Below are 214,642 nucleotides of genomic sequence, written 5' to 3'. Positions count from 1 at the left end.
ACTTAAGGTTAAGTGTCTTGCTCAGGGACACAATGGTAGTAAGTGGGATTTGAACTCGGGTCTTCTGGCGAGTGTCTTACCCACTAGGCTACTACCACCCCAAAACATCATCTATATGTAATGAAGCGCCATTAGTGATGAGGTCTGTCGTGTGTTATTTCTAACGTGTCGCTTCACTTTATTTCTCATTACTGATGCACATGATTCTATAACAAGCTGACAAATCAGGGCTTTTATCAGGACTGAAACAAAAAGCGTGTTGGTGACAACTGGTGTCAGGCGGCGACAAGCCGCTCGAGTAAAAGAATAAGAGCTGAACTCATGTGAACAGTTGAACAGTAAAACGTGTAAAAGTTGTAATAAGCGCGTCCGTCACTGGGATCTTCACCTTGTTTATTGTTTCGTGTCCCATTTTGACCATTTCAGAGGAGATCAGAGCGCGTTAGACCGCGACCGGCACCAGGGGGAGTGGGCGTGTCTACGCCACGTGCACGCGCAGTGGACGTCGTGACGTAGGCGGCGGGACGGCGGGTCGGTCAGGTCGTGGTTCGTGTTTATTGTCGTGCGGTCCAGAGCCGCTTTAAATGAACGAGTCTCCCGCCGTTTTATTCCATTTGATCGGACTCGTTTTCATCCGTCTCTAGAATATTTGTACCTGTGACCAATAAAACAAGTTGCAGTTGAACGACTTTGTCTGTGTTCCTTTTTGCAGTGGAGTTAAAAGAGCTCCCTGCTCCTTATTCTGGGAATGTTAGATAAGGAAACTTTCCTCAGCGCGTCACCAGAACAGTCAGAACTTCTCTGGTCTTCACACCTCGGATAAAATGTTCATAATTAAAGCTGCCCATGGTAGAATCTCTCTCTTTTTACACCTGGGCCTGTATAACCTGTTCTTTATTATTATTATTATTATTAAGTAATTTTCCATTATCAAGCTTTATCCAGATCAGCTACTGCAGGACCTTCTGCAGGGAACTACAGGGCCGTTGGAGATCAGCAATCAGGCACTTGAGGAAAGTTGAAATATAGAAATTAATAAATTACCCTCAAACTGATAATGGACGACATCTAGTAGAGTATCTGAAAATGCTGTTTGTGCACCGACCCGCCCCACCTTGTCTAGAACTGGCCCTGCTTCAGCATCAGGATTTTTTACTTGTGAGCTGTTCCCGTAAAAGGGTCAAATCAGTTTCTATTTCTAATAAGTGAACATCTTAACCACACTGGCCCAGAAAAACAAACCAATCACCTTTTCATCAAGATGTTGTTCTCACAGGTACAGATGAACATAACCGCAGCAGTAATTGTCAGACCGGCCCCTCTAGCACCAACAACCTTGCCACCGTAAATCCCCGGTCTTCCCCGCTCAGATGCTCACTTTGAACTTGCCTTCTTCATGCCTACATGCCTTAACATGGCATTGACTTGCTGTCGTGTGATTGGCTTATTATTAGTTATATGTGGAAACAAGAAATTGTACCGAATGAAGTGGCCGCTGAGTTTACTGTACTTGTGTATCTGTGATCTGACAATAAAAATGATTTTATTTCTGATTACTGTTACTGTTAACACTGTTAAGGCTTCTTCTCCAGAACTTGGCACTTTGACGCTATTACTTGATGAACAGCGCCGCCTGCTGGGCGTAAATCGCAGCGTTTTTTTACCTGCTTACCTGGCTATAAATCGAACGCAGGATCTGCAGGAAGTCGTCGTGGTCCCACCTCCACAGACGCGTCTTATAAGTGGAGTTTCTGTGTTAATTGCCGACTTCTTCATCTCAGCATAATCTCACAATGGCAGCATCGATCTTCTGGCAGATGATCTATCTGTCATTCGGGATTTGCGTTGTTAACTGTAAGTATTTATCAGGAACGTATCGTCGTTTGATTTCGTGTTACATCGAGCTCCTCATGCAGCACAACAGACCAGGTTTATGACCACTAATATTATTCATATCTAACTCAATCGGAAGTGGTCGCAGTGTCTGATCTAAAGGGTCAGATAAGCTCGTTATTTAACGCTGTATGATGTGAGGTTTGGACGAACAAGGGGATTTAATAGTAATTTAAAGAGTCACAGGGACCCTGACACCGGATATCAACTCACGGCAATTATGCATTTATACAAATAATCACACCAACAAGAACACACAACTCTAATCTGAAAAACGGAACAGGACAACCTGGAAATGTCAGGAGCTTGACAGGACAATTCGACTTCTGGACACGTTTTTTTCATCGTTTATTAAATATGATATAAATCTATATCTAGTTAAATAATAAATCTTTTATTCTGCTGTTTATGGTTGACAATGTGTGTTTCTCATGATTTTATTATACAATAATACAATTATTATATATCTGAAACAAAAACCACAAGTTTGAGTCCTAATCTGCATGATATATGTCAGATTAAAATCTATTGGTAGTGCTTGCTAAGAAGAGCATTTTATTCCTTATGAGACTATTTAATAAGGGGAGTACAGCATGGCTGAAGAATCAGAAGACTGGTGGACTGTCCCTGTCCCTATTAGATGAGATGATCTGGAAAAGAACGTCTACTGTATTCTGTAAATCCCCGTCTTTGCCACTCTGTTCCACACATTGTGGGTCTTTTCAGGTCTGCCTGTCCCCGATGAGCACCTGAGCTGTAACGTGACGCTTCATGAGAACAACTCAGCCACCTTCACCCTCTCCTCTCCTCACTGTCACGGTTTCTGGATGGATGAAAACGTAAGTACGTCAAAGAGACTGAAAAGGGGAGGAGCCAGGCATGGATAAGTCCCATAACTTGAATTTTTCATAAATGTTGACAAAGTGCATGACCTTCACCTGAAAACAGCTACTCACACCTACGCACTCTACGGAACTTACTAATAAGACTAACACAAGCGGCCGAGTGTCTCTCTTCGCTCTTTGGTTCAGCGTCCAATCAGGTTTGGGCTGAAAAGAGCCACACCCTGCGTCCTAATAAGCGTGAGCTGATCTTTTCATGTTAACTTCCATTTTCTATTTTGTCTTTATCGTTTTTAAGAAAACCCGTTTCTTGGATGAGGACAGCTATGATGAAAAGAAGGTTGTACATTTCGACAGAAACTACGTGACTCTCCATACATGCCGAGATTATGTAATATTTACGGGAGACTGTAACCCTGGAAATCAGGTTTGTGGGTTTATTTCTGCTTTATGTGCAGCATAGAAGGTGGAATTGAATGTATTTTTAAAATTGAAAATCTATAACAGGTCCTGAAGACAACAACGTGTTACAGTGAGTAGAATAATCATCATAATCACTCATATTTATTGTTCCTGATGGAACAAGTCCCCTGAATACAAGTCCCCTCTTATCCGTCTACTTTCTCCATTTGAATTTAATAGCCACATGTCCATCGCGAAAAACAGAAGAAGATGCTGCACCACAATGTGAGCAGTTTATTAAGCTTTATATGTGTGTGTCTTTAAATGAGATTAAATGTGTTTTTAATTATCATTATTATTATGTGGGCCTTTAAGTAATGACTGGTTGCTATTTTTTTCTTGTGCTGGCACCGTTTAAAGGTGCATAATCAGGAATAAAACTTCGTACTTAATTATGGGATGTGTGCAATTGCGTTTATAAGCGTTCAGAGTTCACGTAGCAAAGCTACAAGCTCTTAAACGGAGTGAAATTCTCAGAGAAATACAATGAAATGTCAACTGAGCATTGGTAGCCTTTTAACCCCGCTGTTTAATGCAACCTAGCGGCTCATATACACATCCTATTATTATTGTAAAGTTATGTAATTCTGCATGTAATATTAGGAACGACAACATATAAATGACGTTGCATTCCTTAACTGTGGTTTTCCTCCACCTCCATTTTGAAGACTCCGCAGTAAATGCAGCTGGCAGTCATGGTGAAATCTTCCCTGCTCTCCTCATTACTGTCTTGTGTCTCCTTCTAAATTAACAGGTAAGTAAGGCACCAGCTAAACAAGGAGGGAGAACATGTCCTCTTTCTCTGCATCTTTCTGCTTTTATTACATGGCGGCTTGTCTACTACAACTCTGTCTTTCTTGGTCTCCCACAGTCACTGTTCTCATGGCTTCAGCTGGTCCAGAATGCGCTTGCTGATCTGGTATTACCACAATACCACAACACATTACCACAGTTCCTGAGTCACTGCACTGGTTGCCGATTGGTTTTAGAATTCAGTTGAAAATTGTATTGATGGTTTTTAAGGCCCTAAATAGACAGGCCCCACCCTACATATCAGATCTTGTCCATTTTCAGCCAACTCCTAGATCCTTAACATCAAGCGGCAACGGCCTCGTCCACGTCCCTCGATCTCGCCTTAAGCAGAAAGGTGACAGAGCCTTCGCAATGGCTGCACCCCGCCTGTGGCACCAGCTACAACTTGACATTAAATTTGCCCGTACAGCCTCCTCTTTTATATCCAGGCTTAAATCCCATCTGAACTCTTTAGCTTGCCCATAATCAGATGGTTGCTGGTTCGAATCCCGATCCGCCAAGGTGCCACTGAGGTGCCACTGAGCAAAGCACTGTCCCCACACACTGCTCCCCGGGCGCCTGTCATGACTGCCATCTGCTCACTAAGGGTGATGGTTAAAAGCAGAAGACACATTTCACTGTGTGCACCGTGTGCTGTCCGGCTGTGTTTCACAGTGACAGTTACTTCACTTTGACACTATCATGGATTTCTATGTTATTTTCTTCAGCCTCCCCATTTTTATTTATTTATATATTCATATTTGTTGGCTTCTACTTTCCATGTATTTTGCTTTGTTCTTTTTATGTATATGTATGTATGTCCTTATGTCTGTACAGCACTTTGGTGCAGTGGAACTGCTGTTAAAATGCTCTAGAAATAAAGTTGACTTGACTTCAGTATTTAGTCCTTAAAAGTAATTTCTATAAAAACGTCCCTGAACTTCTGTTCTTGTCATGGCCAGCACACAGACCAGCCGAGGAGATAGCGACCCGGAAGCTCCGAGTATAAAAGCCAGGTGACACCAAGGAGACGCTGCCCAGTCTTTATTCCCCAGAGATGCTGGCCAAACCGAACCTCGTGACCACGACCTTTGCCTGCCCTTGACCTTGAGTTTGCCCGTCCCCATGCTGAGACTTCCTGCCACCCAACACATCCTCCTGTCCAGCCCTCTGCCCCACTCCCATTCCCACTCACCTCCAGCCTCTCCCTCACCAACCAAACACCGCCGGTCCTCCTCCCCAGCTCATCCAGTGTCCTCTCCCTGTACGGCGACTTGTTTCCCAGAACCATGTTAGCGCTGGTGGTCCCAACTGTCCAACCAAGCCCTGACCCCCTGATGAGCACCAGGTCCTTCCCCTGCTCCGCCACCCGCTGTTTGCTTCCCATCACCATCTGCTGGAAGAAAACCAAACCCGGCCGACATCAGGGGCGAGCACTGGTAGACTCCGGGGCGGCCATTAACCTAATCAACATTGACCGGGCCACTTTACTCCAGCTCCCAGTCACCCAATGTGATCCACCACGTGTGGTCATGGGGCTGGATGGCAGCCCGTTGGGCTCGGGTCAGGTATTCTTTCAAACCAAGCCCCTACTCATCTGCCTCGAGCCCAACCACATCGAAACTATAACCTTCTACCAAGACTCCCCATGACCCCATTGTGTTGGGATACCCCTGGCTGAACGTCCAGGAGCCCCACATCAAATGGACCACGGGCACCGTCAAACAATGGGCCCACCATCAACCCCGGCAGGCCATAGCCACAAGCAGCTCTAGCGCCAAACGGTGCGACTCGGTCACGCCCCTCAACCCATGCCTGACACCAGTTGTCACCAACATGCTTTTTGTTTCAGTCCTGATAAAAGCCCTGATTTGTCAGCTTGTTATAGAATCATGTGCATCAGTAATAAGAAATAAAGTGAAGCGACATGTTAGAAATAAGACACGACAGACTTAATCACTAATGTCGCTTCATTATAAGCGGCCATGATCTATAAATGATTTTTCGATCACGTCACAAATCACACTGCCAGGTTACAAGAATAAGAGCTGCAATCATCTGATCTGGTGAACAGCGAGACCCGATGAAGCTGCGACGAGGCGCGTCCGTCACTCGAACCTTCCTCCTGTTTATTCTCTTATCAACCCCGACAGGCCATAGCCACAAGCCGCTCTCGCGCCAAACGGTGCGACTCGGCCACGCCCCTCAACCCATGCCATGTTCCCTGCCCAAGCCCGCATCCCCGGTCCAGGTCGGCAGTAGCTACGTCCCCAAACCCAACCACGTCCATGTTCAAGTTAAGACCACACACTGTTAAACCCCCAGTGTCGCCGTGTCACCCACACACTGGCTTCCGTGACCTTATAAGGTACTCGGGGATTCACGCAGTAAACGCGTCATTTGCTTTCAGACCTTTAAAAAGCGCCCTGCTGCTCCCTCCATCCCTTCCCGAGATCGTCTCGTACAGCCACGCAAGTATTTCTCCACGCCAGCTTTTACTGTGTATTTTACATTCTTTTTATTGAAGTATTATATTCATGTTTTATTAAACTTATTATTATTATCTTTTTTATGTTTTAAGCTAAATAAATAAAGCTGTTTTGTGTTTGTGTGTGTGTGTGTGTGTGTGTGTTGAGTGTAAAATTGCTGCTTTGTTTAACACCAAAACTGCACAAAATATCACGCTTCCTCTTTAGTTGAAGTTTGCCATCACTACTTCTTTTATATTCATGTCTTTATTTACGAGTAAAGCTAATTTTTATTGGTATTTGTTACGGGTAAATGGTGTATATTTTTACATTTACCGCCCTTGTCCAGAGCGGTTTTTACTTTTACTTTCTTTTCCTGCAGATGGGGACAGATGTGGCGGAATCGGCTCCTTCTGAAATCAGCCTGCAAGTCACGCTGTCAAATAAAAACGTGTTAAAACTCCGAGTGGTTTCATGTGTCGGAACGATCAAATAAGCGGTCTGACTGGTCACGCCGTCCAGCCGCTTACGTCACGACGCCGACGTGCTGCGGGTGTAAAGCTGGTGTAGTTACGCGCACTTTACCTTGTGGCGGCCGCGGGTCAACATGCCCTCATCTTCTCTAAAACGGTCAAGATGCGTGACGTGGGAGAATAAACAGGAGGAAGGTTCGAGTGACGGACGCGCCTCGTCGCAGCTTCATCGGGTCTCGCTGTTCACCAGATCAGATGATTTCAGCTCTTATTCTTGTAACCTGGCAGTGTGATTTGTGACGTGATCGACACATTTACATTTTACATTTACAGCATTAATCAGACGTCCTTATCCAGAGCGACTTACAATCAGTAGTGACCGGGACAGTCCCCCCCTGGAGCAACTTAAGGTTAAGTGTCTTGCTCAGGGACACAATGGTAGTAAGTGGGATTTGAACCCGGGTCTTCTGGCGAGTGTCTTACCCACTAGGCTACTACCACCCCAAAACATCATCTATATGTAATGAAGCGACATTAGTGATGAGGTCTGTCGTGTCTTATTTCTACATGTCGCTTCACTTTATTTCTTATTACTGATGCACATGATTCTATAACAAGCTGACAAATCAGGGCTTTTATCAGGACTGAAACAAAAAGCATGTTGGTGACAACTGGTGTCAGGCGGCGACAAGCCGCTCGAGTAAAAGAATAAGAGCTGAACTCATGTGAACAGTTGAACAGTAAAACGTGTAAAAGTTGTAATAAGCGCGTCCGTCACTGGGATCTTCACCTTGTTTATTGTTTCGTGTCCCATTTTGACCATTTCAGAGGAGATCAGAGCGCGTTAGACCGCGACCGGCACCAGGGGGAGTGGGCGTGTCTACGCCACGTGCACGCGCAGTGGACGTCGTGACGTAGGCGGCGGGACGGCGGGTCGGTCAGGTCGTGGTTCGTGTTTATTGTCTTTAAATGAACGAGTCTCCCGCCGTTTTATTCCATTTGATCGGAGTCGTTTTCATCCGTCTCTGGAATATTTGTACCTGTGACCAATAAAACAAGTTGCAGTTGAACGACTTTGTCTGTGTTCCTTTTTGCAGTGGAGTTAAAAGAGCTCCCTGCTCCTTATTCTGGGAATGTTAGATAAGGAAACTTTCCTCAGCGCGTCACCAGAACAGTCAGAACTTCTCTGGTCTTCACACCTCGGATACCTGCTGCTGAAATAAAACAAAAAGTTTGAATAAAGAGTCAAATACTTTCGACGACGAACAATAATTACAAACTGTTTTGGCGCTTCAGAAACAAGTAGAAACAAGTTGCAGTTGAACGTCTTTGTCTGTTTTCCGCGCTTCAGTAAAGGGGAAATTATTTCGGGGTAATATATGTAAAAGAAAAAAAACTTCATGTGAAAATATTTCAGAAAAAGTCATCTGTTTACAACTAAAACCATCCATTTTGGCCTAAATATACAAGTGCTAAAACAGTTAGTGATTTTCTTTATGTTTCAATGACTCTCCGGGGAAGAATCGATTTTATTTGTTTACACCTTTTTCTTTCTATATCTAACTGGTTTTTAATTGTTATTAAGTCATTGCTCCCTTTTCAAGTTCAAATCTAGCTCTGCTTCTGCACAGGACAGCAGTCGGGCACATGAGGAAAGTTGAAATATATAAATTAATAAATTACCCTCAAACTGATAATGGACAAGATTTAGTAGAGTATCTGAAAATGCTGTGTTTGTGCACAGACCCCCCCCACCCTGTCTAGAACCGGCCCTGCTTCAGCATCTGGCTCAGACCAGCCGACTGTGGTTAAATTTATTGTGAGCGTGAAGATGTGTGTGTCTTAGTGGTTTTGTTTTGTTTTTTTTTTACTTGTGAGCTGTCAAATCAGTTTCTGTTTCTCATGAAGTGAACATCTTAACCACACTGGCATGGAAATCCCCTGTCTTCCCCGCTCAGATGCTCACTTTGAACTTGCCTTCATCATGTGTTCATGCCGGTAATTGTACCGAATGAAGTGGCCGCTGAGTTTACTGTACTTGTGTATCTTTTATTTGACAATAAAAATAATTTTATTTCTGATTGAACAGTGTTACATAGACTGCAGAGGTACATGAACTGCTCAAAGCTTGAAACTCCTGTAGTATATTTTTAAAGCACATTTTATGTTCATTGCTTATTGCAATAAACAATTGTCTACAATAGTTTTCTGTTGCTTGAATTTATTGATCGAACCTTCAGCAAATCCTCCACCATAGTCCGCCTTCAGGAAGGGTGTCCCTAACAGCAGCAAGGGCCAAAATGTCTCAAGCCATTAAAGCAGTAAAAGCGTAGACATGGGCAGACATTTCACAGCCACTTTCAGCACAGCGGTGACACGTGGCGCGTGTGGCAGGGCATCCAGGCCGTCACAAACTACAGGACTAAAACCTCTGCCTGTGACAGTGACCCCTCCCATGAATCGACACACAGAACGACGTGACTGTGAGAAAGTCCAACCTGCTTCGCAGATTTAACTCGCAAAAGGCTGGGACCCTTCCTTAACCGCTAGGCCACCACTGTACCGAATAAATGTTATTCTTGCACTGCCTGTGTCCCCTGTTGGCACTTTATGTCTCCCAGTTTGTCTGTGTCACACACGTGCACTTTGTCAGACAGTAACTCTGTTTAATTGTTCAAATTTTACATGTAGCACCAGGTTCCAGAGAAACTTTATTTCATTTCACATACTGCCTAATACGTATGTAGCTGAAATGACATTAAAGCCTCCTTTGTCTTATTCAGGGTGTTAGTAGCCTAGTGGGTAACACACTCGACTACAAACCAGAAGACCCAGGTTCAAATCCCGCTTACTACCATTGTGTCCCTGAGCAAGACACTTAACCCTGAGTTGCTCCAGGGGGGGACTGTCCCTGTAACTACTGATTGTAAGTCACTCTGGATAAGGGCGTCTGATAAATGTTGTAAATGTAAATGTAAAACAGCATTTATCAGACGCCCTTATCCAGAGCGACTTACAATCAGTATTTACAGGGACAGTCTCCCTGGAGCAATTTAGGGTTAAGTGTCTTGCTCAGGGACACAATGGTAGTAAGTGGGATTCGAACCCGGGTCTCCTGGTTCATAGGCGAGTGCGTTACCCACTAGGCTACTACCACCCTACTACCACCCTTATTGAGTGTCACGTGGTCCTCTACCAGCATAAACATGGTCCAATAACAGGGATTAATTACTATTAATTACAATATTTAGATCATTACACAAAAAAGAGCACATCACAACAGCATCATCGATCGCTAATCGACTGATTCTCCTTTTGTTAAACCCCCAGTGTCGCCGTGTCACCCACACACTGGCTTCCGTGACCTTATAAGGTACTCGGGGATTCACGCAGTAAACGCGTCATTTGCTTCCAGACCTTTAAAAAGCGCCCTGCTGCTCCCTCCATCCCTTCCCGAGATCGTCTCGTACAGCCACGCAAGTATTTCTCCACGCCAGCTTTTACTGTGTATTTTACATTCTTTTTAATGAAGTATTATATTCATGTTTTATTGATATATATAAATTTTTTAAAACGCAGCATATTCCATTTTGCACGTTTACCTTCATTTCTATGTTTTAAGCACAGTGTGTCTTTATTTACTAGAAAACTATTTTATTGTTATCTGTTGCAGGTTAAATTGTGTGTTTTTTTTTTTTTTTACATTTACTGCATTTGGCAGACGCCCTTATCCAACGTGCTTTCAGGTTTTTACTTTTACTTTCTTTTCCTGCAGATGGGGACAGATGTGGCGGAATCAGCCTGCAAGTCACGCTGTCAACACGCGTGACCGCGTCCGTGCGCCCGCTTTGTATGGCGAGCCGTCCGGGCAAATAAACCCCACGTTCACAACGCGGGTTTAAAGTTAACAAGGATGTTAATGTTGCAAGTAAACGCCGTTCAAACATCCACCGAAAATAGGGTCCGTGTGTAAAAGCCGAAAAACCTGCATTCTGAACACGCCCTCAATGGCGTTTTTTTTTACCAGGTTGCTTGTTACTCAGGATGGCCGTTTAGGAAATATTTCAGACTTTTGGTGAAACACACACACATAAATATATATGTATGTGTGTGTGTGTGTGTGTGTGTGTGTGTATATTCATAATGCTCACACAGATACAGGTGAAAAGGATGCACACACATACATATGAAATGCTCAGACAGATAGAGGTTACTCTTATGTAACAAACAAAAGGCTTCAGCATTAAACGGTGTGTTAAATGGCCATATCGCATTAGTGAAGCTTTTCACACGTTTGTGTGAGTGAAAACTTTTCAGTATATCCGCAAGGCGGTTCTATGGATTCTTGTGTGGCGACCCGATGGAAATAGGTCTTTCTTGTAGCTCTTTTGGTAGCAGCCTGGTCAGCTTTACTGCTGGGGTGACAGGGGTGCCCCACATTCCTAAGGCACCACTTGGTTTAGCAATCCTGTGTAAATGGAGGCTCTCTTCCTGTGATCTTCTCAATAACCTCTGCTGACCTTTGCGGCTGCAGGTGGTGCTGATATGGTAAACTGTACCAGTGAGAACAACAAACGTACCAGGAATTACAACACTTTGATGACTTGGTAGGCTCACATGTATACATTCCCACGAAACAAATGAGACACGCACACCTTCACGCTCCAGACTGCTTTTCCACTGCCATGTAGTCCCCTATAGAGTGGCCTGTGTAGTAGCAGATATAGATTAACTTGAATGGAACAATTACTTAATAATAAAAATAGGTTAGATGTAGAAATAAAAAGACCCAGACGCAAACAGATACAGATTCTGCCACAGACAGTGGCTGTAATTTACATTTACATGTTACTGTCAATGAAGTAATCGGTTCTGGTTTACTAGGACTCAAAACCATGAATACAATTATTTTATTTATCTCGGTTGTAGTAAGTCAGCCTATAAGAAACTTAAAACTTAGTCTCCAAAAGTTAGTATTCTCCAAAGAGGAAGGTCTTAAACCTCCTTTTGAATAAACTCAGAGACTGTGTTGTTCTGACCTTGAGGGAAAGAAGTACTGAAGAAGTACAGGAGGGTTGGAGAATGCAAGGTATAATATTTTGAATCTTTCTTGACGTGTGGGGTGGTGTGAGAGAATTTGGGAAGGTTGAAAATCAGTTTTGCTGCTGCATCCTGTATTAGTTGTATAGGCCGGATGGCATTCAGAGGTAGACCTGCTAGAAGGGATTTACAGGAATCCAGTCGTGAGATTACTAGGGACTGAACAAGTATCTGGGTAGCCTGTGTTGATAGAAAAGGCTGGGTCCTTCTGATATTGCAGAGAAGGAGTCTACATGAGCAGGATGTGAGAGATGTGTGAATTGTTCAGGTAGATAGCAAGATCCTGATGAGATGACGAATCTCCTGGAATGAATATTTGTTTGGTTTTGGTGGGACTGAGTTTTAGATAATGAGCTGCCATATAAGATGAAATGTCAAGTAGACATGCAAAGATTTTGGAAGCGGCATGTACGTCTGAGGGAGGAAAAGAGAACTCGAGTTGTGTGTCATCGGCATAGCAGAGGCAGGATAACGCATATGAGGACTTTACCTCACCAAGTGATGTGGATCCTTTCCAAATCACTTGGTTAGATCACTCATCAAGGTAAGAAGCAAACCATTAGTGGTTGTATTTAGCAATTTTATTAAATAAAAAGGATGGGTTTAATTATGAACAAATTAGTCATCAGGATTAATTTCACCACAATTACATTTACTTTTTTTTTATGTTCGCACCTTTACTGGAGTGCCAAAACCATTAATGCAAAGGTGCAGTTACACACGACTAAAAAAAAAGACATAACATATCAAAACACAACAAGAAGACAGTAAGAACACAATACTTAGCAGGAGACTGGCTCAACCAGTTTGTCTCACTGTGGTTGGCAGTGGTTGGTCTAGTGTGTAAGGAAACAGAAACCATAAGGTTGCCAGTTCAAATCCTGAACCGCTAAAAAGTTTCACACACTGCTTTCAGTTCCTCTTATCATCTTGTATTTTCACACAAAGTGGCAGGGGTTTTCCATAGATCCGCCCCGTTGTTGGCGCCGCAGTCACTTTTGCTTTCACCCTCTAGCCATGCTGCAGTCCCAGCCCTTCATGACTCTCTGAGATCATGTTTTATCGGATTTTCCTTCCCCTGAGCACATTTCTTCACCAAGATCTTTTTGGGTCATTTCTATAATTTTAACTTTTAAAAAAGAACATTCCCCTGATCTATGGAAAGTTTCCTGAACCAGAAGTCAGGTGTTTGAGACAGGTAATACACCATTTTGTTACTCTGTTTTCTTTTGAGGGTTTCTTTAGTTTATCTACATGTGCCTAACTAGCGCAATTTCTCTTTATTTTATATAGTGTGTTTGATATCATTTTAAAATAAGACACCATTGCTCTTTTTTCCTTAAACTTTCTTATTATTTCTCATTTTTCTTCAGTGGTGGACAAAGTACACAAACTTGAGTAGAGGTACCCAAAGTAAAATACAACTCAAGTAAAAGTCCACCCTTTAAACATAGCAAATACATTTGTACTTTTACATCAAATGTACTTAAAAGTCAAGAGTAAAAGTATGGTGATACCATACATTTTAATTGAATGTCATTAATTTGACTGACACTGATATTTGATTGGACTCAGCAGCTATGAAACCCACCCATTGGGGACACACATAATAGTTTTTCTTGGTGCCAGTCCCAAGCACAGGTAAATAGGGAGGTTTGCCCTCGGGAAGGGCATATGGCATAAAACTTTTGCCGGGTCAAATTTGTGGACAGCCAGATGGGCTGGTCCGCTGTGGTGACCCCTAATCGGGACAGCTGAAGGAGAAAAGGTACGGGGCTGTGAAATTTAACAGAACAGATAAAGTTTCAAGTTACAACTTTAAATAAGAATATGAATTTAAGCAAAGGTTTACCAATTAGTTTTCCTGTGCCTAAAAGTAAATCAAATGTATTATTACAAGAACTGGTGTTTCTTCATTCAGAAGAAATACATAGGTCACAGCTGTATATACCCACATGTTTCTATATTTTAGTCATGGTTGCGTGAAGTCAGGAACTTCACGCAAGTTTTTTAATTTTGACCGTATTTATCGACTCACATATTAAAAGAAACAACAGCTTTAATATTTTATACTAGAGGGCCATTCAATTAAAAAGTCTCAAAAATGTAAATACAGAGAGGTACGTGAGTACAGGAACTAGTTGCATGTCCAAAAAGGTTGAATCTGACTGGAGAATCTGTGGCTGACTGTTTCATTTGTTTTAACTTCATTTTCCTACAGATGGAAATCAGAAGAGGTCATGGATACCAGTGAAATAAAATAGAACAAAACAATACATTCTTGCATCATTTTATAAGAAAACTCACTTGTTTAATGTGGCTGAAAAAAATAAAAAATGTGTGCAGACTAGAAAGTTTACTATACAGTGAATGGATGCACATTTTGATAGGCTTTTTCTTTTAACATGCTCAGCTTTCACTGAAAATGTTCAAAAGTGCCAATGATAGCAGCCACAAGAAGAAAAAAATGCTGGTAATCAGTGTTGCCAGATCTTAAAAGTATCATGCCAGCAATTTAAAATGACTGTACACACACAATTTACATTGTGATAGGAAGCTTTACTGTTAGTGCTAGCTACAGGCTTTAACCACTGAGGTCTACCTCCCCTTCATTTCTGTAAGTCTGATGGTGATATTGGTGATGTATGCTTACTTCCATAACTGCAACTCTATCATGCAAATCCTTGCTTAATCCACTCATCATTGTTTACCATGTGTTACATTGTGCATTGATTGGCTGTAAAGGTACTTTAGACGCATAACAAGCCAAGTATGTCCAGATGAAAACTGAGATCTGTACCTTGTCATGCTAACTTAAAACGAAGAAGTAAAATTTTCTTTGGAATAAGTAGTACAAAGATAGGAGGTACTGAAGGGTGATCATGCCTTACATTTGGTGCTACCAATTCCTACAGGTGCTACCAATTCCAACTTTTCTTGATTTTGTTAGTGTTGTAGTAGTGTTGGATCCCACAGTGAGCATTTTTTGAACAGGATTGTACTGCAGAGTGTAGTGTGTGTCTTCAGAAACCTGTAGTCTTTCCACAGCAAAGTCACTTACAGAAAAAAAAAAATGAAAAGCATTCGGAAAATGGGGGAAACTCTGAGAGCAAGAGGTCTGGCAGATATAAACCCACAACAGCACCAGAAGAAAAGTTTATGAGAGTCTACACCTTAGGTTGGCTTACAGAGCAGATTAAAGGAGGTCATGATAAACAAGTTTCAGTTTAATGTTGATGTCACAGCTGCCACTCCAACCCCAGGCCATTCAGGGGGGACTCATGGGGAGACACCAACCTGTGGAGGGACAGAAAGCTCTATAAACATCAAGTGGCTCCACTACCAATCTGCAAGCTCATTGTGTGTTAAGTCCCAGTGCACTCAGCGTTGCCAACTTGACGCCTGGATTCCCCGCCAGCTCTGTCCCTTGTGTCAGCTGTTCACTGTTGCCGACCAAGTGCTTCCTGATGCCCCGACTGCCTGTCCCTGCAGCCCACACAGTCCTTCACCTGTGCCATCTGTTTCGTTCTCAGACAGTCGAGTTGCAGCAAGAAAGCCATTGTTAAAATGTCAGAATAAGAAATGAAACACCACCATTGGCCAACTGAAGGCTGGAGGAAAGTGTTATGGACTAGTCTTTGGTTCATCACGCAGGATTTTTGTACTCCATTAAGTAGGCAAAACATCAACAGGCAAACATGGCGGATGATGTGTGATTGTCTGGGGCTGTGATGGTCTGGGACTACCACAGCATTCAGCAGCGGGCACGCAGTACCCATAATATAATGACTCAAAACATAAATCCAAATGCAGAAATTCCTTATAAAAGAAGATGCTAAGCTTGAAAACATGGACTGATCACTACGGTTTAAGCAACTGGATTGGTATGAACAGGACAGGACAAATTAACCTACAAGTGGCACACATTTATTGGACCTTCTGTGAGTTTCCATTCTAGAAAGAATGCCACATGGCTGTTTCGCTGTTATATCTGTCAAAGATTTGACTCCTGTCATGGAACAGAAGGTCGGTGCAGGCAGAAAGGAAGGATGCAAATGCACGACTTGACAGAAAACACAGAAAACATGGAGAAACAGGGAGAAACATGACTTGACAAGGACTAAACACAATGTCAATGTGCGAGTTCAGGGACGCACTTGCAGACATGCTTTGAGCGAGGGAACAAGTCGTTGTACGGGGAGAGGACACTGGACGATCTGGGGAGGAGGACCAGAGGAAGGCAGAGGGTGTGTGGGAACGGGCGTGGAGCAGTGGACATGCCGCAGCGCTGCGGGGAGGGAGCTCTGGCTCCGTGGGGAGCAACGGGGAAGGAGGTGAGGGGATGAGTCTGGGGTGGGCCGGGGTAGACGAGGCCAGGAAGAAGACTGGTTTGAGGACGGTTCGGGAGTGTGGCCTGGACGGGAGGATGTCTTGGGTGGCAGGAAGGTGGGGTAACATTGAATATCGTCTTAGCAAAAGCAGCAGGCATACAAGGTCAAGGACTAGCAAAGGTCGTGGTCACAAGGTACAATCAGTCAGGCGTAGATAAAGAAGGCTAGCGTCTCTGGGAAATAAATTCAACAAAGAGCTTCTCACTTCCTCTGGTGGGTCTGAGGTGGTATGTTGGCCATGACACAGAAGTAAATATATACTATAATAGTTAGTCAGGGGTGAATTTAAGGACTCCATGGAATCCCGGCCGGCACGTGGACTGGGGTCTTAACCATGACAATATCCTATCAGTCAACAAGATTTCCTGCTCAAAGTTATATTTTATTATATATAAGGTTACAGAGCTGATATTGGGAGCTTCTCAGGCTGGAATGTGCTTCAAGACCATCACCAAGCAGCTGGGTGAGAAAGTGCTATCAGTTGGTGTGATTATTCTGCAAATGGAAAAACAATTAAAATAACTGCCATAATAATTCCCTCTGTCTGTAGTTCCATGCAAGATCTCACCTCGTGGAGTTTCAATGATAATCAAAATGGTGTGGAACCACAGAACTACTCAGGAGGAACTTGTCAAAGTGTGTGAAAAGCATAAAAGTGATCCAAACAGAAGTTGTGATCCAAAACGGACACTAGGCTGTTATAGATAAATTTCCAGTTTAATTTCTTAAATGGCAACAGAGATTGATTTTTTAAAAAGATTATTAAGAAATATTTCAGATTGTTTGATGATCACATTCATTATAGGTCCCAGGATCAGAACCACAGTTACAAATACAGCCCCTGTATAATAAAGGAAGCAGAGAGACAATCAGACCATGCTGTTGCTTTGCTTCTCCCCCAGTCACCTCTGTTTATTTCACAATCATAATCATTCACATATTAATACACATCTTCCATCACCATTTCAGTTCAAATGTCCATTGGGTTCATTTTCAACTAACATTTCTGTTAGTAAATTACATTCCCCTTTTAGCTTTATTCCACAGTATACACTGGTTTACTAACCATAACATTATTATAAATGAAAAGTGTGTATTCTACATATCTTTTCCCTTTTTTAAAAATTACAACAAACATACATTGCTCAAAAACATGAAGGGTTTCTACTTTCTGGCTGATGTTTTGGTCACATTTGAATGCTGGTATGTAAGCCCAAGCCCCTCGGTGTGCCTGGTTCCTGCTGCTGGACTGAAGTCTCACACATTTCATTCATAAATGAACATTTGGTGTTCGCCCAGGGCAGCAAACAGGCGAGCACCGAACCTGTCTGTACAACAAAACATAAATAAATAAACAATACATATATAATAATACTTATAACAACAATATTATTTTTGTATTACTTTTGTTGACTTTTTATACAGGTTTTTACCAATTCAATGTGTTGAACATGTTGAATCACTCTATAATGCCTCTGTTGCCCTCTTGCGTTAGCATTAGGGATTAAAAAACCCTGTGGCTTTTGTAAAAATTTGCAATGAAATATTTAGATACCGTTAAAGCGTATGTTAAGCATAATTCAGCTGGCCAATAGCAAAATTGGTATACCTCTAATATTCATCATTTTCATAATGCATAATTGAAAAACAGACACTACAAAATAAAGAGTCTGTCATGAAGACTTCATGGCTTGGCATGGAAACATGACACAAGGTTTTTACAGTTTTTTTGGATTGCTTAAGCACGATTTTCAAAACAGGGCCCGTGTTTTCAAAGCTGTACACACAATTAGCACAACCACACACCCAATTAGCAAAACACTACAGATCATTTGCATAATTAAACACTCTCGTAAAAAGAAAAAACTATACACCTATGTTTAAAAACAACACTATTTTTACCATAGAAAAAACACATTTCACATTTACCATACTCTGTTTGCACGGGTTACACTCTGCTGGGATAAGTCTAAAACACTTTTAGCACTTGTTCTTCCCTATGATTAGAGGAGGCTACCATCAACAAAGTACAAATATGAAGTAAATCCACCAAACACTACACAAGACCGATGTTGCACACTGAAGGAACTCATTTATTTCTCAACATGCCCAAAATGTTGACATGGAGATTCATACATAAATGTATAGTTTTTACAAGAGTGTTTAATTATGCAAAGGATGTAGTGATTTGCTAATTGGGTGTGTGGTTGTGCTAATTGTGTGTACTGCTTTGAAAACACGGGCCCTGTTTTGAAAATCGTGCTTAAGCAATCCAAAAAAACTGTAACCAGAAGTAGAATCCAGCTATAAAGATCAATCTTGACAAGAACATCAGCTCATCAAAAACATCGAAGTTCTCCCAAATCTCAATAAAAATTGACCAGGCACATGAATTAGCCACCAGAGGGCCCTAGTTACAAACTTTTCAGTTGTCACAGTAATCACAAAACTGCTACTCAAAGAAAAATGTCTATAAATATATTTAATGTTCTGTTACAGCACTTTTTATATTTTCTAAAACAGGTTGTTCAGTTTATATCTCAAACCCAAAGTTTATTTACATAGTTACATAGACCATTGATGACATTCAGCATTTACATGAATGGCATGGACGTGGGGGGGGGTATTGTATAGGTATTTCATGGGTGAAGCTTAGAGCTCACATTCTCCTACAACCATAAACATCCAAAGTCTCTCTGAAGTCCCAGCAGTTTTTCATATAGTGATGATGGTGGCTCCGTAACTGTGATTTTTTTTTTTAGACTCCACAATGGCACCAAAATTCCTGATGGGCCTACATCCCTATGTTTTTTTGCAGGTGAAGAGCATGGAGGGCTTGGACTGAAGACCTCTGTAATAGCATCAGAGGGCAGCATTTCATTGCTTATGCAACAAGGAGTTTGTTATTTACATACTGTATAATATTATTCTTAACCTATGTAACAGCAGTGATTTCATAATAGTGTTATCACTTCTATGTTCAATGTTTATTACCATTGATGTGAATAAATGTGCATGCACGTGAACTTTCTGCCACATTTCATACAAATGCCATTAGGGCAAAGCCTGTATCGCCACTGAAAACTTGGTTTCTCATGGCAACAACAAGACTCAGTGTTACCTCTGAGATGCTTTATCCCTGGCAGTTACTGTATTTCTCACCTTATTTTGCCATTTGTACGTGTCTGATCTTCATCATATTTGAACTTTGATCTCTGACAATCCCTCTGCCTAGCTCCCTAAGCTTTGATTACAGGCGTCTAGGAGCCCAGGTCTATAGCAATAATTTGCATAATGAGTGATTATTGGTGAATAAGACTGTTACTTCATAACAGGGGTTTTCAAAGTGAAGTCTGAACCCGTCTGTCATAATAAGATCATAAATTCCCCCAGCATCATACCCACTGACTGGGTGAAAGCCTCACTCTATTTACATGTGTGTGCCATAAATATACGGTTTATTTACCTTGATTTGAAGCAGTTTTCATTTGAACAGTACAACTTCTTTTAAAATAGGCAGCTAATTGAGGTGTTATTGGACACTCCCATCAGTAATATCACCAAGCCAACATTTGAACAATACATATGAGTGTCCCCTTTTGGGAATGCATTGGTGGTGACCTTTGGCCATGTGCTTTGGGATGGTTTTGGCTGGCGGTATGGGGTGTTTGTTGACCCATATGGAGAACTAAGAGGTTTAACTCTACGATGGCTAACCCCACTGACAGCTGACTAGTGCTCCCAGATTAACGAAGAGGGATCTTATTCTTTCAATCACAATGAGGCAAAGCCTGTGTTTGAGTCTTTTAGAAATGACCACAATGTGATAATGGCAATCTCACCCATCTGGTGCCATTTACTGATAATGTGCCACAATGGGAAACATCCCCAGACCGATCTTAACTGTGCACCCCTGCCTTCGCTGCAAGCTGTCATCGGGTTCAGGATTTTTAAGAATAAAAATGATAACCATTATTGTTTTGTTCAAATATCCCATCCATTTCTCATCATCCTCAGAGGTTTATCGCAAAGGACAAAGCTTTGATAACCCTGACAAGGCCAACTTTGACATTTGAAAGACCTGGAACAACAATGCAGGGGAAGTAATGCCAAAATATGAATTTATTATTCCTTTATCTTAGGTATAATTTGATTATGTGACAGGCCGATAGAAATGCATCCTTTAGAACCAGTTTGTTCTGTTGGTGTCTTCACAGCGCAGACTGCCACTGGGGTGCTTGGTTATTTAGCTGGGATGTTAACATTAGTCAAATCCATTAGGTTTCAAATCCATTCCTACAAATCTGGCTGCTAACCTCCCTCCAATCCTATGTTGTCCCTGTAATAGAACCTCATTGTAACATAAATATATGTTACATATAATAAATTATGTGGGATATTTTTAAACACAGCCGAAAAGTTTTTTGCAAATAATTGCAATGCAAACATTGTGTCTGTTTTTTAATGTAAAGGTATCTGGTCTTTCCGTTAAGTGACCTCCATGCGGTTTTCTTAACAGGACAATTAATGCTAATCCGCTGGATCTCTTGTAAACCTACCCTCTAATCTCAGCAAAGACCAAAAAAAGAAGGGACGCCTGCTGTTGCAGCAATATGTCCTCATTAAAATTCTGCAGCCGTACACCATCCAAAAATCTCACTTTAGCCCCCAAGTCACCAACAAGGGTGCCACAGCCCTTACGCCGGGTTTCCTGCCAAGGAACATCCACACAGCCACCTTTCCTAACCAGTGACTAACCTGACAGATTACCAGCCCCGTTATTCCCTGGCAAATGGGGTGGCGCTGTTACCCTCCCCACCCAGCCACATGCTGCGAATTACTGTCAAAAAGGGGGGTGGGACAGGAGAATCGCGAACAACCGATTCGGTACAGATTCAGGTGAACTGATTCTTTCGTCTGAGAAAGAGTCATCATCCGCTTCGCCTTTTCCCCCGTGCTGCTGGTTAGGAGCAACGTTGAGGTGGAGGTCGAGTATTCCACAACTTTGAACGTCATCTTTATTAAGGATTACGGCATGTTAAACATAGTACACAATTTAATACAACTGTGTATATTCAGGTTATACATTTTATGTTTTTTTCTTATTATATTTACAGTTATAGTGCAGGCATTTTATGAGAGCAGTTTAAAACTGCTAACTATGCTAAAGCTGAGGTGGCATTACGTTATGTGACATCCCCTGAATCTCACGAAGAGCCGTTCGCGGGTCCGATTCGGATCCTCCGGACGAACCGAGCGGAAAGATCCGGACGAGCGTGAGGAGCGGAGTGCGCACAGCTCCTGCACGCATGTGTCGGCGTGTCACCGTGCGGGCAACATGTGCGCCCTGCTGCCGTGACTCAGGCTCCATCCGCTCGGGGCCGCGACGCGCCGGAGTTCCCTCTTGGTTCGGTAAGCGACAGCGTCCCCTCGACACGCGACAATGGCCAACGTACGTCCTTCACGAACCCCGGGAGCGTCGGAATACGCGGCCAGTGCTGGATGTTGCCGCCTCCTGGTGACGGTGAACGTGTCCCGGGCGGAAAATCGTCCCCGCCGGCCGGTCGGGACGTCACGATTCGCTTTTCGAGTCGCCGTCACATGTGTTGGAGAACGTAGACAACACGTAGAGGAGAACGATCTTTTTTTTACGTCATGTGGGCTCCTGCTGTAACGTAATGTGTATATCTGGGATTTGTTGGGTTCGTCTTCCTCAGCGTAGTACAGAGTCGAAAAAAGTTACATCTCCTTCACGCATGTGAACGTATATAATATTTGTGTATGTGTAAGATTTACTTCTGGCATTGGGAACCCTCCAATAACGACACAAGTTCTTGCTTGACGCCATTGTGATGTTTTACTTGAGACCTGTCATTCGGCCTCTTCCTTTCCTTCGCTTGGCTCGGCCCACGAGCCTGGAGAGCCGCCGCCGCCACCGTCTGTGCCTTTTGTCGCCAGGCTCCTCAGCTGAACAATCCGCCCAGAGCCCCTTTGTTGTAGAGACAATTCTGCCGTGCTCCCCACAATGCCTGGACGCCCGGGGGGGATGCGGCTGGTGGGTCAAGAGCGAGGCTGACAACTTTTTCAGGGCCCGCTCGATGTGGCGCGTGTTCGGGCCACGGAGGCCATTGTGCGTTTGGAGTGCAGCCCTTGGTGGTCGGAGAAAAGGAGGGGGGGCCTGCTGTAGTATTACACAGTTCCCCAGTTAGGACACTGGAATGCCTCTATAATAAAATAATAACTTGATAATAGCGACTATCGCACAACTGTCACAGGACTCATTATCAGATACCAGGATGGTTTTGGTGTTGCTCTTCTCTTGTTTTTGCCCGTCGCCATGTTAAAACTGTTGAGGTAATGGGAAATGAGACTGCATAGATATGCGCTGTACGTGTCTATGGGGAAAAGGCGAGGGAGGGAACTGTGGTTTTTGTGATTTTTCCCCTTTCCTGTGTTTGTGAGTGCATTATTCAGACCCTGTGCAGCCTCAGAAACGGACCTATTCGCTGCTTGAAGAGAAATGAGGGTGTTCACGTGCGGCATGTGGGTTTTCCTTAATCTTGGTGGGACGAAGGCTTTCGTTCAAGATGCTGTGTTCTCTATCGCATCTGTTTACGTGTGCGTGTCTATGTGCACGTGTGTCCTCCTTGTGTGTGTTACCGACCCAATATAGTTAATGAATTAAAGCCTACTGTTTATTTTTCTAATTTACAGACTTTTTAGTCTTTCCATACTTTTACTCCTCCCTCCATTGGGTGAAACAACTAATTGATCTTCTCCTGCTGGGATCAGCAGCAAACGTTATATTAAAGCTCACTCGAGTATCCTTGTGCCGTTTGGGAAAATGACTGTGAGGAAAGCCGAAGAAACAAATCAACAGCCATTACCGTGATCAAAGCCTGCAGTGGGGAGAGCGAGATAAGGGCTCCCCGGCCTGGGGCAGGCCAGCCGAGCATGAAGTGTTTACTGGCAGAATTCCTGGAATTCCTTTGCTGCAGTTTAGGCCACACCGGTCCCTCCATCCTCTTCCTGTGAGGATCCTCGGCGTGTCTTGCTTTCGCCCAGTCCCCGTCACGTTGTGGCATACCTGTACATGACGGGTGTAGTTGCTTCAGGATCGAGGATGGCGAAGAACTGGACCATGGAGCGATGGGATCCCCATTTCTTTAATGTTATATGAAGGGCTAGATCCTTGTGCTTTCATGTAAAAGTCATTTGTCTGAACATTTGTAAAGGGCAAATAGTGTTTTCTTGTATGAATAGATTATTTGAGGAACGTAGAAAGACCAAGCTTTTATTGTCCAAAGCAATTCAAAATGTGTGTTTTAATGGAACTGACATTAGAATAATTGTTAAATAATATAAATGAACTAAATGCTTACATACCCAATGGTAATGCATATTTATCACACATTTATTATATTACATCATAAATACTACTTCTATCAATATGTAATTTAGGTATCGATTGCAATGATTCTCAGTATGTGTACGTCGAATGAAATGAGTCTTGATTTCCCCCTGTCAATGGCAAGTCATTTTTGAGATTAGGCATGTCAGCTTAGACCACAAATCCCTGGTCCACTTTGTACAAGGAAGTCATAAGGATGGGCTTTACACCAGGCTTTACTTCATAACTCACGGTGTTTGTCTGTCTTTGGTATTTCCTTCGGTCCTGGGTTGCCAGGTTGTACAAATTTCAATGGTTACTGCAGCCTACACATGGAATGAGTAAATGAACAGAGACATTTGTCAAATATACGAAAGAAGTGTGGTTGTCTGATGCATCTACGTCAATTGTGTTTTGGCACTTGATCTCCCTGCCATCATCAGAAAACAGGGTGTTGACAATTAACGTGTAGTTCAGCACTTTTGGTTGTCTGGCACAGATGCATAAAACTAATAGGATTACTCAGAATGGGGCTGGAGGGGGGTGCCCCTGTGGTCGGCCACCCTTGAGGGCCATGTGACTGTGGGTGGCGGGGCAGTGCTAGCAGGTGTCTTTGTCCGATCAGTGATATATCTCTGTCCAAAAAACCTGCCTTAATCGCCGGCGTGTCATGACCCCTTTCTGTGAGCCTGTCAGATTCCCAGTAAGATGCGCCCCTAAACTGACCAAGTTTAACTTTTTCTCCTTCCTTCCTCATCCTTTCTTTTAAGCGACATTTGAAATGTCAAACTCTGTTCTGAGCAAAGTGCCCTGTTTCCATGACAACAGACTAACAGTTATGTGACTTCACTGCAATGTCTTAGGCTTTATCACTCCTTTTTTTACAGTAAAGTTAATAGTTTTAATCTCTTTATGGTGATGCTATTTGTTGGACCATATGCCTCCTTCCATAGGTTTCCAAGAAATGGGCTCTGAGAGAGAAAAAGGCATCCATCAAACCCTTCCCCAAATTTATAATTCATTTAAAAGCTATCGAGCAATATGGGTGTATTTTATGTGTTCAGAAGCTGCTGCAAATGAGAAGAAATCTTCATATTTGCTGCTGTTCTGAATGGCTGATGCTCTATAATGGTATTACATAAGCACTCTCCCTTTCAGGTGTACCAAGTGATTTACTGCAGAAACGTAATTATGTTTTAGTATACCGCTGTGACGATCAGCTACATAATCTGCTCTCAGGAAAGGGGCATGTGGGGGGAAAACATGATTCCTAATATGGCTGTATTTCAACATAGCCACATTCCTATTGTGGATTAAAAAATATGGATATTTAGCCATTGTCGGTGCAGCTTCCTAATGTACCATGTGACCCACTGATGCAGACGACTTGAACCAAGCTATTATGTTTATGAGCAAAACTTTCAGTTCAGCATTATCTGTGGGTTTCCTCGGCCCTTTGAAATCTGTTCTGACACAGCCCTTGATGGCCTGAGAGATTTGTGGCGGTCATGGTCAAATTTGCCAATGAATATGTCTGTCTTTTCAATCAATCAATCAATCTTTGTTTATAGGGTGCCTGTTACAATGTACACTGTCACAAAGCACCTAACAAACAGAACAGTGCGCAAAGCACACACGGGCAACAGTGGCAAGGAAAGAGCTCGCCTCTAACAGGAATTAAACCTTGATAGAACCTAGACTCAGTGAGGGGAACCCATCCTCCTCTGGTCAGCACTGGATTACAATGAAATACATAAATATAATGAATCCAGCCTCCAGTACTGCGTTAGATTTCCAGCAGGTGACTGTCCGATGGGGTCAGCGGAGGGCCAAGTGGCCGATCACTCCATGTGTAGTGGATGTGAAGGACAAGAATTTGATGAGAATTTTCATTCATAACTGCCGCTGAAGACACGAGAAGTGACAAGCAAAACTTCCATTAGTTAAAACACGCACAGAATATTCATTAATGGAGATGTTCCTCAGACTTGCTGTCAAGAAGTGGACATTTAAAAAGCACCATCTGTGCTCCACAAGGGCCTTAATTTTGTTTGGCTGCCAAATGCCATATTGTTCTAATGACATTTGGCGGCAAAATTGTTTGATTGAATTAGTCTTGATTGAATTTTGTTGCCGTGCAAATCAGAAGGTAGCTCTGTGAATGCTCAGTGAATGCTACTTTATATTTGAATGCTACAAAGATGTTAAAAACATCTCTTTATTCTGGGATTTACTTTGTCACTCTGAGACTGCGTTGCTGTTGTAAATAAACATTGTGAAGTGTTGGATGATACGAATTATATTTAAGAAATCATGACGACCAATGGATGCCTATAATGTCCATTCCACAATGCTTCGTGGTATTTTCCTATTGTTCCGGTCTTCTGCAGGACTACAGATGATGCTCAGTTGAAATGTCCTTGCATCTTTTATTCTGTCTGAAGCTCTTGGCTCATTTCATGGCCATGCCGTCATCTGATTGATTTCCTCAGTGACGGCCTGACGTTGCCCATGTTCTTGGCTAAGCCATGTTGTCACCGATGGGCTAGCTGCAGGTTAAGATCACTGGAAAGATTCGTCATTTCACACCTCATCGGGGTTCAAAATGAATCATCAGCATGGAACTGGCGCTGAGTAAAAAAGAAACAGAAGCTGACTGGCGGACAGGTTTTACGATGCACATTTGTCAATAAGAGGTTATTTTCTTCTGATCCTCTGGATCTCTCTTTCTCCCGCTTTGCAAACGTTCCAGCTCCCTTGGGGCGATAAATGAAGCTGTCTGCTAATCTGAGATGACACTGATATAAAAGAAAAAGTCAGTGAGACGCGTCTGGCTTGGTAAAGTAATTTCCATATACAGAGGCGCAGATGAAACTCTGTACATACTGTACATGAACTGTCTGTAAATACAAGTGTGAATCGCTTTGTGTATGTTCGCTTCTTTTCGTGGATCTCTTATGTGTGAGTGTGTGTGTGTGTGTGTACTCAGGGAAGGGGGTGTCAGAACCAACTACATCACCATGGAGACAAAGACACGGTGCCTTGGAGCTTTTACTGACAACTAGAGTGGGCACTGCTCATATCGGGTTCAAAGCAAACAGGACTGGAACTTTCACACAAGTGTATTTGAACACAGAAGTAGACATGTGTTGCAGTTGAATTAATTTGTGTAAACGTTCCGGAGCATTTGTGCATTATTAAAATGTGCTGAATACATTTAATCAGAATCAGAACTGAACTTTATTAACATAGGAATTGGTTTATTAACCGCAAGGAATTTGTCCGGCGCTACAAATAATACAGAGTAATAATGAGATACTCTGAATATATATAAGTATAATTATTTTACATTTTTACATTTACAGCATTTATCAGACGCCCTTATCCAGAGCGACTTACAATCAATATTTACAGGGACAGTCTCCCTGGAGCAAGTGTATAGCTTAAGTTAAATATATAGTGTATAAATATATATGTATAATATATGTAAGTGTGGACATTGTGCATAATTCAAATAAGTGATAATAATTTGTGTGTGTGTTTTTAGGTGAGTTCTGTTTGTGTATGTGTATTTAGCAGACTTCTTGAATGTCTATGTCTTTATCTTGCCTTGTTTTTGTGCTACCTGTGTTAATTTCCTCCTCATTGCATGTTTCAGGGGTGTTCGGGTTGAAAAGGTTTTATATTAAAAGCAAGATCGTACCTGTACACCCTGTGATGGAAGAGATTCCTTTCTCCAAGTCTTCTCTTCTCTCCTAAGAAACGGTTCATTCATGTTCCAAAGGGGCGGCTACGAGAGTACAGTGCAGCTCAAGGCTGCACTAGCCATTGGCAGCTGTAAAACAGTTGTGTCTGTCGGGCATCCTGTATTCTTCACAAGAGCTCAAGCCTAAAAACCTAATCTCAGGCCCAAGAGAAGAGATATGGCTTGGAACTTCCACTGTGGGGACACTGAACAGGATTCCAGGACCCACTGGGTTCCTTAGAGACAGTGGTGTTGGTGGCGGCGAGGATGATTTATGTGGCGTCTGTACCTGTCATATCTATATGTGCTTTATTACAGATGAGCTCTCAATTCTTGAACAGGCTGGAATATAGCAGATCCTGTGACATACCCAGGGGCGATGACGATTTCCCCTGCTAACCATAATTAACATGCTTTTTAATTTAGGCTGATTACAATTGCTCGCGGAACCTCCCGGTGATATATAAATTAGCCAAAAAGAATCATCAGTATAGCATTGCTTGTTAGTGGCTTGTTAGGCTTCATTGTTTTGGAGTGATATCCATGGTGGTGTTGAAGGGGCGATTCGCCCCATTCCGTTTATCATTCTGGGGTCCACGACAATTCATTATTCCACTTGTCTCCTCATGAGACCAAAGTCGCCACAGCAACGAGCGAAACAATGTTGGGTGGGCTCGCCTCTGTCCACTCCCCCTCGGCCTTCTCCACATTTTTCACGCCAATAATAGTCTGTGCTGACCATTCCACCTCTTTATGCCGCGCACAACGTCACCTGAGAGAGAGAGTGTGAGAGAGAGAGAGAGAGAGCAAGAGAGAGAGGGGTGGGTTGGCTGGAGAAAGGGCAGAAGAGAGACAGCGCTATGAATTTGGCCGTTGTCATCCTCTCCGTCTGCTTTCTTCCCTGTGGCGAAGCGTTTGACATTTAACTGCGTCACTCACATCATGCAGGGGGATGCCACTGACATTCATTCTGTCTGGCAAACCTTTTTTTTTTTTCATGGAATGTTTTTCAGCCTCTTCTGTCATATAATGGACACACAGTCCTTTTTTATGCTGCAATAACCTGTTGAAGGATGTGTGTCAGAATGAAGGGGTCTCTTCTAATACACATGACTGATGACTGGTGGCTGAGGTTGTGTAAGAGGTGTTATTATGAGGTTATTAAATTGTCGCTTTATCACATCAATGTTTATAGTTTCATGAAAACTAGCATGCAAAGAGGTCAAATAAAGTATTCCAATTTCAACCATTTTAACATGCAAAACAAAATTGAAATGCTAATTAAGATATAAATATATTATATATAGTAATATATAATTTATAATTTCATATTCACCTCTTTGTCTACTCATCCAGGGTTGAGGGCTTGCATGCTGTCCCACTGTTGGCATGGGTTTCCGCAAGGTCACCTGGTTTCCTCATGCTGTCCAAAGGCATGTGTGGTAGGTGGATTGGTGACTATAAACATTGATTAATAGTGTAATTGTTTAGATGATATACTAATAACATAACACGATTAACTTAATTCAGAAAATTACATATATATAATATATATATTAGAGGTGGGCATAGATTAATTTTCTTAATCTAGATTAATCTCACTGTAATCTTGGAATTAATCTAGATTAATATAGATTAATATAGATTAAAATGGCTCATTTGAATTCTGCCGAAGGCATTCAGAATATGTGTGCTACCCAAATAATGACTAAAAGTAAGTCTTTGAGAACGGGTTTCTCAAGCCAGGTGGCGCATTAGACCAGGGGCTCATCTCCTGTTTCCAAAATGCATCACAAACTGCTTGAGAAAGCTGTTCTACTATGATAATTGGTGATGAAAATAAATTATGTTCAATAAGATGTACTTGTGTTTACCAACTGTTTATTCAGTTAAATAGCTGCATCCATGTTACCGTTTGATGTGGTCATTTCACAGTTCGAAGACTCGTTCTCACCAATTCGGCTAGGTATACATCCGCGCTAAAATATCAAGGTGAAAGTCATCATAGTGTAGCGGTTCTTCTTCTGCGTTGTGTAACTTTTTGATTTCGTTTCTTGAACCACAAATGATGAGCTGACACCCAAGAGATTTTCTGTGCAAAGTGTATTCTGTACAAAAAGCAACATCGTCTGAACATCGCGTCACACTTTCTGCACCTCTCACTCTCCCAACTAACGCCATGTGTCCAAGAGAACTGAACATTAACATAAAGCATTCACAATTTACAATACTGCATTCCTGTACAAAAAGCAAGGTCGCGTCAGAACATCGCGTCACACATCGTGTCTTTCTGCACCTCTCTCTACAACATACAGTATTAAAAGAACATAAAAAAATATTCACAAAATAACACACATGCAAAATATTCCTAATATGTACATAAATTAAAATGAAAGAAATAACTTTTTGCACACAAACCCCACGCACCTCACAACTCACGCCATGTGTCCAAGAGACCTGAACCGGGTCTCAAAAACAAAATAAAAGTCTTAAAGGAGATAAGAAAATAAAAGACACAAGAAAGAAGAAATATACTTATAAATCTAATGTAACCATTTAACTCCGGCACAATAGTATACACCCAGCTCCCAACCCAACTTTGTTAATAGATTAACGGCAATATTTTTTTAATCGCCCGAACAGAGTCTCACATTAACGCAGCACGTTAACGGCCCACCACAAATATATATATATATAAAAATATGTAATGTTTGTTAACCAAAACAACTTAATGCCACTAGCTGATTCAGCAGCTCTGACACTGTCACAGCCTCTACTGTGTTCATCCATATTAATCAACAGTGCTGACTGGCACTGTGATCAGTCATGATCCTGGCAAGCTGACGCTTACATGTCGGCACGCCCGGCGACGCCCTGCCCCCTCACTGTTTACCTATTCATTTATTCGCCAGTGACTGATGGCACAGCCCAACCAGCACACTTCATCTCGCCGTGATTAAACGTCCGTCAGCGGATGCCTCCCTCACGCGAACCACCCCTCTCCTCAGCCACCCACACCCGAGTCCCAGGTGACCAAGCTAGCGTCTGGTAATTAGTGCAGTGAGTGGTTGCGTTGATTGCTTCATTATTTTCCCGATAAGCATCTGTTGGAGGCGTTTGATTGATGCTGCGGATTTGACTGTAATCCTTGACAAAGCTCTTTAATAACACAGGATTTGGCTCCACGCATGTGATCTTGGCTTTGTTTCTTCACAGTAAGAGTGCAGAAGCAGTTTCACCTTGATGTCTAGGTGCACTTACCCTCAGGCATTGGTACAGTGGTTGTTGTAGAGAGGGAAAGATATGCTAGAACTCATATTTCGGTTAATCCCATTAAATCTGAGCTTCTGTACGTCAAAGGGAATCCATCACCAGGGGAGAACCTCTCCATTTCCTTTGATTGTTTTGTTATTGTTCCTTTAAAGGAAGTTACAATAGACAAAGTCCTGTCATTCTCCTCTTACACTGACAGTGTTACCAGGTAATGCAGATACCGCCGGAGCCGCTCACATACTTGTCCAGTCGCTGGTCATCTCTAAACTGGACTATTGCAACTACTGCTCAAGGCTATTTCACCTGACCAAGAATGCTGCTGCAAGACTTGTCTACAAAGGTCCAAAGTTCTCATACATTACACTTCTGCTACGAAATCTGAACTGGATTCCTGTGGCTGCCCACGTAAAGTTCAAAACGCCAACTCTTGCCTTTCGTCTTGTCTTAGCCTCCTCTGATCAAAAACCGCAAGACATGCATTCAGACTCTTTTTGTTCAGACTCTCTTCAAGTGTTGATTAAAGACACAAACACAAGAATGAAGATCAGATATGATCTGATATACGTTGCTCTTCACAATTATAAACACATTTTGGAAATATATGGAGAACATGATCTGTGATATTTGCTTTTATCCCCCTTCATTTCCTTTCCCCATAGGCTTTCTGTTGTCAGTGTCTCTTGCTGTTGTGGATGTATGATGACATTTAGCATATTTATTGAACATAAGATGACTGCTGTTTGTAAGCACAGTCTTAAATTTGAACCAATGCAGTATAGTGTTTTTTTCAATAAGATTATAATACATATATAATGTATTTACAATTTTTTATCAATTATATGAATGTTTTGATATAACAAGTAAATTTGTTGTTGATGTTTTTGAGGTATAATTACTTTACTTTACTTTACTTAGCAGACGCTTTTATCCAAAGCGACATACAAGAGGAACACACCAGCAATTCTTGTTCGATTTCTATAGATTTTGAGTTTACAAAACTAAGAGCCCTGATAAGGCCTAACTTGTCAGAAAAAGAACATGCTCGGAAATTGTTAAGTGCTAGACAAAGAAAAAAATATTTATTTACTTATTTACTTACTTACTTACTGTTTGACTTTGTAGGCCAGCATCAGTATTTTGAACCTGATGCGTGCAGCTCCTGGGAGCCAGTGGAGGGAACGTAGCAGAGGGGCGGTGTGGGAGAATTTGGGAAGGTTGAAGATCAGTCATGCTGCTGCATTCTGCATTAGTTGTAGAGGTCGGTTGGTACATAGTGGTAGACCAGCTAGAAGGGAGTTGCAGTAGTCCAGTCTTGAGATTACTAAAGACTGACCCAGTATCTGGGTGGCCAGTGTTGACAGATATGGACGGATTTGTCTGATATTGTAGAGAAGGAATTTACTTGAGCAGGAAAGATTGCTGATGTGAGTCGAGAAGGAGAGTTGGTTGTCTATTGTTACTCCAAGGTTGCGGGCTGTTGTATAAGGAGAGAGCTGTGAGTTGTCCAGGTAAATAGCAAGATCCTGATGTGGTGAAGAATCTGCTGGAATGAATATTAGTTCAGTTTTGGTGGGATTGAGTTGGAGGTGATGGGCTGCCATCCAAGATGAGATTTCGGTTCGACATGCAGAGATTTTGGAAGCCGCATGTAGATCAGAGGGAGGAAAAGAGAAGATGAGTTGTGTGTCGTCGGAATAGCTGTGGTAGGATAGTCCATGTGAAGAAATGACCTCACCAAGTGATCTCGTGTAGAGAGAGAAATGTAGAGGACCTAGCACCGAGCCTTGAGGGACGACAGTGGAGAGTCTACGTGAGGTAGAGGTGGATCCTTTCCAAGTCACTTGGTAAGATCACCCATCAAGGTAGGAAGCAAACCACTGCCTTGCTGAGCCCTGAACTCCAAGCCTCTTCAGGATTGACAAGAGAGTCTTGTGGTTAACTGTGTCAAATGCTGCAGAGAGGTCGAGGAGAATAAGAACCGATGACAGTTTTGCTGATCTGTCCACATGTAGCTGCTCGGTAACAGCCAGACGGGCCGTCTCTGTAGAATGGGCTGTTCTGAAGCCAGACTGGTTAGGATCCAGGAGGTTGTTATGTGACAGATGAAGTGATAGCTGATTGTAGACACACCGCTCATGGATTTTAGAAAGAAATGAGAGGAGGGAAACTTGTCTGTAGTTGTTGATGTCTGTAGGATCAGCAGTGGGTTTCTTTATGATTGGAAGAACCCTGGCTGTTTTAAAGGCAGATGGTACATGGCCAGATGAGCTGTTTACGATATAAGAAATGAAAGGGATGAGGTCAGGGGAGATGGTTTGAAGCATTGCTGAAGGGATTGGATCTAGTGGACAGGTAGTTGGGTTGCCTGTAGATAATATCTGAATGATTTCATCAGATGTGAGCTTAGAAAATTGATTTAGAGCAGTTGTAGAATTTTCAGAGGGTAGAGTAGGATTTGTGGTGGAGAATGTCTCACAGATTCTTTCAATCTTCCCTGTGAAGAAGTTGGCAAAATCATCAGCTGTTAGGGAACTTGGGGCAGGGGGAGTCGGAGGGTTGAGTAGGGATAAGAAGATGTTGTGGAGTTTTTGAGTGTTGTGGGCAGAGGCTTCCAATTTTGCTTTGTAGAAAGCAGTTTTAGCAGAAGTGAGGTTAGTGGAAAATTTGCACAGAAGATTCTGGTAATGACTCTTGGTTTCCCACCACCTACACTTAAACAGCAGGGATTAAAAAAGGAATTCATCCACATTGCAGAGAATATTCTGTAATGTTTAAGGCCTGTGACAATCACATTCTTCACATTTAATAATGCTTATGAATGTATTAAGTCTTTTCACGATACCCATGTTATTCAAATGGATGAAAAATCTTAAGGAAATTTTTATCAATATATTAACCATCACACCCCCCAACACTTTTGCACTTGTGTTTCTACTTATATTTCTTTTTTTGGAACCGTACATTTGTATTTTGGAACATATTTTTCAACATCGGGAGAAATAAAACCCTGTCTTCTTTTTAAGACAGACATTTTTCTAGTTAAAGTGAACACTGATGCTCGTGCTATAATTACAATCTCCGGAAATATAGAAATATATTGCTGCCACTCATGGATGCCTTGCTTTCTTGGTACCTTCACTCCTCTGGTTTAGAGTTGCTTACGGAAGCTGCGCACAATGCGCAACATACCACGACACATCCTTCCTCATACGCCACGGTTCCTGCAATTGTCTGTGCCACACGCGCCTGCGTCAGTGTGCAAAATTAGCTGGTTTGCGAATGAAGTGTACACTTTCCTGCACTTATCCCTTCAGTACGTTGGTGGGCTGCGTTAACGATGTTTTATAGATGTGTGAACGGGAGGAAGTCTAGACACGCACTGGAAAGTTATTTCCTGTCAGTTTTGCTTCTTTCATGCATTTTCTTGTGCATTCTTTTAATTCATCCAGTCTATGAAATTTCAGTGCTTTCAGGTCACTTGAATGACCAGATCCCTCCAAAAATGTCCACATAGAATGGGTACATTGTGCCACTCACAATCTTTTTTGTCAGTGTAGATATCATGATATATAAAACTATATATAAAACATATATTATATATCATTTTTAACTTAATCACAAAAGGCTAAATTAATCAGTGCCTTGCAGATTCTCTCTTAGTAAGAGATTTGTTGCAATTTCTACTGTATTTCTGTCCAAATCATTACCCAAATGTTCCTGGTGTGAGTTGATTCTCATACTAGTGAACTTGTGATGCTTCTCTGGCCACACAGCTTGCTTTGTGACCCACCCAGGCCTCGGTGCCCCTTTAGTGAAGCGCAAAAGGATCAAGGGCTCTTTGTGGGAAAAACTGCCTAGTTGTTAATTACTCCTGTGGTGCAGACAGGTGTTGCCATGGAGATTTATTTGACAGAACACATGTCTGGTTCTAACCTTTTAATGCTAAAGGTGACTGCCCTGGGATGCCCGGCTAATCTTGATTCAGAATTCTGTTTTTGGCCTGGCTGTCTCTACAGATGAATTAGCTGGATAATGCCTCCTCATTACTTTCACTGTAATATTATATATATATATATATATATATATATATGTGTGTGTGTGTGTGTGTGTGTGTGTGTGTGTGTGTGTGTGTGTGTGTGTGTGTGTGTGATATTTGTTCAGATTACATATTTATATATACAGACATACACATACACAGACACACACACACAATTTGAATAAAGGATCAGTATACCAGAACATTATGTGTTAGGAACATGAGCAAGGCCATGTTACAGCAGGGGGCAGAGGGAACTGGAATGGTTCTGACAGCTCACACCCTGGTCCAGGTCCACTGCTGTGTCCTGATCCCCAAGCTTGTCTAAAATTGAGCCTCTGTCCTTTGGAGTGCAGTTTGGGAATGAGTGATATAAAAAGGGACTCCCATCCAGTGCATACAAGTGCAGTATGGAGGTACTGCACTTGTGGAGGTCCTGAACAGTAGGTTTGGAGGTACTGAACAGTAGGTTTTAATCCAGTGTTGTGGTGGGCATTGCATGTCCATTATAATGCTTCTGGTCCATTTGAGGATCCAGTTAGATTAGAGACCATTAACTGCTTAATAAGTAAAAATTAGGTCCTATTACATTCTATTTAATGCTGACTGAATCTAGTTTAGACAGGAATGCCATTCTTGGTGAGCCTTCTAATTTATCACAGTGGATGTTAAAGTCGCTGACAATTAAGGCTTTATCCACAGATACAACCAGTTTGGAAATAAAGTCTGTAAATTCACTAAAAACTCTTGAGTAAGGGCCAGGGGATCTATAAATAATAATTAGTGGAATAGACGTATAATTTTTAAGGCTGTTATCTCCGCATGTCTGGGAAAGTTTTGTGAAGTATACTGAAATCAGTGATGCGCCTGGTAATGATCAAAGGCCCTTTTCAAAAAGGCCTCTCTTCCCTCCTGTATCCGCTTTCCTCTAGGATGCTTTACAGAGGCACTCCAGCCATCATCAGCTCCATAGATGCTGTTTTATTAGCATAACATCACACAGAAAAAGTGGAGCGTTTCATGGTGCAATTTCTATAAGGAGTTTTTAAGATCCCTGTTCATTTGATAGTGAATATTGCATGATGGGAATGGAGTTGTGAAATAACAACCCGATTAAATTTTTGTCAGATTAGAAGCTGTCTCCATGATCCATGATACAATATTGTAATATATCACAATATTTTAGAATATCTTGTGGGCATTTAAGCTATTTGATCCTGTGGTAATCTCTTTATCTGAAATAGTCTTTAAAATAAATGTATACATCACATTTGGTTATTGTCTAAGTTGAAACATCTGAGTAATGGTTATTTGTGGAGATTGGATAATCATATAGATTTCGATCAATTGTTCGACTTGTATTTATATTCATAGCAGTTGATACTCAAGAAAGCTTATTATATCTTATACTTGACCTCCTTACATCTCAATACTGCTGACTTCCCAATAAATCTCAATAGAGCCTCAAAGTAATAGTCAACATGCTCAGCAAAGAGCCCAGTGACCCCGTGCGAATTGCTTTGAATGACTTTTGAGTAAAAGGGTAAATGGCTACTGTACCTCCATCAAGCTCACATCCACAGACTTTTCCAATAATCGATGGGATGGCACAAGGGCCTTCACCTCTTTCATCTCAAGGGGACTTTCTCTGAGACGTAGATGTTATATCATCATGAAGGTTTAGATATTATTGCTGTAAAAACTTTAACGTTGAGGATCTTATAGTCCCAGCGACCACGTACCATTGTGAAAATAACAGCATAAAACAGATCAGGATTTTTTTAATACTGCTGTTGGGGCTACAAATGAGCATTGATTTATTGAACCACAAACGCTAACCAACAACTCCAGTTAAGTGGCAGTGCTATTGAATTCTACCTGTTTGAGGTCAGATATTTTAACAAATTGAGCTTAAAAGTCTTATGCTCTTCATCGCGTCGCAATCTGTCTTCTCCTTCTGGCTGTTTTTTGAAATTATATTATTCATGTATGAGCTGTGCTGAATCAAGCTACCCTTTATCTTTTATATTGGCCACATTTAATTTTAATATGTCTAGGAATGCATGGGATATACAGATTATTACAGCACTCCTGTATATGCTGGAAGCAGAGCACAAATAAGAGACCTGTGGTGGCACAGCGTCCGAAATCTGACTTTCACAGAGGGGGGTGCATTACTCCAGCGTCGGGATGCATAATGGTACTTCCCCGGGGTAATGAATGTGAATGCTGTGATTATGACCTTTGCAGCATCTCTGGGCTCCCTGACTGGCATCCCCTCATCTGCGGGACCGGGAGCCTTTTTGGAAATATTAACATGGGTCAGCCATACAGGCTATGTGACAAATATGCAAGCAGGCACAGGGTGATACAAAACACGGAAAATGTGTGACAATGAATGGTGGCTTTAAGATTGTGACTTTAACCGGTTTAGTCAAATTGAATCGGGAGTATGCACTCCTGATGCCTTCTCTTGTACCCTTTGTAGGATCAGATAGGACCTGCATGAGCCCTTGAAGACCAGAGCAGAAGAGAAGTGAATAATACTCATCCTTCAACATACAGCAGTAGCCAATCACAGAGATGGGCGCATGGGGCCCACCCAAGGACGGCATTGAGCAGAATGACAGTATTTACGATGCCAGTCTGTTGGCCATGTCTTGCATGACAATATTCGTCTTTCCTGCTCTCAGTAACTGCCAAACCAGCCTTGGCCCGGGGTTCTGCTGTAAGATTTGGTGTTCACTGATATGAAAACTATAAATATATATGAGTGTGTCTGTTGGATTACACCTCACACAGATCTCCTTCACCCTTAATAGCATGGGTCTGCTCTCGCTCCTTCATTCACGCTCTGTCTCTCTCTCGCTTGCTCTCTCTGCTCCAGCCAGCCAGCCGAAAGTGTCTTTAGTTCAGTCACACGTTTTCAGTGGGTGGCACAGCAGCATATCTGACAGACAGTTTGTCAGTTTGTTTGCCCGTCAGCGAAAGACTGTCGCTAAATCAGTTTGTGCCCAGTCACTGTGGCCGGGCTGCATGACCTTACAACCTCAGCGAGCCACTGAGCGTTTGGGACTAAACAGCAGCATCCAATGCAAAGGCAGATATTTAATAGTTAATTTACGATAGTGGATCCTTGGTGGGTGATGCATGCATTTATACGTATTTTCTAGCCTTCCTTTACGTTTGGGGCCAATCGGAATCAGTAGCTACCAAGGAGAATTGAAAACAAGAACCCTGACCTAGAGGGTTATCTGTATCAACCAGCTTATATAGCTAACAGCCTCTTGAAAGTGAAGATTTACAACATGGTAGTTGGGAAACTCATTGGGCTAGATCTGACTCTTGTACATTCTATTACAATGTAAGTCATACAATTAGTTTAGCACAGTAGCTGCCAATTATTTTTTTTCATCCATCAGTTCCATTGTCAGGATTGACTGCAGCTGGGCTCATCACCTGTACCCAATTCTGACAGCGCATAAAAGCCGGAGATTTCCGCCCCTTCGGAAGGGACGGCATTTTCGTGGACGTTAGTGCACTGTTGTGTATTTTCAGTTCTGGCAATCGCCACAGGCCTGTGGGTTTGTTTCAGTTGATTCCCCTTTTATTTCCCGTTCTTGGCCACCATGCCATTGTTTTTTTGTATTTATTTATTGTTTATTAATAAAACCCCTTTTCCCAACATGTCCTGCCTCTGCGCTTCCCTCCCCCGTCAGCAAGCGGGCGTGACATCCATGTTACCTGCATTACAAAAATCATTGTGCCCTATTCATATTTTACGAACTGTAGCCACTGTTAAACCAAAAAGTTACGGAATATTCTTTTCCTCCACATGTAAGTGTTTTGCTCTTAATGCCAAAATGCTACCTGGATAAGTAAAAGCCTCTTTTGGGTGCTTTGTATCCCAGATTGTTCTGAAAAAAAGCTGACCCTATTTGCAACCACAATTAAGGAGGCAATACACCCACACTGTGACAGAAAATGCTGGTAAGATACAATTTCTCATCTGGAATTGGTCTGGAATTGTTTAAAATATCCGTTGTTTCAGTGGCCTCCTGCCTCCTCTGTATTTGGCCCACACGCAGGTATTGCTACCCATCCCAAAGATTTACCGCTCTTAATTTACCATGGGTCTTTTTGAGCTAAATTTCAACACATTGTGCAAACCTGTTACTGTCAAAGCCTTATAAGGATCATGAGAAGTGTGGGGGTGCCCTCATCCAAATGTAATAACCTCTAACAGCATTATGTATAATACATTTTTACAACAAAAAAAAAAAAGTCCCATGTTCTGTTACTGAAAGATCAAGCTCTGAAATGACTACATTTCAGTCTGAATATTTGGAACAAAGCAGAAGTGTTTCCAACAGTAGGTGGAATGTGGATCAGAACCGAGGGGGAGAAGATTCCTTTTCAGTCACCTCCACCCCCCAACTATGTGATCAGTGGGCAATACCCTCAATCTGAGCCTCCCCGGTTCTACCCTATTACTGCAGCCTGAGTTCAGACATTTTAATGAATGTATTCGAGGGGGCATTTTTCTTCCCTTTCCCTTCATGTGGCCTTACCTGCTGAAAAGGAGAAAGCAATAGACTGAGGTAGGGCAAGTTGGCAAAGCTCCTCCACCTGCATAGTACATTGTTTGCTCTAGAATTTATGATCCCAACAGAATGTTAGAACTTTTCCTGTTACTGCTTGGTCATGCATCTACACCACAGTGCCTCTCCACTGCCAAAAATGAACAGAGCACCCTCATGCCTCTGGCTTCACTGCAAAATGGGCGTAAGGCATGCTGGGAGCTTAATGTACTTTTAATGGCCTGAGCGTTGCCATGCAGCAGCGAGGGCCGCGAAGCTGTGGTTCTGATTTATGGCCTGGCCGTGCGCAGCAAAGTGAGTGACGCAGTGGCAGCAGTAAGTAGTGAGCGGAGCGGCTGCAGATGCTTCTGTGACTCAGCACAATGTGTCTGCTCCAGCTCAACACTGCAGAGCTGGTGACGCTGCATTTTAATTTGAAATAACGCATGGTTTAGTGCTTATGGATCGGTAGCACAGGGTTAAAGGTCAAAGTCAAGGGATCGTTGCATGTTAGTAAGCCCTTTATAACAAAACACATTGTCAATCCCAAAGAAAGCCCTGGTCCATGCAGGTTCTAGAAAGTGGTCCCCTGTGGCCTCTGGAGGACCCTGTCTGGTGTGTACTGGTGTGTGTATCCATTAACATTATTCATCTTCATGTTATCAGCCCGAGTGAATTGTATTTGAGCACTGTAATGAAAGTGCTTTTTTGGACCTCTGCTTTAGGCTTTAACTGAATGGCTGCTGAATGGCCTCACTATGGCTGCAGAAGGTCAGTAGGAGGTTATCAGCCAGGAAAAAGCTCAAAGAACAGCACTTCCCACTGAGGTCCAGCTACACGGAGCCTGGAGACATGTAGATTTGTGACCTCTTGTGCCTGTTATCTGTAGTTGTGTGCAGATTGCCATCACCAAAAGCCTATCATGACTCAAAAATCCATCATGACTCATTAGGTGATTACTGAAGCACTTAGTGTGGCAAACTTTACATGTAACCCTTAAGGAATCAAATGATTACAAGGCTTATCCTGTGATCCTTGCTCTGGGAATTTTGCTTCAAAATATGACATTCCTTTCGAGTAGTCGTGAATTAAAAGCTCCTTAAAATAGCTTCTTAATGTGCGTCAGGCTAAATTTATCAAAAGTTTACTACAAATTGAAAGCAAAAAACTTAAGTATGATGGACATTTGCTGGCAGGTGGTCTTAAGTCCATAGCTCGAGCTGTGGAAGGAAAAGTGCACAGATTACCCTGTAGTTTCGACTATGTGCTGGCGGAATTGGACTAATATGGTTTTTTAATGAGTCAGTGGCTAAATGCATTCCCTCTGACTGACTGCAGAGATTTGAGGGAAATAAACAGTGGGGCTGAAAGAGCGTGACGGCAAGCCAGCAAGAGAGAGCGCATTACAGTTGAAGTCAACCAAAAGGTGTGCTTTGCCCTAAAAAATTATTTTGCATAATAAATTGCATTGCATGCCCTTTCCACAGTGAAAAGTAGATGATTATTGGAAAATTGGAAGCAACCTCCTGATTTAATAATGTGTTGGACATAGTGCTGGGCAATTATACAATCTCAATCGATTGGGATAAAATTCAGCTTGATCTTGGTAATCTAAAAAACTGGCAAAAAATTTTTTGTGTGTGTTTACATTACTTTTACGTGGAGACATGTGCCTGACAGACTTCCCCAGTGTCCTTGTCAGAATCTGACTGTGGGGGGGCAGAGCTCTGTTTCCGTGTTTCGGTCCAGAGTCTTGTGCTGTCTCTTGTCTTTCTGACTGCCTAAATCCTGTGCACATGTTGGGAAAGAGTATAAGAGTAGTCCTATCGTGTCTAGTCCTTGTTGTCATTGTCAGTTGTATGTGAATTTCATGCTTTGTTTCCCCTGTCCAGTGAAAGTTGGGCGAATGCGTCCTTGATAAAAATTGATCGAAAAATCTAGAAACTGTAAAGTATATCCTTATCATTTCTTTATTTGCTATATATCCTAGCCATAGTTGGACAGTTCTTAGGGCTGGTAACCATTTGGTCATTTTACCAGTGGTGCCCTTTATTTTATAATTCAGAATATAGAATGTGGAATAAAACACTTAGAATGTAGAATTTAGAATGCAGAATTAAGAGTTTATCATTTCACTAGTACTGTCCTAACATCTAAAACAAGCTGTGCGTTTGATGCTTTTTTACCTCTTCTAGTGACAGCCATGTCCTAATCCCTGCCAGAACAAGTTGGTTCATTTAAAGAAGCCAGAAAGCGCTATATCCATGTCCCACTCTAGGGCTTCTACCGGGCTAAAATCAATCAGGCAATTACACACCCTTAACAGACCCGCCTACACCAGGGGGTTTGGGGGGCTGTGCATGTTCATCCACACTTTAATGAAACTCTACTGTGTGAACACCTTTTGTTTCTGTTCCTGGAAACTTTTCAGGACTTCTTGGCCCCTAACCCAAATGCTGAAAGCCTGACAATGAAATACAGGGAAGTATAAAATTAAAAGCATTGTTGTCCTTGTGGGCATGTATCCGCAGGGGGATTGAGGGGCAGCTTTATTTCATTATGTCCTAGCTGACCTTTTTAGAGGGGCCGTCAGAGGAGATGCATTCAGGAGCAGAGTCTGTCAACAGGAACAACAGAGCAAAAGTCCAAGGCCAAGGAGTGGGCTTTGTTTCAAATGAGCCTTAAGCCACTTGTCCCAGATGTGAGCAGGTGAATTGATCAGATTTTTCCTTAACTCCCAGTTGGCTGCCACATGAGGACATTTGAATATAATGTACTGTAAGGTTGCCATGGTGATGGCGGTGGTCTAGGTGTTTGTCAGTTGCCATGCAGCGATGTGTTATTTCTGAGCTGGAAGTCGTGCCTGCTCTCTGACACAGCAACAGTGGACTCAGCAGATTTACTGTATGTCTCCACTGCGATGAGCTTAAGAACTTGTTCTTTTATGTTGCGGTTCAGTTATTTTTTATCGACACCTGAGGACAATATTGCTTTGGTTCATGTGAAGTCCAAAATTGCACTGCAGGATATGTCTTAACTAATAATCATCAACAGTACAGCACACCTAGGAACAGTTACATATTTAGACTTTTCAATATTTTTATTAGAATGATTATTGTGCATTACATTGTTCTTGGCCTTGGTCTTGGTGTTTCATGACTGAACATGCAGAGCCATTCAAATGGACATAGTATGGTTGAAATAGTGGAATTTAATAAAAGGTGAGTAAAATGGAATTCCTAGCATCTGAGTGAGTGTTGTTCTTCATGGTTTGCCTCCATCTCTTCGTGTCCCTCAACTCCAGTTACAACAGTGGGGGGGGTGAGGGGGTGAGTGGGTGGAGGCACTACAGTGATTGGACATTAACTTGCGGGGAGGAGGAGCTTTCACCCTTTAATGTTTACAGTTTAACAGGCTCTGGTGCCAACATTTTTTAATAGGTTTCAAAAACTGTTTCAAGCTTAATTTCTTGTGTAGTTACTTCTCAGCATATTTTTCAATATCCTGTATTTTTTCCTTTGCATCTCAAGCACCCACAACTGGTCATCATTGGTCATTTCAAATCAGTTCTTCATAATCGATGTACTGAAGTATTTGGGATAAGAGGCTGTCAAATTGCCAGGTGCTGAATCAGAAAGGCTGCTAGTCTCTGGCAGATGTGCAGTTATCCTAAATTGACTAAACAGGCAGATGGTCCACCCCATCTGAGTCATGTAGTCATAAAATGCTTGCCCTACAATTATTGACAAGTTATTCCTAAGGTAATAACTCAATTTCAGAGGCAGGCGGGTTAATTCATAGCAGCTCAAAAGCTGCAAAACAAATCTTTGAGTCATTGTGTGCACAAAGCTGCATTCTCATTACATAGATGCATGGACCGGTGAGGGAAATAACTCATGCCTGCCCTGTTTTGTTGTGGAGACACCTGGCTCTTGATGTTCTGCAGTCCAATCTGTAGCAGCACATTGCGAATACCGTTTTACTCATTAACCCTGACTTCTGACTGAAAGAGACACCTGGAGCCTCACGGCTCACTCCATCGGCTCCCACCTCTCCGTGTGCCGGTTGCTCCTCTATTAGGTTAAGGCAGACACGGGTGAGGTGTCATTAACAGGATGAGTTTGTTTCTCTCCAATTAGCTCCCCTCACTGATTCAGCAGAGAGGATTGGGACCAGAGGAGGATGCTCACGGGCGTTTAGCTCTGCTATGTATGAGGTCATTTCCTAAACAATGGAAATGCTCTAACTATGAGGCATAATAGCCATTTAATGGTGCCCTGTGGAGGAGTGGTATTTCGAGCAGTATTGAGGAAACCATCTTCAGCTTTCAACTTAAACCTTTGCTTATTGTTCTGTTGTCTGTATTGAAGGCTCTTCAAATCATTGTCATCAAGGACTGAGTTGTACTGATTTGACAGCGACTCAAGTGTGAAGACTCTTTGGCCATTCAGAATCAGTAATAATTTGGATTTTTTTATTTAGCTAATTAAGGGTTTAGCTACGGCAGTTACTGAAGTGAGTGGGTCCTTTTTAACATCTTTATGAAGCACTGATCGTCAAGCCCTTATTTGTTATTTCCTTTTTATCAACCATGTTCAGGTTATCAAGCCTTTTCTTAAGGCTGCCTTTCATGAATTTATTTTACAGAAAACCTCCATCATCTACACCATAGGTAATTTCAGTGATTTCCTGCATGAAATCTTATGTAATATCTGCTCTAGATTAAACATGCAGAAAGGTCACTCTCAGGTACACGTATCTCTAGCGTTTATGAATGTGTGTGTTACGTAACACAAATCTTATTTTGTGTGAACAACAGGCAGACAACAGAACAAGAAGCAAAGGTTTAAGTTGAAAGCTGAAGATGATTTTTCAAAACAGGCTACGCAGCTCCTCGTCCAGGCAATGGTCATCTCTAAACTCGACTATTTGTAACTCTCTCCTGGCTGGAGCTTCAGCAGTCACCATAAAACCAAGATGTGGCAGCCCGCCTCACCTTCAATCAGCCGAAACACACCCTCTTCTCACCTCTCTCCACCGGCTCCCGGTAGCTGCTCGCATTGAGTTTAAAACCTTGATGCTCGCCTAGAGGGCTGTAAATGGAAGCGCACCCTCTTATATCAACACGCTACTAGCTAGCCACACTCCCGCACACCCTCTCAGATCTGCAAACGAAACGAGACGAAAAATTCCAAATCGAATCAATTCTCCTCTGTTGTCCCTGGCTGGTGGAACGACTTGCCCTGCTCCATTCGACTAGCCGAGACTACTACCACCTTTACGAAACATTTGAAAACTCACTTGTCTAAAAAGTATTTCAATAGAGTCTAACACACACACACACACACACACACACACAGCATTCAGCAAACTAAATTCAGCAAGCTCTGTTTGATAATGCAAGGGGTGAACCAAGGTTTAGTGCCTGCAGAAATAAAATAAGTTTAGTGCTTTGGAGAGAAGAGATTGAATAAATTTACTCAAGCTACAGCATTGATCCTGTTTGTGGATCTAAATAGTCCAAAAAAGGTTGTAGGCTATATTAGAGCTGTCAATCTTCTTCCCACTAATTTACAACAGGCGATTTGCGAGATGTATCTTCAGTGGAGGCCAGGCATAGCCAAACTTTCATCCTTTCCAGAACTTTTGTTCAATAAATCAGTACCTATGCAACGCTGCAGCGCCTTTTTATGGCCCCTGTCTGCTGCCTCATGCACTTCTGTTTTGGCCCACAGAGAGCCATGAGCACTGTGGGGGAGGAGCCGGACCACAGGATACCATGAAGAGAAGCCTGGAGGTCCTGCGCTGCCAGCTGCTAAGTGAGTGACTGTGTGCTTTAATAAAGAGCCATCACACATCCCTGGCTCACCGCCATATCTAGTAGGAGAATGTAAGAAATAGGAGGGTAAACTACATTTTACAACCGCCCGCAACCTTGGAGTAACAATAGACAACCAACTCTCCTTCTCGACTTACATCAGCAATCTTTCCCGCTCATGTGGAATCCTTCTGTACAATATCAGGCAAATCAGGCCTTATCTGTCAACACTGGCCACCCAGATACAGGTTCAGTCCTTAGTAATGTCACGACTGGACTACTGCAACTCCCTTCTAGCTGGTCTACCTCTATGTACCATCCGACCTCTACAACTAATACAGAATGTAGCAGCACGACTGATCTTCAAACGGCAGCTCAAGACCTTCGTCTTTAGAGAATATTTAGATTAACTTGTAACCTTCTTATTGTCTGATTTATGTATAGAAACTGCAACATAGTGAATAAAAGATTTTATTCATAGTTGGAGGTCCTAGTGAACTGCCAAATGCCTTAAATGTAAATGTACATTAATTGTGCTTGATTCCATAGTTTTTAGATGAATGCGTAATAACTTGAGGTGTACAGGTGTACAATTTCAGGTTTACTTTCAGGCATATGCATATAGTGTAAGATCCAGTTCTTACTAAACAGTTCTTAGTAGTTCTTAGTTGAAGTTAACAATATGTGAGAGAAGTAAAACCAGATACAATTTTCTTCCCTGGGGTCCAACCTATATTTGCTGGACCCAACAATTTTTATTGATTGATCCTTATGAGAAATAAATTTTAGAAAGCTGTCAATGACCATTCAATTGCGTGGCATGAATCCTCAACACCTTTCCCATGAACGACACTGGCCACAGAAAGTGCAGTTATGAGTTTCCCCAATTTATTTTGAAATGACTCCCCAAGGGCCTTGTCAAGACGGCTGCCAAGCGGTGAAACTTGTCAATTCAATATATCCATGTACCCATGTTATATTCAGGCATGTATTCATACAGTCTAGACCCACCAGAAACTGTCTCAATCTTAAAGGTGGGATGTTGTACAATAGCAACTCACAATGCACGTTCTTAGGCAAATAACCATTGAACTGCCCATGGCTTTTGTATGATTAAATTTTGTACCACCCCAATTTCTGTGCCCCTAGAACTTTGGACCCACTGAGCCATTTGGTGGTTATTTTCAAAGTCCGTTTCACAGCTGTGACCTGCTGTCTCCGGGCATTTTCTGATTAGGTCCCTTTAATATGCCCGTCACTCCATGCTGCCATGGCATCAAAGCTGACCGTATGCCTCCATGTTTTCATTTTAGAAGCTCCTACCAAATTTTGTCTGCCGTATGGGGCACGCTTTGAAGAGTCCTTTATTTGAGGGGGTCTTTTGAAGACACACATAATCAGAAATCTAAATAGTAAAGGCTTGAGTTGAGTTTTGAACTCCCATGGCATGGATTTTATCATATAAAGCACAAACTTTTAGCACTCACTGTAGGATAAAGCACTTCCACGCTCACCATGAGAACTCGGGAGACATTAAGAATTATGAGACATTTCTCATTACAAATCTACTAATCTAAGGTAGTCATGAAATTGAAATTCCTTGTCTTTTGTTCACATTTCCCCCAGTGCCATTTACTCCATCTATTCTATTTTTCTGATTTCCCACATTATTCTGAATCTGTTAGTTGGCCAATTTCCCCTTTCACTCTTATCAGTGCTGCCATCTGCCCAGGACACCTGATGTAGTTGAAATGTCTCATTTTATTTTTTAACAAATTGGCTTTCATTGCCGGCATTGTCATTTGCACAATCCCACTGAAACAGACTTGACCGTCGTACAGACCACTCCGCTTTGGAGAATTAGGGAGGTATTGTTTTACGTGTACGACTCCATTGAAACGTCTACAATATGGATGTAATGGGAATAACCTCTGATTTTTGCATCATTGTTTCTCCTTAACCCCCTTTCGTCTGTTAATCTCCCTGGAGTATGAGGAGCTTCCTGTTTTAACACTTCCTTCCTGACCACGGTACATGCCTGCATGCATAATAGTCATAACAATGCTGCCACCTGTATCTTGATAAACACAACAAGGTGTTCTGCGTCTCTCCTTCCGCTTCTCTACAGATTTAAGCATATATGAAAATCCCAGCAAGTTCAAAGACGCCACAATCTCAGTTTTACCACCTCGTTTTCTAACAGGAAGCCACTCCTTAGACGGGGAAGTGATGTACCCCCTTCTTATCACTGAGCACACATCTGTCCCACCCTGCCTTTCCCAACACACGGGAAATGATCTGTCTCCCCTGCGGACCCCTGGGATTGCTGTCCATCCCTGCCTGGCAGACTGGCACACCCTCTACACACCAATGGAATTCATTTGTTTATAGAACACGCGAGCATGGGTTGTTTTTTCCGTCCATCAGTTCACGTTTTTTTTTTTTTTCCGCCGCTACCACTGGTGGTTGGATGATGAAAGGGTCCTGTAAGCTGATGTGATCATGTTTTTTTCTCTCATATTTAAAAAAAAAATAAAAATTTTTCTGGAGGAATATGCTTGGGTCTGAGGGGTGCATTGATTGCACAGAGAGAAGCATGTCGACTTCACCGTACCCCCCATAGTTACAGCACTTCATTTAGAAGATACTGGGGAATAAACTATTTCTGGGTAAAGAGAACCAGGAGCTGCGTGGACCTGATCTTAATGCCGTATATTATGCAAAACCGCAGGCGCGTACGACTAGACGATGCTTTCTGCACGTCCACTTAATCACTAATTCATTTCATCGTGGCAAATGAAACTAATTAAACTCATAATCCTTGTAATTACCACTCACAGCCAATTATCTGCTGTGTTAATTGGAGGAGCAACCAGGAGTGGACTTGTCAGACTTTTTGCTCTCTGTGTACAGTTTCACTTACATTCACCTCTGTTTTCACTGTGCAGCCAAACAGGGGACAAATTCACACAATGTAAACAAAAATAGGAACAATTGTCATATTCAGCTGGTAATACCAGTATTATTTTACATCCCAGTGATCTTTGCACCACAGCTTTGGAGACTGAAGCCAACAAGCCAAAGCAGTTTACCAGTAACCAGTTATCGGTTGGAGAAGGGACCATGGAGCGTGCGAAAAATGATTAATATGTATTTACATTGTTCACAGTCGCATCAGTAGACACTCAGACAGCATGGATCTTGGTGATGTGAGAGGCAAACTACAGAACATGGAATAATAAGCACTTGCATATGATTTCGAAGTTTAGTTCTGAGACCTTTTGCTCCTGAGCTCCCACCAGTGGAGTGTGTGGGAGTCCGAGAGCTCCTTGCTTTATACACAGTTGTAAATTATTTACACTTGATAATGAAAAATGACCTTGGCCATTGTTTTTACATATATTTTTACCTTATCTAACCTTGCTGGTCAGTTAAGACATTTTCATTCCTTAATCTGGATTTAGACGTACAGGGTTTTTCCTCAAGGGTTCTAATGTGGCAGGCATGCGATTCATTTGCGTCACTGTCATGTCTGACTTCCTGAAAGTCACAGGCCTTTCGTGTGTCTGGAACATCTTTTATTTACAGCGTTTGTCACGTAAAAGCCATAGTTTTAATTAATCTCACTTCCACTTAATGCATGCAGGTTGGCTCCGTCAGGGACATAAATCAAGATGTAATTCAGCAGTAATTTCACTTGTTTCTGAAACTTCCCATTAGCCCCCTAACCCCGCCCACAAATACATTGGTAATTGATGATCTGCTGTGCTGCGTGATCAGATCTCTCTATCATATGGTTCTAATCTTCATAAAGACATCTGCTCCAAATGTACAAGACCTGAACAAGATACAAGATGAGTACTACTGGTAATGAAGGACTTTGATAACAGACTCTCTCCACTAGGCCAAAAAATAATTACCCATGTTTTAACGCTCATTTATGTCCTTTTACATATCAGATCAGTCCGTTTATAAAATAGCAAAAAAATTATAGATTCCCTAGTGTTTACACTGCATGGCTGGTAATGGTGGCATGTACAGGGCCCTCAGATCCCACTTTGAGAGGGCAGCTAAAAGCTGTACAGAGTCCTGCTCATGTCAGATGTAAATTCTGCTGCTGTGCTTGTCTGGGCCAGAGGCTCATGTTTTATTCACTGCCTGATTATACTTTATTTATGCCCCGTTTTGTGTTTCCAGACACGGGTAGCCAGGGTTCACGTTTAGCATTGATTGAGGTCAGACGCGACACAACCAAACGCGGTCACTCCTTACAGACTGTAACGTAACTCTCCCAGGCTGGGACAGAATGGCTTGCTGATGATCCGGCTCGAGCTACAGTCAGCCATCAGCCTGGGGAGCCAGTTGCCAGTCAGTCTGAATGCATGTTAACTCTGACAGCAGGTTAGAGAGTGCTGAATTTGTTACCTGTGATGCATTATGTACCTTGTGGGCCAATGTGACATTTTCAGTTCCTGCAGACTTTTTAAAAAAGTATATACATAGAGGGTTAAAGTGATATTAAAATGTACATCCATTTTCCTGACATCATATTCTATTGAGATTTCATTGTCCTTTTATAAAATGCACAAATCAGTCCACTTTACACATGACTCTTATAAACTCTTTTAACAATGTCCTTCTTGAGAAATCAGTGAGAAACAACAGAGATCATACGTCAGACACAACTTTAAGAGATGTGGAGAAGACCCCAGGGGAGAGGGCTTTAGCTGGGATGGAGCAGGTCACTCCCTGGGGAGAAGCTGAGGCCATAAATCATCAGCTTCCGTCTGTGTTATCTCACAGTTATGGCCTGTGGAGTCAGACTCACGCATTACCATCATGACAGCCATGGTAAATGAGCTGTTGGTGCGTTCTTGCACAAGTGTCTGTGTGGTGTACTGGACTGAATAACTGAAAGAGTAGGAAAGGGTGTGATTTATGGCTTTTGCTATATACACAGTTACAGGACAGTTTTGCAGCATGTGTCTGCAACGTTAACTTTATATACTTTGATGGAAAATCACCAGGACTTATTGCAGGAGGCAAACAGATGTCCCCACTTGATGTCCTTTCCGAAAATGCCTTTAGTTGGATGTTATTAGTGACGGATGGAGCAGAACATCCTGAGGACTTTGCGGGGACACATTGGGTCATTTTCTAGATATCCCAGGAGACATTAGGTTAATACTTAGATTTACGGCATTTAGAAGATGCCCTTATTCAGAGTAACTTACAACCAGTAGTTACAGGGACAGTCCCCATGGAGACATTCAGGGTTAAGTGTCTTGCTCAGGGACACAATGGGTCACAACCTGTGACTTTGTATACCACTCATATACTCTCATACTACTCATAGTGTGGATCATAGTTACCCACTAGGCTACCACCATCCCCTCAGACATGCCTTTTACTTGTACTACTACTTTGTTTAATTGCCTATTATATGATATTGATGTGAGCTGGTGTCAGGAGGAGGACAGATTCCCACTCCTCATCTTCTAAATGTCCAGGGAACATCCCCTTTTTGCTGGACAGGTGTTGAGCATCTGGTAATACATACAATGACTGGAGTTAGTCTGTGTGTTTCTGAATTACTGTCTGATTTTCCCTGCACTCGTTTGTGACTGAAAACTTGACTTTTTGAGGTGCTCCAGTGAGTGAATTTCCAACAAAAAAATGTGTGTGTGTGTGTGTATGTGTTTGTGAGCCTTTGCGATTTCTAACTGTCGAGTACACAAACTACAAACCTGTCAGCCGACACCCCCTAACAAAACCCACTTGTCCTTTGCCTGGTCTTTGTTTTTCATGGCCACGCCCTCATTACCTTTATAAGCCAACCCAGTATGCAACGTGTGATGAAGCCTGGAGTGCATCAGTGTTGGCTTTTCATTAAAGTACTGCCTGTCTACGACTGGCCCCAAACCCTTGGTGATGAACGCTGTGATGAGTTCACATTAGTCTTGTTTAAATGTGTCATTGAGCTAAAGAATGGTTAAAATAACAAGCTCATTTTAAATCCATGCTGGTCATCTTGCTCCCTTTCACTCATGCAACTGTCTGACCTTCATTCATATTATTACAGAGCATAAATGTTTGTTATTCTCTGCCACTTTTCCTTGTGATCCTTTTTTTTTAATAAGTTTCTTCAGGTAATTAAGCACAAAGTGCAATACACACAGTGTCGGAAAAAAAATTTCAGGACAAATTTACTGTTGCGTGATCTGGGTTGCGTGTATAAAAATCAAGGCATGTGGGTGATGTGAGATGTCCAGCACTTATCAAGTTTAATAAAGCAATCTGGTAAAGCACAGGGACATGATTAAACCGTAATGCTCTCTAATGAATGCAGGATAAGCTTTGAGGGCTTTTTACACTCTTGTAAACAGTCAACTGCTCTTAATGTGGCTGCCAGGTTTGGTTGTTTTTACTCTTCTGCTGGAAGCCATAAAGAGTGGACGGATAGACACTTGGTGTAACTTGAAAACAGAAACAAATGACAGAACTAATCTGAAATATACACCTTTAGACACATTAGTTTCTTTTTATTGATTAACCTAAATTTCCTTTGAATAGAGAATTTAATTGAACTTCTCTTTTAGTCTAGGATCAGGCTTAATATGAGACCATTACATTTCTATATTAAGAGATCTGTTGTCACTCATTCCTTTCATCCATTCTCTTTTTCAGGTGTTCTAACAATCCTGGCAGTGCCGTTGGGGCTTGGGGTTTCTGCCCAGGATCTATACTCAGGCGAGGTCCCTCAGCACCCTGCCTTTATGGTGCTGAGCAGCAGCCCCATCCCATTTCTCCCCCCAGGCCTGCAGGATGCCCAGAGTAGCGGGGAATCCCCATTGTATGGAGGAGACCCTAAACCCAGTAGAGTTCAGCCCACTGCCACCCTCAGCTCACTGGGTCGTCTTGACTTGCCGGTCACCAGCCTGGCGCCGGCCACTGGTCCAGTCAATTTTGTTTCAGACAATCATGATTACAGTGCAGGAAGACTACAGGAAGACTATGCTCATGGGGGAGAGACTGTAGACCAAGCCCAAAGCAACACCATTGGCATCATGTCAGAAACCGCAAAGCCACTGAATGCCTCATCTGCCAGACAAGCGCAGGATAGCTGGTCCTCTTCTGTTCATGCAGGGGAGGCAACCGAATTAGCAGATCCGGTTCTTGGTTCTCCCGGCTCTTCGCTCTCAGGGACTCGTTTGGTTTTGAGCGAAGGGTTGACTCTGGGTGTCGAGTCTCCTTCTCCCCTTCCGCTGCCTATGCTTCATACAGAGACAGGAGATGCCCTAGGGCTGAAGACAGCTGGACCTGCAGGGTCTCATCTGGCGTTGAGTTCTGAGGAATCCATGCTGCCTTCCTCCTTATTTTCCAACATTCTGGACAGAGCCAGGGAGAGTGATCAAACGACACCAGAGCTTGCCCTGCCTCACTCCATTACTTTGCGCGAGGTGCATGAAAGCAACAAGGACAACAAAGTTGCCTCCCCAGCCCCTTCCTCCAGCTCTAATCACACCAACACCACCAGCATGCCACCTCCATCAACAAGTGACAATGTGATGAACATCACCACCCCCAGTGCCACTGGAACCTCCATGCCCTTGCACTACAAGTCTGCAGACAACAGCACTGATGAGGCACTGAACTCTACAGATTATGGTGCAAACAGCACATTAACCAGACCCTCACTGCACTCCGATTTTACCAATGGCAACCTTTCAGCTCCAACCGAGGGCCCATCTACAGCAAGCGGCAACCTTAAAAGGCTGGTCCCCGGACCGACCAGTGGGCCTTCGGACTCTAATAACCAATCAGGTCCTGGCTCGGACCCGTCACATACTCGCGATGCAATCTGCCTGAGGAAAATGGACATTGTGTGGGTTGTGCTTGCCATCAGCGTGCCTGTGTCCTCCTGCTGTAAGTTTCTTCTGAAGCTACATCCTCCCTTTTCTTTCCTACCATAATGTAAATACCAAGAGCTGCTCTCCAGGCTAGCAGAGTGCCATATTTTAAAATGGCATGTCCCCGGAAGAAGGTGGGCACAAGTTTATGGCTTGTCTGAGAGTGTTTTCTCTTATGTGGACAAACAAGCTACCCAGATAGCAGAAGACTCAGGGCTGGTTGCCATGACTAGATAGATAGATAGATTTCAGTGCCGACCCATTTTCCAGATCCGGTCCAGAGTCAGTTTGCTGGGTAACATCTCATGAATTGTCCAAACATCTCGGCATTATCAAGGTAGCTCAGCAGATCTGGCTGCCTAGCAACCTGTAGCAGGCAGTAAACACAGTACAGTATTTTTTAGCCGCACCAGATACAGAATTTTTTTGCATGTGTCACTGGAGCCATCCTCTTCTCTGTTCTCTCGATAGCTGTACTCCTCACTGTCTGCTGCATGAGGAGGAAGAAGAAGTCCACCAGCCAGGAGAACAATGTGAGCTACTGGAACAACGCCATCACCATGGACTACTTCAGTCGTCACGCTGTAGAGCTGCCACGAGACATACATTCCTTGGAGATTTCAGAGGTATGTGCACTTTCATCTAAGGTGAGACTTAAATGTTAAAAACAGTCATTGTACAGCCTAATGAAATATAACTAGATTGTAAATAAAGCATTGTAGTGAAAACGGTATTTTACATTTCAGATTTGCAAAGGCATTACATGTTAGGGTGCCAATGCATGATCCTGCATGATTTTATTTAAAAATGAGCTACTCTGCCCTCTGGTGGATGAACAGGGTCACTGCTGGTGTGCTGCTCCCTGTGGGTGTTTTCACGTTTATCCTCACTGCAGTGCATGCTCACTTTACTTCCTTACATATCCATGCATATGAATGTCTCGTTTTCTCTCCCTTCAAAATCCTTTACTCTGTTTATCCGTCTGTCTCTTTTGGTGGTTCAGAAAGACAGTGATGCAGAAGGAGGATGGTGTTTTGGCTGCTCCTATTGACGCAAAAGGTTTTGCTTCCCTTTGCCTCGGGCTCACCATCATGTAGAGCTGTTCCCAAGCAACAGTGATTCACCAACCTTAATATCTTCATCCCTTTTCTATTATCCCAAATCCTCCCATCGCCTTGCTACCATTCCTCATTCTGCTCTGTAGTTCTATCTCCCTTGCTGAGTCATTGTGATCCCCCCCCCTCCATCTTGCCTCTTTCTCAGCGTTTCTGACAAGCAGTATTTTTTCCCCTCTCTCCATTCCCTTTATGAAATTGCCCTGTTTTTGGCCCCAACATTCTTATTATCATAATGTTATTCTCAGATAATGCTAGTTCACCAGGAGCCCTCCCCTACCCCATACCTCAAAGTAACAGCTTAGTAATTAGAACCTCCCATATAATTAACAGGGATCAGTCAATCAGGCACCACTGACAATCAATGCTGACCATATTTTCCAGGAGCAGGAGATTTGCCTGCCCCCTAACGGTGACTACAGTGACAGCGGAGTGGTGTTGGTCAACCCCTTCTGCCAGGAGACGCTCTTCATCAACAGAGACAAAGCTTCTGACATCTAGATATAGACTGCATCTAGACCGCTGCTCGACCTCCATGTCGCTTGATCAAGACCTGGCGAGGGTTGTTACAAACCCACTCCTCGTCGGAGACTTCCCCCTTTTTTATATGCGGTATAAACACCCCAGCCGAGACTGCTTTCTAACAGAGGAACACAAACATATATAGAGATGAATTTTAAAAGTGAATGAAAGAGAAATACTATTTACTATGAGGGAAAGACTGGGTATTTTTTCTGGTGTACATTTTCTACAGATGCTTAATTGTTATAATGGTTTTTATGTCTTTTTTTTTTATGGAAAAAAGACGGTGTGACTCTCTTTGGTTACTGTGGCTTGATGGGGAAAGGAACTCTGCTTAAAGAGGGAATATATGCTGTAAAGATGTTTTTTTTTGTGACCTAACCCAAAACTCTTACCCATGTACTTAAAAGCCTGTTGAACTTGAATTCTGTACCAGAGGTTATGCAGAGATGTTGGGCTTTGTCTTGCCGGACGTGTCCTCAACTGTATGAAATAGGTGGGGGGTGAGACAGAGTCTCATTCTAAAAGGAGATTGGGGCATGAAGTTGTTATTCGGAGGGTCCAGTCCCAGTAAGCCACAAAAGTAATACATGCTAAAATTGAAAACACATTCTATTTGCCTTGCATGTATATTTTTTGTCTGTGAGTGGCCTGTGTGCGCTATGATGCTGTCTCTCGTTTTTTTTTTTTTTTACCCTTTTTTCTGAATGGAGCCTCCAGTCTTTAGTCAGAAAAGCCCAGACAGTTGTGCTCTTAAGTGGCATTTTCCCTCGACTTACCAGCCAGGGGGACCTAATGAAATGTCTGAAGTCCCTCTTTAACCCATCGGATTGTGTGCCCAGTACTTCTGTGCGTCCATCCGCATGTGTCTCTCTGTCTGTGTACGTGTGCGAGTGGTACAGAATTTTATTTTATAGCAATTGTATTACAAAAACAGGTGGGCCTGAAAGATTTGTGCATTAAACGTAAACATTTATCTGATCCATTTCCACCTTTATTTGGCTGAATTGAAACATCAATTGAAACATTTGGCCTTAATACTGATGATTGTTGCTCTAACCTGTTTCATTAAATGTATTGCGGCATACTTTTGATGCTGCACATGAATCCCCAAATAATTGCTGCAGTTCGTCCATTTTGGTGGGGGAAAAGGTATGTGAGAGCATATATAAATATGAATGTGTGTTTGTATCCTTGTTCATTTATGCGTACCATGTCTTTCCTCCCCTTTGACCAATGCAGTTTAGTTGAAAATGTCAGATAATGGTGACCAAATATCTAGTCATAAGTCTTGATCTACTTTAACACCTTATTGAATGGTGTTCTTGTCTCTCATCATTACAGCTATTTAAAACAGACTGATCAAGGTTACTGGTGAAGAATTATAGGATATTTGTTTCACATTGAGCGCATTCAGCAGAATATATTGTTGTTAAAAGGGGTTATCTTTCATTACATTTACAGTATTATTATGCATTGTACTTGCTCTGTTTTAAACATCGCCTCAGTTGCTGTTTGCCTTTATTGTTATGTTGGTGTTCTCCGTCCCTCGGTTTTGGACTCCTGTTGCATCCATACAGCAGCGGTGGCCACGTTGTACCACCAGATGGGTTGTTTTGTGGGGTGACATAGCCTGGTGGCAAAGCAGCACTGTGTTTCTGGTGTAATGTCTTGTTCTGAATCGTAGCACACACTGTACTTTTTTACTGCTGAGCAATAAAACAGAAAAACTTTCAAGGTCTTGCGTCTCTTGTTGGAGAAATTTAAGAAACGTATGGTCATTTTCAGAAAAAGACCATAGTATAGACATTTGCTGTCATAACAAGCATATAAGTAAATCTGACTAATGAATTGCATGAATATGGTTGTTTGCCTCAACATGTGGTCAGCATGTCTTTCATGCAATCAGTCACCATTTTAGTTTAAATGTATGCCACTATCTTCATTCCATTGAATTTTCCTTCAATGCAATCCACCCCTCCCCACCTTATATCTAAACCTTCATTGGGCCGTGTAGCTTATGCAGATGGTCTTGCACCACATTTGATGGCATATCAAAAACGTTTGGAATTGAAAACATTCAAAAGTCATTTCACCAGGAGCAAAATTTGCTCTTTCAGTAGCTCTGATCAAGGCCAAAAGAACATAAACCCCGCTACGATATAGACCCACCACGCCAAAGTCAGCCCTCAACCTCGTGGACGCTCAACTCACCCAACTGGAAGTGACTGTATTTCCAGCTGCTGTTGGCTCCACGCAGGTCACCGTGATCTAACTCGCGGTAACGTGATTGGTCAAGGATTAGACGCACCCTGCAGCGATTGGTCTAGGCCAACTGTCAGTTCCACACTCCACCAATGAACGATCGCTTCCGGGGCGAGTCGGTAGGTCGTGTGTCAAACGGCGGCTTAGTCATACGCTTAGCTGGTGAATGTGGCAGGCCGACGGGCTGGGGCTAGCCAGCTACATGCTACGGCTCGGCGAACACGTGAGGTCGCGGAGTCGATAGCCGGAGAGGTCCGAGTCAGGCGAGGTGCCGGTCCGTCTGCCGCTGCCGCCGCGAGAATCCGCGCAGTTACGTCGTCCAAGTAGGGTACTGAAAGAAAAAAAAATGGCGGATGTGGGGACCATGGGCGCGGAGAAGAGCCTGGACGACTTCTTCGCCAAGCGGGATAAAAAGAAGAAGAAGACCGAGAAGGGGAAGGGGAAGGAGACGGGCACCGGGCCTGCGGCGGCCGCGGTGAAGAAGGGCAAGCGGGAAAAGGAGAAGTCGGCGAAAAGCGAGAGCCAGGACGCGCAGGTCGACAAGGTAACGCCGAGCCGGGCGGTCGGGGTCGGGAGTTTCGGCGATTTCCCGTCTCGTCGCCATGAGACGCGAGGGGTCCGGTCGGCTCTGGCCGACGTTGCTTTTTAACCGCGCCCGTGGCCGCCGAACGCGGAGCTGCGTCGACGATGGACGCCTCGCCGGTAACGCGAGCGAACACATCGGCGCAACGCGGCCGAAACTTTTTTTTTTTTTTTTTTTTTTTCCGCCATCAAAGTTCTTTCCCGAGTTTTTTTTGCGGTCTAGCCTGGCGGATTTAACGTGCGCGCAGCTGGCACGCCGCCCTCGTGTCGGCGCTTCCGGGAGCCGCTAGTCGCGCCGCCCGTCGAGCGAACGCGGCCGCCGGCAACATACCCGCCGCATGCCGGCTCGCCATTTCGGTCCGGTTGCGCCGTAACGAGCCACGCCGCCGGCTTCGGGGCTCTTACTGTCCGAGAGGAACTCGTTCTAATGTTAAAAAAAAGTTAGTTTAACTAGTCCACCATTTTTTTACAGTGTTGTTGCGGATCATCATGGATGACGTTGGTAGTTTGGGATGATTTCACGCTGGCGTGGTAGCTAATCTAACATTACTCTTATTTCTTTAAATCACAGCGTGACGTAATACATAGGGCCCCGCGCTACACAGGTTTACGATATTCCGTAGTCGGGCTTGAACTTGTGGTGTGACATGACAGCAGAACACTTTATTCCCAGGCCTATTTTGACAAGCGAATTTTGTGCCTAGAAAGTATGTAAACATACACCAGACATCATCAGGGAGCGGCCGGTTGCCTGTTCGAATTCCGATCCGCCACGGTGCCACTGAGCACCGTCCCCACACGCCTGTCAAGGGTTAAAAGCACAGGACACATTGTGTGCTGTGCTGCAGTGTGTCACAATAACAATCACTTCACATACATCAACGCATCACCTCCGAGGTGTCCTGTCATATCTCGCACCAAAGTGTCCATGAGGTGGGGTGTTGGGCTTCCATGGCACACGTTATTCTCGCATCTCCCACAGATGCCCGATTGTTGTCCGAGGAGCAGAGAGAGAGTGTACGTGATGTCTTGATGTCTACCCCGAAGTCCCAGTGGCTGCTGACCGTGGAATCAGTATGAAATCAGAGATCTTATCCACCGATTAACTCTACAACTCTTTTTCTTTCTGGGATCTGTATGTTTCCCTGTTAAAATCAGGAAACGGTATTCCCAGCCACGTGGAAATATGCAGTTACCACTGGTTCATTGTTAAATTCTAATGATTGAAAATTTTAGCAGATTATAGTTCAATTTTTTAAAGACATGTCTCTCATACCTTTTGTATTGTGACCAGGGTTTGGTGGTTCAGCCTTTTGTGCCATGGGAGCTATTGATTGGTTCAGATATGTCCGCCATTGAGCCATGTGCACCGGTCACCTTTACCAATTGTCCTTCATAGGACCACTTTTGCAGCGATTGAGCACTAATTGCATCATCCCACTGCTGACACAGTTAGTTGTCTACCTTCACAATCTGGCCTCTGCTCAGAGATATTCAACTTCTTGTCCTTGACCAATCTTCCAGCTTTCAGCAAATCAATTGATTTCAATTTAGACCTTTTAAAGGAAATGTCGTCATCTTTGGTCATGGGCCAATTCAAATAGTTTGGATCTTTGTGTTTTGCAGGAGGACGAGGAATGGAAGGAGTTTGAGCAAAAGGAAGTGGACTACTCTGGACTCCGGCTGCAGGCCATGCAGATTACGTAAGGCACCAGTCTTAAAACTTTTTAGAGCGGTAGGAAAGGCCAAATGCAAAACCAAATTCCAATTTGACACACATTGTGATTTAACTAACGATTATTCACTATATCGTGTGTACTTCAAAACTCTGACATAACCGCACGTTGAAATATAAACTGTGCTGTAACTAGCATAGTGTCCACACTTGCGTTTAAGTGGGTGTGGCTTTGACTTATCATACAGGGACATCAGTGTAGCGTGATTGGACCCGGGGCGGCACGTGCACCCGGGTCTACAGCCATTTTCCGACTGAAAGCGCCATTTGCTCTGAAAGCCATTATTTTCCATGGCTTGCGTGGTTTAGCGGTTGTCAGTGCCGAATCTAAGTTGACATTTGATGAACTTTGACCGCTGCACGCCGCAATGCATTTTCGTGCGACCTTTAGAATCAAGGTGCTGAAATGGGCAGTGTTCCGTCTTCCCTTTCAAAACACACAAAGCGGGAACGCAGGCGAAAAACTGATCTTATTGGTCTCTGAGTGTCCAGAGATCTACAACACCACTATAATCTTATCAGGAGTTGAGGGGAAATAGAACTATAGATAGATATCTGTTCAATTAATAGAACTAGGTTTTACTGTCTGAAATTAGTTTACTGTGGACAGTGTCGTGTGGCACATCTGCCCATTCAGTTGCATTCGCCTGGTTCCGATCTCCCCAGTATGCCATCGCTGCAGCAGCGTCTCTTCCGCCTGCATCCCCAGCCCTCCGGTCCCTCGCTCACTCACCGTCTCCAGCCGACCCGGCATGTTTGTACAGGTGTCTTCCTTAGCCGACGGAGCAGAGTCAGTTATTGCAATTTATAAAAACACATTTATTCCAAAATGCATTTTCAATATATTGTTCAAACCTAAATGCAGTACTATATTTCAACTATTTTAACAATTTTTGAACAACCTGAAAATCAATTGACTTAGCTTTCTTTTTTTTTTTTTTTTAATATCTTAATGGCCAATAATATCTTGCCTATGATGACATTCATAGTTGTTTGGGATCATTTAAAGCATATTATGATAACCAAAGGTTTCTTACCCATTTGTGTAGGATATGATTTTGCTTATGTATTCACTTGCGCATGTACTTTACTTTAGTGATGAAAAAGAGGAGGAGGAGTATGAAAAAGAAGAGGTCGGAGAAGATGGCGAAGTCATCCCCATGAGTGGGGAGAGAGTCTCTGGGCCCTGGAATAAATCTGGAGCTTCCTCTGCACCTGCTCCCCCTCCTGTTGGTGAGTTGAAACTTGCTGCTTATGGATTAATAGGTTTGCTGAAACCCGGTAGTAATCCTAAAGAAATCTCAGCCTGGCTGTCATGCTGATACGTCTGCCCACTTGTCCATACAGAAGAGGTGGAGGTGCCTGAATCCAAACCCGCAGGAGTGTACCGGCCGCCTGGAGCCAGACTTCCCTCCGCCAAAAGAGGTCCTGCCCAGGGTCCCCCTGAGATCTTCAGTGAAACCCAGTTTCCCTCACTGCTCACTACGGCCAAGCATGTAGAGACACGCAAGTAAGATGTGGCTGCACGCACAAACAGAATTTACAAGATTTTGTACATTTCTAAGCATTTTTTTCAATTATTGCTGGCCAATCAGGGACTGTTAACTCTAGATTTCATGCCAGCCTTTTCGTATTGTTTGTATATTAATCTAATTCTATTGTTACACATACTTGCTCAGGGACACAATGGTAGTAAGTGGGATTTGAACCTGGGTCTTCTGGTTCATAGGCGAGTGTGTAACCCACTAGGCTACCACCACCCACTTCTTATAGTGTAGTAAAACATGTTTTTTTTTTTGTTTTGTTTTTTATTAAATCAGGGATCGAGAGATGGAGAAGACCTTTGAAGTTGTGAAACACAAGAACCGTGTGAGAGATGATGTGGGTGGTGCTGCCACGCATCAGCTGCAGCTAGACAACCAGTACGCCGTATTGGGAGACAAATAGCCGCCACCTCCCCCTCCCCCCGCCACAGTTCATGCGGTTATGGCCGAACCCCCGGGGGAAGCTGAAGTGTGTCGACGCCCGAAAACATGCAAGAGCTGCCACCACCAGTCTGGACATTTTCTCTCTTGTGTGTATACACACACACACACACACACACACACACACAATGACATACAGATAACAGCAACACACACAAACACAGAACTTACATACATAGCATCATTGCAGACACACCCCTGGTTGGCATAAGCCCAAAACTGACTGTACTGAAAGGGCTGTGGTTACAGAGATTGAATGAACTCTATATTAACGAAAATCACGCCTCTACGATATAAACGTGTTTTGAGCAGCACTGCAACATGGCTGAAGAGTGGCAATGAAGTGTATCATTGTGGATTTGCTCAGAGCAACGAGCGGTTACAGGGAAAAGCGCGCTACAGAAGACAAACTATAAGATGTTAAATCATTATAGCTCCTGAACATTGAGGTTTTTTTTTTGTTTTTTTTCCCCCCCTTTTTTCCTGAAATGTGTGGTCCTAAGTGGTAAAGTTTGGGCAGGAGAGGCGGAGGATTCTGCAGGATTTTTTGAGGCGACCAGCAACTCTTAGAGGAACACTTTGGTAGAAGACAAAAAAAAAAAAGGTGTTTAAAAAAAACCAATCTGAAGTGGCCTTACTTTATAGAGGAAAGAAGTGTGTGAAAAGGTGACGTTCTCTGGAAAGATTCTCGTCCCATGGGATGCAGCCTGCCACTATTCTGAAAAGATGAGGTTTCCTCCCCGCACCCCTGTGTGAGAGTGTACTGCTCAGCCAGTTCTTTCACAGTCTAACCATTAACGTTTTCCTCATTTCCATCTCGTTAACCTTTACTCTCCTCTACCACCAATTTTTGTTTTTCCTTTTTAAAGTTATTCCTTTCTAATCTTTCGCATTTAGTTTGGTGACAACTTGGCTTTGCTTTACTGTGCTGCGTTTGCTTTGCTTTGTGATTTTTGGTTTTCTGATGAACAGTCAGGTTGGGCTGTTACCAGTGGAAGAGGATGCAGCGAGTCACTGGCTTTCTGGATCCTGTCCTGACTCCCTGTCAGGAGCGAGCGGGTGTCCTTTGCGTGGACCTCAGAGTAAATGATGCTGTTAGTGGTTGTGGTTGGAGTGCTTGAAAAGGCTAAACCTTGAACCTGGTGGTTTTTCTGTCTATTTTTAAGATGTAATGTGAAGAAATCTCAAAACCCAATTTCTGATTTTTCAGCCTAAAATGAACTATGAATAAACATTCAAAGAGCAAAAAGAAATTAAAGGCAGACCGAAGAAACTTGGTTTTTCTGCCTTGTGTATGGATTTATTGTGGAGATTGTCTTTGTTTCTGTGCGCAGCAGCGGTCATCTGCTGACATTCATTTGCTCAGCTGGGCTGTAAACCTGATGGTGGTGAGCTGCCCATCCAGCTTGGCTGATCCACTTTTTGTGTAACACTAATCGGTGGTACCCAATGCAATCTTTTAACTTCCTATAGTATTTAGGCTGTATTGCCAAATTGGTTTGTGAATTAAAATGGAGTTGGGATTTACATTTTTTTGACTGGTAGTGTTTCAGCTACACGTGTAGTATGCTACAACAGGACCACCTGGGTGCCCTTGTGCTAGATTAAGGCTTAACATATTCATAGTTATACACTGATCTAAAAATCCTATTTTAATGGCAACTTTGAAAGGTAAAAACAATTCACATGAAGTCAAGTTCACCCAGTTCCATCATTTGAATGCAGGTTTTAACTCAAGGTTATCAAAGGCCAGCCACTACAAGATTCTTTAACTTGAGTCTATAATGAAGCTTGGGTGATTATTTTATTAAGCAATAAATATTTGGTACAAGCGGAGAGGAGCAGGAATACAGTGATGCAACTTTCCTGAAACAGTTGCTAAGCAGTAACATTGCATGTCTCTCATATTTACAACCCAAATGTACATAAGGGTCTGGCCAAAGACTAAAGAACTGCCTCAATTGTGCAAAAAGCATAAAGAGAGTTGTTAGAAAGGCAGTAAACAGTGTAAGTTCAAAAGAGTGTATCAAAGCACACGGATAGTACTGGACTGGACATCAAAATTTAGGCTGTGATCATTGACAAACATTCAAGAAAATGAGATGAGGGGTTAAGGAAGCTACTTCTTCATCTCCAAAATGCCACTGCCTGGTCCTCTCCGTTTGGCACTGCAGATGTTGCAGAACTGAGCCCCGGGAATCTGGGAAGACAGTGAATATTAATTAGTTTAGTGGTTAAAAGCAAGGTCTGATTTTTAAAATGATCAGACAGTTAAAGCAGATGTATTGTTTGTGCATTCCAGTCCATTCAGCGAGTCCTAATGATAAAGAAATGCACTTAATATCTGCAAAACAACTGAGAACTATAAAGAGTAATTGAAATATATAGATATTGAAAGTGACAATGAACTCACTGTCCCTGGGGAGGGCAGGCACTCTTTGTGGAACATGTGTCTGCAGTGGAACACGACCACCCCGAAGGCCTGGGCTGTGTCTACACCACAAAAGTGCACCGGTGATTAGGCAGTAGTCGGGGAATGGTGTAGTACTGTTAAAGTGTGAACTATACCTGAAGGCAATATTGTTGCATGGCAAGATTCGCAGATGTTCTCCTCTGCAGAAAAAAATGATAAGGTTTCCAAACAAGTTCAGTGTGATTTATTCCTAAAAACTAGACTTCTCAGTTCTAGGAGAATAGAACTTAAGAGCTCTTCACCATCAACCCTGATGCCTCTCATCTGAGTCCTGTGCATCTTCTGTAGCAAGGAGAGTGAATCTGCCACCAGGATCTTCTTACACCCTTCCCTCAGCAAGATCTGGGTAGAAGAAAGCAGCATATGAAAAGAAGAAAAATGGTTTGTCATTCATTTGGGCATCTTTATAGAGCTGGAAATTTAGCAGAGGACAAATTGATCCTAGTTCACAGAAATGGAGACTTGCTTAATGTTAATACTTGAGTAAAACCGGTTTATGATGAATGAGGTTTTGGGACAGCCAACCTGCAAATTGTAGTCTTGTAAGATTTTGACCAGAGAGTCTCTGAGGTTTGGGATCCTCATGCCCTCCTTAATACGGTGGATGAGGAGGATGGGGTCTACATGGGTCCCAATGTTATTCAGCAGGCCTGTGATGAAAGCTGTGAAAGCAAAGCAAAAAACATAAGAAAGCGTTAAATACCAAAATATATCTTAATATATTGCAATTATACAAAGCAGAAGTGGCTTAGCGGGCAAGGAAGCAGACTCATAATCAGAAGGTTGCGGGTTTGAATTCCCACACACTGCTCCCCGGGCGCCTTTCATAGCTTCCCACTGCTCCCTTAGGGGATGGGTCAAAATGTAGAGACCACATTTCGCTGTGTGCTGTGACAATTAATCACTTTCAGATCCATAAGTACTATTAATCCCGACTCAACACTATGGACGTGACTTACGCGGCTTATCAATGGAGTAGGAGATGAGGTCTTCCCACAATTCAGCATCATCCTGCTCCTTGGCAAATTCTATGGCCTTATCCACATCGCCCAACTCCTCCATGATCATCTGCAGCGCCCTTCTGCAATTCCCCATGCGACCTGCAGGGGGCAGCAAACCCTAACTGTTAACGTCACAAGCATACAAATGTGAACTGCAGCTTCTCTCATTCTCCATGACTCACTTTACACGTTGTCAACAAGAACAGCATTAATTCGGATGTTCCCCAAGGTACTCACTGAGAAGGAAGACAGTCTCTTCCACAAAGTTCCTCTGTTGGCAAATCTCAAGGGCCTGAAAGAGACCCGTCTTAGTTATTTTCATGAATGTAATATCCATGTAGGCCTTTCACAAGAGCACATGCATCATTAGGACAAAAAACATTTGTCATTCTGTAAATGCAAGGTAAGCCCTGTTAAATGATCTGAGGAATTAAAAATGTCTACCTTCTCCAGTGGGCAGTGGGTGCTGTCCCTGAGAAAAGGCAGCAGGTTGGGACGGTCGTACTCTGCATACAGGCTGATCTGTCGTTCATGGTAGCGCTGGCCCTTATGGTGGTCTCGCTTAAACAATTTATGAAGGTACTGCAGGCACAAGAGTTATGGCGACGTTAAGTCAAACATTTCGGGAAGAGACTAAATAAGATGTGATTCTAAACAACCCTTTTAAACAGATTGTCTTTGTAAACAATGAAATATGAGCTCAAATATAACAAAAATATATATATAAAATAAATATAATAAAAAAATAAATATAATAAAAAAAAAAGATGTGACAGATGTCTGTGTTAACAAAATCTAAACAAAAGCCCTGAATTCCTGTACTCACAACATGCAAAAGCTGTGGCTTGTCCTTCAGCTCCTCTACCACTCTGTCCATCTAGGAAAGAGGTTATGGGAAAAGAAATGGAACACGGGATTACGGTCACCCTGCAATGTTCACAGACAGAGGTGAGAACTGGTGAAATATGAGAGGCTCCAGGATTCACCTACCGATATTTTGTCTTCGTTATCCAGCAACATGTCGACAGCTTTCTGAAAAAGAAGAAGCAGGGAGTGGATAAATCCCACAGACAGATCTATACAGATACAACCTGCAACCTTACAGGTCTTCCATCTCAAATATCATCACATGTTATGGAATTATGAGGCAAAACTGTTTTCTGATATCGAATTTGTCTGTGCTGCACATTACAATATTGTATCAAAAGGGATGAAAACACTGATTCTTGTTTTTAATATATGTTAAATCACACAAGCAAAAAGCCTGTTATTGCATTCAGCCATTATAAGTCACCTCTTTATCAAAGTCCATGAGAAGGACAATCTTGTCCTCGATGGAGGAAAACAGGTTGTGTTTGTGGATGAGCTGGTAAACGTCTTTGTGTCGTAGTTTCAGGTAGATCTCCAAGGCTTTGTCATACCGCTGGTCATAGGTGTACCTAATATAATAACCCAGGAAGTCATCATAAATCACCTTAGGAGTAGAATACAACCGGAATACAATATTTCAGAAAATTACAAATATTTATGTGAAATGAAAACACTCACAGTTCAGCCAGCGTCTTCAGCAAAGTTTCATTGCTGGGGTCTTTCTTAAGGTGGTCGTTCACTGCCTGAACTATGGTCATGTTGTTGTACAGCTCTCCTGGCCACTCACGGATGAGCATGGCAAAGCCCTGTGTCATGAAATCGCAAAGTGATATCAACAAACCAATAAAAGTGTACGCATCCTACGTGTTACAATTTAAAAAAAATGTAACAGGGCAATTTACGGCTACATAATTTATTAGCATAATTATAATAAAATATGACTGTGGAACACTTGTTCTTCTTATGCTGATTAACAGCAATTCATGTTATGATATTCAGACAGTGAGCAGTGGAGTGCACTGATGCATGATAGGTTGTCAGCTATGTTGCCTGTAATGCTCATGCAAGTTCCTGAGTAAAGCTGCAATAAGGAATATGGTCAAGTGCATTAATTTGCAAATACAACAATGACTATAAAAACAATATACTGTACAAACAGTTTATCAGTACATAGCTATAGTTTTGAATGGCTGTTGAAGTTGAACTCAACTAAATGAGAAATGATACAACCAAAAACAAACCTCATAGTCAGTCTTGAGAAACTCATGCAGGATCATCTCATAAATAACTGGCCTGAGCCGAAGGTCTCCTCTGGGGAGGTACTGACTGATGGCCTGGGCAGGCAGGGCAAGAGAAAAGTGAAACCACCACCACTCGCCCATGGAGTGAAAAGTACACATTTTCCTATAAATGTAGTATTTAGTATGGAGTTTTCACTAGTTTATTTTAACAAGACCAGTTCACCTTCAGCTGGCCAATGGTCTTGAACCGATACACTTCGTTCTCCCAAAGTTCCATGTTTTTTCCCAACACTTTCTGACATTTCCTGGAAACACACACAGAAAACAATGTTTTTTTTGTTGTCTGTTAGGTTTTTTTTTTTTTTTTTTTTTTATCCAGGAGGAATGATGGAAAAAGAACCTGGCAGCAGCATCATAGTCTCCATTCTCCACCAAGTGGTTAATGTACGCCATCCCAATTTTCTGGTGGAGGATCCAAGAAATCAGATGTATTTAATGATACACTGATATTGTCTGATCTGGCGCAGACTTCAAACAGATTCACAAATATTGGTATCAAGAGTATATTGGTGGATAATCTCTACCTGGACATCGTGTCGCTTGATGTTTTTAAAACTGATCTCCGCTGCCAACAGTGCTTCCTGAAGGAAAAGAGCAGTTTCGGGTTTTATCAGCCATTAGCTGCTGGTCTGTGGTTAACACAAGGTTGCATGAATATATTAAAATAAAGAGAGGTTCATAAGGCCAGGAAAGGACAGGCGTCCCCCTCTCATACCTCGTACTTTTTCTTGTCTAGCAGCCAGTCTATGTGGTCATCCTGGTCCCGCTCTTTGGCCACCACTATGTCCTTGGGGCTGATGATGTAGAAGAGCGGTTCTCCCTCAGAATGCTCTGCAAACAGTAGACCTCTGTTTCTTATTCACTACCATCATACTGCTGTGACCAACTAGGTCACTCAAAACAACCACTAACACTGGTCTTACTTTATTAAATAACAGACCAATTTAACGCTCACCGCGTAAAGTGTCTTGATATTTCATATTTTTTTATATTATTAAACATTATTGCAAGTCACACATTTTGACCCTTCACATGCTGTCCTACCGAGCCGGTAGTCCCTGCATTCATTGTCTTTAAAGTTGCGGACAGTGAGTGCGTCAGATGAGATCTCCTCACAGCTCTCGGGAAGAGGCTGGATAATGTCAAGTCGAGGTCGAGCACGGAACTCCTCTTCCTGACAAAAGTAAAGTAAGGTCATGTAATGTGTAGTGTGATGTAATATACATACATACACACCCACACACACAAATGTGACTGAGGACTAAGTAAAATGTCACTAGACGTTTCTGTAGTCGGATATGTTACCATGTGCTCAGAGTTCTCCTTCACATAGTACAGAGTAACCAGCTGATCTGCCAGAGGAGCCAGTCCACAGAGGAAGAACTCTGTGTCGAAGGCAGACACTACAAAACAAAACGACATGGTTCCGCATCGATCATCAAAGCACTGGAAAGAAATGGATGTTATCGTGTGACTGAATAAACGTGAATAATAACATGAACGTTACCAATTTCTACATAGCGACTCGGCAGATCTCGCATTTCTGTGGGGTCGCGTTCTTTCACAGCACATATCTAAAAAAAAAAAAAAAATCATATGTTATTATGAGATGAAGGAGAGTTGATCAGTGAATTCCAGACATGATCTGTTCATAATGCATTCACCTAGGTGACCGAATGAAAGAGATTAGTGATGAGTTTTGGTATAATTTATGTGACAAGGGTGATGGGATGGGGCTGGGGTCAGGGACACACCTTAACTGAGCTGCCCCAGCCGATGATGAGGGTGGTGTTGTCCTTCCAGCACAGACTGCAGGGGTACATATCGGGCCGCAGGCTCACGTTGTCCCGCAGCACATTGGTGATGCGCTGCTTTGTGCTGATGTCATAGATCTTAACTCCCTACACGGGGGGAAAAAAAAGTCGCAACTATTATTTGTGAATTATGTGCAGCTTTTATATGAACAACATTACTATGTGCAATAGATTTCAGTAACATTTGTTTGAAACCCATTGCTAAATAGATGCTAAGATCTCTACTACTGACCAATCCAAATCAAGCAGAACCTGGTGAAGTAAATGCATGTTTGCATTCACAATGAAGCAATATAGACGTGTTAGAAGAGGTTTTTGTAAACTAGCAGCAATAAGCACTAGGAGTAGCACGCTGACATGTTTTGTGCACAGAGTGAACATAGTTTTATCTTCTGAAATGTGGTCATCTGGGAATTCACACTAATCTTTCTGCTACGAATCTTACCACATTGTTAGCCCAGGCAATGAGGTTGGCTCTCCACTTGATGTTGGTGATTGTGCCCTCGCCCTCATGCAGAATTGAGGTTTTCCAACGATTCAGCCAGTTCCTCTCATATAGGAGGAGCTGCATCCGATGGGCAAAAACATTTTTATTACAAAACCTTTACAAAACCAAATGCTACCAGCAGCTTTTCATGATTGAAATTGAATGTCAATGCACTAAACACACACCTGATATGCCTTTGTGGCTAAACAAAGTTTCTTACTTTGTCATCATTTTTCCCCCACACGTAACGATCTGCACTGACAAACAAGTAATATCCAGTGATGTCAAGAAAGCCACAAAAAATGATGATGTAAGTCTCTGCACACAAGAGGGCAGTAAAGCACAGGAGACTGATGAGTGCCAGGCTTCAACCGTCTCCAAAATTCATTTTGACCAAGCGACTCTTAATTACCCAAATGGAGTGGTAAGCGGTTTCAATAAGTGTGTTCCTTCTTGATTCCATATCAAATAAAAAGGTCGGCCATAACGTTTCATGACCTCACACCATACCGCTAAGCTGCCAAGACAGCAAATATTACATTCCTTACATTTTAATTAAGAGCTGGCAAAGGCATTAAACAAATTGAAGACTCCCTCGGAGTCACGGCAATGGACAACTTCCCAGTGCATTTAATGAAATCAGATCTACTTTTTTTGGCCTGCTTGGTGGCACAGTGAGGCCACAATGTCCCTGAACATCCTTTCCATTCCCCTTTCAGCAATCTGTTCAGAAGCTACAGGTTCCTTTGACGTTGTAATCCTACAATACACTCCACATACCCCAACTGAAAGAGTCACTTTCCTTTTGACAAGAGAGCACAGAGGTTATGATAATGCCTTTGCCTTCTGGGAGGAAAAAAAAACATGGCTACAGCGCTTCATAGAAAAAGGTAAGTAAGGCGGCATCACAGACATGCACACATTCTTATTATGGTCGAGTGGGAGGTAAAGAGGGGAGGAAAATAGACCCTACCCCCCACATCCCCAGAAAAAAAAAAAAAGAAATGGTCTTCAATGTCGCTTCAGTTCTACACTTTGGCTATGTTAACAGATCACAGAACACAGCGAGAGGGAATGACAGTGCGGGGCTGTGCAGACAGAATTGAATTGCTTTTGACAAGATGTGTCTTCAGTCGAAGCTTTATTGATTTTCATCGCAGGGCACATTATGGAGGTCTTAAGCCGGAGGAAGAGGCAGAAATCAGAGGCGATTGAAAGTAGAGGCATGAGGAACACTCGCTGTAGCTCTTTCATTACGACTCGACTTGAGTCAAATGAAACGGAGCGGTTTTAACCACTTCAGTCCTGGAGTCCTGGCACAGTGCTGCTTCTTCTCACTATGGTGGCACGCAGGACTTTAACGTTACGTTTTAATGAAGCAAAAATTCCAGCAGGTGCCCGTCAAAGAAGGTCCAAGAGCAGCACCAGGATACCCTTAACCGGCGTGCGCCTCGGTCTGAAATGCAACTGTATTTGTTTACATTTCCAGCCCCTAAAGAGTGTTCTACATGTGCAGAGACTGTGGGTCATCTGGATAATGACTGTTATTTGTTGTGCTCGGGAGACGGCACCTCTCTGGTGAACGGCACTTTGGCAAAATGGGCCACTCTCCTAAAAAGACCAGGCCTGAGAGAGAGGACAGCACGGTAAGAGCCTTCCGTGCTTACTTATAAAAGCAGAAGGAAAAGCACAATTCACAAACGATGGTGGGGGCGAGATCAAGCTGAAGTGATCAGATGGAAAACCGAGTCAAGACAAGGCTACTTTGAGGCCTTAAAAGGTGCGCAATATTCCACACAGGTATTGATCAGGAAAAATGACATATCTGCAGTAATTATGCCGTTTCTGCCTGAAACTAAGTGGATTTTGCTGGTGGAGCTCCTGCTTTTACAGATAAAGTACTCACCTTGTTGCCCCCAGTGACAAACTGCTTGTTTGATTTGCTGAATTGAGGGTGTAAGGCAACCACCTGAGGGACAAAGAAAGAGTTTGAGTGAAATCCAACACAAAGAAGACCACCCTGTGCAGTAAAAGGCTGCATTGAACAGACCACGCCTACAATTTGTGCTGAGGAACTTCATCAGTGATGACATTCTAAACAGAAGATGTCGGGCGGCCGAGTATTTTTTGCATTCTGCTGCCAGGCCGACCAGTCCTATATCAATTTGGTCTGTATGGAAGTGTGGCCATTCAATAACTGTAAATGTTTGAATAAATCATTTGAATGTGTAATAAAGTAGCCATTGCATTCACTCATAACTATAATTCCGCACATTTAAGCTGCTTTGCTTTGTACATCTGATTGTCGCGGAGACGCTCATCCGTACATAACGGAAACAATGGGGGAAAAGTCGATTTCTTTATTTCCAGTCTTATTCACAGACCTCCACTGCACTCATGACAGCAACACATTCAGACATAAAAGGGGTGCAGCAAGTCATATGCCAAAGGTGGTGAGTACGGTCCCACCCTTCAGTCTCAGAGATCAATTCTTACACTCTGTTTCACGCCATAATGGAGGAGCATGAAGGTACATATCATTTCAGTGTATTGTGATGCAGTGGTGCACGAGCTGAGCTGGATAATTGTAGCTGTGCTTGGGTGTGCTCTTCTTTCTGGTTGAATTCTTTCATTTGAACTGTACTATGAGTGTGGACATATTCAAATGCACATGTAAAAATGAGATATTCATGCCCTCCATTGGTGTACTGCAAACCAAAGAGTACCTACGGGACCTTCAGTAGCAAATAACATCTCTAAAAACTGAGGAATTTTAAAATTGTATAGGTATTAAATTCAGAGGTGGAAAGTATGAATTACATTTGTTCACATTACTGTAATTGAGTAGTTTTTGTGAGTAATTATACATTTTGTTAAGTTGTTTTTTGAAATAGGTAAGTTTACTTAGAGCTGGTCAATTGGCAGTCAATCACAAAAAAAAAAGAAAAGGCCTACACAATAGCCAATTGGAAAGTTGCAGTATTGTATCTGGGCAAAATGCAACAAAACAACAAATGAAACGATATCCTGGAATTCTTTGTGTTATTCTGGTACTTGTAACTAAATCTTCCGAAAATGTTGTTGACCCCAACAATGATGCTCCAAGTATCACTTCATGCAAAATGTAAGTATTCACACTGCGTCAGTTTTTCCATATTTTGATATGCTACAGTCTTATCCTAAATGCAACTAGATTAAATCCTCAGAATTCTACACACAACATAATGTCATTGTGAAAAAATGTTTATTAAATCACATCTACATAAGTATTCACAGCCTTTGCTCAATGCATTGTCAATGCAACTTTGGCAGCAATTACAGCCTCAGGTCTTTTTAAATATGATGCCACAAGCTTGGCACACCTATCTTTGGCCAGTTTGGCCCGTTCCTCTTTGCAGCACCTCTCAAGCTCCATCAGGTTGGATGGGAAGCGTCAGTGCACAGCCATTTTAAGATCTCCCCAGAGAAGTTCAATCAGATTTAACTCTGGTCTCTGGCTGGGCCACACAATGACATTCACAGAGTTGTCCTGAAGCAGCTCCTTTGATATCTTGCTGTGTGCTTAGGGTCATTGTCCTGCTGAAAGATGAACCATGGAGGCCACTGTGCTTATTGGGACCTTCAAAGCAGCAGAAATCTTTCTGTAACCTTCCCCAGATTTGTGCCTCCAGACAATCTTCTTTGACTTCATGCTTGGTTTGTGCTCTGACATGAATTGTCAACTGGGGGACCTTATATAGGTGTGTGCCTTTCCATATCATGTCTAATCAACTGTTTTTCCACAAATGGACTCCAATTAAGCTACAGAAACCTCGGGGGAAACAGGACGAAGCTGAGCTCAATTTAGGCTTTTACTTATGTACATGTAATTTCTCATTTCCCCCCCCAATTTTTTATAGATTTACATTTACATTACGGCATTTATCAGACGCTCTTATCCAGAGCGACTTACAATCAGTAGTTACAGGGACAGTCTCCCTGGAGCAACTTAGGGTTAAGTGTCTTGCTCAGGGACACAATGGTATTAAGTGGGGTTTGAACCTGTGACTCTGTAGTCTTCTGGTTCATAGGCAAGTGTGTTACCCACTAGGCTACTACCATCCAAAACCTCAAGTTAATGTTTATCACATTGTCATTATGGGGAGTTGTGTGCAGAATTCTGCTCAAACTGAACAGTTTATAGTGTAATACTGTAGTTTTCAATGAGGCAAATTTTGTTACGTTTGTGGGCAACTATGCTTAAAAATCTGAACATAGTTTGTACATCTACTGCCTAAACGTCAAATAAAAACAACTAGTGCTTTAAGCAAAGTAAAAAAATTTTACCAAATAATTTTTTTCAGCACCTTTTCCACCACAAAACCAATATTCACTGCATTCAAAACACTTTAAAACAAATAAAATTTTAGTGTTGTTTCTCAACAAGTTATGTTCATTTAGTCTATTCTGTTAATCTGAAAAGAGCCAGAATTACAATTTATTTTGTGCTTCAAATGACTTCAAATGACATAAAAGAACAAGTTATCCTTTAGAAATTATAATTCATTTGATTTAATCTTAGTAGCATAATCCTTCATGACATACTGGAGAATTATATACTGATCTTACTTTTATAGGGCAGTCAAAGTTCTCATGGAAGCCTTCACGAGTGTAGAGTCCAAACACCTGAACCTGAGAGACGAACAAGAAACATAAATGAAGGAAAACGAAAGACGTAAAACATCATCCCAAATCAAACCTGGCTGAACACTGGTTTTATGCAACAAAAAACATTTTTTCCAAAGGAAATATGCTTTAGAAAGCTTGACTAAAAGAGTTATAATAGTAATGCCAATCAAGCTAATTAAATCAAGGTTGTACAGTCATTCACGAATTAGATTTTTGCATTTCTATGCACAATGAAAGCATGGATTTCATTCAGCAATGAGGACAGAGGTCACCCTGACCTCTCGGTTATCTATGGCCTTTCAAACAAAGTGATTTCTAGGTCTGCATCCATGTACTCCATTTGTAAGGTGCTTTGGAAAAACATGACAGCCAAATGAAAGTAATGCCCTGTCATGATGAACATCACAGAATTTTCAAAAGCACACCCTCTCTTACCCAGATATTCGGCAAGATATGCCATGCTAGCTACAAAGTAATATCCCCTTATGAATAAATTAGACCTATCTTTAAAGTCATATGCTGCCTTCGCTTCAGAATACTATACTAACAAGACACCTTAGTAGGGTCATTAGATGATAATTAAATATCATCTTTCTCCATTAGGCCCATGGTCATGAGCAACAGTGGATGTGTTCTCCCCATTTCAGAGGAAGAATAAGAGCCCTGCAGGTCTCTGCCACTTGATGTTTTACACATTATCCTCTTTGATTAAAAAAAGGTACCTTGATCCAAGAGCTCACTTCGACTTGAAGTCGCCTATCAATGCGATCAACATTGGAAATACAGAAGATAATGGGGGGGGGTTAGGATTACCAGCATGTGAAGGTGAACAATGCCTACCACATCGATTTTAATTGGAGGGGCCATGTTTGCCGCGACAAGATCTTGTTTCGCTTGTGGAACACGCAACGGGGAGTTATCGGGGTCCATATCTGAAGCGCCAAAACCCCTTGGAGGGTAGTAATAATCAGCCAGTGGAGGCCTGATAACAGCCAGGTGCAGATCAATGGAAGGATATCTACAGAAAAGTGATAGAGATCGCAGGGAGGCCGTGGAGGGGCCCTTGTTCCTTTAACACGAACATGCCTGGTTTTTATGAAGAAGCACGTACACATCAAAGGTACAACACTACCATTTGCCTGGGACTTCACACTGCATGGTAACTATGCAGTCAGTATTTGATCCAGTTACACACTAATAATTAGATTAATGGAGAAATTGTTTAGCTATTTCAATTGTAAACTGATTAAAATGTTTTGAAATCATCCTAGAAATATCATATTTTGTAGAAATCATTTCAGTTTCTCAGTTGGAGTAAACAGTTGGAGTAGAATGGGATGTTCAAAACTTTAAAACTTGGATTTTAACTTTAGTAACTGTACAGATATAAGCACTGTCAAGCTATAAAAAATACAACTAATTAATGAATAACAATGAATGAATTGTTATTCATTCTAAATCTGGCTATAGTCATAAAACTATTACAAAAACACTGTTCACCAAGGGTGATGGGTTAAATGCAGAGGACATATTTCATTGTGTCACCATGTGCTGTGCTTCACTTTCACTTTAAGACGATGCTCTCAAAGTCAGTCAACCATGTCTCACATGGGACTGCTGAATTAATTGTTTACATTTTTTTGAATGGTGTAAAATAAATAGTCTACAGCATTCAACATGTTAATTCTTATAGCCCTAAGAACAATGTACTTTTATTTCATTATGGTATTTAGCAGACAAGACATGAACAGATATCCACATTTCTTGTTACCATGGCTATCAATAGTTATCAATTTTGAATGACAAATGATTTGGAAAAAAAATTAAAATCTAATAATAATAACAAGGTAAACAGTGTTTTGGCTGGAAAAGGCAAGTAAGGAATTTTGTGGAGAACTGAGGTGGCTCGTCATTCTGCTTACCTTCCCATCCTCAGAACAAACCCCAACATGCTCCCCGTCCTCGTCAAGGCTTATCTGATTGATCTTCACTGGGCTCTGGGAAGGAAGGATGGAATCAAGAAGTGCAACTAGTATCCAAGGACTTGACACATCGTCAAGCCTGTGTCAAAATTGGCTGACAACATGCTGACAAGCAGGTACACAGCACATGTTCAGCTCCTCACAGGTGGACCTCATGTTGCTTTGGGGGGAAATCTACTTTGCTGTCACACATAAATGATTTAAATAATTGTAGTTCCTGCAGTCTGCATTCGCAGGTCAGTGTCAATGAGATCTGGGTGGTCTTATTCTGCATCCATTAAAGATTTTAAACTTGGTGGTGAACTGAAGTGAGCCAGATTTGTGGTATCAATCAGCATAGTTTTCTAGTCCCTCCTACTACTTTGCTAATCAGTTTAAAGCTAGAAGCAGAGCATAAATTGAAATAGACATAGCTGAATAAGGTTGGAACTGTTTTTGAACACTGCCAAGTGCCGTGCTACATATGTGTATGTCGTGGATTTCAACAACCTACAGCGTTCAACAGCCTTGTCGTGCGTGACAATCAAAAGATGATGTTTAAAAAGACACTTACGATTTCAAACTTCTGAGTGACATTTCCCTGGATGTCCAACAGGAACACCTTTCCAAAGTGAGTACCAAGGGCCAGGAACTGGTAATTGAAGGGCAGAATACATGCAGTAAACATATAAAGAACATTAACATTGTTCATTGTTTTTAGGGAATTTGTTAAGGGATCTGGGTGGTGGTGAGGGGGGGGTTAGAAAGGAGCCAGTGGTGGAAGGTACAGGCAGGGCTCAGGGCGGAAAAGTGTGAAATTACCAGGGGAAGGGAAAACCCCATTTATCAGTGCGCCGCAGTGTGAAATGGCATTTTTTTCCCCCCTTCTTTCTGGGAAATCAAAATGCCTCAACATAATGTATGAGCTACAGATCAGGCGTACTCTACTTTCAACCCATTTACCAATGTTCACCATTTATATATAAGAAAATCTTTACATGTACCAAATAAAGTGATATGCTATAAACACTACCACTGAGTAGTTAAAGAATTTCAATAATATGTAACATTTTTTTGAAAAATGACCAAAAATTGTCAGTCTTCTGGGTATTAAACTAAGAGCAGGACCACTCCCTCCCTCCTATAACACACCCACCCACACACACCTTTTCTCCCTGCTCATTTCAGTGAGTCTTCCCCCATGGTTCAGTGCAGTCTATAATGAAATGCTTATATTTACAGGCACAGCCGAGCATGTCCAACAGAGCCCCCCGCAATCTCCCCAAATAAAATCAGCTGAAATAAATAAATAAGTGCAGTGGCCTCGCTAGGCAGAGGTGCTTTTAAAAGGATTTATCAAAATGGAATTTCTCAAATCAAATTCTGATTCCGGGCACTTAAAATATGAGGCAATATTAGGCAATGCGGGTGTCGAGTGGGTACGTGTTTATGCAGGCCGCGTATGTGCTGATAGGGGGCCGTCTGTATATATGGTGTGTGTGTGTGTGTGTGTGTGTGAGTGAGTGACTGGGTGAGAGAGAGAGCCTGAGAGGATGGTTTGGTGGCAGGAACCGTCCTGAGGGGGTCTGGAAAAAGAGGGCGTGAATTGAGCCTTATTTGAAATTCACGCCGCCTTGTCTTTCTCCCGCAAGGTTGCCTTTTTTGGCATGATGGAAGAGAAGAAAGAGATAAAAAAGAAGGGAAAATCCCCAGGGGCCAGAGAGGGGGGAAAAAAAGAATAAAATCAATAGCGGTTAATAAAACATCAGGTAAGGAGACATAACTAGGTATGACTATTCCTCCAGTGAAGCAGAGCATGAATGCACCCAGTGCCATGACGATTAGCCATCCAGCACTGTGTTAACAGTCCAGTGGAAAAGAGAAAAATAACAAGTTTTAAAGAATAGCAAGTGCAAAAAAAGCGATGTTTGCAAGGGGGAGTTCAAGTTGGAGATATATATATATATGACAAAAAAAAACAAACACATACAATGGCTGCAATCAGTGCAAAGCTATCACGCCATAATGGCATTTGTACTCACATTATAACCCTTATACTCAAGTGAAACATAATTAGAGCATCTGGAAACACTGACATTTTTATTATACTGAAATATATCAATATATACATATAATGGCAAAAAGTGGTAGGTAAGCCTTCTGGAATGTCAAACAGTAATCAACATTTTTTCAGTATTACCTATATTATATCAAACTACCCCCCTGTGCTGAGACAAATTGTACATAAAAAAAGCATTTATGTGATATTTATATTTTGTCCATGGAGCCCCATCCCTGCTCATCTACCTTATCATGAACAGTTATGCAGCTGGCTGCATCCTTCAGCAGGATCTCCGTCACCCCATTGGCCAGGCGCTCATACTTCAGTTTGGGCTCCTCTTCGCTGTCCTCTTCCTGGGGAGATGAATGTGACAGGATAGGGTGGGGGAGTTGGGGAAGTGGATGTTGAATGACCCTCATGCTGTAATATGGAATTCAGCACATTACCTGCAGATGCCACTTTAAATCTGATTTACTAAGTCCTGCCATTGGTACCAAAAATGCTTTAGCATGATTTAAGCTAATAAGTGACTTCTGGATTGTGCAGAATAGCTTTAAAAACATTTCTGCTGAAGCATTCCACATACATAACAATCATTAATTAATTTAAAATAACAGATCTATGTTGGTCTAGAACACAATAATAAAACAAGCAATAAAATAATGTGAAGGGGATGGGATAAGCATGGGATAAATGATAAATGCATTTCAGTCTTCTAAAGACCAAAAGGGAATACGTAAGCAATAAATAAAACAGGTCTAAGCACTGAACCCTGTGGGACACGCCGAAAGACAGGAGCAACGTGGGATTTGTGAACGTCTTATGACAAATTGCTCAATGCTCAGAGAAAATGAAGAGAACGGTGTCGAGCTAAGGCTTCCTTTTAAAAAACAGAAAGCACATGCTTTCTATTAAGAGTCCTTCCCAGACTGGGGAAGGGTGCAATGCCATGGGGCCTTCAGCACCTCGATCAAATCTGTCCTAGGGCAGCCTATTCTCCATCTTAAATAATGTCTTTATCCATTTATGGCCGTTCCACACTCTGACCGAAAGCGCCTGCATTGTGTCGACTTCAGCAAGCCTCAGCGGGATTCTTGTAATGGGTGATGCTGCATTTTCTTGGCATTTCAGTTGCACAGTGAGCCCCCTTTATCTCTTAATACCTCTAAAGTAGCTTGATTTTTATCTTGTCCTGCATTCTGTGATGGAAGCCCCTTGCTTTCAAAAAAAGAAACCAAAATTGGCAGCAGGGAAAGCCTTTTTCTTTCTTAAACAGCATTATTTTTTTACTCTTTTCTTTCAACCCCCAGGTCCATTTCCTGATTCTTGCCATGTGAAATTTCTAATGGCCGGACATTTGTCATGGTCTACAAAGCCATTACAGTTGGATGGGGAAGGAAAGGAAAAATCCCAGACAAAGTTTGTACACTGGGGTGGAGAGGGAGTGGGTGGTGGTGGCTTTGTTTCGTATCCCATAATTTCTGCCTCTTGTTAGCGTTTGCTGTGGCCGCTGACGGTGTGGATGGGTGTTGTGCCGTCCTTCCTGACGCTTCTAATTGGAGCCCTGGGGAGAAAGGAATGAAGGCAGCTCGGTCTTTAATTGCCCCTTTCCAGGCGTGGTGTGACCAGCCAAACACTCCTTCGTCTCCCTCTCTCACCCACCGCCTAGCCCTCCCTCCATCTATCTATCTACACCCCCAATCCCAGCATCTCTTTCCCCTCCCCGATTCCTCTCAGCTCCTCTAGTTAGAAACTTCTCTTCGCCTACAATTGGCGCAAAGAAGAGGAGCGTGCAGGAAAGTCAGATTAATACGAGAGGGCCCGAGTGCGGGATGCTCTCTCATTCAATTGAATGCGTGACTCCGAAAAGATGAATTCACTCGCCCCCTTCCTCTCCAGTGATATAGCTTCATCGCCCTCTGAAATTTCTGGAGGAAAACTAGAGAGATAAGAAGGGAAAAAAAAAAAAAAAAAAAACACCAAAACAAAAAACGAAAGTATGTTTCTTTTCATTTTTTTTTTTTTTTTTTAGCTGGAGCTTCACAAAATGGTGGAGACCATTCCATTCACAATGAGGGCATCAAACTGTGGCGATGGGGGAGAAGGCATGAGAGGGCATACCACACATATCCTACAGGCAGCCTGCAATCACAGGCAAAAGCCCCGGGCGCATTTCCACGCTGGCCTCGCCACATCTCTCCGCTGACAAGCCCCGTCACAGAGGCAGGAGGCGAGCGCGCGCCGCTACAATGGAGAACTAAATAAACTGTGGCTTGTAGCAATTCTAAGCGAACACACAATCATGCACTCCTGGGTGACTGTCTCTTTATATATATACATGTGTGGGGCTTCCCACGGTGAGGAGATAGGAAAACAGTTTCCACCGGCAGAGATTTCATTTGCCAGGCCAGATTTTTATTTTTTTTCCCCACCTTTCATGTATTTATTCATTCGGAATACCCCCCCTTCCTTTAAGGAGCACAGGTGGAATTGTTCACTGTCTTCTTGACGTTTCATTCTCTACATCACTTAAAGACAGACGCTGCTCCCCAGCCTGCTCTGACACGCTATATTTTATTTACCAATTCTCAGATCTGAACTGTGGTGTTCATACAGTCAAGTGTGAAATTCTTCAAATTATTTCTCTATGGGATCTGATGTTTAAAAAAAAACAAAAAAAAAACTATAAACTGTTCTGATATGCCTTATGTTGCATTTCCACTGGAAACTTGCCTGGCATCACCTTTGACCCAATTCTGATAAACATCTGTACTCTTTTATATAGTCTTATTGTCCAAAGTTGACCTCAAAATATAGATATTTTTTCAACCCATGCCTTAAAAAATTATTTAAAAAAAGTATGCATTCTTCCACTGTAAAGCACATTTAGAAGGCCATGTTTCAACCAATTATTTCTGCCCATTTTGTAGGTGAAATGTGAAGCAATTAGACAATCTTTCTGAAATCTGGTCATCGATTTCAGTCAATTTTATCTTTGAAATCAGGTGTGAATAAAAAAAAAACAAAAAAAAAAAACTCACATTTCCAGCCATACATGTGAAGTAACGACAAGCAATAGGGACAGTACTTTTTAATGCTCTGGCTTCACAGACTCAAAACCACCAGAGACTCCAACATAAGAGACTAAAACCTAAAACAACTGCAGAAACAGTTACGTTCCCTTAATAAAATTCAAATGAAAGCCCATCATTTCTCATTCATATGGGGCATGTATTTAAGCTTCTTCATTAAGCTGACACAATCGTATAGTGTGATTACAAGGGTAAAGGCACAATCGTAGAAGGATTTGCAAGAGCTAGATTCAATCTTATGATTTGCATTTTTTGCATTAGCCGGATGTGAGCACTAGGTGACCCCAAGGCCCTTACTCTCAACAGGGAAAATAATTCAGATGTTAACTTCAGGTTTTCACTGAAATAAAAGGGCATTATGCACCCCTTATGCATCATATGACCATAATTCAATTGTAATAATAGGCTGACTGTTGGGATACAGATGAAAAATTGACTACACCAGTAAAAAAAAAAACAGTCAACCCATGCAATGTAACTACTGCTGTATAAATCAGCAGAAGACATTTTAAAACCACCTTGGGGAAATCTTACCTCAGAATCATCTGTGTACTCCTCACTCACACTTTTCCCCTGAAAGAGTATTGCAGAGCAATTTCTTAAATGATCACTCTGAAATCATTTCAATCAGGTACAGACAGACAGTCTTTCAGCTATACTCCATAGCGCGCAAGTTTATTACATTTGCTGCATTATCCAACATTCTGCAAATCGTGAGTATTTTTATTAGGATAACAAATACATTTTCATTAGTTAGTGATTCGCTGAAAAGCAGAGATGTGTGCCGAAGACATTTAGCTAATTGCTGGCTAGCATCCGTGTTGACAAGCCATGTTCTGATTAATTTCACATTTCCTTCACGATGCAGCCATACGACTGCCAACGCACTTCTAAACCTGCAGACACACGGGGCAGAAAATAAACGAAAGCTACACCGTGCCGTTGTTAAACTGCAAAGAAATTTTAGGATTACTGCTCGCTCACCCGCTCCTCCGCTTCCGACATGGCGAACTTTAGCCCTGTGGAAAAAATGCGCAGTAACTGCACGTCAAACACAGATCTCTAGCGCATCGGCAGCCGCAGTTGCGGTTAAGGAAACGGCTCGGCCAACTTGTAGATCGTGACACTGCGCAGGCGCTGCTCACAACAGACCCGGGTAGAGCCACGTGACAAAAACAGGAAGTGAAGCAACTCCGCCCCTCTGTGCTGTGAATGCTGGGAAAAGTAGTCATTTGGTGCTGATTCAGGCGTACTCTTTATTTTAGAAGCGCCACAAGAGAAATGTTGACCCTTATCTCATAACAGTATGAATCGACTTATGCCCATTATGGACGAACATGGTTGAAAACTATTGTGTCTTCCCTCACAGGTTTACCATCCCATGATAAGTACATTAGTACATTAACTACAAATATAGTAAAATTGCAGATTGTTTATTTGTTTATTTGTTTGTTTGTTTATTTAGTTATTTCTTATGTATTTGTTGGTTAAACACTTTTTAAACATAATTTTTTATTATTTTGTTTTCTGTGAGTGGTTAAACAAATGTTTCTACATGTCTGTCTATGAACGAGGACAGCAAATCAAATTTACCTATGGGAACAAATAGAGTTACATTATCTTTTGGTTTATGTCTCTATTTTATTTGAACACATATAATATAATAAGTTGAACTTGTACAGTGACTGCAGTAATGTAAATGTGCAGATATCTCTTTGTGTGATATCTGTAATCGTGTAAAGGTCTTAACCTGAGAGGAAGAAAAAAATTCTGTCACTCAGTATAAATGTGCATACATTTATTTCCCCAGGGTGAAACTGAGTCGTGTTAATAACAAAATTCTAAAGGCTTCTTTATGCACATGCGTAAATGATGAGACGTCTGTGATGAGATGGACTTGGACAGGCTACACTTTGATTTGTAACAGCCCGCTTCCATAGGCAGCCAGAGGACCGGATTACAGGGGACAGGCTGTCAATATGTCCTCTGTGTTTATGCAGATTTTCACTGGCAGCTAAACCTGCGTGGGCAGAATCACACAGGTGTCCTTCAGAATAAGTTTAGTCTTCTGCTTAAAGAATCCTATTTAGCCAATACAACACAAAACTAGATTAATTACTTTATAATATATAATAATAACACAATACTATTATATATTACTAATAAGTAATAATAAGGTATCAGGAAACAGTACCTGGAAAAATTATTAAATTTCCAAATTTCCCAGTTCATTCCAGTAAAACCCCTGTAATAAATTAGATTTGATTATGTTTGTTTTTTGGTCTATAAGATTTTAATTCACAGAAACAAAATAATGTTTTCACTTAATTTCCCCTCAGCTGAAGCAGATCCTGTCCCCTTTTATAAAGACAGTGATTGATGTGAGCTGTATTTATCTGTAACACTACAGTGACTCTAAAATCCCTTGCCTACAACAAGATATTAATCGGTCAGTGAACCTTGTAATATGTAGTAGCCCTGCTTGTTACTTAATACTTATGCATTATCATGCATAATGTGCATGTCACATTCTAATATATGGATATATATTTACCTACAACATGTATGCTGAGCTTTATTTTTCTTGCAAAGCATCCTCTAAATTGTCAAAAACCCTCTGGCGCTACACTTCTGTATTCACACTTTTGGGACAACTGATAAATAATCGATGAGGAATGCTATGGTATTTGGCTACTTAGTGGCTGCCATCAGTATGCCCCTGGGCCTCTGGTAAATTATTGACGGTTAATGTCCTATTCGTTTAATAGAGTGTGGTCTTGACATCAAAGATGCAGGACAATAACAGGAAACACGTTTCCCGCAGAGCATATTTCAGTTATGAAATCTTGACTTCAGAAACTCTGTGTTCGCACCATTATTGTAGTAAAACACACAAGTTGAATCAAAGGTTGGATTAAGCATGTAGCATTCACACAGTGCTGACTCCAGTGCTTTCATAGGGTTTTTATTATACCACAAAAAGCTCACAAAATATCAAATTGTAATAAGGACCATAAAAGAGGTCAACAAAAATTAATAAAACTTAACAAAAGGTAACTTAATTACCAACAAACCAAGTAACAGAAACAAACTGGCCTAACAATCAAACACAGGGGAACATATATAATGGCTGAGCAGACCATTCAAAAAAAACAAACCAGACCACAAAACACCATGCTCATTGTAATTCAAATGTGCTAAAGCAAGCCAAATAAATGAAAAGAAACAGATATCATGACCAATCCCTCCCCCCTTGAGGCTCCTCTTTTGACCGGGTCCTCCCAAGATGCAACATCAGCACCGGCAATGGCTACCTCATCACTGGTAACTCAAAATTATTTGAGTAATAACAACATGATTGAAAATAAATTAAATAAATGTACTATTCACATACAGTAATAAATGAAATTGTAATGAAACGTAACTGTCTTTCTTATTTTAAAAAAGGATGTTTTAATGAAAGTGAAGTGATTTTACGAAATGTGTCCTCTGCTTTTAACCCATCACCCTTGGTGAGCAGTGGGCAGCCATGACAGGCGCCCGGGGAGCAGTGTGTGGGGACGGTGCTTTACTCAGTGGCACCTTGGCAGATCGGGATTTGATCCGGCAACCTTCTGATTACGCGGCCGCTTCCTTAACTGCTAGGCCACCACTGCCCCATTGCCCCAAGTTAACATTACTTAAATTGGTTATATACCAGACCGTGAGTGTCCAGTGCATAACACCATCACCGTTTGTCTGAGTGGCAGCAGGGTGGCCATCACAGTCTACATCCAACACACTCAGTTTCTGAGAAACAGTTATATCTCCTCGAATGCTGAAATTATCTAAATTATATAAAGCATCAGTTTAAAGGCTCAGCTTTTCCACTGTTTTCGGGACAAAAGAAACTGGTCACAAGACCTCAGTAATTTCTATGTAGTTTGTGGACAAAGCAAACCCATTCAGACCTTTAAAAAATATTTTGCTTTATTTCTTTTAAATTGTACCTTCTTGGGGGGTCCTGAAATCATCTGTGGATGAACACATTGATTTCACATTTATAGGCTGGATTTCAGCATTATTCTCTGAAGGGAAGACACATCTAGTTGTTATTTGGCTATGTAATTGTGTGTCATGCTGGTGCTGCGTGTGTCCTCTGGCCCATCCTGCCCTATATTACTACCTTGGGCCCTCAAGAGAACAGACCCCTTTGCCACTAGCTGAGGGAAAAAGAGCTCTGATTCGTCCTCCTTAGGAAGTGACCTTTAAGTTGCATTTGGTGCAGATGCCTATTGATGCATCAGCTGACACACACCTCTGTCTTTGTATCCTGGCCCCCTGCAGCCATTCTCTCAATCTCCATGTACACAGCTACCTATGATTTATTAATATCTCTGTGTTATTTGGGATTGTTTTCTGTATAGTTAGGTCTCTTAATATCATTTAAAATGTGGGTTTATATCTGGAATAAGGCCTCTAAACATCCACCATACAATGGACTGATATATACCTAGTTACCACCATGGACCGTGATATGGTACGTCTTGACCTTCAAAGCAGTCTTGCAGTCTAACACCGATCAAAATTGAGGTGCTGTCAGCAGAACACACTAATATACTTTAACGGGTCTTTTAACACATGGGTTGGTGTTGTATTCATGGGTTATCTGATATTCTTCTAATCTAGACACATGAATAAGAGAAGTTCTGAGTGTAGGCAGCTATTAGAAACAGGGCCTGTGTTATAGGCAATATAAGCAAATGCTAAGGACGCCATCCATCCAGGGGGCGCCACAAATGGAGGAAGAAAAAGTGTTTCTTGAGTCCACAAACCATCTCCCTTCCACTATGGCAAGCCAACAGGCCAATAATCGGCAGGTTCACAATGCGTGTCTAAAGAAAAAACCCACACATTTTGTTGCAAGAAAACAGCATAAAAAGCATTCAATTTTTTTTACTGCTGCTTAGTGGTAAAATGCTATTTGTGTACAAGCCTCAAAAGAGTGTAATTATTAACACATCCTCAACGTCACTTTTTACATCTCCATAACGAAACAGCGTTCTGTTAGACCACCGTTCTGGGGCACCACCTAAAATCTTACCTAGGGTTCCAAATTTGTTAGGGCCAGGGCTGGTTAGAATTGATACCGTGGGTTTCTGTACTACAGGTTTCTCTCACATTGTTGCCCTAAGTGTGATTTTCACTCCTTACCAGTCACCCTTTACGTGGAGTTGACCGAGCTCCGAGGTGAGAGTGAGGGATCCCCACTGAGCCTTAGCCCATCATGGACCTTATGTCTCAGCTTGCCTGCTGCCAGCCCCATTCGTCGATCAATGTCACCACAAAGCACTGTCCGAGCCCAGGTGGGGAGGCTCAAGGGTGGGAGCTGCCGGTTGCTGTTGGTGCGGCTGGTGTGGGTGATGGTGGTGCCTCAGCAGCCCCTCCTGACCCTCTCATCTCTTGTCTCCTCCCTGCCGAGGCAGCAGAAGGAGAGCCTGCTGGGAAACAATCAACACATTTACCTTGGATCTGAGCGATTCCACCAAGGTCGATACTCCATGCCGATGTGTCGGGGACAGCAGATAGGGGCTGGATCGGCGGGTGTCCTCAGGTATGCTCGTCAGAGCTCCGCTCTCTTTCTCTTTTTGGTCCCCCATCTCCCTCTAAGTTAGAACACTTAGTATGGCATTTATTTTCATATGTGATTTCTATCGCGCCGCGCGGCAAGCCCCTCCCCCCAAAAACTCGAGCCAATCCAAATCTTTTTAAAACTCTCGTTAAGGATACTCGTTGAGCTGGTGAGCTTTTGACCTTGGATGCAATCACAGCGCGCAGTACCATGTGACAGGACTTTGTTGATTTTTTGAGGAGCGTCATCTGAACCAGCCCTGAGGTGAAAAAATGAAAACAAGTATTGACAAAAGCAAAGCATTTTGCACTAAACTGTTTCCATTCTTTTAGCGTCACAGTTTGAAGTTCAAAAAACATGACCAGATCATCTCCCTGTCAGTCCCCATCTATGTATGTATGTTTATTATCAGTCCCCATCTACGTATGTAATATTATACAGTGTAATGAAATCCGCATAAACCTTGTGAGACTGTATAATAGTGCATTACACACACATGCTGTAGTTTTTGTTTTAATTCCAAGCAGTTTGGTGTTCATTAGGCCAAGCATAAATCACAAACAAAACCATGCCTCCTCAGAGGTATTGAGGGGGAGGTCATTTGTTTAGTGGGGAGGAAAAGAAAGTAACACAGTACATAATTCCCATGCAAATTGGGTCTGATAGCACAATTAATTGCCCCCATACACTAAGGGACAATGTCTTATTTTTCTTGTCATGCCTCCCCTATAATTAGGATCCACCCCACCACATCCAATGCCCCAAAGTCCCACATGGCAATTAGTATATATTACACAGTTAATGACCATTGCTCGTGCAACCCAAAGAAGTGATAAATTCAAATTTGTTCAGAATCACTCAGTGCTGTTAAGTGCTCTGGGGCAGTAATACGTGGACCGAAGCTTTTGCTAGGTTATTATTACAAAAATAAATCTGATTCTTAATTTCAACAACGTGGTGTCCTGTCTGCATCCTCTGGATGTGAGTAATGGGATCCATAGACTCTCTGGCTCTCTCTGTCCACCTCTGTAACCTGAAGGGACATTTGTGTCACATCAGGTACATGGCATCTCATGGACGGAGAGACGCAGGCAGTCATACCACTCCTGCTCTCTGCCTCTCCCTGGAGGCACGGGGGTGTTTATGGCGGTTTTCCCTCTCCGTGGCCATAATGCAGCATTAGTCAGAGTGGGTCCTAAAGGGGTGATGGTTACTGTGTTTATTGAGATTGAGCTTCTCTCTCTCCCTCACTCTCTCCCTCATTCTCATCTTTGGGAGATTCCCTAATGCACTGTCACCAGGTTCAGGATATAATTTTTTTTCTTCTTTACAATCTACTTAGCAATGATTTATCGATCGTGGTCTCTCCCTTCACAGAGAATTACCAAGCCTTTTTGGGAAATCAGATTTTCACACCTTCCTTGTATTTGTGTGCATCTTTGTAAGTGTGTGTGTGTGTGTGTGTGTGTGCATGCATGCACATGTCTGCATGAAATGTGGGCAAACTAATCTTTTCCCCCACTTACACAATTTGATTTTTTTTTTATTTTACTACTATTTATCACTCTCTTTTTCTTTGTTCATTGTCTGATATTTGAAAGTTTAGTTTGATGTATTTATATTTCTACTGAATAAAGAGTGGCGGTTTTGTTCTCGGATGTACTCTAAGATGTACTAAAATTGATCAGGGACACGCTTACTAAAAGCTTGAGAAAAATGTCCAAAGTATCACTTTGCACTGTGTTGGGATCCACCCTGAACACAGGGTGAGTGCCCTCTGTTGGCCACATCGACGTTTCTGTCAGCTGCAGACATGGAGATCTCCCATCCAAGCGTTGGCGAGGCCACAACCTGCTTGGCTTGGTGGATCATGTAGAGCACATATGCCCCAGCAGTTTCCATGTGGAACCGTTTTCAGTGGGTGGAGAGGAAAAAGGGCCCAAAGGAAGCACTGTTGTGCCAACAAACACACAAGATGCATTAAAACCAAAGTCAGTCTTTGTTTTTTTTTTTTTTTCAACTGCATACAAAGAATAATGCACTGGAGGGAGAAAAAATCCAATCAGACTGCTCAACTGGATTATTTCACAGGGAATTTGGAAGGTTTCCCTCTTGATCTGATCAATTATACCAGGTTATAGAGTTAATCGGCTCTGTGCAGTGGCCTCTGCTCCGCCTGCGTGTGGCCAGTCGTGCATCACTCACAAAGACAGGAAGTGACATGGCATGGTGATTTATGAACAAACGGGGCTTGTGAGGAAAATATATGTGTTTGCCTCTTCCTACAGCACACCTATGGAGTCCAGGAGCAATTTGAATCCATACCTCCTCACTGGGTGGTGCAGATGTCATACAGCGCATTAAAAATTTGTTATTTATGTATTATGGATTGATTTGTTGACTTTTCATTTTAAACGTGGCACACAGCTGTCTTTCAGACATGCTCATGCCTCGCGAGCCGGGTCCCTCAGCGTTTGCCGTATCACTAATCAATAATCCAAAAGTGTGTGTGAGTGTATCATGACAGCAGCTGTACAGCGGGAATGCAGGTCCGGGCTGTGCTGTGGTCAGGGTATTAAAAACTATCTGTCAGTGTCAGGAGGCAGACAGGGCCTCAGATGAATCTTGCTGAGAGGCCAATCATCAGGTAGAACGTGTCACTGATGCCTGATGCCACTGAGGCGTACAGACGAGGAAGTAACCAAAGTCTCTGTAGAATTTCTCGGAATTTTCTTCAAGCTACCTACCTTCCTGAAACTAAACCAAAAATCTTGTTTTGTTCTCTTAAGACTGGTTATGTTTCATTTATGAGCTTTAATCTTATTTATAGCATCACATCATTCCAACATACTATGACAGAAATGCATGCGCATGTGTCTCTGTCTGTTTTTCACATTCCATCCCTTCCATTCTTACCATCTTTTTCTCTCTCTCTCTTTATATTGCTACACTACGGCCCTAATACTGGGGGCCAGATCAGCTCACCACAAGCTTTGATGCTCCAGAAGGTCAACCTGGGGATCGATGTCCAAAAAACCAACTCACTCGCCTGACCAATCAATGTCTTTCTTAGATTTGTCTGAGGTGGACCCGCTGTGTCGTGTGGTTTCAGGCTTCAAAGAGATTTTTTTTGTGCTCCTTTCCAGACACGACTTTGATAGTCAACAGCCAATAACAATTTTTTTGTAATGTTCTCTGATCTCTGGTTCCATATTGTTTGTCTACCTATTTATGAAACAGATTTAAGGAACAGTTAAACTTATACAACCTTAAATATTACATTAATTTGCATTTTCATTTTTCCTTAATATAAAAAAAGAAAGTGCATGACATTTAAAACATCCTGAAGACATTAACTCAAAGGTGAAAAACATGCAGACAGACTGACAGACAATTTCCTATCAGTGTGAAAACTGGGGGCAGGAGCAGTGTGTTCCCAGACCTTCAGGGGAAGCAAACTGGTGCCTCCTGGTGCCACAGCTGCGCAGCACAGAGGAGACAAGCAACTGAAGCGAAGGCGATTAAAGGGGAGTAAATCCTGATACCGGCAGAGACACCAAAACATGGTGAATTTATCACGATCAATAATGAACGACTGCGTTCATAAGGATGGTAGATGGTAAATTCTGGAGAAAGCCGAAATGAGAATAGAGCTCACTTGAACTTGAACTTGGCTAACAGCTGTCAGGCAGGCATTTGTGTGAGTGTGTGACAGACTTATCCAAGCCAGGTCAGTAAGCCGCTGTGGAGGAAGAGGAGGGTAGTGAACATCACTGGCGAAAATTGTCATTACCATGTGCTACAGGCGTGCAATGCAATGCGATTTATCTTAAAAACACAATTGGAAAAAACATCCCGCCTGAAAGCCTTGTGTCATGATCAAATATGAATACAAAGTTAATTACACCGTAATTACCTCTTAATTGCTTATCCAAATTGAAACAGGATAAATTTGGTAAATATGGTGAATGGCTTTCCAAATTGAAATGAGTGAAATTAAAATAATTAAACGCAATTGCAACAATGCTATATTTGATTGGCATTTAATTTATACTATTTTATGATTATATTACATAATCTTTAATTACATTTAATTACATTAGATTACATAAAACTTTAAATATATTACATAATAGGTACACTTTATGAGTATAATTACAAAAGCAGGATGGTGAACAGAACGGAAGATAAAGGGATGAAAGAGAAACGCAAAGCGCATCAGATCGCCGGAGTGACCAGAGTCGCACATGTGAAGGACCAGACAGCAGCATCCAGCAGGAGGCCCAGCCTCCGGGGACAGAGGGGTCTCCGCCACCAAGGCCTTTAGCAATTAGCATGGACATTTCATGATTGGACATGAAGCGGGGAGGGGGGTCTGTCGTCTGGGAAGCACAAGCTGAGGTGTGTGTGTGTGTGTGTGTGTGTGTGTATGGGGTGGGGCAGTGGCCAAGTGCTTTTCCCTGTTGTTTTTCATCTGTGGCCAAAGAAGCGTAAAGCAGCCCCCCCATCCCACACACACACACACACACACACACACACACACACATACTTTCTGGCATCAAGAGCTGCCCTGGGAGTCCCTGTTTCATTAGCGTAATTAAGTGTGCTGAAGGTAGAACGAGGGGAGAGAAAGAGAGACAGACAGAGAGAGAGAGATAGAGAGACTGTTGCATTGGTGATCTCTCCTGGAGGGGTGTGCAAGGGGAAAAGGAGTTTCCTGTCCCCCCAAACCATGGCTCATGGGATTCTATAAACGGGACATTTTACCCAAAATACATATGTCCTTCCTTTTATCATTGCAATTTTTCCTAATCCTTTTTGTTGTGAAAAGGACTGGAAACGAGCGTTTCAGGGCCAGGTGGGGGTGGGTTGGGAAGTGGGGGGACCGACCCCTCCCTGTCCCGCCGACCTTTCAACCAGTCAACAGACTGTAAAAATAAATAATAAAAAAGTATTGATTATTTTGATGACAGCGTGATTCAATTAGGTATTAATTTTGCCCTCCAGTGGACCTATCAGGCGTCTCGAGAGGGAGCGCGGATGAGGATGGTGGGGGAGACAGAGGAGGGGTATGGGCATAAAACACATACAGAGTGGATGTGTGTGTGAGCCTTGCCCCATGGACGTGTGGAGCTTCCCATACTTAAGTGCTTGGATAGAGTGGAGAACGCGATGGCGAGCGACACCGTTTGTGGGGGGGGGCATGAGTATTGACCAGCCGCCGCGCTTTTCCAATGACAGCTTCAACTATTCCTATTGATTAACATTTTCATAGATTATCATGTGTCACATCAAAGCCTGCGGATGCGAGGCCCTCGGGTGGACATGAATCGACCACCCGGGAAGAGGTGGGCCCTGCAGACCCTCTTCACTCACTCACACCACACTCACTCACACCCGACCTCCACCATTTAAACACAAACCTGGCCATAAAAGACAGTCTGACCCCCTCTGCTATTGTTTGTGTGCCTCACGGCACGAGGGAGGGGGGCAACACCGTCTGTGTGTTTGTGTGTGTCTGCACAGAGAGAGAGAGAGAGCGAGAGAGGGAGAGAGAGAGAGGGGGGAGCAGAGGTGACATCTCCAGCGGGAGTCTCCAGAGGCGGCTTCCAGCTCGAACCTGCACATGCTTTGTCGATGCATCTGGGCAGCGGAGACTGGATTTGGGCTCCGAGGCCAGCATGCGCTGACTGTTTTCTGATCGGGGGCTGGCACGACTTCCTCTAGTCCGTGGACATTTTAGGAGACGGGGGGGGGGAGAGGCAGCCTTCTTTGCCCTTTTATCTGTTGTTGTTGGGTTTTTTTTTTTTTATTCGGACCAGCATTGTGGTAAGTGTGCGATTACATTACATTTATGCCATTTATCAGACGCCCTTATCCAGAGCGACTTACAATCATTAGTTAAAGGGACAGTCCCCCCTGGAGACACTCAGGGTTAAGTGTCTTGCTCAGGGACACCATGGTAGCAAGCGGGATTTGAACCTGGGTCTCCTGGTTCATAGGCAGGTGTGTTCCCCACTAGGCTACTACCACCCTGTATTACGTTTGTTAGCAGGCTTTTTAGAGACCAAAGCAAGTCTGCAGCTTTTTTTTTTTTTTGCACGTTTGCACGCATTTACGCATAAACTCTCCACTTTTGACGAGCTTTAATGAATCGTGGTGTGTTTTTTTTTTTGATGCATGAGAGCTGCCGTCGGCCGCGGTAACGAGGCCTCTGACAGGAGCCGCGCACCTTTAATGCCAAAGGGCAACGAGGGAGAGACTCCCCATCCATCCATAACGCATCACGGGGAGGGAGGGAGAGGGAGAGAGAGACAGATCCACGCGGTCTCCCTCAGCTTCTTTACTCCTGTGCTCTTCTCGTCCTCCTCACCCTCGTCCTCGTCGTCGTGGGTTTTTTTTTTTTTTTTTTTTTTGGGTTTTCTTCCTCCCTTCCCGGGGCTCCCGCCTACCTGGACAGGAACCGATGATCACGGGGCAGCTGAGCAAGCCGCTGCTCCCCCTGCGCGGCGACATGGACGCGGCCGACGACAAGCCGGCGAGTCCCGACAGCGAGCTGACCGACGAGCCGCCGCTGCCGGCCGCCGACGGCGACGAGAAGCTGTACGGTGAGTCGGCCGAGCTGCGTGGAAATGTCACCCGTGTCGCGGCGCCGGGAAGTGTCCGGGATTTGTGGGAAGTCGCGTTTTGCCGTAACTTTTTTTTAATTAGCAACAATAAGGAGTGAATTGAGGAGTTTATGGCGTCCTGCTGAGAGAACTGGGTTTTGTTGGCGTTAAAAAGCTGAAAACTGGGACAGAGTCGGCGGGGACACGCACATACACATCATTCGTCATGGAGCGTGACATGTCTTCACGTTTCCTCACATTTCCTCAACGAAAAGTGAAGGAAACGAAGCCTAAGGGGGCAGCGAAGTGCATACCGACCTACCAAGCGACGTTGTGTACTTTTTTTTTTTAACAAACTCTGCCACAAAAAAAAAATTATTATTATTTCTGGGTTTGGAAGAGGGTCCCCAGTTCACGTAGTTACGTTATAATAATGACCACGTGTGTTTAGTAAAACATATTGTTCACTATGTTTTGAGGAATTTTCACCTTGTTCTGTTTCATCTGCCAAATATACGATATTTGTCCTGCTTTTTTTTTTTTTAACGTCACCTTTGGATACCTGGACATACAGACTTCCGTGTTGGGCTCACAGCAATAGCTTATGTTTCGGAATGCATATAAATAAGATAAAAAAGTATGAAAGCAACCTTCACTAATACTTTACTTTACTTTATTTAGCAGACGCTTTTGTCCAAAGCGACTTACAAGAGGAAGACACCAGCAATTACAAATTAAAACTAAGAGCCCTGATAAGGCCTAACAGGTCTACCTGCAAATGTCGAGTGCATAACCAACAGCGTAAAGTAACGCAGAAAAATGCGCTTTGCTGAACTATTTCAATTAAAACCCATGGGCTTTTTTCCCCTTCTTGCTAGAATGGGCTGATGGTTAATGAAAAGTTTGCTGGGTGTGACGTGGGTTACAGATGCTTTCAGATGACGTGAGGTCCTGCGTTCAGACTCAAATGTCCAGGGGTGCTGACAGCTGTGGAGAGACGCATCAGAGGAGACAGCTCTCTGACGCATCATCACTTTTTCCCACCGATAGAATTATGCGTGTCGGCGTGCGAACCATGGATAAAACATCTGATGACATTTATGATTGCCGTTCAAATCTCATCACGTCTTTTTCCCGCCTGACAAGCACTGACCATCGTGCGTTTGAAAAACGAGCGTCGGTGTTTGGACTGACCAAGGACAGAAGTTCCTTCTTTCCTCTGTGTGTCGTGTTGGCCGCGTGGCGAGACTTTTTGATGTCTGTTTGAAGATTTATCAAAGGTCTTCACAGGATTTGGATAGATGGGCAGTGCTGCTGTAGGCATGCATTTGGAGAGAACGTGCTTTTATACACACGTGTGTCCATATACGCCCAGCGCTGGCTGTCCTAATGCAAAATAAATGATAAAATCCACTTTATAATGGTCATGAAAATCACATCCTTTTAATTTGAAACACGTTGTAAGCAGTAAAATATTAATTTTCAAAACAACAAATATTCCTGTTTCTAGAGCGACAGCAGTGTTTACAATAAAATTTTTTTACTAATAATGATGACAAAAGGCACAGCTTTTAATATTAATCTGGGAATTAATTCAGCAAATCATCACAGTGCTGGAAAGATTATAATTACTTTGAATTAATTTAAAGGTCTTCTGTGGACTGTAGTGAAATATTTGTTCTGTCTGTGCAAGGAACTGAGTCTGATGGCACTGTTGTAACTTTTTAGATGTGTAGTGTTATCGGGTTTTGGTGGTCTCACAGTTAGGAGCAGTGTGTGTGTGTGTGTGTGTGTGTGTTCTCCTCCAGCTCAGACACACAAACTCTTTTTCTCTTAAAAAAAAAAAACATTTCCGTGATGTGCATATTTTTGTAAATGTCCGCTTGTTCCAATGTGATGCATCTTTCAATAAATGTTTTAAATGAAGGATGCTAAAAATAATTAATTTAATTGTGTATTTTGATTATTTAATCTAAAAAAAGGTCATTGACTATGTCAAAATAATTAAAATCTCCAAATCAATGCGTATTTAAAAATGCCAAGAAACATTTCAGTGGCCAAATATGTAGAAAATTATTTAAGTTAATGAATTAACTTTAATTGCTGACATCTCTTTTTTCATCCTCCTTTTCTCTCATTGTTTATCTCATGCTTCTCTTTAATGAAAATGCTGTTATGTGTCACTGTCACAAAACATTACGGGCTCGCTTGTCATGTTAATTTAGTGGATATGGGTGGTGAATGCAATACTGTACATCATTGTAAACAGGTCTGAATACATATATAGACAGTGAATGCGTGAAAATCTAGTTTTAGATATTTTAGATTTTTTTTTATCTGTTCATGTATGAAGAGCTACCTGGCATCATTAAACCATGAAGAGGTGGACAGCACGACTACAGACCCACACAATACCTGTTATTTTTAGCCAGCTTGGTATCGCATTAGACATAAAACAAGCAGAATAAAGAGCATTGCTTGGTGTTTTGACATAAATTATACATCAGACATCAACACCCCCTCTTTCGAGCATAGCGAGGATGGACTCGACCGTATGCGGCAGTATGTGTATGTGAAATCACGGCCGTCTGCTGATCTGGAGAAAGTGCAGAGGAAGCGGTTTGGGGCGGAGTATAAAAAGAGGGGCTGCTTGTCGCCCCGCGCAGTCACCCGGGCCACGCCCGTGTCACTCATTGGCCTCCGCAGGCACGGGGAGGGCTGGGGAAAGGGGAGGAGCTTTTTCGGATTCCAGTCCGAACACCCTGTCAGGCAGTGATCAGTGTAAAGGTGCCTGCTGTCAGCCTGATGAATTTTTTAAGGATATCCCAAGGCAAGAAAGGCGGAAAAATACGAAAGCGGAGTAACGCTTTCATAATGCTAGGGTTACAATTTTCTTTAATAAGCGTCAAGTTCGCTTCTTTTTGTTCCACTCTCTGAGTTTCTTCGCTCCCTCATTCGCCGGTCTCTCTGTGTGCACCTGATCTCTTTAGCGACTGACCGAAATCTGCCCTTTCTGTAAGGACGACTGAGCGGCAAGCATTCGATATAAAAGTAGTGTGCCCAATTTCTGCTTTTCGTTTCTCTTTGTTTCAAGTTTACTTACTTCTTTACAAAAAAGAAATCTTCAGGATTTGGTCAGACTGAGGTCTCTGTGCATCTTGAGTGGGCATCATTGAAAGATGGGCATCTCTGTGCCTGGAGGCTGTGCTAGGGGAGAGCCGTGGGCAAGATGGCGCTCCCGGGCATTGTGGGTCGTGAGAGTGGGTGGAGATGAACAGGCAGGAGGAGAGGAATGAATGAAAGAAAGAAAGAAAGAAAGAAACTGTGCTTTGGAGTTGCACATATTGGTACTTAACCTAATTCCGATCATGGAACTCACTTCAGATGGAAAACCCACTACTGGCATGCCCACTCTCATACTGCCTCAGACGCGTCACACTAAAGAAGAGAAGAGCTTCAGAACTGGAGTCCCTTTCCATCTCCGTCTGTCTTGGCCACTGCTGGGTATTAACAGATTTTTAACAACATTTTGTACATATACAGTACACATCAGCAGGGGTGAAACCAGTTTTAAATTCTTCCGCTGGTGCACCAGCAGCAAAGAACGATTCAGATGCGATTCTGACTGTTGTATCAGATGACAGATTGATAGCAGATGCTGCTGACAGTGCATTTGTGACTGGTTTTGAATGCGAGTTTTGCCAGCAGGCTTCCCTCTTCAGTACCACGTAACATAGGTGACATCTTTTAGCATCACTTGGTACCATGCATGTCACAAAGCACAAAGCACGTCTACATTAAAATTGAGACAAACTTGTAATTTACATTTACAGCATTTATCAGACGCCCTTATCCAGAGTGACTTACAATCAGTAGTTACAGGGACAGTCCCCCCCTGGAGCAATTAGGGTTAAGTGTCTTGCTCAGGGACACAATGGTAGTAAGTGGGATTTGAACCTGGGTCTTCTGGTTGAACCTGGGTCTTCTGGTTACCCACTAGGCTACTACCACTACCATAATATTAATATTACATTTTATATTTAATTGTGAACAATGTATGATGAATGTGATGAATGATTCAATACTGACATTACTGCAGGGTTTATAATAATACATCACAATGTCCATATCAACAATCTTTCTGTTGAAGCATTTTCCTTAACAAAGCAAGGCCTGTTAGTGTAGGACTGAGAGCATGGCACCATGCCACTTGCTGCATTGTTCCCACAAAGTGTTACAAATAGCTGCCATTGGTTTTCCACTTCTGAATCCCTCCCTTTTTCACAGTGTGCGAACTCAGGGTGTCCTGCAAAGGTCTGGGCACCCTTGATTAAAATGCCATTCGCAGTGAATGGCTAAGTGAGCAGAAGATGAACTGATCAGCAAATGGCATAAAGTTAACGACAACACATTTCTTTCCTCTGGATCTCATGCGAAATTAGCTTTTTTTTTTATTTGAGTTCTCAGGTAACGTTTTTTCAAGGTCCCAGACACTAATTAGCTTGGTGAGCTATGGCTTTTTGATAAAAAAGATAGGTGATGAACTAGCTTTGTAAAGTTATAAAAATTCCGTATCATAATTGAGCTGGGGTGAAGGATGTTGGCGTTGAAGTTCATAATGTATAATTGCATTGAATGCGCCTTAAATCTGTGGAATGTGTCGTCTGTATTTTTTATTTTTTTGTTGTTGTTGTGTGGTTGAATCACTTCTTTTTTATATCAAAAAAGGGGAACACAATGGAGAGGTACATTTAAAGGAGTTTGTATTCATCCACGGGGTATTCGCCACGTGAATTGAGTGCACGCCGATAATGCAGGCATTGCAGGAATGCTTTTCCACAAAAACGCGAAATCAGTCAGGGTAGGTGTACACACACGCGCCCCGCCACCCCGCAAACATCCACCAACAAAAGTGCGGCCTTGGCTGTGGCAGGGTTGAAAGAGACCTGCTTTCAGCTCCGATGCGATATGTTAATGGCAAGATGCATTCAAGCCACACGCAAATGCTGAGAATTTCTCAGACTTAATTGATGAGGTGAGAGACTGTGAGTCAATAAATCCGTGGAAACTTATATTTGGCATATATTTGGTGCACAATAAGTATTATGTAAAGGGTGGTGACTGAATGTACAGAACAATAAAAGTATAATAATTGATACAACTAGTCTATTAGATTTTTATTAGACTGTCGCTGCCATTTAAAGTGTTTGTGATGTAAAGGGGGTGTCAAATGGGTTGATTTGACCCAATTTCAGCCTGTACATCAATAAAATCTGACATTTCAGTTGTCAGGTACAAAGCTTTAATATTGCATTTGTGGACGGGTGACTGAGCGTGTGTGTCTGCTTGTGTCACAATAGTTGAAATTTATATGCCAGTTTGTATTGTATCGTGTATATGCGGCTGTTGTTTTTTTACATTTTGATATGGGTGTCCGCGCAGGGTGTGTATGTTTGTTTGTAATATGAACAATATGTACTATATGTACTATATGTACTATATGTAATATAACCATGTGGACTAACCACTTGGAAAAAATACATGTTTGCATGAATATTTAATAATAAAAAAAGTGTCTACAGATGTACCTTTGTTCACTGAGATTCAGTTTGGGGTTGGTGTAGGATTTGTTAGTGGTACTTACAATTATATAATACACACGTTACATAGCAACTACATATTGTAAAAGTGTGTTTGTGTGTGCATGCTTTCTTGCACACACACATGCATGCTTGTTTCCTTTGTGTAATTGTGTTTTTGAGAATACGACTTGTCCCTTTTTGTAAGTGGCGCAGGATGATGACAGACACCGTCACCATGGAGAGGTGATGCTGGTAGACTAATGTCTCTGCAGCTTATCTGCCTCCCTCCTCAACGTGCCCTCACCTCCCTGCCCTGCTGCCCTCCCTTTCTTCTGGCTCATTTCTAGCATCTCAGCAGACGTTCTTCCCTCCCCTCTGTCCTCCGTCGGCGTCCCTAATGCCCGCTGCTATATGTTGTAAACGAAAAATGGACATTAGCTGGAAAAACAGTGGTTAAGAGACCAAACTCTTTTCTGTCTGTCCTTCCATAGTACTTCCCCCCCGCCTTCTTTCTCTGTTACCCCCCCAACCCCCCCAAACTCCCCCAACAAGAGTGTGAGAAATGATGTGGATGTGTACAGTTGCTGTCTACTCTATCTGCGCAATCCGCCTCCCTTCAAACAGCCCCAGACAACATAATAAGGCACTCGGAGGCACAATTCGGTATTATATTCAGCCACCAAAGCCTCATCTCTTGTCAGTTTGCATTTACTCAACCAAGGATGTGACGCTTCTATCAACGCGCTGTCAAATGGAGCCCGGCTGGAGAGACAGGGCCACTCATTTCACACACTTAGCGTCTGTGCCAAATGGCCAGCACTTATACCGATTCCGCCAAAATGGAGGACAAATATCACAGGGGTCACCTTTAGATGATGGGGAGAAAGAAAGATAAAAGAAAGTTCTATTGATTTATGTAATTGAAGGGACATTTTGAAGAAAAAGTACATGTCTTGTCTGGACAGAAGAATGCACCTCTTTTCCGTGTTCTTTTGCAGCAAAGAGTCGAGGACAGGAAAGAGCTTTGCCGGAGTGCGATGCGCCATGGAACGCATTGCCGATTTGTTGGGCTGGCGCCGCGCCCCCCCTCCCCTGAGTTTTAGGGTCTGTGCCTGTGTCTGGGTGTCGTGCGCGAGTCCTGGGTCCCCTTCATAGGAGCGTTCGGCACGAGTAGTGATCCTCATGGGGGAATGAGTGTCTGGTGAGGCTTGTCTTGTCATTAGCCCGTGTGATCCAGAGTTGTTCTTCAAGAAGTAAACCGAGGCGTCCCCCTTTGTCTGGATTTTCTGGAATTGCCCGGTTTGTTCATTGCGTTTTTATTTTGCGAACCCTCACACAGGCTCAAGCTCTACACCCGGTGTTTTCCACGAGGTGAGACGTCTGCAAGTGACTGTGGGCCGAGCTCGAGCGGAGGACTTAAAAGGGCCAAGTGTCAGTAGCATCCAGAGACACAATACAGAACCAGAACTCTTGACAGGGGGTTAGAACTTTAGTAGCATCTCAGATTACAAATCACCATAGATTAGCCAATTTGCCGACTACCGCTGTGCTAATGAGCTCAGTCACAATTGAATTCATTTTAATGAAACGTAATGCTATTTTACAGTAACTTTTATAGGTTCTAAGGTTCTGGCTGTGATCACAGTTTGCCTTCATATGCTTACTTAATTATTCCAACACATTTTAAATTAAACTGATTCGGAATAAATCAGAGCCATATTTTTTTCAAAATCCTATAAATAATTAGGTTATGTGCCTGGACCCATTGTCTAGATATAGGAGTGTTGAGGGGTTAAATTAAGTTATACTCCGAATGTTGTGCTTCTGAAAACCACAAGAGATTATTTTACTTCCCTGTTCTTCTTAGTTTTTGCAAGTCCTATTTAATGTAAAAATATTATGCATTTTTTATTTTCTTGAATTCCTCCTCATTACCTGAAACCCCCTTTTGTCTCTGTCGTAAGCGTACACACTCGTATTATTTTTGTGTAATCAGCTTATCGGGCAACGGGTCGCTGGTGGTGGTCGTGTTTAGGGGGCCGTTGGCTGGTGGGGGTTTGCTAATGTGCTGTGGTGCAGCAGGGTAATAAAGTGGCGCAGATGCAGTGCTTTAAACCAGGCCGGATAAAGCCAGCACTCTCGCCCCGAGTGTTGCTCCTTGGGAGCGAGATCTCATTATGTGGCCGGGACCGGGGCTCCGAGCCGGTCTGCTTAAACCTGAACCTGGGCCCATCTCCCTAATGCGTGGCTATGAAGCATGTGTAATACGCTCACTAATGCGCCTGTAGTGCCCCGCAGCCACTGATAAGATGCTATTCAAGTGCAGGGGAAGAGAGCGAGCACGGGGCTTTTGTTTCTGGGATGGCCCGCTTGCGGGTCAGTGCAGGCAGGGAAATGATTCGGGGCGCCATTATGAAATGATAAAAAGGCCGGCTTTTCAATTACACTGCAGTCCTAAATTAGCCCTGTGGGGTGGAACATGCATACACCATGTCCGTGTACTAAAGTGAGTGGAGAAGGACACACTTAAACTAGATCCACGCTCAACGTGCCCTTTCCTTATTTAAGTAATCTTGTTACTTTGGCGTATTACTTGTGTGTATTGCGTAATGAGGTAGCAGCCTGCTTCCCAAACGCTTTCTCCAGGAAGCCACCTTCCGTAGTCAGGAATATTTCCAACACATGCTTCTTTTGCTTCTAAACTACACTGGATTTTTATTAAAAAGAACTTTACTAAATTACCGTTAAAGTGGACTTATTGGAATTTTTACTGAGTGTCTATTTTCCTTCTTCTCTGTAACAGCTTTCATTGGGTTCAGTATTTCTCCCAATGTGTCTCTGCACTGCTCTGGGGTGAGAAACCTAGTTGAAAGTAGCCATGCTCTTTACATCCTTTTGGGGATGCTTTGGGAAACGCACCCCTGGTTAGTTTATGTTGTATTAATACATATTGTAATGCAGTGTTGTAAAAATGGATTAATAGGTTGTGGTACAGGCTGCATGTGAAGTCCATTATGCTAAAACTGTGGTTAAAAATCATGTTGGTGGCTGTTAGAGTCAGGATGATGAAGGCTGAACCTGATTGTGTAAAGACTGAACCAATGGTCATTGCCACACCTTCATTATGTGGAATTCTTGTGTAAAGCGTAAGGAATCGTGGTAAAAGCTGTAACTCTGTTATTGCATTTCAGTTCTTTAGCTTGTTACCTTATTTTTTATTTAAAGGAGCATTGGCTACCTCTGATGTTTGGTGTAAAGAAGCCATTGCTGTAAGTAAACCCGCATTCAAAACTGAAGAGTGGCAAATGTAAAGTGCAAATGCATCGCAATTCAACCCCCCCCCCCAATGATTTTTTAGTTTTTTTTTTTTTTTTTTTTTTACAAAAAGCCATTTTATCAAACCCAGCGGCGTTAGAAGGACAGAGGACATTATTTATTCTCCCTTCAAGGCAGGAGAAGCCCAAAAGGCAGACTAAAACAAACAAGAAAACAACTGCAAATCCACCCTCTCGCACCCTGACGCCGTCACCACGTTGTGGTATAATTGAAGCCGTCACTTAATCATGTGGATAGAAGGGCCCGCGCTCGGCGGATGGAAATAACAATCTTGTCTTTTGGTGTCGCCGGGTGTGAAGTGCGGGCGTAAAGCACAGCCACCGCGTCCTTCCACAGGCCTTTATTATTTATGACGCGTGCTCTTTGAGCAATGACCAGTACTAATGTATAACCTTCTGTCCTTTGGCTTCCTCGCTTTCTTTGAAACCAAAGATTGAGGTGAATAGAAAAGAGCGCGTTTCGGTCTGTGTGTGTGTGTGTGTGTCTGAGAGATAGAAAGGGGTTGGGGGGGTTTGGATTATAGTGTTCGTGGTGGAGGGGGGGTATATACTGGTAGAGACACAAGCTATCAAGAGAAGTTATTATGTTTTTTTTTTTTTTGGTTCTTCTCCTTGGTCCCCCCCCCCCCCCCCCCAACCTCCTTCATATTTGAGGATGTGGAATAAAACCGGGACGCTTCTGTTCTCACCGAATGGAGTTGGGGGGGCTTCAAAGCGCTCATCTCTTTCCCAGGTGACCTCCATTCCGCCGCGCGACGGGCCGGCGGGTGACCTTGCGGAGGTGAATTTCAGAGGCCTCCTGGCTGCCTGTGTTTATGATGATGTCTATTGATTCTGGTGGATGACCTTGAGGAAGGATGAGACGGGGTGCCTAAGTTAAGGAAATTATGGTGCGGGTGAGCGGGAGTGTCCGGAAACAACGCCAGCTCTGTAATTACGGGAGAAGTTTGCCGTCTGAGGAGCGTTTGAAGGAGTCTTCTTTTCAAGTAGCGTTCCTGGATGTTCACTGACGTGTGATGTGCTCAAGTTTTAAAATCGGAAAGGAATTAGGCAGCTGCCACTTTTAATAAAGGCAAAAACACACAAACTGTAGTCCCAGTCAAGCCTTTTAAAACTTTTTCTCTGCAATTCCCAGTTTCCACCCAACATTGACTGATGTCAGAAAAACTTGTCTTCATTTTGGAATAATGGACTTTGTTGAATATTTCAGGTTCTGCTCACAGAGTCATCGATAAGCATGTCCCACCTGAAGTACCTTTGAAGCAACTGGAATTCAGCAAAACTTTAACTAAATCAAAAACTTTCCAAAGTTTTGTTGATCTAAATAATCGAAATAGGCGAGTGGGTGGAGTGGACAGGTAGTGGAGAAGAGGGACAGCCAGTTGGTGGTTCAGGGGAAAGTGGGGCACAGGCTTGGAGGCACTGGGGTCGGATGCCCTCGGGGGGTGACGACAGTCATCAGTTTATGGTTCTGCACAAAGACGAGGGCACAGCCTGCCTAAACAAGCCCTGTATTTTATTTGGAACATTTTTAGAGAACACTGACCACTGCGTCAGAAAAGGTTTCAGGTACAACTGACTGCCTGTTGGAAGGCCCGGTGACTGCTTGTTTGTGGGTAAGTTGAACCGGAACTGGATGAAAGAGGCTTTTTAAAAAAAGGAGCGATGCTGAGGAAGATGGACAGAGGTGCCGACACGGGGGGAAAGAGATGACAAAAAGAGACGGAGCTGAAAGAGGGAGGGAGGGATTGAAGCACCTCGTTGCAGGACAGGGACAATGGGGGCCAGCAGGCAGAATCCCATTTACCTCAAATATGGTTAAAGTAATTTAAGAAGAGCCAAGCATCAATAGAAAAGGTAGACGACCTCAGCATTCCAGCCTCCCCTCCTAAAAGGGTTAGAGCTTTCTCGCACAACTCACGCCACAACTCCAGGATTTACAGATGGCCTAAAAGGATGAGGAATCATCTGGATTGGTATTTGTCTCTTTCAACCCCGAGGTAATCGAGTTGACATTGCCCGAGGCTGAGAGAAGGGTAGTCTTCCACAGATGTGTCCATGCACCAGGCGCTCCAGTCCCTCAAAGCACAAAAGACGGACCTCCCTCCTTTTTGGCCATTTTCATCTCTCTTCCCCTCCATCTACCTCCTCTGTCTCTGTTCGGAGTCTCCCTTTCCATCCTGCTTTCTTACCTATCTCATCACCTATTCCTCTCCCTGTCTCTCTTTCCCCCTGTGCCGGGCTCGTCCCGGTAATTTTCGCTGGCGAGAGCAGTGTTGGGGAGCAACGAACTGAGAAAGCTAATCCGAAGTACCTATGGCTTTGCATCAACCGCCTCATATAAAGACTTATAGCCGCTCAAGCATTCGCTCGGATTAATTAATCCACGGGGACGGGGGTGTTGATGGCAGTCAATCGGGAAGGCCACCTGTGCACACCCCCTCTCTCTATCTCTCTTTCTCGGCCTGTCCCCCAGCTACAGAATCCTGGGGGCACTAATTAAAATGTTTAATACAATTTAATGCATATATATTATCTGCAAAAAAATCTGGAAAGTTATTCTGTTTTAATAACATGACACATTACATCCACATGGACTCTTTGAGTTCAATGTAAGATCAAGTTGCGACCCCACAGATTTAACATGAGAGGTGACCACTGCTCGTTTGCAATAAATAGGTAACAATTTAACTAATTAAAATGCATAGATTTACACCATTTACCACGAAGAAAAAAATATAAAAAATATAACAGTGCAGTATAATGTATGATGTATTATGAACAGTGCTCCTCTTTCATTCTTCGCCTGGCTCTCAGAGCAATTAGTTCACCTCATTGACCTGCTTCTACATGACCAAATTCAACAGTGTACATTTGTGATGTGTTTATGCCGTGTTTGTGTCTCAGAAAAGCCTATAAAAGGTTAAAGTGAGGCTCGTAATTTAAACAGACAATTTATATCTAATCTTGGCTAAACACCGCAACAATTTAGCAGTAACATTACGGCGGAATCTGTAGATTCTCTCCAGGTTTCGTCCCTTCTTTTTCCTCCATCACTTCATCCTCGTATCTCTGTTTATGCTGGTCTGTTGGTCACGTTGCTCATCCCCCACGGCCTCTCTTCTCCCTGCGGCCACACTGCTAACCCACGGCGGCCTTTCAGCCGCATTAGCCCAATCAATGGGGAGACAATCTAAACACAATTGTTAGATTATCGACAGAATTTAACCTGCCGTATAATGTGACCTGTCATTTCTGTGGATAGAAAAACGCATCTAGCCATTAACTCAGAATTTTTTCTTTATAATCCGGCAAATATACAGAGAGTTATAACTAAAATATCGGGGCGTTTTCACACACCCAGGTTAAAGTCCCAAAAGTCAAATTGACATTGCTTTTTTATTGCTGTTGCACTGGCAATAGGCTTGTGATGTTAGCTAGAAAAGTAAAACTTTTACACAGTTATCATGGGCATCATAACAGTTAATATTAGCAAACCTCTTTTATAACATCTGGTCTGTGGGTTGTACTTCTTGCCCTAGCCTTATTGACAGTGTAGCACGGGTCCGATAGCTTGAAGATAAATTACAACTAATAAACTGCAGTGTTAAATAGAAACAAGTGAGAGAACTTCATATTTTCAGTGGGAGTGGGAGTGGTGCTGATGGTATATTTTGCCACATTTGCTGTGACCTGTAGTGGAATCCTCCAGAACCAAACAACTACTTTTGTCGAAGTGCATAAGACCTCTGAAGTCAGGAGTCAGAGCCCCGGAAAAATTAGGTTTGAATGCAGCATGTGTAAAGCTGAGATATACGGTTGTCAGATGTATTAAATTGAAACGATGAGGGTGTGAAGTGATCCACCGAAATTCTTAATCAGAAAAATGTGCGCCTTCAATGTAAGATTGTGAAGTCCAATCTTTCTCCATTTTCTGAAATTGCAAAATGTTGGACTTAATTTTCGCCCGAGAAAATAAAATCAACGCAACGCACTGAAATGGGACGGCTACTTCATAATAGATTATAGTCAATAAGAGCGAAATCAGAAAATAAAGCAAATAAAGTGACACAAAGAAGCTCTCAGAGGCTCGGGCTGAAAAGAGTGGTTTAAAAGCCCAAGGTAGGGAGGGCTTCTGGGTAGTTTTAGCCGTGTTGATTTTTTGAAAAGCCTGCGTCTTTGCACTTGCCCACATTTGACAACTTATGATATAATGCATTTCCACTAAAATAGCTAAAGTGTTAAAGCCCCCTTTTATGGAGGCAGAAATTGATTCATAAATGCACTCGGGGCGAAAGCAAAACTCGCACGCACAAAGCCCTCAATAGCGGCCCATTTAGTTCCTAATGTCGATTTGGTAAAGCAGGCTTGTCGGAGGAGGTGGCATGCTGATCGCTCAACAAAGTCTCGCGTAATTGTTTTGTCATCGTGTCCTTGGGGGTGGCGGTCCGCATTGAAACATACCAAGGACGGGGTCAATTAAGGCGCACTCTTTGCACTCGGCGGAGAGCCGCCTGTCCGGCTGCCTGGTCTGAAAGCACCTCGCCGGTTGCCACTTAGTTGATCAATGTGTTGAGTTTTTTTTTTTTTTTTAAATTTGTGTTTGTGCGACGACGGCCACGTGCGTTGCTGTGCCGCGCCCTGTCCCACTGTCCCTGTCTGCCCGAAGCCGCAGCCTCCCGTGTCACTGCCGGTGGAGCCGCGGCCTTTCCACTGCCTCTGGTGCGGCAGGAGTGTTTTCTTAACAAAACGAACTGCCGTTGCCCGAGTGGAAACGAGAGAGCGATGACGGAGATTAGCTTGTGCCATATTGCTCAACACCAGCGAGCCCTTGCGGAAGCAAGGCGTGATAAACTTGTAAATTCCTTCACGGATAATACAAACGCGCTCGCCATTCTTCACCTGGCGCATTTTCAAGGACGCGCGTCGCGTTGCGCCACACGCCGCCGCCTTGGGCCCGTCACCGGCAGCAAGAAGGATCTGAGATCGCGGATTTGAGCCGTTCATTTTTCCTCCCCTCCTGTCCTCTGAGACGGAGAGGTTAAAAAAAGAACCGCCGGGACCTCTGGCCTGGACGGCCTCGGCCACTTTGTCAGAGCTGACAAGTCCTGTATTGCTGGAACCATTACAGGCCAGTGTGCTGAGACTTTTATTGCCTTCACTAAGGGGTTGAGCATTGTATCTTTAACCCGCTGAAAACCGCCCCTCAAATCCACCGCAGGACTGATACGGCAGCTCGGCCCCATGAGGGTGCAGGCCTCCCTAAATCGTATTTAGAGGGAGACTTTTCCACGTGTCAATGCTCTTGAGTGTTATTTAACGGATCTGCCTTAGGTCCGGGGCTCATTATTATTTTTCCTGATGGGTGTGCAAGCTCGCTGTCCTAAATATAATCCACTTAAGGGACATTTCCTTTTAATAAACAGAGAACACAAAGATCAAGTAATATAAAGCAATTGCTCACGGACTCCCAGGACAGTTCCCCTCCATCAGCTTTTTAATTTTGTTTGCTGAATAAATAAAAGTATCACATCGAACCCACAGGGGCAGAAAGAAAAACCATGTGCATTTATTTATTATTGATTTCTCTCACCCATCATCGCTAAATGTGTTAAGCTCATGATTATTTGCAAGGGTATCCAGCTTGCTCTCATTCAATAAAGGGGCTCTTGCAGTCATTATCAGGTGGAATATATTCAGAAGTGACAAAGTTACGCCAGATCCATCTGGGCACGTCGGCCTCATAATTTATACATTATATTGTCATGCATTCTGTCATCCGGATTCCTTCATCAATTATACAACAGTGATTCTTTTGATTAGGACAGGACGCCAACGACGACCCTTTGTTATTTCACTTTTGATACTGAGAAAGTGGGAAATATGCTAATTAGGCATGCCATTCTCATTCAGCGATCGACACAGAACCCGGTGCGCTCGGCGTTTTGATGTCTCATTTGCTTGCATTTGCCATAACATGTTTTGTCATTGTAAAGACACATTTCAGAGATCTTAGAGAATTATTAGAACTGACGTGTGGTGAACTGGAAGTGATTATGTTTGATTCGGAACGTCAGGCAAGATTCATTCTCAGAATTAATTTACTAGTAGTAATTATAAACAGTCACAGACTTCTGTGTTACAAATTTTGTTCCACTGATGAATATGTAGATTGGGGGGTGCAAAAAAATCTGTATTTCTTCATAATTTAGCAAATTTGTGACACCTTTGACATGTAGAAATTTCACACAGCTTGAATTCACAGTGCCATAAAAAAAGCCACGTCAGTCAAATTATTTGGTAAATTGGAAAATCTAATTAAAAGGAAAGATAAACTGAAGTCTTTCCCAGTCATTTACAATATAGCCACCACAGGGTCTTTACTGTATTTATCTTAAAGGCCAGTTGAACTAGTTGAAGAATAAACTAGAACAGACATAGAGTGTGTGCATGGTCATTAGGGTGTATTGATCAAAGACAAATAACGTCTCAAATATGCAATCACACCTTGAGAAAGGGCAGCCCTTAAAGTGTGTTTCTTTGATGTCTAGGTGCTCACGACACCTAATGAATTGCATGCAAGGGTTGTAATCACCCCCTTTAAATGTCTGGCACTGAGGATGGGAAGCTGTCCTTGTTATGCTGTGTTATATCTTTTGAGTTTATGTTTTTGCCATTGCGCCACTTCTATTCTGTTTATTAAAAGTTCACTCATTTTCACGATGTCGAGCGTATGCGCCTCCTTCACTTCAACCCTGCCTGGCATGACAGTTCCTCTCGGTACAAAGACATGCCGTGAACACAAAGTAATACCAGGGTAACATATTTTCACGCTGATTGCTGTCTGAACCCTGCAAAAAAATCACTTATAATTGATACCGAGCCATGGAGCTGAATCAGAGCACAAATGAACAGTTGCTCTTAGATCATAGTTCTAGATTCTCATTGTGCAAAAGACATAAGTCTTTCAGGGCTGCCCCAAATCCTCAGCAGCGCTTCATTCATAATGCATTGCATTGTTACAACTGATATTATTTGTTCTTTGAGCCACCAATTTTTTTCTTTGCGAGAGAAAAAAGTAACTCAATATGAAAAGCCATTCATTAGTGTCACAAACAATATTTATAATGTGCGCCGTACTGTGGCATCAAGTGAGAATTGATAAAATGGAGAGCTAGAGAGAAACAATGAAAAGGTGCAACAGAGTAGCGGAGTTGTCAAGCAGAATGTGGATTCAAAGACTCGCATCACACAGACATCTTGCAGGCATTAATGAAAGCCCAAGCCGTGCATGCAACACAGAATCAGTCGAGCTTGGAGAGAAGCAGCCTGTGGATGGGGTGTGTGTATGTGGGGGGAGTGTGTGTTTGTCTTTTAAAATGTTGTCAGACTTTTTTTAAGTGCATCCCGCCTGGTCAGCTGAAGTAGCAGCATAAAAACAGCAACAGTCTCATTATCCTACACAGTGAAGAATTTCCCCTTTATTGCACTTATTCAGCACATCCCAATGTCTTTTAATGGCAGAAAACTAGATCATATTTTTCAAAACTGACATTAACACACTATAGCCACCAAGCATTTTTGGATTCCTAACTTCAAAAGGGCAAATGTGGGCCTCTTCTGAGCCATTAACCCACCATCAGGGAGGTAAATATAAAATACAAGAGTTATGCAAAGATAGACACATAAAAAGACATATTTGTATGAACGCTGCCCCAGATACCTCCCTGATGGTCGGTTAGTGTGTGTGTGTATATGAATTTTTATATACACACACACACACACACACACACACATATATGTACAGTACAGGCCAAATATCTGGACACACCTTCTCATTCAATGTGTTTTCTTTATTTTCATGACCATTTACATTGGTAGATTCTCACTGAAGACATGAATGAACACATGTGGAGTTATGTACTTAACAAAAAAAGGTGAAATAACTGAAAACATGTTTTATATTCAAGTTTCTTCAAAATAGCCACCAATTGCTCTGATTACTGCTTTGCACACTCTTGACATTCTCTCGATGAGCTTCAAGAGGTCGTCACCTGAAATGGTTTTCCAACAGTCTTGAAGGAGTTCCCAGAGGTGTTTAGCACTTGTTGGCCCCTTTGCCTTCACTGTGCGGTCCAGCTCACCCCAAACCATCTCGATTGGGTTCAGGTCCGGTGACTGTGGAGGCCAGGTTCTTTGTTATAGACACACATATAAAAATGTATTGGCCTTTGTACTGGTCTAATAGGGGTTTATGTTCACTCTTTTCATATACTGCAGCTGAATGTCATGTCATTCAAGATTATTTTCTTTGTGTGATTTTACAACTCTACCAAGATACAGTGTAGAAAATAACACTTTTGCTCATAAATATGTACAAGGACTGGGCAATAAACTATTATCACTGCTGTTTATATATTTTTAGTCATGCGGCATTACCTAAAAATGAGCTTTACTGGTTGCAGCTATCCCAGTTCCGTGCCTGTGCCTGTTATATATGCATTACAAATAAAAAATAAAGCAGATTGTCATATTAAATCCCAATTGATCCAACTATTAATCTAGGTACATCTTTTATTGCGCTAAAAACAAGGAAACCCTCCCAATGATGTCAGCACAGTGAGTGTCAGAGCTTCCCAGTGTGTGACCAAACCACAGAGAGGCTTCTCGTCACCCTACTGCCCAGTGATGACATGACACAAGGTGCCTTATCTTTAGCAGTATAAGCAGAAACAATGAGCTGTGAAATTGTCCCAGATAGGCCCCATAAGGAACCATGATCACTACCTGTCACCATAAGCTGTCCCCAAAGATGTACATGGGCTGCCTTACATTGTATTAAATGATCAAATGCTTCAGAATTGAAATACATCTCTCGTTGTGAACCACTGCTGGAGGAAAAGGAGGGTGGATGAGCGTCAGCGGTCAGTCAGTGTGATATTACACTAAAACGGCCCAACATCACGCCTGATTTCTTTTCATAACCTTATCCTTCAGAGGGTGACTTATTTCAGACCAGGGGTGGTCTGCTGTGTCCATTGACCATTCTGTCCCTAAATAATGCAACATCCAATGTAGAGTTATTTAAAATCTCATTTTCCAAAACAGGCCAAGATCTGGAAATTGAACAGGGTGTTGTCTGTTCAGGAGAAGCATGTTGTTCAATTGCAAATTCCATGTTCTTCATGAATGGTCATGTTTAGCAGGAAGCAGCATGCCCGCCTTAGGCCTGAGTGGTGGTGAGAATGATGGGGGCATGTTACCATGGAGATTGTTGGTATGTTTTCCTCCTCCTAGGAATCACTTGTTTGCTTTCCATGGCAGCCTAGGCCAGTGTACTTATTGAACAATGTGCTTTGTCTGTTCCACTGCAAAGGATTCACAAACACCCCTCCCTGAATGAAAGTGACACCTGGGGTGTAGATGTTTTCAAATTTTGACATCTGTCTACCAAGTGTGACCTACCATGGCCTTAAAGGCAAGACTTTGGAAAAACTACATCTTAAGTCTGACACAACTAGTAGTTGTTAGTAGCACCTGTTGCATGTGGTAGCTTCATCGTCAGCTCAGTCTCGATCTCACTATACATTCTACCTTTAAAAAGTACACATGTGGCCAGTGGATATGAACTCAGCGCAGTCGCTAAAAAAATAGTGGTCACTGATTGTGTGTTTGTGTGTTCATCAATTTGTACAGGGGTCAAAGAGCAGCCAGATAGACACATGGACAAACAAAGAGTAAAAGTGGCTGATTTATTACCCCAGAAGGGAAGAGTGAAGCAGCTGACTGAAGCCACCATCAGCTGCTGAAAATAGTAATGTGATGCCTCATTTAACCAGTCAAATGCAGTTCCAATTATGCAGACTGGATCCAAAACATGAGCAAATGAGATAATAACGTGTTGTGGCGGTGCAGTGTTAATAAGAACAGACGCATGTGTGACCATGTCAATATAAGTAAACAGTTAATAATGATGTAATAATTTGATGCAATTAATTTATGATTCAATTGTCAAATTATGGACATTTCTATTTATTTATTTATAAATGTATATAAAACAGGGATAACATGGAGCTACAAACCAAAGACACAAAAGCAACAGAAAAATTGTAGAGCAACGGAAACCACTGGAGCTTACACAGAATCAGGGAGCTGCAGATGAGCGTTCAATACTATGGCTGATTTGTTATGATTTATTTCGGAGCTGTCTTCACTGAACTTCAGTGCTCACTATAGAAGAAAAATAACAGATTAGACAATAAGAACTATACAAAAAATCTTTACAGAAAGGATGGTGGTGTCTCCAGTCATGAGGAAAGGGCACCAATACGATTAAATATGACCCATTTGAAAATAAGCTAAAAGCAACATGTTCAAATATTGGGAATGATCTAAAGTAGCCATGGTCTCTTTTCATATTGTGCTCTGTGCTTTAATGTGAGTGGGATGGACGTTTTAGGGTCCATCTGCAGTTCAGCATGTTTTCATTCATCGTTCTGTGTAACTGCAATGCTGATGAGTAATGACTTGATGAGACCTCACTTTTATTAGGGTGACTCACTAGGCTCACTTGTGATTCATTTTGAGGCTTCATTTCAAAACTCTTTAACTTGTGAATATCCCTGCAACAACAATTATGTGACTGGCTACAGTGCCTGTTTTTGCAGAAACAAATAACTGGTTGAACTCCACATATTAGATGAAAGCCAAAAGTTGGTTTCTTTGTGTGTTTTGACAATGTATTTTTTCTGTGGATAAAAGTGATAAAATAGCTTTAATATCAGCCCGGTGTGTAATTTTTTTATAAACTACTCAAAAGCAAGAAAAGCACACCCAGTCCACACCGAAACTGTCTATATGTTATATAACAGGCCCATTCCTAGCCCGACTGTTTGTTGTCATCACTGGGGTGAGGGGGGTAATGGGTAATGAGAGCGCTGTGGGACGTTGCTGTAATGTTGTTATTGCGACTGTGAGGCGTGCCGTGGCGAGTATTGATAAAGCGTTTAAGCAGAACACTTACACCCCACTGAGGGCTTAGTGGCAAAACAGCATGGCCTTCAGTGAGACTGTGGTGTCTCCCTGTCTGTGTGTGTTTGTGTGTTTGTGCATCTGCCCTGGATTGAACATACGTTTGTAAATGCTTGGATCAGTTTGAAGCTTTTGTTGACCTTAAACTCAGTTTTGTTCTCTCTTTGTTCTCCTTTTTTTCCTTTCAATTCTTTCTCTACCTTCAACTTCTTCTCCATCTCTCCTCTACCTTTCCCTTTCTCGCAGGTGGCCGAGTTGGCTCTGCCCAGTCGGACGCCAGCAGCAGCCCATCGGAACACAGCCAACTGGGTCAGTCACACCCAGCTTATCCCATGGGACCACAGGTGGGGCACCTTGCATGCTGACCACTGGCGTACACTTTCTGTGAATTTCTGTCGTCAGTGCTAGATATACACATATCTGCCCGAGTAGTAGAACTACATCTGAAGTTCAAGGAAGGAACCACTGAGAAATGCTGTCTAAAGAATCACGCCTAGGTAATCACTCTCATTATATTAATGAATAATGAGCGCTGATGGAACCAGGCAATCAGCGAGCATACGGACATTGGTGTCTGGCATAAGTGGTATGTTATGTTTATTAGGATTTCAGAGCAGTCACTGGTTTCTGGCTTTTTTTCATCCTGGGACGTCTTGACTATGCCGCTCTCTCTCAAACACACACACACACACACACACACACACACACACACACACACTTACACACACACGCAGCAGTAAACAGCTCAATAATGAGTCCTCTGAGTGATGGGCTCGTTGGGCTGGTGCTGAGAGGCGTTTAATGAACGCTCGATTCATTACCGGGCCTCTGTGATCATGCAGAGGAGCGCTGGCCTCCCCTCCTCTATAATCACGCCTCTCGCTGCATTACTTTTTTTTTTCTCCAGATCTTTTTCCTCAGCTGAGTGCTGTGTTGACCCGAGACAAGAAAACACCACAACACCAGCAGGACACCGGGCCGCAGGCCAAGTTAGACTAAGGATTTCTGTTTTTTCTGGGGTTTTTTTTTCTCAGTATTTTGCATGTGTAGAGCAGGAAAAGAAAATGTTTATGAATGAAGTCTCAATGTTGAGTACAGCTGGGTCCAGATTTACACTGGATGACCAAGCCAACGTTCCTGCATCAGGAAGTGATCTGCAATCTCTCGCTGCAGCCGTCTGCATCTGTTGTTTCCCCGGGACGAGCGCTCCAAAACATGAATGTTGTCAGGACGGTTCCAGCGAAACGAATACTTTCCAGCGGTGGTGTCTCTCTGCACACCACAGCTAATTCTGTTGTTTGGGGATCAATATGTTTTGATGGATTTGCGCTCCGCAGCCGGATATTGTCCGTGCAGCCATTATGAAACTGGATCACCATGTGGGCAGTTATCCCGACGTGAGACTAGACTCCCCGTTGTCCCTCGGCCTGATGGGGGTGACACAAAGCTGTTATATCACCCCCTTTCAGCCCCCTAACACCATTTAGGGGCGCAATTCTCTTTTGATTCGGAGCAGGGCACCCGGGAAGAGAGCGTTTCTCCCACAGTGGCGTCCGCTGTCAGTCCGCAAGTGCCAGTCAGGTACGATTCACTGCCAGCCTTATCGGGAAGCACTATAATCAGTTTTCCCCTGTGCAGGGACACCTTAGAAGTCACCTGAAATGCTGTTTGAATATACTTCGGATTCCCCAGCAAGTGGCGATTAGCGCTGCGTCGGACAACTGGGGGCAAGCGGGTAAATAACTTGGTAAGAAATAGCCCGTCGGTGGCGAAAGGGGGCATGTTTGACTTGAGAGCAGCTAAGCCATTATGGTGTTTTGATGCTCCAGGATCCCATTTCACAGCCACGGTGGGGTTCAGATCGGTTTGTCCCCGGCCCTGTCGCACAGAGAGAGGGCTGATGGGAAATCTCTCCGAGCCATTAATGGCCTAATGTGGACAGCTCCGGCCCTCACGCCTTGTTGTGGGAATGCGTTTTATATTTCTGACACATATGAAAGCAGTAGAGTTGACACTTGAGTTTTTTTTAACAAGAGAAGGCAGCGGGCAGAAGTTGGGAATTCTCATATAAGTGCTAACGTCTCACAAACTGTCACAACCTTTACTGAGCAAAATATAGTCTAAGATTAGGTTTATTTTTTTCCTGTTGTGACCCTTTTTTAGGGAATGTTCACAGCACCACAACACATTGGCTAAAGACGGCAAGTGATGCTGATGGTGGGCCGCCTTTTCCACCGTTGGTGCAGAAGAAAGTTTTAAATGTTAACCTGTTCGGCACACATATCTAACTTACCAATTATCAATCAGACAGTCAAACAATCTGCTAATATTTTTGCAGTTGTCATTCCACACAGGTAGGTGAGGGAAGCACAGAAGCTTGGCATCCATGGAGCAAAAAATGTTTTTTAAATGAAACTTTGGCTCATCGGCAGGAAAACACAGCTAGTTTGTGAGCAGAATTAGAACTATACAACGCTAGACAAACATTGTGGCATGTAAAAGTCCTGATCACCCCAGGGGCACCAAGGCATCGCAGCAGTACACAAAATATTTACCAACCTTCAATACATGCATTACATTTTTACACATATAAATGTAATATAACCAAAAAATGTTACTAGTTTTTTGTCAGTTTGCATTGAAATATGTTTTGCATCCCCTGGCAGTCGGCTCACTTACACCACTGTCAACGTCCATTCATACATGTAAAAATTCTAATAAATGACACAGATATGCTCATTTAGCATGCATTGCACCATGGGCCTGTAATTAAACATGAAGTAGCAACGGTTGACGTGATGTTGTCCTTTAATTCTCTCATCTTCCTTGTTCTGTCATCCTTTGTGTCACTTTGAGTCAAGGATGAGCGCCTTGAAAGTCTGCCTTTGATTACGAGTCTTAAGAAGTCATCACATTCACTTGAAACAGCAAAGATTAAACGTGTGTCATTTGGCCTGTCACCACCCCCTTTGTTGTTGTCTTATTGGGGGATTAATTGTCTTTTTTTGTTATGTTATAGTTATGTTTAGAGACAACAAGAGTTTTTTATTTCACAAACCAAAACTTTGAAGGTTTTTGATTTTAATGCCTGTACAAAAACATAGATGCATGCATACTACATGTTTCCACAGAGAATTGGTCAAGCCATGTTGGCTCAGTGGGTCTCTAAAATGTTTAAGGGATTCCAGATGTTATTAACATTTACAAAACATCATATATGGTCCTGTAGAGAGCACACATCGGCTGGGTCTTGGAGACAAATTAAAGCGAACAAGGAAGTGCTTCCAAAACGCCTTCTGCTTTATCAAAAAGAAAACTGACAGCTTGCTATTCAGCTGTAGCACAGAGAGACGGAAATAACTACCCACACAGCAATGCAGCATGTTTACTTTCTGGTGATGAAGAAGCCATGCCGTGAAAATGTGGTGAGATGTGTTGAAAATGTCTTTTCACCCTGGTCTTTGTGACATTAAAGTACTGCCCATAGTCTTTCAATTTACGGTTTAGCAGAATTCAAGCTAAAATGAAATTACTTTAAAGCCATGATTAAAGTGCTTTTGTCTGAACATTGTCCAACACGATGGAACTTAATCGGCCATGAAATGTTTCACCCGATGCTATTTCATGGCCAGGGACTTTGTGCTGGTTTAAATGCAGAGCCCGTCTGGTCATTTTCAGCGGCGGCGGCATCTAAGAACAGCAGCGTGACCTCGCTCTTTAAAATAAACCCTGTTTTACTGCGCCGCTCACCCTGCACCCCTGCATTACCACTCTGTCGTCCCTTTTGACCCCTGCCTCAGCCCATGCGCCATCCTCTTCGCTCGCTGGCCCTCGTGCCATGATTATGTCGGAACTGCTGCGAGCTCCCTGCCCCTCTGCGGGTTATCAGAGTGACACAGCTGTCACCACAGCAACCGCTGCTTGGACGCGAGGAGGTGTCGTCTTCTCCCCCTCGCACCAGCGCCCACCACCTCTCAGGGCTCGGCCCGCTGCAGACGTTGGCCGCAGGAACACAAGGAGATAGCTGACAGGACCTGTTAGCAAGGCCTCCATGCTGGCCAGTGCAGATGAACAGGAAGCTGTTCCTCCAATAAAGAGTCACGGGGAGAGATTGTTGTGTGAAGGTGAAGTGATTGTCATTGTGATACACAGCACAGCACACGGTGACACAACGAAATGTGTCCTCTGCTTTTGACCATCACCCTTAGTGAGCAGTGGGCAGCCGGGGAGCAGTGGACAACTGACATAAAATATCTTACTGATGAAAATGACTATTGCAGAAGTTCTGGTTCAGTAATGCTGGTTGCAAAATTTTGGAATCTTACTGGACTCTTTTTCTTTTTTCCCATCTTGCCTACTTGCAGTGTATGCAGAGTAAAAATGCCACATCTAGATTTATCCCACCGCAAACGCAGCTATGGCCACACATGATAAAACTCTGCCTGGCTGAGAGGATCCATTTGAAGTGCTCTTCAGATGCAAAGAACACACACCCTCCGGTGATTCCCCCACCCCAGTAATGCGTCGGATCGCTGATGTGATTCTGGTGATGCAGGGATGGTAGAGAGAAAGTGCTGACACTTTTGAAATCGAGAGATATATACATTGTCACACCACACGGGTGCCAACGGAGGTACTCTTGTTGTATTGAGAAGAATAAAGCCTCCTGGATTGATGCTGAGGAAGAAAATCCCCTCTGTATGTGCAATTGTTAAGCTTTTTGGACACGGTGTTGGGTTCAGTGCTGTTCAGGTTAGACTGCATCATTTCAATTAATGGAAAGTAACATGTAGTAAAGTATTGTATGCATTTTCAATAAACTATTGATCACATTTGATTCAAAACTACAGTTGTACTCAGCAACTCAAAAATGTTAGGATGCTAAAGATTGGAAATCAAACATAATCATAACGCTTTAACTTGGCGAGTTTATAGGGTCAACAGAAGTGGTTCTCAACCTTTCCTTGTTTGGTGAGATTTGGTCTGATCATCTAACCAGCAGCTCATCATGTTGAAGAAGGTGTGCTGGTGTTTACTTTCAACAGATACAGGACATGTCTGTAAATAGAAGTAAATTGGTTACTACATGCAATACGTACAATTTATAATGTCTGTGTGTATGTGTGTGACTTGTTGTTTTAGTCTCTACTAGTGGCTCAGCATCTGGCATCTGCTGTGAGTGGGGTGATGTCTGGAGGCACGCCCGGCCTCAACCAGCCCATCCTCATCCCCTTCAATGCAGGCGGGCATCTTGGTGGGCAGCAGGGCCTTGTCCTCTCTCTGCCCACTGCCAACATACAGGGCCTGGTGGCAGCAGCCGCGGCGGGAGGCATCATGACTCTGCCATTACAGAATCTGCAAGGTAAGAAAATTAGCTTCCAGTGGAGACCTTTTTTTATGTTTTTTTTTTCTCAAACCTTTCACGGTTTTACTGCCAGGATCAGTTTAAGAATATTGAAATGCTAGAGCAGAACAGGAAGGGCTCCGTTCAGCCCACCAATCATTTGTATTCAAACTTGACTCCAGTGCTGCCTGACTCCCTAATGCTGTACTAAGAAATGGACATTCGTGTTACAGTGTCTCCTAACTCAAGTAACAGTGTCTTACCAACTTGAGTTGCTGAATGTATTGAGGAACTGCCAAATGCATCTGGCCTAGTGTTGTCCGAAGCGTGCTTAAGGTGCACATGCTGTGACCTTTTTATAAAAATACACTTGGTCGGATCAAAAGTCATGCACTGAGGGGGATCCGAGCAAATAACTTGGCAGGAAGAGCGGACATATTAATTACAGGTCAGAGTTTTGCCGCGTGGCTCAAAAACATTCCGCGACCCCTTTTTCCTCCCTCCGTGGGAAGGTACCATTCATTTCCTCAACCTCGCACTCTCTCTGTCTCTTGCGCTCTTTGTCCACGTGTCCATGTGCGTCTTTGCTTTTTAAACTTTAATGGCAAAGTGTTCTCTTTTGATCACAGTTGTAAATGGTTTTCATTTTAATGTTTAAAACATTGTCTCTTTTATACCATTAGAATGAGGGCCATCAGTCATAAATCTTAGATGAGTGGCGCTGCTAATGCCAGCCAGAAAATGCTAGGTTTTAAGTTTGAGTACATGTAAAGCAGTAGGTTTTTTAGGCCAGAGATTAAAATAATGCCCTGGCTGGTGAAAAAAGTAGAGCCCGCTGGCCTCAAAAGTGAGGAAATGGATGGAAGGATGGATGGAAGGATGCTTCAGTGGAGGAGAAGTGGTGATGGAAAGCTTAATGGACACAAACATGCATAAATAACAACACGCATCAGATCAGGCCGGATGGGCTTTCAATAAACACTTATCCCACCAGGAAAAAAATGTACTCCTCAATTTGCCCAACCTATCTCTCGGCCGGAATAATGCACCCACATGGGTCTGCCTGTTCTTTATAGAAGTTTCTAAATGGAAGGGGCTGAGCATCACATTAATTATGCCTGGGGAAACCTGCGCAATATGACCTGAAAATCTCTGTATGCCCCTGATATTTACTGGGATGACATAAAATGCTGATAGCAATTGGTTTATCAATGTATTTTACTCGTACATTTCTGAAGCATTACGAGTATCTAGATATATAATATAAGATATATAATATAAAGATGTTAACTTGTCTGCATTTTTTATACCAAGATGGTGCTCAAGTGTCAGCAGCTTTTCTACTTGCCATGTACTTTTTAAACCCATGTTCTGTCTATTTTCTTTACTTTTTTCATGAAGGCATAGTTTAAAGTTCCATGATAAAGTTGCTTGTTTACCTTTCAAAATCATTCTTTATCCAGTGGTGCTTCCTTATATGACCGAGAAACTGAGTTAAGGATAATCAATTTATTTGCACCCATTTAATTATTTCAAAAATCTTAACTCTTATTACATACATACAATTATATATGTGTATTTAATTATGACAATTTAAAACTGTTATTATAACTATAATTTAAATGATTCAGTGGATTCAGTATATTCAATATATATATATTCAAATTGGTGACAATATGATATTTTCATATATTACACAGCCTAAAAATAAAAGTATAACAATTGACTAAGCTATTGGCTAAATGGGTAAATGGAATTTTCTAGTGATGTGCACAATTTAAATAGGTTGTAATAGAATAGAATAGAAATAACAATTCAACAGGATTGCCAAGGGAGCCATTACACAGGAAAAAAGACTAAATAAACCACTAATGTCTGCTATTTTTGTCTCAGTACTCATATTGACAAGCCAGCGCACCAGGACAGCTAAGGGTCGAGGGAATGTTGCAGAAGGTCCGGTAGAGACGTTCTGACATAAGTGGCGAGTGAAGTTAAATGTCTTCACTGTGTCCAGGGCCCCTCTGGCCACATGTCACACTCCCACACGGCCCTGTCCTCACCCATCAGGCCCCTGATGACTGAGGGCTGCTGGCACAGCACTTCTGTCAGGCAGCCTTAGTCGAGCACCAGTGCCACACTGCTCCAGGCCTGATTAATCACACGTTTAAAGGCAGTGGCCAGGGCACGACGACTAGGCATGTCTGTACAGACACCTCTCCCCACTCTGAGCTGGTCTGGCTCCCCGGCCTGAACTCTGAGTAACACTTGGTGTAATTGAGCGCTCTATAAAACCCCATGGGAATTCCGTATTTAAGTGTAATGACCTCGCTAAATCAGCTAATCATTGCGCTAATGAGTCTGTTTGCGCTGGCCACATTTTGAATACTAGAAGACTGCACCAATAAACAAGGCCGTCGGTACAGGTTCTCTTTTACCGACGTCTGTTTTTAAGCTCTGTAAGCTCATCGCGACCCTGAATCTGCTCATCAGCTGCCCCGACCCCAGACACGGCAGATAAGCCTGAGGAATTTTCAAGAGCAAAGCACAATTTTACTCTCTGCATCTCTGGCAAGTTATCCGATGTCGCACCCTTTTAGCCGGCCCCCACACCTCTCCCCTTCCTGTCCGCCGCTGGAAAAGGAACACGCTCTGAGGATGAATATGCGGGGCAGGTGGGGGGGTTGGGGAATGGTGTCGAGGTGATGCCGTGTTCTCGGCAGGCTTCTTCCTGCGTGATGAATAGCAGTCATTGTGATAGGAGCGTCTGCGGCCAGGAGTCATTGCCTAAATAACAGCGGCGGCCTGCGGCGCTGCGTCTCGCGGAGGATGCCGTAAACAGAGGCACTGGTTGTAGCTCGTTATTTTGTCAGGATGATTAATGTTGAGAAATGTCCTGTAATACAAGACGAAGAACAAGGAGAAGAGGAGAAAGGAAGAGCAACAAGAAGTGGAGAAGCATTTGCATGACTGCAGCTCACCTACTTACATAAGTTTAAGGCAACGTCCCAGGTGATGTTCTAGATTTTTCCGTTCCGCTTGAACCCTTGAAAGCAGCGACATGCTTTGCAAGGTATCCCGGTAATAATGTAAGATAATAATACACAGGCTTCATTATAATGTTGTGTTGTACCCTTTTAGATTCCTTAGAGAGCTCCATGTTCCTTCTGTTAACCCTGCCTGGTTTGCTACATCAAAAAAAGCAGCAGAGTGTGTGGGTGCAGAAAGGGCTGATGGGTAGGTGAGCACGCCGCTCCGACGGTTCCTCCGCCAGGAACATGAAACGGCACTCAGGGACGGGAAAGTAATTGTCAGCGACGCCCTGCTCATGTACGCTAATGAGACGACATGTCGGCCTAATCACTACATCACCGCCCCTCCTCAGGAGGATGCTAATGTGCCTCGCGCCAGACAGCCTGGCTCTGCCATGAGGGGGTAAAGGGGTACGCAAGGAGCTGGAAAAGCCCTGGAGACTTTCATTTCTGCATGAGGGAGTAATTCTTGCACACACACACGCACACATATACACAGAGAGAGAGAGAGAGTGAGAGAGAGAGAGTGAAGGGACAGGCAAAAGGTGAGCCTGTCAGATTTAAAGGATGGTTGGCTGAACGGAGGCATTTTTTGGATCCTGAATGGAGGCTGAATGACGGAAGGAATCACCAGAGCGCGCGCACGCACTCTCACACGCACACACTTTCAGACGCAGGCCAAGCCCATTAATGCCAGGTGTTACGAGCATTTGTCCTTTCGAACCCCCGACGGATCTATTCAGACCCTCACCTCGTGTTTCAACCTTTTAATGAGCCTCTGTTTAAACATACTGATACTAATTTGAAGGGAAATCAATAGATTTACTGGCTACTTTATGGTGCTTCTCCCACGAAGAGTGTAAATAGACCTCAGCGTCCCAGCTGTAGATCTTGTTTCAGTGATGGACACTATCCATGGTCCTGATTCTTTACAAGCTCGAGGGGAAACTACACTGATGGTTTGATGGTTTACAAATCAGACTGAGGTCATGGTGAATCTGGAGAATGCCTGGTTCTATGACCTGGGTGTTTTAGTGTAAATTACAACGGTCGGTCTTTGCTTATGTATTTGCGTTCACAATAAACAGCCTCCTGCTCCCAGAGCTCCCAGAGGCCACGTCAGGCTGTAGTAAAGTTGGGAGACAGACCTCTCAGGGGGTTGACCGGACTTATTAATGTGGATTCCGTCCTGATGCCTCCCCCACCCTTCCCTCTACCCTGTTTAATTTGAAGTGTTCCCCACAGATTGCGTTCCACAGTGTGCTTTAATGATTTAAGTTGTTTTTTTTCTTTCTTCCTTTTCCTCCATTGTACAGCAGCTCACCAGGGAGAGAGCGAGAGAGACAGAGGGCGCATTAAATAAATAAGAGTGATAAAATTGTAGACTTCATACGTTTCAGAGCTAATGTGACTCACAATGCGCTAGCAGCACCTGCACTCAGTCTCTGAGCGGTAATTTGATTGATTTGTTGTGACAGCAGCCAAATAATTGAGAGTGAGAGGTGCTGCTGAAGATGAGGAGGAGGTGGAGGAGAGAGCGAGAGAGAGAAGGGGGGCTTTGCCAGACAATCCCAGCAGAAATCGTGCTTCTCATCTCTCATATTCCATTGATATTGTGCAGTTTCTTCTTCTTTTCCCCCCCCTTCCTCTTATATGGTCTGCCTTAAGTAAGCAGCGTGTGAGTGTGTAGCTGGCAGACGCTGACAGTGAGGGGAGGAGAGAGGCGATAAGAGAAACAACGGCTGTAATGTACACTGGAGCATGCGTGTGTGTGTGTTTGTGTGTATGTGTGGTTTTACATAAGCTTATGTACAGGTACATTGTCTACACATCTACAGATACATAATAACACACACATTCATATTCATATATGCATACAGAACCAGACAAAAACACACTTGTGCAGGTCTCATGAAATGTAACTGAGGAATTCAAATGTCCTTGTTTCGGTGTACACTTGAAAAAACATTATACAATTTTCGTTACTGAAATTGTAACAAATTATGTGTGAAAAGGGTTGTTGCATTTGCCCTCCTTTAAAAAATCGTGCCCTTCACAAATTGTATTTGCTGCTGTTTGGCATATTTGTGGCATTTTTCATCTTGTAGCGGGCTCCCAAAACGCCACTCCTGCCACATGTTGTTGCGTTCTGTCTGACTGGTGGCACTGTCACTCCAGACAGTCAGCCGGAGTTGAGGCAAAAGGGGCACAAAGCAAGAGCGAGCAAGGGAGGGAGGGACGGATAGAGGATGGAAAAAGACAATAATAATGATAATCGGATATGGCTTTGTCTGCTTCTATTGAGTGGGATGTAACATCTTGCCTTTCCAGAGGCAAAAAATGGAAAGGGACAAACACAGATTCAGGACACAAAGCTGGAGTAGAAATGTGCTTGTGCAGTTTTGATTGGATTTCTGTAAAAATTTGTTCTCTCCCTTCCCTTGTCCCAGCTCGGTGCATATTTTATGGTAATTCTGCCAGTTGCTAAATAATTGGGTGGTGCCAATAAATGTTTTTTTTTTTTTTAGAAGGACGCACCTGGTGCTTTTCTTATGTTGGAGAAGTGGTGCAGAGAGGCCTGAAATGACTTAAGCCTTTCAAACCAGCATTAAATTAAACAAATCACTTGGAACACGTTCCCTTCAGAAACTCCAGGCTGCTCTCATTTGGAGAACTCCTGAAGTATAACAGCAAATTACGACTGTCGGAGACTCCCTCTGTCCCCATGCTCACTCAAATATGGAATGAAAGAATTTTTAAGACAGATGAAGGGATATACATTCAGAGCGTCTTGGACATACCGTTTAGAGCCTGAGACATCCTAGCAACACACCCAAAAAAATCATGCATTTGTAATTGTTACACAAAAACTGTGTGAAAATAATAAGCCATTAATTACATAATTGTGGTGTTTAATATTGTATTAATAATATGACAGAATATTTAAGATAAAATATAATAAGAAATAATATTACAACAAACAAACATAATACGAATTATTATTAAAATTAGTCACAATATACCTAGTACTTTAATTACATTAATCAATATTCATTATTTAATAACATTTATTACTTGCAATCTATAGGTGGAATGTTATACGCAACATATCAAATAAAAAGTTTGTGGGAAAAAAAAAACAGTGGTCTCCTCATACTAAAGGTCTGCCAGAGACTGATGAAGTATAATTTACCAGCATTCGCCTGTGATCCGTCAAGCAGTAGAAATGGAAATTGATTAGTGATTTACATGGCTGGTGAGAGAAAAATGAACTGACTAAACGTTTAAATGAAATATCAGACAAGGCAGCAGAGAAAGTGGAAGATAGAGAGAGCGAGCTAGTGTGAGAGAAGGAGGGAGAGATGGAAATCTTGTAGCCCTGGCATTTGTGTCAGGAAGTCAGGGACTGGGCCCCTTTCTCTCAACATTTATCTATGTTCTGCATGGGTTGAAATGCTAATGGTAATTTCATGGGAGTGAACCAGAATGAAAATGGCAGTGTCACACGTTGCCAACAATGTAGAATTGTGTTCACCCCCGAAGCTTATGAATGCTAGCCCTTCTCCTCTCCTTCTGTAGTTGGTACAGAGAGAAAATGAAGTGATTGTCATTGTGATACACAGCACAGCACACGGTGACACACTGCATTTAACCATCACCCTTGGTGAGCAGTGGGCAGCCATGACAGGCGCCCGGGGAGCAGTGTGTGGGGACGGTGCTTTTGCTCAGTGGCACCTCATTGGGATTCAAACAGGCAACCTTCTGATTACAGGGCCGCTTCCTTAACCACTAGGCCATCACTGCCACGTGAGAGAGAACGTTGAACTTTTACACCAGGTGTCCACTTTTGAGACATTTTTTGACTTTGATGTTTTCCACAAGAGTTATATTAAGAGTTACTGTCCACATCTGTAATTTTATCAGTAAGGTGACTTCGTTAACTTTCTGTTGTAACTAACATGCTGTGTCAATAGTATTGTCTTGATTACTTAATAAAAATAAACACAATGAATTCACCAAATAAATCAATACAAAGTTACGCCCCATCATTACCGGCTTACCAGCCAATCGATACAGACCCGCATAAATTCAGCAGGAGGTCTCACAGCCTCACCGACTCATCAATAGTGAAGGAATCAGTTTATCAATACAAATACGAGCGCCGATGTAGTAACACCATTCACCTCAGGAACAAACCAATCAGATCGATATGAGTCTTTAAAACACAACTGGAAATGATTCATTTGGGATCATTGCATCGTGGATAAATCAAAAGGACATAACATATGAACTTGAGGTGACAGTTCATATCAATGGTAAAAAAAATAATGTTAAACAATTATAGGTGGAGGTTATGCCTTTCTAAGGTCGGGCGGAGGTCACTTTAACAGATTGGTCTCCGATTGCATGAAACCGAAGAGCCTGTGGTCATTTTTTAGTCAGCAGATGGTGTGGAAACCAAGCCCCCCAGTCCTGGGAGGGTTTTGAGGAGGCAGGCAGCTGCTAAAAGCTCTCTGTGGTTTCTAATTGCTAGCCAAGAGCCTAATTACTTTAATTAATAGCCATGCTTTCAGGGGCCGGGGGCTCGGATTTGCGGGCTCTTGCGGAGGTGTCGTGAGGGGCCAGGAAGGGCTCACAGGAGGCTCTGAAGAGTGTAATGGTCCCTGGGGGGTCCTTGCTGCAGCGACTGCAAGCGTATCAGAGGGGGATCATGTAGCCTCTGTGGAGACCGCAGGCGTGAGAGGAGAGGAGAAGTGCATTACTCATCACAGAGAAGGAGGGATAAGCACTGCACTGGCTTAAGAAAGAAAAAAAAAAACAGATGAAGAAGACATTTCTACCTTTCACTTTCATCTGTAAAGATCTCAAGTTTCTCCTCCGTCTCTCTGTCCTTCCTGTCTTTTCTTTGCTTACTTTGTGATCTCTCAGGATGTTTTCCTCCACTTTTATCTATTACCCATCTTTTAATTCTTCAGAGGTGAAATCAAACAGAGGTGGTCCGGTGTGTTCTGCATGTACCATGGCGATAACAGGATTAGCCTCCTACTTACCGTAACATACTCTCCACACCTCTACAGATAAGCATGCCTGCACTGAACTTCTGAGATAAACAGATTATATATATATATATATATAACATTAGAGAATATATACTATGCTTTCCCAAAATGTACACTAACATGTCCTTTAACATAGAATTTCTGGAGTTGCATGCTCTCTTTATTATATTAGGCACTGGGCATTATTCAGAGAACCTAGTCCTGTCTGTACAATTGATTAAAGTCAAATGAAAAATATATAAATAGACAATACAGCAAAAGATAAATGTTAATAAAAAACCCAGTTTAGAAAATGGAATTTGTCGGCCAATCAGGATGAACTTTTTCATGCATGTATTGAGGAATAGATTACATGATGGATGAATGAGATTGTATGTAATATTAATAAAATATTAATGTTTATAATATCAGAGTTATTTCACTCCTTATGAACCTCCTCCACTGTTGTCCCTTCTGTAGACGAGCGCATGTGGCACTTTTTGAAGTGACACAAGCTGCTTATTGCCCCAGTGTGAAATCATGTAACCCAGGAAAAACACACAGTAGGCTACATTGCTGAGCGAGATCATCGGGGGAACATTAAATAATGGCACATTCCATTTATATCCTAACAACGCAAAATCCAACCCCCCTCCAAAATAAAGGTGAATTGATAAGAAAATAGCATATATTGTACCCCCCCCCTCACTTCTTCCTATCCTCCCCCCAATTTTCTTCCTTCGCTCACAGCTCCCTCCTCTCCTCAGTGTGCACGTTGTCCGCACCCGCCCAGAGGCCTGTAAGTTTAGGGTGCATACATTTCACCTGATGATATATTGTCCCACTGCGGAATTTCATTTACTGCCTCTGCCCTCTGCTGAACCTGTTGCTCGTCAGTGAACACGATAAGCGTATAAGTAGTGCGCCACTTCATTCATCATACATTGTTCACGGGGCCCTCGAATATCTCATATGAGATGCAGCAGGAAACTACTAAACCGGCAAAAAAAAAAGACCTCGCCGGGCAAAAAAAAAAAAAAAAGGTTATATTAAACAGTCTGTAGAGACAGGAGGGGGAAATATCTGGAACGTGTAACGGATATTTATTTCTTTTCATGTGTAATTGGTAATTTGCCCATCTCCGTGTTAAAAAAAAAAAATGTGTTACTCACCTCATTGGATTCACCTCTGAAGGTCTTGTCAACACAATGTGCATTGCATGCGCTAATTTGTACGTATCTGATATATTTTTGAGGGGTTGGTTGATCTTTTTTATTTATTTATTTATTTATTTTGCTCGTGGCAAGTGGGTTTTTCTCCCGAAATCTTCGTGTTGCCGTTCTCTGTTGTGGAAGTATTAAAGAGCATTAAAAATCACAAGGCGCAGTATGTCACTTAGAACCCCCAACAACGGCGGGGCGCTCAGCCGCTGTGCTCTCGGGTGCGATGCGCGCCGCGAAAGTGCTTACGCGCTCACTGAGACAAGCAAAGGGAATAATTAAAGAAGGGAAGATGGGGTTGGGGGGTGGAGGAGCGGGGAGAAAATCCTATTGTTTGGGGTTATTTCATCCTAGCAAAATCTCTGTCTGTCTGTCTGTCTGGATGCCTCTCTGTGTACGTTCACAGCACGTTGGGCGCATGTGCACTGATACATACAGAGAGAGACGCACACTTTTCAAAAGCCCGAGCAGGCGAGAAGCAGCAGAGTGCGAAACACTACAAAGGCCCCTGTGATGTCCTGCTCACGCCTGCATTGTCTTTTCATTATGTGAAAATCATTTCATTCCGGCAGGAGCGCATAAGCGAGGCCTCAATTAACAAACCTGTAATGTTGCTGCCTGGGGGCTCAAAATCAAAGGTGCTCTAATGTTACGCAATACGTATTTTATTTATACATTTTTCTACTGTGCGTATTTTGAACGACATGCTGCCTTATTTCTGTCATCCTCTGCTTTTTGATTCTTTGGTGTAATTGCATTAAGCAGAATTGTTGTTTGAAAAAAAAAAAAAGGTCCCCTGGTGAGGAAGTGAGGTGTGGAGGACCTGCACTCCTCAATCTCCTGATGCTTTTACTGTCAGTCAAGGAGCACTCAGTCCCCCCAGCACATCAGGGACCGGCGCTATTGATTTTTCCGCCCATTGCAAACATCCGCGTGAGCATAAATTTTGCATGAGGCTCTTTACCGCCAGGCCCTGCTACACTTGATTGGGACCGCTAGTGTGGGCTAACGACCCCCGGACACCGCGCTCACGCTCGGCCGGCCAGGCGGACAGGGAGAGGGTCGAAACCCAGGAGCTGGTGCTTCTGACGTGGCGGTGAAGTGTCTGGTCAGGCGTGAGGCACGGCCTGGACTCTACTGGTCCAGTGCTGTACTGTGTGTGTGTGCTCATGTATTTTAACAGGAGAGGTCATAAATGAGATAACTTTCATTTCTCGTAAAACCCTAAGTGTCTCCACACTTTAGAGTGGAAACTAGTGGGTGGGTCTTTGATTTGTTTTTTATTATTTTCTGGCATTCTCTGTGCTTCTTCTCTGTTGTTGTTAGTTAACTGTTCTTCACCGGCCGCTGTTTGAGCCACTTAAACAGAATGGTAGCTATTGGGTAATGACAGTGACACTGAACGGGTAAATGAATAATTTTGTGTTGTAATAAAATATCGATATTGGCCGTTAGTGTATTGATTATTTATTGCGACAGAGAGCACAACAGTATATTGCAATATCGAGTTTTTTTCCCATCCATACCCACAATAATTATTATAGATAATTTATGGAAATGGGTTTAAACAAAACCTTAAATAAGAAATTAAGGTTAAATAATTCTTAAGAACATTGCCTTTTCAGACTGCTTTCAGTCTTCCCTTCAAAAGGGCTTCACAAAGCTGAGGTTTTGAATTTGGTCATGTTTCCTTTAATGCTCTGAACTCTTAAGAGGGTCCCCGAAATTCTCCAGAATCCCTCCTGCTGGGTGAGCACGTTGTAAAACACTAATACACTTTGATAGCATCTTGCATCAAAAAGTGGGAGCTTTATCCTCGAATCCCTACAAGCAGCTTGTTTCAAACTCCTAAACCTCCCTGGTCCACTTGTCTCGATTTTGAACCCCTGTCTGAGCTCTTCCTCAGCACTGCTGGAACGTTGATATACTCTCCACTGTCTTGTGGAAAAAACCTCTGTTATCTGGATAAATCTTTTTTTTGGGCAATTTTATCACAAAATATGACATATTGATGCTTAAGATAAGTGGTGATTCGTTTTATGTTAATTCGGGGGTGCATAATATATTACATTACATACAAATATAGCTAAAAAATTATATAAATGGCTATATATATCCTATATATTAATTTGTTTTGTTTGTAACATCAACTACTGGCAAAGTCTATGCAGTAGAACTATTGTCTTCTTTTGCTAGGATGGGATTTATGGGATCACTGTTAAAGACATAATATAGCATTAAGGTTTCCATATTAATCGAGTAAATCAAACATAGCAGAGCGCATTTCATAGTTGGCAACTGTAAACATTGCAACTTTGCAACTGTAAAGTCATGAATGTGTGGACACTGGTAAATAAAACACTGTTGAAGCATGCCTGGCGACGCTTGGTGACATGTGTCCACTGTCTGTGAGGCTGTGGTTGAGAATGACCTTCTTTTGTCTTAGCTCTCAGTCAGCAGCTCTGCAGACGCTCCTCACCCTCTCTGGTGGAGTAATTATCCCTCTGCCTCATTGAGCAGCCACACAGTTTACTCCCACGGTGGGATGTAATGCACAGAGCAAATAGAGAATGAAAGCGGAAAGAAAGAAAGAAAGAAAGAAAGAAGGAAGGAAAGAAAGAAAGAAAAAAACTAATACCTACAGCACTATCCGTATTCTGCCATGTCATCAAAAGCAGATCTCTCAAGATTCATTTGCAGCATTTATCAGACGCCCTTATCCAGAGCGACTTACAATCCAATACAAGCCAAAGATGGGCTCATTAGCTGCAGGGAAGCACTCGTCCCTGTGATTGTACCTTAATTTACTCCGCTTCTGGATTGTGTGTGTATGTGTGTGTGTGCACATACCATCCCGAAACAGGTATGATCAGGGGCAGCAGTAATGAGAGAGATGGAGCTCTCTTGTCCAAGGGGGGAAAGTGCCGGGTTCATAGCTTTAGCTAGCTATAGCTAAACTTTTTGTTTATTTGAAAAAAATATCATGTTTGTCACCATGTTAAAACCTTTGCACTTTGTTTTTATCTCAGGACTGGGTCCTTGGTTTTGAATAGAGTGGTCAGCGAAGGTTGAGCCTTTGTAGACTTTGTCCTCCAAAATATTAGACTGTGTGCCAGTAAATGACTCACCGGCACGCATTGAATCTTGGGATACATTGGCCTGGGATTAGTCCTGTCACATTGTAGGCTCGAATTGACACGTAGTTGTACAAGCTTAAAAATGCAGCACGAAATGTTCTTCTGTCATGTAAGGTTCTGGTCAACAGCACTGTCTAAAACATGCAAAGCAGCAAAATTGGATTAGCCACTCATGAACCACGCTATCGTTTCTCCTCTAGTGGCTGCCAAGACCTTATCCAAATGATCGTTTAATCTGTGAGGTTAATCTGCATTACCGGCATGTTAAGGACTGACATGAAGCTTCATGAGGTCGCATGCTCATATACACACACCCCGGCACAAGTGCAATAAACCGCTGAGACGCTGGACACCCAAGACTGGAGGCAATCTGACACGGACACACGCTCACGACAAGAGCATCAAAATCTAACCCCGAGGAGGAAACTGCTCTAATGGGGGGCGTAGGGGACCAGAGGGGTGTTTGGGTAATGAGAGGTAGCTGGCCTGCCTCCCACCCAACTCCTGCACGACAAAGGAACAACGAAAATAGCCCCTCGCCTGACAACGGCGGCTATGCTGACCTACCCTGCTGACCTCTGACAATCAGCGTCACTTCATCCTTGCCAGACAACTGCACTCTAGCTCCTCCACGACAGATTTCCAACGCTGGTGAAACAGTGGTATGGAGAGAAGGAGAAGCTCGGATTGGGGGGTTGCTTTCAGGGCAGGGAGGTGGGACACTTTTAAACAGAGCAAAGTTCAGGATGTAATGTTTTTTTTTCTGCTTATGTTCTGTTATAAGAAGTGGCGGCCAAATTAGCCAATGTAGAAGGCCGCCAGGTGAAAGGTGTCACATAAGCACAGAGTGAGTGGCGTCTTATCTTTGCCAGGGTGACAGCCGGGCATCAAAATGTTGAAGAGTTTCTTTTTGTCTTTCTGTGATTAGTAGGTAAGAGAACAGAAGCAGAAGGAACCTTGCGTGTAGCAAATGGGTCTGTACTTCATAGAACATTGTGTACGCACAGCCCCCTTTCTGTCTGTGCACGGCATTAAGGTTCTTTACCACTTTTGACCTTATATGGGAGTAGAGTGCAACCCTCTTCAGTTTTTCCCAGCAGTTCACTCATAGAAACATGTCAAGCGTGAGGGTGCATCCACTGGGAGCTGTAATCTAAAGAATGTTCCAACTATCTAAATATAATCTTAAATACAACAGTAATTAGTAGGCTTATGGTGGTTCTAGTAGATAAATACTATATAGAGAAATATGCCTTTGTACAGGGGAACCGTCCAGTAGGTATTTTGTGTGTTCTAGAAATGAACACAAATGAACAAAACCTGGTACCTGGTAGCGGTACCTGGTAGCGGGCTAAGTGTAGAACTCTGTGGAACGCTCTTGTTCACCTGCATCGTTTTCATTTCCAATCTATGCCAACTGATTGGGCAACTAAGTGGGACTTAATTGGGCGTTTAAAATACATTTCAAGAACATGCCATCCTTTCGTGCCCTGCATCTTTCCTAGAAGCAGCTATCCATTTGACCTCCACTCTAATTATGAAGCGCAGACAATTAGCCCGAGCAAAGGGTTCCGATTAAGCACTGAAGCCAGAAGCCCTGATGAAGCTGCACTCCCATTTAGAGGGGAAGCGAACGTCAGTGGTCCCGACAGCCCTAACAACATGACAGAATTTATAAAGCACCGCTGTTAAAGCACGCAGTTACCTGCGTGTGGAGGCCTTATAATAGGGCCACATGGGGTTTGGACTCGCCTCCCATTCCCCCTCTATTTGTTTTGCTGCTTCTTCATATTCTTTTGTTGTTCCCTCTTTTTCTTCAGTCCTCATGCCCAGTTCTAGAGGAAAACTCGCCAATCGCCTTTGATCTTCCCTCTGGTTTGGATAATTTTTTGGACAGAAATCTCTCTTTTATATTTTTCACCCCCCTACATGAATCTCCCACTCTTTCCTCAGCCCTACTGCCCCACCACTTTCCGCCTTCCCTCGCTTATAACACCACTCAACATCTTCTTGTTGTGCACTCACTGGAGATACAGATGCTGGCCCTGTCAGTGCTTGTGAGACAACTTGCCCCAACATTTCAAGTGAGAATTGGACTCTTGGCTTTTTTTTTTTTCTCCAAGTGCAGATGATATATATAATTCATGCTAGGGTGTGAGAGAGGTGTCAATGTGTCAGGAGGTAGAAGAAATTTAAAAGTGTGCTGTTTGCTGGTCGAGAGACTGTGCTTTTTTTTCACCCCCTCCCTGTGATTCTTGCATTTCTTCGAGACGAAGAGAGGGTCTGCTGCTGATCAAATATTCGAACGCCTGTCCAGTTTTTTTATTCCGCAGCAACCAAAACTAATCAAAGAAATGTCAGAGCCAATGTATTTCCTCATAGCATTCCAGAAAGGGGGGGGGGGGGGGAGAAACAGCTAAATTATTCAAGTGCATCAATTAATTATGTACACCCACTTGTCTTCCATATACTCTCAAATGCTGTCTTGCATTATCAATACGCGCTATATTACTTCCAAGAAGAATATTGATCTATTGTTCTTCTGCTCTATTGTTTCTTTGTCTTACTGTTTCTTCTGTTGGTATAAGATATTCCGAATTCAGGATAAATAATTCTGAATTTGTTTCTCCCTGCTCGATTCTCCTGGTGCAAAGATATTTACGGCATCAGTATTTTCAGCAGTCCACATTTTATTACAGTAGGTGGACATCACAGGGAGAATTGATAATACTGATGGAAGCACATATTTCATGTCTCTTGCTCTTTTTGCACATAGAATCTAAAATTGGAACTAGATTTCAGATTTTCTTTACCTGAAGAACAGAAAACTTCTGAGAAACTTTGGAGAAAGGTTCTTGTTGGTTTCTCTGACCTCCAGATTGCCTATAGTGCATTAGACCTTAAGATGAATCAGATTCATCTAAAGGAGAGCTTAACAGGCCGACTTTTCAGTTAGCAATTCCTCACCGGCAGAGATTGAAAGGTCAGTCAGTATGTGAATTCTCGGTGCTCTAACTCAAACCATCTAACTATAGCAAATGACTCCCTCAAAAGGTATCAGTATTCCATTAAATAAAGGTTCTGGATGAAAATTCTACAAAATAAAAAATTTGAAAAGAGACACTTAGACATAGATGTATGTCTATATGTAATATGTTAAAATAAATAAACTTGTACAAAGTAGGCCTTGCATTATATCTCTGAAATGGGTAATTACACTTTTTGGATGTCTCTGTGCTGCCTTCCAGTTAATTATTAATTCATCTGAAACTTCTAAGAACACTTTTGAATTTAAATATCTGCCAAAGGAAGCTATATAAATAAATCTTATTGCTTGCTTTATTTTTCCATCTATGTTATCATTGCTTTATTTATGTCTCACAATCATATTTTTGTGCAGTAACATTAAAAACTGTGTATTTATATATATTTTTTTCTTTCTATCCACTGACAGCTACCTCATCACTGAACTCACAGCTCCAACACCTGCAGCAGCTTCAGCAAATGCAGCACCACCATCACCAGCAGCAACAGCACCATCAGCAGCAGCAACAGCAACAACAGCACTGCCCACAGTCACACCTCCAGGGCACCAATCAGCTGTCTCCTCACCATCAGCTAAGCCCCCCCAGTCAACAGCAGTCCTCTTCGTTGTCTGGTCCCACCTCATCATCCACTTCTTCCAATCATGGGTCTACCCAGCCAACACAGTCACCGCCCCACAGGCAGCAGAACCAATCACCAGCTCGTAGTCTGCCATCACCTGTGACTCCGCCCATGCCACTACAGGTGTGCTACTTCAGTAATAGCTATGTTATTAACACAGTAATCTTTAGATAAAGATAAAAACCTATCAAAGAAATATTTAAAAAGATTTTTTGGTTTTAGCCGAAGCATGGATATTTTTTCTATCAATGTTTTTTCTTGCTTTCCAGTTAATGAAATTCAACCTTTTTGCAACCTTTATGCAACACAAATCTTACATCAAAGCCTAACACACATCCAAAGGTCACAGAAGTTTAAAGCAGTGCATCTATATTTCATATCCTGCTCCAAAGCATTTTACCATTACCATTTGTTGTCTTTTTTATTGGAGTCCATATAAGGAATCAAAGGGGGTGGGTCAGCTAGCTCACAAGCAAATTGAAAGCAAATAAAATAATCTCCTAAATATAATGTTCTTTCACGTAATTCTTCTACATTATTCACAGGATGTCTGGAGGAATGGGGTAGAGAAGGAGACGTGGTCTCTTATGAATGTTACAGAATGGGATAGTAATTCAATTGGCCAATTGAATTTGTCTGGGGAAATCTTGGATATTACAAAGATTGTTCCTGGAGGAGATAGTTGTTCACAGACTTGTCCCATGGAAAGAATGAAAATTGAGAGCTTATAGTTGAGGGTTTTTATCCTCTCTTGCCTACGACAGCAATAGCCTGTGGATATATCCAATTTGGAGCTATTCTGTGGTGGATGAAACATGATTAGGATCTATTTTATGATAATCAATTATTGAGAGTTTGGGTTTGGCAAAAATGCTCTTAAATTATTGCAGTAAAGTTTGCACCTGGGAATCTTCATTGGTACAAAGCATCCCAATTGGGTGGGCCCAGTACAGTTGCCTTGATCTATTAAAGGCCCACCAAAAAGTAAGTAATCAGTATACTGTATAAAGAGTATGATAAAGTAATTATATTATTTCACTTATGGTGTGTGCAGAAAATCTAGGCAAAATTTTATTCATTTGTGAGTGTGTATCTGTGTGTGTATATTCAACTGTCATACATACATAAACACATACATACACACACACACACACACACACACACACACACACACACACACACACACACACACACACATATATATAGGGGCCTCGAGCACTGTTCTAATATGAGGTACTTTGCACCAATGCTTATAGTAACAGCATCACAAGCTGCTGCCTACTTCCCATTACTTAAGAACAGCTGGAAAGGGGAAGCTAAATGTCAAGAGTCATTATTGATGGGCACATTTTTATATAATCTCTGTAATACATGACCTGTGGACCTGTTGACACAAGTGTGCTGATTTCCTTAATCTAAAGATATTTGATTTTTCTAATAATATGTTTCTTTTGTTAGTAAAAAAAAATTCCCCCAAAAGAAAATCAGACCTATTGTGACAATTGCCATACTGGCACAAATTTAAGGCCAGTGTTATAATGCAGATCAAAATACAAAACACACAATCCACACACCAGACTCTTCCTGCTGAGCCACGCCTCTGCTTTCTTACTATATCCGTCTATCCATCTCTCTCCACTAGTGTCCATCTGACTGTCAGTCTGCACCGCTAATACCCCCTCTTCTTTCATATATCCCTCTGGTTTCATTTTGGGCGTAGAGGAGCCCGGGTCGCCTCTCGGTCCTCAGCCACATTCATCAGCGTCAGATCCCTTATTGGTTTGTGGTGTGCCCTCCTTTATGGCCGGGATGAGCTGGGACCATTTATTTCACCCCACGTCCCCAGACCTAGCACTGTCACGGCCTCTGCTGGACTCCTCTTAGCTCACATTTAATGGCCCCCAGAGCCTTGCCGACTCCCAGGTGCAGCCAAAGCCATATTCACATTTAATATAAGTCCAAGGACAAAGACAAAGCTTTCTTTATTGGTCTAATTATGTTCTAATATTTTTTTATATGTAGAGTCAACATATTTTAAAATGACATAAAATGTACAGGCACACTGAATGCTTTCAACGCAGCTAGCAGGTAGAAATAGGTGCCTGAAGTTCAGGATTCTGAAGGACGCATTTTGCCCAGAAGTTTCCTGATGCCCAGGCAAGTGAAGAAACTTGAAACACTTCTCTCTAACTCCCAAAGACTGTATTTTAAGCCTTAAGAAACACAGTCAGAGTCTCATCTCCAACAGGTGCCATTTTTGTTACAGCAAACCAGAAAATAGCGAGAGCGGCGGGCAGCTTGTAATGTTGTGTCAGTAAACACTGACCATTTTACCATTTCTTCCTTTTTTTTTCCCTGCCAAAGCCCATCTCAGGAACCTTTTGCTTGATGGATGCAGTTATTACCAGAAAAGGTGATTGTGGAGATGCGATGACACTGTAAGTAGCGGCATGGTTCGTAAGGGAGCCAGGCCGCCCTTTGTCTATAGTACAGCAGCACGAAAACTGTCGCAAATCTCAGAGTCATGAAGGCATGTTAGAGTGGTGACCAAATAAAGCAAATATTCAAATCTGAGGTTTGAGCACAGTGCATATAGCAGGCTTTGAAACGGGCTGCATATAGCAGGCTTTGAAATACTGCTCTGAAAATGTTTCTGTCTGCCTTCCCTGTAGCCATAATGACAGAAACAACCTGTCATTAATAAATTAAATATCAGTAGACATAATAAATTACCAAATAAGAATCTAATCAATTAAATCAAATTAAATAATGTTTATTTAATCAAGCATTTCTTCCACCACTTTGTGTATATTCTTTGTTTCTATATTCTTTGTTTGAATATTCATATTTCTATGAATATTTATTCCAGAATTGTTTGTATGTTGTGGTTCTGATGGTATTCCAATGGCTTCAGTAGTTTTTCAATCAAAATGTTAAAGGTAAATGTTGTTGGAAGACGTCGTCATTCTAGAGGAATCTCCATGTGAACTGGTTCTATGTACTTCTTGTGTCACACGGCAAATTATTTCCTGACATCACGCTACCTTAACCTCTTCCAACAAGGGCCGTTTTTCATGATAATAGGCATAGACAGTTCAAGAACACTCATGATCTCCCAGTCTAAACTGAGCCTCATTTAGATATTGCTTCAGCCAAAGGGATTAATGAGGGAGGAGCAGTAGAGGGGTAAACACTTTACTGTATCTCCTCGGGGGCGTCACCAGGCAGGACCAAGGACATGCCCATGAAGAGCGAGCGCCCACACAGTGACCTTTAATAAGACCACCATCACCGAGGACTCTGATTGGATTTTAAGCTAAGAGTCACAGCGCATTGCAGAACTTAATCCACAAAGGCTTCTACCAGGGTCTTGAGGGTGGGGGTGGGTAGCCATCCAATCACCGGCGCAGAACCCTGACAGACGTGGGGCTGGAGGTGGGGGGCCAGAAACTCTCTCCCTCTCTCCTGGGAGTTCTCATCTGTAATTGGCCTTGTGTGGGATTTTCAAAGAATGGTTCGCTGTGATCAGCCACAAGGCGTTTTTGCGCCTTGAGGGGTCAAAACAGTGAAGTGTTGCAAATACACAGTGTGCATTAAAGAAAAATGTTCGAGCGGAGAGTGGTAATTATGCCTCATGGCCGATAGTCCTCACACACAGTCCTCTGTGTCGGGGCTGTTTTGACGAGACCCCCCGTTATCCTGTATGGAAACACTGAGGCCCAGAGCTGATGTGTGACAGGGTGGTCGGATTTCAGTTTCACTGTGATAACCAGGAAAGCGATGTGTGCCTCTCGTCCAGCACATCACAATGTGTACAAAAGTAGAGTCCATCCAAGGGCACCCTAAGAAGGTGGTGTTTGTCCATCATTTATCCACCAGAACAATTTAAATGAAATACGGAAATCTTTAGCACATTATCAATGACACTAGTATTGGTAACAGACATTTATGGTAACAACCTTTAATTAATTTGGTAGTATTTTTTTCAGTATTTTCAAAGTAACACAAAAAAAACAAGTAATTAATAATGCGGCATGTAGAAGAGAAGGACCATTTGGTGAATGGCTGTTAAGTCAACATAATATCAAAGCCGCATACATGGATTCACCCTGTTGAGCAGAATAATGAAACATGACACTTTTTACCACACCCGTTTAACCAATTAGTGTTTTTTAATTGACAATTTCAAAAAGACCTCCCTATTGCTAAGAAGATTAGCAACATAAAATATGTTAATAGGTAATAAGAGCCATAGCAACAGCTGCAGTTGCTATGGCTGTAGTAGCCGCATGAACAGTGATACATGTTCTGCTAACAGTGATATTTATGCAGCTGGTGTCCTATGGGCAGAGTTGCCTGAGGAGGAGTGGGGGTGGAGGTTGGGCGAGGGTTTGAGGGGCAGGTTGCCAGTGATGGCCACCAGTGCGATGACAAACAGCCAGGGGGAGATTATGAAATTTGCTTAAGTGTGTTAATGGGCTGATTACCGGAGCCGGCTGGATTTTCCGGGGAGTTGATTGATTCGAGCGCCGGGTTTTCTCCACGCCTGGAGAGCCCGGGGATTTGACAAGCAGGGTGGAGGTGCCGGGGGAGGGCGGTTTATGGTGGAGGGGTGGAAAAAAGCACCCGGCAAGTCGGTTACACCGGAATTGATCTTAATTAGATCTGAAAGACCTGCCACAGCAGAATGGTCGCGGCGATTAAAATGAAAAACAGGAGAAATTACTGATCAAATTAATCATAATGTCGGGCTACAGCTGTAGGTCTGCTGTAATTTGCCAGTCCAGTGAGTTACATCGGCCGCGGCGCGGGAGAGGGAGCGGCACACACTGATCCGTGGAACTCCGGGGTTTACGGCGGCCCGTCAAGTCTCTTTTCCTTTCTGCAGCCCTGTGCCTCGTCACCTCCCCTTCATACACACACACCAAACACACGGACTCACTCCAAACACATGTTGAACACACACCAACACATGCAGTCTTTATTTCTGTCTCTGACACACACATACCAATCATTATATACAGCGATAAACACAAACAATCAAAATTTTTCTGTCTTTGCTAGACCTGCGCATGTGCATTATTACACGAATACACACACACACACACACACACACACACACACACACTCAAACTCAGCACATGCACATGGCCTTTTTTCGTTTTGAGAGACCACACACAGAAAGTGAACATGTCTTAGACCTTTGTGAGGACAACATATGTTATAATGACAATCACTTCACTTTCATAATAATTTACATTATGTTTAATTACCTTTGTATAACTGATTTAAACCCTATGCCTCAAAATGACCTCAGTAACCACAAGCTTTTCAAGTGAAATCAGCGAGGTCTTCTGAATGTTATTTTTGTGTCTGTAATGTTTAAAAATATATGTTTTTCTTATGCCTTCTTTACTTTCCTGACTGTCCTAACACACATACTGTTCTTGACCTTGCTGGTACATCTGTCTCATAGTCCCCATGTGTAGTATAGAGACAGAAGAGCATCCCATCTCCAGCCTTCCATCGGACTCCAGCTGTCCGTCTCTTGTTCATCCCCCCCTCAGTCCCTGCCAATACCCCACATCGGGGGGGCTGCTCTGATCCCCAAAACCGACAGGCTCACCAGGGTAATTACAACTCAGAGCCAGCCATTCACTGGCCACCAATTTACCAGTAGACCATCTGCAGACATCTCTCTTTTAGCCCCCCTCCATCTTTGACGTACCCCTACATCAGTGTGCCACTGTAGACTCAGACCTATGAGTGCCGCAATTACCCTTCCTCTCCTCACGTCTTTTCTCCCTCTCTTTATCACGCACACACACACACACACACACACACACACACACACACACACACACACACACACACACACACTTCTCTTCTCCCTCCTTTTGCTCCATCCCCTACCATTCCCAGCAATCAGCCCTCATTAGAGGCTACTTGTGAAACCCCTGTCTCTGCCAAGGTCAGTGCCTGCCAACAAACTGGGATATGGCCTTCAGAGGCCTGGCCAAACACACACACTCACACACACACATGCATCCTTTCACTGCTTCCCATCGTGTGTTCAATGCCAGGCCCTGTCCATCCAAAAAAGATGTCCGCCGCAGTAACACACTTTGTTTGTGTCAAAATACTGATAAAGCATCCTCCATCATTATCCACATCACTGATCCTCCACAGCCAGTTTTATCTGTCCTTCGTCACTCAAACGAAAGAGGTCTGATTAAAGCTGCTGCGCTGCAATGCCTCTGCGGCCCGTGCTGCAACGTGCGTCGGACGAATAAAGGCACATCAGGCTGAACGAGGGCTTCATCTGGGGATCAGCGAAATCACCCCTCACTCTGCCGAAGCAAGGGGCTCTCCTTCCCATCCTGTAATTAGCCGGCGGTGGTGTTGCACTCAGCGTCAGGTTCTTCAGATCCTAGTGCTGCTGGTATTATTTTAATTGAAACCATAGAAGGTATTCAGGTATAGTGTAAGTGTCTGTGTGTGTGCGTGGGTGTGTGTGTGTTGGCAGGTAAAAGCACATTTGTGCTTTAGTGGCAAAAAAACAAGCACAATTTTCTGAAAACAATAAGTACACTCAGTGGTGGCTTCTTCTCAAGAGTCGCAGCTTTCAGAATATTAAAGAAAAACACCACAAGTGTTTTTGTGAGAAGAAGTGACACCTTTCAAATGTTATTTTTCATTGCGTGACAGTGTGTAAAATTGCACCAATCTACTCTAAAGCCAAGCTCAAGAGATAATAGAACCGAATGGACTTTTAATTGCATGTGTGTGTGTGTGTGTGTGTGTGTGTGTGTGTGACATATACTGAACATCAGCCATTCATCCACCATCACCCATTCTGAACCACAGAACTGCAAACTGGCATAAGTCAATTCTTCTTATAATCGCATTAGAGAAACACATTTCTCCCCTTCCCCCCAAATTAATTTCTAAATATATTATTTGGCACAGAAGGGCCAGCAAGCTGTCCAGGCTGGTGTGAGGGGGCCTAATCGTGTGCATTAGTGGGCAAATTCGGGGGCACAGCCAGGTACAGTGGGCAGGAAGTCTCCTCATTAATGCAGGGCAGGCATGGGCCCTTAAGAAGGCAGAAAATTGCCTTATGTAACAAGCAGCCGGTTATATGAAAATACAAATGTGCACTGTTGAGTGAAGCAGAAAATAACACTGTTGCCCGTCAACAGCTCCACATTTCGTATGAATAATTATAACCCATGTGACACAGCAGGTGGAGGACGGGGGCATTGAAAAGCCCAGGGAGGCAAATCCTGCCTTTATTTGCTGTAAATGGTTTTATATGAAAAGTAAAGGTGGCTAAAAGGGATGTTGTGCATTTCTGGAATTATTTAAGAATAATCATGGTTTTATATTTTTTATTCTATGCTTTTCTGCTTTCTGATCTGATGAGCGTGTCTCACTGTGTGCAACATGGCCCACAGCAGTCAGCAGAGCCCGTGGGGGGCAGATCTCACTCAACTCCTGCCACAAAACCCAGTTTCCTTAATTACACTGGCGAGCAGCTCCTACCACAGCTCCCTTCAAAACCTTCCGGCTAAGTGCTCCTCCAGTGAGTCAAGAATCCTGTCATCATACACAAACAAACTCACACACAATAACTTGATATCTAAATGAGCCCTGCAAACCTCCCAGTGCTGAAACATTTGCAATTATTTAATGTAAACAAAGTACATAATATTACACATTAATGCTTTTTGGTAATTCAGAAAATTGTTCCCATTAATTTCCGGCTGAAGCGGTCTAACAAGTCTGTTCAACACTATTGGCGTGCGCTTATTTGTGAAAAATCCAGGAGACGTCCTCAGCCCCTCGATGGCCCCTGTGCTGAGTTTTATTTAGTTAAATGCAGCCTTTAATAACCTGATGCAACATGAGAAACATACAGGCTTAAGTTCAGCCTGGCCCTGGGGCTGTTTGTAAAATGTTAAGACGTTTGATCAATGCTGTCCTCAAATGTTGTCAATTCATCAAACCACTTAGTGTTGATATGACACTGGTGCGGTAAAATCTCAGGTTTTTTTTTTGAGTGTCTGTGTGTGTGTCTCTCTGTGTATGTGTGAGTACCTATATGGCCTTGCTGGGGGTAGAGGAGCTTATCGATTGGAGGGCGACCACATCACGCCGCACTGCCTCAATGTCGATTAATTTCCCTGCTCGGAGTCTTCAAATGGCACCTGACAGACCAGCCCATCCCCCCCAAAAGCTGCACATTTCTCTTCATTAAGGCCAGGGCTTTTCGGATGCCACGCAGAGGAGTAATCATTTACTATTATTCTGTTTATGAAGCCCGCGCACAGACACAACCCCCTGGTTCTATTGAACAGTGGCCATCAAAAGATCACCACTCATTGATTAGGCCAGTATTAAAGCAATTCCGATGCTGTGTTCCTATGTCCCACATCGGCCAAGTGAAAAAGGATGGCATTCTCCGCAAATGTCGTAGACACACACACACACACACACACACACACTGTGTAAAATCAAGTCGCGTATTTGTTGTTGCTGTTTTTTTTAATCATGTTTAAACTCTGGCCATCTATCATTTTGTTCTAGTCCTTTCCACAGGGCTTTAAATGCCCTTTGGTCTCTGGTGTTCCAGCTCTGAAACGTCCAGTTTAATGCAGCGCCTTCTTCATGAGGCTACTTGATTTTATTCAGTTTCACCAACATACGGAAATAACTGCACCAAATATGTCATGCTGGTCAGCACTTTTGTGCCGCACTTGATTGCGCAGGGAAAAGAAAACATAATCTTTAATCCATCTTGTACACAAAAACACATATAGCCAAATATTTGGAATCATTTTTCAGCAGGAAGAATGATTATACAAAGAAGTACGAAGAAAACGTTCTCTCTCTTTTTCCTCTGCATACCATGCTTTCTCCTGGCTGGGAAAATGGAGCGAAGGTGATGGATGAGCCGGACTTCCCTGGTCCAGCTAGATCCCTGCCAGTATCAGTCGAACGGACTAGTGGGAATTTGGTGTAATGACTGATCCTGTTTTTTAACTTCTGATGGAACTAATGAGCGAGGAGAGTCATTAGTTCTGATGGAACTAATGAGCAGTGGTGGCCTAGTGGGCCAGTGGTGGCCTAGCGGTTAAGGAAGTGGCCCCGTAATCAGAAGGTTGCCGGTTGGAATCCCGATCTGCCAAGGTGCCACTGAGGAGCAAAAGCACCATCCCCACACGCTGCTCCCCGGGCGCCTGTCATGGCTGCCCACTGCTCACTCAGGGTGATGGGTTAAATGCAGAGGACAAATTTCACTGTGTGCACCGTGTGCTGTGCTGCTGTGTATCACATGTGACGATCACTTCACTTTCACTTTACCATCCAAAAATTGCATTCATTTGTGGTTGGTTCTACCTGTTTTCCTGAGATCAGTACCTTTAATTTGCAGAACATGGAGCTCTTGAAAGTAGTGAAGTGAAAGTGATCACTTGTGATGACTGAATCTGTCTAGGCACTGCTAACAATGCATTATGGGAATGGTGGACAGACATGGCCTCTTATGTTCCACTGGGGAGTCCTCTGAACTTCCGAACTTCATCATCTTTTGTTTTATTTCCCATCTCACAGTTTTCATCTCCTCCACCTGCCCTTTCCCCAAGTTGCTTCGGGCCCAGACATTCTTTTCCCCCCTTTTGTCATTTTTGAATATTTTTATTTATCTTCCTCATGTCACCAGAGACGTTGCAGCCCATAAGTAGCTCTGACGGTGCTAAGAGGAACCTGGAAGAACCTGGTGACTGCTGGCTCAGGGGCCAAGCTGTGGACCGGAGGTGTTTTGGACGGTCTTAATGGCATTTCGATGTACACAGGCGGAGGGGTCGGAGGCGGGGGTGGTTGTTGGGGGCTGTGAGTGAGGTTGCAGGAGGTCTGTAGGGCGCTGGGAGACCAGAAGCATGCTCGCTTGTGTCACAGCTGATTACATCCATGCCGGAGTGGGAAAAGAACGGGGGGAGGAGATGAACGGAGGTGAGCTGCACTCAAGCTGGACTGTGATAAAACTCTTTTTTTTGCCTTGTCTTCTCTCCTTTTTTATTTCTTTTCGTTTTCTTTTTGTAAGTAGACATATGGGGTGGCTGCCCTGTCCGGTGGAGGTTATGTTGTTGTTATTGCTTTTTTGCTTTACATTTATCAGAACACAGGAGAAAGGGTGAACTTTGGAGATCCATGGGCGATATTGCTGTAGGTTGTGTGATAAGCATATCCTCCTATATTAAACCACTGAAGCCTCTACCTTTGCCAACTGGACTTTGTAGCTTACAGAGCCAGGCACTCTGTAATTGAAACCTCACAGACATGGCCAGATCTGATCAGGTCCACATCAGTCTAAAATCACAAAGAGTTCATCTGTCTGAATCATTGATTCACCATGAGGTGGGTCCCAGACCTGCAGAGCAGAATGAAAGTAGTTTTATCTTGAAACCATGTCCAGATGTGTCCCCAATGAGCTTGGGTGTTTTCCCAGTAATAAGGCTTAATTCTTGTGGATAGACATTGCTCTTTTTTGCATTACTCCCACGACACCAGGGAAGAGTTAGTATATATTTTTAGTATATATCAGTATATATTTTTTCTGTCTGCTTTTTTTTTATTTTTAAGAAGAGGTGACTCACTTTGTGGAAAAAAATCCAGCTCTGTGGCAGTTTTTACTCAAGTTTCCAGGGGTCTGTCTCTGTGGTTACACACTGAACCTATTTTTCCTTGCATTCAGGAGATTACACGGGTTGTTGCACAAGGTGACCCCTGTGGTCAAACGGCCAGCTCAGGCGACGGTGAACTTAATAGAGTTTAAAATTTACTCACCTCTTTGCCAAGGGTGCAAAACATTTTTCCCTCTTCCCTTACAGTTCGGCTTCATGGGCAAAATTATATGAATTGTAATGCCCCCATACCTGGTGTCAAGAACCTCAGAGTCAGTTCTGCTGGTTTCAGCATTAATGTAAGTTCACTACTTCTAGATTTACCAGTGAGTAGAGCTATATAGACACCAAACTAAACTGCTTCACAAGCATATTAAATACAAAATATGGAAAACGAATTAAATAGCATCCTCAAAAATGTGGATTTTAATGAAATACTTCTTTATACATATGTATAAATAAATATAACAATATTACAATTTTTTAACACACTCAGAACCTTAATAACCTTTGATAAAAATCGATTCACAGTAAAGAATTTTTAAAAACGAAAAAAATCTAATTTGGCATTTGAAATCTTTCTGTTTTAATTATTCTATGCTAAATGTGAACATAAAGACATACTATGTTAATTATTTATTAAATGTTAATTATTATTATTTGTTTACTGTACTGACCTGTTTTGTATTCTGGTCACAAAATAGTATGGATAATATAAAACATAGATACAGCAATATATAGTGATATTTTTATGTAGTGCATCTGCTGGTTTGCTCTAAACGTTATTTTGCTGTACTTGTATAAGGCATCTATCTATCTACAGGGACAGGAAATATCGATATTCTTGTATACAAATTTAGTCCACTGCGTGGTGATGTCGAGTGTTTTATTTTGTGACGTAAGCAGAGATGAGAGTCAGCGTCCGACTACAACCTCCACTCCTGTGGATGGCGCTGTACTGCTGCATACTTTGAATTACTGTTAGGCTTTCCAAGCAGATTTAAATTTCAAAAAATGATCACAGCATCATATTTCAGCTCCACTTTTACATTTTCAGTTATCTGCATAAAATTGAAATATGTACAACATGTACAATATATGGGGCAGTGGTGGCCTAGCGGTTAAGGAAGCGGCCCCGTAATCAGAAGGTTGCCTGTTCGAATTCCAATCCGCCTAGGTGCCACTGAGGTGCCACTGAGCAAAGCACCGTCCCCCTCCCTGGGCGCCTGTCATGGCTGCCCACTGCTCACGCAGGGTGCTGGGTTAAATGCAGAGGACAAATTTCACTGTGTGCACCGTGTGCTGTGCTGCTGTGTATCACAAGTGCCAATCACTTCACTTTCACTTATATTGGGATATAATCGTATTGTGACCCATATATCACAGAGCCTTGCCAATACAAACCCCTACTAAATAGACAACCAAATTACAAAGACATTAAAGCTAATAAAATATATAAACTGCGTTATACCACAGAGATGATATTCAGTAGCGTATATAATAACAAAAATGTATTATTTATGTTTTTGAATTTGCAGAAAAATCTCTTATATCCAGTCAAGTTGTACTAAATAATCCTTGAATAAATTCATCAGTAAATTTAATAACATATATTATTTATTTATTTTTTTGTCCTTTGGTTGACCTAGGACAGCATGAAGGGTAGCTCAGCGCAGAATTTTGGAACATGTTAAGTTCTACTAACTTCCTTATCGTTCGCCACCATCTAAATTGGTGAGATTAGAGCAGAACTCGAAATTGAATGGCAACTTTTTTCTTATCTCTCCATGATCTGTTTCCTTTTCCATTTGAAGAAAAAAATGTATCTCTGTTCAGGATCTACGTGGGGAGTCATGTGGCTGTACCAGGCGTATTGTGAACTTCCTGCATGCACTCAGGGGGTTTGGGGTACGCAGAAAGGGTGGCAAACAAAATGTTTTATATGCCGACTCTCAGCAAAAGAAGCAGGCAGTTTAGCTCTGGCAACACATGCAATCAGCACAAATGGCGGGGCAGCACTGTCATTTCCTGCCTCCCCTGGTGGCGCTGAAAGGAGCAGTGTGGCGTAAAATCACCTGTTTAGATGTCAAACCCAGCAATCCCCCCGCATGCTTATGCGTTACTGCTTTGCCTTTCAACGTCGTTTTGTATTACTAAATATTACTCTGTCCTGCCGGGGAGCGCTTGTGGTCTTTTGGCTAGGAGAAGTGAGGATGAATGTGATGTATTTACCAAGGAAAGAGCTCTCAGTTCTGGCCTGAACATTCAGATGAGCCCCATGTGGCTGCACCCGATCTCACTGAAATACTGTACTAGAGGAACATCAATCAATCACATCAGCATTACACCCCAATTGGTCTTTTTAGAGATTTGAGCATGGTTACAACATGTGAAATTATAAGCTTTTAACCTCCACTGTGCCTCCCTCCGTCCATCTCTTCTATCAGTGCAACGTATCAGCCACACAAGGACTCAAATCCTCATCCTCCTCAGCACACTGAGTCTCCTGAGTGATATGAAGCGTGGATTATCTCCTAATGCAATCCCAGGTTGATATTTCCGACCAATCCTTTCTCCAGCGCTTCCTCTCACCGATACATGTATTTATTTGAAGATGTTTACCCAAGATAAGCTTCCCTTTCCTATCCCGACACCTCTCTTCCAGTGACAAAACCTCATCCTTTTGGAGAGATTTAGCCACCAAGGCTGTCTGTGAAAAATGAAAAAGAAGTTTCACGGTTACAAGTTGCATAAGATTTAAACCCTGCCACAGGATAGCCCTTGTGTTAAATCCACATTCATACATGTCTCGTTTATTGCATTATTTATTATTATTTAGCTTCCATTATAAAGTTCCGCATAAGGAGATCACAATCTTTAAGAAATCACTATGAGATGAGTTATCACTGAGAAAAAAGAGAAAAATTGCGGTATTCAGTATTGAGGAAATCTCTGCTTAACATTTGGGTCTTGCCACTTTCTCAGAAGGGCAAACCGCCGGACACATAAAGGCGATTTTTGAGATTAGCGCAGGAAAGGAGGATGACTTTCAGTCCAGGGGACGCAATATCAATCTCGGCCAATTTTAGGCCACCAACATGAAATATGATTTCATAAGACAAATGCGGTGTCATTCTTAATGTGCTTAACCTTTACTGTCAATGAAAAAGTATTGATCGCCGTGTGGCATTTTTTCATCATTTGATTTTCGGAGCGCGGTAATATATGGTGGTGGGATATGATAAAAGATGAATGGCGCCTGAATGGTCTCAGTTTAACAAAGCTCAAATCCCTATGGAGCTCTTGTGTTTGGGTGGGCGGTAGATTATAAAACCCTCAGAAGGAGGGGACAAAAAACAGGGGGGTTTAGAAAAAGAAATCCTCTCAGGCCTCAGTCGTGCCTGTAAGCTCCCACCACCCCCCTAAACAGTGACAATATGAAACCATGTTTACTTCATTTGCACCTCTTTCAATTGTGCATATGCACAATTGAACAGTATTTTTCAGTTTTTAATTCCAGAGTTTTGATGAGCCAGTATCGATCCTGGGAAGTAGAACCTGAATACACACTTTATTTCAACCTCAAATAGTTTCTCTTACTGGAAACAGCCCACGCAGTCCCTCTCCTGAGGGGCGATTCTGTAATTTCTTTATTTTTTTGCCTGCTGGCCTGAGTAATTGGAAGGTCTCGGCAACCTCTCCGGGCGCTTGATCTACTTAAACAACCTAATAAGGCTTTGCGCTGTGGCACAACAACCAAATCAGCAGTGCATTTTAAGCCCTTAATAGGTGGTTAGCTTGATTTATATGGCCGATCGCGGCACCGTGGCCGGCTCCGCTGGCGGTCCGGCTGTGTCTGCGCAGGCCGTCAGTTTGCAGGGAGCAGAGATGAGCTCATAATGTGAGCAGGAGAAACATACTCTTCTTCAACCATTATCGGTGATGTTTGTCTTTATGTTTTTATGGATAAAAAAGTGCTCTTTATTAATGAGGTTTGATATTTATGAGGTTTGAACATTTAATTTCAGCAGACGGGACTTAATCCAGTTGGGTTATTTTCAGGCGAAATGACATTAGAAATCAATGCCAATTTTCAGCAGAATTACTCAGTTGAATTGAGCCCTTAAGCTGTTCTTTGGTGGTGTTAGCTTCACCATGTTTTTTTAAGACGTCTTTTCTTAGTCTTAGACACAGTTAATTGCAAAAGCAACCTGGGCGTCATTGGGCAGGGGTGAGAGAACACCTGCTAATGAATTGCAGTGCTAACAATTGCACAGCTAATAACAGCAGTGAAGCAATGTTTTCGCAAGAACACTGCAGTGGTGTTTAGGTGATGAAAAGGTGAGCACCAAAACTGGAGCCACGTGCTGCCCGTTAAAATAAATATTGTAATTTAAAATGGCCTTTGATAATGATGATGATGATAATGATGGTGATGAGATTAACTTTTTCCTAAAATCCTGACCGATAGCTCTGTGCTCCCTCCCTCCAGCTCAACCCTCTGGCCAGCCAGGCCGCGGTAGCAGCCGCAGCAGCTATGGGCTCCATTGCGGGATCCCAGGTGTTCGGCAATGCCCTCTCCAGCCTGCAGGGGGTCACAGGACAACTGGTCACCAACGCGCAAGGACAGGTGGGCTCATGCTTATTACAGCAAGGTAACAAGGGGCGGTCATAACCAGATATACTGTATAGAAAAATACCCCAGCACGTTATAATAAATGTTTCAGGACATTATCTGCATTATGTAAACTATTCATAGTCCTTGACTAATTATTTCTTAATTGTATTTTTTAGGCCAGGTAAATGTATTAAACATAGATAATTAAATTATTCAGTTATTTATTTTGTGGCATTTGTATAACATTAAAACGATTTATTAGTCTCATATAATTTAAATTTAAATATTGCATGAGCTAATATAAACAATAAATAATGTGACCACTGCCTTTTAATTTGATTTCTGTCAGTAATTTGTTTTTTGATCATTTTATTTAAGGGACTGCTTCATAACAACTATTTTAGGCATAAATAAAAAGGGTGCCCTCCTGCCTTTATCCCGTGGCAGTAAAAAGTGTTGGGATAAAACGCTGACCTTGTCATATTTACAGGGTGGCTGCAGAATTGTTCCATCAGTAGCCAGAGGCTTGAACGATGATGCTTGTCAGAGCAGGGCCCTATCTAATGAATCATCTTATCGCAGGTGCACACAGCACATATTAAAGGAAGATTGTATGGCCAATGTGCCCTTTCACGCCAACCCTGTCGTTATTTACCCTAACCCCGTCTCATCCCTCTACACGCCAACGAATTTCTCTCTCGTAACGAGCTTGAAACAGTTGTTTGAGGTACAGCTGAGCTTCCTTCCTTGGGGGACGCTTCTTTGTTGCCAACGATTACAATGATATGACAATACTCACAATTCAGCAATACTCATTAAATTGCAGTGCACTCAGCCATTACTTTACATTAGATCACATAAAGTTGCATTCATTTCAAAGAGACTTTGATCCAAAGTGACCTGTAGATAAGGACTAACAGTTATGGGGATGGGAGATTATGCATGAATTTTAAAAGTGCGTGTAGTTTGAAATAATGGCAAGATCATCCATCATGTAGATGACTTTAAATTTACTGAAGAAGAAAATCATTTTAAGCAAAGAGCACCTCTCTTTGCTTCTCTTCAGGCTTTCTCACTCAGTGAAAGCCATTTGATCACTCTTATTGTCACATTACTTGTCACTAGTACATACATGCATTGTACATGCACCTAACTGAAAGTTCATTTATGCAGCAGAGATATGAGAAACGGGATTACATATGATTGAAAATATCTAAAACCTTAGATATGTACAAAAGCATAAATATAATTTGAGTTAAATGAAATGATGTGCAAAGTGGCATCAAGTGCAAAATATGATGCACTGTGAGTGCACTGATATTATCCAGTCCAAATATCAAAAGATTAAGTATCATGATATATTGCCTCCTAATTGTGGGTCTTTTCTTCAACCAGATGTTTAAAGAAAATATGTTTAACCTTCGCCAGCATTGACATGTTACATTTGCCTTTGACTGAGCATTGAAGTGTGAATAATCACAATGTGCACCTTTGTGCCAAGTGCAAGTTTGAAGGGTGGGATGCTAAACACCAGTAATGAGACAGTAGGGGCCCTCTCGAGTCTCCTAGAGGTGCCTGGAGCGTTGGGGACGCTCCTCAGTGGAGACGGATTTGATGGGATGCTCCCTGCTTTTGTAGTGTCTTGGCGGCTGACACTGGCTGACATAATCAGGTCAGTGAGACGGTCAAAGCCCTGGGCAAAAGCCTTTGCTCCCAACCTTATTAGCAAGCCACATTATTCAGTCTGATGTCTCCAAACCAACTGGCCCGCTTACCGGCTGTACTCACCCCGGCTTTAAACATTACAGATACTAATACATGCCTGGAAACTGGCGCCAGGAGCGCTAGACGCGCTTTCAGATGTGCCAGTTGTCAGATATGAAAGAGAAGTCCGTGATGTGCTAAATCAAGGATGAAAGACAAAAAAAAAAATGTATTTACTTTTGGGCCATAAAGGAAACCTGATTTGAGCCTTTAAAAACAGAGCTTAAAGCTTTCATTCTCTCGCCTTGACCACATGCTAATAACAAAATATTGAACATTGTTGTTAAAATCACAGATCGATTGCCTCCATTCTTTATTCATACCTGCTGTTCTTAGTGGACCTTCCACAAATGTTCCTTGACCTTTTCTGTTTTGTGATGTTTTTAATGTCATTTTATTTGAAATAAGTTATGACTCCTTGTGGAAAATATAAAATAAAATTCATATTAGACATTTCATAAATGGTCCACACGCTGCCCCTTTTTGTTCTCCCTGAACTTTTGTAAGCGGGAGATCAGGACTACCTACCTCAGTAGACGTAGGTTGAAGGATGCCTTTAAGATGGCAAATATTTAAAGGCTGCAGGTTTGACATGAAAAAACGATGAAAAAACAAGAGCCAAGACATTTTAGAACAATGCCTCACATCTTATCTCTCACTATTAATAACCATGTGGCCGTAGACAGTATTGAAAAGACAGTGTGAGGTCAGTTTATATTTGATGTATTTGCTATTTTTTGAAGATTGAATTCTTCTGGAATTAGCAGTATTTCTGAATCAAGGTCTACAGTTGAATCTTGTTATAGAAAGTCGTGTCCTGAAAGATATTGGAACAAATTTTGTTTTTACTTTTTCACTTCAGTTTGCAGCGTGCAAATTTTTGGGACTTAAAACATCAAGAATTTCAGGGAATGCCAAACATTTTAAACCTGCTCTAACCAGTGCCCTTCAAACATTTTCAAACAAAGCCATATGTCACAGGTTTTATATAGATGGACCCTTACTGAACTTGAGTCTCTCACTCACTGTCCCTAACTGCTGAGTCCATATCTGGGTCGCAGGTTCTGGAACCCATCCCAGGACATTAAGTTACTCTGAGCTGGGCGTCAGCCCTTAATAAAACTAACTCTGTTTAAGAGTTCCATGTGGATTATTATCATAGGAAAAATTACATTTATTTTTGCTACATTCAGATTCCAAATGAGACCACTTATAATTAATCTCTGCTTTAATAGATCTCTATGCTGATGTTAAACTGGATTTAGGGTTAGGGTCAAGATTACATTTACATTTACAGCATTTATCAGGGTCAAGATTAACTTTTGCCTCTGTGAAATCAGAATATAAATAGTTACAGTATATAAAGTTTGTTTAGACTGTGTTTAGATCTGTTGTGAAAAAAAAAACAGCATCACTGAGTACTGAATATTTAAAGCAGGGGTGAATTATGCAGTCTTTCCTCCTGGCTGATTTGTGGGGAATGAAAGAGCTGGGAAACGTGTGATCGTGGACACACGTCCTTGTCAGCCAGCATCTCATCTGTACCCCCTACTGAAACAATGAAATGTTTAAAAACATTTTAAAAAGGATTCTCCATTGAACACACTGTGCAGACAGGAAGATTAAAGATTCTTTCAAGTGTGACCTCCAAAGTCACGCGACCCCCTGGCCCAAAGACTGTTGTGGCGGGAAAAAAAATCCCAGATCTTTTAACCCTGCACCCTGGTCTTTGTTTCCCCTAGAGGCGGCACGCTGAAGCTGCCATTGGTACCATCTGTCCTCTCCGGCAGGCTCTGGTCTTTTTTGGTTTCTGTGGTCTTGTAGGAAACACTGAGCATCAGATTGCATAGACAACTTCACCCTAGGATAGACAAACAAATTCAGCCTCTCTACTAAATGCAAAGTGACAAATGTGCAGAATTGTTGTGCATTTGGAATATTAGAGTAATTTCCTGTTCATAGAAACAGATGTAGTCACTATCTATGCATTGTGCTATGAAGATAATAATGTTTTTCAGATCTCAGCACTTAAACACACAGGAGATTTGTCACTCAGCAAGATAAATTTATGCTATTAACACTTCTGCAGCATGATATTTTTTTTTGATAAAACTGTGGATGCCTTAGGTATTTAGGGACTGATAAAATATGCTTTCTTCTGTTTTAATCTAATACCCAAGGAGCCCTTTTCTCAGGCACAGAAAAAATTACGTTCAAGGGAAGTAGCCTCAAAAAAGGGATATTTTGTCTGGGTGGGAAATGCATTTCATGAAGCACAAACATTGCACTTGTTTCTGATTCACTTTCACATCAAAAAAGTGAATCCCAACTTTCCAAGCCCAATATGGGTCCCTGTTGCTCCAAAAACAAAAGAGGTAGGGGAGAAAATGGGTAGATATATTGCCTGGCGACCATGGCTAACGCTATAGATTGGCCTGGCTGGAGAGAGGAGATGACATTCTAGTGGAAACAAGAGCAGCATAATCCTAATGAGTTCTGCTTGCTCTGGAGAGCAGCTGAGGAAGAGGAGGGGGGAGGAGGAGCACTCCTCAAAAAATCTGGACAACAAAGGGATGTGAAGGGATAAGAAAATACTATTTTGGCTAGCATATTTTGGAGAGCTTTTATTGGAATGAGGCTCTGCTCTCTGTAAAGGCACAGTTTCATGGTCTGTACTTTTTTAATTTTGGAATTAGATATCACGTCCTAATTCATACATTGAAAGTCTCACCATCATATTTAACACTTTAAAACCACAGAAGGAGAAATCATAGCCAAGACATTTTTTATTTAAAAAGGCAAAGGCATGGAACAAAGGCATGGAATGGTGGCTCCGGTTTCTACAGATGTCCAGTTAAAGTCTGGACACATACTTTTTTATTATCTTTTTTTTTATACAAATCTAATGACTAAAGTGAGATTGTAAAGCAATTTTGTCTTGTCTCAATCTTAAATTAGACAATAGAGATTTTCCCAACAGTTCTGTTTTTGAACACTTGTTGACTGCTTTTCCTTTACTCAAGTAAATGAGCATTCCATGAAGCTGTTCATGATTATGATATAAGTGTGTCATCCTCACCGCAGTCATGACACTACAGAGACTGGAAGTTTATTGTGTGAGATGATTTAAGGCAATTATGCTGTATCTATGTGTCTCTGTATCACTCCCCATTTACAAAATCAAGTTATGAATATTTTAATCATAGCATTGTCTACAGTACAATGCAATGTAGCTTGCATATTCTTTTAAAGTAGTTGAATCATTTGATAAAACTCTGATTAAAATTGTAATGACATCATGAAATTAATAATAAAAAACATGAATCATATGTGCCAAAAATATCCATAGATCCAACATTACTAAGATTTAGGAGCCTGGCGACAGAAATGGATGTTTAATCAGGTAAAGTGGATGTATATACATGCTTAGATTCATAATAAATGAGTGAATGAAATATGCACTAACGTGATAATCATTTAAATTCCAGATGTATTCAGTAAAATAATGTTGCTTTGGCACCTCCCAGGGAGATGCAGAACATGGCGGGGGAAATTGGGCTCATTCAGAGATAAGAGCGGAGCTGTCAGGCCCCGGCTTTTTATTATGCTCGTAGAACAACCACTTAGTCCGATGAGAATGAATAATTGAGCGGAACAAGTCCTGGGATATATAAAGGCATGCAAACGGCGCGGCGTCAGTAGACATGAGCGTCAGGCGGCGCAATAAAATATGCTAAGTGGCAGTAGAGCGTTCGCTGGAGAGATAGAGTGCCGCGGACGAGCGGGAGAGAGAGATAAATTATCTGTCTCTTAATGTGAAGCAACGCAAGCAAATGATCCGTGGCGAGGATGAATTACAGATCGCTGGCCTGCCTTTTTTCCGGCGCTCCCTCCTCATTATGTCAAAGAGCGGGCGGTGAGGGGCGGGGGAGCGGCCTGCCAGGGCTGGAGAGCCCTGCGCTCAGATTAGCAGCCCTGCCAGGCGCAAAGCAGCGCTGGGGGGTCGGACGACTACTGGGTGTGAATTATAGGAGTCGCATTGGCACACCACACACGGGGACACTATACACATAAGGCACACACACACACACACACACACACACACACACACACACACACACGGTGATTAACGGCCGTTATTATCCGACCTTCTCCAAGAGACACTGCGGTTCTTTAACTTCTTTTCCATCGTTCTGAGCAGCGAGTACAGCTGATAATGCACTCCTATAAAACAGTAAATACACTGCACGCTCCATTTCTCACTCACGGCGACGGTCTCTGACGGCCAGGTTTAATGTTGCATTTAATGTGTAATGAAGTTCAAGTGTTAAAATGCAGATGGGTGGGGGGGTCTTTTCGCCCTTTTGTCGTAAACAGGGCTGTAATATTGAGTGCTGGAGACGCCAGTTGTGTAGTGTGGGCCCAGTCTCCTCCTTTAAAACATTTGACACCCCCCTCACCGGCCCCGGCTGTGTCTGGCCTTGAGAACCGAGCACAGCAGTGACACACTCATACACACTGTTTATCACCTCCTGCTGAGCAGCAGAGAGGAGGGGGTGTTTTGTTTCCCATGTATGCATAGGTGCATTTCTGCGGGGCGGCGACGTCTTCTGGGTCCCAGGGGACAATAATTAGAATCAAGATGGAGGGTGGTGTGTGTAATATTTGTACCTTATTCATTAAAATCAAGCCTTAAGTGACATTTTCACTCTAAATACTATTATGTTCACACTTCACACCGTTATGCATAGCTATATGTAATTAAAACCAAGGAGAATTGACATTATAATGTTTAAAAGAAGTTTGTTTGTTCTCATAGTTAAAATACACTATACTAAAAATTAGGGTAATGTAGAAATCTCCTTTTGAAAACAATTGTCTTTTCCAAATCGGAAATCCTGTCCAGGCATAGTTCTTGTTGTAAATGACACAATTATGCTTTGTTCACCAATGCAAGTCTGTCTCTTATTATTTGAAAAAGTAAAGCAAATGTGGGTTCCTGTGGGTTCTTTAGTGGAAATGACTGTGTCCCCACAACACAGTAACATGAACACACATACACACACTTGTGCCGGTGCTGCATAACACAGCCAGTGGTGTGCACCAGCACACACACAGGTACTCAGTGGTGACCTTTAGCGTGAGCTCGCAGCAGTTTGCTCGTCCACTCCATCTGCTCTCCCACCCACCGTTACGTCCACCCGGTGGGTCGCTGCGCAGCCTGCTCTCCCTCAACCTTCCAGGAGTTTTATTTCAGTCGGGTGTTTTACTAAATACTAAAAACTGTTATAGTACCCTAAAAAAAAGAAATTTTAGTTACCTATCAACAAAGGGGGACTGTCCATGGTGCTGATTCCTAGGATTTAATGGTTTATAGTATTGTGTAATCCTTGTCAGGGCCATTTGGCATGGCGAGGCAGGTGAACGAAGATGATGAGACGAGATGAAGGACGTATTGGCATGACGTCATGATACGGGGGTTTAATTGGGACAGGGGAGACATCCGGCAACTGGTGAACATGTAACATATCAAAAACCCGACAGTGAACAGAAACAGAACGGCTTTATACAATAAGACACAGGTTACAATAAGATTAGGAAACATTACACATGACAAACGAGAAACTCCTTCCGGACCGGATCATGACAATCCTGATTTGATTGACTGATCACTTTACAGACAATTGAAGATTAAGTGGAATGTTTTGTTTTTTTTGGTGTGCCTTCCCGCCGTTTTCCAGATAATTGGAACAATACCACTGATGCCCAACTCAGCAGGACCATCCAGCCAATCAGGAGGGAACCCTGCACTTCACGTCCAGCCAATCACACCTCAACTTCTGACCAATGCCCAGGGGCAGATTATCGCCACGGTGATCGGCAACCAGATCCTGCCAGTCATTAACACCCAGGGAATCACACTGTCTCCAATCAAGCCTGGACAGCAGGTAGGTTCTAAATAGAACATTACTGTCTCTTATGTGTTGCATGAGTTCCTGAAATATGCATAGCACCATCATTCTATGTGTTTGTTCCCTATATGTTGTTCCAGAAGGGAATAATCACAACAGACACACACACACAGACACACACAAAGACAACTTCAGAATGGTATGAAAAAAAAAGTGCAGCAGTCAAGTCTGCATTTTATGTGCAAAGTTTTTGACTGCCTCTCATCTGTAGTCTGAGCAGAGCTTGAAAAGTTTTTTTTTTCCTCTGCCTTTTCTTTTCTTCAAAATACAAAGAAGCACAAATGTAGCATATCATTGCTTCCAGAGCTCCGCAGCAGCTGCTTTCAATAAAAACCATTCAGATTTACTCTCTTGACATGGTGAGTTAAGATTACAGCAGTAAAGGCTGGCATTAAAAGCAGAAAGCGAGCACGTCTGAACATCTGACAATGCAGTTCTGCCCAGTGTGTAATGAGCAGTTGGACTGTATGTGTGTATGTATGTATGAGCATCCTACTCTACAGTGGGACTATGTGTGGCAGCATTGACAATATATTTGTGTGTGGGTATGTGTGTGTATGCGTGTATGTATGAGTGTGTTGGGGCATGTTCACCTGAGCATGTGCCTGCATGGGTTTGTTTATGCTCATGTGCACAATATGCTTGTGTGTGTGTTTGTGTGTGTGTGTGTGTGTATGCATGTGCGTGTGTTCTGAGCACCTGCCAGAAAAGCCCTCAGACTGAGTGGAACCCCCGCAGAGCCAAACAGAAAACAATGCTTTTCACTGCTCCACATTTCTGTCTTCTCTGTCTGGTCTCATTTCACATCCTCATCTCTCATCCCTTCCTAGCCTGGTCGTGTAAATAAACATGCTTTTAAGGCTTTTTTTTTTATAAGCAGAGACACCATTTAAGGTGTCATGCATAATAATTATAGCTGTCAATGTTATTAATATTAATACTTGCATTTAATTTGTATATCTTAATTCTATTATTTCATTTTTATTAAAATAATCCCAATATTTTGCCATAATCCCTGTGTGTATGAGGGATGTATGTTTGGTTTAGCGCACAGTACAAGTGGTTGCCAGGGTGGCAACTGGTTGGCTGTGCTGTTTGACTACACTGTTGTTGGGACTGTTTATTTTCCATTTTACGATGAAGGACTTATCACAAGGACCAATAATAATAATACCTTCTGCAAGAATCAACTAATCGACAGAGGATCCATTCTGAAAAGCCTAGGGAAGAGTGGCCCCGCTTCTCCCATCAGAAAATGAGACCAGCATGTCATATTAAACACGTGAGATCATAACAGCAACATGTAGAATACCACGTCGGCCATTTTCCATCTTTCCATCAGAGCTAACAGGAACAGATCATGTGTAGTGAACTGTAACATCAGCCCATAATCTGCTCAGATGGGCAGAACTGCGGAGAGCTATGCAAGAGAATTATGCATCGTGTTAAAGAACACTCGATTGCACACATGAGCAAATGAATGCACTTGCAATTATATTCATACCTCGGCCCCGCGCTTCAAAGGGACTTAGGACCGGTCAGCTTCGGCGATAATTTACGGACTGTTAGACGCAGCCGTCTGGTAGCAATCAAAATGAATCAAGGTTATGCTTACGGACCTGTTGACAGTCCTGACAGCACATTCGGCAACAGCTCAGCCACGCACATGAACGCACACATGAGGAGCGTGTAATCATTCGCAAGCAGGACCAACCTACTTTTAACCGAAGGTGTCGTCTCGTTTGAGGAGACACAGCAGCTTGATCTTATAAGCGGAGCATATACCCAGGCCTGCACGCGCTGTGAATCAGCCCTAATAATGAGTTATGTCATCGGGCGGCCAGGCTGTAAGCTGACATTAGCGGGGCGGGCGGGCTGTTATCGGAGTGTGAGTTGCTCCACCGCCGTAATGATGACTCGGACGCGTCTTCGCGTTGTCATGTGGCGGATTTTAAACTGTCGTCTAAGGCAGGTGACAGCTGTGCTGAATGAGGCGGTCACCAGTAATGACTGGGATTTCTTGGCTGACTGCCTGCCACCGCAGTCACTCAGCTACCTGACAGAATGATGTTGTTCTTGTAGTGCAATACATTAACATGGATTTTATTACACTCTGGGGATTACTACCATCAAACATATGATACAAATACATAACCTACATTTACAATACATATAAAGTTACATCATTTCAAACTCTTTCATCAAAAGTGACTTAATATTTAATATGTGGAGCAACTCAGGGTTAAATATTTTGGTGAGGGACCTGGTGGTGGTTAGTGGGGATTGAACCGGTGACTTTTGTGGTCATCTGGTGCATAGGTCAGTGTGTGCTATAATATGATCAGTTATCTGAGAAAATATAGCTATGAATTTGCATATTCTTTGCATATATGTCAATATTTTACTGATGTTGTTCAATGTTGACATAATTGATTAACATTGCTTTCACTTAATTATGGCCCATAAGTATTGTTGTCAAAAGAGTCTTGATGATGATCAGAAGTTAAGAAATTTAGAAATTCGAATTTTTTTTGGTATATATATATATAGTATATATATAGTATATAGTATATAGATCATGTACATACAGTGTATGTAAAAGGACATAAATTAAAATAAAATGTGTCTTTAAGTGTGTGTTTTTATCTCTGACTGTGTGCTTTTCTTTGTGCATGTGTGTTTGTGTTCGATGGCCTCCAGCTGCCTCAAACCCAGCAGGGCCAGTCCGGACCTCCATCGTCTCAGCCCAACCTCCTGCGTCTTCCCCACAACCAGAGCCCCCTTCGCCAGGCCTCCTCCTCTTCCTCCACCTCCTCCTCATCATCGTCTGCCCTGAGCGTGGGACAGCTGGTCAGCAGTAAGTAGCCATGGCAACGCGTAGCATGCTCCCACCCCACAACGTTAAAAATATGAACACAGAACCGCACATCTGACTGGGACAATGAAAGCGAAGACATTGATACTTACACAAGAGGGAAACGGTCAATTTAAAATTCATCTAAACATATTCCTTCATTATTATTTAACCTGATTATTGTTATTTTTGGTGGGGTATTTTATGCATTAAATTTGTACAGCAAAATGTGGAAACACAGTGGCTGTGGAAAGAATCTGTATAAATCATTCACTTGCTGCCTGTCAGCACTCGGCTCTTGCCTTTAAAAAAATGTTTTAGTTAGATAAACTCATTTGTCACAGGCAATTGCTCTAAACAAATTTTAGCGACATGTGTGATGGGAGTTTTGAATTCAATAAGATGGAACGTTCCCATTGATCAACATTCTGTGGTCTAAACCAGCAGACCATTTTCCCTCCACCGTGTGTCAAAACGTACATAATACCGGTGCCATTCTCCATTCATTTCCTCAATTTACTGCGGTGGCCCGGCTTTGTGTGTCAGATTGCGTTTGTCACAATGTCCTTGGACGCAGCTAATGCTTTTGAATGGGAGTAAAATCTGACTGACCCACCTTCCACAAAAGAATAAATGTTTTATTTGAAACACGTCTGTGAACTAAACACATTTTCGGTCACAGTAAGCTAAAAAATGCAGAATGCCCTTAAAAGTCCATAAGCATGCGCATTCTCAAGTCACCTTTCTGTTTACAGTAACAATACAGAAAAAATAAAGTATAGTTCAAGTTTAAACGGATGGAGAAGGGTGGAAAAGAGACAGAAGACTTTGGTGTGGGTTAGATCTCCAGCCTGGTGCCCCCTGCCAGTCGCTGCCATCTTCTGATGAACTCTTCTCTGAAATCTCTTTCAATTCACTTCCTTAATTGTGTTATCCACCCCCCCTTATTTGTTACTTACACCTGTCTTCATTTTAATTTATCTCGTTTGCTGTCCTCACATATTCTCTGTATGACATGACATACATGACCCAAGTGTGTCTTTTATGATCTGGTATTTTTACCAGATTCCATTCTGTCTATCCTGTTCATTTGTGTTTAGTTCCTTTTTTTGTTCAGTAGCTTCCACCAACTTGTTTTTTTTTAATTGTCAGGAGGGATGTGTGCAGAAACAACCAGAAAGACAATACGATTATTTGTTAACATAGAACGTAGTGCTGTTAAACATTCGCAGTCTACAGAAAAGCCAACAGAGCGCACAAAGCCACAAAGGTGCCGCAGTGAGCACCTTACATACATTACAGACAGAGAGAAAACAGTAAACTTGCCTTGTACTTGCTCAATGTACTGTAACCTCGGTGAAACACAGAGATTTTATCACTTTTATGTGCATTGACTTGAGTGGTATGAGGCTGTGATATTGAACCCTTTCTGATTCCAGGACCTTTCAAGCCTGGACTGCAGATATCCACATCTTATCCTCCCAAAACCACTAGACAGCCACTCTCACTGAGGCGCATGCACCTGATATATTCTCCTTTAATGGCCTCGTGCTGAAATAGCCTCTTCAGACCTGCTTTAGGGGCGATTAGGGAGCTGGCCTCTGCTGGAAGATCAGAGTCACTTATGAGGACCGACAAGATGCCGCTTCAATAGATTTTACCTTAAATACGCCTCAAGGATTTCTTTAATAATTCATTGATAATGACCAGCGTGAATTATTCAGTTAGCCAAACTTTAACGTAGTAAGCAGGCTGCTGGTGCCCCTGACATTGATGTACTACATGAAATCACATTTGATTAAACAGTAAATGCTCTAAAAAGACATTCTTTATATAGAATTTTTAAAAAAAGGATACAAACATAAAACAGTGCGGCTTTTAAAGTCCAAAATGATGACTTGTGAATTCAATTAGACAATCAAGTTCATTGCTGAAATTTATGGTTCAATTAATTAAATTCAGATGTGAATTTATAATTTTTTTAAAACTTAAACTGGACATTTAATTCACAAGACAACACACACTATGAGTTACATGAGTACAGATGAAATAATGTCTCCCTTTTTTACCCCTAAGATCCACAAACAGCCCCCAGTGAAGTGGACGGAGTAAACCTGGAGGAGATCCGTGAGTTTGCCAAAGCATTTAAGATCCGCCGCTTGTCCCTGGGACTGACACAAACGCAAGTGGGCCAGGCCCTCAGTGCCACAGAAGGGCCCGCATACAGCCAGTCTGCCATCTGCAGGTAAGGAGGCCTGACTGGGGCATGAGTGTTGTGTCAAATCATTTATACACTCTCTCTATTTACAGTGGCTTATGTTATAGCTTTAGTCCCTCTGGGCAGGTCAAGGTATGATATGACCACCCTAATATATGATCAACTTCACAAAACTGCAGTTTTAGTGATTTAGAGGAGTTAATCAGGCCCTTCATAGGGGGTTCATTCATGGGATTAATGGCACATGACTATGGTTTTAATCCAGGGTTTCTCCTTTACATCCTATCTAAGGGATCACACTGGTTAGCCGCATTAGTACAAGTTAGTAAAATGGATATGAAAGTACTTGAGGGTATGGGGAGTCATTAACATATAACCATTTTGTGGTCTATTCTATTTTCCTCAGCAGGGGAACTCTTGGCAGGCCAGATGCTTCCCATGTCTGACATTCATAACATTTAGGCATTTATTTTTTAACACTGATAATTATGGTGCTTGAGAATACTAAATTATACATGTTGGCTCAGACAGATCAGGCACCCTGTCTTATCTTCACACGTTTCTGTTTTATGTAAGGAGATCCAGCTACTTTTGCAAAATACATTAGACAAAGTATTACAAGAAGCACTTCAGCCACTTAATAATTACTTAGGTCCACTGCCATTCACACTGCAATGAGCTGCGGAGATGCTGACATGACGAGACTTTTAATAAAAATGTCATGTCCTACAGAACCTTAGCAACGTGCATTTAGTCCTAAACTAGGCCATTATGCCCCTATTACAATGAAATATTCAGGTACATCATTTCACTATGAAAAACAGGTTGTTCACAATTTTCAAGCAACCCTTCTGTTCGTCGGTTCTCACACAATACACAACAGCTCTTACCAAGCATACCAAATGACACATCACAGTCTGCTGGCTGCATAAAGTGGTTAACAGAGGCTGACATCTGACAAGAAAGTCAGCCTTTTTTCACAAACGTGAGGTTACAAACCTCAAATAATGTAGGCTAATTAAACATTGAAATGTAATTTATTGGTACAAAGGCCTGATAGAACATGGAACAAATATTACAGTGCATCCTCCACCCCTTTGGAAACAAACAATGTGAATATCTTAACCTGGTTAGGTTTGTGTTTGGCCAGATAGTTTGGCCATTTTTGATAAATGATTTTGATTATGGTATGTTTTCACACAGTTTAGTTGATCATACCAGCTAAGACCAGCTACCAATATGACTGGTAAAGATGATTGACACTAGTAATCTGGTTAGGATGATTGACCAGACAGTTAGGTAGTTTCTACAAGCAAATTTGATCAGTTAAGGTATGTTTTTTTTAAATGTTTAATTTGTGATTTTAATTTTTCAACAACAAACAAATAACAGCTGTTGACCAATATCCACCCACCACCCTCAGCCCCACCCGTCAAACAGTGAGGAGAAGAAAAATAAATAAACAAGAAAAACTAAATAAAAAAATTAATAAAGAAGAAGATAAGAAACAAAGATGACAAGACTATGAAAATATTTTCCCAGAAATTATACAAAGACTGGAAGTTCCAGAACATGTGGCCTGAAGTAGCTGGCCCTTGGTGACATCGTAGGCACTCCGAGCTGTTTTTTTTTTTGCTATCTTATCTGCTAGTAGTGCAGACGATGTAGTACTTTAAACTGGATCAAACATTGTCTAATACAGACTGAGGAGGTATGAATAGCTTCTAGGCACTGTTGCCAGCTCTCATCCGTAACTACAATGTTAAGATCCTGTTCCCATGCCATTTTAGTTTTCTCCCATGAGGGTGAATAAACGTTCTGGATCAGAGTATATAATTTTGATATATTGCCTCTCATAAAAGGGTCCAGAGCAAGAATTACATCTGCAGCATTTTTAGCTGGTGAATGTAAAGATCTAAAGTGTTTGCTCACAAATCTTCTAATCTGTAGGAATCTATAGAAATGAGATTTGGGAATATTGTAACTTTTTTGCAATGTTTCGAATGTCATAAGCGTTCCTTCAGCGAAGAGGTCTTTGATAAAGATCAGGCCATTGTTGTGCCAGGTTTGAAATGCTGCATCCGTTTGAGATGGTGAGAAAAGATGGTTATTCAAAAGGGGAGAGAATAAGCTTTGTTGCTTTATACGTACATGTTTCCTAAACTCAACTCAAATCTTAAGTGAGGCGTGAAAATGGCTGCATTGGTGTAGGAGCGTTCATTAAGGAAATAGGAGAAAGAGCTGGATCACCGTGCAATTCAATGTCTGCACAAGCAGGGCCAGGATTTGCACGCCACGCAAAGATCCAGTATATTAATTTACTTATGTTTGCTGCCTATTAAAAGGTATGGTTTTTAAAGAAAAAAGCTGTTCATACCTGCAAAGACCAGCTACCACCTTGACCACTTTAAGCAGCTAGTCAAGCCAGCTTTGGCCAGCAAGTTTGGTATATTTTAAGATATATTTAACATGGTTTAACATTATCGCAATTTAAGGTAAATGAACAATTAAGTTATTTGGCTACAGCTAACTATCAAGCTAGCATTCTGAAACTTGAGGATGAACTTGATGTGATGTGATCCCTTCCACATTTTTTGTTGTTGCTGGTTTTAGGGGTGTTAAAATAATGTATATCCAGCCTCCACATAGGCTTCCAACTTTCTGAGCAAGAGGGAAACTTGTAATTTTAATACAGCTGATTTTTTATTTAATGAACATACTTTGCTGATGACCTTGGCTGCTTATGTGACACACTGGTGCCACACACTTTTAAAATTTTCATCACATCAACATCAAAGAGCCGATAAAACCTGAAACTGCTCTGAAGGGGAGAAGAGAATTCCTTATGAAGCAGTCGGCTTCAAGCTAATGTTTAAAGTCTTTTTTAAAAATCCATGAAATATTCACCAGCATGTATAATTCAAATATTTATAACATACATTAAAAGCCATTAGCTTCAAAAAATAAACAGGTGATGTGCATTTTTCTTGTTGTATCTGTGCAGGTTAAAAGGCTATTTTTGTTGTTGTTCATTTGTGTGACATTGGATATGACAGCATGCCCTGTTTTTTGTAACTTCAGAGACAGGCCTTGCATGCTTTGCTTTAGTTAACATCAACAAAGACATACAAGTTTTTGGAGGAGAGTGTGTTTGTTTCGAACATGTGAGCTCTGGGGGGTTGTAGCCGCTGCTCAGCGAAACAGACAGTGACAGATGTCTCCATCTTGTCTGATCACATTGCTCACTTTGTAAATCTTTATTGGCTCATCTCTGTGATGACAAAGGGACATGACCAGGTCCTGCAGAGTGATGCCTCTTAAAGTCTCTCGCATGACTCAAAAAGTCCTTTATATGTCACATATATAAATGAGAACTGAGTGGTTGAAAAAGATTGAGTTGATTCTTAGAACTAGTTCAAAAAGAGTGGCCTTAATGTTCAATTTGTGTTAAAAAAAAAGTTCTCACCTTGATTAGACCGTACTTAGCAGCGTGCTGAAAGCACTGCACACTTCTAGGCGTGTGCAACAGACACAGATCCTGTTACCACTTCACATAATTTCAAAATGGGAATCATTTAGTCACACTTTGTGATGTGTAAATTTACAATGGTAACCTATGCTAAAACACTGGCTTCCGCATTAATGATTCATGCCATGTGACAACACGCTAGTGTTTATAATTTACACAACAAATTAAGCAGAAAGGGCTTCTTAAAATCCTCTCCATATATGTTTAATCACGTCTGTTTTGTCTCATCTTTACACTCGCTGTCTCGGATTAATGCCTGGTGGCGGTCCTTCCGCCTCGTCTCCATTTGCCAGAGAGTAATGAGAAAAGTTCCCTTTGATTCATTCAAAAGCCCATCAGGCCACAGCAATGGGAGGGGAGTGGAGGAAGCGTGGGCAGGGCAGCACTCTCCCCCTTTCCCTTTTCTTGAAGGCTCGCCGCATGTGGACACAGGAGCCCTCTGTGATTTTTCAGCTACACTTAGCAAATATTTATGCATGGGCTCAAAAGGGTACTAATGGGTTAAGAAAAAAAAGAGGAGAAGAAGGAGAGCACAGAGGAGTTTGGGGAGGCAGGAAAAGTATGCGTTTTCCACCTCGTGGGCATGGGGTAATATTGCCCGTCCCACATCTGAGCAGAAGATGGGAGTTGCTTAGTGGGTGCATTTAGTTTTCAGTGAGCCATGAAACGTCCTGGAACCTCACCCGCTCCTCATAGCTATAATGTATTCCCAGAGGAGCAGGGTCTGTCTCTGCTATGCGCCGTTTAAAGTGTGGAGGGGCTGCAATGTGGTGGGAAGCAGTGCTGGCCCATCACAAGATATGTCGTAGGAACAAACTTGAGGAAGAGGAGGAGGGTGAGGAAAAAGATCTCTACAGGAGACAAATATCACACACTAGAGCTTACACGTTGGGTTTTATTTTGTCTTTATTTTCTTTAAACAAGCTGCACTTACTGAGAAACACTGGGCCTCTGCCCCGGCACAGAGGCGTCTCTTCAAATGCCAGTTAGATTTCATCAAAGACGCCTCAGTCAGTACCTGCATTGGCCTGGCCGGGTCCAGCAGCCCCAGACAGGCGCCTCTGTTGGAGTCTTGGAGGCTCAGAGACCTGTCCTCCGCAGCTTGACAGATGTCTCTTTATGGTGAAAGGGCATCTCAAAAGCACATACTGACACGCGGGCCTCCATTAATGTCCAAAGTGAGAATCCCAGAGTGAGTGTTTTCTTCCTCCCCATACATCAGCGAAGCCATTGCTGGAAGCTCCTGTATCAGAGAGTACAGCTCTGCCTCCGGCTTTGGGTTAAAGCTACTGGCCACCAGCATTAAGACAGTGTTGCAGTTCTGGTCGTCTACTTGCACAAAAAAGTGAATGATTCCAAACCGACATTGTAATTTAACTTGTGTAATTTGAATATGAGCAGTCCTTTGCTCTGTCTACACTTGCGGAAAGTTTAGTCGGCCCTTCAAGGCTTCATACATTTGCGAGAATATTCAAAGGTTGCAGGGTGGGAGGGCTGAAATGTATTAACATTAAACATTCACTGAAAGCTGACATTTTCCAAGGACTAAGAGAAGTTTGAGAAATGTATTAAAATGTCTGTGTGTCTGTATGTGTGTGTGTGTGTGTGTGTGTGTGTGTGTGTGCATGCACTTAACTAAATTATTTAAGACACATGTGTAAATAAATGATAGTTAAGATATTTTGAGTGCATGTTAAGATGTACTGCTCATTATTGGAAGGTGATTATTTATTATTAGATATTTATTTATTATAACATGATTTGTGTGCTTTGTGTTCCATAATTCATTAATAGTAGCTTAAAAAACAATTGTGAGATGTAGTCTGTTGTCTGTTTTTTCATCCCTTTATCTTAAAGTCAGTGGTGGGAACCTCTTGGGCTTTACTCTGGTAACAAGGGGCAGAGAGTTTAGAAACCAAATTTAGATTTTGTAAGTCCTCAGCGAAAGGGGTTGAAAATCTCCCAGAATGCAACGCAGTGGGACTGGTAACTGCTTATGCACCATTTTTTAAGTCAAACTCTCTGCCCCTTTGACAGCCAGACCAGGAGGACCCACCAGGTAACAAAGGCAGGCAGGATGGCCCTGACCCCGACAGGGTACCGAAGTAAGATTCTTCTCTCTCAATTCTCCCCCAGACACACCATCCTGAGAAGCCACTTTTTCCTACCACAGGAAGCCCAAGAGAACACTATAGCTAGCAGTTTGACAGGCAAACTGAACCCTGGCCTTTTATATCCTGCCAGGTTTGAGAAGTTGGACATCACTCCAAAAAGTGCCCAGAAGATTAAGCCCGTTCTGGAGCGCTGGATGGCCGAGGCTGAGGCCCGGCATCGGTCCGGCATGCAGAACCTGACCGAGTTTATTGGCAGCGAGCCCTCAAAAAAGCGCAAGCGGAGGACCTCTTTCACCCCACAAGCTCTGGAGATCCTCAACAGCCACTTCGAGAAGAACACACACCCCTCCGGACAGGAAATGACAGAAATTGCAGAGAAACTGAACTATGACCGTGAGGTGGTCCGCGTCTGGTTCTGCAACAAGAGGCAAGCCTTGAAAAACACAATAAAGCGATTGAAACAGCCTGAGCTCGGCCCGGTGGCACCAATGGACCCTTTGGGAGATTCCTTGGAGGATCATCCTTAATTAAATGAACCAAAACCTAAAAAACCGACGGCAGCCAGAAACAGGAACCTGCTCGGGTGTGGCCCAAAACTGGGTGAACACTGGAACACCTTCACTCCCACTGGATATTTCTCCTTTTTTTAATTTTCATGCCATCAGTGGATGGACTGACTGTCAGCATTGTCAGTGTAATCACGACCGTTTGTGTTTAAGGACCTTAGCAACAAGCCAAAAAATAGCTGCAGCCGTAAAACCAGAACATCAACCGAGTTGGATTTCAGATTTCAGCAACACAGATGCAGGACAGCCACAATAACAATGGGGGAGAATAAATTACAAACTACTTACCAAAGTCTGTTGCATCTCAATACAGAGATTTTTTTTAAATAAATGCATTCGAGAATTTTTACTGATGAAAATCAAACAACAACAAACAAACAAACATTAAAATCTAAGATATATGTATGGGTTTGGGTTGAAGCATCTTTGTCTCACTTTATCACTTGGGTTTATATGTAAATATCTAAAAAAAGAAAATCTGAAAAAAAAATTCCACCCTTATCTTTGTAAAGTGAGTCTTGAAAAATCACCATGAACTGATTCTGTTTGTCCCCCCCGAAACACCCCGAAAAAAATTCCATCATTCTGGTCACGCCACGTTTGTACGGTTTTACACACATTTGAACCTGTTTGATGAGATGAGACATACATGCCAGCAGCTGTACTGATGTAAAAGCCTGGGCTCATCTCCTCCAACACCACAGTTTTGTATTGCCAAAGCCTGATAGCCAAAGAACATGATTTTTCATCCAGAGGACATGGGGAAAAACCTCGGCCAAAGTTCTTGACGTTAAAAAAAAGAAAATCGTCAGAAATGCTACTTTCAGACGCAGTGTTACCTTTTTATGTCTGTTCTGGAAGAGGTGGGAGGAGAAACTCCCATTACAGGGAAAAGGCGTGTTGTTGTGTTCTTCACAGTAAATCAAGATCTCTGTTTAATGTGCATAGAAATTCAGACAGCTTGTACTTTTCAATAAGATCTTTATTTGTAATGGAAATTTTATGCTGTAGCATTGACATCACTGTATTGTTACAGTACAAGCTCTTAAACTTTATTATTTCCTTTAATCCAGACACAAGCACAGGATTTCTTGTGGTGTTTGTGGTTTCATCTCCACTGTTTCTGTCTTTGTAGCCATGGAAGAACATTTAAAATTTATTTAGCAAATGTATTCACCTCATTCAGCACAAAGTCACTTATAATTAAAATTGGTTTTATTTTTTTGTGAATTTTGTACGTAGATGTTTTAATGTATGATATCTAACAAATGCACACAAACAGGGTACGAGCATGAAAATTAGTCCACCTTTTAATTTAATCACCCTGGTGGTTTTCTTAGCCCCCCTTTCAAGATGGCACCTAGTGTAAATACATGTCTGTGATTTTATGGCTTATTCCATGACTGCTGTGCTAACTGTGAAAGATTTTCCTGGGATGAACTAACTGGGAAATCTCTCTCATCACCAAAGAGCTGGAATTCTCGTCAAAAATATTAAATGGTTTCTATGTCACATGTTATGTTAATGGGTCCCTGAAAGCAGGAGTTATAAATGGTATAAGATGGCAGGAGTTTGGTGTCAGGCTTGTGCGATAGTCATTCCAGTTGAAAGTTGCCCTATAATTTGAAAGCTTTTTGAGGGGTTTCACTGTTTCAGGTATTTTATTTTTCACCACTATGCACACTGACGAGGCCGTTTTTTTTTTTTAATGATGTGACTTCAGCAACGGTTACCTACCTATTGAACATGATGCTGTATAAATAGGAAAAGCATGTATATTATTACATTATTTTTCACCATTCAGATGTTTCTGTAGTCAGCTCCCCTTATTCTGGGACTATATCTCTCTTCCTCCTCCTCCTCCTATCTGTTGTAGGTAGACATTTTGCTAAAGGTGGTCACAGATTGATCGTGTTATGGGCAAGTACAGTAGAGAGGCTTAATAAAACAAGCTGTAACCAAAAAAAAAAAAAAAAAAAACTAAAAAAAGAGACAAAGATTTTCTGTCTGCCTTTGCAAATGTTTTCAATGCTGGACCAAAGCTCAATAGTTATATGCACATTGTACAGAGAAAATGGCTTAAATGTCGCTGACAATCTTGAATTGTTGAAACTGTCGAAGAAGCTCGTCAAGAAGTATATTGTGAATTTTACCTCAGACTGTCCGTGTACATAGTGAGCAATGCCATGGGAACAGCTTTTTTTTTGGGATGAAAATGTTGAGGGAAAATAATAATAATAGTCATATTAATGAAGAACTCAAAGTGTATATGTTTGTAAGTAGCGTTCACTTGTCTTTAAGGGTTTTGTGTTTTTGTGAATTGTGTTTTACCACCTATGTTCTACTTCGGTAACGTGCTTTCCAGGGTCACATGTATAGGACATTTTAGATGTTAATAATTATTTTCCTCTACTCTTTTTACCATTGTATGATTTGTTTATTTATTCTCTTCCTTGGCTACTGTGATTGAAGTACACTTTTTTCATTTTTATATGTCACCTGAAATTGACCTCTCCTGTAGGGAGCAAAGTTAGCTTTGTGACCTGACACAATTTATGGAAAAACAACAAGAAAATATATATTACAGTCTTTTAAATATAGTGAAACGAAATCATGTTCACAGACTCACACATGAACTGGTTAGAAAGATAAACATTGTTATGACTCAAGACCTCGAAACCAAAGCTGATGGACCTGCTAAGGTTGCTTTAAATTTTATAGACTGAAAACTGTAACGTAATCTATAGAGCAATATCTGTTCGGTCAGTTGAGCTGCACTTTGTGTATTTCTAAACAGCTTCAAGTATGTCACATTTATTTATACCATAATTAATAATAAACAGTTGTTTGACATGAAAGATCTGGTTTGTTGACTTATTTTTATTGTCCTGGAGAAATTTGCTGTTGGGGGAGCGTTACATGTCCAACATTCTCCAAGGCAGAATAGTGTCGTGACACCAATTGTAAGGCCAATATTAATTGTCAATATTATACATCTTGTGTGGTAAGTAACATGCATTTAAACACAGTATACAATAGTATACAATATTTCAGACAGGCATACACGAGGGGGCAGACAGAGATGTGAAGGGGGCACATGGTGGCAACAGAGGTGGGAAATGTGTGGGATGGGGTGCTCTGGATATCTGTTTTTGTCATGTAACTGGATTGGTCACTGAGGCACACAAACCCCTCTGACCACGACAAGGCTAAAAAAACAAAACAAAATATTCCTCATCACATTATAACTAACTTACACATTATAACACTTACAAATGTATTCAAACCCAACTTCTCACTATTTCCAATATGAATAAAATAAAAAAGGATGCATCTCACAACATTATCTTTCCTTTGTGAGCTGCTGGTGTGGAACGGGAATAAGATTTACTTTGTGTCTGGATCCTCCAGTCGGCTCCATGTTACAGCCCGACAGGCTTGTGGGATCGAGAAAGAATCACTGAGCAATTTTTCCTGGTTGTTTCCTGTCTGTACAAACTGTACGAATAAATCGCATGCGAAAACCCACATCAGTAGTTATGCAGAAAAATCCCCCAAAAATGCGCCGGCGTATGTGGCTGCACTTTAGAAAGGGGGGATCGCAAAAGTTGTTTTGCTTTACCACTATAAATAACTTTTTCCCCTGTTGTTCCAGTCATGATAAGTAGGCGAGACCACGTTACAAAAGTTTGGCTTGTGTCTGCCGCAGCTGAACAAGCCGAGATTCCACGTCGAACAAACCTTTTAAAGGAACGTAGTGAAACGATTCACTTCCTCAAGTGATTCGTTCGTTCCCCCCCAAGTCGCCGATGCCTGAATGAACAAATCACTCTGAGACCTACACTCTCCTGAATCATTTTGCTCTGAGGCAGACCTTTGTTCTCTGTTGGTTTAACCAAATTTAGTTTTCAGAAAAAACCAAACCCAATACGTTCGACTGGCAGTAATGAGAAGAGCGTGAGACTCACCAGCTGTAGCAGGCACCAGGCAGGAGCGATGGAGGGAGATAGGGGTTCAAGATTCAAGATTTTTATGTGTCACATGCATAGTTATAGCAGGACAACGTGCAGTGAAATACATCCTATATCAAATAAAAGAACAAAGTAAGTAAGCTCTTATGCAAGCAAATATTTATGTCATGTACAGTAGGACACAGGATGTAACAGGTAGAATATAAAACCCACAGTTTGAGAAAAAGCTTGATTCTCGGAACGGTAAATGTTGTGAAGTGTGAATCCTTCACTGAATGTACTGTGGGGGGATCACTCACCGAGCACAATTTGCTAAGTAGACCAGTTAAATAGCATACCATAGGACAGGACACTTAAAACATCATGATTTATAACCAAGTTTAGTTTTACAAATGTGTTGGTTAAAGGGACACAACACTCGGTTCAGGAAGTCGGAGTCACAGGCTCCTCCCGCCAAACACTGAATGATCCGGTTTTCCGGTGAACGCATCTAAAGGTTCAGTACAAAAGAACTGCCATGTCCATTATTAATTACATGGGCTGCTACTTGATCACCAGTTCTGTGTTTGCACATTCGCATTGGGGACAAAAGGGGGCAAACTTTTCAAGATGGGTGGTGACCATAGTGGCCATGTTGAAGTCAATCATCTTGGATCCAACTTTTGTATTTTCAATAGGAGAGGGTCATGTGACACATAAAATTTTGTGGTAATTTCACAAGAAAAACAATGGTGTGCTTGGATTTAACGTAACTTTATTCTTTCATGAGTTATTTACAAGTTTCTGACCACTTATAAAATGTGTTCAATGTCACCAACCATTCCCATTTTATTAAGGTGTAACCATATAAAAGGCCCACCCTGTACATTATGTACGCTCTTAACATTTGTTATGTACACTCATAACATTTGTTTTAAAAATAGTCACAAGCGCCTTTTTGGCATAAAATTGTGAATTCTGTGTGTTCAGTGGTAAGTCATGTAGTATAATAAAATAATAAAGAATTTAATTGTAGCCGATCAATAGCTTATATGTATATCTAAATATCACCCAAAATGTCAATTATGGCTCTGAACCCTCGATATATTAATGTTTCCAAACATCCTCTTTTTACATTCTACCATCTGCTTTTGAGGATTTTTTTGTTTTGTTTTATGAATAATTGCCACAGTTAGTTTTCTATACAATGAACAAAAGATGTCATTTGAATGTCATTGTATAACGGAATATCACATCACAGTAAGCACCAGCACCTTAATTCATTTCTTACCAAAAAAAAAATATATATATATATATATACACACACACACACACACACCAAGACAGGGTGACTCTGCGTTCTTTCTTTCTGCTTTCTTTTATCTGAAATATCTCAACAACCTGCATCCACACTGGCAGTCATTGAAAGTGAAAAGGAGACCCAGAAAGGCCTCCATCCTCTGACAAGCTTTCAACACCGAGTTCGCACCTAAAAGCAAGCTGACGGCTCGCAGTCCTCCGGGGGTCAGCAGCAATTCATTTAGATTTCCTTAGGGTCAATAGAGAGGTATCCAAGGCAGGCTTATATCCCATCAATATTTCATCTCTTTGCCTTAACAGATAACAATAATGAGACTGCGTCTAAGAGGTAAAAAAGAAGAAGGGAAGGGGAAAAAAGCACAGTCTCAACTGAAAGCCTTTTGAAACTAAAACCCAAAGTTTGAGACGGCTTTCTTGTCCGTGAAGTCTTTGAAAACTGACTGGCTGGCGAAGGGAAAAGTAGTAAATAAATAAATAATAATCATAAAAAAGCACACACCACATAAATTATTAACATTAGGCTGAGAAGTGATGTTGAAGATGTTTGCATCGTCTCTTTTCCCCCCCTTTTCTCATTGTTTTGAGATACCAGATGTATTTTTTAAGTGGAGAGGTAGAACTTGGGCTATTTGATATTCTTTTGTTTGGTCGTTTTTTCCCGTTTCATCATTTTTTTTCTGTTTGTGAAGTAATTGTGCAGAGGCATGCTGTTCTGTTCCTGCTCTTGTTGTGTGTGAAACTGCTGCTGGCTGAGAAAAGTAACAGTTAGTGTTGATCTTATCATTATGGAGAAAAGAAAATGGAAATGATCACTTTCACAATAATTACAATATCACAACTTATCAAATCCACGTACAACAGACCAGCCACTAAATGTTGCTCCATTAGTGTTACAGGCTTGAACGGGATTGAGAGTAAGAGTAGATAACAGCTCGGGTTGGGCAGATTGGACAGGAGATGTGCAGAGAAGGAGGCTAAGGAATGGAGCCGAAAAAAAATGAGGATCAAACGGGCTTTTTGGAGGTGGTGAGGGAGGTGAGAAGAAAAAATGGAAGTCCAAGTAAACGAAGCAAAGATTGATGTTATTTGATGGCTAAATGTGCTGCCTGAAATAGTTTCAGATGTATGTTTGTACTCAGATGAAGCAAAGTCTTTAAAGTTGAATTAAAACTCTGCTTAGTTTAGCCTGTACTTAATTCATTATTATGAAATAATTAAAATAAATATATATGTTTATACAAAAGTTCCTTATTGACTGAAAGTATAGGGCAGTAGGGTTTGTGTTAAAAATCTGATATGATTTTTTTGAGTTCATGATGCAATCTGATATAAATATTGACATCAATATCAACATATGAAAGTGAAGTGATTGTCATTGTGAAACACTGCTGCACAGCACACTGGTGAGCAGTGGGCTCACCGTTTACCGATTTCTGCTATACAAACAGTGTTTGCAAGAATCAGAAACTGTAATGCTGCAATAGCCAAGAGTATTGATATTATTCTCTGTCTGACGGTGAGGTCAGTGCACCAGACGTCAACGTGTCCATCACTTTACCCCAGTAACCTTTCAGAAAAGACTGGCACAGTTGACCATTTCTTTATTGAGGCCATGTTCGAACCTCTGCCCACACCCATCAGTTGCCTTATATTTACATGAAGGGACAGCTTGACTGTTCATTACTGTGTGAGGGTGAGGTCCAGGAGTCACTACAAAAGACACATAGTCTTCATGATTCAGTAACAAATTGATGCATTACATACAGAAAATGGGTATAGGAAGGTGTAAGAAAGTAAAGGGAGAGCTCTCCAGGGTACGAAACATGCAGCTTCTCTACAAAATCACAGAGCCAGGCTTGGTGGTATGGCAGTCAGGGCACAAAATCAGCCAGACTGATGCCACTCTGCCACAGAATAATTTTTTATTTGTATTTAAAGATGTAAAGTCAAAAATGTTTTCTGAACAAGCTGTGTCGACAAATAAGGAAGCAGTTTTATGCAGAGTACTGGGTGTGTTTGTGAATGTCGGCTTCACTGGTCCACCAATCAGAATTCTTTAATGAAAGCTCTGACACTCTGTTTACATGTTTGGTAAAAAATGCGGCGCAGAAGCAGGAGGTGAACAGACGAGGTGGAGACAATAGACAGCATCTTGCGTGCAGTGTTGCCAGATCGGACAATTTTGCATTTGATAATTTTGGTAGAATTGCTTGTTGAGACTAGGTATTGATGAACTCAGTTCGTATTTAAGTTGTTGAGTTGTGAGTACTTATCAGACAGTTTCATCAGTTCTGTTTTTTGGCAACACTGCTTGCCAGTAGGAGTTTCACACTGCACGTGTCACGTGACTTCGGTTTTGTGGCAGCAGGATGTCATTATCCGGTCCGGAGTTTCACATTCATCCTGTGTAATGTTTTGTGATCGTGTTCACCTGTGTCTGATCGTATAAAGCTGCCCTATTTGTGTCTGTTCACCGTCGGGTCATTGTTACATGTTGACTAGTTACCGGATGTCTCCCCTGTCCTGTTCATTACAGATTGAAACCCTGTTTTGTGATGTCGTGCGAATGCATCTTTCTTCATCACCAAGTCTTGTCATCATTTCATATCACCTGCTTCGCAATGCCAAAAGGCTGTGACAGTTTTCCATTTAATCAGCGAGCTGATCTGCTAGTCAGCGCCTAGTCATTATTAGAGGTGTGGTCTCACGATAGAGGTGTGAAAAATTGGTTAACAGTTGGTTAATGTCAAAACCTTTATTCAAATAGAAAGTGAACAGCAATACTGAGTGTAAAAAAATCCAACCATGACGTTATTGTGACATCTTAAGCAGTACTCTTTACAGAATTCAACATTTTTAATTCCACAGAATTAAACTAAACTAGGGCTGCAACAACGAATCGATTAAATCGGTAAAAAAATCGATTACTAAGAGTTGGCAACGAATTTCCTGATCGATACGTGGAGACATTTGATTATTAAAAAAAAAAACTTTATTTGAGCACGGAGCGGAGTGAACACACTCAGTCTCTCTCGCGAACAGATGCTAGCAGAGTTTGGCGCCTCATAGACAGCGCGGAGCAAAAGAAAACAAGCGGAGGTGGAGGACAGATACATGGCGGAGGCAGAGAAATCTGCGCAAAAATATGCAAAAGCGACATGGCACGGCACGGGAGCACCACGGCAATGATCCAGCACCTGAAACGCAAACATGTTGGAGTGTTTGAGGAGGAAGAAGGGAGTTCAGCAGCAGGGTAAGTCGCTACAGAATCCTACTTTTGTTCCGTTTTGAAGTGAGGAACGTAATGTCCCTGGTGCTGGTGAGAACTAGACGGGGACTTACAGCGCCACCTACAGGTGTGGAGGGGGGATGAAACAGCGTTTGGACTGTTCTCTGCGTCTCCGCGTGGACGACTCGCCTATTGTGTCCCTGAGCAAGACACTTAACCCTAAGTTGCTCCAGGGGGACTGTCCCTGTAACTACTGATTGTAAGTCGCTCTGGATAAGGGCGTCTGATAAATGCTGTAAATGTAAATGTAAATGTTTACCCGTCATCCAGCTTGACAAGCATGACAAGTTAGCGTTAGCGCGTTAATAACAGTAGTAAAGCAGGGGTGCTATAGTTACTTTGCATTAAAAGACTAAAAGACATGTTTTTATTCACTAGCCTTTTTTGGACCATTCATTTGTTGTCATGTATAGCTACACTGCAATAAAAGCTTTTCTTACCTAGTAATTTTGTCTCGTTTCCAGTCCAAATATCTAAAAAATCTTAAATCAAGATTACTAGACAAGAAAAATGGCATGAGAAAATTAAGTGGTGCTTAAAACGTCTGTTTGAGATTATATCTCATTAAGATTAGTTTTCTTACCCCATTGGCAGATAATTTTGCTTGTTTTAAACAAACAATCACTTAATTTTGAGATGTTTTATCAAAAAAACAAGACATCATTTCATGGGTCTAGTAAATGTATCTTGATTTAAGATTTTTTAGAGATTTGGACTGAAATCAGGACAAAACTACTAAGTTAGAAAAGCATTTTTTGCAGTGTGTGTGTCAGTGTGAGAGTTTGTGAGTGTGTGCATCTGCAGTGTAGTGTAGAGAACAAGTTCTGACATTCAAACAAATCCTGTTAAATTTTCTGATTTGTATTGTTCTTTATTTTTTTTTTTTATAAATTATTTATCGTTCTGGCAGCTCAGGTGGCACTTTATTTAAAAAAAAAAAAGTCTATATTTGGCAGATGTAAAGCATACATGTGTATGTTTATTGTGTTAGTCAATTTTTATTTTATTATTATTATAACAGCTCAAGGAACAACATGTTTGTGCACTTTCTAAAGATTTTGGTTCTGTTTTTTAATAAAGGGTTGGAAATGAATGCTTTTCTTGTTTTTTGTTTTTTATCCGATTCTACAATTAATCAAAAAAAAAAAAATCGACAGATTAATCGGTTATTAAAATAATCGTTAGTTGCAGCCCTAAACTAAACATCCCATTTCACATGACCCTGATGGGACTATTTAGACTGTGTGCAGATTGAAAACTGTACACGTATGGATGCTTTGGTTTGCTACAATGAGAAGAAAAATGGTCTGTGTTCTGTCTGCGCTCCCCTCACAAACGCCAGAAAAACGGCTGGTTCAGACGTCTGTGGCGTCAGGTGAGGGCAGCGCCGCACAGCGTAAAACTCCGACCCATGTACTCTGTACATCAGGCCACCACAGTCACCACTAGCACTACTTTTTAATGAGAATTTTTATACCCCAGCCAGAAAATCACAAAGCAACGTCATTATCATTATGTTCTGCACTGCATCGATGCAACATCGTCCACATCTGCGTCCCGATGCATCGATTATACGATTAATTTCAACTCCCCTAGTCATTGTTTGTCAACGTGGCAACGTGGCTCACCTCAACTCACCTCGCCTTCAGTAAAACCCAATCCTTTATCCTGCTTTCCTCAACCCTGCTTCCCTGTTTGATGTGTTTTTATGTGTGGGGGTTGCAGTGTATGTAACACACTCGCAGAGTAAATGGTGGAGACTCCACAGTGGTGGCCTAGCGGGTAAAGAAGGTTGCCGGTTCAAATCCACGTGCCATTGAGCGAACCACCGTCCTCACACACTGCTCCCCGGGCGCCTGTCATGGCTGCCCATTGCTCACTCAGGGTGATGGTTAAAAGCAGAGGACACATTTCATTGTGTCACCGTGTGCTGTGCTGCAGTGTTTCACAATGACAATCAGTCCACTCTCACTTTTCACTTTCACTTTGCATCCTCTCGCGATTTGATTCCATATCTCCTCCAACATTTGCTCTTTCAACGCATCACACCACATACCTGTGACAACGCTGCGTGCCACTTGGAGGACTTGGAGCACAGTGGTCAAACTTGAACTTTCACCGCTATGCGCACTGATGTATTTTCACACAACCAATAGAAATGAAGTGCGCTAGTGTTTGGCCTGCCGAAACACACGCTCACAAAGTGGGAATGAAGGAAGAACTACAACACGACATTATCGTCTTACAATTATCGAGTTTAGAAAACCCCGCCTTTTTTTGCCGCTGAGCCCTGCGGCGCAAGGTTCTTAAGAAGAAGTGCAAACCTCATGGTGAGTGCAAATCTGAAAGTTATAAACATTGTGTGTGTATGTCTAATGAAGGTCAACTGTCCTACCACATTTACATCAACATGAACATGGTTGATCCAACCAAACACGGGACTTCAAGAGCACCTTTACAGTGAGTTTCCTCATCGCCGGACATTGTTACACAGGGCTTTATGAAGGCGCAGCTCCCCATGAGCGAACGGGACATTTGTCAGCTGGTATATTGCTGCAGTAACGTGATAAGGAGTCATAGTTTACCACAAAGCTGGAATTGGGAATTGGGCGGGGCAGCCAGGTCGGTGATTGTTCCATTTTCCGAGCAACCACATGAAAGAGAGTAAGAGCCCAGATCTGATCGATGGAAGCCAACATTGTTAGTAGGGCCACGTACTACCATTTTTTGAAGGGGGACTTTCATCAGCTCTCCGTTATGAAACGTTCATTGTCCGCTCTGCCATGAATATCATTATCCCAGGTCATTCCGCTAAACGAGCCCATACTTGATTAATATATTAAGGTAATATGAATGTGACATTACTGAGCAACTAAAGCATTACATACCAACGTCCTGATATCGGCAGGTATTGGTCTGTTTTATGGACAGAGGCAGGCAGCGGAACGTGGTCAGTGTGGCGATTGAGCAAGTTTTGAGTAAGGACAGTCGAGCATGTCCTCACTGATCTGCTGTGGTTAAAGGCACTATTATGAGCCCCCCGTGACCCCTCACTTCAACACTTTCCGATGGTACCCCCACTTCTGAGAACATCTCACTTTTAACTTCCAGAGCTGATGGCAATTGTCTCGGAGGCAGAGAGGGAGAGAGAGAAAGAGGGAGAGGAGAGGAGGGGGATATTATGACATGTCAGCAACCCAAATGGATTATGTTTCAATATCAGTCAGGACACACAGGGCAAGAGGATGAGTGTGTGAATGTGTGTGTGTGCGTGTGTGTCTGTGGAGGATGCAGATGGTTTTAAATTGCTCCCTTTGTTTTTCCATCTGGCATGAGCCATTCGCTTGCCTTATCTACCACGCGATGGACGCGCGCCGGGCCGATGTTCTCGCGAAATGAACTGTCGCCACATCCCTCAGCTGCCATGGCTGTGCCTCTATCCACACACACACACACACACACACACACACACACAGAAGGCACTGCAGCATCACCTGCCTCTGCTGCTCTGCACACCTGGATGCCTCCGGAGGGGCAATTACCAAATCTCACGCGCCGGCGAAGGTGTCCGTGCAAATCACCCCCCAAAACCGGCCCGCCACCTCCCACCCATCTCCTCGCCCCATTATTAGCCCTGACGCTGTTGGTAAAAGGGGAGAGAAAACAACGCTGCGTCTTATGATGGAGATTGTGCTCCTTTGTGTGGCACAGCAGATCAGATTGGCCTTCGGTCCATTTAGCTTCCTGTCCAACGGGCGCTAACAGCAGCCTGAAGACTGACTCCAGAGTTCTGGTGTGGCCTGGGTCAGGGTCATCAAACAAACACACACACATACACACACACACACACACCGTCACTCATCAGGCGGGTATTGATGCAAACGTGCAACTTGGCAATGATAAGATATTCCAAAAAGTAAATTCCTGAAGGTCGTTTTACTCTATTTAAAGCCTGAAATCCATTATATGAGAACAATCACAATATCTACCTGCTTTCATGTACTGTAACTAAAAGGAGTTAGATACGGCATGTCATGTGGTCAGAGAAATAATTGTGGTGTGGAAATTAATTTGATTTTGCGGCTCAAGAAGGATGCGAAAGACTTAATTGGCTTCAGAATCAAGGATACACTTTATGTCAAATGACATGAGAATTTTATGGTTCTTGAACAAAAACTTTGGGAATAGAATGTACACATGTCAAAATTGGAAAATGATGTGCCTACGACTACACCGTCACAAGAAGCTAGGTGGTGCGCTACACCACAGAGAAATATGCATCAAGATCCCTGTGATATAACATGATAATTTATAAAGGATTTATTTTACCATATGAAAATGTCTGAGCAGTGTATAAAAATGATTCAAGCTATGATTATTTGAAAGTCATGAATAGAACAAGAACTGGAAAATTCTTTCCTTCAAAAAAACTGAAACATCATGGTTGCAGAAAATGTTGGTAATATTGTTAATATTTAGGTGACCAACTCTGGTGTTGGATTACTCGACCAAATGATGCTTTTTTCTACCTGTCAGTACTGTACCAAGCACTTATACAGAGAACAAGATGGAGTCTTCATCTGATTTCCATTAGCTGTGTGGGTCTCCAGGCATCTTCTTTAATAATGTTATTGTTGGCATTACAATGTGGTGGATTTGTCTGATTTGACCAGAATGCTCAGTTCTGTGTTTTTTTTTCTTCGTGTCTTATGGTAAAACACTGAGGAACTGAGAACAGGAAGAAGAGGGTGGAAAGCAAGTTTGCCCCGGATGCATCTCGGCCGCCTTGTTAGCAGTCATCCTCCGCACGGACACTCAAAGGAAGACCCTCTCCGGAGTCGGGGATGAGACCCTCCGCTCACATCTGAGGAGGAGAAAATGGCTGGAGGGGTGGACGAGGAAGAGCCGAGATGGGGAATCACTCTGGGACTGGGAAATGTCAACAGGCCCATAATGATACCTGATGGGCCCCCGGAAAAAAAAAAAAAAAAAAACACTTTCCAATCTTCTACACACCCCGAAATACACACACACACACACACACACACACACACACAGACACAGACCCTCTCACACCTCTCCTCTCTCCTCTCAACCTAACCTGCCTGAGTTGCACTACACTTGAAAACATAATTAGAGGTAAAAAGTGGACATGAAGCTCGTCTCTCTCTCCCTCTGTGTGTCAATCCCCTCTCAGCCCGTAAACACACACACACACACACACACACACACACACACACACACACAGAGAAATCAGCCCCCCTTTCATTTGGCGGGCCGGAGCCCCTTTGTTTTACACATCTTCTCCCTCTACGGCCGAATCTCTCCCCCTTAAGAGGGAGGGATGGAGGGGAAAAGACGAGATCGGAGGGGCCGAGTTCCTCCCGCGAGTCGCCAAGGTGCTCCGCAGTCCATTGTGCTGCGGGCTGTCAGGTTAAATTAGGGAGTACAGGCTCCGTGAGTGTAAAAAAATCAATACTTGATGGAAGATTGCTCCCCGGAAAATCTGTTTTGATTCCAGGATTAATTCTTGACCAAAGGCTCCGGTGAAATGACATGCCATTAGGGCCGAAAATGAACACATTCGGCGGTGGAAATTGGATGGAAATGTGTCAGGTGATTGCCCCGGCCGCTTGTTTTGCTCTCAGAAGAAGGTGTGGCGGCGGGGAGAGGGGGGTGGGGGGGTGGATGGAGAGGGCCTCCAGCCCGACTCCATTTCCACAGCCCCGGCGTGGCCGGAGAATTCTCAAGGCTATTGTTGTCCGGCGCGCTGCAAATGTGTTCTGCCGAGGTGAAATGCATTTGTCCACCGGCCCTCTCTCCTCTCTCTTGTGTGTTCCTGTAAAGCGCGTGATGAAGGATGGGCCGTCTTAAAATAAAGCAGGGACCTCGTCTCGGCAGTGGGGAAGGAAGCGAAGACGCCATGCAACATTGATGAGCCAGTAATGTGTTTGTCATCACAAATAACGCATTTTCGTCGGAAAAGTGGGGAAGACACGTCTCGCGTTGTGGTTAAAATGACGTGCACATTCAGGTCAGGCTTCTCTTTGTCTCGGACGAGGAGAAGTTGACCGCAGACCTCGAAGAGCCGTGACTCCCGTCCAGTTCACAGTCAGGGGCAGTTGTGGCGCAGCGGCCCCGTAATCAAAAGGTTGCCGGTTCGAATCCCGGTCTGCCAAGGTGCCACTGAGGTCCCCGCACACTGCGCCTGTCATGGCTGCCCACTGCTCGCTCAGGGTTAAATTGCAGAGGACAAATTTCACTGTGTGCACCCTGTGCTGTGCTGCTGTGTATCACAAGTGACAATCACTTCACTTCAGTCACTTTGCGATCTTCCACCGGCCTTCCCACCTAAAAACTGTAATGCTGCTCAGAGCACCTTCGTGAAGGAACACGTTTTGAGAGCAGCAATAAAACGGACATATTCCTCAGTCAGAAGATGAAAGAGCTGACGGTTTGTGTTGTCGGTGTGAGCACATTAGGTCGGGCCTACCCTTCAAACACGTCTCACGTATTTGAGGTTTTTTTGGAAAGGCCTGGATCGCTGTTTGTCCCCAAGATTCATAAATGCTGCCGCGCTCCGTAAAAAAAAAAACGCCCGAGCAAACCACAGATTCTTCAAGAGCGACAAAGTCAACTCTCTGATACACACGGAGCACGAGTGGGGTTCACGGGAGGTTGTAAAGGAGCTGGGGACCACGTTGGTGACCCACAGCACAGCTAGAAATTGTTCTTTTTCGAAACATTCATAAAACCCAAATTACAAACACTGAACTTGATGCCTCTGGCTTGTCAATATTAAGGGACCAAGGAATTCCTAGTATTGAGGAATGGAGGTCTGTTCTAAAAATCAAACAGATAACCAACACAGTGACGTGAACACTACAAATCCTAACTTCAACAAGATAGATCTGTCTAGAGTGGACAAATGTTGACTTGAATTATATTCAGAAGTGGTTATATTATATTCAGTACCTGGAGCTGTGTGAAATTCTCCACCATCATCCAAGTTCACATGAAATCCTCCACCACAGTCGCCTTGACATCTGCGGTCATGAAATCCTTTGAACGCCTGATTTTAGTCCATCCGAAGGACAGTACGGGACACCAGTTTGATCATGCAGTGAATATGCATTAGATCCAGCAACACCTTATGCCAGGATCCTGTTTGTGGACTTTGTGGACTAGTTCAGCTTTTAATACTGCTGTCCCAAATCTCCTCAGCAAGTAAACCTGGGGGACACCACTTCTTGAACATGGTCCCTCAGTACTGTCCTGCCCCCCTCAGGAACTCGGCTGTTATTAAACTCCTGAAGTTTGCAGATGACGCCACCATCGTTGGATTCAGGATGGTGACAAATCTGCATACAACATGGAGCTGAACACACTCTAGACTGTGGAGATGACAGTGAAGTTGAAGTTAAGCTTTATTGTCATTTCAGCTACAGTACATAGTGAAACAAAATAACATTTCTTCTGAACCTGGTGCTACATGTGAGATTTGAACAATTAAAGGAAGTTACATACTTCACATAAAGTGTGACACAGACAACCTGGGCTACAAGTCCACCAAATGACAGTGGACTTCAGAAGAGGTCCCTCAACACTGCTCCCCTTCACCATATCTTCTGTGGAGATCATCAAGTTCCTGCATGCCCCCATTTCCCAGGACCTGAAGCAACTGAGGAAGTCCAGTCTTCCAGGAGCAGCTGACCCAGTTCTACACTGCAGCCACTGAGTCCCTCCTGTGCCCCTCCGTCACAGTCTGGTATGGAGCAACCACTGAGCAGAACAGGAACAGACTGTACGGACCGCAGAAAAGTTCATTGGTGTCCCCCTGCCCACCATCCAGTACCTGTCCCTCTCAAGAACCAGCACAAGGGCAGGGCAGATCCCTCACAACGTGGTCACAGACTTTTTGATCTGCTGCCCTCTGGCAGACATTATAGAAGCCTGCAGACCAGGACCAGCCAACACATCAATCTCCTGAACAACTGAACTGTTACCACAACACAATTGCACTTTATGAACACCTGTAATATCTCAGCAATCTGTATTTTTGTGTATATCAAAGTCAAAGTCAGCTTTAATGTCAAATAAGATTAGAATAATTTGTATATTGTCTTCATTTTATACTGTTGTACTGTTGAGCGACACCATCGACTGAAATCATTTTCCTTCTGTATGTTCACTCACATATTTGGCCAATAAACGCATTCAGTGGTCATAAGTGGACATTTATTGTTTTTTGCTTTTAACTGTATTTTGGATTAATTTTTGCAGTTTTTAAAAACAGGTTGCTCTTCACACGAATAAACAATTTGCACAGTATTAAAATATTTATAGTTCAATATGTAATTAATACATCACCCAATTATATATTATTTGAAAGTACTAATCGTGTGTAGAAAGAACCTTAACACTAATTGTATTTTATGTTAATCCTTACTGTGATAATCCTAAATTAGTATTAATAGAAGATACTTAATTAAATGAATTATTAAACAATCCACGGTGTTTATTGGGTTTAAACTGGGAGACTTGTTAGAACACGTGGTGTGACGAGAGCCGGCAGACCGGCCACCGTGTGTCGGGTCGCTGCTGCCACCTAGTGGCGCAGAGACATAACTGCAGCGCCTTTTTATTACTATTTATCGTACCTCCAAATCAATAGGGGGCGGTGTAGTCCAGCGTCCCGTCCGGACTGCGGCAGAAACAGAAGAAGAGCCAGCGGACGGCTCACGTTGTCGTGTGGCAGGTTGCGATCGAATGTTTGTGTGTTTTGATCATGTCGTGGGTGAAGGCTTTGGGGTCGAGTGAGGACGTCTTTGACGAGAACGCCGATGATATTAGTTTACAAAGTAAAGAATGGAAGTACAACATGGAGAAGCGGGCAAAGGTAACCTGACAAGCAATTTCTTTTTGCTTTTAGGCCATAATCGTTTTGGTTAAAGAGACGTCTGCTAATTTACTTTTATTCTCATCTTACACGCTTTATTTAGGACTTGTCATAATGGCGTTAAAAGGGTTTCTGTGTAATTTGTGTTCGCGGAAGGACGGCTTCAGGGATGGGATCAACGCTGGAAAGGAAGCGTCCCTCCAGGCAGGATTCAACCAGGGCTACAGGGCAGGGGCGCTCAGGATGAAGGCAGTTGGACAGCTTAAAGGGACCGCGAGGCAAGTGTCTTCTCCGGGTCCCAAAAACCAGAAGGACCAGGTGCTGGCCTGGTGCTTCACTCTGCTTCATAGCAAGTTTTTTATATTCCCGTGTACGGTATTTATCAGATGCCAATATCCAGAGCGCCTTTCAACTCCCCTGGAGACACTCAGTGTCAAGTGTCTTGCTCAGGGACACGATGGAAGTAAGTGGGGTTTGAACCTGTGACTTTGTGCATCTTCTGGTGAGTGTCGCCATCACCACCATTTAATCCCTTCTGAATTCTTTGTTTTCTGTTGGGGGATTTCAGTGTAAAGGGTGCATTCTGCTGATCGTACCATCACGCCTGTGTTCTAGATTGTCAGAGTGTGTAACGTAGTTCCCTAGACGAGGACAATGAGAAATAGCCAGTATCAGCATGTGGGGTCAGAACTTGTGTTCTTTAGAAAATGGACAAAACACATGATGGCTGAGCATTGTTTTTAAAGGTCGCCGGACATGAACTTTGTATCGGCCTTAGTGGTCCCCTAATACTGTATGGGAAGTCTCTTTCCAAAATTCAGCCTTTGTGTAGAATTACAGCCACTTTTAGCCAGACCCACAATTGAGATTTCGCCAGGACGCGCAGTCCCTGTGTCTTTAGCTTTAAATGATAATGAGGACAAGTGGCGGGACGAGGAGGAGAGCGGCCAATAGAAGTGAGAATGCGGTCTTGCTTTTACAGGCCGCAGAAATGACGTCATTAACGCCATTCACCAACCGCAATGTTTGCCGCAGACTGGAAGTCGTGTCTGCGTTTTTCCAGAGTCACGCATGACAGAACTAAAAATTACATTTGTGTTCTTTTTTACATCCAATCACAGAGCAATGCTTCACACGTTATTAAACTATGACGTTCTGTGGATCTACTTTTTTAGGGTAGGGATGGGAAGTTCGCTGGGCGAACAAAGCATGACTACATAAGGGGCTAAATTCCAGATCCGATTGTCTGAACGGCAAAGCAGAATGGCCAAAGCACTTTTTATACTTATTGCTTTTTCTTGCCCTTGCAGGCCAGGGGAGCTTAATGTTAAATAATCTCACAAAGTGATATTTTCATGATAGTCAACCTTTAATGCATTTAAATGTAGTGGATATTAAATTACATATTACTAATAGTTTAGTTAAAAACACACAGATGCACACATGCTGTAACTCTCATAGCATCATGGGAATGAAAGTGTGTGTGTGACTGTCAGTATTGTGAGTAGGCCTGGACCGGCCCAGCTGCCACTCTTGCCTCCCTCTCCTTTTTGTCTGACTGTGTGTCCATTGTTTGTGGTCTCCAGCGCTCTTCAGATATGGTGTCAGCTCCAGGATCCGGGCAGCCCTGCTGCAGCCTCTGTGTCCAGCCTGCTCCAGTGTGTGGTGCAACACGAAGAGAGGATTGAGGCAGCTATGAAAAGGGCCCAGGAACGCCCCATACCCAGCGTTGGGGATGTTTCAGAGGACCTGGCCAACCTAGGGGTCGGCCTAACCCCTGAACAGGGGTGTGGGAGGACTGACTGCTGCAAGGAGGACACTGATTGCAGTAGCAGCCATTCATCCTGCTCCACTTTGTTACATTCACACCCTGCAGGTCAGAGTCTGGAGGAGTTGCTCAGATGGTGCATGAGTATTGTTGTAGAGCTGGGACTTCCCGAAGGACTCCTTCACCATCTACAACAGATAAGCACATCTGGGCTTCGGCCTGGAGGAACTGGTTGTCCCTCAGCCTCTGAAATCACAGTGGACTGATACCCTGACACGGCAACACATACAGAGTGGGATTAATTCTGAAGTTTCTGAGGTCCAGCTCCATTCTTTTTTTAGTAAATATCTCATGCCATATGAACTGTAGATTATTTATTACTATTTAGGTATTTTGCTGGAAATTAATAGAGTTGCCCCATGGGTATACATACAGGGGATCAATTTGGGCTCTCATATGCATTTTAATTATTATTAATTATTAATTATTTTTGGCAAATTTATATTACTGACTGACCTGAAATATAAAATACAGTGACACTTATATTTGATTCTTGTTTGTTTTAACTGAATGTTATAAAAAGCTTGCTGTTTCGTTTCTACGGTTTTTGTCCTTCATACCACTTATACTTTGTTGACACTAAACATGAACACAAACCAGTTATGGATCGCCCACTGAACAACGATGCTGCTGCCGTTCAGGAAAGGAATTTTTTCGTCTTTGCGTAAGGACTTTCATGAAAATTTAAACTGCGGCTAAAATCTGAACCTCCGAGATACCGCCACTGGTAGACAACGGGCTGCGTTGCCAGGTCTCGAGTCAAACAAGCAATGGCGCAGAATGTTTATGTTCGGGCCGACATCTTGCGAGAAGCAACCAGCTTTTTAGTTAACTGGATTTGTACAACATTTGATCGCGCACAAATCCTACCACAAGAAATCGGCTGCTCAGAATTCAACTGCTTTACAAAAGACCAAATCGCGTAAAGTACGCCAACTTGGCAACCAGCGCCAAAGTGCGACTGCGGCGTGATTTTACGCGAAAACTTCCTGGTGGCGAATGTGGCGAGTCGGTGCGCTTTCAGCAACCAGCTGCGGCGCAGATGCGGGTAAGAAATGAAATAAGCGCTCACTCCAGCTTACCGTATTATTTACTTGCGTCCGGCGTTTAGCTCGTATTGTTTTGTTTGGACGATAACGCCGAAAGCGGAAGAACCCGAAGCTAACAATACAAAGCACGAGTGTTCACGCCACCATGTTCCATTGCTCCGCTTTTAGCTGAATAACGTCGAGTAAAGTTAACAGGCGCGAGTTGTCGGTGCTTTTTGAACTTGGTAAACGTGTCTGGAAGATGAAGGTGAAGCGGGACTCCCTGCCATTTCTTCCGGCCACATGCTGACGTGCGTCGCATCTGTCACTGTCTGTCGTGAACACCGTGTTGATGTTAAAGTTCCATTTTCCAAATCCTGCTCTCCTGGCATGGAAATGATTCAGTGGAAGGAGTGTTCTGTTGCGTACTAACATTTGACCATTAAACGTAAAATTGAAGCTGCCTTTCTCAGATAAGTCTTTAATTCCTCTGTGTGGATTTTAATAGAATTTAATTGTGTCTAATAATTGTTATTTACTTGTGAATGAGGTTTTGAAATGTTTTCTTTTCAACCCAGAGCCAAATAAAGACATCAATGGCCAGGACCTCGGCTGGAGAAAATGACCAGGCGTCCTACTGAATGGTAAAAAGTTAAAAGCCCCTTGGAAGGCAACATGGGCAACTGTTGCTGTGGGACATCTGGTCCCTGCGACCACAAAGAAGAGACGGAGAAGCTGCTGACTCCGGCCACACAGAGTCCGCAGGTCTCGGCCCAAGTGGAAAAGACTGAGGACGGCACGGCGGGCCTACATGGCCCCGAAGCTGATGAAGGGTAAGATCGTGGCAGGGGGTATTTCCAATGTAAGTGGAATAGAAACGAGCTTTAGTTCTGAGTAAGCAGTGCTATCAACACGATGTCCAGGAAGAAATCGTTCCCTTTGGGGTTTACCCCTTCAATTCTGCTCTTTTATAATATATATATATATTATAAAAATCAGCTTCTTGTAATGTGATTGGCTTGCTATTCTAGAGCAGGGGTCACCGACCCACGATGCATGCGGCTCTCTGTGGCTTTATAAAATAAATAATAATTTAAGATTATTTTATTTTTATGTTTTTTTTTATTTATTTTTTTTTTATTCTAATTTGAAATTTGAAGATTATTAGGATCTTTTTTGGCACTCACAATGCTTCACGAGGTCACCCCGCCTGGCCATTCCCACCAGAGCTGTTAATAATTTTGTTCAATTATTGTTTCAAAATCTGAAGCCTCCTGAGTTAAGTAATATTTTAATGATTTTCATATGTTGACAGTCAACATGTCCGGGTCTGTTTCTTTTGTGGATGCCAGGTCCTAATGGTTATTTTGGTCATAAAGGTTGCTGACCCCTGCTCTAGAGGAAGGACATTGCAAACGCCACAACACTGCTACTGTGATTCCTGCTGTCTGTGGAGTGAGCCTCGTGCCTGATTTACTTTACTTTACTTTACTTTACTTTATTTAGCAGATTTGCTAGTTGTAAAGTGACTTAGATACACAACTGCTCGACAGTTTAGTAAAATGGGTTTTAATAGAAAAAAGAAGAATAAAATGTCATTAATAATAGCGTAGTCCAACCAACATCTGCTGACCGTGTCTGCAGATATTCTATAATAGACATGAACCAGGTCTGGACTGGAGTTTTCACCAATTTGATGTCTTTTTAATCCATTCAATGCCCCAAACAATTCTTTCCTATCCCAAAAAAATTCTAAATGACCCTAAACGTTTGAATGGTATTGTAGGTAGAGTTACCATTCAGTAATTCACCCGGTCTTATGAATGCTATCTTACCTGAAGTGTACCGCACTGAATCCAACCTTCCTTGTAGCTCAGGCAAAAAGCACACAGATGCAGATTGCTTAGTGGTGACTGCTGAAGGGACATGGTCAGAAATCGTCTCGGCGGAATTAGTGGCAGGGAACGGTGAACAGCTGGAAACACTGGCAGGACCCACCACATCAAAGGAAGAACTGGAAAATCAGTTTGAGACCCATGCTGCCCGAGTGCCAAAGCACATGCCAGAAGATGGGATACCACCATCAAAGCCTACGGTGTTGATCGGCCCACTTAATGGAGCGGTGGGAGCAGACCTGACCGAGGCAGTCTCACCAGACAACGTCTTGATTGTTTCAGCCAAATTAAACCAGGAGGGAACTGCAGAGAATGTCAGAACTTCAGAGGAGAAGAAAGAAATGCCCCAAGATACTGTAAGTAAGGAGGAGGTGGTGGCTGATGCTGAGAATGACACACTGCCAAAGGACTTAAAAGCTGAAGAGCCATTGGAAGACATTTCCCATAATTCTGTGGATCATGCCAGAGGAAACCAAGAAGAAGAGTACACTTCCTCAGAGACCATGAAGAACCATGAAACATCTCCAAACCATTCCAACAAAGCGGAGGAGCAGGTATTGGTTGATGCAGGTGAAAAACACGAAGAGCAGGTGAAGGAGCAGTCACTGGACATAGACAATGAACCTAGAAAGGCCCTAACACCAAAACCTGAAGAGGAACATGAAGAAGATCAGCGTTCTCCTGAGGCTCAAGACTCTCTCAGACCTGCATCAGATCAGGATCAGGGTATACCAAACGGTGACGAAGGTCTCTTGGAGAAATCTGAAGAGGATGCCAGACCTCCTCAGGACGACTCCGAAGCTGTCCAGAAACCTCCTGAGGATGAACTCTCCGATGGTAACAGTGAACCGGTCGCTCTTCCATCCACCACAGACATAAGGTATTCGTTTTTTTATATAATGTTCTAGGAGGGGAGCTGCTACTGTCACGGTTATTAATGAGTTTTTCCCAACTAGCCATACTGTCGAGCAAATTGTTGATCCTGTTCATCGGTTGAAGCTCAGTGATGATGAACCCTGCCAGTTGGAGAACATTGAAGCAGACACCGGAGCAGAGGAGGCTAACTCCGAAACCCTCACCTCTGACAGAGCTTCACCACATGTCAGGTAAGCACATCTACCCCTGTCCAGATGTCACCTGTAGAGGGCGCAGTAAGACCGGCAGTGCTGTTTATTGGTAACTGGTGTATCTATCTGGCAAGGTTTTTAAATTTAATGTAAATTTAATTGTATTTTTGAAACGTGACCCTCGTGCCTTGAAGGTGATATAGGTATCACTTAAACCTGTGTTTTATGTTTTACATCAGGGAACAGTTTTCAGATTACTTCAGAATTAATGATATGTTATATTGGCTGTTCTGCATTACATAGCTTTTTCTTGGCTGCAGTATGTATTACATATTCATTGTAATCATACAACATTGGATGTAATAAATATAATTGGTGAGTAAATCTAAAGTAGCAGAAGTTCATTGGGGCAGTGGTGACCTAGCGGTTAAGGAAGCGGCCCCGTAATCAGAAGGTTTCCGGTTTGAATCCCGGTGCCACTGAGGTGCCACTGAGCAAAAGCACCGTCCCCACACACTGCTCCCCGGATGCCTGTCATGGCTGCCCACTGCTCACCAAGGGTAATGGGTTAAAAGCAGAGAAGCAATTTCCTTCGGGATTAATAAAGTGTAAAAAAAAAAGAAAGAAATCTGCTGTAATACACCAACATTACTGGTGTATAAAATTATATATACGGATAATAAATGCATGTAGTAGTCCATGTAGGTATTCTTGATTCTTATTTCTTGCTGAATTTTTTTTATTACATTGCTCACCCATATGATAATATTCTGACTGTCATGACATAATTCTGGTTTGCTGACTCAGCCTTGATAAGGTTGTTTTTTGTCTTCACCTGTTTGAAAAAAACATTTTTAATGCATACAGTTGCATTCAATTAATTAAGACTATAAGAATATAGGACTGTGATAAAATATATTAATGGTCTTGTGTGAACTGTGGAGTATTTTTGATCTCATCTGGAATCAGGAACAAGTTTAGACTCCACGCAGTGAGGCTGGCTTGTAGGATAAGCAGCAGAATGAACAATCATGATGGTTTGTCATTAACCGGTTATTGCAGTCATAACCTGTCTTAACCTGTTATTGCAGTGATGAAGACCTGTACCGTAGTGAAGATGAGATTGAACATGAGCTGGGAAAGCTACCTGTTGAAATGAGAAGTGAGACCTTTAGACCTTTTTTTTTCATTATAAATTTTGGATATTGTTCATAAGATTTGCTAATATTTGCTAATATGCACAAAAGTTGCCGAAGAGGAGGACAGATGCAGTATAGGGCCACCTGTGGACATTAAGGAGTACAGCAAACGAGAGTGGAGGGGCCAAACCGCCAAAAGCACTCTCATCAGAAAGGTGTGCCTTTTTTTTACACTGTGAGCCTAAACATATCTTTCTTGCTCATCTACAAAACATGTGGTCCATCCTCAGGAGATGAATAATGAACACCAGCGATTTATGTAAATTATTCCTTATCTTAGTTCGGTTTACACGTCCTCAGCCTGAAACGTAGTCTGACACGAGTAAACACAACTGCAATAATATGCCCATAAACTGTGTTGCCAGGATCATGCAACCTGATATTTATTCTCCAGGGCTACACCGAATTGTCCCAACGCTTTGGCAGCGTGAGGAGGGTCAGGGGGGACAACTACTGCGCCTTAAGGGCCACCCTGTTCCAGGGGCTCAGTAACTGCACCGAGGTGCCTGCCAGACTCCAAGAAGATGGTCTTCTGTCGGTATGTCTTAGATTACAGAATTCTTAAAATAGTAATTATAAAAAAGTGCCCAATAGCTGCAGAAACGATTGTTTCTGGCAATGTGGCATTGAATTCATATTAATTCCATGTAGTTGACATGCAGTAGAGACTGAAGTATTTGTTTTAAATATCAACTGATGTGCAACTTCCCTGCAAATGCATCAGTGCGTCCAACTGGAAATTATATCTGGAAATGCTAAACGGAATAGGGAAGTGCATGCTGAAGTCTTGCCTTTAAAGTGTGACAAGATCGTTTCCAGAACTGACAAGGAGCTCATATTTCAGTACCAGATGTAAATGGAAGTGCAGTTTCCCAGATGGCACGAGAAGGGCTTCACCAGGGGCTGAGTGTGTTTGGCTGATTTTGCAGTGTTTGGATGAGCTGGAGTCTGAGGATGGCCTGATTAGTGGATGGCTTTTCCCTGAGAAATGCAGGCAGGCCAGTGGGACGGAGAACGCTGTGGTGCAGCTGAAACAGTACTTGACCCTCCTGCAAAAAACGGTACGGCTGTGTAAGTTGCGAATGTGATCTGTGAATGTGATTAATGAGCTAGTAATGTGTTTGGCAGGTTGAATAGAAAACATTTAGTTTGTTTTACATTATAAAACAAAACTGAAGACACGGGACTATGAAATAACACGCAAACCAGTCAAAAACTTTTGAGTCTCTCCAAAGCAGGGAGCTTGTGCTTTGGTTTGTGCCGAACACTCTTTTATCATTCACTCATGTCAATATTTTGTTGACCGTGATCAAGCAAACATCTTTCTCATTCTAGATGATTTAGACCCAACATAAATATGCCACATGCGTGGACAGCATTAAAGATTGAAAGCTTTTCTTCGTTTTTCTTTTCTTTGTTACGCAAATCCTGAGGATGTATGTGGCCTTTCGATTTCCAGAAGTGTAATTTGCATGTGTGTGTGATTTCAGTGGCAGGAATCAGCAGGCAGCACGGGACCAGAGGAGCGTCTGCGTATATGTGAGCAGGTGTTTCAAGGGGGTGAGGAGGAGTTTGGTCTGCTGGAGGCACTGAAGCTACTGATGTTGTCCCAAGCTGCGAAGCTGCACGCCTGCATGCAGAGGGGGGAAGATGTGCCCGTCTTCTGTTGGCTGCTGTTTGCACGGGACACCTCTGAGTTCCCCCGCACCTTCCTGAACAACCACCTCAGCCATGTGGGCTTCAGCGGAGGGCTGGAGCAGGTATGCATGAGCACTGGCTATATGCCTGTATGGACCTAATATATGTATATTCTGACTATATATATATAAATTCTGACTAGTTGAGTAGCACTATTTCTAACTTTGTTAATGATTACTATATATAATGTTAGAAATAGTACTGTAGTTCCTGATGCACCATATATATTGATATATGAGAGACAGAGTAGCCATCAACAAAGTTAGGAATAGTGCTGTAGTTGAACAGACATTTCCTGATGCACCAGATACTCAACTAGTCAGAATTTCATAGACAAAACAGTTTTTTAAATGACTATAAACTTAGGACTTGTAGTGGGCACATGAAGAAGCCTTCCCTTCTTTTTGGACCTGTAGGTGGAGATGTTCCTCTTGGGATACGCAATGCAGCATACCCTGCAGGTCTACCGTCTATACAAGGCAGGCACGGAGGAGTTCATCACTTATTACCCCGATGACCATAAGGACGACTGGCCTTGTCTGTGTCTGGTAACTGAGGATGACCGACATTATAACCTTGCTGTTGGTGAACCTGTGCCTGACCCCAATGAGGAATGAACAACAAAGGAACGTTGTTATTGACAAAACAGATTTGGCTTCAAGCCGATAGGCCACCCAGGCAGAGAAGGCTTTACTCCTGGGTGTTCAGTAGGGCCCTATCCCAAATGTCTGGGTGCTCTGTGGTTAAGTAAGCTTTTCAGTATTGTTAAAGGTAATAGGCTAATGTTTACATTAGTGGACTAACACAAATCTCAGAGATTATTTATTAAGTAACCTGAAATTACCTCAAAGGAATATGGTTTCAGTTATGTGTAGTTATGTTTTTTTAAGGTCCCCTATTATGAAATTTTCATTTTGTTAGAATTCTGGTCCTTCTATGGTCTTTCAGTGGCTAGAAATGGGAATATGTATAAAGTTTGCTTTGGCCATTCTGCTTCACCGTTCAGAGCAGCATCTCATATGGTCTGACCTACAATGTCTCTCCTTATGTCATCATAAGGGGAAAGGTTACCTCCCCTTTCTCATGCTTTGCCTGCCCAGAGAATCTCTCCCCAGTAAGTAACCCGACCATGGATTCCAAACTTACAAAACGCAGACACTACTTCCTGGTTGCACCGAAAATTGTGGTTGGTGAATGTGTTTATGTCCAAAATCTCATTGTGGGAATGGCGCAAAGTGGCTGTAACTCTGCACCAAGGCTGAATTTTGGAAAGACACTTCAGGTACAGTATAAGGGGACCACTAAAAGCAAAAAAAAAATAATAATAGGGGGACCGTTAAAAGGGAATTAGAATTTTTTTATACATGTGTGGAATGTTCCTTGAAGGATATATTTTGCACATTCTTGGGAACCTTTGTTCTATTGATCTTTTGTCTAAATTCTGTACAAACATCAATTGATATTTATGTTTGGACGCTGTCTAAGTCCCAGTCTCTGATAATAATTTTTACTTCTAAAGTATACGTGGTGTTTTCTTGTGCAGTGTATTTCTAGGTTGCCTCCAGTGCCTTGTAGCTTGGGCCACCTAAATGTATTTATTAAGACTTAATTTAATACTTCATTTTCACCTACAGCCATTTTTATTTTTCCTGCACCTGAATGTACACCATGGTGTAGCTTCATATTAACCTGTCAGTAACTTCGATTCTCTTGCACAGTGTTGCACTGAGAGGATAAGTTGGGAATTGCAAGCTCCATGTATAAAACTCAAGATATCTAATAATAGGATTTGGTAATTATGAATTTAGCACTTTTATGCACTGTATTTTAAATTGTTGTTAATAGTTGAAATGTGTGATTTTTAATAAAGAAACATCAAATGAATGTATTTGAGATGTAAATTATTTACATGTATATTAATGCTATTTATGTCTCACCAAGCAAAATATTAATTAAATCAAAGTGTACAGTTATGGCTGTGCTGTACACTGGTATAACAATATTAATGCTGATGATTTTTCCATTGACCTTGTTCTTTATCCCCATGTTTTTTTTTTTTACTTTTAGTAGACGTAAGACATCATATTCTCCTTTTTGAAAGACAGTTGTTTCATTAGTAGCCACGACCAAATATTTACTCTCTTCATCTCAAAGCGCACTTTAACAAAAGTCTGTGAATTTTTTTTTTTTTCAATATTGCTACACCACCAGAGATTCATGGCACTAACCTTAACCTTGACCTGCACGATTATACAGCTGGAAATCTATTCATTTAGTAGCAGGAACATACCACAAAGAGCATACAGTGAAAGTTGTGTGTGTGCTTGGAGTTATTGCTAATTTTGTGTATCAGAGTAAATATTGGTAATGACAGACATCGCTGCAGGGCCAGCGGCCAGCCCCTTTCAGCTCCAACTTCACATCAACACAGTGGATGACTGACAAATGACACACATCCTGTGTACACACTAAACAGCAATATAATTACTGTGATAATACTACACATTTATTTAAGCCAGTAATTATAATTATCTGTAAGGGAGTTGAAAGTATTACAACTTTCTGTCTGACATAAGATTTGCCTCAAATGGATGCAGTTTTATTCATATTTCTTTATGACCGTGGTGTCATGTGTTCATGAATAATCTTCATTCAGATTATTGTTCGGTTGAAATGGTGTTCCACAAAACAGGAGTCATGAGTAACCAATAGGAAAGCTGCTTTCCTAAATTCTTATTCTACAGTAATGACTTCTGGTTTAAATAAGCTATATTGTTAAGAACACAAAGTGATTTGAGTTTTTAACAAAAAGGACACAAAACAGAAAGGCCTGTAGTTGTGGCTGGAGAATTGCTAATACTAATTTAACTTGCTCCCTTTATTTGAATTATATGATTGATGAGGGGAGAACATCTTCATTCTTATTCCTGCTTCTGTTTAAACGTGTGGTGATGCATGACCTAACAATCAATCAATAAAATGAAAATATTTATTTATTGGAGTATGCTTAACATGCATTAGACTTGAGGTGAACTCCGACTGCACTGAAAGATCGATCAAAATAAGAACAATTCATGCAGTTGATGCAGGTGCTTTTCGGAATATACAGCGGGATTTATACAGAACATTTAAATGTCAACTCGCCAGTCTAAACCAGTTTGGAGAATAAAGCTGGCCGCAGTGCTGCCAGTCTTGTGCATTCGTTAATTTCAGTCAAAGACTGTTTGCCTAGTTCAAATGGTACAGAATGAAGTTAACTGTCATTATCAGAACATTATCCTGTGGGCATTTGTGCTTCCTTTATTAGAGTGATCGCGTGCGACTACAGGCATACAGGAGGCGTTTAACAATTCATTTTAAAAATAAAAGGCTTGATGAATACATATTATGCAGTCTTTAACCATGCACAAATATAATATATTAATGTATATAAACTTTAACATATACAGAGGAAAAGAAAAAACAGATAACCCGTTATGACCTTTAAAAAAAAAAAAAAATACTAAAATACAGCAACCCAACTTCCCCATTCAGTGAAATAAAGAATTTTTCTAAATGGTGCACTTCAATAATGAAGGAGTACCATTAAATGAACATCAACAACTGACCAAGGAAGGCAACCTTTCTCTTACTGGATAATGCCTCACATTCCAAGGCAAGCGTCCTTTGAGCTTGCAATGACATTTTAAGCTATTAGCAATGAAAATGAGCCACAAAACCACATACATTACAGGAGCTATCGATATTGCTTTGGTACAAATATGCTTACTGTGGATATGCTTCAGTTCAAGGAATTAAGAGTCTTTTGCAAATCCTCTCGTCTGGTTCCCATGTGTGAAGTCTGGGAACATCCATGCGGATTCTGAAATCATTGTACCAGTGTCTGTTGATGGTTAAGTGTCCGTCTCAGTGTCTGTTGTGTTGCCTTCATGGCAAAATCAACCATTTTATCTCCTGCTCATGCAGTGTCTGATCTGGAGCCTTTTTTAAAATTGGAATCCACTGTTGCTCTCACTGGTCCTCCTCTTCTTCTTCTTCTTCATTCTGCTCCTCAATGTCATTTAACTGAGTCCTTGAAGTGACCTCCCTCATTGGAGAGGATTCTTCTCCCTCAATGACCAACTCGTTGTTCATTTCACAGCTCTTCTTCTAAGATATCAAATGTCAGTGAGTGAAGAAAAATATTTCTCAACTAAAATTATTTTGTACATTTTTTAATTTACCTGCTTCTTGTACACATAGCAAGCAGCCACTGCAACCATGGAGGATTCTCCCAGAAAGCCGGCCAGCAGAGACCCAACGCCCAGAGTAGCTCCATGAACGCTGAATCCCAAAACAGAACAAAACATCTCAAAACCCCCCCAAAAAATAAAAATAAAATCATGTGATGTGCCATGTTTATATTTCAAATACACACGGCTTGTACATTAGAACAACATCGAGGTGGTTTTCCACCAGCCAGCTGACTGGGAACGATTGGGGACAAAGCCAGGACGGTGCTGTGGCGGAAGGTGAGGACATGTCCTGGCGTCACTCGGAGTCACGTGTGGCACCACAACAGAGATATCAAGCGGTGATTCACAGCTTCATGCTTGGCGTACGTGGCCATTCTGAGCTGCTGTTAATTGAAACAGTATGCCCTGTCAATGTGGCACTTTTTACCGTGTGAATTACCACAAAACGCTAAACATGGAGAAAGGTGCTAAAGCCAAAGGCAACAGTGCCAAAAATAAACTAATAAATAAATAAAATCTACTCTGGATTTAAGTAATCAAGTTAAAATATAGCATAAAACAGTCAATCCAGGAAGTGTCAGCATGGTACTGTTATGGCCAGGTATAGACAGATGATCAAACAGCCTGTTAGTGGCTTGAAGTTGGCTGAAGTTGGGTTGAGGTAATGATCCTGTGTGTTTGGACCACGCAGCACATCACTCAGGACTGCCTGGGTACAAAAGTTGTTTATTATAAATACGAACAAATGGCACAAAACAGATCGAGGGACCTTCCTCAACCACAACAGAGGACAAAAAGGCAAGGGTGCCGTTCATGTTACCTCCGAGAGGCACGTGTACAATAATTTCCCGCAGTTTACCCCATAACAACCGTTTTGTAGGATAGGGGCATGAATGTACAGCAATCATTACCCTAATCAAGAAGATTAGACACCAAGAACAGAAAATGAGTGAAGAGGCGATCACTGGAGAATTAAAAAAAAAAAAAACTCCTATGCCTACCCCAGTCTTACAATCACTGCACTGGTCACCCATCAAATTTAGGATTGACTACAAAATCCTACTTTTAACCTATAAAGCTCTAAATGGTCTCGCCCCACAGTACCTGAGTGAACTTTTGGTTCTTTACGAACCGTCACGCCCCCTAAGATCAATGGGTGCGGGGTCACTACTGGTACCAAAGGTGCAGAAGGTCACAGCTGGGAGCAGATCCTTCTCCTATAGAGCTCCGCAGTTGTGGAACAGCTTGCCTGTCAGTGTCCGGGACTCAGACACAGTCTCATCTGTTTTCTCTGGCTTTTTGCTAAAGTCCTAGACCCTCATTTCACTTCACGTTGACGCAGTGTCAATTATAAAGTCCAGTTTATCACACAGTCCCCCTGCTAGACACAGACAAAGTTAAATTCACCCTAGTTAGGCTGTCCTAGTTAGGGTACCGGGCCACTGTAGCACCAATATACCATTATAACCACATATTTCAGTATCGGTCATACAGTGCCACCGTCTGCCGCTGCTTCTGTTTGTTTTTCTCCGAGACACGGAATCAAGCACACAGACCACCGGCAGACTCCAGTTAAGAGACCAGCAAATAAATCCTGGTTCCTGACAACTGCTTAACAAGGACATACCATGAAACAAACCAGAGGGTCACCACAGCCACCACCACCATTACAACTACAGCTTCAGGGATCTTCAAGTGGACCAGTAGCATCATTATGGACACGTAATCTAGACCATGACACTGACTACATCCTGGACTTATCCAACCCTACAACTGTAGGACTTATTATTATATCATCAACCCTGCACTGACACCATTTGCAGGCTCACTCTACCCTGGAAGGGGGTCCCTCTCTGTATCACTCCTTCCCAAGGTTTCTTCCTTTCTTTTTTTCCTCTCTCCTAGAGTTTTTTTGTGTGGAGTTTTTCCTTGTGTGCAGAAGGGTCAAAGCCCATTGAGACATACTGTATGTGATTTTAGGCTATAAAAGAAATAAATGTTGTAAAAAAAAATAAAAAAATAATAATAATGTTGTTACTCTACTCCAATGAACGTTCCTAGCCGGTTTTCATTGCCACTCACAAGTAGAATGGTCAGAACTCACCCCATGTATGGCAGCACTATGAGGCTGGCGATGAGCACGCAGATGCGCAAGACAGAGCTGGGAGCGAGAACACAGGTCCGCTTCAGGGTCATGAGCCAGCCCGTCAGGTGAGCCCGGACTGTCACTGAAAACAAAAGCACGTGCCATGAAACGTGGTGCTAAAACGCCCACCATCCAATTAGCCTCAGTCAATGAATCCGATGAGCAGCCAGCTCACCAAACTAAAGCGTCCTGCTTGCACTATGGCATAACTGATAAAGGCACATAAACTTGCAGCATACTTCAAAATGTGAACAAAGAAAACTATTGATGGCATCATTTCAGTTATGTAGCCATATTGGTTTTACTTCACTTCAATACTAAGGAGCCAAGCAGAGCACAGGAATAATGTATGCGGACACTATGATAATGGGATACGATTCATCATCATCCCTGGCACTGCACCTTGCAAAACATTTGGTTTCGAGACCCTTCGTGTGATGTTGCTTGACCTTATTGGCCGGTTTTGCACCAGAAGAACCTTCCCTGTAACTGGTGATAAGTCACCCTGGATAAATAAATGCAGATTCACCCACACTGGCCTGCTTACCTGGTAGAGGGAAGAAAGAGAAGATCTTCAGTGGAGTAACACACAGCCGGGCAAAGTTGACATCGACCCCGATCACACCAACAAAAATGTTCTCAGAGAAATTTGGTGTCCAGAACACGACGAAGCAAAGCTGGAGACAACAAATAGTTACATTTAACAAGTCCACAGGTCCAGAAGAAACTGTGCAGTGATGTTTACAAGTCAACAGTCACATGGTCAACTACCATGCATATAACAGTACAGGCCAAACGTTTGGACACACCTTTTCATTCAATGTGTTTTCTTTATTTTCATGACCATTTACGTTGGTAGATTCTCACTGAAGGCATCAAAACTATGAACAAAAAGTGGAGACCTGGCCTCCACAGTCACCGGACCTGAACCCAATGGCAATGGTTTGGGGTGAGCTGGACCGCAGAGTGAAGGCAAAGGGGCCAACAAGTGTTAAACACCTCTGGGAACTCCTTCAAGACTGTTGGAAACAATTTCAGGTGACGACCTCTTGAAGCTCATTGAGAGAATGCCAAGAGTGTGCAAAGCAGTAACCAGAGCAAAGGGCGGCTATTTTGAAGAAACTAGAATATAAAACATGTTTTCAGTTATTTCACCTTTTTTTGTTAAGTACAAAACTCCCCATGTGTTCATTCATAGTTTTGATGGCTTCAGTGAGAATCTACCAACGTAAATGGTCATGAAAATAAAGAAAACAGAGTGTCCAAAACTTTTGCCTGTACTGTATGCATTTATGTTTAAATAATTCTGATTCCAACTGTGATAGGGGAAAACAGACACTGGAGCAAAGTTCTAATGATCAAACATGTAGAGCAACACATAAAGACAAACAGAAGCTGAACATGAACGTTTTACAACACATGCAATCCAAAAGGGACAGAAAAGGAACAAATTCATGGACATTATAAAACTATACAACATCGGCTCTACTGTATACAACAGGACAAAGATGGTCTCACTTTATACACCTGTTACAGTCCAAAACACCACATTCACAGCATTTAGCGGATGGCCTTATCCAGAGGAACTTAAAATTAGTAGTTACAGGAGACACTCATGGTTAAGTATCTTGCTCACGGACACAATGGTAAATAAGTGGGATTTTAACCTGTGACTTTGAAGTGATTGTCATTGTGAAACACTGCAGCACAGCACATGGTGCACACAACGAAATGAGTCCTCTGCTTTTATCCATCACCCTTGGGGAGCAGTGGGCAGCCATGACAGATGTCCGGGGAACAGTGTGTGGGGACGGAGCTTCGCTCAGTGGCACCTGGGCAGTTCAGGATCCGATCTGCCTTCAATCTTCTGATTACGGGTCCGTTTCCTTACCCACTAGGCCACTACTGTGGGCTTCTGGTTCATAGGAAAGTGCCTAACACACTAGGCTACCACCACCCACACAAAGTGTATCGGAAAAGCATCACTTAACGTTCCCACAACAATCCCTGACCCAGTGTCTAATTTAGGGCTGAATTCCTGAGGGCTGAATTAGAGCTTCTACATTCCTGAAAACAGACCAAATGTGGGACTGTAGTACATCTACAGTGGGACAGGTTACCAGCTCAAATGAAGCAACCTACAACTAGAAATGTAGTCCTGCAGAGCCCCAGCTGACAACATCATACTGACAGACAATCACAATTTACATTTTGTACCCTTGATTAATAATACGTCGCTCTTGTGGACATTTGAATGAAATATGCTTGTCATAAAAATAGGCTACTATCACCCATGGGTGGTAGTAGCCTAGTGGGTAAGACACTCACCTGTGAACCAGGAGACCCAGGTTCAAATCCCACTTCCCTGAGCAAGACACTTAACCTTAAGTTGCTCCAGGGGGACTGTCCCTGTAAATACTGATTGTAAGTCGCTCTGGATAAGGGCGTCTGATAAATGTTGTAAATGTAAAAACTAACATGAATGGGGAAAAATCATTACCAATGAGCAAAAACCTTCTACAGACTGAACTCGCGGCATTCAAGGTCTCCTGATGACCACCTCCACTTACCTCCTGTAAGCCACTGGATGCGGGCGCGGCTTTTTTCGAAATTCATGTGGCTGAACTACACTTGCGAAAGTGGAATTATTGGCAAGAGAAGAAACTCGAGTGGGTATGTGCAGCCAGACATGGATTTTATTTTATTTATAGACAATGAAAAAGATTAATTAGCAACTCAAAATGCCAGACATTACCTCCGTATAAAAGATCCAAATGCTGTGTACTGAAGGCAGACACCTGGTCACCCTTGTTTGTGCTTGTTTGTCTATGTCATTAAGACCTGGCGTGCATGTAAAGGCAGAATCGGAACCAAAACGCCTCCCCCCCTCCCAAACCCTGAGGATGTGCAGTCAGTCCCCCAAACAGTCATGTCTGGCTGGGCTTGGCAACAGCCGTGCCCTCTTGTTTACCGCACCGCGAAACCACATCTGGTGTACCACTCCGCCTCCTGCCCTCCGGCCAGTGCCTTGGCCACCAACATCCTGTTTTTTTTAAAAGCATGAAGAGTCCATAAAGAAATTTTAAATAAAAAGATCAGAGTGAAACTGGTTTGTTTTTTCCATCTGTATATTTTTGTTCTAAATTGAAATACAACACTCAGAGTAATGCAATGGATATTCTGGTGTTTTGGCTGTTCCACCATGACCGGTGGGAACAAACATCATTGTTCCACCATCAGCAGATGACAAGACAAAACACGGCACTGAGTGTACAGAGTAAAAACCAATCAAAACAATGGAAAATGTTTCATAAAACTTTTAGATCAAGTCACGTTTTATTACATCTGTTTTTTTGTGGCTTTGTAATTTCCAGGCAATTGAGAGAAATCCGGAGCAGTATATCTACAGTAAGTCATAAGTCACACTAATGAATCTATTTAAAACTTCCCAAAATTATTACATTTGCAAAATATTGCTTGGAAGTGGCAAAATTGGAATGATTTGGAACAATTTGAAATCTGAATTTGTTTTTGTTTCAAATTAATTAAATGTACATGCTAAGATTACTTTCTAAAAATGCTACTTATGCATTTTGTGTTAATTGAAAGAATCATACAAAACAACTGATGCATAAAATTAAATTGTTAACAAAGACAGTATAATAATATTGCAGAAGTAATTGGAGTAATAAATGCTCACGCTGCGACAATAAAATAAATTGTTAATCTATAAACATTTTTAACTTAACCCAAACTTTACAGCTGTTTATGAGGAGATCCGTTAAAACTGTGCAACACACGTTAATCTTTCATTTTACAGCAAATTACTGTAAACAAGCTTCTCAAAACCTGGACTGATATGATGTTCCTGTGAAGACAAAAGACAGCCTTCCATGCCCACATGGATTGATAAATGATAAGTCACATTTTATAGTCTGAAGTACCAGGTGATTTTTCTGTTATTTCAGTCCGGCTGTTACTGTTAATAACAGCTCTCACACAGCATCTTTCATAACCCAGCAACCCGACAAACGTCCCCACCTAACTCAGGAATGCAAAGCCTGCATGTACATGCGACTCGCAACAAAACAAAAACAGAAGGTTATACAAGCGCCAGGAGCAAACACGACTTGCACCTCGGTCTGCCCATCATCTGATTGTGGCTGCCCAAATCTGAACCACAACCACCAGCACCTTCAAAAAGCCAACAACGGTGACATTTACATCTCGTTTTTATAACGGAGACCAAACTATGTTTACTGAGCCGTGAAAGTAAAAAATAAAACTGAGCTGATTAAATCAACAGTAAAAATTTTAAAAAGAGACACTAAAACCACCCTTTTAAGAGTTATCGTCTGGTCAAAATAAAAATAAATAAATACATATAAACTATAAAAAATAAAAACTATATAAAAATTTAAAAAGTGCAACTTCAGGACCATATTTTTTAAACTGAGATATCAGCTGATCTAATAATAAGAAGGTGGTTTAGCCTCAGATCCTAAGACTCTTGCTGAGACTGTTCCTCAGATTCCTGAAGGGCATACACATCTTGGTCCTCAGTTTTAACATTCTACTTAAATTAAATAATTATTATTTTTTTATTTAAATGAAACGCTGTAAAACAATAAACCTTTTTATTTAGTGTGCACCATGTGCGCACCATTGCGAACACCGGACACTGCTGAGAAAGCGCTGGTATGCCAGGCACGCGCCCCCCATGAAACACGACCCCCATGAAACAGGGACGACGTGTACCCTACGTTTTTAAAATGTGGGTCAGTGGGGTCTCGCAACACAAGAATAAACGGACGGCAGGAACGTACGGGAAAGAGACGGACATACCGTGAGGGACAGTGCGAGGCAGAAGAAGGTGAACTTCTTTATTTGGGTTTTGGTCACCGTATTTCCGCATGTAAGCTTGTTGGTGGGATTATTCTGTTGGAAAAAACAAAATGAAAACAAATAAATAAATAAATCATAGCAACGTGTAAATTTCATTAAGTGAACAAGAAAACTTTGCAAATTGATATGAAATCAGAAACAAAATATTGATACATTACATAAATAAATAGTAATCGCATATGTGGCCAATCAGGAGCAAAAACCGCCACAAATCTTCAAGACCACTGAGTAAAACAGCAATACATTTTAAATCGTGTGGAACTTTCTCTGCTTCCATGATGCTTCGTTGGAGTGGAAAATGGTGGCCTTCTTCTGTAAGGACTGTTTTTGGGGCAAATTTGCTTCCACTGTACCGGTCATGTGACTGGTAATCCAACAGCTGAAGGTCCTTCCAATGCCACAGTGAACGGACTAATTATACACGGGGGGGGAAGCTAATGAAAGACAGATGACCTCAAAGTGGACTTATGTGGAACACAAGAACATAGCAAGGCCCTAGAATCTAATCAACCCACGACTATCATGATGGATGGTTGACTTTCTGCCAGATTTCTCCTTCAGCTTGGTCCACCTGAAGATGGATATCATCCCTCCAACTGCTGTGGTCATGAGGTAAACCACATAAAAAAAAAAATTTTTAAAAAAATAAAAAAACCTATCTAGTGTTTTTGAAGGTGGCAGCCACAACAACAAAATGAGGAGTTCAAAGGCAAGTTAAGGGCTCAGCCTGAATCAACAAACACGGCAGATCTTAACTGGCAGTAAAGGACATGTTAAACACAGATGACAGTGCAGGTTTGGTTTTATAGCCTGGGGGGGGTGGAAAAGAAAAGCCCCGATGCTGCCAGATGAACTGCAGGCGAGAAAACCGCAGAGAAAAACAAACGAGTCCTTAGTCATTACAAACCAAACATCGCCACCAATCATCCGCTGCATAAACAGCCCGGTGGAGATCCGTCAAGGTGGACATCTCAAGGTTTGAGAATGTGTTTTGATAGAATGAAGACGGTCCTCGCGGCTCACCCGGTCAAATGCTGGGTAAATAGCGCGAAGTTCAGTCAGCCAGCCGTAAGGCATGTGACCCACTGGGTAGGTAGCAGTGAGGATTGCAACAGCCTGCAAACAATGGAAATGTATATATATATATATATATATATATATATACGTATGAATCACATTCCTGCGTTCTTCATCATCGTGGCTCGAAATGTGGTCAGGAGGCCGTGACTCACCTCGGTAGACGCCTCACTCCCCTTCAGGTCCCGGGACACAAAGAGGTTGACAATGGGCCTGCTGATTCTCTGAGTGGCCAGAATGAGAGCTAAAGGCCACCAGAAACTCAGCATCTTCCTGATGGTGGCGTCACCCTGCAGACAAAAATATGGTATTTTGCATCAACAACAAGTACTGCGGTTTTTGGGTTTTTTTTGGTAAAGACCACGAAGGTAAGCAGACACTAATTTTTGAGGTTTGAGGGAATAAAATGACACCAGCTCAACAAATATAGCATTCTGCATATCTGATATTTATTTAGCATTTAATTCCGGATGATTTCCAAAGAGTAAAGTTTTAGCACCATGTCTGGCATGCATGTGCCGTTTGTTGCTTCTTCTGGTCATTGGACAGATTTTTACATTTTTTTTACAGAAGATAAAACATATCCTAAAAATGCTGGCTGCACGTTGGACACGGGCACCTACACCTACAACCAAATCGCAATCCTACCCCTACTTCAATCCCGCTGGACTCAGGAATGCTGTCGTGGACGTTGCAGTAGTAGCCCAGACCCACGATGGTGAACCGCACCAGGGCTCCCATGTACAGTGACAAGATGGGGATCAGCAGGGGTTCCTGGCATTCCAGGTTACTATGGAGCAGGATGGCCACAAAGACGATCTACCAACGCAGAAAATAATTAAATCAACTGATTAACTTGGTCCGGCAATGAAAAGAAGTGCAGATGCAGGTGCAACGTTCAACTCTAGCGTCCGGACACATTAAATGGAGGAATGCAAACGCGTGCAAATGAGGAAAGGCTGCAGTGAGACTAATGAATTCATTTGACCAAATGCTTTTCGATTCAAAAACGCATCTTCTCTACTTTTAATGAGTTCAGCTGTACTAAATTCTGAAAAATGGGTCAACGGCCACTATTCAGCCAAGCTTTCAAAACTGCATTGGAGTTTACTTCCAAGTGCATTCTATCATCTTCACTACATATTAAGCTGAAGAGTCTGTGGTCTTGAGAAAGTGACCATATTTCAAATAAGCAATATTCTAAAAATACAGGAATACATTAGCAATAACAGCCAAGCTCAGACTTCCCATTTCAGAAATATATAGGATGTGCATCACAGCTCATGCAAAGAACTTGAATTTGTTGTGTACTTTTGGAAGAACTATACACCAATCAAAAGTTTGGATGCACCTAATCATTTCTGGGTCTGGTGGGGTTTTTATACATTATAGAACAAAACTGAGGACTTAGAACTATGAAATAACACACACAAAACAAGGCACACAAGTTGAAATTTGAGTGGGTCCAAAGCAGGGAGCTTTTGTTGTGATGGCAGCATTTCGCACTTTTTTGTCCACCACCCTAAGTTAGACAACGGGGATGGTTTCAAACAGTACTGGAGGTTTATGCTGAACACTTTCTTATCATTCCCCACGTTAATGAGCATCTCAAGAAGCGGCTTTTAATGATGACAATAGTGAACTAAGCAGCCATGAAGGCAAAAAAACGGATTAATCAAATATACTCCACTTTCTACTGATACAAAAAATACTTGGTCTCCATAACCAACAAGGAGCGAGTGCGTCCAAACTTTTGACTGGTGTGGAACTTCCAGGGCACATGTTGAAGGTGTGTGGTTATTTGAATAACAAAATCCCATAAACACGTTCCATTCTTCTCCAAATGTCAGCGTCGTCTACCTGTGCCACAACATCCGAGATGGAGGCTGAGCCCACCAGAAGGCTGTATTTATGTTTGAGGAGGATACCGGCATGAGTCCAGGCCTGGAAGAGTTTTGATAAATTAGTCTTGCGCTCATGCAACACTCCAGCAAAATCCCTTCACCTTATCCCTGTAAAATACTAAGGCAGCCGTTAGGTCTTAAGCTGTGAGACTCCTGCACGAAGGCAGGTTTTTACACTCAAATGCCTTATTTGGGTCAGATATATATTTTTAATAAGCATGCAATTAGAAAATGTTAATGGGTTTACAGGAGCTGAATTTCTCACCATAGCATCCAGTAATGGAAACGCTGCCAGATACAGAAAGGCTCGCCTGGTCTTCATGCCCACAGACTCGTCCACATAGTGCAGCTTATTGATGATGTAGTATCCCAGGTCCGTGTAAGCTGAGTTCATTCACATACACACAAACAACCAGGTCAACATAAAATAACAATCCACTCATTCATTACAAATTGCACTCTCTTCATGGCAACGGATATGAAAATGTTACCCTCCTCATTTGCATAAATGTGACTGCCTATGAAAATAAAGACGAGTCGCATGGAACAGTTTGATCGCATTTGTTTTAAATTGTTGATTGTGTGAATAGCAGGGTTCCCTTTTGAACTCGGACCACTACTCACACTGTTGAAAAAGACAAACGTACAATGCTGATCTCATACAGACACGCTGAAAACTATGCAATTGGACAGTGCACCATTGTAGGACTGTTCGAATCATGACACTTGAAAGTCCAGATCTGCAGTTTTTTCCCCCCACACGCCCTACTGTGACGCAATCTTTACTGACGCACAACGCAGTGGAGGTCTGCTGAGATGATGATTCGTGTGACAAATGATTGTGTACATAGTCACATATACATGTTTTTTTTTTTTTAATAATATGGGGTTTCATTTCAAAGCACAGGCACTTGTCATAATATTACACCTTATTTGCAGTATTTGATTTGTGTGCATATATATATAAAAAAAACAAAAAACTAAAGAACAATTTTTGATTTGTGCGCACACAGACCCACCAATGAGGACATGGAACACCAACGCGATGGTGCCCGCCACGGCCATACACAGCAAGGCTTTGGCTCGGTCCCGCTTGCTGTTGACAAACACCAAGCCCACGTTCTTGAAGTCGCTCATGGGCCCCGTGAAGAACTTCATGAGAGAGTAGGCCAGGCCATAGCTGGCCAGCATCTCCACACGGTCCTCCTTTACTGTGGCTATACCCCTGTTCAGCGCCTGCAGGGGTGGGAACAAGGACAATCACAGCAACACGGTCCACCCTGCAAAGATCAAGCGGCATTCCAACTCGCAGCAATCGCAAGAAAGGTCAACCAAGCAAAACGTTTGAGTTCGTCCATTCGACCCATTTGTTTAACTGTCCAATAGTGGTGTTGAAATGAATCATATAGTCGATGCACCGCGATGCAGAAACGACCACAATGCAGTGCAGAACATAATCGATTGCATCATAATGACGTTGCTTGTTGTTTTTCTGGTGGCGGTATAAGAATTCTCATTAAAAAGTAGTGCCTGATCTGAGAACAGCGCCAATCCAGGTAGGAGTTTCACGCTGCACGTGTCTGTATGTCCAGAGATCTACAAATGGACAATTATCCACAGATATTATTTTAGCTTGCATCACGCTCGGTCTGAAAGCAGCTTCAGATTTTCTCCACTGAGCAGAAAAACGGTCTGTGCTCAGTCCGTGCTCACCTGACGCCACGGACATCTGAACCAGACGTTTTTCTGCCATTTGTGGATTCAGGTTGTAATGGGTTTGGGTCGGTGTGTCGTGGAGGAAACTGTGGTGAGGCATGTGGAGAAAGGAGGCCCGTCGCTGGGGTTTCCATCAAGCTCTCCATGCTTACAGCGCCTCAGTTCTGCCACGCCCGGGTAAACGCTCGTACACTTGTACATGCTCGTGTTACTGCTTTTATGTAATACGATATTAAATAAAGGGACCACAAGAGCTCGGACCAGGCTGCTCAGTTCCTCTGCCTGGTGGAGAGCCGATCTGCATCAGGACCGGGGCAGAAGACCAACTCCAGAACTACCAGTATACACAACTGTTACACGGTCACACGGTCATGGACTGAGTGTCGAGAGTTTTTCTGTAGCAAATCAAAGAGTCCACACAGGTGAACGAAAATTGATGTGATGCATTACACTTTAAGTGTCTCGTTTCGAATTGAATTGTGAGACCAGTAAAGGTTTACACCTCTACTGTTTAACGCAAAGCCACACTGTGGGTTTTTGTGTGTTTATTAGCGTGCAATTTATACATCTGTGAACTAAACAGAATGTGTAAGAGTTTGACTGCAATGCAACAGGTCAAGTAACACCTTATAAATCAATTTGTAACAGAAATGTATAACATAATTTTTGAAAAATCTACTATAAAAAAAATTGACCTCAGTTGTTTACGTACACACACACACACACACACACACACACAGAACTTACAACTGAAATATTGAAGCTGGATACCAGCGTATCAGTTATGCATAACAGAAGAGACTTGAATATATATCATACGTTGCATGGTGGACCGTCTTTTCAATGTTCACACGTTGGTTTGAGTCGAGTCCTTGTGTAATCTGGCATACATCTCCACCCCCCAATTCATTAAGAATGGCATTCTGGAAGCAAATTACATACAAATGCACAGATTGGCACGTCCTGATCGTGGACTACTAGATTTGAACTGGGTGTGGTGTGAGCGTAGCGTGGAAGAGGTTACTGGTGTGGCAGTAGAGGAGTGGCAGAGGCAGCGCTGGCCCAGTTTCTTCCGCCTCTTGTCTTGTGCGCTGTGTTTTTTTTGGTCTTTGGTGCTGAAGATAGGCTTTGTAACGGACGTTCAAAAGACGTTTAAGAAGATATCTGATACTCCACCCATCCACACACACACACAACCCTCACCAGAGCTTCTGATAAGTCCAACCCTGACACCTCTCTACTGCTCCCCATCTGCTCTAAAACTCACTGTTTTCTACACAAATCAAACGGAAATGTCTTGCAGCCTCTCGGTAAAGGAGCGCACTGGACACGTCTGAAGACTCGGACGTGCGGTTTTGTGATCTGGAATCGCCGTCCTCGTGTTGGGGACTCATTTAGCATCCAAACTGAACACGTGAAAGATTTCCCCCCATCTCCGCGGCAGGAAGCGGAGCGGCGTGAGCCACCAGACATCATTTCCCTTCTGCTCTCCATCCAGACCGAGCACAGCTGCCCTTGTGGAGGAGAGCGGCGCGCGGGCTATTTTTACACACTCCCACTGATGTTACGTAAGCCTAATCCCTGGCCTTTGTGCCCCTCTCACCGTCCACGGGACACGAGGGGAACATCAAAGGACGGCGTCCGCTCCTGCAGGACAGAGTTGACCTCTCCCCGCCTGGTTACCGGTCTAATAACGCAAGATGACATGTTCAGTCCTCGTTCAGTAAGAAATAAAACACTGGACGTGGACCCAGGTTGCAAGCAGACGCCGGGCATTGCAGATGGAGCCGCTAAAATCAAGCCCATAAATGAATACCTGAATAAATAAAATAGTATAAGCTGCTATTTATAGCCAAATGCACAGGAAACATCGACATAAATAAATGGAGGAGGAGAAAAAAAAAAGGAGGCAGGTCCTGCTGGAACTAATTCTGGCCGAACCCGGCACCCTTCTGGTGACCCTGGCGGGCAACACGGCCTGGAACGGCGGAAGACGGCGAGGGCGCGGCGCCACAGCGCGACAGACAGACAGACAGACAGACAGACAGACAGACTCTCCACGCACCTGCTCTCCGAAGTCGATGGCGATGTTGGTGATGGCGAGCGGCACCAGGAAGCGGATGAGGGGCCAGTAGGAGCGGAGGGACGGGAACTCCACCATGGTCCCTGCGTACGGCGCATCCGCCTCTCCGGCCTCGCTCGCTCGGATGACGGTCGACGCGCTCGGAGAGTCACAGCGCGGCGCGGGCGGACATCGCGCACGTCACCTCCAAGTCACCGGGGGCTGCGCGCGCACGAGACTCCCCCGTAGACCGGCGGCGAGCGGCGAGCGGAACATGACATGTGACGCGTCCCGGAGGTTCGGCTCCGCCGCGCCGACGGTCGCCGCTGCCGCTGACATTTTATGGCTCCGTTGGACCAGCACGTGGGGCGGGACAACACCTGCCCCCCCCCTCCGTCAGTGACGTCACAACAGGCGGCGGTGCGGAATAATGGAGCGGGATTGTGTGTACGTGGAAAGGGGTTCATTGTCACGAGGGCGCGACAGTCGCCTCCGGCGTCGACTGTCGTCGAACGGAACAGGCATCGCCACCAATCTGCAGACATCAGCCGTCAATCGGCGTCCTGTTTCGCCCCCTGGTGTCGGACTGTGGTACTGCAGACAAGCTGCCTGGTCAGAGAAATATCAAATAAAGAGTGCACAAAAACTCCAGTTAAACCAGCCAGTAAATTTTTTTTTTTTTTTTTTTTTTTCGCAGATTTCCACAACCTATTACAGTTATATAAATTGTTCAGTGCTTGCAGGAATAATCTATATCTATAGAACAAATACACAAAATGTTGGCCTGGTTTTTGTATTCCATATAATTTTTATAATTCCTTCAATGCTGCCTTCATTGACAATACCATTTAATTTTTTTATCTTCATATAGTTGTGTGAACACTATCTAATAAACAATAAATAATTATATACAGTGCAGGTCAAAAGTTTGGACACACCCTCTCATTCAATGTGTTTTCTTTATTTTCATGACCATTTACATTGGTAGATTCTCACTGAAGGCATCAAAACTATGAATGAAGGCAAAATAACTGAAAACTGATGTTTTATATTCTAGTTTCTTGCTCTGATTACTGCTTTGCACACTCTTGGCATTCTCTCGATGAGCTTCAAGAGGTCGTCACCTGAAATGGTTTTAATTCGTGGAATTTCTTGCTTTATCAATGGGGTTGGGACCATCACTTGGGTTGTGCAGAGGTCAGGTTACTACACAGCTGACAGCCCTATTGGACAACTGTTAAAATTCATAATATGGCAAGAACCAATCGTCTAACTAAAGAAAAATGAGAGGCCATCATTACTTTAAGAAATGGCGGTCAGTCAGTCTGGAAAATTGCAAAAACTTTAATTGTGTCGCAAAAAAAAAGCAAAGATCAGAGACCAGATAAATGCCACA

General features: G+C 42.5%; 7 protein-coding genes across 13 annotated transcripts; 5 read left to right on the top strand and 2 right to left on the bottom strand.

Annotated features, from left to right (window-relative positions):
• Positions 1-21,378: 21,378 nt before the first annotated feature.
• On the top strand, positions 21,379-56,547 carry tmem108 (transmembrane protein 108). 3 transcript variants are annotated; one of them, XM_028970202.1, is made up of 6 exons: positions 21,698-21,833; positions 28,913-28,998; positions 45,181-45,264; positions 51,951-53,189; positions 53,645-53,799; positions 54,673-56,547. In XM_028970202.1, the coding sequence occupies exons 2-6, from the start codon at positions 28,977-28,979 to the stop codon at positions 54,787-54,789; spliced, it is 1,617 nt and encodes a 538-aa protein (XP_028826035.1). In that variant the 5' UTR covers positions 21,698-21,833; positions 28,913-28,976; the 3' UTR covers positions 54,790-56,547. The 3 variants fall into 3 exon arrangements, with proteins under 3 accessions (XP_028826034.1, XP_028826035.1, XP_028826036.1); XM_028970203.1 differs by lacking the exon at positions 28,913-28,998 and adding an exon at positions 43,585-43,661 and having other exon boundaries at positions 21,809-21,833; XM_028970201.1 differs by lacking the exon at positions 28,913-28,998 and having other exon boundaries at positions 21,379-21,833.
• Positions 56,548-57,193: 646 nt separating this feature from the next.
• cdv3 (carnitine deficiency-associated gene expressed in ventricle 3) lies at positions 57,194-62,654 on the top strand. The gene is made up of 5 exons (XM_028965959.1): positions 57,194-57,619; positions 59,284-59,360; positions 60,489-60,625; positions 60,740-60,902; positions 61,213-62,654. The coding sequence occupies exons 1-5, from the start codon at positions 57,422-57,424 to the stop codon at positions 61,337-61,339; spliced, it is 702 nt and encodes a 233-aa protein (XP_028821792.1). The 5' UTR covers positions 57,194-57,421; the 3' UTR covers positions 61,340-62,654.
• Positions 62,655-63,162: 508 nt separating this feature from the next.
• Positions 63,163-82,197, bottom strand: vps41 (VPS41 subunit of HOPS complex). The gene is made up of 29 exons (XM_028965945.1): positions 82,091-82,197; positions 81,641-81,679; positions 78,260-78,367; positions 76,527-76,604; positions 75,914-75,988; positions 73,932-73,994; positions 71,230-71,292; positions 69,282-69,401; positions 68,777-68,923; positions 68,530-68,596; positions 68,328-68,425; positions 68,067-68,196; positions 67,738-67,853; positions 67,547-67,603; positions 67,363-67,424; positions 67,186-67,267; positions 66,963-67,055; positions 66,400-66,527; positions 66,146-66,290; positions 65,842-65,883; positions 65,678-65,728; positions 65,296-65,433; positions 65,089-65,143; positions 64,810-64,950; positions 64,376-64,512; positions 64,093-64,192; positions 63,946-63,990; positions 63,791-63,870; positions 63,163-63,577 (listed from the first exon to the last, which is right to left on the bottom strand). Exons 1-29 carry the CDS (start codon positions 82,109-82,111, stop codon positions 63,497-63,499), a joined length of 2,562 nt encoding a protein of 853 aa, XP_028821778.1. The 5' UTR covers positions 82,112-82,197; the 3' UTR covers positions 63,163-63,496.
• A 10,986-nt stretch (positions 82,198-93,183) lies between these two features.
• pou6f2 (POU class 6 homeobox 2) lies at positions 93,184-171,834 on the top strand. The gene is made up of 9 exons (XM_028969593.1): positions 93,184-93,325; positions 113,520-113,617; positions 118,416-118,635; positions 134,497-134,831; positions 149,886-150,023; positions 157,517-157,723; positions 160,448-160,604; positions 162,678-162,846; positions 168,485-171,834. Exons 1-9 carry the CDS (start codon positions 93,184-93,186, stop codon positions 168,987-168,989), a joined length of 1,971 nt encoding a protein of 656 aa, XP_028825426.1. The 3' UTR covers positions 168,990-171,834.
• Positions 171,835-186,303: 14,469 nt separating this feature from the next.
• Positions 186,304-188,851, top strand: otulina (OTU deubiquitinase with linear linkage specificity a). Of its 3 annotated transcripts, none has more exons than XM_028970428.1 (3): positions 186,304-186,486; positions 186,643-186,764; positions 188,073-188,851. In XM_028970428.1, the coding sequence occupies exons 1-3, from the start codon at positions 186,376-186,378 to the stop codon at positions 188,518-188,520; spliced, it is 681 nt and encodes a 226-aa protein (XP_028826261.1). In that variant the 5' UTR covers positions 186,304-186,375; the 3' UTR covers positions 188,521-188,851. The 3 variants fall into 3 exon arrangements, with proteins under 3 accessions (XP_028826261.1, XP_028826263.1, XP_028826264.1); XM_028970430.1 differs by having other exon boundaries at positions 186,312-186,486; positions 186,590-186,764; XM_028970431.1 differs by having other exon boundaries at positions 186,346-186,486; positions 186,654-186,764.
• A 327-nt stretch (positions 188,852-189,178) lies between these two features.
• Positions 189,179-197,089, top strand: LOC114784771 (uncharacterized). 2 transcript variants are annotated; one of them, XM_028970426.1, is made up of 10 exons: positions 189,184-189,362; positions 189,921-190,175; positions 191,215-192,117; positions 192,194-192,343; positions 193,396-193,466; positions 193,552-193,658; positions 193,898-194,041; positions 194,433-194,564; positions 194,994-195,263; positions 195,618-197,089. In XM_028970426.1, the coding sequence occupies exons 2-10, from the start codon at positions 190,018-190,020 to the stop codon at positions 195,816-195,818; spliced, it is 2,136 nt and encodes a 711-aa protein (XP_028826259.1). In that variant the 5' UTR covers positions 189,184-189,362; positions 189,921-190,017; the 3' UTR covers positions 195,819-197,089. The 2 variants fall into 2 exon arrangements, with proteins under 2 accessions (XP_028826260.1, XP_028826259.1); XM_028970427.1 differs by lacking the exon at positions 194,433-194,564 and having other exon boundaries at positions 189,179-189,362.
• Positions 197,090-198,172: 1,083 nt separating this feature from the next.
• Positions 198,173-213,626, bottom strand: ankha (ANKH inorganic pyrophosphate transport regulator a). 2 transcript variants are annotated; one of them, XM_028968859.1, is made up of 12 exons: positions 213,250-213,625; positions 210,488-210,704; positions 209,734-209,852; positions 209,425-209,508; positions 208,213-208,383; positions 207,720-207,854; positions 207,511-207,603; positions 206,428-206,520; positions 202,130-202,259; positions 201,541-201,664; positions 199,425-199,524; positions 198,173-199,350 (listed from the first exon to the last, which is right to left on the bottom strand). In XM_028968859.1, exons 1-12 carry the CDS (start codon positions 213,343-213,345, stop codon positions 199,213-199,215), a joined length of 1,500 nt encoding a protein of 499 aa, XP_028824692.1. In that variant the 5' UTR covers positions 213,346-213,625; the 3' UTR covers positions 198,173-199,212. The 2 variants fall into 2 exon arrangements, with proteins under 2 accessions (XP_028824692.1, XP_028824698.1); XM_028968865.1 differs by lacking the exon at positions 209,425-209,508 and having other exon boundaries at positions 213,250-213,626.
• Positions 213,627-214,642: the final 1,016 nt, after the last annotated feature.

Source organism: Denticeps clupeoides, chromosome 2 (assembly GCF_900700375.1).
Source record: "Denticeps clupeoides chromosome 2, fDenClu1.1, whole genome shotgun sequence".
Classification (NCBI taxonomy): domain Eukaryota; kingdom Metazoa; phylum Chordata; class Actinopteri; order Clupeiformes; family Denticipitidae; genus Denticeps; species Denticeps clupeoides.
Note: the sequence above shows the minus strand (reverse complement) of the source record. Positions and strands in the feature narration are given on the sequence as shown.

Bases quoted from the DNA above. Each gene is read 5' to 3' on its own strand.
- vps41 (XM_028965945.1), bottom strand. From the start codon at position 82,111: ATGTCGGAAGCGGAGGAGCGG. The intron at 71,293-73,931 runs GTAAGATCAGTA...TTTGTCCCTCAG, and splicing joins ACTTTGACTGCCCTATAAAA to GTGGTTGCCTTACACCCTCA. The intron at 66,528-66,962 runs GTTTGTTTTTGG...TTCATGACACAG, and splicing joins TTCTCAAGACTGACTATGAG to GGCTTTGCCATGCTCATCCG.
- tmem108 (XM_028970201.1), top strand. From the start codon at position 21,731: ATGTGTCGGCGTGTCACCGTGCGGGCAACATGTGCGCCCTGCTGCCGT. The intron at 45,265-51,950 runs GTGAGTGACTGT...TCTCTTTTTCAG, and splicing joins CCTGCGCTGCCAGCTGCTAA to GTGTTCTAACAATCCTGGCA. The intron at 53,800-54,672 runs GTATGTGCACTT...CATATTTTCCAG, and splicing joins ATTCCTTGGAGATTTCAGAG to GAGCAGGAGATTTGCCTGCC.
- pou6f2 (XM_028969593.1), top strand. From the start codon at position 93,184: ATGATCACGGGGCAGCTGAGCAAGCCGCTGCTCCCCCTGCGCGGCGAC. The intron at 93,326-113,519 runs GTGAGTCGGCCG...CCTTTCTCGCAG, and splicing joins CGGCGACGAGAAGCTGTACG to GTGGCCGAGTTGGCTCTGCC. The intron at 113,618-118,415 runs GTGGGGCACCTT...TTGTTGTTTTAG, and splicing joins CTTATCCCATGGGACCACAG to TCTCTACTAGTGGCTCAGCA.
- cdv3 (XM_028965959.1), top strand. From the start codon at position 57,422: ATGGCGGATGTGGGGACCATGGGCGCGGAGAAGAGCCTGGACGACTTC. The intron at 57,620-59,283 runs GTAACGCCGAGC...TGTGTTTTGCAG, and splicing joins AGGACGCGCAGGTCGACAAG to GAGGACGAGGAATGGAAGGA. The intron at 60,903-61,212 runs GTAAGATGTGGC...TTATTAAATCAG, and splicing joins AAGCATGTAGAGACACGCAA to GGATCGAGAGATGGAGAAGA.
- ankha (XM_028968859.1), bottom strand. From the start codon at position 213,345: ATGGTGGAGTTCCCGTCCCTCCGCTCCTACTGGCCCCTCATCCGCTTC. The intron at 209,509-209,733 runs GTGAGAAATTCA...AAACTCTTCCAG, and splicing joins TTCCATTACTGGATGCTATG to GCCTGGACTCATGCCGGTAT. The intron at 207,604-207,719 runs GTGAGTCACGGC...CATTGTTTGCAG, and splicing joins GGAGTGAGGCGTCTACCGAG to GCTGTTGCAATCCTCACTGC.
- LOC114784771 (XM_028970426.1), top strand. From the start codon at position 190,018: ATGGGCAACTGTTGCTGTGGGACATCTGGTCCCTGCGACCACAAAGAA. The intron at 190,176-191,214 runs GTAAGATCGTGG...CCTTCCTTGTAG, and splicing joins GGCCCCGAAGCTGATGAAGG to CTCAGGCAAAAAGCACACAG. The intron at 195,264-195,617 runs GTATGCATGAGC...TTGGACCTGTAG, and splicing joins TCAGCGGAGGGCTGGAGCAG to GTGGAGATGTTCCTCTTGGG.
- otulina (XM_028970428.1), top strand. From the start codon at position 186,376: ATGTCGTGGGTGAAGGCTTTGGGGTCGAGTGAGGACGTCTTTGACGAG. The intron at 186,487-186,642 runs GTAACCTGACAA...TGTTCGCGGAAG, and splicing joins ACATGGAGAAGCGGGCAAAG to GACGGCTTCAGGGATGGGAT. The intron at 186,765-188,072 runs GCAAGTGTCTTC...TGTGGTCTCCAG, and splicing joins CAGCTTAAAGGGACCGCGAG to CGCTCTTCAGATATGGTGTC.